The 288358-nt window shown below is 33.6% G+C and overlaps 2 protein-coding genes and 1 long non-coding RNA gene across 6 annotated transcripts; 2 read left to right on the top strand and 1 right to left on the bottom strand.

Annotated features, from left to right (window-relative positions):
* The first annotated feature begins 20028 nt into the window (after window positions 1-20028).
* LOC118179516 (popeye domain-containing protein 3-like) lies at window positions 20029-97853 on the top strand. 3 transcript variants are annotated; one of them, XM_085813735.1, is made up of 9 exons: window positions 20033-20314; window positions 53532-53666; window positions 53849-54046; window positions 58085-58266; window positions 62433-62563; window positions 69734-69842; window positions 81704-81856; window positions 86275-86371; window positions 92778-97853. In XM_085813735.1, the coding sequence occupies exons 3-9, from the start codon at window positions 53872-53874 to the stop codon at window positions 92843-92845; spliced, it is 915 nt and encodes a 304-aa protein (XP_085669861.1). In that variant the 5' UTR covers window positions 20033-20314; window positions 53532-53666; window positions 53849-53871; the 3' UTR covers window positions 92846-97853. The 3 variants fall into 3 exon arrangements, with proteins under 3 accessions (XP_085669862.1, XP_085669863.1, XP_085669861.1); XM_085813736.1 differs by lacking the exon at window positions 53532-53666 and having other exon boundaries at window positions 20029-20314; XM_085813737.1 differs by lacking the exon at window positions 81704-81856 and having other exon boundaries at window positions 20029-20314.
* Window positions 97854-134583: 36730 nt separating this feature from the next.
* Window positions 134584-280435, top strand: LOC118202932 (popeye domain-containing protein 1-like). 2 transcript variants are annotated; one of them, XM_085813731.1, is made up of 6 exons: window positions 134584-134878; window positions 157498-157699; window positions 246740-247363; window positions 273251-273359; window positions 276288-276630; window positions 279530-280435. In XM_085813731.1, the coding sequence occupies exons 3-6, from the start codon at window positions 246849-246851 to the stop codon at window positions 279628-279630; spliced, it is 1068 nt and encodes a 355-aa protein (XP_085669857.1). In that variant the 5' UTR covers window positions 134584-134878; window positions 157498-157699; window positions 246740-246848; the 3' UTR covers window positions 279631-280435. The 2 variants fall into 2 exon arrangements, with proteins under 2 accessions (XP_085669857.1, XP_085669856.1); XM_085813730.1 differs by lacking the exon at window positions 157498-157699 and having other exon boundaries at window positions 134586-134878.
* LOC146998239 (uncharacterized) lies at window positions 138775-157502 on the bottom strand. The gene is made up of 2 exons (XR_015040388.1): window positions 157064-157502; window positions 138775-139096 (listed from the first exon to the last, which is right to left on the bottom strand). It is a non-coding gene; the product is annotated as an uncharacterized LOC146998239 (long non-coding RNA).
* Window positions 280436-288358: the final 7923 nt, after the last annotated feature.

Below are 288358 nucleotides of genomic sequence, written 5' to 3'. Positions count from 1 at the left end.
AAGACCAGCTGCCTTCAAACGGCCAAGACCACAAGCAGAGGACAGAAGGAAGATGTTCAAGGGTGGCCGTAGTGGTGAAAAACGGAAGCTTCCAGAGGAAAGCACTGAAGGGCGAGCCCGTACAAGAAGGAGGATCAACCAAGCTACGGTCTGCAGCACCTTTAAAGACTGGGCCCAGAAAAGGATGTCTGAATATTACAAAGATAAGTAAAATTTTATGTTACTTTACAAACTTAAGTTAATCTTTCATTCTTACTGCAAGTGGCAGATTTCAAGAAGTTTTACCTCATGCGAGGTCTACCTTTATCGCCAAAAGGGCGAGAAATGAGTTGTGACCGATTTTCTTATTATGTTTTTCAATTACTCGCGCGTAAAACTAAAGTTGATGTATAATAGCGTTGTATAAAGACTTAAATATTGTAAAAAGTTATTGTATAAATTTTATTTAAAACATTCTAACAAGAAAGAAGTTTTAGTCTGAAAGACTTTTTGAAATGTAGTATTATTTCAATGTAGAAAGAATTGGCACTTGCTTTGAAAAGAATAGAAGTTAACAATGTACTACTAATGTATGTTTTCAAATGTGTAAAATTAACGGCATCTTGATATGTTCTTGTATACATGTGAACTGTTATTTTGAATGTTTAGAAATAACGTGATATGGTAAAAGTGAAAGTAATGTTAAAAAATTTGTTATTCGTGTGACTGTAAAGATTAAATCATGGTGAATATGTGTTAAAGGTTGAATGATGTAGTTAGGCTCTCTGACGCTACACTTTAGAGTTAGCCACTTTCAGAATAGTACCTCAGGGTCTAGAGTTGAAATTAGGGTGTGTTAAGAGGTCTCGTATGTTGAATTTTAACACGTTAGTGTTTTGATTGTAGGAGGAAGTGTCGAACACATAGACAGAAACACATTCGTGTTTGGTGTTTTTACAACACATGTCAGAGAGCACGGGGAGAGATAATTAAAATAGTCATGAATGAAATAAGAATGTTAAGAAAAGTATATTCTATATGTTATTTGCAATGTCATTCTGTAACATTTCATTAAACTAGTTTTCCTTCCAGATCTCTGGAAGGAACCAGAATTGAATAAAGCTCCTGTTTTGATGCAGTACAGATGAAAAAGAAAAAAGATTGTTGTATATTCCGGGAGCTGCTATTGTAACAAATTTCTTTCTTTTAAAATTTTCTAGTTTCTAGCTAAGTTATGATTGTAAAAGTTTGGCCTCGCGTTAGTTTCTAGAGCTGAAAGTTTTCAACAAGGTCGTTTTAGACCTCAGTTTCAAACTAATTAACTCTGGCGGGAAGTATGTAAGGATCTTAAGTTTTACTAACGTTTATTTTATTTTAAATCTTTACTATCACTTCTTATTTTCTACTTCCGGCCAGAATTATAAGCGTGAAGGAGTTTATGCAAAGTTGTCTGGCGAACGCCAAGTATTTAAGTGTGGCCTTTTTGCCAAGCAGAAGAGAGGAAGCCGTGAGTTCGAAGCAGGCCGCTTACCTTAGAAGTTACGCAGTTGCTACTTTGCCTTCCAGGCCAGAGGTTTTAATCCTCTTGATAAATTAAACGTATTGTAGTGTTCACAGTCTCTGTGCTACATACGCTTTCTGTTATTATAAGGCCAATCTTATTCTAAAGTTAAATTAGAGTTTAGTTTTATTTTGATATCTTTTAAGTTAGACCCCGAGTGGAGGGTCATTGTATTCCGAAGTACGGAAGTCATTGTATATAAAGAAAAAAATAAAGGGTTTTGTATACCCTTCGTCTGTATCCTGTCTACTTACTACAATTAGTGAACATAGCTTTAGTAAGCTCTCTGTTCTAGTCAGGTCATTGTATGTTTCCGAAGAAGGTTAGAAGAAACATTGAACCTGATAAACTTATGAAAGCATTTTAATGAAAAATTAATAACAAACAGCAATACCAGTTTCTAGGAAATGATGATTTAAGTGAAAGAAATATTAATTAGGAAATATGTAAACTGTCGTTTAACATGAATGTTACAAAAGTGCATAAAAGATAAGTTAAGTTGTTTCAAAATATTCTAAGATCTATAAATAGACATCAATCACTTTTTAAATGTAACTTTTAATATGTACAATATTTACATATCATAGATCAAAACATGGTGGTTCAGTTGACAAATAAATCTATATGCTTTCATAATCGAAAATCGAAATCAAATGGGAACCGAAGTGTTCCTAATCAAATAGTGTGCGAAGTATCAACATCCATCTATCGAACTGCCGGTGGAGAGTCTATCGAAATTCAGAAGGCACGTCGCGTCGCGTTAACACGCAACGCTAGCGCCATCTATCAATTAATCAAAATAATTTCCACACACTCCCCACCTGAACTCTGTCAAGAGTTCACATCAATCAAACAAGAATCAAATTTATAGCAATAAGTATTTTAACATATAATTATAAAACAATTAATAAGTATATTAAATGAATAGAAAATATATTCAAACTATAATCACTATACTAAATTCTAAAAAAGGTATGTTATCATCAAGTATAATTTGACACTCAGTAAATTTAAACGATTCTTAATCAAATCATATGAAACTAAATTATCAAAATAAACAATTGCATAAAACATATTCAATCATATTCATATTATTAAACAATAAAAAATTTTTTAAAGTTCTAAAGGATATAATAATTGAACTGGTCGTTTTATTATTGTTCCATCAGCAGTTTTTAGTTCATAAGAACGAACTTTGTTGTCACGACCACGAAAAACGTTTATCACTCTACCACAATTCCACAAAAGTTTGCACTTATTGTTGCCTTCAATTAATACAAGGTCATCAACTTTTAGATCATCATAAACGTTAGGATTTTAAATTGATGAGACTTCCATGGCAGCCTAACCTTGTAACGAGAATTTCTGTATAAAATTTCCGATTCGAATTTTTCCATTATGGTATTGTCTAATGGGTCGGATGATTCATTTTCAGGTTTAATTCCTAAACTTTCAAGCTCCCAAAATTTCTTCATCTGATCAGATATTATATCTTCCTCAACTACGATATTAAAGGCTGTGGAATTATACGTTGTATCTTTAGTGTAACCTAGCAGAGACCAACCGAATAACGTTTCAGCAGCTACTAAATGTTTGTTTAAACGCTTAAGTTTCCCAGTTACTACATCATAATAATGATCAGCTCCTATCAAAAGAGTAATTTTTTCTTTGCAATCCCAAGAATCTGCGAGCTGTAAACCTTCTAACTGTTTGCCTAAAATGTGTCTATCCAGATTAGAAGGTGATAAATCAGAACTTGAAATTTGTTCAGTCACGAGAGCTTCAATTTCGATTTTCAAATTCGGTGTTTCCTTGCTCTGTAATTTTATCTTAACAACGTCAAATGTTTTTCTAATGGGGTTTTATTTCCAAACGTAAATACCGAAAGAGTCTGTGTTCGAATAACAGGAAGCTTCAATTTATCCGGGATTTCTTTTCTTAGGAAGGAACGCATACTACCTGAATCCAGTAGAGCTCTAATTAAAACCGACTGCGTAGTTGTTCGAAGTGTTACGCAACAAGTTTGAAGTGAAATAGTTTTAATTTTGCTGCGTGAGAATGCTGAAAGAACATGCGAATCTTCTATACTTTTATTTTTTTCATTTCGTTCTTTCTCAGCGCGAAAGCATATTGAACGGTTATGTCGACCTTTGCACTTGGAGCAAACGAGATCGCTTCGACACTGCTTTAGGCGGTGGTTTAATTTCAGGCAAAGGTAACATCGGGAATATTTACGTAATAAATTTCTCTTCTCATCAACTGTCAGTGATTCACAGTCTTCAGTAACATGTTTGGATGTATTACAAAACAGACAGCAATTAGTATTTTTGTTTTCTTTAACCGGCGCCAAGAGCTGGTAAGTGGAATGAACGATACTCCCCTTCCCACCCTTCTCTTTATAAACACAGGAAGTGCTTTCTGATTTATGAGTGGAGAGCAAAAGATGGCTTCTCTCGCGACTTTCCAATTCTAAACGAACAAACTGCAATAATTCGTCAACATTAAAAAAGGATGACGAATCCGTTTTACGATTGAATTCTAAGGTTATATCAGACGGCAGAGTTTTCATTATGGCTGGAATCAACATATAACTGTATTTATCCGGTGTGACTTCTAATGATTTCAAGCTGCGTATTTGAGTTTCGATAGTGTCACAAAGTTTGCGAAGTTTTAGAGTGTCACTGGATTTGGTTACTGGGGTAAGATTCAGGAGTTTTTGCATGTGTGAGTTTATAATTATATCTTTTCTGCCAAACCTGTTTTTAAGTATTTCGACAACTTCATCGTAATTTGGTTCCGAAATGCAAAAGCCTTCTATCGCGTTTGCGGCGTTGCCGCATAAGTACGATTTTAAATAATTAAATTTTTCGATCTTTGTTAAAGATTCATTATCATGGATTGCTACCTTGAAAGAGTTCCAAAAACTTGTCCACTGGGTGTAATCTCCATAGAATTTAGCGATGGTTAATTTTGGCAGACGCGTACATTTATTGCTTTCGATTTTAGAATTAGTTTCGTTAAGAGAGTTTTCATTATCCGAATTTGTTACTTTATTCAATTCTTTCAATTTTTTTTTTTTTTCCTCTGAATTGCCATAACTGAATTTTCTCTTCGTATTCGATACAAGATAGAATTTCTGTTTCAAACTCTTCTGCCTCTGATTTCAAGTCACGCTCTATCTGAACATCTAACTCACTCAGAGCTTTTGATTTCGTGATTAATTGATCTAAATTTTCTTCTAATGTACTTGTATCAATTCCTTCTTTATTCAACTCCGATTCGATTTTTTTTTAGAATCTTGGACACGGTGGTCCTGATAACTTTGCGTTTCGATTTTAATTTAACAACAGACTCTTCCGCCATAGTTACTCTACAAAGTAGAAAGTTTAGCCTTACCTTTTTTGCCGACTTCGCACACTTGCAACGTGCTAAATCCAATTCTTGACGGCCTAATGCACCAGCTGTTTCAAAATATTCTAAGATCTATAAATCGACATCAATCACTTTTTAAATGTAACTTTTAATATGTACAATATTTACAGATCATAGATCAAAACATGGTGGTTCAGTTGACAAATAAATCTATATGCTTTCATAATCGAAAATCGAAATCAAATAGGAACCGAAGTGTTCCTAATCAAATAGTGTGCGAAGTATCAACATCCATCTATCGAACTGCCGGTGGAGAGTCTATCGAAATTCAGAAGGCACGTCGCGTCGCGTTAACACGCAACGCTAGCGCCATCTATCAATTAATCAAAATAATTTTGACATAAGTAAAATGTGTTTCATCAAAGAGTAAAATCTTCTATTAATGATTTACTATGAATAAATTATTAGTAGTTGTGTACATTTGAGAAAGAGTATGAAAATCATTAGTACAGCGAATATGTTCTACTGATATTATCACTTAACGCAGTTACCATTTGACTGTTAATAGACAAAAATATAAAAATTTCCCCAATTTATTTGCAGAATGAGTGTGGATGAATCTAAACAACATAGGAACATTCCTTTAGATCAGGGGTTCTCAACCGGTGGTATACAAAGAAGCAAAGTATTTTTAACTATTAAATTAAAAAATTAAGAACCCAACATCCTGAATGAGTTATTTTTCTAACACTCGTAAATTTATGTGATTTGAGCTTTGTTCAGGAGTGGTGGTGGTATTAAAGGTTTTCAATTTTTGTTTAGATGGTACGCATTAGTCAAAAGGTTGAGAATCGTTGCTTTAGATTAAATATTAGAAGAAAATGATAATTGTAGTTTGTCTAATTTGTAGATTTCCACAATGATTTAATATTTTGGGGTGTTAACATTAATATAAATAACTGTTGTAATCTTAAAACACTGATGGCCCTTAAAAGCATAACATTATTGAAGACAGGAGATATTTTCACCAGTGTGATTGCAGATTATGATCCCTCCTATGGGAATTTCAGTACTTCAGCATTCGGGTGGACCACATACCGCAGTTTCTGTTGTCTCTGGTAAAATCTTTGGCGATGTTGCTTTCTGCATGCATACAACATAAAAGGCATCACATGCCTCTCTTTCCTTTCTCATTTTAGGATTCTGATGCCAAAATTGTGCAAATTTTTGATTTTTTTTTTATTAAAAAGATTTATAGGGAAAACAACGGTGAAAAAAAGCCTAGAATTGTGCGTGTCTTGTATTGAAGAAGAAGAATGTAAAACAATAGGTGGTGGTGGATGCATCGTTGAAATAAATTTAAAGATATGCAAACAAACATCCCTCTCCTAACTCACCAACAAGTTTGCAAATGCTCTTCAAAGTTGCCAATGAGTTCATGACTTACCACATCTGTGGTAAGAATGTAAATTCCATATATTTTATGGCTCTTGTTAAAGATGGAATTAAACACAGGAATTTTAATTTAATAACTTATATTATTATATTTGTTTCCCTTAATGGGAGGGCAAACATAAATATTGGTGCAAAATGTAGTTTAAAATATTAATGGTAAATTTAAAATACATTCAAAATGCAATTTGTCACACTAGGTCATCCCCATCTTTAAAAAAAAAAAAAAAGTAATGAAGTAGAAATAGATAATGGAAATGACACTGTGTATTTTAAAATATAAATGAAAATTTAGGATAATCCAAGCAATGTTTGTGTGTCTAAAAAGTATATTCCTTACTACCTAATGCATACTAAAGGTTATTGATAGAATTAACTGACAATAGTTACTTTTAAAACAAGAATAATATTAAGAGCAATTCAAGGGTTATATTTAATTTAATGGACAGTAAGCAATGTAGGCATATATATTTTGCTGTAAATTGACTGGCAAATGTTATTCAGTAAAGGAAAAGATCCCAGCCCTACTAAAATGCCCCATAGAAACCAGTAAAACTTTTTATGGGTACCCATAAGATTTTATGGGTTTCTATTGACTTTTACTGGTTTCTGTTGGTCTCTGTGGGTTTTTTTTACTGGGTCTCTCTAAGTGGTCTGTGGGTCTCTCTAAGGCGACCAGCCGCAAATAAAAATTCATCTTTGCAAGTGGTCGCCTTAGAGAGGTGATGCTCAATACCAATATATACTCACGTTCTCAGAGATACGCTTATCTTTTAGAGGTGGTCGTCTTAGGGAGATGGCATCTACGGAATGAATCTCTCTAAGGCGACCAGACACACTTGCAGAATTTTCTTTGTGAATGGTCGCCTTACAGAGGGAATATTCAATACCAAAGTATACTTATGTTTTCAGAAATACTGGTTTCTTTCAGAGGCAGTCGTCTTAGGGAGGTGGTTTTTGCTACGAGTTGGTTCTCTGAATGCACACACATAAGCACTTACATTTCTGAATTACAAATAAACACCGGTATCAACCAACATCTCTTTAACGCGAACAAGTTCATTCACAATCGCAGAACTTTTCTCCCTGTTAACGCTGACGAGAAGAAAAAAATTCTCCTACCTCCCCCACTCTCAGAAGTTTCCCAAACAAGCAATATGGCGCCGCTCTAGTTATTGTTGTGCGATGGTGGTGTTATTTTCTTCGTGTGGTTGTAGTAATGCAATATATTATTTACTAGGATTTACTGTATTACAAATTTTACTATGTTTTACTCTTTAGAAATTAGTTATAAATAATAAAATACCAGCACTGACTATGAATATACAACTAAAGCCATGCACGTGTAATCGTGTCTAATGTTTGAGAGAACGTTGCTGATAACTGACTAGTTGTGAAATGGAGTTTTTGTGCGTGAAATTGATGTTCCATCTTTACTTTTAACCTGAAAAACAATGTGCTTAAAGACTGAAAAGTGATAATTTCAGACTTGATAATTTGGTTCAGTGTGCAGATGCAGAAATATAGTTTTTGCATTCTACTGAAAAAATTCTCTTAAAAAAATTATTTTTTGATTACAGTTTAGAAATACTTTTTTAAAGCTTGTTCATGTAGATGCTTTATCATTTGAATATTATGTACTAATAAATTTGAGCATACCTTACTTAAAAATGATCTTGCATGATTCAATTTTTCGACTAATGTGATGTGGCCAAGCAAAAAGAATGTTTTTTTATGTTTTAAAAAATGCACTAATTATATTTCGCGAGCAAAAAAGGTAAGTTTTATTAATGAAATAAACATTGAAATATTTAATGTGTTTGGCCTACGGGTACCCGTACAAAAGTACGGGTTTCTTTTTATGGGTTTTTACGGGTATTTGGCGTACGGGTACCCGTACAACCGTATGGGTTTCTTTCTATGGGTTTTTACGGGGATTTGGCCTACGGGTACCCGTACAATCGTACGGGTTTCTTTCTATGGGTTTTTACGGGGATTTGGCCTACGGGTACCCGTACAGTTGTACGGGTTTCTGTCTGTGGGTTTTTACGGGGATTTGGCCTACGGGTACCTGCAGAGCTGTATGGGTACCCGTAGGCCAATTCCCCGTAAAAAAATTTTATGGGTTTCTACGGGGCATTTTTAGCAGGGAGGTGTGCTTTCTCTATCTAACTACATTGATTTAGTCCATCATTAACAATATTTTTCCTGGGATTCCATCTCAGAGTGAAAACTGAGATAAATTTAGGTGTATAATTGTAAACTTTGTAATCTTGTTCTTAAAAATGTGGTTGTATCACGATAAAAGATTAATAAATTATGTTAAATATTGTTTTTCCAACATTCCATTAGCAAAATGCAATATGGATATAACCCTCTCAAGCAAATAAACCATTTTCCTTCGTTTGTAATGATCCGTTATTTCTCAAGTGTGTATTGCATAAAGTGAAAATATATATTAACATATGAATTAATTCAGTTGTACATAAAATCACCTCTGACTTCTTAACTGATTTTTTTAAAGGATTAAAACTTAACCACCGTACGCAATCCGATCCGAACAAGTATGGCTGGAGTACGAGAAGCTTTACCACGTGACAAAACAAATGACGTCGAAAGCTCTATGTTACGTCTAAATTCTTCTAACCAATAGCAGCGAAGCAGCTCTCACAGCAGGAGGTACAGCGAGTACGTTTTAGGAACATGCTTCCCGCTCTCGCTTGTCCATCAGCCAAAGAATATCTAAGGAGAAGAAGTAAAGGTTCCCTGAGGTAAATGTGGCTCCGTCAGACCGAAGAGACACATTATGTATATCCCTGAAGCTTATTTTAAAGGGTCAATCCATCCACCCTCCGTACCTCACTGCGCATGTGCGAAATAACATCCAGCATGCCGTCGGCCATATTAGCAATCTTTTACCGCGTTGTTCGAAAAGGTTCTTTGTTGTTGTAGTCAGAGGTACTTGGTTCTAGTTATGTGAAATTCTTTAGAAGACTTTTTAAATGTAATACTGTAATTGAAATGGTTTTGGATATTGGGTGCAAACTTTGATCTTGGTTTTCATAATGGTCATTCCAAATAATTGTCTAAGCGTTTTGATGGTATTTTTTTTAAAGTTGTTGTCGGATAATTATAATGTATTTCAGTGTTTTCAATTTATTCTGGGGTGCTTTTGATTGTCTTTAATTATTGTTTTCTGTTTCAGTTAGTAATATGCAAATTTTGCTTTTAAAATTTCACTGTAAAATTTTAACTATGGATTCATAAAAATTTATTAAGTATTGTATGGCATGTATTTTTCCCCCCTCTTTAAGTTTACAGAATTAAATGTACTCATTTGTTGATTAATTTTGGATTAAATAGATCTTTTGCAAAATTAAAATTATGAAAAATCCAAGCATACAGCAATTTTACAATTATTAGTTTTATAGCGAAGGTAGAAAATTGTATCAAACAAAATCATTTTTGTAATTTTTATTAAAAAAAATATTCCTAATTTTATAATTTGAAATGATTTTTGTCCCAATGGCTACAATATTTGTTTGATATAACAATATTTATTTGATTCAGTAAATTATTTACAAAATTTCTTCTCAGGTTTTAATAATACCTATAGGTTTGATTTTCAAGTTAAGTATTTAATCTTATATTAATAAATGTAAGAAGTATTGAATATTTTGCGAAAAAAGAATGAAATCAGCTATTTTAATAATTTATGTGAAATTCTTTAAAAGACCTTTTATGTGTAATTTTGTATTTGTTAATTTAAGTGATATGTTTTTGGCTCTTGGCTGCAAATATTGCTCATGGTTTTCATAATGGTCATTCCAAATAATTGTCTAAAACATTCCTTGGTATTTGTGAAGATGCTTAAAATTATTTTGCATACCTATATTCTGAAACTTGAGAAATATCAATAAATATCATTGTTTTACTTAAAATGTGTTATTCTTTACTTTAATATTTAATAATATGCTTGATATGAAAAGAATTACAAAGTAGCGTTATTTATGTAATTAATTGCAGATTTGTTAGAAATTTAACATCACAGCCGTAGTTAATTTTGTTTTCTATTAATTCTGATGTTAGTTATAAATTAATGCTGGATATTATATCAAATGAAAAACAATTATATGGATTTACAGAAAGGAGGGTTAAGGGGGAAAATAAGGCATATAAAAATATAAAATTTATGCATTTTTTAAAATTTATTTTGCAATTAAACTTTAGATTGTTCTATGCGAAACAATTAAAGATAAGAACATAAAAGATCAACTTCACAATTTATCTAATACTCTCTGAATCCTGTTAAGTATTAAGAAATTTATTTCATTTAAATTTTGTCTTCGTATGGCTCGCTGTTTAAATTGAAAGTAAAAATTGGATAGGATTCCTATAATTCACCCAAAATCCCAACTAACATCATTTTGCTCATAAAACTCAGAAATGTATGAAAATAAAACATTTTGAGTTATTTCAAAGTAAAAAATTTACTATCTCCTCGGACGGCGCTATTTAAATTCCACCCTGCGCTGGTGTTTCACTGCATTGTCGTGGCTCTTCGGTATAGCGGCGCAGAGGCGAAACAGGTTTACATTGCGTCTATGGAAGCTTTCATTCTTCTACTTCTAGATACTACTAGATTCTTTGCATCAGCGACGCCGCACACGTTGTGCGGGTTTGTGTTCCTGCATATCTCACTAATGGAGTCTCTCGTTCCTGCATACTCGCTGATTTAGTGTCGTCGTTCTTCTTGCATAAAAGGAAGCAGAGCTAAGGGATGCAATATTTAGATGAAAATGCTTAGTTGAAATTCAATCTGTGCTAATATTCTAAAACATCTCAAGTATCAATATGTGCAATAAAAGTGCATTGTCAGCGGTGTGTCTCCACGTGGTGCTTTTCAGTGTGTTAATGAAATGTAAAGTGAAAAAAGAGCTTGCACGTGTGTAATAAGGATGTGTGAACTGCACGTAATTAATATGAGAAAATTTCGACTGCATATATGTATGATGCGAGTGGATTGTGATTTGTTTGCTAATGGACACGTTTTCGGCATTCGTCTACTGTTCCATTTATATTTCTCATGTTTTGTGTTCTAAGTTTTATATTCTGATATTTTATGTGTTGTGTGATAAGTGTTTATATATTTAATCCAGAGAATGTGTTTTTGATAAAATAAATGTGAGATTAGAAAAAGAAATTTGTCTCCGCAAGTCTCATGCATGTGGGTTATTGGGTAAGTGAAATATTTAATTATTCTTGATGCTAGGGTTTAATTCGCAATGTACCTCCACTTAGAATTCAAGCCAGTAAATATTGGGCACATGTAAATTAATTAAGGGTTTCTACATATATATTTGGATAGATTGTCACATTACAACACCTCCTAGTAGTGCACATTACTACACTCCGATAGAATTTATCTATCTTCAAACATGATATCTTGGAACGAGGTATATTAATTTCATAACTGCAAAATATTAAGCATTCATAGGGTGGTGCTCATTTAGAATCGAAAGGAAACACTAGAAACTTACGATTATAGCTTTTGGTGTAGAAAAATTAGCATTTTTTCCGAGGTTAAAAAAATTTACAAACAACCGGTATACATTATATACCGGGGCCCTTCAAAGGGTTAAAGTAGCAACTTTCTTTACATTTTCATCTGCTGAATTTGAAGTGTTAACATAATCATCAGTGGTGATTATTACAGGTGCTTTTCCCATTTTGCGTGATGTGGGGATAATAAAGCCCTTCGAATCGACGCTCGTAGTCTTTCTCTTTCTACCAGAGACAGTAATGACTGCTTGAGCTGGGGTAGAGGAAATTGGTGTCTCAGCCTGCTTCCTCACGCTGTGCGTGCGCGAACCAGTTCTAAGTTGTCTTCGCTGGCTCTGAGTTCCTCCTTACGGAGAAGAGCTTCCTTTTTAGCGGTCATTTTGGCCAGATTTTCATTCTCGATAATCTGCTTGAATTCTGGCAGGGAGTTGGAAAATTTGGACTTCTAGTATGTTAGCAAGTTCATTAATACGATGAAAAAGTGTCTTACCGGCGTTGTCCAGTTGCTGGTATCCGGTGGTATCCAAAAGTGCTCCTGTTTTTTTAAGAACATCTTTTGTTATTGAATGGCTTCAAACTGAGCTTTCAGTGCGTAAAAATCTATAATCCATTTCGTGCGGTTGTCAGGGTCAATATCGTCTGTGGGATTACTCTCAGGCGTACACAATTGCACAGTCGAAGTATCCATGAGTGCGTTTGGAACATTTAGAAGAAACGCTTTTTATTTAATAGCTATTAATTTTGGCCAAAATAGCTTTGTATGAAATGTAAAAGGGTTCAGAATTTCAAGAGCGTCCAAAAGATTAAGTTGTTAGTTTTTTTTTAGTTCAAAGAAGCGTTTAATTTCACGTCCGCCTCTGTTTTGAGTCGAAATCCTCCAATTCTCCAACGCCATTGGCTGCTTAAAAATTCCACTATTTTGCTTGGTTCAAGCCTAGAGCTCTGGCTCGGACTGTGGACGATAAAAATTAATGTCGCAAAATGCGCCGCTACTTTATTTATCAAAACTTTCCCCAATTTACCTAACTTGCAATTCTTCGGAGAACCAATTCTCTGGGTTCCTGCTTATGGAGATTGATTGATTTGATTCAAAATTATCTTGGCAACCTCACATTCAGAAAACAATTTCTAATATGAAGGTTGTCAAAACCCAATTACTGCCATTTTCCGCTAGAAAAAGCGACCTATCCGCAAAAAACAAGATCTTGTTCTATAAATCATGGCCAAGTTTAACTTATAATAAATAAGGCCAAGTTTAACTTATGCTAGTCTCGTATGGGGCGCAGCAGCAATTACTAACAGGAAACATATCCAAACTTTCCAAAATATTATGCTACGGCAAATTTACAAAGCTCCTTGGTTTGTTACGAACGAGGATATTCATAACGCAGTCAAAATTCTACCTTTAAATCGCTTTATACAGCGACTTTCGGTTAACTTTTTCAAAAAGATTCCTTCGATAGGAAACCCTGTACTCCACACTCTGCCTATCTATCATCCGTTAATTGCGTCATCAGGTAAAAGACCCAGAGCTACTCTGGAAAGTGCATATAATGCGTTACCATTTACCAAGAGGTTTGTTATGGAGACTAGGCGTCTCGAAGTTATCACCCTACTCGTTCACGCTCTTCCCCCTCCGCCTGAGCGAACTCGCTGTTCTTTCAGCTTTGCTCAGGATCATTCTCTCTCTGTCCCGTGAAACGGTCCCGTGAAACGGATCTTACTTCTTTTAACCGCTAAGCGAGTGTTAACTAATATTAAGCAGTTTTTGTTCCCTCCTTAAAAGGGTTCTCGTGCACTGATACTTTAATCAAACTTAATCTCTTTAAGAGAATTTTATGCTATTTATTTTTTAGTTGTCATAACACTTTAAAGCTATTAATTTATATAAAATTTCTCCTAAGAGGCAGGTCTGGCCATGTCTCTTTAAATCTAACTCGCCTAATGAGTTCTCGCTTTCCTCCTGAAGCGCTTGCGACGTGAAAGCTGTTTCGCGAGTGTTTCCGCTCTGGTGTTGTTAACACCACAAGACCATTCATTGATCAAGGAAATTTCGAAGCTTTTCAAAATTCATGATGTAAATCCTTCAAAATTGATTTTGGCCCTTTTTTGATCTCAAAATTTAATAAATTAAGTCTTTCAGTGTTTTTTACCTTTATTTTTTCCACCGTGGAAAGCAGTTTACCATTTGTTATTTTTTAACTTTTGTACACCAAATATTTACCTCTTTGCGGAACCCTCTTTTTGATGATAATATTAATCTTTGATCATGTGGGGATAAAGGCTCCAAGCCTATGTGCCTCGTAAATGAACCCGTGCTTGGTCTTTATTTTGTTTGGCAAATAAAAAAAATCCAAACCAAATTAAGCGTGTTGCTAAATATCAATATACTAATTGAGTGTAAGATAATTTTGAACTAAACTGATATAAGCGTAACTTACAAAGCATAAAAGAGATAATACATAAAATAACGTAAACGAAAAATGAGTTTTAAGCAAGCAAAAGACAAAAATGTAAACTCAAGCGTAATTAATTAAAAAAAAAGTCCTATGTTGCATTTAACATAAAACACAGATTTTTTTTTTGAAAAAGAGGTACGCTGCGTCCAAAAAAAAAAAAAAAAAAAAAAAGGAACAGTTCTGTATCTCTCATTCTACTGGGCAGATTGACAAAACGAAAGCGCGAATTAGGATATATATTAGATTTATATATATAATTGTTCTAATATAGGCATTTCGACACAAACTTGGACCTTTTTCTGAAATGACATGCCAATTTTTGTCCAAAAGTTGATTCTACGACTCAAATTATGCCTACATATTAAAATTTGTAAAATTTGGTGCGCAATTCCCCGAGAAATTAAAAAAATTATTTTAGCGAATTTTTTTTTCCATTTACGCGAAGAATAATTCATTTGGCGAACATTTTGATATTATGTCAATCTATTTTTGTTTCCCTTTTTACATTGCGGGTCAGCGGAAAACAGCCACCTCGTTCCACTTTCAAATAATTTTAACAAAGTGCCTAAACCACATTTGATCTTGTTATCGCTTTCAACAAATACGCCAAATTTCAAAACTCGCCAATATGTAAATTCACGTATATCTTCGGAAATTTTGAATAAAAAGCTTTAATTTTTTGCAGGTGATCTTAGAAATACATCTATTTAAGATGACGGTAAAAACTTTATAGATTATAATTCAAAATTATTTTCGAAAAATATATAAAAATTATTTTAAAATGCAAATTTTAAAAATGAATCATAAAGATTAGGCGAATTGTTTTTGGAATGAACTTAAATTTCGAAATGTGAAAGGCAGAATCAAATAAGTTTAATAAAAAAAAAGTAGAGATTAATAAATATATGCCAAATTCAATTAACATTGAGGAAGTAAGACTGTGAGAGTTAATTTTTTCAAAACTACTCGTCCAGTATTTACAAAACTTGACAGTGTGGCATCATTTGAGTCGTAGAACCGAGATATGAAAAAAAAAAAAAAAAAAAAAAAAACCTGGCATGCTTTTCAGAGAAATTGCGATTTTGTGTCAAAAAACCTATATTAGAACAACTTTGTTCGTAAGAAATTGTAGAGTTAAATTAAATTTAAATAATTCTTTTGCGCCATTCCTGCAAGGAATGAAATCTGAATTTAATTCTCTATTCGTAGAAAGCAAATTTAAAGTTAATTAAAATTTAAATTTTAAACTATGAAATTTTAATTGCATACAAATAAATGATTATTTATTGTTGCGAATTAATCTACAATAGCATTTAAATTCTGAGAGCATATGCAAATTAAGTGCAAGTATCTAAATCCATGAATAAATATATAATATTCCAAAAAATTAATTCCCAAAAAATTTATAAAATATTTCCTAAGACTAAATTAATTTGCATTAGTGAATAATTGTTGAGCAGGCAGGAGACAGATCTTATCAAGGGAAAGTTGCCTCCAAACCTAGCTCTTCAATTTCTCAATTCGTGTTTCGTCATCCATATAGGCATGGTTAAAACCAAAAGTAAATCAAATGTAGTGAATTACTAAAAAATTTTTTAGCAAAAGGAATTTTGCGAAATTTAGAAAGCAAATTGACAAAGAATCAAAATAATAATTAAATGTAAATTGTTAATGTAAGAAGAGTAGAAAACCAAAGTTATTTAGAAATCTTTGCCTATTTGAAAACTTCCCCCGACACGAATTATGCATGTAAATCAAAATATATCTAATTCGTATTCTAAATCGCGCTTTTGAGACATGAAAAGCACAAGTTGAATTTCGTCAATTGGTGCAGTAGAACGGGAGTCTTTTTTTTCCCTCTTCCCTTATCATCAACCTGACAAATGGGTTTTTGGTCTGATCCCATGCCAAAGGGAAGGTATGAACATAACAGATAAATGACATCCAGAGCTTCTTTGGAAACTGAACCTGATCCTAATGCCATAGAATTATTTTTTCTAATTACTATACCACTTAGCAAAAGACATGTATTATTTCCAAACTGCCAGCTAAAAGCAGAGCAGAACTTCTATCAGCTTCGGCATATTAATAACGAATAGTAAAATTGTAAGGTAATTTTTTCTTCCTTCTTGCGTGTTTTCGGGGTGTAAAAGGAAGCATTTCCATCAAGCAGTAGGGAGATCCAAAGTTTGAGCCTCGGCGAGAGCACGTTTCATATTTCTCTCTTCTTGGAACCTTTGTCTTGACTCTCCTAAATCTTTAGCTCATCATCTTATAGCCATTTTCGCAATTCGTCTCAAATTCATCACGGTTTAATCTAATTCTTTGCTCCTCAGCGCAAAAGCAGGGAAATTATATTTCTTGTCACCAGGAACGTCTTCAAAGTTGTATCGATGCATTGGTACCTTTGTGAGGACAACTTTCATCAAATTCAAAACTGAATTTCGGCAGCAGATGCGATGAAAATGACTTTCGTTAAGTTAAAAACTGATTTCAATGCATCTGGTAAACATTGTTGCTAAAATGGTAACGTAAACAGAAGTCAAGTTTCTTTATAAATTCCTTCATGAAAGTACCTGTTTTCTTAGAAAGACAGTCTTTGTGCTTTGTCATGGTCTATAAAACAAATCAAAGTGATAATGAATCATAGCCATTACGTTTTAAATACAGAATAAAAATAGGCATTTTACACACCTTTTTTTTTTTTTTTTTTTAAAGTCCAAAGGGGCTTTGTTCCTGAAGACTGTTGTTTTCGTTTAGCGATTTTGCGTTGAATTACTATAAACGTCCGTTTCACTTTTCAAACTGTTGCCACCAAATGTTAGAGTCTTGCATTATATTTGAAGAAATTAAATAATGAAAAATCTGCATAATCTATTTCTCCCATTGTGATAAAACAACTGTACATAGAGCCATCGAATTTTGAATGACGTAATCCTCCCACGAATATGGGCATGTGGAAGACCAAATTTGAAATTTGGAATTTGTTTTATTATCGATTTCATATTTTGTAAAACTTTAATGAATTTTTGAGTAACAAACTCAACGATTTAAAAGCAAACAATGGCAACACTCTACGGCGGGGGAATAAACCTTTTTATCCCCAGCGGGCGCGGAACTGTGTATCGGAAATTCTAAAATTTGAAATTTGGAATTTGTTTTATTAAACTTTAATGAATTTTTGAGTAGCAAACTCAACGATTTAAAAGCAAACAATGGCAACACTTTACGGCGGGGGAAAAAAACCTTTTAATTTCCAGCGGGCGCGGAACTGTGTATCGGAAATTCTAAAGATATGCTGATTGGGGACTGGCGCTGCGATCACGAAAGCTGGTGCAGTGTCTAAACATAGCTCCGAAATTTTTTAAATAAAAGTTTCAGTAAATGTTTTCAACTCTCTAAAAAAGTTTAATGCACCGTTCCTATGCAATGTCTCATTCATCAAATTGAAAAAGGAAACTTCGCTTCTTCGAAACTTCAGGTGTTTTGTTAGCTGTTCACTACCAACACGAGAAATCCAAAAGAGGCCCTGACACGTAATATTCAGTTCTCTATACAATATCTGTTTCTCTATCACTAGAGTGCCATTAAATTTCTTTCTTTATTATTTTCATAAGATTCTAGCATTATACAATAGTTGTTAATAGTAGCAGGTCATGTGGTTCTTTTCTTCGTAACTATTCCGTAGAGACGCCACATTCTTATCAGTAGTCCGTTCTTATCAGCAACTCACACCCTTCGGAGGGACCCCCCCCCTTTTCGTGCTTCGGAATTTCTTGAGAGGGAGAAATGGGTATCTCTTGACTATCGATGAGTATAGATTGTGATTTTTGTAACTAAGATCCCCGACTTTCTTTTTCAGGTCTCAAACTTAGAATTATGAGCAAATAAAAATACAGTGTGACGGAATTTGTTAAAGTTGTACTATAATAAATTATGACGGTTAAATTAATAAATTAATTTTATATTTAACTAATATTTAAGAAAAATAAACTGTATAATTTATTTTTGCTGAAATGCTCTCACACTGTGTATGGATTTATGATTTTGTCAATTACTGTTTTTATGAAATATACATGAATTTTTTGGGAACGGTAATATTTAATGTTACTTTAGTTAAAATATTATGTACATCTCTGTGATGATATATGTCTTTTCTAGTTAGGTCTCAAGATAAGGGCATACACATTACCATGTAGGAATTCATTCATTTATTTATTATTATTTCTTTAACTTAGCTAAAGTTTGTTTCTTAAAGACACGAATTTTTGCAGATGAACTCCTTAACTACACTCATGGGACACTTAACTTGACACCTCCGCTTTTTTCGCCGCTGCTAGTGCGGACCTCACTCTCTTTCTTCCGCCTCCCACACTCCTTTCACCCTTCTCTTTCTCCCCCTTCCCGATCTTTATCAGAAGTCGAGTAAAAAGGTGTTTCTACATCTTGACACTCGAGAATAAAATACGATCTGTGTGTGTACAATCGTATTTTAGGGTATTTTATACTTCTTTTCCTTTTCTTTCTATAGGCCCTTTTTTTTTCCCTATATTATTTTTGGGCCATTTAATTTAAATTTTATTTTGTCCCATCTTTTCTTTCTGGCCTTTTGAACTCGTAGAAAATGTACGAAGTTCGTTTTTACTCTCCTCATATACGAAATTGCCCCTCTTTCTATATACCTTTCCTTCGCACCTATGCTTGATTTTTCGCCCAACGGTGCAGAAAGACTTAGCGGGTGCAAAACAAGACATCTGTCTGTCTGTCTTAGATATGCTGATTTCAAAATTATTTTGCGACATTGCTACTGAACTGAATTTTATGGTTTAAGTGCAAAGAACATGATATTTAATAAATAAAGGTAACACACAAAACGTTAAAAAACAAAGCCCTTTTGGACGTAGTTTAAAATCTGAAAGCTTTAAGTTTTTTTTTTTTTTTTTTTTTTTTTTTTTTAAGCTGAATTAGGAGAATCAATGAAGTTAAAACATGGAAACTATATTTCTGGCTTTTGCTTAGATAAGTTGGTATAATTTGCAGAGCATTATTTAAGTTACATAATAGTATTTAAACGGTTCACAACGACAATTTTCAGTGACAATTCACATTTAGTTGCATAATTTAAAAGTAATATATTATTCTGTATTAGTAAAGATTTATTAATCGATTTTTTTAACTTGTTCTTAATTATTTTATTTTGATTTGCATCTGTACTGAAACCTAGCCTCTTCGAATTGCGGAGGGCAGATTGGTTATTCCTGTTTATTGGTTAATCCAGCACTAGTTACAATACTGAAATAATAGCAAGCATAATAAATATCTACTGAAATAATAGCACTAGCTACAATACTGAATACTAACTTACAATTAAATAAAAATATTAAACATATCTATTTATAAAATACGAATTATTTCATGTCAAATTAAGCAATAGTTTTCTAGAATTTAAATTCAAAGAGCTATAACGATCTGTCTTTCCATAAAGTAATGCAAGTAATAATAAATGTAAAAGTAATTTTTAATAATAGGTGTAACAATAAAAACATTCAGAATCTTTCTTACTACTAGCTCTGGTTCTGATATAACTGTTTACTTTATTAATATAAAAAATAAAATCTGAGAGGAAGAATGTGCCTTTAAAATGCTAACTTATAGTTTTTCATAGTTTTATTTTATTTTCCAGGAACGTTTCTTGAGTAAGGTGAAAAATGACAGCTCAACTACTAGTTTATTCTTGGGAAAATATACGTTTCGGCTGGTGCTGCCATCTGGGGATAGGTTTTTTAAGCTCGAATATTGATATTGCTGTTCCAAAACATTTTCCATAAAACAGACGCAAAGGAATACAGTTAAAATCCAAGTAACTCCGCAGGTGATTGAAAATACTGCTCTTAAAGATGTACATACCTATTGAGTTTGCGTGATGATCGTAAGTATAATGTTTTTGATATTTCAGGATTGAATTTTACTGAATGGTAGTTTGCAATTTGAAATAGAGTTTTTTCAGATCACATCAGATGAAAATAACTTCATAGTTTGGTATAGTATATGGCGTCGCAAGCTTCATAGCTAAATTAATAAAAAGCACATACATATACATATTGAAATAAAAAAATACTTGGACCTTTTCATAACTTTCTTAACAGTTTAAAATCTAGTAGTACTGTTATCGATGCTTGCAGCATATCTATGAATATAAAAAGCACATTAAAAAAAAAGTCATTTTCTTCTCTCTCCCTCTCTTTTTTTTCATCTTTCAACCGATTACAGCAAAAATATAAAAAAATCGTTAAAAGACTGTTGTATTAAAACATTTGATGCCATATTGCATGACATGAAACTACTCATAAAGTAAAAACATTTGTTTTTAAAAATGATTCTAATATGAAATATCATTTTTTTTTACAAAATGTATCACTGAAATATAATAGAAAATTAATATTATTATATAAATTATTATCATTGATTATTAAATTTATCATAGAAAAACTATGCTATTTACTTTACTTCTACTCTTTTTTTTTTTTTTTTTTTTTTTTTTTTGTGTGTGTGTGTGTGTGTATGTGTTTATATATATACGTCTACGTTAAATACACGTCTTCTGTTGGTTTTGTTGTATGTGATTATTGCTAAAGTAATGCAAAATTCTGACAGAATTTGCTTAATATAGTATCGAAAGATATTTGTGGTATATTTTATGTGCTTCAATAGCATACGAATATTATTAATTTCAATTGTGTGCGAAGTTAATTAATGACATACAGTAGATCATTCCAGCAGTTTATCACGTTTAAAATTTGTTTTTAAACATTTCAAAGGTATGAGTTTTACTTAATTTCATTTCTTTAATCAATTGTTTTTTTTTTTTAAATTTAAGTTTGTTCTCGTGTTTAATTCTTAAACCTTGAAACAATCAAAAACGGAGGAAAAAATAATAATCTTTACAAATTAAAAAATATTATAATTTTTTGGAAGTAAGAAATAAAAACCGAGAATAACACAATACATTTTGTTTTAATCATATTGATATTTATTGATCTATAATTAAGTTCATTACAACACTTTCACATAGCACATTGTTTATTCCACACGAACATTAACTGACAATTACTTCACTTCAGTTTGACCAGCAACTAGTGTGTTGCCACATATATGTAACATCTCCCCTCTTTTGGGAAACTCATAGGAATCAATGCATTACATAATTATCATATTTGGATGGTTGATATACATTACGACCACTTCTTGTTTTATATACACAATCACGATTAATATTATTGCTATTATTTTGATGGTGAGGATCATTATGTATTTTTGGATGTTCACTACTTATATTTTCCTCATTCTCATTACATAGATCATAATAGTCTAATGTCACTAAATTCTGATTTTTAGTTTTTCTTAAATGGAATTTATTCCGTCTAATTACCCTATTCTCTTTTGTTCTAATCCAATATGATCTAGGAGTTGAATGCTTTTTTAAAACTATAGTAGGCTCTCATTTATTTTCCCATCTCAACATTACCTTTTCCCCAGGAATAAATTCAGGTCTTTCCCTTGCATGCTTATCATGATAGATTTTAGCCTGTTTCTGCTTACTTCTCACCTTTTCTCTATATTGATCTTTTACAGTTGGTTTCAATTCTGTTTGTGTAATTGGTAATCGTGTTCTTAAATTCCTACTTAATAACATTTGATTTGGTGATAAATTTATACCTGAAATTGGAGTATTTCTATATTCCAGTAAAGCCTCATTTAATTTCTCTAATCCTGCTTTTCTAAATAAACTCTTAGCTATACCTACCAACCTTTCTGCAAATCCATTAGATTTAGGATATAGAGGACTGCTAGTGATTATTTCAAATCCCCAATCCCTTGCGAAACTCTTCATTTTCCAACTATTAAATGGTACGTTATCACAAATTAAAGTTTTGGGTATTCCATGTGTTGCAAATATCGATTTCAATTTACTAGTAACTTCCACTGCACTTTTATTTTTTAGAGGAATTATGCCTACCCATTTAGTTAAGTAACAGCCTATTACTGGATAACTTTTCCCTGCATACTCACAGATATCAGTTTTCATAAGGTAAACTGGAAATTTCATGAGAAACAAGAGGTTCTTTTACTGTTTGAGGCCTGAACCTATAACAAATTAGGCATTTAGAAATCATATTCTCAATGACACTGTTGATTCCTGGCCAAAAAAGTACTTGTCGAGCCCTAGCTTTTGATCTTTCAATCCCACAGTAAGCTTCATGCAATAATGTTAACATACACTTTCTTAATGCAACAGGTACTACAATTCGATTATTAAAAAAAAACTAAATCTTGTTCAACTCTCAACACATTTTTAAATTTAAAATAAGATCTTGCTTCTTTAGGAACTTTATCAACACTCAAAGGCCATCCATTTTGCCAATATTCTTTCACTAGCATTAACCTTTCATCTTCTAATGTAGCTTTCTGCAATTCCCTTTTCTTACTCTCAGACATTTGCAGTTGTTTTGTTAGTGTATGAACAATCTCTGTCATATCCATGTTTTCATTCGTGTCTGTATCAATAAAGGAACGTGAGAGTAAATCTGCAATATACATATATTTCCCAGGCAAATATTTAAGTTTTAAGTTATATTTTAAGAGCTTAATTTTTATCCTCTGCAATCTATTTGACAACACATTAGCAATATTTTTGTTCATAATTGAAACTAATGGTTTATGATCAGTAAGCACTTCTACCTCTCTACCATAAATGTAATAGTGAAATTTATTAGCAGCAAATAAAATACTAAGAAATTCTTTCTCAATCTGCGCATAGTTTTTTTCTGCATTATTTAAACTCCGAGACGAAAAAGCAATTGGTTGCCCATTCTGCAATAAGCAGCAGCCTAACCCATCTTTAGAACTATCTGCCTGTATAAGTTATAGGTTTACTGATATCAAATATTCCTAACACAGGTGCATTGGAAATTATATTTTTTAATTCCCTGAATGCTTTAGAATGTAGCTGTAACCACTGCCATTCTACTTTGTTTTTCAAAAGTTCCCTTAATATGGCTGTTTTCTCTGAAAAATGTGGTACAAATTTCCTCAAATAATTACACATTCCCAAAACACGTTGTAATTCATGCTTATTCTGAGATTCCTGTAACTCAGTAATGGCTTTAATTCGATCAGGATCAGGTCGCATGCCTGACGCATTAAATAAATGACCTAAATATTTAACCTCACTAACCCTATATTGAAGTTTTGGTGTCCGCCGATAACATCGCTGCAAAAACATCGCAGACGAAACCGTCGCGGAGAAAACAACGCAAGGAGAAAACGTCGTGCTACAAAACATCTTGGGAGAAAACATCGCAAAGAGAAAACATCGCAGTTCTAAAACATCGTGGTACAAAACATCGTCGTCGAAAATAAAGCGATTCAAAAACTTCGCAGTTTAAAAACATCGTCGTTGAAAATATCGTGGTAAAAAATGAAGTATCTACAAATCATCGCATGACGATAACATCGCAGACACTTTTTTTCAGGTTTTAATAATTGGAAATGGATATTCCCATAATGATTTGTGAGCGCAAGATGTAAAGAAGGATAATTTTTACTTTCACATTTTTTAAATAACTAATAAATTTTTGCTGAAAAAGTAAGAAGGAAACTTAAGCATAGATAATTAAATGCAACTTATAGCTTATACTTTTCATGAAAAATTACCAGTAAAAGCATTACAAAAATTATTTATTAATGGCCTTTATTAGTTAACTATGTCGGTTTAAAATTCCATTAAGTGCTATAAGTTGCATTAATTTTCTATGCTTAAGTTTCCTTCTTATTTTTTCAGCAAAAATTTATTAGTTAATAAAAAAAATTGAAAGTAAAAATTATCCTTCTTTCCATCTTGCGCTCACAAATCATTATGGGAATATAAATTTACAGTTATTAAAGAATGTCTGCGATGTTATCGTCATGCGACGATTTGTAGATACTTTATTTTTTACCACGATATTTTCGACGACGATGTTTTTAAACTGCGAAGTTTTTGAGCCGCTTTATTTTCGACGACGATGTTTTAGGACTGCGATGTTTTCTCTTTGCGATGTTTTCTCCCACGATGTTTTGTAGCACGACGTTTTTGCCTTGCGTTGTTTTCTCCGCGACGTTTTCGTCCGCGATGTTTTTGCCGCGATGTTTTCGGCTGTAACCGAAGTTTTTGCTTGTTGAATTTAATATTGAGTTTTTTAGCTCTGTTGATGACCTCTGTTAAAATTTTATCATGTTCTTGTATAGTGCTAGCGGCAATGAGGATGTCATCAAAATAGACCAATACTCCTGGTATATCACCAAAGTTTTCAAGATTGCGTTTCTGAAAAATTTCAGGTGCACAGGAAATACCCATTGGAAGCCTTAAGAATTTATAGCATCCAAATGGTGTGCTAAAAGTACAAAGATCACTACTATTTCCATCTAACGCTATTTGAAAAAAACCCCATCCTTTAAGTCCAAAACAGAGTAAATTGATTTATTACATAGCTTTGGTAAAATCTCCTCAATTGTTGGAATCGACACATGTTCTTTTTATAGCTTTGTTAAGATCTTGAGGATCAAGGCATATTCTTAAGGATCCATTAGCCTTTTCAAATATTACTAGATTGCTAACCCAGATCAAAGGTTGATCAACTTTTGCAATAATGCCCTGTCTCTCTAATTCGCTTAATTTTAATTCAAGTTTAGGTTTTAAACTAAGTGGTACTCTACGTGGTGGTCTCACTACAGGAGCTATCTGATCATCAACCATGATTTTACACAATTCACTAAATTTCCCCACACCTTCAAACACTTCTGAATTATTAATAATAAATTGATCTTTAGATGGAGGTAAAACAATTGTATACTGATCCAACTTACTTTTAATTGATATTCCAACCTTATTTATAAACTGAATTAAATTAAGTTTAACACATGCATTAATTCCTAATAATGGACGTAGTTGCTTGCTAGAAACAATTAAAAACTCTAGAGTATGATCCACACAATCTGAGGAACACTGTAACATTAATGACCCATCAGGTTTAACCTTGGACCCCCCAAATGCTTCTAATACAACATTATACTTGTTTAAAATAAGATTAGAGTTCTTATCACTCAGTGTTTCGTAAGTTTTCACAGGCAAAACATTCACTTCAGACCCTGTGTCCAACTTAAAAGTCACAGTTGTCCCTTCAACAATTAAAGTTTTAGTCCACTCTTTTGTAGACGAGGTTGAGCACACACTTTTAGTTCTTTGAACATTTATGGAATTCACGAAGAATTCATTATCAGATTCCCTATATACATCTCCGTTATCATGCTGAGAAACAGTTTGGATGTGCTTCAGTCTGCACATAGTCGAAAAGTGATTTAGTTTCCCACAATTAAAGAATTTTTCCCCATATGCCGGACACTGTCCATTAACGTGATGTCTGTTGCATTTTTTACATAAAGATGTCTCAGTATTTGAAGTGTCATCACTCCATCCTCTGTGCTTTCTCACTGCTAAGGCTGCATTGGCTCCTCCTGTCCAATGTTGCTTCACGTTTTCTCTAGTTACGCTGTCAACATTGTGTTCTCTTAACGTTTGAGCACGAACTTTGCTCAATTCAGCTGCTTTCCTTAATTCAATTGCTTTTTCCAAACTCAGATTATTTTCTCGCAGCATCCTCTCCTGTAAACTGGCATCTGATACTCCAAGAACAATGCGATCACGTATGACAGAGTCACTCTGCTCACCAAATTCGCAAGATTTTACAAGTTTTTTTCAGGTCAGTTACGAAACCATGAAAAAGTTCCCCTTCTTCTTGTTTTCTCTTATTGAATAAAAATCTCTCCACCACAACATTTGTTCTAGGTGTCGTGAAAGCTTCAAACCTCTCAAGCACTTTTTCATAGTTACCCTGATCTCCTGTTGAAAGATTGAACGTGTTGAACACTTCAACTGCTTCCTTACCAGCGGTATTTAAAAATAAAGCAACTTTCACATCTGAATCTTTTGAAGCATTTCCCGAAGCTTTCATATAAATCTGGAACAGCTGCTTGAATCTGCGCCAGTTTTCAGCCACATTGCCGTCGAAACTTAGGCCTTGCGGTGGGCGACAAAATTCCCTCTTGCGTCTGAGAGGAAAAACAACCAAGGGGATTGATTGCCTGGCAATTAGTTGTAATACTATTCCACACGACTACGCCATGTTTTAATCATATTAATATTTATTGATCTATAATTAAGTTCATTACAACACTTTCACATAGCACATTGTTTATTCCACACGAACATTAACTGACAATTACATCACTTCATTTTGACCAGCAACTAGTGTGTTGCCACATATATGTAACACATTTCTCTATCCATGGCTTTTATAATTATTAACGCTGAACCGCTGACAGCTATTAGACTTTTTTTTAATTATGGCGGATTATTTATAATCCATAACTACTGAACCTCAGAAACTTATTAATTACTAACAGAATAATTAATATAAAGGTAATTATTAAAATAAATTGTTGTGAAATAATATAAGCGAAAATGATTGACGCAATCTCGTTAATTTCAGACAGAGAGGTAAAAAAGAATTGTCATTTATGAAAATAACCTGCGGTTTCTCATCTGCAATGCTAATTTTATATTTAACTGTTGCTTATTTCTTATTTCTGATAGTATAATCGTTAACTTACATTTATGCATTTAGTTAAGTTTAAATTTTGCACAACATGCATTCAATATATTTACTGAAAAAAAAAAAAAAAAAATCTTATCTTTGGAAAGTAAATTTTCCGGCTTAAAGTATAAGTAAAGTTGTTTTGATGTAAGCAGGTTTATAGGCGAATTGTTATTATATTTAATGATACATGCATTGCATTAGCTAGATAACAGTGCTTGTTCAAATTACCCATTCATGTTCAGGTGTTAATCCACCTGCTGCATCATCGCCTTGATCTTGAGATTTGGAATTTCTAAAGCATGTGCCAAGACAAAAGCTTCTGAAGTCATTGTAACACCTCGTTAGCTTTCTTTAATTTGAATTATCAGTTATTTTATCTTTTGAATCTGTGCAATCACTTCTGTCTTTTCGTTTTCCCTCCAGAATGCAAATGAGTTCTCGTATATTTATGGTGAGATTTTGAGACTATTAAGCGTGTGAGAGCGTGTTCTGCCTCTTAAAGGCCCCGTTTCTAGGTCTGCTACTTAGATATGAGTTTCTATCTTTTGCCTTGCATTAGATTACCTATAGTTGAATTTACGCCAGTGAAGTTCTGAGCCAGCTTCGCATTTCTCTGTGTAGGCTTTGGCTGTTAATTATTTCAATTGAACGTTTCATTTCATTTACTACTCTGAGTTTGTCGCCGTACTTGCTGGCGGATTTTGTAAGCAGTAGGAGTGTTCATTTTGTTTTGTTCATTTCACTTGGTTTTAAATAAAAGCACTTTTACACTCTTCCAGGTTTCTGTTGTACTTTCAGACTTAACGATAAGTCGTTTGCATCTACATAGAGCTAAACACTTTGTATGTTAGCAAAAAAGTCAAGCTCTACAACCTAAACACGTAGGTCGTCTAAATCGAGGGTATTATTAGTCATTTATATGACAAGGCGTTAATTCTTGCAGTGTGGGATATATTATAGCTTCAGATAGCGTGCTACTACTTTTATCAGTATCATGGGAATGTAATATTCAGTTATCATGGATAGATTTGAGTATAATCGTAATTAATATCAGAGATGCTTCTAACCTAGATGAATGCCCAGTATTTTCCATCAGATCCAAACTCAATTCAGATCATTATTTACTATGCGTAAAATATTTTCTCATTCTTTAACGCGTATTTTTTATTGCAATTGGGAAATACGTCCGACTAGCAATCAGGAGGTCCAAAGTTCGAATCCCGGAGAAGGCATTGCATATTGCTCTTGTTTCTTGCTTCGATAATTTTAATGATTCTACAAATGGCGGTCGAACTAAAAGATGATGAACGATAATCCGTTATTACCAGGATTTCACGATTGGGTTCTATTTAAAAGGGTAAGGTATTTTCACCTTGTTTGCCGCGTGCTTTCGTAGTTTAATTGGAAAGCACATCCAGCAAGCAATCGGAAGGTCTGGAGTTCGAATCTTGTGAGGACATTGCATATTTTTTATGTTTCTTGCTTCGATAACCTAATGACTCTACATATGTAGTTCGTTATTCAATCATTACCCTTAAGTACATTACCCTTACCATTACACTTAACTTTGAATAACTTATCATTACACTCTGCATTTGGCACCACATTTCTGCACTTTGCATTTGAGAACTAGAGTGATTCTGAAGGCTGTGATATCATTCCAGTCCGTTTGAAGGCACTGGATGCGCTTTTACCACGTCATGTTTGAACACGGACGCGATGGCGTATTTTGAACAAACATTCCATAGATCACAGGTACAGGTAGAAGCTAGGCCAGCACCTCCGTAGTACCACAGGTAATTGAGGTATTGCTGAACCTAGCTATGTTAAACTTTCCACCCCAATTTTGAGGGAGAACACCCCGGCGGGTGGTCCGAGGTTCTCCCGCCCCTCTTTTTTTACCATCAACCACTTGGGAGGACTTTCTGAGGTAAATGAGTTCTGGTATTAATAGTGTACACAAATCATATTGAGAAAAGACTGTCCTTGAAAAGTTCAACAACTGATGCTTCCAAAAGCAGAAATGTAAGAATAAATGTCTTTTCTAAGGCGGAAGGTGTAATAAGCAAGTCTTTGGAGCTCCCGTCCATCAGCATTGCGTAGATAAATGAAACTGTTGGAACATTAAAATGAAATAAAAAAATAAAAAATAAATAAAAAATAAATAAATAAAAAATAAATAATGAAATATATATATATATATATATATATATATATATAATAAAATAAAATAAGGTAAAGTAACATATGGAGATGAATAAGCATTAGATATGACAAATATCCAGTCCGAATCTTTGGATATGTATAAGAACGTCTCTGATTTTGGCCCTAAGGTGTCTTTTCTTTATGGCATATTTCTTAAATGGTATTAGGTTGTTGTTAGGCTTGATCAGATGTTTGCCGTCTGTTAGATTACAGTCAAAAATGTAATGATCAGGGTCACCCCTTTCGCCACATATGCAGAGATCCGTGGGGCGCATGCCTCTGTCATGGAAGTAGGTGGGGAAAGGACCGTGCCCTGTGATATACTGATTCAGAACATGGTCATAGTGTAGGGCCTCTTTGTCAGTTTTTGAGAAAAAATTGTGGACTCTTCTGCCTTGCAATGCAGAATCCCACTCTTCTTGCCACTTTGAGTCAACAATAGCATTCAGTGTAAATTTTAAATGGGACTTGGGCCACGGGACATGAATTACCTCACTGTTGATGTTAGTCGTTGCATCCTTTGCAAGGAGGTCAGCTGCCTCGTTGCCGTCGTTTCCGTTGTGGGCTTTCACCCAATTGAGCATAAACTGGATTTCTGGGTGGGCACTTAGGGTATTTTGAATATCTTGAACCAGTTGGTTCTTATTGTTTCTGTCCTTCAGGGCATATAATGCAGATTGACTGTCTGAATAGATAGCTATTGTCCTGAAATTATTTGATATAGCTTTATTTACTGCAGATTGAATTGCTGACAGCTCAGCTTGATAAACGGAATTTTCTGGAGATAATTTTCCTTGCCATATTGTTGGAATAGAGGAAGATGAATAGATTATTGATGCTGCGCCCACTTCTCCGTGAATTTTAGAGCCGTCTGTAAATGCTCTTGGACATTCTTTACTACTGATTGCTGAAGCGTCCGTATTGATAATTAAATTACAATGCTTTGCAGGATGGTAGGTTAATGGTATGGCTGGAGACTCATACTTTGAGGCAGAAAAGGTGGTGCCGTTCAGGTAAGCATCTTCTTTCAACTGGAGTACTCTGGCTTTTATTGAATCCTCGTCGCAATTAAATGAAGGGGAGGAATCCCAGTAAGAACGCATAGAGAGGAATTAGCTGTCGTTCTGTAGGCTTTGCAAATGCTCAGGAGAAAAGGTCTCTGAATGGCGAAAAGTTTCCTTTTCTTCCTTTCTGTCATAGTCTCCGCCCAGATTGCAGCCCCATAATTCACTATACTTGAAATTACTGTTAAAAATAAAATTTTTTGAATATGAGGACGAAGTCCCAGTTACTACCTTGCATTTTTCTGAAATTATAAGCGATTTGATTTGTCTTTTTCTGAGTCTCCGTGAGATGTACATAAAATTAAGTTGGTTATCTATGTGGATACCCAGAAACTTCAGGGCTTGAGTAATCTTAATTTTCTTTCCGTCCAGGTTGAAGGTGGGCTTTCTTAAGAGCTGTTGGCCTGGCTTGTTAAAAAGTATTGCCTTGGACTTCTCTTGCGAAATGCAGAGTTTCAACCTCTGGCATTCTATGTTAAACTGTTTGAGAGAACCGTTCACATTCCTTTCGAGGATGTCTCTAGTCCTACCCCTAACAACCAACGCAGTGTCATCCGCAAACGCGAAGATCTTCGTATGATCGGGAAATTCATATTTTAAGACGTCATTAAAAGTGAGGGCTCAGAAATCAGCACTCAAGCAGGATCCTTGGGGACATCCTCTAGTAAATTTTTTGCTGGTTATCATGTTGTTATGAATGAATATGATTTCTCTATTATGAAAGTTATAACGTTGCGCGCCTCCAACTTGCACGCAACCAAGAGGTGACTGTGAAAACTTGTATAAAAGATAGAGCCTTGTGAAGGGTTTAAGTCCCTTTTTATTCAACGTAATAAATTACAATTGCGTGCTCTTGACGCTCACAGACTGTGCCAACTTGGCAGTCAAATAAAAATAATAACCTGAAAAGAAAGTAAAGACAAGATTCTAACTACGAGGCTCTCTAAAATAACTAACTCACCGCGTTTTACAATACCGCTGCTAATTCAGCAGACTTGAAGCTCACTGGAACGATTACCACTACTTCCCGCCAAGCACATAGGCCGCAACGCGGGGTTCTTCAATTCTCGCTAACTACCTCCGCGCTCGTGCAGTAAGAATATATCACACACCGAACTCGTTTCCTTCTATTTAAATCAGAATACTTCCGCTGATAATTTGAATCCTTGCGCGTTCTACTAAAATTTACATATTCTGGCATTGGCAGTTCCAGGGGAAAGTAAGGCTTGACAAGAAAGATAGTTTAAACTTAAAATAAATGTTAGTTAAAATAAATATAAACCCTACATTTGCCGCTGCCAGAATTTGGAAAACTTGGAAGCAGGTCCTACAAACGACCTGTTGTAAGTTTCTCTAATTCTGAACTAACTGGCGAGAATCTCGTTTACACACAAAAAATATCTTATGTAACCATTTGTATACTAAACTTCTGTTGATCTTATAAAGCTCTCTTCTTACAGCAACTTTTCCTGGACTTCATCAATCAATCTTGGTCTTTCCTTCCAGCATCTGGAAGGAATAAGTATCAGTATCTTTCTACATACATTATAATTTACACTTTCTTGACACAATAAATTTTTGTTTTTAAACGATTCGTTTTTCTTAGTTATTGCTTACTTCACATTCATTCAATTTTTCAAGCATTAATTTAACTTTACCCTGGCTCTCCACCGTGTGTGGTGTCAAACGGGAATATTCGTGTTTTAGTCTTACAACATTTCCCCTAACCACCATGATTTGTTAGAATTCAACGACCAAATAGACACACCTTACTCGACATTCTAAAACTCGATGAGCTATTTTAATAGTCTTAAAAATTCAAATGTAGGTGGAGAACCCTACAAAACACATTCATTCTAACTTCCCCCTCATTCATCTTTAAACATGCAGGCTTTCGCTCTAAAGCATGACTTTATGTACAATTTACTACTTAAATTTTGACTTCATTGCTTTTAAGCATTCACTTTTAGCATCTACAATTTTATGCTTCTAGACTAAATTCTACTTTTACATAACATTCAAGTATTTACATACATTTACAAAATTTTAATACATATGCTTTTACAATTTACCATAAAATGAATAAGAGAAAATAAATTTTTACTTTACTCATTCTTCGCCAAGCTGGCGGCACTGAAACTAAAATTTTTATTAGTACAAGAATACGAAGTTATTTTTATCTTCGGCCAAATTTTGGCTTTACCATAACAGAATTAGTCTTTCGACCAACAGAAAATGCTTGTTTTTAGCTTTTACACTTGAAGAAAATAATACTTTTGCCTTAGCTAAATAAAGTAAAACAAAACTAAGTCTCAACCGAGACATATTGACTTTCGTCAAAACATAGAACTTCGTACTTATGCATAACATTTCGGAACAAAAGAGAAAAAAAAATTTATAGAAGGTTTTAACTTATCTTTGAGTTTTCGATGCTTGAAACTCCGTCATTCGTTTTTGGCAGAATTGGTCCCAAGTTAGAGGTTTCATGGATGTTAATCTTCTCCTTACTGCCCTCCGAGTGTCGTCCACCTGACTTTTTCTTTTGCGTCCTCTACATGCTGGCCTCTTGGCGGAGTAATCGTCTGGTTGTTGGCCTTTCCGTTTCTCCCTGGGACGGCTGGTCTTGACGTCCTCCGGTCTGGAGTCCTTCTTGAATTTCTTCTGTTCCTCGTATTTTTGTGCCTCCTGTTGTCGTTTCAGTTTCCGGAACGGCGGCCTAGCTGGCACCTGACTCTGTGGCCGTGTGCGCGTTCTCCTTGATGTGTAATTTCTCCTGCTATCCTTTGTAGGTGGTGTTTTTCTCTTTACCACGGTTTCTTTACCCGGTTCATCTGTATTTTTGTTTTTCTTAAACGCTGGAGTTTGAAAATTATTTTTTCTTTTTGATACCGACGTCCGGGTTGTAGAAGTGCTAGGTCTCTCTTCAGTTCTCTGTTTCTTGGGTGGTGGAATAGTTGTCTCTGGCCCTTCTATTTCGTTTAGACTTGAGTCCTGCAAGAAACTTTTAAGGATTTCAAAATCATTTGGATTATAGTATTTTTTCACCTGGTCGGGACTTGCTTTACAGATTTCCCCTCTCTCGTTCTTAAGATATAAGACATCCTTTGATTTCCTGAATTACATAGGGGCCTTCAAACTTTGGAGCTAGCTTTGCCATAAAATTGTCTGGGGCACTTGATAAAGAAAATTTCCGCTTCAATACTTTATCCCCAACTTTAAAATCTGCTTCACGGCGTTTTCTATCGTAATATAGTTTCTGCCTATTTCTTGCCGTATTCGAGGTTTTAAGCGCCTGATCAATCAACTTTTGCACATCTTTTTGTTTAAACTCCTGCTCTCTTTGTTGCACAAAGAATAATTTATCTAAAGGCGTAATTAACTTTCTGCCTAAAAATAATTCTGCTGCAGTTTTTCCTGTAGTATCATGATGTGCCGTTCTTAAAGCATAAGCTAATTCATTTATGTAGCCATCCCAGCGCTTGTGATGTGTGCTCACGTAACTGCGAATTATTTTTACTATGTTTTTATTAACTCTTTCTGCTATGTTAGCCTGTGGTCTATACGGAACCATTTTGATATGGCGTATGCCAAGTCCATTGCATATGTTTTCAAATATTTGACTAATGAATTGTTTTCCGTTATCGCTAATGACTTTTATCGGTGCACCGTATTTTAAAATGTATCTGTGTAAGAATGCATCTGCGACTGTTTTGGCTGACGCGCGTTTAAGTGGAACAATTTCTATCCATTTTGAAAAATGATCTACTATTACTAAAAGAAAACGATTTTTATTTAACTCGCTCTGGGGGAAGGGACCAAGGAGATCTATGCCTAAAATTTCATTCGGAAATGTAGCGCGAATGCTATTTAAGTACCCGGCCGGGCTGTAATTAATATCATTTATTAACTGACATTGATTGCAGGACCTGACATACGCCGTTACTATTTTGTATAATTGCGGGAAATATACCGCCTCGCGTACCCTTTTTATAGTCTTTCTGACCCCGAGGTGGCCCGCTGTTTTTTCTTCGTGCAACTTCTTCAAAATGCTTAATCGGAGCGAGGCTGGGATGACTGGCTTATACTCAAGATTTTCGTTTGTTGTTTTCGTATAGAATAATAAATTATCTATTATTTCATAGTTTTTTGCTCTATTTCTTATCGCATCGATATCTGTATGCTCAAAGCTTTCGGGGTCTTTCAAATAAGCATAGATATTTCCAAATTCAGGATCAGCTTTCAGTTCAGTAATAACCGTATCTCTAGAATCTAAAATTTTTGAAGTCAACACAGCGCATTTAAGTTCATTTCCTTCATCGTCCAGTTTTATACGAGAAAGTGCGTCAGCTACATTGTTTTCCTTACCCGGTTTATATTTTATTGTGATATTATATTCTTGGAGTTTTAAAGCCCATCTTATTAACCTGGGCGTTAGACTTTTCCCCGAGTAAAGTCTACCAACAGCCGCATGATCCGAAAAGACTGTTACTGGCGATTTGCCGAAATAAACTCGAAATTTGTGTACAGCCATTAATACGGCTAATGTTTCTCTTTCTGTAGCTGTATAATTCCTTTGTGTCTGATTCAATGTTTTACTAAAAAATGCCAGCGGATGGTTATTTTGCATAAGAACCGCACCCACCGCATAGTCTGACGCATCTGCTGCAATTTCCAGGATTTCGTCCCCCTCAGGGAATTTTAAAACAGGGGCCTTAATAAGCGCTTCTTTTAATCTTTCAAAAGCTGTGTTAGCTTCCGCTGTCCACGTAAATTTAGCCCTTTTTCTTTTGAATACTAAGAGTGGTTCAACAATATTAGCGAAATCTTTTATGAAAGATCGATAGTAAGAACATAATCCAAGGAAAGAAGAAAGTTTCTTGGCGGTGTTGGGCGGTGGGAAATTCTTAATAGCTTTTATTTTTGAATCTTGCGTTTCTATACTCTTTTGCGAAATTTTATAACCGAGATATTTAAGTTCTTTAGTTGCGAACTTGCATTTTGAGGCGTTAATTGTAAGACCGGCCTCTTTTAATAATTTAAAAACTTGTTCGAGGTCATTAATGTGTTGTTCCAACGTACTACTCGTTATAATTATATCATCTAGATAAATTAAAGTTGATTTTCCTAGGACAGGCTTTAGAACAATGTCCATAGCTCTCTGGAATGTTTATGGGGCCCCACACAACCCAAAGGGCATGCGTAAAAATGCATAAGTGCCCGATTTTGTTATAAACGCGGTTTTATGTATATCTTCGGGTCTCATAGCTATTTGATAGTAGCCAGACGTTAAGTCCAAAGTAGACATATATCTTGTCGATTTGATCTGTCTAATGATCTCGTCTATAACCGGCAAAGGGTAAACTGGAAATTTGGTAATACTATTTAGTTTTCTGTAATCAATAGCAAACCTCCAAGCCCTTTTATCCGAAGGAGGAAACTCGTTCTTTTTCCTACATAGTACGACTGGACTCGCGTACTCACTATTTATGGGCGTTATTATTTTATTCTTTAACATCTCCTGAATATGTTCTTCGATGATTAGGTCTTTTTGTTTATCATAACGATACGGTTTAGTCCTACAAGGTTTTTCGGCATTTAATTGAATCTTGTGAGTCACGATTTGGCAGTTTCCTGGTTTTTCTGAAAACAAATGAGAAAAATTACTCACCACTTGCTGTATTGCTTTACTTTCATGGTCATTCAGATGGCTAAGGTCCAATTCAGGTGTCTCCACAGGTTCCACCACCCTCTGGTCCATCTCCAACACCACGGAACTATCTTGAAAATTTAATTTGGCCCTCGCGGCCCTTAAAAAGTCCATACCTAAAATAAGAGAGTGTTGCAGGTTTTTCACCACAAAAATTAATACTTTGAGACTTTCCTCTTTTACCTGTAAGTTTAATGATAATTTCCCGATGCAGTGACATGTTTTTCCTTGCGCTGCTATAATTTCCGTATTTCTGGTTTTAAATAATCGTATCCTATAAAAATTCTTTTTGAAGAAATTTTCACTCATAAAATTTCCTTCTGCTCCTGTATCGATGAGGGCTTCTACTGGTACATCGCCAACCAGGACTTGTATAATTGGTAGCTGTGAGTTTTTTATGATGACCGTGTTTAAATGTCTATTTGAGGGTTTTTTTAAAACTTCCGGGGTCTGGACCCTCCCTTTCACAGGCCCCTCTACTCGTTTAAAGCTTTCTTTTCAATCTGTGTCTTCTGGGTACGCGGGTGTTTATTTTCAAATTTTCTTTTTGGGCCTTGACCTTCGAGTTTCGATGCGTTAGCTTGATACTTCTTTCCCCCATAAGAGCGATTTCCATTTCTGGTTTCCTCCTTCCTTCGGGTACTTTGAGAATATGTTTCCCCTCTCGCTTTTTCCGCTATTCTGCGATTTTGAAACTTCACCGCCAATTCGAAAAGTTCCTGCAATGTGCTTGGGTTTCTAATTTCAAAGTAGTCTTGGACAGCGGGTAACAATCTTGGTAATATTATTTCAATTATCTCCGCATCGGGTTTCTTTCCATACAGCATATCCGTTAGCTTGATTTTTCGTAAAATAAAGTCCGTCAATTGTGCTGTATCCCGTTGATAGAAACTATATAGTTCGGCTTCCAGCCGTGCGCGATCTTTCACTATGGGGAAGGCCTTTACTAACGATTTTTTGAAATTTTCCAATGTATATGTCTGGCTTGCAAATTCCCCTAATAAAAATTTACCTATATTTTTCCACCATAGCGCGGCCTGTCCTCTTAGTGCTGATGTGGCGATGGCAACCTTTTGTCTTTCAGGCACAGGGTAGAGCTGAAAGTGGTTTTCTAGACCTTCGAGTAATACCGACACCGAATTTTTTCCGTCGAAATAGACGTTTGGCTTGATTGACGCTCTCAAAGTCTGGACCAGGTATCCAAATCCTTCTAACTGACTTGTCATTTCTTAGTGTTGTCCAGCGGCTTCCATCCAGTTTTCGGCCATTTCAGTTCGATAAGTGTTCGGGCGCCAATATAACGTTGCGCGCCTCCAACTTGCACGCAACCAAGAGGTGACTGTGAAAACTTGTATAAAAGATAGAGCCTTGTGAAGGGTTTAAGTCCCTTTTTATTCAACGTAATAAATTACAATTGCGTGCTCTTGACGCTCACAGACTGTGCCAACTTGGCAGTCAAATAAAAATAATAACCTGAAAAGAAAGTAAAGACAAGATTCTAACTACGAGGCTCTCTAAAATAACTAACTCACCGCGTTTTACAATACCGCTGCTAATTCAGCAGACTTGAAACTCACTGGAACGATTATCACTACTTCCCGCCAAGCACATAGGCCGCAACGCGGGGTTCTTCAATTCTCGCTAACTACCTCCGCGCTCGTGCAGTAAGAATATATCACACACCGAACTCGTTTCCTTCTATTTAAATCAGAATACTTCCGCTGATAATTTGAATCCTTGCGCGTTCTACTAAAATTTACATATTCTGGCATTGGCAGTTCCAGGGGAAAGTAAGGCTTGACAGGAAAGATAGTTTAAACTTAAAATAAATGTTAGTTAAAATAAATATAAACCCTACAAAGTAATGAATGAGGATATTGAGAAGATTAGAGGGACACTTGGCTTTATTAAGTGCATGTAATACTGAAGGCCACCATATTGAGTCGAAGGCACTTTTTAAATCAACACAAATAAGTGCACTATGTTCATCTTTTGATTTATTATGTTGGATTTGCTTCAGTATTTTGTCAACTGCATGAATAGTGCTTGAGTTGGCTTTGAATCCGTATTGGTGTTTACTGATTGTTTGATTTTTGATAAAGTGATATCTCAACCGCCCGGCAATAAGTCTTTCTAGAACTTTTCTTATGGCGGGTAGCAAATTTATTGGCCAAAATGCAGAAGAATCTTCGGGGTTCCTATCCTTCTTCTCGAAAACTATAATTTGTCCTTTCTTCATGTTATCGGGAAAGGTCGACAATTCTAAGCATTTATTGAAGAAATTAAGAAGGATTCTTGGGTCATGATTGTGCATAATTTTTAGAATTTTGTTGTTTACAGAGTCGAGGCCCGGGGCTTTCTTATTGTTGAGGTGCTTGATAATATTATTAATTTCTTGTAGAGTGAAGGGGTAGTCTTTTGAGCCATTTTGTGAGAAATTGGAAAGTCTAATCTCTCTCTGCTCGGGTGTGTCATCTTCTGAATTGTCATCCATGAAGATAGCGTCAAGGATTTTGGTTGCTGCTTCTTGCGATAGAATCTGGGAATCAGGAATACTCTTGTTGCTTGCGTGATCTTTGTTGGGAAGCGTAATTTTTGTGGGAACGAAGAATTTCCTAGTTGCCAATTTATGGAGGATGCCATACGTATCTTTATTTTGAGAACAAAATTTTTTCCACGAGGTTAATTTAGCTTCCATAATTTTCTTTTTGTAAATCCTTCTTTGCTCGTTGTATCTTGCGCATGCAGCATTCCTAGAATTGTCGTCCAGTGTAGATTTTATTTTCCTCCTTAAGGCTTTAGTTTTGTTCCTCTCTGCCCTCAACTCTTTTGTCCACCAATTTGCAGTGAATTTATTTCTTGGAGCTCTACTTTTAAAGCTCTGTTGGGATATTCTTTGTATGACTGAGAAAAAGTTGCTGGAGATTTCATTTAATTGGTTGCGATCACTGCAGTAGTTTATGCCGTTCAAAATGGAAGTTTTTTCTTTAGCAAGGAGGTTTTTAAATTTCTTGATGCCAGATTCAGTTATGTGAAAACGTTTCGTGCTGGTAAAGTAAAGAAAAGTAAGATCAATAAAAAAGTAAGATCAATCTCAAAGTGAATGAACTTATGATCCGAATTATTTTCCTCGTCCAGTATCTTCCAGTTTTTAAGAAAGGTGCTGGCATTTGTGCTTGAAAGGGTCAGGTCAGGCCATCCTTTACCTGAGCATGTTTCGAAGGTAGGCCCTTGTACGGTGTCGTTGTGAAGGACGAGAGAGTTGGCAGCTATGAAATCTTTTACTTGTTCGCCTCTAGAATCTGATTTTGGATATCCCCATTGCACGCAATGGGCATTCATATCCCCACCGATAAAGTGATGTGTGGTCGGAGCACTCTGAATTATATTGTCAAGGTGTATAAGATTTCTTTCAATTTTTTCTGCGGGCGAACAGTAGCAAGAAGAAATGCATAGTTGTACTGTACCTGAATTAATTGAGATAGATATAATGTCTCTATCAATTTTGCATACAGGAGGGTCTAGTTGTTTGTTCGTTAAGACAATGCATGCTCTGGAGTTTTGTTTCTGGACTGGAAAATCTTTGCTTAAGTTTTTATATAAAATATTCCATGATAATGGAAACCCTCCTATCTCTCCTTTCACACTGCATGGCTCCTGGATTAGTAAGATATCGTAATCGGATTCTGAGACGAACTGCACAAGTGAAGATGTGGCTTCCTTGCATCTCCTTACACTGAAGGCAGTTAAGGTTCTTGAGAATCTGTGAAGTTTTGATTAGCATTGAAGGATTTGTGGAAAATGGTGTTTGGTGTGTTTGGTGTATTTAATTATGGCAAAGCACACTAGGGCTATCTGCCTAAGAGGAGGGATGCCTTCGTGGAGGACTTTCTAAGGGAAACTGGCTCGTATACACGTTACACATGGGGAAAACCACGAAAACGCCCATGAAGCCAGCCCGTTCGCGGGATTCGAACCTCGGACCGAAACTACCAGTGTTCAGCGACTTTACCGCTCGGCCGCTGGTGGGCCCTTGTGGAAAATGAGGCATCCATAAAAATACTTTGCAATATGAAAAATGAGAAAAAGAAAAGAGTAACTAAATAAATCAAAGGCTAAATTGCATTGATGAATCGAAATGAAGTACAATTTAGACTATTTGATAATTAGTGATAGCTTTAATTTTTTCAGTTTCTCTTTTGTACAGAGGGCACTGAGGTGCATATGCTGCATGCTTGTAATTAATGTTTGTGCCATTTGCGTTGTTGTACAATCTGCAGTTAATGCAGTTAGGTATCTCGGCTCCGCAATCTTTTATTGAGTGATTGCCTGCACAGAATGCACAATAAGATTTAAATTTGCACTTGTACTGAGAATGCGTAAAGTCTTGACAGTGGAAGCATCGTTTGACGCCAAAGAACTCTGCAATAGGAAGAAAATTCCAGTTATAAGTAATATTCCTGTGTTCCGTGCATGTCTTGAAGGTTGAAGAATTACATTCAAAAATCCATTTTACAGTATTAGGAAGTCTTCCTTTTACCTTGAAGAGTTTTTCAATGTTGATTTGATCAACAAGTTCTTCTATTATGAGTTCTGGAGGAGTATCTTTAGGAATATTGTTAATAGATACTTTGGGCGATCTTGAATTTGGAGTCTTAATATCAAAGAGGGATTTATAGAAATTGGTCTCTGTCAAAACAATGCGTTTTTTATCCGATAGCATGTAACTGGAAGTTATTGAAAGTTAGCGCGTTTTTAGAGTCTGGTCTTAATAATTAGATGATTATGTACTGCTTTGTGATGGAGTACTTTTCTTTCGATCTCACTTCTTTGAAGAGCTTCCCGTTATTCCCTTAACCGATAAATCCCCTAGTTTTCTTTAAACATAAAAAACACCCATGCGTAATAAATCCGTAATACGTACGCATGTATGTATAAAAGCACCAATGCATAATATAAATTAAACAATGTGAATCGATAAAAATTTGGCTTTTAAAATATGTTAATTTTACGTTAATTTGTTTAAAGAAAAAAAAAAAAACTACCTTTTAAAATACTGTATAAAAAGCCGCAACCAAAGTCTCTAACATTTTTACGTGGCCTTAAGTTCAGACGTTTTTAAGGCAAGTAAAAGAAAACAGATCAAGGTAGATATTTATTCTGTGTGGAATTACCTCATTTAAGAACTTTTTGTAAAATAAATAATGATAATAACTCTTCACTTAAAAAGCATAATAGCTAAAGGAAGTATTGTAATCGCGAAATATTTTGGGCATCATATTTCAACCGTTTTCTTCGAACGATATTTTTGCGTGACATCTGTACGGACAGAATAATGGACTGTTTTTGCCAAAACGGATTGTAAGATGGACTTAAAATGTATTCAGAAGAGATTCTTTTCCTTGGCGTCTGTATGAACTTATGTATGTATGCGAGATACGTACGTAAATATGTATGTACTTGTCTCGCATAGCTCGAAAATTAGTAGATAGAAATTTAGAACGTTGAAATTTTGTGTATGGGACCATAGAACGTTGAAATTTTGTGTATGGGACTGCTACAGCATGTAGTTGTGCAGATCCCTTTTTCGTTGGAATCGGCCGCACCAAACTTATACAGATGTATTCATATATCCACTCTGTTACTCGCTCGGTGAGCTCAGTTCTTTTTATTCTTATAAATTGGCAAATTGTACATTTTTTGCTTTAAAAGTGATTGAATTATGTTGTTCTTGAACAGCATAATTCAATCGCTTTTAAAGCAACTTACTGAACTTAAGGCCACGTAAAAATGTTAGAGACTTTGGTTGCGGTTTTTTATATAGTATTTTAAAAGGTAGTTTTTTTTTTCTTTAAACAAATTAACGCAAAATTAACATATTTTAAAAGCCAAATTTTTATCGATTCACATTGTTTAATTTATATTATGCGTTAGTTAAAAGTTTTTATACCTTTGTTTAATCTGGATGCAATCTGGAATTATCATTTTTTCCTGTTGTTCGTCCTGGGCTGGTTTTCTTATACAAGCAGTCCGTGTCCTGAAACTTCTTCGCCCACCGTTCGACGTTGTTCACGAAACGTTTCGACGAAATTTCGTACGAAAATGTCTTTGAACGACGATAAAAGTGATGTTTTGGCGTATTCCAAAACAAAACATTTGGCGTATAGAATTAAAAAGAAAATCGCACAGATGATACATGCATACAGGTATAAGTGGGCGGGACATGAGAATTTCATCCACCTCACTTCAGCTTTGATGGACTACGCTTCCAAGGATGCATCCAGTATCTCCCATCCTTTTTTTCCTACTACCAATTCATTCGAGAGGACATTAATTTAAGTGACACTATGCCGCAAAGATGCTGTACATTTACAAGCATCCATGCCTTTTTTAGGACTCAGACTCTGATATGGCAGCCAGCATCGCTGCCCAGTATACCGATCAGGGTAGGAGAAATGTGGAACATTAATTTTGTGAGCTGCGTAGCTCTTTAATTAATAATGTGTGATCTTGGAATGCGCAAATCTTCGGACTCAGCAATTGAAACTGACCGGAGAGGAATTTCGTAGTCAGGAATATCTTCAATTCTAAGCAAGTTGTTAGGGCATAAAGTGAAGAGTCATCTTGCATATACTTGTCTTAAAATTGTTTTAGAAGTTCCAAGTCGGTTGAAACTATCCTCTGTTACATTCATTACAACTGCCAATGTATTGCGCGAATCACATCGCCTCTTGACGACGTCAGGAATAAGAACACGCACAGTGGTTCCCAAAGAAGCAGTGAAAACTTTCTTTCGGAATTTGTTTTCATTTTTTGGCTTGTATTTGCAGATTGATTTTAGAATTTATTTTAAGCATTTTCAGTTTTGAAACAAAGAGTGCGCAAAATATTCATTTCATCATCTTTACTAGCATAGCCACTAAAGATATGAATTTTTTACGACACGTTTTGCATGCAAGTGCATCAACCTTTTCCTTTAAACACGCACAACAGGTATCAGAAACGAAAATATCTTCTGTAAGCATGTCTTCATCACGTTGGTGTAATCCGCTATCAATTATAATTTCATCCATGTTTGTTGAAAAACAACCTCTTTTTCTTGCATGGTGTTATTAGTTTCACCTTTTCCCATTGTTTGGACGCTTTGTATTACTTTTAATTAGCTGCTCCTCTGCATTTATACCTTTTAAGACATCTTCAGATAGAAAAGACGTTGTAAACCCTATTATTATTATATATTCAAAGTTATGCTATAATTATTATTAAAAGACGTTGTAAACCCTATTAGGTTTGCAGCGAAAAAGAGCTTCGTATAATGTTATTTTGATCCCAGAATGATAAACTCTATTTTTCATAAATTGAACGAAACGCAGTCCTTCACTCCAGGGGTCAGATTTGTTTTCCCGCATCCAAGTTCAGAGCATATTTTTGATATCTTGATTAGCTTTTTCGACACTATCCTGGCTTTGTGAATGGCGAGCTTCCCATGGACGGTCTTCAGTGCCTATCAAAACTCTTTCAAGCTGGTCACCACATTATTGGCAAATTTCCTACCATTGTCAGACTGATATATAGATGGCACTCCAAGCAACGAGAATATGTCCACTAGGTTATAGGCTAATTTTTCTGCTCTTTTTGATGTTAGAGACTTAAGAATCACAAATTTTGTGAGATGATCTTGGTACACTATAGTAAATTTGTATTCTCTATTTGGCCGAGACTGAAAGTCAATAAGATCTACCTAACAACGGGAATTAAATTCGGAAAAAAATATAGGTTTCACAACAATGCCTTTTTTAATGCCTTTCTATTTTTTCTGGTAAGGTTCACAAAGGTGGTTGTACAGTTCACTATCATGATGCGTAACGTTTTTACATTTGCTTGCAAGTTCTTTCAACATTTTATCACGTCCTCCGTTTTAGCAACCAATAGTCCCTGGGTTCCTTCTTAGTAGTTATTTTGGCTTTTTATACATCATTTATTATCTTTTCGTAAATAGTTTCGGTTAGGAAAAAACTGTTTTTTTGCTGTATTAACTCGAATTTTGGACAGTTCATCTTCGAATCATTGTTTCATGTTCATAGACCATGGCTCCTTCTCCAACACTACAACTTGCTCCTCCATTTTCATGCAGCACAGTAAAAAAGTAATTTTCGTTTAACAAATTTAAGTAAAATTGCGTATTTTGACACTCCCGAGTAAACCACTAAGTGCAACTGACAATTCTGATCCTGATGCACGCGTTTAAAATCACGTGCCTTGCCACATGATATTCGAAATGATTTGCTGATTACTTTTCCGGTTTCTCATTTGGCATTCTATACAATACCTCGGAAATGTGTGAAATAGGAATCGTTTCATATATTGCCGACTAGTTTCAAGCATTATATAGAATAGCGGATTTCAAACTTTGCCAGTAACATATACATAAGATATATTCTATAGTCCGTTACTTTAAAATAGGCCTTTTATCGCCTCCATTAGCGATCGTAATTCGTATCGTCATTACCGCACAGAATTAATTTTGTCAATGTCATTTAAGACTGTAATTCAAGTCAGCCTTCATTCGCTTGCTTTTCATGAAACGGAACACGCTAAACGGAAATGAAGCGGGGCAAAAAAATTGAGCCACTCAAACTTTTTTTCCACAGCTATTGTTGCTATCGTAATAACATGAAGCCATTTATATTTTTATGGAAAATAATTATTCAAAGTTATGCGATAATTATTATTATTATATTATTATTATTTTAGTCATAGAATGTTTTAATCGATGCATGGTTTTAATCTGCAGTCTATCTAATTACTTTTCATAGCTTTAACTGAAATTATCAAGTTACTTCCCTCAACCAGTAATAGAATTTTAGCAACCAAACATTCACTTTTGGTCGCTTACAACCTCTGGCGCAGTTTGCATATTTTACTTCTTTCTATCATTTACACACACCATTGTCTGGATCAAAATTTCAGCTCCGTAACTCTGCCTTAAATTAATTTTTCAATTTTACCGTGTTTTAAAAAGTAAAGATATTTTTAATTGGCTTTACAACTACGCTAAGAGTTTATTTACTTTTGGAATAGATCACAGGGTTTGTCTGCTTGAATATACGATTTATCGCACTATACTATTAAAGTCAATGGCATTTTTGTAGTTCTAATCTAAATTTTGTGGATAAGACATCCTTTACAATCGTTTCATATTAACTTCAGTAAATATCTGTCATGCCTAAGGTATATCATTTGTGAGAGATCTGTGTACAAAGTGTACCTTATGATGTAAATGTTGCGACAAACTTCTAGGGGAGGTAGGGCACATCATAAGGATTAAGAATTGCATAGGAACCCATGCCCGGAAATGTCAGGGGTAAGTGGTTGGAGAGGTAGAAGATGGGAAAAGAAGCAAGAGTGATTAATTTGAAACATTTATTGGCCATGAATACAAATGGTGTACGACAGCTTGAATGTTGCAACAGATGCTCGAAGTTTGCACCAGCAGACGCCAAACATGCCTGACAGCAACGGACTATTTATTGCCGGACATGTTTAAACACACAGGGAGTTTCTTTGATTGCAGCAGCTGCGCAGGCGAGTCTTGCCACAAGATCCATTTCAGACTCAACAGGATCATAATACACTACACTTTTGATGGTTTCCCACAAAAAGAAATCAAGGCTCGATAAATCCGGTGAGCGTGCGAGCCAGGGAGCTGGTCTACCACGCCAAAGCCATCGATGCGGGAATGATCTATTCAGATGGTTACGAATATCCAGTCCAAATTGAGCAGGGGCCCCGTTATGTTGGAATCACATATTGCGCATCTCATTTGTTGGAACATCGTCAAACAAATCGGAAAGAACCTACTCCAGAAAGATCAAATTATTCGCGGCATTCAAATGGTCCGTCGGTGTCAGGTATGTTTGGCGTCTGATGGTGCAAACTTCGAGCATCTGTTGTAACATTCAAGCTGTCGTACACCATTTGTATTCATGGCCAATAAATATTTGAAATTAATTACTCTTGCTTCTTTTCCCATCTTCTACCTCTTCTACCACTTACCCCTGACATTTCCGGATACAGGTTCCTATGCAACTCTTAATCCTTATGATGTGCCCTACCTCCCCTAGAAGTTTGTCGCAACATTTACGGTGCACCCTGCATATGTTCCCGCTAAAGTGCAGAAATCAGTTATTCTAGCTAATTATCTAGCTAATATGCAGATTAACTAGGGTGATCCATTAAAGTAAAATTAAATATTAATTTAATTTAACTGTTGCTGTTGTTCCACCAAAGATTTTATTTTCAGTTTAAAGAGCGCCTGTTGGGCAATATGCAGATTAGTGAGTGCCCAGTAGGTAATGTGCAAAGTGGAGGGAGAGGGAAAGGAAATGAAAGAAACAAACTTTTCAACTTTAAAACGATACGGAAGCCATTAATGTGCGCATTACCTAGGTAAAATGCGGGAAATTCTTGTTTCTTCACGTTAACGTAGCAAATCAATTAATCTGGAGATTAGCTAGGTAATGTGGACATTAACGACTTTCGTTCTTTAGCGGTAATATGTAAATGAGTGTTTTAATTCAGTTGAGAGGCACCAAATTTGGTTTCACCGGTAACTGAAACAGTAGCTTTTTGATCTACTGAAGATTGATGTAATACTGTATTATCAAAGTCACTGATCTTTTCTTTTTGATTTATAATTTAATTTTATGTGTCGGATGCCTTTCGAATTTAATTTATGGAGATACCTTTATTTGTAGAAATCTCATTCATATTAGAATTTCAAAAGTTTTGGCTAGGAAATTAATTTTTTCTTTTTAATTGCTTCTTAAGCACCTTGAAGGAAATATTAAGGTATTGATTACTTTCAGTTTGTGAATGTAATGTCTTGGCAAAAAAGAAAATACTGTCACCCGAGGTAAATATTCATTGCCAACCGCGTGAAATAAATGCACATGTACCTTTACAATAATTTTTCCTTTATTAATTAAGTCTCAACACGATGCTAATTTATTTTGAAATAATGTTATAGCAAATTTTTTATTTATCATTTGGGTTTGTCATTTTGAACAACTCATTTTTTTTAATCTACATTTTTAATTTTTGAGGAAGGCGGTAATTCTTTAAGTTAGTTGGCTTATATGTGTAAAGTTCATGTGTTAAATTGAAATCTGCTCGTCAAAATCAGAATGCAGTGTCTTTTTATTCTTATATACAGTGGAGCACCATTTGCACGTTTCTCTTTTATGCATCTTTTATATTTTACGTCTTATGATCTTGATCCCAGTTCAGTCATATTTATTTTAATAGTAAAATATTTCTTTTATACGTCACATAACTTCGGTTATGCATCGCTTTCGTTTGACTTCCTGTATTGGTTTTACATTTCACAGTCTGCCTGTTCAACTATTTTTCCTATACTTGGAAAAATATATACGGTTTTTTCTTCTGAATAGGAGCTGTTTTAAGTAAACTATATAGAATAGAATTAGTTAATACAAAATGCCACGGAAGCGAAAGCATTTCCATTAAAAGATGAAATTCAAATCTTAAAAGAATTTGATGAGAATACTGGTTTGATGAAAGCTGAGTTAACACAGAATCACTATATTCAACTGAATGTGAAGAAAGCTTGCTTTTTTAACTGTATTGCTTCATAAATTTAAACTGCTGCCTAGTACCTCATTCGGTGTCATAAATGGAGAATCAAGAAACATTCCTGCTTAATCGGTTGAAGAGTGCTTCAAGAATTCATCCACCAAAATAGATGGATATGAAATAAAAGACATTTTTAGTTTATGAAACTGCTCTTTTATTTAAAATTATGCCCGATTGAATTCTAGCTTTCAAAGGTGACCAGAGTTAAGCAAAGTAAAGAACATCTCATTGTTTTGATTTGTTCAAATACTGATGGTGCAGAAAAAATGACTTTAAAATTGGCTTTGAAAAAAGGACAGAAAAAATGGCTTTAGTTGTAGGAAAGTCACAAAAACCAAAGGGCTTGAAACATGTGAAAACATTTCCCTCAAAATATAAAGCAAGTAAGAAAGCATGGATAACTGCGGAGTACATTTTTCACAGAATGGCTCAAGAAAGTAGAGAAGACAATGAGGAAACAAAAACTACAAGATTTTAACTTTTTATGGATCAGTGTACCGGCCATCTTTTCTCGCAGAATGTGATAGTTCTTTGTTGCTGGCAAATTGCACTAGTATAGTACAACGTTTAGATCTCAATGTCATTAAGAATTTTAAAATGTTCTACAGAAATATGTGTTTCAAATAGCTCTTCAAAATATAATTGCAGGAAATGCACTGAAAACTTTAAATATTCTTGTGGCTATGAATATGGTTTCACTTGCCTGGACTCGGATAGAACCACAAATAATTAAAAACTGCTTCATTCAAGGTAGGGGGGTCGAATCCAAAGTGAAGTGAAAGCGTTGACGATGAAACTGTGATTATGGTTGAATAAGATTGGAAACGACTGGGATTAGATTTTACATGTAAGCTATGATGCCGATGTAATGACGTCAGACTTCATGCGCAGTTGAAGAACTGATTGAAAACATATTTGGAGATGAACATTTAGGTAGCAGAGATGAAGAAGAAAATAAAGAAATAATTTCATCTTTTATTCAAAGTGCTATCTACTGCATTGATAACCTTAGAAATTTCTTTGTGCGTAATAATACAAGCGAGAAAAAAATGTCAAGACCCGAATCTTATTCATAGCATTTTGCTCAAGATTGAGAATCAAAAGACACGTCATACAACAATTAAAGACATTTTCGTCTAAGAAAAGTTAAAATTTGTTTTAAAATGTTCTTGGAAAAAAAAAAAAGCTTCTTATTCAAGATCGTAACTCAAATAAAGGTTATAGGCCCACCAGCGGCCGAGCGGTAAAGTCGCTGAACACTGGTAGTTCGGTCCGAGGTTCGAATCCCGCGAACGGGCTGGCTGTATGGGCGTTTTCGTGGTTTTCCCCATGTGTAACGTGTATACGAGCCAGTTTCCCTTAGAAAGTCCTCCACGAAAGGCATTCCTCCCCTTAGGCAGATAGCCCTCGTGTGCTTTGCCATAATTAAATACACCACACCACCACCAAATAAAGGTTATAAATATTTTTTTTTTAGATATACGGAACTACGTACAGAATTTTTGCGTTCATATTACTTAAAAATATTAAATTTGTATCAATATCATTTCAAAAATATTAATTATAAAAAGTTGTTTACATTGTTTAGTTGTTTAACGTATTAATATTACTTAAAGATTTATTTAAAACATTAATTTTAAATTTGTTTGAATATAGTTAAAATTTTAAACAAATTAAAATTACGATGGTAAAATTGTATAATATTAGTAGTAGGTTAGTAATATCAAAATTTTGCAACTAATATATATATATATATATATATATATATATATATCGACGTATAAACGAAATTTAATTTACAATGTAATATATATATATATATAATAATTTATTTCCTAAACAGTATTGATAAATTGATAATATTATCTCCTAAGTTTAATTAAAGTAATAATAACTTGTATTCGCACTAAATGGATTTAAGATCATACAACATATATATATATATATATATTCGACGTATAAACGAAATTTAATTTATAATGTAATATATATATATATTACATTGTATTAATATATATATATTACATTGTAAATTAAATTTCGTTTATACGTCGTTTGTGTATTTCATATTTAAAATTTTTTACCTAATTTTAATTTCTATCTAAAGTTTCTGAAACTTTAATGGCAAAACCCTTCGAAGTGATAGATTTTACTCAGAAGTTTTCAGATAGTAATTTTTTGTTTAATTTGTTCTTCTTTCGGCTGTTTAGCTATTTGGGAAGTATTAAAGAAGTATATTTGTAATATACAGTTATCGCTATGCTATAAAATTTTGTTACACTGTTTGCATTGTATGATGAGAGATTTATTCTCTATCGGCAAAGCTTTTTCCCCATTTGTATATGAGCTAGTTTCCCTTTACCTATTGCTCCATTGCATTATTTATTGCTTTGGTAAAATAACTTATTGATTGCTGAATTTTAAAATGGGCATTTTGCTATATTTACATTACATGTTGCATTACCACGAATGAGAGCTTTTCACGGTGCATATCCGAATTTAACCACATCACTACATATAAACATCTTAAAACTTCTAGAATTATTTAAAAACCAATTATGTAGGATTTTCACCATAATGTTAAGTCTCTCAAGATTGTAATAGTTTTAGATATATTTGTAAAAATGCTTTCCATCGTATCGGATCTTAAAATATTTCAAATGATGTATTCCCTAAATATCGAAGACACAAAAATGTAAGTTTTCGAATACACGTACGTTCTCACGACGACAAACCTAAAAGATTGTGCTATAATTTTCAATAGCTTTAGAAATAAATCTTTGGCACAAATCAGATTGTTCTGTATTCTTTTCAAAGTCGGTTTTGACGTACATTCATTTCGAACTAAAAATGGTAACCCAGATCCATTACATAAAACCTTCTTCTGTCTAAAATGTCCCAGATTCTCGTATATTTTTTACCTGTCAGTCGAACAGACTGTCTGAAATTAAGTTGACCGCACTATCCGAACGTTGCATTTCATTAACCACGGCTACAGACAACAAAAGGAAGTAGGGCTATGTTTTTTAATTAGCGCAAATGCATCGGAGGTTGTTTGCAAGGGCTGTCACGAAATTCTCCCTAGAGGTTCCGTCCTTCAATGTGAACGTTGCTTGATAATGGCACGCAATGAATGTTAGCTTATTTTTACAGAACTTCGATGTGACATATTTAACACAGAAATGTGGGTATCTCGAATGCAGGAAAAGGAATTCACTATAATATTTTGAGTTTCTTGGATGATGATGCGATAATTTTAAAATCAAATATTATAAACGAAATAAATTTCACTAGAATTTAATACCTTATACATTGTAAGGACAACTCTCGTTTTCTTGAAATCAGTCAGAATGGTGGGTGGTATCCTTTTGTCTCTATATTTTTACCCTCTGAGGGTCCACCTCGCCGCGACGAAGGGGCAGCAATGTTTCTCGGACGGGGAAGAGCTAACGAGCTTGCCAGCTAGCTGCTGGCGGTCTCTCAACATGGAGGGCATGAGCAGTTTCTTGGTGGTACATTCATCATCAAACTCTCAAAATGTATTTGGTAGTGAGTACGCTGCTTCGACTCGGCCATGCTCGTAATGGGATCGTAATGTCGGAGCAGGTTTATGTGAATTTCAGGAGCCGGTGATGTCGCTCAGACTGTATAGTGATTAGGGGAGCGTACTGCGGCACCGAAGGACCCGGGGTCGAATCCCGGAGAAGACATGGACGCTTGGAAATGTATAGTGTCCGTGCGGCATGGGAGCATTTTAAATATGCAGCGAGCCGAAAGTCCTCTCGCGTGGTTTGGTGGTAGGGGAAAGGGGTGAGAGAGGTGTGGAGAATAGAAGTCCAACCTCTCTATGGAGTAGGCTCTAGCTGGCAATAATTCTTCCGTGTAATATGGACACGACAACAACAACAAGCCGGTGATAAGATGGTGCTAGTCTCGGGACTGAGGAATTCGAAATAGTGTACCTATACATGTGCCTAGAATAATAATATAATAAGCATGGCCCTATAATTGAAAACAATATCTAAAACAATCTTTTAGTTTGATGTGCTTCCAGGTGTTCAATCATACAAAGATTAGACAGGGTAGAACATTTTCGATGGTCCATTTTAAAGGTACGTAATATACTCGGTGTTAGAGACAACGAAACTTCAAGTATATTATATAATCCTTTTGGCTATACTTGTCCATTTACATACATGTCACGTAGACTTTACTTGATTTACATGTCACGCTTTGTATGCATTTGCTACAGTTATTTGTGAAACACTTGTGATTGCCAATAACCACCTCGTTTAGCAATACACTGCACAAGACGATTCTGAGCACTTTACTAATGCTCTTCCTGCGCGTTAAAATATTTTTGAGCCGTTAGACTAACCTATACACCTTGAAGTTACTATTTATTACGTATTTCTGTTAAGCCAAAAGTATTGGCTTCTTTGTAACCCAAGTTGGCTCATCTGTTAATTTTATGATATACTGTTATACTATCTGTTAATTTTATGATAATAATATGAAGAAATGTCATATACACCCTTCTTCTGATCACTGTTTAGTTTCACAAGGCCTGAAGGTAATTCTTCAAAGACCGTTTTAAAAGTTTATGTAAAAAGACAAAATATTTAAGAAGTCAAATATTTTAAACAAGTTTACACGAAGAATTAAAATAATAGAAATTAAACTTGTATAATTCAAAATTATCATTTAGAAGTTTTATATATATTGTTACGAATTTGGTATTTAAAAAGCTAATGTTAGTTCAATTACAAATTAAATGGTTTTATTTCTCGCGCAGTGCAGCGCGTGACGAATATTAAAAGAAAGCTAAGCCGGAAAATTGAAAATACGAGAGCGCGTGCATTAAATAAATAAATATCTCTTTTTGATTTCGAGAAAGTACTGGAAAATTCTAGCGCGTCATTTTAAAATCTTATAAAAGGAGGAAAACATCTCAGTTTGTAGGAGTTGCTTAGTTTGTTGTTGTTTAGAAAACTACTCTTGTTGATTATAGCGAATTCGCGGATTAGCGTTCTTTAGCTGTTTTGAATTAAGTTCTATTGGACATTTGAGTAGTTAAAAGATAACTACTGTGAGATATTGTAATACTGCATGATAATTTGAGAAAATTTAAGCATTTTTGTTGTGATAATAATAAATTTTTGTTCCTTTTTCATCGGACTTGTGCATTCATTTCATAACGAACCCGTACGCACGCAACAATATATATAAACAATTTACACTCAAGTTACTTTAAAACAATTTTCGAAATTGAACTTACTAACTATGGATTCACTCTTTTAAGATAATTCTACTAAAATTAATCTTAGGAGATAATATAGTGAATATTTCTTTAGTAAATAAATTATTATTAACTTGCACAATTGCTCAAGTTAATAATATTTTGCAGTTGCAGCATTTGCGCAAGTAGTAAAATATATATATATATATTGCGCAAGTAGTAGAATATATAGTTGCAGCAATTGCGCAAGTAGTAGAAGTAGTAGAATATTGCGCAAGTAGTCGAATATATATATATATATTAAGTTTTCTTAATTTCAGATGTAAGTAAAGACTGTCTTTGTTCGTAGCTAATGAATAATTGTTTTATGATAAACGATAATAATATAGTTACTACAAATAAATAGTATAAATAATGCTAAAAATAAATAGTATACATAGTATAAATAATGTAGTTACTACATGCAATACCCATTCAGTATTACTTATAGACGTTATAGCATGTCTATAAAATACGCTGCATTTTTTTTGGTAAGTTAGTTGGTTCTCTAAAAATTGATTGTAGTTGCATTTTTTATTTAGTGTGAATAAACATGTATGAAAAATGAAAATACAGAGAGGTAGCTGTCTACCAACCGTGGAGGTGATTATCCAGAATAACTCAGATTTTCGAAGATCCAGTGCTTGAAACAAACAAGTGTTGCCATTTAGAACAAGGTATATTTTACCAACATACGCAGAAATTGTATCAATTTTTAACGCCATTTTAAAGGATAAAACAGAAGCATCTAAGAAATTCTTTTAATGAATTTAATATCTTTTTTTTATTTCAATACTATTTGATATCGAATTATTTACAACAGATTATGATACTGTTTAATACTTAATTTTTCTTTCAGCTTTCCATTGGCCCGAGAGAACAATGGACGATAATGCGACTTTGGCAAAGTCGAATACCACGATTTTTGTATGTCCCGAGGGACAACATGAACCACAGCATGTTATGTATCAGCTGGCCAACGTATGCTTCATAGTGGCTTACTTGGCTCCTAGCAACAAAACAGGGTTGCTGTTCATGCACTCCATTCTCATTTTGGGTAATATGCGCTTCTTTATTATTCAGCACATGTTAATAATTATGATGAGATATGAACTGGTCTTTAGAGGCCAAGATCCTATTAATCCATACACAAAAGAAAAGGAAGAACGTCACATTGAAGCGAAATGTATGTCACGCGAAAGGACTATCATTTATAAGAAAAGCTCGATTTGAGCTCGATTGCTTTAGTTTTCAATAACATTTAAAAGAAAATGGCGCCTTCGATAAAATTACTTGAATAAAAGGAACATTATTATGATTATTGTTTTGATTTTATAATTCAAAAGAAAAAATCTGAAAGCTTTTAGATTTTATATTACGCCTAAAAGAGCATTTTTTTAATGTTTTGTGTATTACCTTTATTTATTAAATATCATGTTCTTCCCACTTAAACCATACAATTCAATTCAAGAGCAATATCACAAAATAATTTAAGAAGAGCATATGTTTAGAATTTCCGATACACGATCTCGCGCGCTGGAGCTAATTTTTTTTTTTTTTTTTTTTTTTCCCCGTACAGTGTTGACATTGCTCGCTTTGAAATCGTTGAGTTTGTTAATCAAAAATTCGTTGAAGTGTTACAAAATATGAAATCGATAATAAAACAAATTCCGGATTTGGGCTTACATATGCCCATATTTGAGTGAAGGACTATGTTATTCAAACAAAAACATGATGCCTCTAGGTACCATTGTTTTTACACAGTGCGAGAAATATAGGTGCATGCATGTAGATTCTTCATTATTTAAGTTCTTTAAATATAATGCAAGGCTCTAAGATTTGGTGGCAACAATTTGAATAGTGAAACGCTGTTTATAGTGAACCAACCAACCGAAAATGCCAAACCGAAATTAATAACCCTTCTGAGAAAATTGTCCCTTTGTGCTAATAATAATTGAAAATTAGTTATTAATCACAGCAATAGTACTAACATAAAATATGTTTTTGGATTGTTGAAGAAGTGTTGCTATATTTAATTATATTATTTAAATTTAAAACATAAACAGGAAGTATGTATATGAATGATAAAGTAAATGGTGCTCTTTGTCCTGATATGAGTGATTCTAGTGTTTAGCTCGTAGAATTTAAACTTTATTTTTGTAAGTAAGTGAAAAACAAGAGGATTATAACATTTAAATTGTGGTCCTGCGTTTTCCCTGTCAAAACATTTCTGTAAGTCATTTTAATCAAGAATTCAGACAACCTAAATCTCTTATTCTTAATTTTTCCAAAAATTTCAAGTTGATTTTCTCAATTTAATGCTGATTATATGACGATTATAACGAATGCGCAAAAGGTAAAGGTAAATTAATAACAGCCTTATCAGCAATAATTCTAATATTTGAATTATGTTAGGTATAATTTAATTTGGCCTTAAGTTTAGGGATATGTGCATTCCACTTATCATGATCGCAATTTGCTTCAGTGGCTAAATGATTAAGACCGCTGAATGCTGGTAGTTCGTCTTGGGCTCGAACTCAGGGGAACGGCTAGGTGTATTTTTGACTTCTGTGGTTTTCCCCACGAATAACGGGAATACGAGTCAGCTTTCCTTTGAAAGTTATCCACGAAGGCATCTCTTCCTTAGGAAATCTCGTGAGTTTTGCCACATTCTAGTAACCAGCTATGATCACAGTTTTTGCGGCAGCTACGATATCCTCAGAATAAATGTCTTAAATGATTACATATTACTTGCGCATACTTTAGTTTTTTAAAAGTGTCAAATTTGGAAATTAATAAAAGAATCATTTCATGCTTCATTAATCTTATAGAATGTTATCATTGAACAGTAAAATATGTAAATATTAAGGACAAGGAATTGGATAATAGGAAATAGGCCAAAAATACATTATTAATGTTTATTTTAAATTTATTTGGATTCTTAACATTTGAGCGTTAAACTGAGCTTTTTTAAGGAATTGATAATCAATGTATAATATATTCTATACTATTAAAATCTGAGCGTGTCTGTCTGTTTGTGGCATTATCTCTTCGGTTAATGGCGAAGAGTTGAGCTTTGAGAGCGGTACCCCCTGATTCCAAAAATTCGTGGGAATTTGACCATTCAAATCTTCGTATGACTTTAATCAGCCGAGATATTAATTGAAAACTTTGAAACGCTAATTTTTTCAATCATTTATTCGGGTGGCAACAGTTTTGCGCCCTGGAGATAAAAATCTGTTTTATTTCGAAAAGTGCTGCAATTGCTCGCTTTCAAATCGTAGAGTTTGTTAATAAAAAATTTGTAAGTTTACAAAATATGAAATAAAAATAGTATTGTCAAACCTTAAACATATTATTATTATAAAAGGTCATAGTATTAACTTGAAGTGCCAAAGGTTTTTGTTTCCTGGTTTGGCAATAAAACCTATTTACGAATTGGTTGTTGCATGGAAAGAATGAACTGATTTCATTCATACTGAAATGTTTTTTTATACATTTGCTTTTCAGGGATACATAGAACTTAAGAATTTTGCTTTTTCTGCAACCCGCTCGTGATTTTATAATATTCGATTGTTAAATCAACAAAATCAAGCGACAGAGTTACTAAATTTTATTTCTTATGCTAAGCGTTATTTAGGTATTGAAATAAATTTCAGTGATTCAAACTGCAGAGTTATTAGGATTTTTGAAAGGACAAATCTTGAAAACTCAACCGGAATATGAATCTGATAAAGAAAGCTATCGAACGTTTCTACGAAACTTTGTGGTAGTACGAAGCTACGAAATAGCTTGAATAGCTACGAAACTTTGTATAGCTACGAAACTTTGTGGAGGGGACATAGCATATGAAAAACAACAATCGCAAAGTGTGATGTTTTGCAGTCGCCCACAATCTCTAAAACAGAACGTATGAAATGGATCACGTAACTGCAGTGTTTGCAGTTAAAGATTGGCAAACGCAATGCATATCTGAGGTTTGAGGCCTTCTGTTGTCAATGGCTCTTATGCCTTCTAGAATTTGATGTAAATATGCTGACGAATTCATGCTACTTTGTATTCTCTTATACCAGTTTGTCAACAGCCCGTGCAGTTGGCTGCATTTTATTCTGCTCTCTTCTGTATTTATAGGCAGTTGCTCTTAAGTATTGTTGCTGCTTTGAAATGGTGAATAACTCCATGCAAAGCTTTTGTTAAATCAACAAAATCAAGTGACAGAGTTACTAAATAAGCACTTTAGAATCGTGTCGTATGTTTGGTACTTCTACTGCACATCCGTCAGTGATATTTATACCATAACGTGAGGGTTAGAAGCCATTTGGTTGGATTAATCACACAACATACTTATTACTTCGCAATAAGTATGTTGTAGGAAGTGGGAAGTAATAAGAGCAACATACTTCACAGTTTCTTTGCTTGTGAGCACTGTAATACGCCCATGATCGGCACTACATTTCTCGAGCAATAGTCACTGCCATACGACTTGCATACATCTGCCAAAATGCGCCTTATTGCGAAAAGACATTACAATTCACAGACGTTACAATTAAAAGATGCCAGAGTGTCAGTTTAGTATATTTGCAAGTATTGCGAGCACTCGTTCATCACTTTAAATGTCCCTTTCTAAGATTTGTGGGCGAGTACGAAATGGAACATTTTGCGCCTGGGATGTTGTCCACATGCTTGATCCCTCGTGAAAGTTTCACGGTATTTGACGCGAGAAATGCGATAACCTTTCTAGTTAGATGTATTGTTCACACACCGTCACATAACCATGAGAAATATGTCTTTAGTTCTTTCCATTCATGGACTACCTATAACGCCACTCTTTTAAAAGGAGAAACGATACATTATCGGCCAAATCAAACTGTGCACGAGAAATTATTCTGTACAATTCTATGTTTAAAAAGTCAATCATGTCCTAGTTCGATAACAGATAAAAAGAATATTTTTAATTCTTTACGCAAAGACTTTAATTTGTTGATTTGTTACATTATTAAAATCTGTTTCATTCAAATTGAAAATTTGAAAGATCAATAACATTGTTTTAAAGAACAGCTCGCATATATTAAAAATGTATTCTTTTTATCAACAGGCTTCTTCCTTTTCTCAATGTGGGCGTGGAATGTTGTGTGCGCACCTGATGTATTTTCGTGGAATTTCTTCTTCGTCTTATTAAACATGGGACAAATGCTCTATGTATTGTACACTATGCGTAAAGTCAAGTTTCCTTTAGAATTAGAAGATATCTACAGGTCTATGTTCCAGCCTCTGCAGGTACAAAAATTTAAATCTCTTGAAAATAAAAAAAATATTGCTGCTCGATTATTTTAAAATTGCTGATACATTCCGTTGATTTAAAGCTTCTTGTTATTAATTATTAATATTTTAATGATGTTAATAATTTCGCAAGTGTAAATTTAGAATTTAAATGAAAATAAAAGAGGCAAGGAAAAATATATTTCATGTTTTTTCAAGATCAAAATTCATATACTCCATTTTTAATTTATTGAGAATTTAACGACCGCATAAAGCAAACGTTTTCCTCTCCCCTTACAGCCCTACAGGCGGTCTTCACATTAATTGAATAACACTAATAAATGCAAGAGCTTGCAAAGAAAATAGAAAGTGTTATTAAACACACATGATAGCATCTTTCATTAATGATTATTCGGTACTAAAGTATGTTGAAGTGTACTAGAATTATTTTTAATTAAAGTAATCATGTAAATTTTTACAGAAATTAGTAGTTAGATTAAAAAAAACTTAGCGGGAAATCTATTGCAATAACATTACTATTAATATATATATTAGCAGCTAAAATCTGCAACTTAGAAACTTTTGAATTCTAATAGAAAATATACAAGATCTAGCCTATTATTCTTTCAAGCATTATAAAACTATAAAATGAGTGTAAAAGAAATTCGTTTTTACTTTAGCATATGCCAGATTTTATAATTTAATATTTGTTTTGCATGCACAGTTTATACAATATCTGATAAAAGAAAATATAGGCTCGTAGCCTAAATAAAATGTGGCATTTAGAGGATAAATGACTTTTTTAGTACTCATCTTGCGAATTCAGGTTCTTAGAAAAGAGGGGACAGGAAAAAAGTCGCGCAGTTCGTGGTTTACTTTTATTCTGTTCACGCATCATATACAAGGTGTGGGATGCAAAAGCTGGTTATTGTTCATTATAGGGCAGTTGGCACTAAGAAATGGGGTCTTCCGATTAGATAAAAGGGGTCGTTAATTAAATTTTGCGCAGTTCGTATCCTACTATTCATAGGGTAGCATGTATATTGTAAAGCAAAGCATTTGATGTCAAAATTTCTGCATTACAGAAATAGCAAGTCAGAAGTTAAATTCAATTATATATTTTCTTAAACTGTATACTTATGTGAATCTATTCTTTCTTATTATTAGAGTGGCTTGAAGTCATTTCATTTAGTGATTGCAAGAAATTTTGAAAACGCTTCTCGCTGCTAATTTGAAACAAAGCTTAACAACAGAAATCTTCAGTTTAAATCTAACGTATGACTACCCCCCCCAAAAAAAAAATTCTTAAAGGTTTCAGATTTTAAATTATGTCCAAAGGGGCGTTTTTTTTAACATTTTGTTCGTTACCTTTATTTATTAAATATCACGTTCTTCGCACTTAAGCCATAACATTCATTTCAAGAGCAATATCGCAAAATAGTTTTAAATTGAGCATATTTTTTAGAATTTCCGATACGCAGTCTCATGCGCTGGAGATAAAAATACATTTTCTGTACAACGTTGCCATGGCTCGCTTTGAAATCCTTGAGTTTGTTAATCAAAAATTTGTTAAAGTTTTATAAAATATGAAATCGATAAAAAAACAAATTTCGAATTTGGGCTTCCACATGCCTATTTTCGCAGTAGGATTACGTCATTAAAAATTCGATGGCTGTATGTACCGTTGTTTTATCACAATGCGAGAAATATACATACATTTATGCAGATTTTTCGTTATTTAATTTCTTCAAATATAATGCAAGAATCTAACATTTGATGGCAACAGTTTGAAAAGTGAAACGGACATTTATAGTGAACCAACGCAAAATCGCGAAACGAAAACAATAGTCCTTTAGGGAGAAGCCCCTTTGGAGTGAAAAGAGAGAGAAAGAAGATGTTTGTTTCCTTTGCATTAATTACGTTTCAGAATTGCTTTATATTGATAACAGAGCTATCATTATTCAAGACAAACATTTTGAGCGTTGAAAAATTATTTACAAGTTTCAAATTTGGTCAGTCAAAATGAATGTGTTTGGATGTTTGGGCAAAATTTTCTAAATGTCTAGGCGTTATCACGAATTCTAGACAAACATGATAAACCTATAGTGTGTGAAAATTGTTAAAACGATCAATAATTTTCTTTTTTTTTGGGAGGGGGGTTGAAAGACGGAATATTATTTTAAAAACTATTAGTAGTCTAATTACCACTTTTCCCACTCACGCAACTCTCATTTCAGGAATTGTAGCAAATGCTAGGTTATTAAAGTCCTGATAATTTTATCACAGTACAGGTTTTTAGTTTCTTCTGCATATATTAATATAAACAGCATCTAAAAGTATTTTTACTAATATATATTAGCTATGTACTTGTAGCTAAGCTTTCGATCATTGTTAACGTATAATTTTATTGATACAGGCTCAGCAGAAGTAATCAATTATTGATTGAAATTTCAGATATTTTTCAACAACTAAGAGAATACACTATACATCCCACTCTCTCTCTAATATATATCACGTACAAATACCCAATACAAAATTGAAGTCTATTTATTACGTGACAAGTAGCAAACATCTCGACTTACCCCATCAGTACTCACTGCCGATAACCAAAATGTTTTCAAGCTACTGAATTTACATTAATAAGAAATTTTACTGAATACAGGAAAATCTATCTATTTTACTTTTTAGTGTCAAGTTTCTCATGGGAATAATTTTGCGTTTCATTGTCTCATCGTTTACTTTCTTTCTGAATTATTTCAGTTCTTATCGAAGTCATACTCAAGCATACATAAGTAAAATTTTTTGGCTTTCCATTATTCGTTATTCCTTAACAAATGTTACTCGAAAAGAATCAGGTAAAGACAAAGCGAGTGGTAATGTAGTTTTACTTATAGTCATAATGATGTTTTTGTAACTTACTGTTTTCATTCAATTTAATTTCGAATCAAAGGCAACTGAAGTACCTTATCCATCCTCAGTGTAGCCACAGAGGAAGAAATTACGTGATGTTAAAAATAGTGATCGAGCTGCTCGCAGGATTTAGTCAATAGCTGCATAGCAAATTCACTATTAGACTCTCATTCGTGTAAACACGAAGCATGATTTAAAAATGGCTGGAGAGTAACTTAAATTGCCCCCGGATATAATTTAAATGAAACTATATATTTCAAAGCTTAAACCTCTATCAGATCTGTTCTTAATTGTGTGTAGAAAGAAACATTTCTGGGAATATTCGCTTTCCGAAAATCTGATTAGCTTACGCGAAGACGTCTCAGAAGTACGCTCTGTTCTTGCTGTCCTACGCAAGACAGAGTATGTGCAGCGAATTATTTTCGCCACCGTCGTAAAATGGTTCCAGATGCGTACCCGTAACACATCGTCGAGCGCAAATGTTTGAGCTAAAAATCTCCCATTCAAACTAGTGTTGGAAGAAAGATACGTTTCTCGAAAAAGCTTTTTACAGTGTCGCGCATCAGTAGCTGTAATAACCCCATAACCCAAGGTGCAGGGAATTAAATTGCAAGATAGACATATTTGTGCTACAGAGCTTGGAAACATTGACAATAATTACGATATGAAAAAATTTTGGACATTTATCTTTACATCAATGGGCAAAGTTTTCTCATGTCTTTTCGTTGGGATCCAGTAATACCCTAAGTTCGGATACCATAATGACTTACCATGTATTTGTATTTTAATCTAAATTACAGGATGGATTGATCATACTTCATTATTTATCTATTCATTCTTGAAACCAAAACTTTTTTTTATTTAATTATAGAAATATATTTCAAATTAAAAGAAGTGTTTATATTCTATGTCATGTATTAAAATTAAGGAATAATATCATCGTGCAGAAGAAGTTTTTGTGTTTTGTGGTCGTATAAAATAAATTATCCCGGAAAAAGCAAATATCTAAAAGTTAAACTTTAAATGAATCCATTATTTTCCTCAAAATATTTATATGAAGAACTTTCTTTTAAGGAATTTTATTCTAATTCCAGATGTCTAGTTGCTATTTAAGTCAGGTCCTTTAATTTCAATTGTCTTTAAGTCTTTTAATTCCAGGTGTCTTTAAGTCTTTTAATTCCAGATGTCTTTCTGATTCCTTCTGCCTTCTAATTCTAGGTTTTAAGTAATTTCATACTAATTCTAGGCTCTAAGGAATTTCATTTTAATTCCAGGTGTCCAGACTGTCATTTAAGAAATTGGTGAGTCCTGAATGCGCGCAAATGATGTCTTTGCATCCCGGTGAAGCATATGCGATGCAAAGTCTTACCAAGACAGACAGACTTGGCTTGCTTGTTAGTGGAAAGTAAGAATATTTAGTTAATAAAAATTCTCCACAGATAATCGTTTCTATTTTTTTCCTTTAAAGACATATTTTGTGAACAATGACCTATCGTCTGCGCTTGATATACGTCTTCCATATGATATAGATATTTTAATAGTATCAAATAAATTTAAATGCTGATAACTTTTAACTAAATTTGTAAAATTAATTAAGGTTATTAAAAATGATGAGTTATTTAGAGAAATTTAAACTCGCCCTGATTGCTTAGTTTCAAAGTTCAAATTGTGGCTATTTCTCGGACTTTATGAAAGTAGTCATCAGCAGGTGAAATAATACGCAAGAATTCTTCATGAAGTTTAAGGATCGAAGATAATAGGATGGTTATATGAACTGAATAAGATTATTTTTAACAGGATAACCTTTATCTAACCATATAAACAAAGGACCCTTATTATTTAAGGTGAAACTGAATGTGCTTTGTAAATCTTATTTATTGGGTTTCGTAAATACGCGCTTTTTTAGAAATTAAGGAATGAAAATTAATATTAAGCTTATATTTTTTAAAATATTCATGATATAAAAAATAATATGCAGTGAATAAATGTCAAGTGTGCATACACGCGATAACGTATTTCAGAGTTCTAGAAAAATAGCCTTTAATAAAGCATGCTTTGTTCAATCATGAATCATTTTCAGTAAGGAAAGCACGTTATATACATGATTCATTATAGTACAGATAGCGTGAATTCTAAATTTTCTAGAACTTTAATCTATGCCCTAATTATGTTGAGTCATCGAATCTCTCAAATTTTTCAATTAAAAAAATACTCATTAGGACTAAAAAACAACGCTGAAATTTTTAATTGCAGTAACTGAAACCTGCTTTTAATTAAACAAAAATCAGCATGCCAATTTTTAAAAATACACCTGCATTTAAACTACCGAAAATAATATTTTAATCAACTATGGTACTAGAGATAGTGAAGAATATTTATGATGTTCTTTTTAATGATGATGTAAATAAAGCTTTTCTCCTCAAAATTTTGTGTGTCCGCGCTTTTTGAAGTGAACATTTCTGTTGGAACAATGTTGAAGTCATCCTAAGCAACAATAATCAGCGTAAGTTGCACGGATTTGCAGGACTAGTTCTGAAGGCTTGAAGAGAGCCTTCTTCTTGGACTGCAGGAACAAAAATGATGAAGGAGAAACATATGCTTATGCGATCACAAGAGATGAAAAAACTCTAGAAAGTTATAGTACATTTAATGCAACATTGTTGCTTTAGTGCTTTCAGCATGTGCCTAAGTATCTTCAGCATTTCCCTTTGTATCTCTAGCCTGGTATCTTTTGCAAGTTTGCATCCTTTTTCTAATGTGATTCGAAGATTCTAGAATGTCTGATTTCTACATTAGAGAAACATTGGAAATTTCTGAAACCACTGCTATTAAACACTAGTCTTTGTACTTAAAAAACTAGGTACATTTTTTTGAACTTTTTATGGACAGCTTTCAGTGTGACTTACCTCAGTTTCCATGAAACAAAGCTAGTCCTGTAATATAAAAGAAGCTTCACTTTATTTCAGAGCATTATATTGTGCGTGCAATTAATTAAAGGGGCCCATATAAAACTTGGAATTCCATTGCACACGCACTTAATTAGTAAATATTTAACTAATAATGAAGAAATTTAAAAAAATTAAATTCCTTTATTTTAACCATATAAAATATCTTAGACTTGATCTGCTTAAAATAATAACTATTTAATTCTACAAGCGAGGCAAAAACGAGAAAAAAGACAGCGAGAAACAAGCTAGAAAAAAGTTCTAATTTGAAATAAGACTTAGTAAAATAATTAAAATTTAATAAGAATGAATGCTAATCTGGACAGAGATAAGTTTAAATAGAACTAACTTACTATTACATTATTAGGTTTTTATGAAGAATTAAATTCTGAACTGTTGTTGCATTTTACTTGATGCCCTTCTATTTATTTCAGCGAAAGATCTTTTCTGTTTTCATCAAGGCTAAAAATAAACTACCCTACAATGAAATAAATTAATCGTCAAAGGAATTCCTTAGTAATAGCATAAAAAGCTGTAGTGTTAAAACTTGTTTTTTGAAATAGCATGTATTAAAGACTAGTATACGAGCATGATAGTGATGGAGCACAGTATGCAACGTTTATTTTTCTGTGGGAAAGAAGATTTTATTCTTGTATGAGAGTAACGCACAAAACGTAGGTACGTGTCTACTTCAAATCCCTTCTGAAACCATCTTGACAGTGATAAACTGTAGTGCAGCAAGTAATTTCATCTTTGCCATGGCTTGTTTTACGAGCTTTTTCAATCAACGTAATTGGGTAATTTATGTGATAGAATTACGGTTTAGCATTTCAGAATAACAGCAAATGTATTTACTTTCATCGCAAAGTCATGTTTTTTGCTAGATTAAATCTTTGTCATCTTAGGTGAGATTAGCGGTGTAGGACTTGACAAATAAATTGCGTAAGAAATTTCTTCCTCAGAGCTTGGTATAAATTACTTATTTGTTTTCTTGATGTTAAAAATACCTGTAGTACAGTCTTTCCATTTTTTTTTTGGCAGTAACGTTATTCTGCAATAACAGAGCATTTGTCATTCATGCCACGTGGCAAGTGCCGTTGTTCTATGATGCTTAAGATGTTTCATATGTTATCCATGTGGCCTGGCAAATTACTTTCTGTGACGCATTGCCATACAATATTCCGTGAGATTACTGTTGTCTTCCTGTGCATTGCTTTATAAGGTATTTCTCCTGCCTTCGTGGTGTAGTGGTTCTGCACGCTGGACCGGGATTCCAGAGGTCCGTGGTTCGATTCCTGGCGCAGGCTTTGCTAATTTTTCATCTCTTCTGCTTCCAAAAAATATACCTAATGTCTCTACAGTGGCGTCCGAACTAAAAGAGTCGTGGATGATGAATCTCTACACCCAGGATTTGGCGATTGGGTCCCCTAAAAACCCCAGTCGCCCTTTAAAAGGGGGAGTATATAAGGTATCTCTTCCGCCTTCCTAGCGTGCCTTCGTGGTGTAGTGGTCAGAACACTGAGCTAGTATTTCAGAGGTCCGTGGTTCGATTCCCGGCGAAGACGTTGCTAATTTTTCATCTTGCCTGCTTCCTAAATACCTAATGTCTCTACAGCTTAACTGACTGATCAAGGAACAACTAACGTACTTCTTAAAAACTTATGCTTTTATTTCTTATAAAAATATATGCCTGCCAGTGGTTAAGACCACTGAGCTTGTTTCGAGCTCGAATCCAGGAAAATGAGCTAGCTGTATTTTCATTTTTATAGTTTCCTAATGTGCGAGGAGAATGCAAGCCAATTTCCTGCAGAAAGGCTTTTGTCACTACTAGTAGATGAGTGGTTAAGACCGCTGAATACTGGTAGTTCGACTCCGGCTCCGATCCAGCTGAATGGGCTGGCTGCGTGATCGGTTTCCTTTGTTTTTTTCCATGTCTGTTTTGTGAATGAAAGCCGGTTTGGCTTAAAAAAACTTTCCACGTAGTCATTCCTTCTCTGAAACAGATTGTGTGTTTAGCACTTGCGTGATTTGCCATATTCAAGTAAACTATTTTAACCGCAGGAAGGTCTTACACACAGGCACATCTTCAGTTAGACACGCTAGGTCAGTTAAGCTTTTCGAATATGGAAAAGCTACGGTAACTACCTGCCTAAGAGGAGGAATGCCTTCGTGGAAGATTTTCTGGGAGAAACTAGCTCCTATTCATATTACACATGGGAAAAACCAACCGTGCAGCAGCCCGTTCGCTTGGGATGGAGCTTAAGCCACGTCAAATTGCCAGAACCACTCGGCTTAACCACTCGGCCGCTGTCTTAATCACTCGGCCACAGGTGAGACGCTCAGCTAGACAGATAACCCTTATATGTTTTAATGAATTCGCTTAAATAGCAATATTACTTCTAATTAATGTAGTTTGCATTATGTTTAATTCATGAGACTTATAATAAATCGAATAGATAATTTTTATAAAATCTTCGTGATTATTGTATTTAAAAAGAGCATCAGATCGTTGCTCTTTTATTATAATTAATAAAATCTGGAAAATTTGTTTCTAATGTTATATTATTACTTTCCTTGGTACAAAATAATTGTTTTAATTCTTTTCAATAGCGAGTTTCCCGAACAGTTTTCCCCACCGCCTAACAATGAGGTTCTTCTTTAGACTAGATAAAATATTTTTTATGTTATGCCTTTTCGAAAACGAGTATTTTAGCCTTCTACACTCGTTAAGCTTTGTTGCGAGGCGATTCTACACTCTTATTCATCTGGTTCCGCTATGCGGGTGCTGGGATTCGAATCCGAAACTTCAATCTGTTATATAAATCAAAATAGACAAAAATTAGCTTTGCTGTGCGTGTTTAACCTTTAGTAAACACAAATAATGAATGGTATTACATTACGGAAATTTCAGTTACGAAAGAATACATTTTAAAGTAGTGCCAAAGATAATTCAATAAAGTGGTCTTGTGTTTAATGTTTGCACATATTAAAAAGTTTCGGTTTGCAAATAATTAAAGTGTTTAAAATCGATAAAAACAAAATACTGTTTAATAACTTAAGTATCTGTACAAAGTTTTCAAGTAAGTAAGACAAAGTGGTCGTCTTGTCAACAGACATTTTGTTTACATGTTATTTCTACAATACTGTTTCGGGGATAGAGTGTGGTAGATTTATGCACATGAATTGTAGATTTATTGTGTTAGCAATTTCTATTCATTGTTACTTTGATACAATAGCTAAAGATACTATAAATCTGCACTATGTGAGTTAGTAATATCACTGCTGTAAAAACGCAAATCTCCGGGGAAACTGCACTGAAAGTTTTTATCAGAGTTTTTTAAAACTTCATTTAGAATAGAGTAGAATTTAGATAATTAATGTATACCTTGTCCACAAAAGTCCTTACTCGACTTTTAGTTTCACAACCGTTAGCCGTAGAATTTAATTTTGCATAAAATATGAAATCTAATATTTGACACGTTCCTCCAGATCTCATACTTATGTTCAGGGAATTTTTGCACGCATTATAAAAGATAAAACACAAACGATTCGACTACGGTATGTCAAAAGACCATAAAAATTGGGAATCCTAATTGGGACCGTACACAAAATGGAAGAGCGAAATGTGTGCATTTTTCTCTTCAGGTTTGTGTATGGTCCCAGTTTTCATTCTCAATGTATACAAACTGAAGAGCGAAATGTGTATGTAACTAAAAATAAAATATCGTTTGGTAAAAGGTTTCTAATGTTTAGAGATTATGTGATGAGTATTTATTCTTATGCAGATTGCTGTGAAAAATATTGATCAATGTACTTTTTTAAAAATGGGACTCTTATTTGTAGAATCTTATAGATTTTTTTGTTCCAGAAAAACTAGCCAGCTTCAGTAGGATCACGTTAACTCGTAATATTATTCGCATTAAGTAAAAATGAAAAATGAATAAAATGAAAAAAAAAAAAAAAAAAAAGGACATCTGAATGGTTTCAGATTTTACATTACGTCCGAAGGGGCGTTTTTTAACGTTTTGTGTGTTACCTTTATTTTTTAAATATCATGTTCTTCGCACTTAAACCATAAAATTCGGTTCAAGAGCAATATCGCAAAATAATTTTAAATTGAGCATATCTTTAGAATTTCCGATACACAGTCTCGCGGGCTGGAGATAAAAATGTTTTTTCTGTACAACATTGCCATAACTCGCTTTGAATGAGTTTGTTAATTAGGAATTCGTTAAAGTTTTACAAAATATGAAATTGATAATAAAACAAATTCCAAATTTCAAATTTATGCCCATATTCGCAATAGGATCACATCATTCAAAATTCGATGGCTCTAGGTACCAGTGTTTTATCACAATGCGAGAAGCATACATACATTTATGCAGATTCTTCATTATTTAATTTCTTCAAATATAATACAGGGCGATAATATTTGCTGGCAACAGTTTGAAAAGTGATACAGCTTTTTAAGATTTCTACGCAAAATGCCAAAACGAAATCAATAGTCCGTCAGGGACAAAGCCCCTTTGGTCTAATAAAAATGGTTTAATGAATTTTTTGTATGATTGTCAAATTATGATTCTAAAGTAATAATATTTCATTTTAATATTGTTAACACATTTTTAGACTCATAAATTATTTGTGCGAAAATTCTTTCGGCATACGAAATATAATAAAATCATAAATTAAAACACTAGTAAATTAAAAAGCAATAACTTTGTATAGCATTTGAGTAGCGGGAGAAAATTAACCTCGATTTGTTGTAAATTATTTACTAACCGACTTGCCAATGCAAATTTAATATTGCGTCACAAATCGAAGATTTCGGAATTAAATAGCTCGATTAATATTTGTGGTAGGATTTTGTGTTTTATTTTTTATAAGGACTAGAAAATTTTCCTAATTATAAGTATAGGGGCTGGAGGAACGAAGTTGATATCCTTAAATTTAAAAATGCCAAAACATTAATTTTTTTTTTTTTCATCGTTGAAAACTACTACTTATATACTATGAATACTTGTACTTGGAACGAAGTTGATATCTTTAAATTTAAAAATTCCAAAACATTAATATTTTTTTTTGCATCGTTGAAAACACTTGTATACTTGTTGGAGGTATATGTTTAGGACCATCGATTGTAAAAATAAAGGGCAGGTAACGACTTTTATGGACACTCTGTACTTACCCAACAGTGGCATTATGTAAACTTCGCTATCTCGTCAAAATAAACAGTATCGCTTTAAACTAACCTACTAGTGGTCGAACGGATAGGATTACTGCATTTTGGTAATTTGACCCGAATTTTATTGCCGGGCATGAAAGGTCCTTCGTGAAATGTTTCTCTTTTTTCTCTTGATAAGAGACTTCCATTCTGAAATGAAAACAAATTGTAGTAAAAAATTTCTAGTACAGTTAAATTCAAAATTTTGATATACATTATTGAAATATTAAAAGTTTATTATGACATTTTTCAATGATACAATTTTTTCATTCAGAATAAAACGAGAATTTCTTTTGCAGTGCTTAAATAACATATGTTCAATCATAACGTAAATATTAATGATTAAAAATATGTTTTCTTATTTTTACCAATTATTTATGAGAAAACCTCTTATTTTTTTATTTTTCAGAGTGAATGTCATATCCGGTCAGCATTTCTTACACAACATTCAAGCAAAAGAGTTCCTGGATTCTCCAGAATTTGAATCCAGCAGATCGGGCGTCGAAGAGAAATTCAAGGTGACCTTCTCAGATTATACATAGAATTACTTAAAGAGGAAAATATTAAAATTACTAGTGAATAACTACTAGCAATTTTAATAGTTCCTTCTTTTTTCCGTAGATAACGCGTAACTACCCTACTGGAAGTAAAATTTGTAATCTATAGAAAGTTTGGTGATTTTCTTCAGAAAAATCTATGCTTGTGTACGTGGAAGTGATTACGAATCAGTTATGTTACGTTATCAATTATACAGACTAAGGTATGGGTACACTGCAGTGTTGGCTCGCTCTGAATGAGATATTAAAAGTGGAAATCCTGTATGAATAAATTTTTATGTTTTGTTTTGGTACACCGTGCGTTTTTACGGAGATATATTTCCATTTGTTCGAAATTTAGTAGCCCATTTCGAAGACAGTATTTTTAAAGCGTTTTTCGTCATTATATACTTCCAATTACAGAAATGTTTTAAATGACGCAAAGATTCATATTCTCGTACTTCTAAATTGTAAAAAATTAATTTTGTATAAAATCTAAAAATAAAATATATCTAACTTTTTATACTGTTGCGTGCGTACGGGTTCGTAATAAATTGAATACACAAATCCGATGAAAAGTGAATAAAATTTATTCTTATCACAACAAATAAAACAAAATGCTGAAATTTCCTCAGAGATATTCGTACAATATCGCAATATATGATAGTAGTTATATTTTAAATCACTAAAAAGTTGAATAGAACTCAATTCAAATCACTGAGAAAGCTAATTCGATCTCACCGCGAATTCGCTACAATCAATAACAGCACTAAGTAAACAACTAAATTGAGATGTGTTCTTCCCGCTTTTGTAAGCTTTTTAATCACGCACGAGAACATTCTGGTATTTTCTCGATTTTTCTGGATAGCAAAAGAGCACAATTACGAGATATCTAGTTTATTTAATTTTCTCCGGGGTAGCTTTCTCTTCAAATAAGTCTCGTGCTGCATTGCACGTGAATATAAAACAATTTTAATTACAAATTCTACTAAAAATAGCAAACTAAATAGAAAAACCGTAACAATATGTTCCTGCGGTCCCTGTACTTATATTTAGGGAAATTTTGTGCTCGTTTACGAATCAGTTATGTTATGCTATCAGCCATACAGACAAAGGTATGAGTATAACACATTGTTAGCTCCCTGTGTATGAAGTATTAAAAGTGGAAATCCTGTATGAATAAATTTTATGCTCTCTTTTTATATACCGTGCGTTTTTACAAAGATGTATTTTCATTTGTTCGAAATTCAATAGTCCATTTCGAAGACAGTTTTATTGTGACATCATACCTTAGATACTTTATTCAATATACACCATACCTACAAAAGTCTTTACTACCCTTATTTCTGCGAGCGTTTTTCGTAGACATATATTTCCAAATACAAAGATGTTTTAAATGACGCAAAGCTTCATATTCTCGGATTTCTAAATTTTAAGAAATTAATTTTGTATAAAGTATGAAATCTAACTTTTTAGACGTTCTTCCGGTAACTATACTTATATTTAGGAAAATTTTGTGCTCGTTATAAAAAACAAACAAATAAATTGAAACAAATAAACTATATTTAATTCCAACATTTGCTATATTTAACGTAATTTTTAAATGTGCATTGAGGGGTCGATTAATAAATAACTTAGAATAATTCGAGATTTTTTTAACCCCTTAAATGCCATTCAATGATATGATTTACCAGTGTCTTTATTTATCAAATTGTTGCATCTGGTACGCCGGAAGAATTTTCACACAAGTAATGCGTAAGTTTTCTAACTCTTAAAATGCCCACAACGGTCGAGCGGTCAAGCCGCTAAACACCGAAAATTCAGTCCGAGGTTCGAATCCCACGTACGTTGCATGGCTGCATGGGCGCTTTCCCTACGTGTAACGTATATACGAACCAGTTTACTCTAGAAAGTCCACCACGAAGGCATTCCTTCCCTTAGGCAGATAACCTTAGAGGCTTTGCTGTAATTTAATAAACCAAAACAAACCTAAGTCTAAAAATGCGCTATTAATATTCTCTTGAAATTTTACTAGTTTTTAGAATCGTAATCTGGTAATCCTAAAAAATCATTATAGTACACATTTTTTTCATTTTTAATTAATGCAAGTAATATTAGCATTTGCCTGTGTGCCAGTATTGAAGTCCGCCAATGTATTCTAGAACATGTTTTCTATATTGCGAATAAAATGTCCTTTTTTCGGGAGGGACATTAAATTAGTAAATATTTTTCTCAATAATCTGCATAGAAATGATCAACACTTAATATCGTAACATCAGAAGCCCTTTTCTAAATGCTATTTTATTTTAAATTAAGTGCACCAATGCAAACATTCCACTCTTTAATTTGAATACGGGCCCTTAATATGATGCTCGATTTTCATTTAAAATGTCTTAGCAATTGTTTTTCGTACGGGTACCAAACCTTGTGTTGTAGAGACATTAGGTTAATTGGAAGCAGAAAAGATGAAATATATGCAACCGAATTCGCCGGGAATCGAACCGCGGACCTCTGGAATACCGGCCCAGCGTGCAGAACCACTACACCACGAAGGACGCTAGGAAAGTGGGAGAATATACCTTATAGTGTATTTTTTATAACTAGTAAAAAATTATCCGAAAGATAAGTGTAGGGACAGGTGTAATGTGTAAAATTTTAGAATACGTAATTTTTTATAAAATTGATTTCTTTAAATTTAAAAATTCCAAAGCGCGAATCTTTGCCTCATTTAAAACATTTTTGTAATTGAAAATATCTGTATACAAAAGGGAAAAAATGAAATATATGTCTACAAAGAAACAAAGAAAAGAAAAAAAAAAGAAGAAGAAGAATTAAGGTGTACACTATCCAACATTGAAAATGCGGCACCAAGAAGGAGTGGCCAATGATCTTTATTTTGAAATGATATGCATAATAAAGAGCGAGAACAGCGTCGGCTCATTAGGTTGTAGGTACGTTGGACGGCGATACACGAAGCAATACGTCTAGGTACAGATTCAGTGAGACTACAGATGAAGTCCTCAAGAATGCTTGTCCATTCCCTGTCAACCATTTGGCACCGTTTGTCTTCTAAACGCGGCAACAGCAGGATCTGCAAATTGCGTCCCATCACATCCCAAATGTGTTCGATTGATGAGAGATCAGGTGAGAACGGTGGCCAGGGAAGCATATGTACACCTTGAAAAGCACGTTGGCTGATGCGAGCAGTGTGTGATCGGGCGTTATCCTGCTGGTAGAGGACACTGGGTCGGTAGGGGAGTGTCACTATGTATCGTTGGGCCATCATAGTGCCCTGAATACGAATTAAGGTGACCTGGAATCTTACGCAATTGCGCCCCAAACCATGATGCCGTGTTATCGCGCGGTGTGACGTTCCTGAATTGCAGCCGGATTGGGCCTGTCTCCACATTGACGCCCCATTCGTACGCGGCGACTATCATTGGAGAAATAGAAGCGTGACTCATCTGAGAACATAAGTATAAATCTTATCCTTATCTATTAAAAGTGGTTGTCGTCGGCTGGTGAGATTCTTCGAACACCGAGACTCATAGCTACCAAATCTCTCGGTTTTATCTGGAGAATCCTGGTTTCGCGTCATCTGTATCAGTAGATAGCTGTAAAACTTAAAATTGGAAAACTCCGTACTCCTACCACTAGTGATTTTCAGCATAATTTCATAATTACATTTTATTTGATATAAATTATCTTAATTGGTATTTATTTTTTTCATCAAGGATGTGATATATAGTTAGATTTATCGACATAATAGTACATAAATTAATTATTAACTTAATTTTTATCCTATTTAAAAGTACTTATTTAAAAGTTAAATCATCCTATTTAAATTTTAAGTCCTAAAGTTTCATCCTATTTAAAAGTTAATAAACGCTTTCCTACGTAGATCGGATGCGAAAGTAAAGGCCCAGTAACGACTTTTGTGGATACTGTGTATAAAAGACCTGCGTAGCAAGCTTGTCAGAATAACATATTGATACTTAATATTATGTAAAACGTTCTTGGTATATGTGCATGCTGTATCTCTTGATGAAAAAACTGCAGCGTTCTTGAGCAGTTTACAGAGCCACTGGTTAGGAATCTTCTAAATCGTATTGTTGTATAATTAAAGGCCCTCTTAGAATTGGTTCTGATCAAGATTTGGGTTTACAAACTCCAAAGTGTCAGGCAAAATAGTTCACCTCTGTACCAATGTTGTGAACCTTGAAATGCGTTTTTTACACTAGGATGACGCATAATCATTATCTGCCAAGATTCTGCCTTAAGCAGTAAAGGCTTCATCCTTGGAAATCTTTGCCGTTGTTGAATTATTCAATTTTTCTCTGGCTAGAAGTCATAAACTGTTAGTCCGCGTAGGATTGATTAGTCATGCTAGTGTAACCCTGCCACTTGCTATACTATTGTAAATTTCGTAATCAATAATACTGTAAACTAAAATATTATACAGATTTTGATATGTTATTGCTATTAAATTTTAAATAAAATGCGTAAAAGCTTTTTAAAGGAAATTAATCGATTTTTTAAATTTTATTATCAAAACTTATTAAATACCGAAAACACAAATTGTGGAGTTATTCATAATATATAACCTGCTTGGATGAACATTGTCAGCTAGCATTCACTCGTGCAAAGACAGATTGAAAAATTAAATATGAAAGAACTATTCCCGAACCTTGAATGAAAAATAATTTTTTCCAAAAAATAGGATGTAGTTTTTAATTAATTTTGAAAACTGAGGAAATAATTTTTTTTGAAAATTTAAAATTGTATTTTATTACGAAAATTCAAATTTGAAAGTTAAAATTTGAAATAATTAAAATATCAAACAAACCTTAGGATTCGTTTTATAGAATTTTAATTCGCTTTATAGACTATTTTAAGTAAAGTGATTTCTAAAAACGTATGGCGATACCTTTTTCATCCCTGTAAGGGTGCTGTTTATTAGATTTTAAAAAAATAATTTCGCTTCAGCGCATATATCAAATCCAGGGTAGAGCACCTGCGCATTTTGCTTAAAATGTTCAAGCAAATCTCAATTGTACAGTGCAGCAGACGAACTGGTAGTCCCATTGAATGGTTTGCCCCAGTTCCCGGATACAAATCTTTTGCTCATTTTTTATTGCAACACAAGAAATCTGAATTCCTGTAGCTGCAACAGATGAACTCTGGTATTCTGATGATTCCTGGACTGAAGATGCTGTAATAAATTTTTGAAACATATCTCGAACTTATCGGTAGGACGGCACTGGGCGTCTTTTATCGATATTTATAGGATTCTATTTACTTGATATTAATTCAAATGCCCTTCAGACTCTAGTAGACTACCATCGAGTTATCGCTCCGTCTAATATAAATACAGAGTCCTATCAACTTTTTTTTTATTTAACTTGAATCTAAGCAGAAGTCACCACTTGTGCGTACAAGCAAAACTCCTCTATTTGCGCATAGTAAGGTAACATAAAGCTTGTAATTTAAAAGTGTCATAGCCGGAGACTACACAAAGTTGGCCTAATTAAACTGGCCCAGAACTTTAATGCCGCATTTTAACGTCGGCTAGCAAAATGGCTAATTCCGGAATATTAACAAGCAGAGCTGGGAAGTAGAAATATGAAGCTGATGCCAAAAGCTTTACATATAAAACATTCAAAGCACTCGCCTTAAATACTCTTCAATCTCATTTGCATCCCTATGAGGGCTAACGGAAAGGAGAAGTTATAGTAAAAGATCAAATCATAAAAATTTATTAATTATAATAAAATACCTTACACACTGAAGGTTCAAAATTCGAATAATTATTTTTTGTTTCTCATTCTTTCCATTGTATGTTTTTACGTGTTAAAGGCTTTTTTTATTACCTATACGCAGATCTTCCTCTTTATAATTTAAGGACATGGCATTTTCTGCAATACCTTCATGTAATTTTTTATTTACCTAGTCTGCAGATTAGCTTCCTAGCGTTTGGTGACTTAATGCCGGAACGCCCTGAATACAATGATTTTTATTTTATTAATTTCGAACTATGCAACTCAAATCAAGAAGCGAGTTTTATTCAAAAAGTTGCTTTTATGCAAAATAATGCCCTTAAGGGAAGAATGGCTAAGATATTGTTACGTTATTTTCTGACACTAGTTGTTGCGTTATTTTCCTCCTTCACGTTTCCTTCTTCACGGGGTTCGTGGGGATTTGGAGTGAATAACGACGACAGCACTTGATGGAATATCGAAACACACTTTATTTAGCGAGTATTAATCAGGTCAGCTCCAAAGTCACGTTTTACAGTCGTCGAAGATCTAATATAAACTCGCTGGAACAATCAGCAATACAGCCTTCAGGTTATCAGGCTATTACGGTGGAGATAGCTTCACTGCAAAGCACCAGAATACAGCTCCCGACTCTGCTTGGTTGTTCTCGGAACTCCACGTACTCTCGAAACTCTCCACGCTACAACTCGCGATGTACTCGACGACACACAGAGCACAGATCCCGACTCTTCGGGTCTATCGTTCCCGGAGCTCAACACTCTCTCTCGAAGATGCACTAACTGCGATACACTATGAGACTCTTTCGATCCACTTGGCACTCGCGGCCCGGCTGTGAACTCGATCGACTCCGCACGGACTAACTCGAGATTAACTATCTCGCACTCTGACTCTCCGCGTACCAGCAGGATTTATATAGTTTTTGGCTCGTGTTCGAGAACATTCTGGGTTAAACCGGTAAGAATTCGTTCCAGAAGGTTCTCCATCCGTCAATGGCATGTCGCCAAATGTGGCGACCCTGCCTTCCCTTGCCATTTTATGGCAATCCTAAACCTACGTTGCTACGTTGAGGGGAAGCTATCTTACCGCGCCTGGACATTTCGTAACAATATGATAGCTTATTTCGTGTACGATGACCCCGAACGAGTTAGCGGAACAGGGTTTCCTTTTATTGTTCACGAGGAATGAATTTTAAAATGTCCACTTTTTAAGACAGATAACAATCGTATGCTTTTCCCTAAATAATATCTCGACATAACTCGTATACGAGGTAAGTGTAAAATTTAAAAAAATTCAAAATCTCTGTTGAGGATATAACGCCACGTAAAAATAAAACTGTAAACATGTAGATTTCATGTTCCCAAAGTATTTCTTTTAACAAATTATACAAATAGTTCAAATCTTTGCGTTGACAGAAAGGAAATTTAAAACGATGACTGGTAATCAAAAATATTTTTAAAAATTATTTAAGGAGCTTTTTTTAGAGAAGATAAAATTAATACTTATAGTTGGAAATTTGTTTTTTGTATTACACTTAAAAAAATTCCATTCCAGCCTTTCTGTCGATCAATTCTGAAATAAGTTTAGTTTCATATTATAACTTCTTATAGAATAGTCACATGCGCTTCACAACACTATCTCTTGAGCAATTGATTATTACCCGTCCTTTTATATTATACTTCAGATTAAGTTCTCATGCATTATTTAAGAAGTTACTCAGTGTTGTTCTGTCACTGAAACTTAAACAACGACCTGTCAGTGAATTTTAGACAAAGGAATTCTCAAGGAGCAGTTTGGCTGCTGTCCAAGCCTATGATGCACTTTCAGAACTATTTGTCTTCAGTTTAGTTATGTATTTAGCCAGGAAAATATACCATTATGCGAGAAGATTATAGAATTAGATCTGATCATTAATTCATTCATTTGTTATTAAAGCCATATAACATTAAGATATATTTATATTCACATTCACTTACAACTGGCGATTCATGAAGCAATTTTACACTGCCTTTAAATAATTTCTCATAAACTAATTATTATTATTAAGAACCTGAAGAAGATGTCCCGGAAATTCAAATTTACATTGCCAAATTAGCAGAAAAAGTTTTTGCGCATATTCCTGATGTTAGAAATTGCACCATCCCAATGCTGTACTATTATGACTATGAATGTGAAGAAAATAGAAAAAGACCGCTTGCGGTTCTAAGACAGCTAGATACCTAATTTAATGTACAAATACCTTGTACCCTTATTCCTTAATATGTCATTATTCCTCATGTACCGTCCTTTAGTGTATTGTTTTACTTATGTCGGTTCTTAGCTGTATTTAATGTTTATTGTAATTATTATGTAAATATGCTGTATATATATCCACTTTTTTGCCGTACTGAGTGTTTCAGGACTGCTTCAGTTGCAATAAGGCATTTTTTTAACTGCTATAATTGCTATTTTAATACTTGTAATTGCTTATTTCCTCGACTGCGCATTTGCCTTTGCCTTCGGCCTGCGCCGCAGGAGTTTCGCCTCACAGAATCTGTTCATGGCGTTCTTCCGCTATAGACTATGCTACTCGTGAACGTCTATACTGATTTCTTCTGTTCTCCTAACTATTCGGAACTCTCAAAGAATAGTAAACCATCAATCACCTATACCGGGTTAGCGATAAAATGCGGGAACCCTAATTGTGAACATTTTGAGTTCGCCGGAGCCGACCACGCGAAGGTGGTGACAAAGGACTTTGTTCTGATCTCGAGCCCGACTAGGCGCTGAGTGACTGTGTAAACATCTAAAGTGATGCAAAATTGTCCTTGAGTTCAACTAGCGCGAGGAGACGCTAAGCCACTATTATATCCCAATTTAATCCGTAGCTTTTTACTCTATTAAATGTTCTGTTGTGTGGAAAAAGGATTAGTCATTCTTTACTGAGTAATATCATTTTTACCTTCCCTCACATATATGTATTCAACATGCGTCTGTCTTTCTCGTGTTTTTCTTTTGTTTTTGAAACAAAAGAGTTCCAAATTAGCTGTCGTCTTGTATGGGACTAACGAGCCTTTTATTTCAACTGAAAGTTGCTTTCGAAGGCTGATGGATTCCTCGGACCCCGAGATCAAAAGCTGCCAGCTCTGTCGGTTTTTAGCGGGAGACTCCTGGTTTCTCACGACGCCTCTCTGTAGATCGCGAAATTTACCATACTTTAATTTTTAGTCTTTACCGAGAAAAATATTTCGCACTTATAAATGAAATTTTTTTAAGTAATAAATCTTAAATTTCGAAAAAGCCATTCCACCACCAATAATGGTTTTCTGTGTAATTTTTCTCATTAAATTTCATTTCATCTGAATTGTCTTAATCTACTGTAGACATCCGTAGACCGTTTTATGAAAATGAAGTCAATGTTTAATCAATTAGCGTTTGTATTTAGCTACGTTTTCTGATTTGTTGTTAGGTTTATCCGCCTAATAATATTTATAGTATTAATAATGAATTTTAGTTTCACCCTATTTAGAAGTAGTTTGATAAATAAAGCTTTCCCTCCTTACTTAGGATTTTCTCAACGTGAAGTATAAGAAAATTTCGAATTACCCAAAGAACATTGCATTTAGAATATCTAATTAAATTTTAATATATTTTAAACCTGAATCACATTATAAATAGTTGAATGACTCAAATAATGTAGCTGCAGATGCTTCTAGTAGACGGTTGGCTTCTTGGATACACATTTCAAAGTAAAACTCTAAGCCAGATATCTGTTAAATTGTCTCATTATTGGCTTGCTATTAGGCTTGTTGTTGTTGTTACTAATCTCCATGTCTAAGAATATACTAGACGAGGTCCACGAGACCATTCACCTTCAGAAAATCGAAAACAAGCTTAGGAGACTTGTAAAGGTCCTCAAGAGACAACTCCAGGCACTCAAGGATATGTGCCGGTGATGCCGGTGCAATTTGGCATTTAGAGCAAATTTGATGCATCTTGAGACCTTTCTCAAATCTAAGTCATTTCAGCTGTCCACTGAAGAATCGGGAAAGTGTTGTCTGAACACATCGATCGCAATCAATAGCAAGAGTTCTTCCAGGACAATCAGCTTGATACCAGGGATGATTCGGGGAAACGAGCCAAATGTGCCTGTCTGCATGTCTTCTAATGGAATACAGTTCAAGATATGTCAATGAATTGGTAAATGGTAATGGTTCTTCAGAACCCTCCTTCGCCAGAATGTCTGCCATTTCATTCCCCCATATGTCAACATGGGAAGGAATCCACTGAAGGTGCACTTTGCAGAGTGACGAGACCTGCTCAAGCTTGCTAAGAATTGCAATTCCGGCCCTATCACCAACTCTTCGCCAGTTTGAAAGATACTGGATGGCGCTACGACTGTCAGACAAAAACCATACTGCCTTAAGATCTGTAAAGGACGAAACAGCGTTTATTCCCTCTTCGATGGCTGTAAGCTTACTCTTAAAAACCGAACTGAAGTCAGAATTTTTTTCTTTATTTTAACAATATTTCCATTTGTGCATTTAATGACAACTCCACTACCGGAACGAGAGTCCTCGCTTTTACTCCCATCAGTATAGATAAGGGTAGCTTCAGCGGGAATTGCGGTATATAGTTTCTAAGGCAGATTGTCGTAACAGGGCTGGAATATCATTTTTCTTGGAAACTCGAGAAGTTCCGTATGAAACTCGACTCTAGGGAGTCTCTCAGACGGATCTAAACATTGTTTCGAGGAATTCTGCTCAATATTACGGTCAATTATACCAGCATACTCAATTTGACTAAGTGGGCTATTTTTCTTTAGTTATTACTCCAGTGCTGCAGGAATTCTGAAGTTCTATTTTGGGAGCCATAACTGAAAAGTTTATTATAATATTTTGCAAGTCCAGCATTTCTTAGGCTAAGGGGTTGAAGGTCTGTTTCATACAACGTAATTTTATTCGGGCAACTGTTGCGTAAGCCAGTTATAATACGAGAAGTACTAAGTTGGACTCTTTCCAATTTCTAGAGGTTGGCAGAAGAGGCACAACAGTAAACGGCGAAACCGTATTCCAAAATAGGTCGTATGATAGCTGAATAAATAGTTCTCAATGTGCAAGCATCGGCTTCCCAATCACGTCCCGAGATATACTTTAAAATGTTTAGTCGTTCTCTGCCCCTAAAAACCAGTGCATCCACATGTTTCTTACTAGTGATCTCTGGATCGAGAACGAAGCCCAAATATTTCGGATGTTTGTCATACCTAAGAGGCAAATTATTCATAAAAATTTTTGGATGATAATTATAAAACTTCTTATTGGTGATAAAAAAAACTAACAATAGATTTAGTTGGATTAACACTCAATTTGTGGTCTTTCAAGAATTTCCACACTTCTTCAAGGATAAGATTTATATTGGTCTCAGTTGGACTCACATCTGGGCCAGAGCTCCAAGGGCGATATCATCCGCAAATAGCCTGCAATTATCATCCGCAATTAGGCTTGTAGTATTCTTCAAACCCTCCAACTTATTTCATTCTTCAGATGGTACCGCCTATTTACTGTTTATACTATATTTTCTATTTTATATTTCTCACTAAAATTAACTAATTAATTATTAAACTTAATTTGAAGTGTAAATCAGAATGAGCTACATTTTAAAACGGTTTTCTTTCATATGTGAGTCTATTATTTAGATAAATATCTGAAAGGCGTTCTATATTTAACGCCATACGTATAAAATTTTTATTTTGATATAAATTCTGAGACGACATTTTTGACATTTGTTGCTTATTTTTTAAACAGCATTACTTCTAACAAACTGTACAGAATGCGTATAGAGAAATTTTTGAACTTCTGATTGATGACTGTAAGATAATATGGAAGATTCATTTGTCTATTTAATCGGTTGATTAATAACTCAGGTAAAACTTTGGAGGACTATTGAAACCTTTATATAGGCGGATATTGATTTTAGATTGGCTGTCTCACCATATTAAATTTGTTTTGTTAGCTAATTTACAGTTATGTGTCTCACAACAAATATAACTTTGTCAACGAGGCTTCATTCAAATACTCATTTTTTTCTTAGGTATCCATCGTAGCCGTCACTCCATGTCGCTGCATTGTGTGGCAGAGGCAGAGTCTGGAGTATCTTTTAATAAAGGAGACGCACTTGTCAAACGTACTCGCCCTTCTTCTCTCCAGGGATATTACAAGGAAACTTTATGCTATGAATGATAAGGTCATATTCTATTACTAATTAAAAAATTTGCATGCAATAATTTAAATACATAAAAAAAAAAAAAAAAAAAAAAAAAAAAAAAAAAAAAACAGACGCACATTTATCTTGCGTCTCAGAAGGTGTCCGCCGAAAACATTGCGGCAAAAACATCGCGGACGAAAACATTGCGGAGAAAACAACGCAAGGCGACATCGTGGGAGAAAAAAAGCAAAGAGAAAACATCACAGTTCTTAAGCATCGTGGTACAAAATATTGTCGTCGCAAATAAAGAGGTTCAAAATCTTCGCAGTTTAAAAACATCGTCATCGAAAATATGGTGGTAAAAAATAAAGTACCTACAAATACAAATCACCGCATAACGATAACATCGCACACATGCGTTTTTCAGGTTTTTAAAAGCTGTAAATGCATTTTCCCAAAATTATTTGGGAGCTCAAAAAGGAAAGAGGGATATTTTTACTTTTATATTTCATATTTTTGAATGAACGAATACATTTTTACTGAAAAAGTAAGAAGGAAACTTAAGCATTTAAAAATGGACAATGACTAGAAAATTAATGCAATTTACAGAACTTAATAAGAATTTTAAATTTACATAGTTAATTTACAAAGGTCATAATAAATTAATCTTTTTTGTTTAAGTTTTAATCATAATTTTTCATGAAAAATAGAGCTTAAGATGTTTAGAAAAAAGAAGATGAATAACTGCATGAGGTTACCTGTATAAACATTGTTTAGTTAATTATCAAATTACTTTCTATCACGTTTGTTAGTCTGATATTGTTTTAGTGAAAATTATATCTTGTTTTGTTTCCGTTTATTCTTAAAGTGCCGTTAACATTTCATGCGCTTTTAAATCTTTATGCAAATATGAACTCATAACCTTTAAAACCCGAAAACCGCATGTGTGCGATGTTATCGTCATGCGATAATTTGTAGGTGCCTTATTTTATTCCTGCGATATTTTCGACGACGATGTTTTTAAACTGCGAATTTTATTTTATTTATTTATTTATTTTTTATTGAAAATTTTAAATCCTTGTGCACCACATAGTAACTGCGAAGTTTTTGAACCGCTTTATTTTCGACGACGATATTTTGTACCACGATGTTTTAGAACTGCGATGTTATATCTTTGCTTTTTTTCCTCCCACGATGTTTTGTACTAGGACGTATTCGCCTTGCGTTGTTTTCTTCGCGACGTTTTCATCCGCGATATTTCCTGTTGTAACCTCTTAGGAAGTATAAAAATCACGGAATTTGGGAAGGGAAGCATTATCATATTAACGTTTTTTACCTAAAAGTAAGATTATTGCTTATATGACATTTGAATTTTACAAGATTTAAAATAATAGAAAAAATAATAATAATTCATGCAAATGTTCTGTTATTTCTGAGTAATTAACGCATAATTTGTTCCAAGATTTTTTACCTTGACGCTGAGTGAGCCATTTATTTCTTCAGTTCTTTGATTTTCTTTCTACGCTTCTGCTCTGCCTATGTAAAAGCGAGAGAATTAAAATGCATGTCAAGTAACGTTCAATTTGTAGATAATCTTAGCTTTTTATGAACAATTTATATTTCATATAATCCTTAAGCAGTGGTTTTATATTCCTTTTACTGTAAGTGTTTAAGTTGTAGGAGCAGGAGCGTAGTCAACTGTAAAGTCCACAAATTTGATATAGCAAATATGCATATACAGAATAATCAGAAGCTAATATTATACTGTACACACATGAAAAGTAATTGAATACAAGACTTTAAGAATTTTGTTTTTGTGAACGTTATTATACACCAGCTGTGTACCAGTTTATGTGTATTTTATTGATGCTGTTTGTTTCTTATTTTATATTTAAGTAAACCTATTGCGCCTATTCAATGTCTAAGTCATATATTCGCGTGTGTTCGATGCATTGTTCAAATTTTTGTTTTGTTTTATAAATTCAAATCTAACCTTTATTTGATTTTTTTGTGTAAAATATACTGTTTTACTTCTAATGGATTCATAACTGATATATAAAATGTGTCCTAGGACTTTCGAGGGACAAACTACATCTGTAAACTAAAATAATTCTCAGTTCGTAGTTCGATTATTCCAGTTATTTTGTCTATAATCTTCCAAATAAGCGTAAGATGCGTATATTTTATCTTATAATTTAAATAATAGCACAAGCAAGTAAAGCAGTCGTAACTCAGGTACGGCTTTTTGAGATGAAGACAGATGCATTTTGGTTACAATCGGCTTGTTGAACACTTTACACCGTCATGTGCTTTGCTATACTCAAGAAAACAAACTTTGCACGGTATCTACACAAGCCAACTTTCCTTGAATGTTTTCCTTCTACTATGCTGTCCATTCTCGTAAATTTGTTAATAAATGATTTTGTTAATATTTAACCTTTTTGGAAGAGAGTTTCAAAATTAACGTTGAAATTTGACTCAAACGGCTGCGTGCCATAATCCTCATAAATATACTGCAACAGAACTATTCTTTCTTTTATAATTGTTATTCTACAATCAATTGAGAACTTTATTAATCTTTGACACCTCTTCTAGAATCATTTATTTTGTTCGCATACTTAAGGTATGATTAGTCTGCCACCAGACTGCATCGAGACTAGGATGCAGGGGTTATTTCGAAAGCCACTCATAATGTTTCTAACAAAAAGCTTTTCTCTGATTTCCCTACTGCCTTCTCTATCTAAAACGCGTGCTCATGATAAAACCCACAGCAATATAAATGTGATAATATTAGAGATACATCATTTGAAAATGGATAGGTTTTTGAAATTTCATTTCGCTCTTCAATAACATTTTATTTACAGCTCTACAAGTACATGGCAAATGAAAATTCAGCTTGCTTTCAGTTACGCCTTATAATAAAGTTCTTGCTTTTTACAGCAATTATTGACCACATTTGATGTTATTTCATTACAAGAATCTCAGTAAACCTTCACTGCCTCTAAACCTTTAACATAAGTTGCTATGTTTTGAGACTCCATTCCTAAGTCTTTAATAGGCTTTTGATAATTCCTTTTTAAGTAATAAAAATGTTCTCGATTAAATGGGTTTAGTCTACCCGCCTAGTTTGATGAGAAAAAAGAACTTTATTCATCAAAAAGTTTTAAGTAATGAGATGGGCAAAAACAATTTCTTAAATTCTCGAGTTTTTTAAAAATTATTTTGAGAGTTAAGAATATTTTTAAGTATAAAGAACTATAATTTCGAGACCTGAGATTTTTTTCATAATTTTTATGATTTTCCACAACGAGATTCTTGAGTACAATCGCTAATTACTGTTGTTCATGGGCAAACATCAGCAGTCCTTTCAGCAACTGTAATTGCTGTTCTGAAAGCTGTTCTTCCACGCGTGTGATAAGATTGTAGGGACGATACGGGAGCTCCAGCTACCTTCTCGAGCTTTTACTTCTTCCGCTCAATTATTTTCTCGAGTGAAGTCATTTAAATGTTTCCTGGGGCTATTTCATTATTTGCAGTGCGCAGTGATATTCACCGAGTAACTGCAACAGAGACCATCAGCACATTTTGACTTTGTGTGAGTCAGAAAGTGATCCTGTCTTCTAAGAATTTTTACATGAATAATTGCAGCATTCCAAATAATATATAAAATTAAAACTGAAAGTAGTAATGTTTTTTAATACTAGAAAGATACATAAAAATTTAATGTTTTTTTATTTAATAAAGATAATAAGTGAGTTCTGTTGATTTTATTGCGCTTACGTTATAAGAAGTAATCGCCTTCCCCCGTGCGGGTTCTCGTGGTGTAACTGCCAGGCTAGAAAACAGAGCATATGTGGATCAAGTCTTGCCGAAAGCATAGCTGAATTTTCGTGATAATCGCTTGGAAAATCAAATATATTGGAGCCTGACTAAAATGCAGTGTCTGATAATTCATCAACAGTTCGTCAATTTGGGCGACAACTAAGTCTCTTTCCTCTCTCCCCAGTCGCTAAGTGATGGAGAATGCAAGGAATTATTACGCTCATTACTAACCCCATCCAGTTAGCTGGCTATTAGTTATCCTCTACCGAATTCGTAGCTCGAAAAGTCATATTTTTTCAAAGAACTAATATTTTATACTCAAGAATAGCACTGGTTGGAGAATCATAGTTTGGAAAACGCTGCAGCTGCTGCTTATGTCGAATATATTAAGCTTTTCAAAGCGCAAAAAATTAATTATGTTCTCCCCGGGATTCGAGCTACGAATCTTCTCACTGCCAGCCGGGCATGCTTCCTGTTATACCCCACGAGAGAGAAGTAAATTCCTTATAACTGTATATAAATTACATAATCTAATGAGATGTTTAAAGTACAGAAAAAATAATTTTAAGACTTTTGTTAATTACTAAAGGAAATTTTAAAATGTCCTTTATTTTCTTTTCTTTTTTTCCCGTTAGATGGTTACGGAGAAAGGTTCTCACTTAGATATTAGACTTCCCAGTTTCACGGGTTCTCTTGCATCGCAAGAAGAAATTAAGAAAAGAACAGAATCAGGTATGTGACTCATTTTCTTTCCTTTCTTTAAATAGCTATTTCAACGCATATTTAATTCTTAGCTGCTCGCTGTGTCAAATTTAGCCAACAAATAGCAGCATTAAATTACATCTGTAACTCTGTAAAGCAATTCTCTAAGTGTTATTTAAATTTAATTAAGATCTTATTGCATTTTTTTATTCTTAAGAGGAGCGTTCAGATGTTGGTGTTTGTCGTAAGATGCAAAAATATTTTAACTTCGTTCATACCTGTGGAAAAAGGCTTAAGCCTAGCCAACCAAGGAAGACAAAGTTGCACATGCGTGTATGTGCTGGTTACTGAGTGAAATCATTGTCCAGCTGTCAGCTTTGTGTTTGCTTCCTTGTGACTGGAGTTATTGTAACAGGCTGGCATCAAATTGAACAAAATCCTTACACCAGTTTTCGTGAAATAGCAATGGCTGGTTGCCTAGCAACGGAGGTTCAGCTTATGTTTATTGTGACCATAAAGCTATCGTCGAAACACCCTTTGAAAACACCTTTATAACTGTCTAATAGCTTTAAATCTTTTTTCAATAGATATGCAGATTTTAATATCGTTAATAAAATATATGTTTAAGCATTTATGAAAAATTAAACAGTGATTTTAACTTATCGACTATGATTCATGAAAAGTTGACAGAATTCTTTCAAGTTTTGAGATTTTATGTTTCCCACTGATTTTATTTATAAAAGTATCGTCTCCAAATAACATTTTACAGAATTAAAGATTATGTTTTAATGTGTTATTCTGTTGCTCTTATAATTCATAATAAACTTGACGAAACGTTTGAGCACAAAATATTCGTGACTATAATTCCAAGACTTACTACTGTAGAAGTTAGAACTAAAGCTTTTTTTAAAAAAAACCTCTCAACCGCAAGCTCTGTCCATTAGTTCTGTCATCATCTAGCTTAGCATTTTGTGCAGAAGTGTTTTTGTTGCAAACTGGAATGTTTTCCTCCTGATTTTCAAAAGTTTAAATATTATTCCATTTTACGAAGATTGTTACATTTATAACATGCACTTAATTTAAATACTTTTTGCTTATCTTTATTTGAAAAATTATAAGAAAACGTTCTGAAGAAAGAACTTGAAATTTGAAGATTTTGAGTTTTGATAAATTTGAAATTTTATCATACATTATTAACTCCCAGTGGTACCTACATTTATTGTTGATGCATTTTACAATTCATTTATTTTTCCTTTCACAGTATTTAGTAACGCAATTTCATGTATGCATTTGAATAATATTTAAAACATTTCAGATATTTAGAATGATGCAAATTTTGTGATATTTAGTTTCAGGTGATATGCGTTATGAATCCTGCTTTAAAGGAAGTCTTATTAAAAGATGCAAAAATCAATATAATTCTGTAGTATATTTTGTTTGATTATTTATACGTTTATTCATCTATTGAATGTTAAAAATAAAATCATTAGTACGTTTCACAATATAGAGACTTACTGAACATTTCGAAGCAGGAAGCATAAAAACAAATAAATAATTAAATGGCATCTTCGCCGGGATTCGAACCTCTGATTCTCCATTTAATACTAGTTGAAAGTGTTAACCAATGTGACAAATGTGCGCATGGGGGGATGCGATAATACCTGCAACTGTAGTGTATTTTTCCTGCGAAGTAATTTTTAAAGCTGTTTTATTCTTGTAATCCTTCTCCTGGTGTTTCAGGCCACGAGAATTTTTACCAAGCCTATCTGGAAACTGGAAATAATATTTCTTTAGATTTGCATATATACTCAGATTTCGTGAAATCGCTGGTGACAGCACCCTCTGTCAAACAAATTCATGATATGTCACGTTAGAATTTATAACGAAACTTCGACCATTGCTTCTGCCATTTGTAGAGAGAGGTTTATATGTCGTATTCGATTGAAGCGCGGAAGTAAGGAAAAGGATTTTATGACGCACGAGAAGAAATTATAAATTTTTTAAAAAACAGCTGACGTGAAGTGAAATATTATACGCTTTTTTAGTTTTCGTGAATTTGAAATGAGAAGGTGATTGATACTGAAACCATTCATAAAAGAAATGCTTTATAATTCTTTTTGCGTATCTTTAGATAAGTATAAATGCTTATATTAATGAGTCGAATAATATAAAAATTGCTAACCGATTAACTTTGAGAAAGATAAAAGTCTAGAACTTTATAGAATTCTCACTATTATTACTCCATTTATGCTTGGGTAATAAAATTTTATTAAAAACACTTCAAAATAATTTTCAAAATTAAAATCAAAGTTCAGCGGTAAAATTGAATAACCTGTCCAAAGGGCAGGAAAGCTTTAAATTGGTGCACCAAGGCAATCATTGGTTCAACTGTAAACATTAACATTCTTGTGTATTTTCAAGTAAGAACAATTTCCATAATCATACTGTACATGATTTTATGAAAATCATTGTTGCGCAAGCACTAAAACTATTGCTGTTTAAGCACTATAACTAAGTGTTAGACCAATATAACCCAACTATTAGTCGATATAATATGCTTTCATAAATAGTCTATACAAATTAATGCCTTGATGTACGCACTCGAACAAATGAACATTATGAAATATATACAATGTGTTCTTTAACACAAGTGGAAAACGTGAGTTTTTAAACCTTTTTCAAATGCAAAACCTGTCGCTACTTACCATATGATTTAATAAAACATGTATTTTATTTTTGTGTAAAATTTTTTATATGGCTTTTTAAATGGTAAGTATTAATTAACTATGCGGATTTTTTTAATTATGCATTGTTGATTAATTTATTTTTCTGGTTATGCATGATAATTAAAATAAGGTTTGTCTATTCAGAATAGAGTACCATTTCTTTAAAGTTCTGTTAAATGCGGTGTGTATAATTTGCGAATCAGAGGGAAAAGAAATAGAGACAGGAAAAGAATAATAGGGAAGAGAAATAATAAAAAGTTTGCCGGTGCTTGTTTAAGTACGACAAGTCATTAAGTTCTTTAAATCATTTGCATTTATATATTTCATATTATTCGTAGTCAAATTTAATTAGATTTATAGCGAGATCATAAAAAAGCTTAAGCTATATTGACTCAAATAACATGGTATGATGGTTTGCTTTTGGAGATGTCTTTGGATGTTAATGGGAATTGTGAAATTAGATATTCTTCGTACTATTCATAGTTAACAAGTGGCACCAAATTTCACCAGATGTGCACTAGATTTGATTGCACCAGATTGTTGCACCAGATTTAATTGCACCAGATTGAAGTAGTTACACTAGATTTGATTGCAGGACATCACTCATCTGTTAAAATCTGTCACATGCGTCGTGTTATGCTGTCTTTTAAGTCGCTTAAGTAACGAATCTTTGCTACTATAATTAATCTTAACCTCAGAGCCTAAAAGTATAAATTAAGATCTTGTTGAATACAGTGATCATATGAATCGGACACGGGCCATAACTTTACCTTTAAATTGTCTCAGACTGTGTGTCATGGCACATGAAGTGTTTAATGGTACTGCATCCTGCATGAACACAGGTGTATTAAGATATCAACACAACTGTAAATAAAGAAATAACTATGCTTTCAAAATTATCATGAAAAGGAAGAGTAACTACTACTATGCAAGTTGATGGTTCGATATGCCAGTTGTCTAAAAGAAAAGAGTAATATAAAAAAATGTCAGTTCCTACTTAGGTCAATAAAGAAAAATTTTTTATATGTGAAAAAATGTATTAACATTAAGTGTCATCCACTTCAAAATTAATAAAAAAATTTATTTGAACTTGCGTGATGAATAAAAAGTATTTTATTAAAGACTGAAAATTAATTAATTAATAATTAATTAAATAAAAAAATTAAAGTCAATTTCTACTTAGGTTAATAAAGAAAAATGTTTTAAATAAAAAATAAATAAATAAAAATACAAAAAAAATATTAATTAAAAATGTTAAAAAATTTTAATAATGGAAAAAAATTGCATTAACATCAAGTGTCATCCACTACAAGTTTTAAAAAATGCATTTGAACTTGAGTGGATGAATAAAAAGTATTCTATTAACGACTGAATAAGATATAGGAAGGGTGTGAGCTAATACGAGTAGTAAGAACTTAAAAAGAATTTCAGCCGCGAAGTAGCTATAGAAATTGCTTTTATGAACTGCAAATAACCTCGTTAATTGCAAAAGTAGTTTTACATCGCATAAGGATTTCGACGGCGCAATTTTCTCCATTTACCATCCGGGCTGATATGAAAATACGCATCGTAACTATATTCATGTTCCATGTCCTTTTATAACGAATGCCAGCCAAACGCACGATCTAAAAACAGTTGATGGGCGAGATTTTTTTTTAACGTACTGAAAATTTTATTAACAAAAACATATTTAAATAAATTAAAAATCTTTCTTTCTAAATATTTTAATAATATCTCTAAGGAAAAATTATTTATATTTATTTTCTGTTTAAATCTAAAGTTTGGTACACGTAAGGAATTTTTATTAGTTACATGTTGTAGTTCATATATACTGACTATATTTATTTCATACTATAGCTTTTTTTATGCGTTTCGATCCTGATAAAGTTGAAAATAAATTTGAGATTTAGAGAGAAATTTACTAGAAATGATCTTCATCATAGATTGTAGATGCTCACCGGTCAATCTGATTCTTTTTCTCGTTAATTTTCAACTAAAGAGAAAAAAACTGGTCACATGGTAAATATATTCCCAAACAAAGTGATTATTCTTAGTGCAAAAATTCGTGACTGAGCTTATTTATTTTTTGACAAGCATAAATAAAAATTAATAAAATCTGTATCTTCAAATCTTTGAATAAGATTTATATCGAATCGTAAATTAATTAGCTCTGTTTATAGATTTTCTGGTGGGTTACTTATTTTCTTTGGAAATGAAAATAATATAAAGTCGGACTCCAAATAACTAAAATCTCGAAATCTTTGCAACAAATACCTGACAGGAATGTCCTCGCAAACCGCCAGTTTGAGATCACGTTCGTAAGTTCTAAGCAAGTTATTATGATTACGTTCATGGACTGTTGCGAGAGTTGGAAGACATCCAACCGTGAACAAAAGATGCTTTAGATGTTTATGGCGACTGTTAATACGGCACTAGATGTATTTATGTTGGTATAACTTGGGGAAAATTATAACTATATTCATCATTTGTTAAGGTTATCATTGCTTTGAGAAAAGACCAAAACAGCAATAAGCTTATTAAATATTTTTATGAGATTTCAATCAACAGTTTAAAGCTAATTTTAATCAACGTAATTTATTAGATTATTTGCTTAAAACCGTGCACATATAATTTTAATATATTTGGTGACAAAGAAAATATAAGCACACATATTAGTTATAGACAATATTATCTGCCGAAATTTAATGCTTTATCTTGCATTTATTTCACTTCGTAAGTAAATAAATATTACTTGTATAATTAATTAATTACTCTTTTACGTATTTTATCGCTATTTTAATTCAACAATTTCACATGGTAATTCTTTTATCTTATTTCACATAATATAATTTTATGTGAAATTATTCGGTACTGAGAAAATATGTACAGAAGAAAAATCGATAAATTTAGATAATCTGCCTCGCTCTTTGAGGCTTTGAAAAAATTATAACCATTTCACTAGAAGATTATACAAAATATTATTGTAAACTGTGTGTAATTTGATGATAACATGATTATTTTAAGAAAATAGTTACGTTATTATTATTTTACAATAGATTTATTATTACTGCTTATTAATTCTTTTAAGTCTACTATTAATTTTATGGTAACTATTAATAATTGTTGAATTACTAGTATAATATTTGTCTTAGACCGGAGAAAAAAATTAATGTATTGAATGCCTCCATTTTACTTAAAAGTATTTAAATGGCTTTTCTTATCTCTTCAGTTGCAGATAAACACGGTGTCCCATAAATCCAGCATCATAATGCATAGCAATCTTTTCAAAATGATGCTCTTGTTCACACGTACAGAAGCAGTCAGTACTTCTACTGTAATAACCCACGTTCGATGATGGTAAAGAATTACTGCAATAAAAAGTCTGATAAACTTCTAAGTGCTGCAAACTTATAATATTTACAGCGTAAATAAAAATTTTCAAGTGATAGCATTGGTAAAAGTCCGATTGGTATTAAGTCTGCACTTTGTAGCACTTTTCAGCTTCCTTTGGCGATCTACCCAGATTTCTGGAAGTTTGCAATCGATCCCTATGATGCTTTATCTGTGGGACACCCTGTAAATTTGTGGCACTGAAGATATATACTGAGCATGATTTTACAACCAGAAAATAAACTCACGTACAGAAATTACTGTAACCATTTTAATGTATCTGATATGATTTTACTTTTACAATTCTAATTTTTTTACAGTTTTCGGAAGTAAAGAATTTACCGGACCTACTGGATACGGACATACTAGAGCTTTCCTCTCCGAATGAATCTTCAGAAAAGTCTTGTCGATTCTTATTAGAATGGTAAAAATGCTGCCAAAGGGTACCAATACGGCTGGACATCGCATTCCTGTTCATTTGCCTTTGAATCTTCCACAGTGTTTTTTTAAGATTTTCTTTCGAATTCGGATAAAAAAAATACATGGAATATTTAAAATCTCTTTGTTGACAACTTAGGAAGACAATTCCCAATACGCATGAAAAAGTCGAATTTCCCCCTAGAAAGTATATTGTAATGAGATACGTCTATAAATATAAGGCTGCAAACAATAATCAATCACAACAGTATATTACGACATCATGGCACACAATGTTCTCTATCATTTTAATTCTATTAATTCTTGGGCATTTTTTTTAAATTTCATAAATTAAAATGCGAAGAAACAATATTATTTTGTTATTAAACAATATTGCATCATAATTTTATCTGAAAATAGACGTTTCAATATAAATATATATATAAAAAGGATAATGAATAATAGTTCAAAGGATGGACATCCATTATTTAAAAACGTTTTAAACCATGTCTTACTAGATACCTGTCAGTCTGTAAGATACTATAATATACATCTTAAAATATTAAATAAAATACAGTGTTTATATTAAAATAAAATAGAGTTAACAACGTAGATTTGAAATAATAAAACTTTCCAGTCATTACATGTTATTTGTAGACAACACTTTTAGTTTCATATTCATACAATAGGCATTTAATCCCTATATGAATGTACATAACTTAGAACATGAAATGCTGATTAGTATTCAGAAAGATAAAAAGAATGATACTAAAATGTTAATAGACTTATAGACTTATAGATACTAAAATGTTAATAGGATAAGTCGATTGACTACATGATTATTCACGGCATTTCTTTCTGAGGTATACCTACCCGACCATCCGAGATATCAAACCTGTGTAATTATGATGTAGGTCCTCTTTTCTTTGACAAAAGAAACTTGACTCGTTGAGGCATAGATTTTATGTATTGGAAGTATCTTTTGATTTTGGTAATATTGGTAACTTGATAATAATGTTGTTACTATGTATTGCTGCTAGAAGCGCATTTCAGAAAATGTGAATAAGGAAAACTATAGAAAATTCTTCTTTAGTTGCGTAGGGTTCTATGCATAGGTTTCACGATTAGATGGGAAACAAGACATGCCCTACGAACGAAGGACGAAGAGATGGAAAAGGGATATCTAATGTCCATGAAAGTTCTTGCCTCATGCGTGATATAAAGCAACCAGCAGCATAACAGCATTTTGTCTGAGCATCTCAAATCATCCGGAAATTATTTTCAAAATTTCGCCGGACAAATAATGGCGGAAACTAGTCTTAGAAAGCTAAATTGCATGATTTCTCAAGCAATTCGACAATTTTAAATTCCATTTTCAGTTTATGAAGAGTAGTTGAAGCTCTTAAGCATTCAACAGAAATCGTCAAGATATTTCGCAGAAAACGTGTAATTTTTAGGTCATCGAAGATTCTTACAAAATCCACAAATTCTTCGGTAGCAATATACAAGTACTTACAAGGGTTTCTAGTAGTTTGAACTTTTATCTTTTCCTCTGGCTTAAAAACTGAAAGTGCTTTTACTTGTAGTGTTGAAACGACTTCTTTGTAATCACAATATTTCATCTTCCTTCTGGAAAATTTCTTCACGAATTTCGAAATTAGGAAAGATTATGAAATTCGGAAGCTAGTGTGTTTGTCATCGAGGATGAGCGCAGGAAAGCATTTGTTTTTTCCACAGTTAGCTAATTTCTGAGAGGTTATCTCCCTAAATGGGCCCTTTTGTATTTGAGGTAGGAAAAGTGTTTGAAATATCGTAGGTGTTTGTGACAAAACCTTTGGCAATACAAGCACGGGATAGAGGTTTCTGTAGCCAGCACTTCTAATGTTAGTAAAATGATTATTTTTGCCATCAGGAATTATTTTTTTCAATTCTATAGGAATATCTTCAGAGCTCTATTCCCTCTAATTACTGCTTTAGGGGAGTTATTCTCTAGGCGAAGTAATTTGAAAAAATTGCAGAATATTGTAAAAAACGATTCAGTTCTCCCTCAGCCCTGAGGTTTTGAATTTGATTCCTGTAGAACTAACAGCCTCTAAAAATACTTAGAACAACGTTTAGTAAGTACAACATTTAGTCGATTCTATTAAGTTCAGAGTATGGACAAACTGCTTGTAAGGCTTATCCTTTCTTGTCATCCGTAATTTTCATACCTATAGACATTAGACTATTGAAATAAATATCTTCTGGAAATAGCATATTGCATATGCTTCGTCGTTTTAATTCGAATATTCCAGTATTCACTGTTTGAGTGTATTTTCTCTGTGATATTCCATTTCGGTTTTTCCCGATTCAGGTCTTCTGAACGGCCAGCAAATATCGTACCTTTCAGGCTTTTCCCTCTCTTCTACAGGCACTCTGGATGAGAACATAAAACATTTATCATTTCAGCCTTGTTATTTATAACCTTTCATTATAGTTGGTGAGAATTAGAAAGGAAAGAGCAGGTGTTCAAAGAAACACTCTTAATTAAAAGAAGCACGTATTATCATTTCAGTTAGGACCGTGCTGAGTTTTAATTATATCTGGCACGAAAAACGAGGGCGCTTTTTTTCACGCAAAGGAATGAAACTTGCAAGGTATAAGCCGTGTATACCATACAAAAGTTCTTCCTATTTGTTTAAACAAAATCATGTGTTAGGAACCTCGAGATGGGTATGCTGAAAATCAAACTGTTTCGAAAGTTTGTTATTCAATGAAAGCAGTACAATATTAAAGGTTAATGAACGTTTGTGAAGCCTCGGATATTCCTAAAGTAGAACCTCTAAAATGCGTTGATTTATGCAAGAAACATTCTCGAGTAAAATTAACTCTATAAGGAGTCGTTTTTAAGAGCCATGGATGCCAGATGAGACTTCGTAACAAAAATGCCGGAACACTTATATTTGAAGTTGTTATCTTTCTATTGAGAAAGACACAAAGTTTTAGGATTCTCGATTAAATTAGGATTCTCGTCGCAAAATAGAGGACATCTGCTATTATGGAGTGGTTGTGGGGGAAATTTCTTTATTAGTGACGAGGGATAAACGAACAGAGTATTGCTATTTACAATAAATAACGGATTGCAGTCTCTAGGAAACAGCAAATATTTGAATAGAACTTTTAAATCTTGTTGCCCACATTACTGAAGTAAACAAGTATGGAGTATTCATACTGGTTGTGAAAACACTGCTGATGAAACAGCAGTGTATCCTTCTGTATGCGTTCCTGCTTAATAAACTCAATTAACTTACGACTAACGTAATAAAACTCACTTACGAAAAACTGTTTGCGGTTTTTGAAAGCGAAAAATATATTTCAGAAACCAAGAACTTGGAAAATGATTTTTAAATTGCTGTAAAATCCTTAAGAAATATACTTCCAAGAACTTTAATTAAATATTGTAATTTTTTAATGTGCTTACAGCTAGAAGTACAGCGAATAGGTCTGACTACTCAATAAAAAATAATAAAAAAAAAACACGAAAGTATGAAAAAGCATATCCGTATTTGCGCTTCTTTAGCCCATTTACCTCCAGTAAGTATCGATGAGGGCTGGCTGAGAATAATGAAGTATTATCCTACATCTGACCAAGTTGAGCGATTTAAAGATAATATGTAATATGGTGAAGCAATGTTGAGACAAAAAATCTAAGAAAGGTATAGGACAAAAGTGCTTTCGAAGGTTGGCATCATAAGCTGAATAATTATGTCAGAAAATCTCGTCCATTATTAGGATGCTCTGAGATATAGAATAGAAGTGAAAATTCCTGGAAGGAAGAGAATGAAAAGACGAAGTTAGATTAAGAGGCGAAATCAACTTTTATGGACTTTGAAGATGGTAGGATTTCTGTTGGAGTTTCAAAAACACCGAGTCATCTTTTACATCTACATTAGTACTTAAACATTTTTAATATAAAGTTGTTTTAATTTGGAACACAAATGAATCATTCTACTCCTACATTTCTTTAGAGCAAAAATATCATAATAAACCCAACTCTCCGTAAGCTGACTCCAAAATTTATTGTAATATAATATATATTAGTAATTAAATATTACATTATATTACATCGTTTCCTTTTCTTTTATGCTTAAACATGCATACGTTTATGCATATATCTGTCTATGGGCTTTATTAAATGACAGGGTTTTTTAAAAAGATATTTATGTTAACATTATTATAGCTCTTACAAAATTTAATAGAATATTGATCGCTTGAAATCACGTAGATAAGCATAATTTTAAGTTTTAATGAAAATAAATATAATTATTTTTAAGTGCATATAAGCATACAAAAGCAAAATGTTTAATGAAAATTATATAAAATATTTAATATAAATGTACACAAAAAATTACAATTTAATGTAAAAGGGATGGTAATTTACTAGAAGTTTACTGCTAATCAGATAAAATCATCTCTAGAAATTAAGGCTTATAAATGTAAACATAAGAATTCAGAATGAAATTCTTTCTAAGAATATTAAGTGATCTTTATAAGTCTTCACGACAGAAGAAAATGGCGCTGAATGTTCCAATAAATCATTTAGTTTCTTTAAACTCGTATTATTGTCTATGATATATTTTCATTGCTTTCAATTTTGAATTGTTTCATATTGTTTAAGATATTAAGTAATGATGAAATAAAATATGATTCAGAAACAAATAGTTTCAGTTATTGTAGAGAATATTTATTCAATATTATGAAATGCATGTCTTTTGATATAAATGAAAGTTTAATATTTAATTTAGAGTTTGATATTTAAGTTTGCCGTTGACAAATAAACGTCATGTATCTAAATAAGCTGTAATGTATGTAAGCAAGTAATAAACGTATCTAAATAAGCTGTTACAAATAAATGAACATTCACAGCAAGGATGCTATTACTGTAAGATGAAGTTCATGTATGTTGAGTTTCTGTAAATAAATAAATGTAATAAATTGTGCAGCAGTCAATATAATCGAAAACTCAAGCTTCTTAAGGTGCTTAAAGAACACTTATTTCAGCCGGAAAAGAAGACATATTCTTTGTTTGAATACCATACAGTAACTCTATTAGGCAGATAGTCATAAAAGTTCCATTCCCCTATATAGAGTTTAATATCATTTTCTTAGACGAAAATCCCATTTTTAAAAGTGGATAAAATAATAAATAAATTTTATTAAAAATTGCGATAGTACAAGTCAAATTTCTTTAAAACATGATATTTTTAATACAGATTTTAGAAGTTTGTAGGATTCTTAGCTATGTAAATCCAACGTAAAAGTCTTTAATCGTACATAGACTGACAAGCGAATTACCGTTTCATCACTGAAAGTACTAAAAACGTTCCAAGAATGTTTTAAATAGCCTTTTTTTTTTATTTAAACCTTGAATTTAATGAAATGCACAGCTTGTGGCTATAAATTAAGCTTTGCCACTTGTGGGTATTAAATAACAGAAACTTGAATTTACAAATAAAAGTGGATTCGTAGTCGGAGACTATAATATAAATGGCCTAACTGAACGTTGGATTAACTTTAATTGTACCTTAAAACTTCAGCTAGAGAAATGGCTCATGCCGGGATACTAATTTAACAGAGATAGGTGAGAGAAATTACAACTGGTAAGCGTCACTGCCAAAGCTCTGTCTTTAAAAGTTTAAAGAACTCCGCCTTAAATACGCTTACTCTTTCTTCATCCTGGTTATTGCTAACGAAAAGAAGTATAGATCCAACCCATAATAAAATGGGTTAATTGGCATTAACTGGACAAGGTTTGGTCTAATTTTTTGCTCCTTCAGTCGCTAGAGGTCTTTCATAATGAAGGCTCGGATACTTTTGTCAAGCTTCAAAAATATTTCCTGATTTTTTGAAAGATGGAAAGTTTTATCCCATCTCGCTATCATATGCTTCAAAACTTGAGCTGGCCGGTACGAGATTAATAATAATCAGTTTCTTTCATCATAAAATATGTTTGCAGCCATTATGATCAATCGTCAAATCCTATTCAAGAAAGCCACAAAATAAAATCTCTTTGATTTGATACCATGGATGATATAAAATATCCTTTAGGTCCTTTAAATTATGTGGCTGGAATGATACTGCTGGTAATTTTTTCTGTGACTCAGTTCATACACGGTCTATTAAATTTGCATCCGGGGAATATGGGTCCGGCATCTTGGCCATAATGGGAATTCACCGTCATATCTTGGTAGCAGTCTTAATTCTTCTTAACAGTGAGTATTGTCTTGTTGGCGATTCTATTTCGCCGGAGACTAGAGTCGCTATAAAAGGAAGTGCTCTTAAGACATTTTGCTGTCAAATTTAAAATGTTCTTCCTTTATATCCCCAAATAATTTTCAGTATTTACAGAAATATATTTCGTTTAAAGAGCGATATTTGTACTTTCAGATCTTTAATTGCACAAATTCAGAATCGTCGAAGGCATAGTATTGTGCAAAATTCTAAGCATATACCCCAGTGTCTAAGGCAAAGGTATTCAAACTATGGGTCGGGACCTCATTTGGAGAAGCGAGAATTTATAATAGGATCGCAAGGTGAATAAAAATCTTAAAAATTCTGAACTGATGGTATACAAATAAGAATCGATGCTCTGATTGGGGTAGCGAAATTGTTTATTGGAGTCATTTACGTTTTCATGGTAACGTACTGTCATAAAGTTTAAATACTGCTTGTCTAAGGTATTAATGGGGTATCCTCGTTTAACACACTAAAATAACTGAGTAAATCCTCACGTCTAGGATTAAATTTTCATTTTGTGGGTTTCTTGAAAATTCGAATTCCGTAGAATTAAAGATTTAAAAAATTATTTTTATGCACTTTTTCCTCAGGAATTATTTTTTTCTAAATGTCTGAATATTCGGAAATCTAACGAATCGAGATAGAAAAAATAAGTATTTACTACAGTAAAAATTTAATATTCTTTTTTATTATGTTTTATTTCAACAAAAATAGTACGTTAAGCATATTTTTAATGCAAAATAAAGAATATAACGCCGCACCGTATGACAAAATAAAACAGTGAAATTGTATTTAATTTGTAGATAAACAACCCCTTTCTTTCGACTAAAATATATATTTTTTTTCCAATAGTGGGCCCTCCGCCGACTTGGCCACAACTAAGGATAGAATTTGTGATCACTTTTTATAGAGGCACCTAATAGAGGGAGCCACTTCTGCCTCCTATGATGAGACAGACAGTTACAATTATGCCTTCGCCGGGATTCGAACCCGGGGGCGTAATGGCAAACCGCACATTAAGTTGATCAATGTTAAACGAATTTCGCTTACTGCGCATGCCCAAAAGAGAATTTGGCGCAGTTACGACTTTGGCACAATTGTTGCAATTGTAAACAGTCGATAAGACTTACATGACGAACAGGCTTGTGTAAGGTTGCTTAGTCGCCAGTATTTTCTCCCACGCCAGCGGTACACCAGTGAGCATGCGCAGTAAGCGAAATTCGTTAACATTGATCAACTCAATGTGCTGTTTGCCATTAAGCAACCCGGGGCTTTCGGTATTGCAATCGACTCTCCTAACCACTATACCGCCTGGCCAGCGCTAAAAATATATGGAATTAATATGTATTTACTTAGGCCCTAGGATTAGCCTCATAATCTTATTTTATAATTATTGTATTAAAATAAACGAGGCTTTTTTTAATTTCAGGAAAATAAAATATATCAGGTTTTTTTATACTAAATTAAAACTAAACTAGAGCATGTTTTTCATTGACGTAAGATAATTAGATTGACAGTGTAATGTATACTATAAAATATTTACTTTTATAATTTGCAATAAATTTATGATTGTAATGAAAGAAATTCAACTAATATGTGGAATGAGGAATACATTTCATCTTGTAATGCGGAAGTCACCAAAAAGTTCCTTCCTTCTATTTACCATAGACTGAATTCCGAGTCTTTCCTCTCGTTAAATTTTAAAGTGTCTCAGTTTTTATCTGGTCACGGTAAATTTGCAAGTTATCTGTTTCGTTTTAATCTACGATTAAACAATTTATGTGAATGTTCAAAAAGAGTTCCTCAGGATGTGGAACATTTGATTTTCTCGTGCCCTACATTTGATGGCCCTAGATTATGCTTACAGAACGATTTGAAAATGTTCGGAGTGACTTGGCCAGTAAACTTATCTGTTTTCGTGAAGTCCAGACTGCTGTTCTCTGCTTTTGTTCGCTTTATTTATGCATGTAATTTTTAATGTTTATTTATACATGCAACCTTTAATGTTCTAGTTAACTTACTTCTGTAAGCCCCGTGTTGTACATATGTGGTGCACGGGGAGTCTGTATGTTCTCAAAGGAAAAAAAAAAAACAGTTTTGCACGTTTTCCTTAAAAAAAGGCGTACCGAATGGCTCTTAGTGCTTATTCGGTGCGCAGAGTTTCATTAAGTGATCCGCTATTGAATATAGATTTATGAGTTTTTTGATGCAAATGCAAGACGTATTTGTGTTAAGGAACAGTCTTCAGAAATTATTCGTATTAACTGATGATACGTTTGGAGAAAAAGGAACACAATTCTACCTTAATTTACTCATTATTACTAAATATATTTATAATTACAGACTTTCTTAGCCATATTTATATGTGTATTAAGAATATTTTGATCAACAGATTTCCTATTATATTTTAATAACTTAAACAAATTATCTTATATCAGTTTAATAATTTCTAACAAATAAAAAAATATTTAATTACATTATTTAAGTAGCATTTTAGAGGTAAGGCTGTTTGTACTCGTTAAAATAGTTCACGACTAAAAAGCCCGACAAAATATTCCAAGACTAAATAGCCCCAAACTAAATGGCCCCGACAAGATATCCTAGACAAAATATCCCCGAAGTAATAGCTAAGTTTAGTCATATAAAATTGTATAAAATTAATTATATTAAAATATATTAGTAAAAAATTAATTTTCACAGTTGAACATATTTGTTAAATATTGCATTTAAAAAATTTTATTAACAGAAATTCTAAATGCGGTTTAGCAATTCTCTACAAGCTTTTAAAGTTTCTGTTCCTTACCGCATTCTTTACAAAGTTACATTTCATATGTTTATTTCATCTGAGACACTGCTTATGGCCAAAAGTTCAAGAACTGAATTTGGCGGAAACTTGTGTAAATAATGAAAATGTGCGTATTTATATAAAAATGTTGTTAGTGTTTAGTTTTGTACCCGTGCATGAGGTTATCAGAGTATTTGAAGGATTAAAAGAAGCGCCGAAGAAAAAGCATTAATTTAAATTTCATCAACAGCTCGGCAAAAGCCAATAATAAATATAATTCTTTTAGATTTTTATTGTGACATTAGCAAAGAGGTAATCTATGTGAAAGGAATGTTCCAAGCAGAACTAGTATCAGTACAAATAATATTTAATAATTTCAGTCGGGGAATGTTCATGAATAGTTACGATGTGGAAGGGGATGACTCAAATGAATTGATTTGAAGGTAAATCTGGATCACGACGGAAAGGTTTCTCGAGAAAAATAATATGTTTGATTCGTTCTTGACCCATTCGCCCATTTGAAGCACATCTGTCTGATTAACAAAATATTATTTATTTTTCGTCCTTAAAATGCCGTACAGAATATATGTAGAAATTAAGAAGACTAGAAGGTATGTAGTAGAGAATGGAAGGTAGTTTTAGCGAGCTTAAAAACTGTTCCCGATACTCTTGCATTGTTATGCGCAGTCTTGAAATGCGCGTTTATCAACTACACTGGAGGATTTTATGGAAAAATATTTCCAATCAGTGAACTCTAATAGGTTTTTCATTTAGAGCCATAGATTCGAAAAACAATAGTTCAACAATAGAAAAAAACCAGATGGCCGTTGTCTAGCTAAGAATCAGTCTGTTATCAGCAATTTATCAAGATGAAAAAGTTTTTTTTCTGAAAATGGCTCCTATTAAAAGTAATTTCCGGAGTAAAAAAGTAATAAAGAAAAGGGATATCCATTTACTATACTATAATTATTACTTCTTCTTCAAACTAAATTAACTCTATAATTTGGCAAGAAAGAATTGAGTGGAGTCATAACTCACACAAATGTTGGCGCCCATTATTAAACAGCAGGTGGTGCTTCTCGTACTTCTTCAATCTGAAGATAAAAATAATTTCTCCAGGAAGACGATTGAAGGTCGTCTTGGAAACTATCTAAAGTGTAGGAAGTCTTAAATAATCCCATGTTAATTTTTAGGTTCTGTTTGTTTTCCGCAAGTTTGAAAGATATTTTAAGACATTTCTAACTTTATTAGCCCAAAAGAGCGTTAATCCTGAAATAATATTAGTCTCGAAACGACATTTTACGTAGGTTCGCTATAAACGACGTATCACTTTTTAAATTCTTGCCACCAAATATTATCGTCCTGTATTATATATTTAAAAAAATTAAATAATGAAGAATATGCATGTATATTTCTCACACTGAGAAAAAAAACTATGGTACCTAGAGCCATTAAATTTTGAATAACGTAATCCTCCACCCGAATATAGGCACCTGGAAGCCTGAATTTGAAATTTGTTTTATTATTTATTTTATATTTTGTAAAACGTTAACGAACTTTTAATTAACAATTTTCACGATTTCAAAGCGAGCAATGGCAACAGTGAACGAAAAAAAAAGCACTTTTATCTCTAGAGAGCGAGACTGTCTATCGGAAATTCTAAAGATATACTGTTTTTAAATATTTTGTGATATTTCTCTTGAATTGAATTTTATATGGTTTAAGTGCAAATAACGTGATATTTAATAAGTAAAGTTAACACACAAAACGTTAAAAAATGCCCCTTTGGGCGTAATATAAAATCTGAAATCTTTCGGATATTTTTTTAAAATTTTACTTTGTAATGATACTGTTTATATATCTATATATACATATAGTAATATTAAAATAAGCATTATTTAAGTTTGAAGTTCTCCAATATTATTACTATGAGCTACAATTTCGTGAATATCGTTCCTGCCCCCTCGACATGAGCAGGAAGAAACTGACCATTTATTTTAATTAATAATGACACAGAACAAAATAAATACCTGCAAATAACTCAAAAAGAACACTGAAACACTAAGACTTTGAACAACAATCTCTATGAAGTACTCAGAACTGGACCAGAACTGATTATCAACGAATTCGTCTTGGCTATCCGAGCCGTGTTTATGTCATGTTACATGGGCTTCTGGTAATTTAGGCGAAAATCGCTTTGCTATGAAAATGAGTTTCCCTGAAATTTGCAAAATGTCTTATTGTCGCCACTACCATTCAGGAGCATTTTTGCAAATATCTGGCTTTCTGTTCATTTTCATCCAACTATTTAAACTATTTTTATCTTTTCATCCAACTATTTAAACGTCATTGGATTTAGAATGACAAAATCTTCAATTCTGTGGTAGAAATTAGCAACGATGCAAAAATAATTCAGTTACAAATTCAATTACAGAAATTACTATATAATTACGGAAATTCAATTACAGAAAAATATACACAAAAGTTTAGCCTAAACGCAAATAAATAAATAAAGCAATACACCACAACAATGCACAAAAACAACAAGGGAATCATATGATAATAAATATTAATGTACAGATATATAAAATAATTTGCTATAATGAATAGCATTTCTAACACGCACGTTTTATCCACAAAGGACGAAACCTAATAGCCCAAAATATCTATATCTCATTTCGAGACTAACATTCTCCAAATCCCAAAACAATAACAATGACGTCCCAAATAGTAGTTATAAAGAGACAAAATTGTCCGTCGTTTCACTATAAACGGCGAATCATCTTTCAAATTGTTGCTACCAAATACTATCGCCCTATGTTATCTTTAAAGAAATTAAGTAATGAAGAATCTGCATGTATGTATGCATGTTTCTCGCATTGTGGGAAAAAAAAAAAAAAAAAAAAAAAAAAGGTACCTAGGGCCATTAAATTTTGAATAACGTTGTGCTCCATCCGAACATGAACACCTGGAAGCCAGCATTTTGAATTTCGAATTTTGTGTTACATATTATGTGAAACTTTAATGAATTTCTGATTAACATATTCAAAGATTTGAAAATGAGCAGTGGCAATTACGGAATAAAATATTCTTATCTGCAGCGCGCGAGAATAAAATATATTCTAAAAATATACCGTTTTTAAATATTTTGTGATTTTGCTGTTGAAATTTATGTAATGGAAGTGCGAAGAAAGTGATATCTAATTAATAAAGTTAACACGCAAAACGTTAATAATAAGAAGACAAAGAAAAGTTTGTAAGCCATCTTACTAAGCTGAGAAAAAACTGAAAAAAATAGAAAAATATGCCTATGCTTAGCAATGCATTAGGAATTCTAAACATATGCTGCTATTCTGCTTTTAAAATTTTTATAATTTTGCTCTTGAACCGCATATGGCGTAAGTGCGAAGAAAATGGCGTTTAGTAATAAAGCTAACAGGAGTGAATGCATCAGTAGCCTAGTAGAATGCGAGCTCAGCAAAGCATACGTTAACAAATATTTTGGGCCATCATTAAAATCTGATCTCTTTCAGACTTTTAAAAATCTTTTACTAGCTAAAGCGGCCAAGAAGACCTATTAGTCACGAAACAGCATTTTGATGCGAATCACTTAAATGTGATGCATCACTTTTCAAATCGCCCTGTATTATATTTAAAGAAACTAGATAATGAAGAATCTGCAGGAACATATGTATGTTATGTAGAGAAATTATCTGATAGCGTTATAAAAAAAAAATTAGGTGAATGATTTTATGATTTATGGAAATTTAAATTTTATTTTGATTCTGAATTATTTAATTTAAGGCTTTAATTTTGGGGATAAACAGATGCTTCTGGAAATATTATTTAGTTAAAAGAGTATTATTTATTTTCCTCTATTTGTAAATCTTGTACAAACTTTTATTCATTGTGAAAGAAGCAGGAAAAGGGAGGCAATTTTCGCCAAGTCATGATTTCGCGCGCTTTAGAATGTTCGAGAAAGAATTTTCATTGTTAGTTGACCTTAAGAGAGGAAAGTACGTGACGGAAAGGTCAAAGGTTGCTACTTGTCTTTCAATGTAAGTCATTCAGGTTTTGGCGATTGAGGGTCCGGTTGTTGGCTAAGTGAAGAAGGGCGCGCATGCGCGATCACCCTTATTTCCGCATTCTGGAGTTGAAAACGAAGATTTTGCCATAATTAAGGGGGCGATAAGTGAAGCCATAGTGGGAGCCCGTTTGGTGAAGGACAAGAAGGAAATTTGAGTTGGACACACTTACTTTGGGCTGACTCTCGGACTGACTCGCTGATTTTTGGGCTTGCTGGACAAAATGTAAGTGACTCCGAGAGGTGTTTTCCGGCGGGGAGCGGCAAATATGCTCCCCGGCCGCGTTTGGTTAAGAGGCGAGACTCTCTTACACACTTACTCTGGACTCGCTTAGGCACTCACTGCTTGGATTCGCTGACTTTCGGGCTTGACGGACTTGTTGACGGAGACAGAAAAAACTTGTGGGTGTTGCGAAGGAGAAAGGAAAAGATTTAGTCGGCATCGAGCAGTGCTTCCGGCGGGGAGCGGCAATTATGCTCCCCGGCCGGGGGTTTTCTCAAAATGCGAAGAAAAAAAAACTGTTGAGCGAATAACAAAAAAATTAACAGAGACTTGGGTCTCTATCTGTATCGGCAAAAGTCAGGACGATGTCCTCTGAACTCCGACTTGAAAACAGAAGGAATTATGTCACCTTAGACAACTGGAAGCCTGCGTTAGCCGTTCTCTAAAATGCCTAGCTTAATTGTCTACGTTTTCCTTGGTGGAGCTGAGAGTCTAGGCAGACAGCCGTGCGGTGAAGCTGTTCTCTTGCTTCCAGTGGGAATAATTTTCTTCTATGGAAACCAGTAGCAGGCGTAAGATTTGACGGTATAGCTGATGTAATTTATTGTCGTGCCGTTCGAGTTTCTGGCTTGCGGATTTGCCAAGTGACGTAAGGATAGAGCTAAGATATGAGCTCTCCTCCACTTCAAGATGTCCACTCAAGATAAGTATTATTTTTTTGGTGTGTTGGAACTTTAGGCAAGTTTTTTCAAAAACGTCCTTAGAAAAAAAAAAAAAAAAAAAAAAAAAAAAAAAAACAACGTCGAATCTAAAATTTAACTCTCAGGCCATAAATTGTTCCCTTTCCTTTCTTTTAAATCACCAGACAAACCTTAAGTTTTTTATGAATTTAAATGAACAGACTCTCAGATGAGGTTAAGATTTTCTTATTGTGTTGTAATTGAATAAACTGATATGTAATCTGGAACCTCTTACAGTATGTTTTCTTTATATATTTAATATGAACTTTTCCTTTATATCTTGTATATGTTTTATGTTTTCGATCCTCTCACGGCGCGGTCCCGGAATGCATTTTTTTCACAACGCAAAAATGCTGTACGCGTTTCACTATACGGTCACTACCTTTAACGCCAAGTAGTTTCATATTTAACATTTAACGTTATAGGAATTTAAGATATAACATTGGTCAAGATGTCTTTACCAGATAAGAAATTTTTTTTTGGATTGAATTCTCACGGTAATCTATATAACATTGGTACCCTGAAGTAAAACTATTTAACCTTGGTGTCGAAACATTTTAACATAACATTGGTGCCGTGACCAGGATGCTTAGTGAAGGATCGAATCAGTAACTGATTTTGTGAATTTATTTATTTCGTATAACTTACTGTTTGAATAAGATGTTAAATTTTAGGTGCTAGGATTAATTAGAGTTTTTGATTTGTGTTTGCTTATTTGTTAATACGATAGTGATAAAGTTTGAAAATGTGTGTGAATTTCAGGAATTTTGGACTTTAACGTTAGGCACACAGAATTGAACTTTAAAGTTAGGAAAAATATATATTTTTAATGTAGGAGAATAGATACTGTATATTTTTACTGTAGAAAATCCTTGAGTGTTTTCTGGATGTATACTTTTGATTTCTGATTTCTGATACAAGATGGAAAATGAATTATTTCACGATAATCCTATGCTATTTGTGTATCCTTGTATAAAGTTTCGAGTGCTTGTCGGTAAAAACTGGACTCATTTTTTTGAGCACTTCTAAGAGAAAGAGATTAAAGACTCTAATTATTTTACTGAATGAGACAAGCCATAGCTATGCGTAGCTAGAAATTTTTTTTTTGTGTGTGTTTTTGCTAATTATTTAACCTAGAATCTTGTGAAATGTATAATTGTGAGGGGTAACGTTAGAGAAATTTTGATTTTTTTGACTTAATTGAATAATATTTTGTGAAATGTATGTAATGTTTTCATGATTCTCTAGCGTAGTATATTATTGCGTTTTGATTTACAATGTTTTGTTATAATTCCAGTATATTGTGTAATGTGTTAGAAAATTTAATTTAGTATTGAGCAATGAATTTTATAAGTTCTGAAGGCATAATAATACAAATGAATGAGTTAAAAACAAAATTGAAGGTTGTTTTGCAATTGCAAAATTCTGTTTTAAAGTGAACATGGGTTAGATTTGAATTTTTGCCTGAGATCAGCAATAGTGATGTTTGGTTATTTAATTTTTTTGTATTGCATTCATCAGCTTGAGTGAAGTTCTAATTAGTTTAATGAGTCAGAGTAATTGAGATTAGTTATCTTCTGAGTTTTAAGTTTGTGAAAAGTTGTCAAGTGAGAATTGTTTAAACAGTAGAAATTTAGTCTTGTGAATTGTAGAAAGTGAATTTTAATGAGAATTTTGGTGACAACGGGAATTTGGTTTGTGGAAATTTTTAGATAAGTTTGAGAAGATTAGTTACTTTTGCTCTGTACTCATGAGCGGGAATTTTCTGTTGATTACAAGTAGTTTGTCTTGAATTTGCTAGTTAATCGTAATAGATGTGATTTGAGGTACTGAATTTTCTTTCTTGGTTGGACTTGTTGCGGAATTTGGGGTCAATTCTTGTTTTGGTTTGACTTATTAGTATCAAGATAGTTGTATCAAGTTTGTGTGTTGTTTTCTGGTGGTTTCTGCCAAGGTCCGTAAAATGTAAGTTCTCTGATGTTTAGTTTCTGTGGAAGAATTGAGATTTCTGTGGTCTTAGGAAAATAGAAGAATTTGAGTTATGGATTTCATTTGTGTGATTTTTAGGGATTTTTTGAATTATGAGTTATGAGTATTTTTTTTTAGTTTAGCACTTTTGAGAACTTTGCATTTGTTGCTTGCAGTTAGGTCTTGCGTGAAGTTGTAATGTCCTGAAAGCTCGTTTTCTTGTAAATACTTGCACTTCATGGTGGCACTTGACCTCTTACACCGGGGGCAAACAGGAACTTGTTATCTGAGAAATCTATTGTTGTATCTCTTTCATTGTGTTGGTTCAGGATTGTAACGTTTCGGTCAGCGCACTTTTCTTTCCGAGATAAGAGATCTTATGTCCTCTTTCAACGTGTCTGGAGGTTTGCTTGATACCTAAAGTTTCAGTCTGTCATTCATAATACAGCGCTTTTCTCAGCTTACATGGACGCGGTAAAGAGTTACTTTGTTTCTTTTGTTTGGGTGGAGGTGTTGCTGAAGGCTGCTACTTAGGTTACTATACAACGTGTTGGAAGAGTCTGATGCAGAATAGATCTCAGTTTTCGCCTAAATTGGGGGGTTTGTTTTGAACACTTTGTTGATTTGTGATATTTTATTTAGTGTTCTAGTAACGTGCTTCAGTCCAGCTTTGATTGATTTCTTTGACTAGTTGGAATTTTTTTTGTGGACCTAATGGATTTTTAGAATTACTGAATTTTTTTTGGTGTTGTCTTACTAAGGGGACTTAAGTTTGGTGTTGTTACTCACTAGTGTTTACCGTGAGGTTTGAAATTTTAGCGGCACTTCACTCTTGCTGGTTGATTTTTTTTGGCTTGATTTGAATTACAGTGAAATATTGTTGACTTGATACGGTTTAACATAATGACGATTTGTGTATTTGTTTAGGTAGTGCAGTTTAAATATTTTTTTAAGTATCACTGATCTCATTGCTCATTTGAATTATGTACGAAATTTTTACAGTTTAAGTGTATTTTCATTTTATGTGTATATGTGTATCTTGGTAGCATTTGTAAATTTTTGGCCAAACGTTATTTTGTACATGCATTAGGTTGTATTATTATTATTATTTTTGTGTGTTTTGGATAAAATTCTAATTGGTATTTGCACAGCGTATTCGTTATGTTAATTTTCGGAATTGATTTTGGTTGGATTGAATTTTTGGACAATCACGTTTTCTTTCTTTCTGATTTTTTTTGTGTGGGGTATTTTCGGCTGGTTCCGAGGTTCCTTGTGTTGTAACGTTCTTTTCTTTTCTAATGCTTGGCCCTGATCAGGCCGCTTTTGTTCTTAGACGTGATTGTTTGGAATTCATTCCTGGAAGTTATTCAATTTCGTAGTACTTAAGGGGGTCTTTACTCCTTTTTTGAATACGTTCATGTGACATATTTTATCTGGAAGTGTTTGAATTATTAGTGTGTTTATTTTCTCAGGAATGTATTTTATGTATTTGCGGCGCGTTAATTATCTTATTTTTATTTATTTCATTTTTTTTTTTTTTTGGTGTGAACAATTGGATTAGATTATTTCTTTCTTCGGGTGTGAGTATCCGAACACATTCAGTGGCTTATCTATCGTAAGGGAAAAATTGAAAGATAAAGTCTTCTTCAACTTTGAAAGAGTGATTGTTCTTCCTTGGTCGAAGGTGAGACGTAGGAGGGTGAAATCTGGTTTCTTTTAGGGTCAAGTTCCTCTACTAAGGAGTATTGTGGTGCTGAGTTCACATTCCGGGGTTGGTTGCTTTCATTTTCTCGCGTTGAAGGCTGCAGGGGGGAGTTGCTAACACAATGATTTCTAACTACAGGGTTTTCCCTCGATTGCATTGACAACTCCGTACTCATTTAATGTACTCCATGATTGCGCTCAGCAGAAATTGTCACAATAGTAGAATGTGCTCGACCTCAGGTGAAATTGCTTACATTAATGGACTGAAAAAGAGAATGAATAGATAAATAAACGTTCAGAAATGTGGCCACACAGAGACTGCAACACTAGTGTGATGTAATGAACTGAAAAAAAAAAAAAAAAAAAAAAAAAAAAAAAAAAAAGAGAAATTCTTTTTGTCATTATTGATTGATCTTAGACATATTTTGTTTGTGATTAGCGCCTTATTTTTATTTTTATTTTTGTATGTGTTCTGAATATTTCTATGTAATTAATTAAGTGATTTAATTGATGTTTTGATTAATTATTTTTGATGATTTTCTTTGAGTATTTTAATTAGTAATCGCTTTGATTAATCTTGTTGTTTTACTTGCACATTTTGGACTTGAAATTTAATGTGTCAGTAACGTCACTGTTACCAAGCAGTCGTGTGAAAGATTGTTACATTATGTTATCTTTTAGCCTTATTGCACAGTATGAGTCATGGTATTTCAAGAAGTGTCTCTCTGCTAAATTTTGGGTAAACCAAAATTTAATTCCTTAGGGGAAAGGAATGTTATGTAGAGAAATTATCTGATAGCGTTATAAAAAAAAAATTAGGTGAATGATTTTATGATTTATGGAAATTTAAATTTTATTTTGATTCTGAATTATTTAATTTAAGGCTTTAATTTTGGGGATAAACAGATGCTTCTGGAAATATTATTTAGTTAAAAGAGTATTATTTATTTTCCTCTATTTGTAAATCTTGTACAAACTTTTATTCATTGTGAAAGAAGCAGGAAAAGGGAGGCAATTTTCGCCAAGTCATGATTTCGCGCGCTTTAGAATGTTCGAGAAAGAATTTTCATTGTTAGTTGACCTTAAGAGAGGAAAGTACGTGACGGAAAGGTCAAAGGTTGCTACTTGTCTTTCAATGTAAGTCATTCAGGTTTTGGCGATTGAGGGTCCGGTTGTTGGCTAAGTGAAGAAGGGCGCGCATGCGCGATCACCCTTATTTCCGCATTCTGGAGTTGAAAACGAAGATTTTGCCATAATTAAGGGGGCGATAAGTGAAGCCATAGTGGGAGCCCGTTTGGTGAAGGACAAGAAGGAAATTTGAGTTGGACACACTTACTTTGGGCTGACTCTCGGACTGACTCGCTGATTTTTGGGCTTGCTGGACAAAATGTAAGTGACTCCGAGAGGTGTTTTCCGGCGGGGAGCGGCAAATATGCTCCCCGGCCGCGTTTGGTTAAGAGGCGAGACTCTCTTACACACTTACTCTGGACTCGCTTAGGCACTCACTGCTTGGATTCGCTGACTTTCGGGCTTGACGGACTTGTTGACGGAGACTGAGAAAAAACTTGTGGGTGTGGCGAAGGAGAAAGGAAAAGATTTAGTCGGCATCGAGCAGTGCTTCCGGCGGGGAGCGGCAATTATGCTCCCCGGCCGGGGGTTTTCTCAAAATGCGAAGAAAAAAAAAACTGTTGAGCGAATAACAAAAAAATTAACAGAGACTTGGGTCTCTATCTGTATCGGCAAAAGTCAGGACGATGTCCTCTGAACTCCGACTTGAAAACAGAAGGAATTATGTCACCTTAGACAACTGGAAGCCTGCGTTAGCCGTTCTCTAAAATGCCTAGCTTAATTGTCTACGTTTTCCTTGGTGGAGCTGAGAGTCTAGGCAGACAGCCGTGCGGTGAAGCTGTTCTCTTGCTTCCAGTGGGAATAATTTTCTTCTATGGAAACCAGTAGCAGGCGTAAGATTTGACGGTATAGCTGATGTAATTTATTGTCGTGCCGTTCGAGTTTCTGGCTTGCGGATTTGCCAAGTGACGTAAGGATAGAGCTAAGATATGAGCTCTCCTCCACTTCAAGATGTCCACTCAAGATAAGTATTATTTTTTTGGTGTGTTGGAACTTTAGGCAAGTTTTTTCAAAAACGTCCTTAGAAAAAAAAAAAAAAAAAAAAAAAAAAACAACGTCGAATCTAAAATTTAACTCTCAGGCCATAAATTGTTCCCTTTCCTTTCTTTTAAATCACCAGACAAACCTTAAGTTTTTTATGAATTTAAATGAACAGACTCTCAGATGAGGTTAAGATTTTCTTATTGTGTTGTAATTGAATAAACTGATATGTAATCTGGAACCTCTTACAGTATGTTTTCTTTATATATTTAATATGAACTTTTCCTTTATATCTTGTATATGTTTTATGTTTTCGATCCTCTCACGGCGCGGTCCCGGAATGCATTTTTTTCACAACGCAAAAATGCTGTACGCGTTTCACTATACGGTCACTACCTTTAACGCCAAGTAGTTTCATATTTAACATTTAACGTTATAGGAATTTAAGATATAACATTGGTCAAGATGTCTTTACCAGATAAGAATTTTTTTTTTGGATTGAATTCTCACGGTAATCTATATAACATTGGTACCCTGAAGTAAAGCTATTTAACCCATGGGTCGAAACTTTTAATATAACATGTATGTTTCTCGCACTGTGAAAAACCAACGGTACCTAGAGTCATCAAATTTTGAATATCACAGTCCTCCACCCGAACATGGGCACCTGGAAGCTCGAATTTAGAATTTGGAATTTGTTTTATTATCTATTTTAAATTTTGTAAAACTTTAACGAATATTTGATTAAATACTTAACAATTTCAAAGCGAGCAATGGCAATACTGTAAAGAATAAAACATGTTTATCTCCAGCACGCGAGAGTGTCGGTCGGAAATTCTAAAGAAATGTTGTTTTATAATATTTTTAGCCCAATTTGACGTTAGCTTAAATGCTCTCAAAACGTGTATGTGTCAAATGAAGCATTTGAAATGAAAAAAAATAAATAAATAAATAAATAAAACCGTTTGGGCGTAATATAAATTCTGAAAGCTTTCAGACCTTCTTTTATTTTTTTAGTTTACAAATTATTGACACTATTTTTGTGTGTATTATTAATACACTATTTTGGATATATTATTCGTTTTACTGGTAGGATATTAATTCTTTCTATAGAAATAAAACCTGCTGTTAAATTATGATTCCATACTCATTCTTTTTTGTGAAATATTGTAAGATTAGATTCAGTTTAGTTTAAATCTAAAATGACTCTAACCATCTAACGTGAGACGCAAATTTTCATACCGGTTTTAACTAAGAATACCAAAACACTAAATGAATACAATAAAAATAAAAGCAAATAAACAAGGTATTATTTACTTCAGCTAGAAGTACAGACCAACTAAGTAAACTAACGAACATTCCGCTTTTCGCGGGATTAAAAGATAGCACGGAATTTAATTATTTACAAGCCGTACGTTTAAATTATATCGTAGAGTTAGCTTTGATAATTTAACTAACTACTATTTACTATTCAAACAAATCAAAAGGGTGTGTAGAGGCATTAGGTACTTTTTGGAAGCAGGAAAGATTGAAAAATTAGCAACGCCTTCACCGGGAATCGAACTGCGGACCTCTGGAATATCGGCCCAGTATGCAGAACCACTACACCACGAAGGCACGCTAGGAAGGCGGGAGAAATACCAGGCAGCAATATCACTCATGTCGTATGCAAACAGAGGAATCTTCTTAGGCCCGTCTAAATTTGCCATTTATTAAACGTAGATACTAAATCCTATTTAAAACTCCTCTCATTTACATATTCTGATGAAGCCGACGAAACAGAAAGCATATAGGACAGGTTTTAACATAAACAAAAGCATGCTATTTAAAATAAACCGTACAGTATTTCAAGCCAGGGAGGTCATTTAACAACAAACTGACATTTAAATTGAGAAAATTTTATTAGTACAGAACTTAGATTAGAATTTGTTAGCAGCTTTTTTAAAATTCCTTCTTGATTTCTGTCAGTAACTAGAAATTTTTTATCAACAATTCGAGCGGAATTCAGTTTCTTGTATGAATTCGTTCTGAAATAGCCTTAGTTTTCTTTAAATATTTAGACATATTTTTCATTCTATCATCTTTGGCACCACACCAAAATATTTTCCTCTGTATTTTACATTTTTGCCATCTGATATTTTACATAGTACTAAAGAAGAAAAATGGGTCATTTATAAAATAATGGTGCGAAAACTGTAGTGTAAAAGTCGACGCACAGTTTTCTTAAAATCACGCCGGTGCCCAAATTTAAAATGCAAGCTCTATGAAGCAACGATTTTCCAGATTCTTGAGCATGGCATGGTGACAAAAATATGTATTTCTACGTCTACAAAGGGCGATAATTTAAGTCTTGGAATAACTACGTAGTGTTCAGTCGGTCAAAAGTGTTTTGATTGCGTAATCATATAAAAATCCTATGAGTATTCAACTTGAATCTTTGTTAGATAAAGGTAGGTGCTAATTAGTTATTGAGGGAATGTAATAGATATCCGCTTGTGTGTATTACCGTAAAACTAATCCCTCAAAATTTATACCATCGTATGAAAAATCAAAAAAAACTTCTGTGAAAATCGGACAAAGCGATACTAAAACCTTAAAAGTGTTTCAGATGGCATATCAATTTACATGAAGATGTCTTGAAAACAAATGAGTATGTTTGAGTGGAATAAGATATTCAGATCTTAACGGGAAGCTGGGATGGTTAGCTTTAGAAGTGAACAGATGAAAAGACAGTGTTTGGATTTTAATATTGTTGCGTTCTACGTCTTCGTGAATTTACAATTGATGGTAACACTTTATGAAGAATCAAAACACAATTTATTCGTCAGTATTACACAGGACATTTCCAAAGAAGCGTTACTACTACAAAACTACAACAAACATCGTCGAAAAACTACAACAAACATGCTGAAACAATCAGCAACACAGCCTTCGGGCTATCAGGTTAGTAACGATGAAGACAGCTTCACGGCAAAGCACTAAAGTACAGCTCCCGACTCAGTCGATTGCTCTCTAGCTAATCTCCGAAGTCACACTACTACTGAACTCAACTTACTCTTCTACTCCGCGTACAGGCAGGGTATATATAGCTTTTGACCTGACTTCGAGAACATTCTCGAGAAAACCGGTAAAAATTCGTTTTAGAATGTTTTCGCTTCGTTTATGACATATCACCAATTTTGTTACCAAGTGGGCGATTTCGCACCAAATCTGGCAGCCCTGCCTTTATTTGTCACTTTCTGGCAACCTTAAACCAGTTTTGCGGTAAAGCTATCTTACCGCAGCTGAGCATTTCGTAACAATATTAACAGTATATTAATAACATTAAGGGAAGTTAATTTTAACAAAAACGGTTAAATTTGAGACGGATGGCTGAAGAACTGCAGAACAATGAAGAAACAGGTAATTTCAACGGAACTGTGAATGAAAAGTATTTCTACGTAGTCCGAGTCTCACGCACATAGTCACATTGAGCTAGCTCCTTGTGAGACATTCTGGTCTAAAATGATAACTATCGAATTAGATTATCTTGCCTGTTCACTTTATTTAACTTCTCGTGATTTCCAGTTATTACGAAATTTAAAAGATGGATGCAGTGAAGGGAAGAAGATTTTCTATTGTAACAGCTATCCAAAAAAGTTCAAAGCGGTTCATTCTGGGAATTAAATCGTCATAATTTATACATGCTTTTATTCGTTTATAATTGTAAAAATAATTATATATACCAAGAAAACATACAGATTAAGAATATATTTAAAATGCTCCTATTTTAATATCAAAATTTATAAGTTGAAAATCGAATTTTAAATATTAGTGAAGAAAATAAAGTAGTGCAGTTCAACGTATAAAATATGGCTGCATCTCATTAAACATGCTAAAATTGTTGTTCAAAGAAACTGCATTCGCATACAAATTCAATTGAACATAGACGTCAATTACATTCCTGTTCATAAAATGTTTCTGAAGTATCTTCTCTCATTCTTGTATTAATTCTTTAAATATTTCGGCGAAAAACTACCTTTTAATTTCTCACCCTTTGCGTTCCGACCATACATTCTATTACGAATATTGCTCGTATAGCTACGTTCTATCGCCCTGTAAAGTTTTTCTCCCTTGCTAAAATTCACCCTGTATAGAAGACACTGTATTTTAATAAAGAACCATAGTTCTTTAAAATGTTAAACTGTAGTTTTTTTAATTTAGAGAAGAAACTGGCGTGGTTCTTAGGTATAATAATATCTGAAAATGGAATAGTGACATCACAACTCTGATATATATTAAATTACTGTATTTTTGTGTGATCATTTGGTTTCTTTGTAGCTAGCAGGAATATGGTTATTTTTTCAATATAAAACAGAAAAATAGGAAAGAAGAGAAAATACAAATGGATTATAAACTCAAGAACTATTAACTGAAAATTTTATTCCATATTTCTTAGCTATAAAATGAAAATGAATGCGTCAGTACTTGTATATAACTTACGTGAACAGTAGAAATTTATAAGTAGTTATTAAATAAATGTGTTTATGCATTACAATATGCTTGTTAATCTTCATAATAGCTGATAATAAAAACTTGGATAAAAGACAATGAATTAAAGAATTACTATGCGCTATTTTAGGTTTATTCGTATAATTTTGTAAGAAACGGAAATGAAGGAAGATTTGGAATGCTTAATTACATCATACGATGTTAGGTATAAGTTATTTTTTCAAGTTTATCAATAACTTTAACAGAACTAATAGATTGAAAATTATCAAATCTAACTAATCCTCTTTTCTAAAATTATGAATTCTAATTGGACCAAATCATGAAAATTGCGTTTTATAAGCAAGAAATGTTTCAGGAAATGTGACGCTGATTATAATGCTGCAGAATTCTTGTTTTCCTTACATAATAGAATCATCATAAATTGAATTTCAGAAAGATTACATTGAGCAGTTTAGGTGCGTAGCCTTATTTTAGATTTTTGTGATGGTTCTTAAGGATTATCAAGATACTTAATATTTTTTTCTTTTCGACCAGTGTCAGTCAAGCATAGTGGCATCTACGTCACTCCAAAGCAAGTTCGTCACTGAACATATATAGATAAGATACGTCACTGTCTCGAGCGTCCGAAAGAGAAACGTTTGACCTTGAAAAAGCATAACCTTGTCTGTCTACTAACCTTGAGGATTATAAATTAATTACGTAAGACGTGAAGAAGGTTTGCATTAAGCAGACTTTCGACCTGTTAAAAGTTAAGTGATTCAAAAAGTCTAACCGTGACGAAGGCAGATTTTTATTAGATTTGTGATATTTGTATTGTTTTATGGAAATGAATCTATTCTTTACATTATATTTATATTCTGATATCATTGAGTCGCAAAGGATTTCAAATATTTCGTAGCTTTTGTTTCTTGTGATTTCCCGCAGATCGTTAGATCTGTTACATTCAGCTGGAAAGTATGCCATCAGATCTTATACCGAAAAAAGTAAGAGTATGTCTTTAATGAAATCCGAATGCAATGTTTCCGATAATTCTGATACAAGTATCAAAATTACGTAGAAAATAGCATGTAGCTAAATTTTCATAAATTATATAAGTATTTTATGATTATTTGCGTCTTTGCAAAAAGTCATCACTTCATTTGCAATTCTGTCATTGGTCGGAAACCTTTTGTGGCTAACTTTATGGCTCAAAGGTACCGGCATGTTAATAAATAATAATAAAATGAAGCATTTTATATAAAAAATAATAATTTCACGGAAAGAAAAAATTTCTACAGCTGATATTTACATTTTTACAACCGGTGAATAAAGTTCAGCGAAATAACGATCAAGTAAAAAACATGTAAGTTCACTTGTATTCAAACACATGTGTGGTACGCTCATATATGGGCTACATACTGGGACATATGTAATCATAATGTTATATCCAGATTTACGATAATCAGAAAATACTGTTATAAACTTGAGTAATTTCTGTCACAAGCGCCACTAATAAATTCTTAACCCATTCCCTGCCATGATCCCCATATGGGGATCGCCTACATTTGTATACATTGTGACGTCATGCTGCACCTGGGTGGTCCCTTACGCGTAATGGCAGACCGCACATTGAGTTGAACAGTGTTAAGCGAATTTCGCTTACTGCGCATGCTTGATGGTGTATCTTTGGCGTGGGAAGAAATATTGGCGACTAAAAGCAACCCTACGCTAGCTCATTCGTGATCTCCATGGCTGTCGAGTGATGTGTACAACTGCAATGTTGTGGAAATTTGTTTATTAGTTATTTTAACGTTCATACCGATTGCACTTGCTCATTTTTCTAATATATGTTTCATTTTAATTTGTCTAACAGTGCATTTAATAATTGTTACCATATATTGTGCTTAATAATTCGTTATTTAGATGTAATTCGTTTACATGTTGTAATTCTCAGTAATGTAAACTGGATTTTTCCGCTTAGTTTGTTAACGTATATTCGCGCTTTTATTTCTTATTTAAAAGAATTAAATAAACAGCATTAAGGAATTGTAAAATTTCTTCAATGTTATTTGCAAACACTTGCTATATTTTTTACGTATGTCCGTGTTTCTTTGCGTATATACGAATGTAACGTATGGTAAATTCTGAATTGTTTTTATTCCTTAAAAGTGTAACTAATATATCCTGAATTTCAGTCTTTTTTCTGAGCGAAAATTCGTACAATTCCAAAGTGAAGTGCAGAATTTCATAAGTATAACATCTTACATTTTGAATGCAAACACTGCTTCACATTATTTCGTAATAATTATTTACATCTTCTCCATCTATGCCTGTATCAATTTTTTCATCGGGTTATTTATCAATAATTCCTGGTAGAATTAGAAATATATTATTAGAAAAGGTTTTTCCTGTATCATCTGCAAGGAACAGAAATTTAAAGCGATGAATTATTGGAATGAATTTTAGCCAGCATTTGAAGTTATTTAGATTTCTGTTGCATTAAAAATTATTTAAAAGCTGCATAGAAATATTATTTTGAAATACAAACATTTTAAGTGCCAAAATTAAAAGTATTTAAAAGGTATCTATTGTCATTGATGATAGATTAATTGACTTGTCAAGGGAAACAAACCAAGACTTCAGTACATAAACAATATATTTTTTATTCTGGGGGGTGAACATTGTTATTAATGGTGATATAATCAAATAAATAACAAAGAATCTGCAAGTGAAACGTATTTTACCATTTCTTTGAATTTAGATATTTTTCCGAATATTCCAAGCATTTAAAAGAAATATATTTTACATATTTTGTAACTGTGAATGTATTCATAGTTCCGGAAGTTCTGAATATCTGCAGAAACACATATTTCGGTCTATGACTTAGCTGGCTTAGTTAAGTTAAGAAATAAATTTTTCTTTAATATTAACAAATGATTATATATTAATAAGAAATTGGTACATTTGTAATTCCCCCCAAAAATTCTTTAAGAGTGGCAAATACGTACATAAATTTGATTCCTCCCCAGTATGTGTGACGAGTACGTTCCATTAGACTTCATAATTATTTTGTAACAGATCTACTTATTGCCAAAATTGGATCTTTATGCATATATATATATGTATAATGCATACAACATACATGCAATTATGATAGCTGTTAATATATCATAATTGACTAAACACTACGAATACTGTTTCTCTTTCAAGACATGTACTCTCAAATGTTTTCATAACAACTTCTGTATTTATTTAGGAAAAATTCTACTGATAAAATACTACACACAGAAATATTTTTAAAATGGTGTTTAAGAATGCTGTTGATTTTTCAGAGACACAGTAAGAATTTAACTGGTTATAACCTTAACAGAGCAGAGATGTCAAACAGAAAAAGAAATGCCATTAGAAATGCTCAAATGCCAAATTAAAATATTTGATCATAAAACAAATGCAATTACAGTTAACTTATTTTCGAACTTGAAGATTGATTATCAAGTATAAGTTAATGTTTAATAAAAGAATTTCATGAAAACAACCTAAATTTGAAGTACAATGAAAATAGCTTAGTACAATGATTTTGTCAATGTATCATTTATGTTTATTTATGGGAAATTAACAGAATGTAACTTATGTTATGAATATAAAGGTAATTTTTATTTTAAACTCTCGCTAATTAAATATAAAACAGTTACAAAAGTCTGAATATTTGGTGTAAAATTCGATTTTTCATTATTAAGATTAAATGCCTTTTCCACCGATTACTTTTCTTGATTTAATAAATCTCCTTTTGGTCTTTCTTACACCTTATACGAGTTTCACCCACTTTGGTAATATATACTGTGTGAGAACTCTGGAAAACTTAAGCGACTTCTCGTTATGTTTTGGAAATTACAACAGGGATTTGGAATAGGTGTAAAAAAAAACCTTTTATAGACTCGGACAAATTAACAGAGTGCACAGCTTGTTCATACAGAATCAGCTAGCATTTATGGCGTAAATCAAAAGTAACGAAATGAATTCACCTCATTTGAATACACTCAAAATTAGCATCCTGGCAGGAAAATGGAAAGGAAGAAAGAAAAGCTAATTATCATAAAATAGCTGGTTAATAAAAATAAATGAGAACTCTACAACCTCAATTCACTATTTTAATTTAGCCATTTTCATTTTTATGCAGCCTTTATGTCGAAGTATGCATTTGTTTTGGTGTCAATAAACTTAATTCTTTCATTTTTTACCCGATTACATAACATGACATGCAACAGCTGTAAATATGAAAAACACATGCATATATCCAGCAGCATGTTAATTTCTTTTGAATATATGGTGTCTGTCATCTACAAAAGAAAACTGTAAATTCAAAATATAAGATGTGAACATAGGTCTCCTGTTGGACAATATAAGAAAGTCACACTTTCTGGTATTACTATTATTTTTTATTATTTGTAGGACCTAAGGTCCTACAAATAATAAAAAATAATAATTAAAAATTAAACATTGTGTAGAGAGTAAAAAGCATAACGCAGAAACTTGTTGAAAAATTAACATGTATATCACTTTGCCTGAGTGTTATGGTCAGAATCCCATTCTGTATAATAATATATGCATTTGACATTATTAGGTATTGCTAATTAAATTAACATTTAAATACTTCAATGAAATATTAAGAAAATGAGAAAAATTATGAATACTACTTACTATATGATATGAATTTTTTAAAAGTGAGCTAATTAATAAACAAAGAGCAAAAGATATAGTTCCGTATTCCTTACGCTGAAGTCTACCTCATGCTGATTATATCATCATTAGTTATGAGGGCAGAACATTTGTGGTCTTCACCTTGCAAAATCATGAGGAACATTTTAATAATATAGGAAAATTTCATATAATCGCTAGTAGCTGAACTGAATGAAATGAGTATTTTAAATTCACTAGAAATTTAGGGTCATGTAATGTTTACATATTTCAAGTTTTGGAAGAAACTATTTAAAATGTCTTCTTTTTTGGAGGTGGGTTGCTTTAACTGCTTTTGGGCTACAGATTCCAGCCATATAATCTCATAAATAGGATTTAAAGATTAATTTTTTAACCCAGGCAGATCATATTTCTTCATATGAAATTATTGTTCAAAATTTATTTACTGCCTTACTTATTCATTGCACACAGTATATTCATATACTAATTAATCATATATTAATACAATATTCAAATACTAATAATTAAATCCTTAAAAAATGTTCCTCTATTAAAAGGAAAAACATTTTAAAATGTCCAATTGAGCAGTATTTATTTTACCTCAAAATATGTCACTATTGTATTATTTTTCAAATTCGTTATTAATACATGAATTAAGTAAACTCAAGTATTATTTAGAATTAAGGATTAGTGATATGGGATGTTTAGAATGTTCAGGGTTTTATGGAAAAGTACTACTGAATGGTAAAAAGGTTTATTAAAATTCAAATACAGTAATTCAATGAAGTAATATACACATATAATTAATATGCACAACAAACGATTAGTATGAAATGCATGACAGAGCAAGAATGAAAACATACATGAATTTACAATAACATAAGTTGCAAAATAAACAGAATACAGGAAAACTCGCATAAATTTACAATAATACGAAACAATTAAGTGTTATGAGTAATAATATTACTCACATTTTTCTTTATAGTTAAATCTTCATTTTCATTGCTCTTTTAATATCTTGTGTTGGTGGTTGGCCTGCACGCATTCTTTAAGCGATAATCTCTGTGGCACTTCACCAAACCCTAAATTGTTGAAACAAACATTATCAAATGCTAACTTGTAATGACATTAATACATGCATCATAACAAATACACAATGAATATTAAGAAAATGTTAATGTACCAATATTTCTTGTTTCAGTAGTATCAATTATTGAAATATCATAAAAGAGGAATTAGACATTTTTGATTAAACATTCAATTATACATCTATCAATTTCAGTGTTATAGTGTGGCACCAGGGTAATTATGCGAGACACACTAATCCCCTCGAAGATTTCTGATTTACAAAATAATTTTGGCAGTAACTTGTAAAGGCTAAATAGTATTATCAAAAAGATACAATTCTTAAGTAATTATGTATATTTTGCAGAAATACTTTGGAACTGTTTGAGCTGGTATTCGTGAGAATCCTTGAGTAATTTTTTGAATGCAGAATAGTTTAACTGAGAAACAACAGAATGCAGCCAAATGATATCCCTAAGTATTATTTCATTTCACTTTCTAATGCATGCATAATAGCATTAATTAAGAATTTAATAAAAACATTAAAAATAATTACATGAAGCAAGATCTCTAAAATTTCAAAATTGCATATAAAAATCTAGTTTAATATCTGCAATACATTTTTTAACTCATCATATTTTCATAAATTTAACTTTACAATCTAAGACTAATTACAATAAAGCACACTTTATGACACAAGAATATGAACTTCCAGATAATGTGTATCATTTAGTCTGAGATTAAAAACTATGCTAGGAAACATTCTGGAAAACCATATTTAATACGTTTTAAACTATTTTACTTTCCTAGATAATCTCATCAAAATTATTAAATATTCATCAATCTTTTGATCGTCAGTTTCTGTTACCTGCCAGCGGGGTAGAATGTATTCACCAAGACACAAAGAATATGTATTATATACATTTAAAATATAGAAAATACAGTGGCTTTGCTCTGCGCGAGCATGCAACCTATAATTAACTTACTGCAGTTTCAGGATCTTATCCTAGACCAGTACTTTCGAGAACATTCTGGTATGTTATATAACCGCTAGTACACATACTGAATACGTGCCATTTTTCGTCAGACTGCTTTCTTCTACCGCTGCTACAAGACCTTGCAGCTGCTCCTCCCATCTTGTTCTTTCCTTTGTTAAAGCAGATATGACGTAAAGTCTAAATTTAATCTTACTTAGTTTAAATCAATATTGAATATATAATTTTGAGAATTTCATCTAAAGGCAAAATGATCTGCTGAGAGAATTGAATAAAGATGTGGGATCTAAAAAGCTAAATCCTTCTTTGTCGTCATTTTGCAACCTTCTATCCAGCCATAACAATGCCTGGCCTATGATGTAGTTATATTGTCAAGCTTTGGTCATTCCTGTGCCTGCCAAAATATTACATATACACGTATGAAAATTATTAATATAAGCTACATAATGTAATATTAGAAATTTTCATACGTGTATAATTTTCTAATGATTGTTTTGTCACAGTAATTACAATAAAAGTCTGAAATATTGCCATGTCTTGCAAAATATCAACTAAATCTGTACACAAGATAAGAAATATCAACTAAATCTATACACAAGAATTTTCCATTAAAAATTTCTGTACAGACCTGATAATCATTATATATACTGCTCTTTGTATAATGTAATGAACTGTAAAGCTCCAGGTATACAAAACATTTCAAGACACTCGATATTTATTCTGTTGCAGAAGCAAACTGTTTATTTTCAATATATATAATAATAAGCAAAGATGATACGTGACAAATCTTTCAGTTCTATAATTTTTATATCTAATATTCAGTGCACTATTATGCTAATAAGCAATCTTTATTCTCAAATCCTTGCATTATATGTTGGTGATTATGGGTGGTCTATTATTCATCTGTTTTCTTATCCGTCATGGCGACTACACTAAGTCTGTTAATCAAAGCTCAAATGTATGCCTGTCTCGTGTAATTTTAAAGAACTATTTGAAGGAAAGATAGGTTAAATTACATAATAATTATACATACTTTGCCTGTGTGTTTACAGTCAGACATAATATTCAACAACTAATATGCTTGAAAATGCCCAAGTGGGATTTGAATGGCTTCAATAACATATACTGGAAAATTAAATAAAAGTATTATAAAAATATTGCGCCCATTTGGATGGCTTAAATAATAGTTGTGTAATAAAAGAACATTTTAGGTTTGATATTAACTAATTAATTGTTTTTTTTATTTTATCTCTTTGACCTTTAAAATGAAGAGGTAATGTTTCTAGTTGATATTATGTGAAAACCTGAAAAGCAAACAAAAACTACACTAAATCTAAAAATGTTTCCAAAGTTCACACATCTGCAAGAAACTAATAAGGTCAACAATGCCTGATTAACTGAATTTGTTGGCAGATGATGATTCAAATCTGAATATAGAAGACATGTAAACAGTATAAAAGCATATCAAATTTATATCAGTGTACGAGTCATCATATGTGTGAATGAGTGCGTACTATAAATTAAGTACAAGTCTTACTCTGAACTATTTAGTATGCTTATACATTAATTTTTGCATTTTCTTAATTCATATTTTTAATTAGCATTATTACAAAATTAAATAATATCTGTAATAATTGTAACTGAAACAATTGTATTTGAAATTTCACCTCTTTCATAATAACCACAATTGCCTAGTACATATTCATTAGCAAAGCATACAATTAAGTGCTTCACAGTATTATTAACAGTAAGGATGCTATCACACGTCAGTTTGTTTCGGAAGAATAACTGTTTGGCACAATTTTTCTGCTTTGTCACAACAGCCAATTATCATAGATCACTTTGGGGTTAACATGGGAAACTGGTTCCCCATTACAAACAAGCTGATAGTTAATTGATTGAAAACGAACAATTTGCAATTTTTTTAGAAAGGAAGGAAAACGTTGCATGTCTTTCTTTCAATAGTAAACCAGGCAGAAAAATTGTCCGAAACAAGTTGTTCATGTGAAACAAATGCCGTGTGATAAGGGTCTCAGACATCATTACTTACATCTAACATTTCACTTCCAGAAACAAGGGTCAAAATTTTTCAGCTGCCATTCACTGTGCCAATGCCTGAAATTAAAAAAAATCATTTTATAAAAATCCTTAAAAGGATGATTCAAGTATTGAAAAATCTTAGATCATAACTTGGTCATACACACAAAATATATTATTTTTTATACCAATAAAATAATATGTTGTTCAGTGCTGAATGAATTATTTAACAATAGGAGAGGGTCAATGGTTGTGAAATCACATCATAATAATAAGAGAATTTATAAAAAATGAAATAAGGGGTTTTATTTAAATTTTATTATTTAGTTAAGAATAATTATCCTACTAACTTTAATTCATATATTCAACTCTGAAACACACTTTCTACAACTTATCTTTGGCTACTATAGTCTGTGTAGTCAGCTTGACAGATACAGTCAGCAAATGATGATTGACAGTCATAATTGTTATCTTGTCGTCCTGGTACATGTGCAGTACACGTACATGTTTTCCTACAACTTGCATGATTGCATACATACATTTTCACAGCAGAAATATACAATTTTATGAAGAACTAATTTGCAATAATATATAGCATACATGAAAACAATCCAAGCATACTTTATATCAAAGTGCAATTTTATGTAATCATTGATGAAAATTACATACATCAAAATATACTTTATTGTTGACTTTACTATTACTTTAGGATTATTAAAAATCATCATCAATTCCTACATGCTGTACAATCATCTGCCTTTTAAAAATAGAACTTGTTACATTTAATATTTCAACAGGTTTTTCTATTCAATAGATATTTGATAATATAAGGAGTTAAGTAAATTTGAGCTAATTATATTTTATTTTTACCAATTCTTTACAGTTATACCACAATTCATTACATTATTTTATATTAACTTCAACCAAAACATTTCAGCACATTTTGAGATAAAAGACTCAAGTACCTTGCATCAGTTTTAGCTGTAATAAAATTACGCTAATAACTTTCTTCTTGAAGTTTCTCGAAAATGATGTTTCTTTTCGAAAAAATTAAAACAGTAAGGAAACAAATTTCTTAAAACATCTTTCTTAATGCTACATTATATAGAAATTTAAGAAATGTTAAAAAATGTTAATGAACTGTATATGTGTTAAAATACAATATATCACATATTGCACATATAACATATCAAATTTACTGAAATGGGAAAATATATACATACCTGAAAGCAATCTCGCAATAGCATTTGGTTTGAAGCTCGCGCTATCCACTGGAGCATCTGCATTTACGCTACTTCCTTTACCCATTTTGTGCATTCTTCAATCGAATTTAAACTTGATCGTATCGTTCAACTTTCCAGTTGTTGGAGCAGTACAGGAAAAAAATCTAATTTTACACAGTAATTACTTTACATTGCACATATACTCTACGAAGACTTAAACGCCGGATTTGTTTACAATCAGATGGCGGTACATCTACCACATACCGTATTTATCCTCTTTTCAAATCGCTTCAACATAATAATTACTCCAAATTTGTTTCTGGGCATGCGCAGTATGCGACATTCGTTTAACACTGTTCAACTCAATGTGCGGTTTGCCATTACGCGTCCCTTACGGGTGGTCATGCTTTCCTGAAGATTGCAACTAAGGGTAGAAATCTTAAACAAACAAGTGGACTCACTTAGTTGAGCTCACGAGTTTATTTTTCTTGCTCTCTCGTTACTTTTCACGAGAAAAATAATACGCTTATTTTCAAAGCACAAAAAAGTTACTTAGGAACAATTATTTTTGTTGTACTGAATTTCCCTTGATCATTGGTAAGTAACTAATGTATTTATATATTATTTATCCTCATACTGTAATTTGGATGGGTACAATGAACCTAGATATATCGATCCCCATTTGGGGATCATGGCTGATACCGACTAAAATTGTTCCTCCAGGAAATGTCGCGTAAAAGATATCTTTCTTTAAACGAAATAGAAGAAATTGTAAATTCTGATGATTTTTTTGCATCTGACGATGACGACAGTAATAGCCTCATAAATATTGTTGAAATTCCACCAGAACGGGTTGATGAGATTTCAGATAATGAGGACATGGATGACAACGTAATTGATGATGAAGAACCACTTGATGTTGTCGGGTGTGTTGAAATTCACCGTGTGACAGGATTTGAGGAAAATGTTTTAATGAATGCAACTGAATCTTCAGCAAATGAAGTAACAAAAGGTACCGGCTTACCACCTAAAAAGAGAAAAGTATTGACTTCCAATTGGAAAAAGAAGGAACCTAAGTTCTCGAAACCATATGAAAATTCTGACGTTATAGAAAGAAGGCGAAATGATGTCATTAGAAAACTCAGGGGAAAATCCCCGGTAGAGTGTTTTGAAATACTTTTTGATAATGAAACTGTCACCTATATTGTCCAGCAGTCTGTAATATACGCCAGACAGAAAAACAATCATCAATTTCAGCTTTCTAATAACTGCCTAAAAATTTATTGGAATAATTCTTTTCACTGGCTATCATTCAGTTTCGCAAGAACAATTATATTGGTGTGAAGATGAAGACATGAACATTCTGTGTGTTAGAGCATGCATGAGTCGGAATAGGTATCTGGAAATTAAACGGTACCTACATATCATATTTCATTTTAGAAAGGATTCCACTAGGTGAACGTGATAACCTCTTCAAGATTCGCCCATTGATTGACAAGCTGAATGACAAATTTCAACAATTTGGGGTGTTTTCTGAACGTTTGAGCATTGACGAACAAATGGTTCGTTACTATGGACATCACTACCTCAAACAATTTATACGTGAAAAGCCAGTGCGGTTTGGGTTCAAACAATGGGCTATCTGTTGTTCACAGACTGGATATTGTTATCAGACTCAAGTGTATGAAGGCAAATCAAAGAAATTAGATGATGAAAGCATCAGTGGGCTTGGGACATCTGTTGTCCTTCAGATGGTATCTATTCTTCAGACACCAAATGCTCGTAAAGTTTAATTCGACAATTTTTTCACAGGATTTTCTCTGATGAACATTTGCAGGACATTGACGTTAGAGCAATAGGAACTGTTCGATTCAACAGAATGAACAAATGCCCTATTGCAACAGACAAAGATATAAGTAAAAAAGAACGCGGGGCATATGACTACAGATTTGATTACCGTAATGAAATTTTAGCTGTCACGTGGAATGACAACAGTTGTGTAAGGCTTCTGTCTAATCATGAAACTATCGAACCGATATCAGAGGTGAAGCGATGGAGTAGAACAGAGAAGAAAGATATCCAAGTACCACAACCCAAACTGATATCAGAATATAACAAATACATGGGTGGATTAGACAAGATGGATTGGAATGTTCAAAAATACAGAATAAGGGGGAACAAATGGTATTTTCCTTTGCTTACTAATGCCATCGACGTAACACTGGTTAACGCCCACGCACTGTATTGTATTTCAAATGATAAAATTCCATTGCTAGATTTTAGGAGGATGGTTGCTAGAAGATATCTTGCTTTATCTTCAGAACTCTCAGATGCAAAAAAGGGTGGAAGGAATTCTTTCATTAAAGCATCAATTAATCGTGTTCCTACTGTTATCAGAACATTTGGTAATCATTATATTGAACGGACCGAAAATGGTAAACAAAGAAAATGTGCAGTTGCAAAACAAATGCAAGAAAACAATGTGGAAAATGTAATGTTGGATTACACGTAGACTGTTTTGAACGCTGGCATTAAAAGTAGATAGTATCAGCCATGATCCCCATTTGGGGATCGGACTTAAATTTAAAATTTCTGAAAAAAAATTGACGCATTTATGAGGAAAACATATTTTTCTTATTATTTAGATGTAAATTAACAGTATTAAAATAAAAACTGATGAAATAAAAATTTGGCAGTTAATGGGTTAAGTCAGTAAATTAATTTCAGTGTTTCCGGTATGAATGAAAAAAAAATTGTTTTGGGTTATAAAATATTTATAAGGTGATACATCTTCTGAATATTGTGTAGTTCCTGCACTTCTTTAATAAGTTGTTATGAAAAAGAGAGAAAACAAATGTCTACAAATAAAACACTTTATTTGTAGACATTTGTTAGTCTAATGAAATTAATATAAAATTTAATAATTTATTAAATAAGCGCGAAAAGCAGTCTAATAAAACAGTATAAGGTTTATTTCTTCAAGCACAATCTTTAGAGAAGAATGGAATGTAATATAAAAAAACTAAGTACAAAGAAATTTATAATATACCAGTATGAATATGCTTCTATCATTCATTAAAATAAACTAATTTCTTGTGAAAAAATCAGTATGCTTGATTTAAATGTAAAAAATAAACATATAAATATATTTTCTCCTGTAAGAATGCGGGACTGGTAGTCAGAGGAATAGAGTTCTATTTACCGAACCATCGAAAGCAATCTTTTTTCAGTATCTCTATATTTATATTGTAGCGCAAGAGAACAATTTTGTTTCAGTATGGTAGAATTTATTTTTATAATATTAATTTTTTAATTAGATAATTTATTTGTTGCTATGCTTGATTTTTATAAGAATGTATAGCTTTTAAATAGTTTTAATTTCAAAATATTGAAAGACAGTTTTTATAATTTGAATACTACAAATGAATCTAAATGTTCTTGAAGCATTTTTAAGCCTGTATGGTCTGTAAACCGTCTGCAATAAAAAGTCTTATGTGGGATAAAAGAAACTGAATATGTAAGTATTTTTTTAACATTAGGGTTGGTATTAAACTAAATTAAGTCCTACAACCCTACTAGACAAGTTACAGAGCTATAACTATATCTGAAATAGTATGATAAAGACTTGCGAAAGTTTTAAATAATTTCTTTTTCAAATCAATTCTTCATCTTGTGACCTAAAAGTTACAACTTTTGCTGAAGACAAGAGTCACTATTCGCGGCGATGTAAATAATAACAGTCAACTTTAAACGTTAATAAAGTAGTCTAAGACTACTCATTCAAATAAACTAAGATATAATCTGGCTCAATGTTTTACCGGCTTAATGTATTTAAGTTCAAAATAACGGCTGCGATAGAAATGCAAAGCCGAGATAATTACTTCTAGATAGATTTGGCAAAATTCTAACAGCGCTACGCGAGTGCCAGAATCTCTCTGACTAGTTTAAGAATCCTCAGCTTATATACTCTAAAAGCTAATTTGCATTCTGGTGAGGAATTCGGAAAGAAGAAGTTGCAGTATAGAGGTATAATAACTGGTTTGTTTAACATAAGAACCATATAAATTTTACATAACGATTGTAATGTGAAGTTTTCAAATCAATTGTAAACTACGTATTATAACTAAAGTATAGCACGATCTGAATTACAACTGAAACTTCAATACTCTTCTTGTGGGTTATAAATTTAACAGGAATTAAACAGAATTAAATATACTAAACTTTCTTCTTGCAGGCCACATGTTCCGCTTAATATAAAATTCTAATCACATCAGCTTGATATGGATGGGGCCATTTGAGTGTATTATACAAAAGACTATCAAATAATATCTCCAGATTCATCACGGGCTGATCCCATTAGGACTTTATGGCTGAACATTAATTTAGGTACCACTCCAGGCTGGTCATAGTCACGCCCTCTAACCATATCTTTAGATTCAGAAATTCTTTAGATTCAGAAATTACCATATATATTTAAAGATAACACTAAAACTAAGCCAGGCAGAAAGAGTGATAGAGAAAGCAATCCACAGTAAAATCTTTCGGTTCAAGTTAATTTAAGCAAATTTCACTTATAATTAACTCGAACTATTTATATTTGCTCAAAACCTCCTTCTCATGTTTACGTCTTCTTCTAGCTGTTACGCATATGAAATCAGAAAAGACGGAGTAGAGTAAAAATTTTAGTTATTTGGTTAGGAACTTACCACTAACATTATAGCCTATTAATATTCTCAGTTGGAAGAAGGCACTGTTGTAACTGCCCGTTCCTTCATAGGAGGCAACGGCGGCCATCTATTAGGTGCTTCCATAATAAATAAAAACCACTCCGGCCTTTGTAGGTTTGCAATGCTAATGCGCTAACGCTAAGCGCCCAATAAAAATGTAAAATCTATTCTCTGGGAAAAATTTGTAAAAATATTTAAGTTAATCATTTTCTAGAGATTTAATAAAGATCTCTGAAAATTTTTAAGGTGATCTTTTTCTAGATATTTAATAAAGATCTGTAAAATTCTTGAATGGAAATAATATTTTAAATAATTTATTTTCCACAAATGTTATATGAAAGTAATACAAATATCGGCCTAACATTTTTTCTAACGGACATAAATCATATCAACTCCACGTACTATTGCAGTCCCTCTTCCTTTCTATTAGGTATTACTTACCACACTTTGTATTACAAGCAATGTATTTGCGCCATCTTTGAATCAATTTCTCAACCACTTTTGGAAAAAATTCATTTGATAATTGTTGTATCTACTTCTTTATAACCACTTCCGCTTTCTGTGCCAATGAATCTTTATCCCCGCAGATTAACCTTCATTAAATCGAAGACATAGAAGTCAGAAGGCAAATCAGTTAATGAAGAAGTACAGAGGACATCCAATGTTTAACCACAGATAATGTGAGTAAAGCACAACTGAACTAACTATTTAGAACGTGACACATCGCAGAGTCCCACAAGTACCTTGAAAAATATTTTTCAATTACCTTGAAAAAGTACCCTCGAGTGCCTTTCGCACTTACAAAGATTTAGAACAGTTAGTGCCTTACACACTTACCGCAATTTAGAACGGTCGGTACTTTTCGCGCTTACAATAATTTAGAAGAGTTTATGCCTTTCGCAGTTATAAAAATTTACCCGTACAATTCATGCGTAATTTGAATGAAATACTTATTTGTCGCAAAATATTTATGCATTATATCTGTTATTTACTAGTTCGTCTATGCAAGAATTGTTAATGCAAAAATGCTTCTCAAGATAATGTCTATGGTGGATGAGAGACCACAGTCTACTCTAACTTGCTAACCGCATGAGTTTTTCTCTACGATATATGAGGTGGTGAATTTTAATTATGGCAAAGCACACTAGGGCTATCTGCCTAAGGGAAGGGATGCCTTCGTGGAGGACTTTCTAAGGAAAACTGGCTCGTATACACGTTACACATGGGGAAAACCACGAAAACGCCCATGCAGCCAGCCCGTTCGCGGGATTCGAACCTCGGACCGAACTACCAGTGTTCAGCGACCTTACCGCTCGGCCGCTGGTGGGCCTACGATATATGAGAAAGTGCATTATTAAGTGAATAAGGATTGCGTTTAGGTTCTTATCTGGAATATTCTTTCCATGATTTCTCGAAGCTTTTATTCTGCCCGTACGTACTGCATGTTGGTCACACGTCATGTTCCCCAAAATCAAGAACAATGAATGTTTCCCTGTCATCCCAAAAATCAGGAACTTTAGATCCGATTGCTAGCTCTTGAATAATTTTGGTTTTGTAAAAGGTGGGCAATGTGATAATTTTTTAGATTGATTATTCATCCCTGGATCAGAAAGGTATTCTCATATTTTTACCTCTTTCACAAAACTAGAAAACACCCATTTTTAATGCATTCAAAAGCTTGCAACAGATCAGAGAAAATGATTGTTCTTTTTTCCTTCATATCGGCTGTCAACTGTCGAAGCACCCATTTAATATAAATTTTACTATAATTTAAGTTTTCCATCATGTTTCAAATTGCATTGTGGCCACAGCCGACATGCTGAAAGTTCACGAACTGTCCAATGAGATTGGTTCAGTCGTGCGTTGAAGATTAATGCCCCTGAATGCAGTTAATGACTTTTTACTGCACAGTTTGTCTTCAGCGTTCGATCCCTTTCTTTAAAATGTTTTATCCAGCTGAGTACGCGTTACTTTTGCCTCTGTAAACATCCTGTGGCCGTCAGTAGATGAAGGACGGCTTGCATGTTTTGTTTGTCAGGAACTCAGTTAATGTCACATACGTACTTTATACCCATTATTTACTTGCGATGAAGAAAAAGTATTATTACACGCTTCTATAGAGGAAGAATCACTCTAATAATGTGTGAAATTTGAATAATATCCGCCAGTTTTGAGGAAGAAAAAACAGTTCGACTTCTACAGTACTCACACACATTTTCTTCTAACTAGTTGGCAATAAAATAGAAATTAAAGAAAAACTAAAATTTTTTCAGGTAAAGAATTAAAATATTCATAGCTAAATATCTAGATAAACTTTTTTCGATTAGTACAGCAATAAGAATAAGACGCGTTATCAGTCCAAACCAAGTGTACTTGCAAGGTAAATAAAGAAAGAAAACAATTAAATAATGGAAATCATATAACCAGCAATTCATAACCAAATCAAAAAAACAAGTCGAAACCGCATTCAACTGCGTTTCATAGCCAACAACGCCAAACTGCAACCATAAAATGTTAACTGCTAAATTCGAAAGGGATTTTCCTTCTCACCGCGAAGCTGCTCATAAATACCCTCATCTGCCACGACTCCGTAGGTAGCCAATGCGCATGCGCATCTCCTGCGCCAAAAGATCTCTCATCTTCTACGTCCCTCCCAGTTGTCCAGTGACAGTCGTATCGCGTTCGTCAAATATTATACTATAGATTTTCTCCCTACGTCGGTTGCACTGAAGCTTATGAATTTGAAAAGAGTTTTTTCTTATTGCTTCGTCGAAGAGGGTTCCTTCTGAAAATTGCGTGGATATTAAATCGGAATTTAAAATACTATGTTCGTAGATTGATCAAGAGGAAGATAGATAGTTGATTGTGTTGTAATTCTTCTAGAAACTTCTGCATTTTTAAAGGTAAGTTACAATTATTTCTAAAATTTCTTTTATTTCTTATTCTGCTTTAAAAACAATTCCTGAAGAAAACAGCAAAAGCTATCTCATATATACTTTTTATATCTGAATTCAAAATAGTTCACTTTTATTCAAACAGTAGTTGGCCGAAATATTTAAGATATCTCTTTTTTATTAGAATTCTTGTTATGCCTTATGTTACATAGCTGACACACATTGAATCCTAAAGCTTATACACATTTCAAAGGCTGATTTAAGGAAAATCAAAGTATTTGGAATTCATATGTGTATACTGAAAAACGAAATCTTCTGGAAAGTGAATTATTTTGCTAATCTCAACTGTGAATCAAATTCGATACTTAGAAAAAGCTGTGCAAAAAGAATCATTTCAACGCTGTTCTTTTACAAATTAACTCTATAGGCTGTCCTCTACAAGATGATTCCTGATGCTCCAAAATGTGATAATGGTTTTCACGAAGTCTATTTCATTTCCAACATATATTTGGAACAGTTATTTTTCATTATTTAATATCCTTTCAACTTTCAATGATATTTAAAAACAGAAATGTAAAATGTTGAAAGACAAGCATGCAACATCTGTAACATTCATACATCTAATGAAATTCTAAATATTATTAAAACTCGAGAATAAAACATCGCTCTAGTGTAGAATTGGGTGCCTCTTCGGTTAGCGACAACTTTTTTTTTTTTTTAATTTTGGCGATGAAACCTCAGTTCTGTTTACCATGATAGTTTTAACTTTGTTTTAGCTTCCTGATTTTATTTAAATGAAAATAGATTGATGTGTACACGGACAAATTTAAGGCAGTGCGCAATGCCTAGTTTGTGCAATTCTAGGATGTTTTTTTTAAGTGAAAACAGATCGATGTGTACATGGGAACAAAGTTTGTGAAATTCTTTGACTTCTTATTTTGGTTTTGTATAGTGGCCATCTTGAGATTGTGCCTTCCTGGCGTCGATCTTGGCGTCAAAAAGAATCGCCAAAAAACAAGGGGCACCCAATTGTAAACTTTTACCTGAAACATATATTCAATGATGTAGCGTTCCTAATATAATTGTGGTTTACAGAAGTAAAATAATAATCGGGCAAAATTTGGATGGTATAAAAATTTTTCATTCATTTTAGGTGTTGTTGTCTGTTATTTCAAAAATTCTGTTTGGAATACCATTTACTAAAAGATTTTAGTGATAAATTATATCTCATGTAATTAATGTAAAATATTAAAATATCAGAATGTCTTGTCTCACAGTTGTACGCAGAGGCGAATTTATGAGGATGTACAAGTCGTAATCGCTATGAGATCCGCGTTCCGAACCGCCCTCAAATAAAAAATAATACTTTTTTAAAAAAAGGAGAAAAATGTCTGAAAAGTCTAAGATTTTATGAGTCGCCCAAAAAGGCTCTTTTAAAGTTTAATATGTTTTATCAATAGAGATGTTCCAAGTGGAATAGCGAAACATTTTATAGGATACTAAATGCATATAAGAAATTTTCTTATCTTATCTAAACATTATTTCCTATCTTGTTCATTTGCGGTTTTGCAGCTGAAGATGATGGTTCGGTAAAACCATCGAAACTAGTCCTGTGAAAATTTTGTAAATTAACGCTGATTTTTGTTGTTTGACTTCTGAATTAGTATTTATTCGGCGTGTTATTGTGTCTTAATTTAACTGGTTATAAACTTAACAGAGCACAGATGTTGAACAGAAAAAAGATTGCCATTAGAAATGCTCAAATGCCAAATTAAAATAATGTTTATTAAAAGAATTTCATGAAAACAACCTAATTTTGAAGTACAATGAAAATAGTAGATTTTACTTTACCAAAATAGCTTAGTACGATGATTTTGTCAATGTATTCTTTATGTTTATTTATGGGAAATTCACAGAATGTAGCCTATATTATGAATATAAAGGTAAATTTTTTTATTTTAAACTATCGCTAATTAAATTAAAAATAATTTACAAAAGTTTGAATATTTGGTGATAAATTCGACTTTTCATTATTAAAATTAAAAGCTCTTTCCACTGATTACTTTTCTTGATTTAATGAATCTCCTTTTGGTCTTTCTTACACCTTATAAGAGTTTCACCCACTTTGGCAATATATACTGTGTGAGAATTCTGGAAAACTTAAGCGACTTCTCGTATGCTTTGGAAATTACAACAGAGGTTTGGAATAGGTATAATAAACCCTTTTATAAACTCAGACAAATTAACACAGCTTATTAATGCATAATCAGCCAGAATTTATGGCGTAAATCAAAAGTAACGAAATGAATTTAAGTAAATTTTAGTTAAATTTTAGTTAGCCCAAAGGCTACATAGACAGAAAATGCACAAATTGTCTCAGATCTAATATTGGCATGATAAACTAATGGCGAGAAAAATGCAATGCTGCAGATTACCTGCTCCCAAGAGAACCCAACTAGTAATGTGGTCTTCAAGTAGATTCTTCGTTCTGATTCTACCAATTAAAACCTCTTCCTTTAATTACTACTGCTTTCTATTTCATTTGAATGCACTCAAAATTAGTATTCTGGCAGGAAAATGGAAAGCGAGAAGAAAAAGCTAATTAACATAAAATAACTGGTTAATAAAAATAAATGAATACTCTACAACCTCAATTCACCACTTTAATTTAGCCATTTTCATTTTTATGTAGCCTGTATGTCGAAATCTACATTTGTTTTGGTGATAATAAACTTAATTCTTTCATTTTTTACCCGATTACATAACATCACATGCAACCGCTGCAAGTATGAAAAATACATGCATATATCCAGCTGTATGTTAATTTCTTTTGAATATATGGTGTCTGTCATCTACAAAAGAAAACTGTAAACTTAAAATATAAGATGTGAACACAGGTCTCCTGTTGGATAATATAAGAAAGTAATACTTTCTGGTATTATTATTTGTAGTACCTAAAGTCCTACAAATAATAAAAAATAATAATTAAAACCAAACACTGTGTGGAGAGTAAAAAGCATAACGCAGAAACTTGGTGAAAAATTAAATCCCATTCTGTATAACAATATATGCATTTGACATTATTAGGTATTACTAATTAAATTAACATTTTAATACTTCAATGAAATATCAAGAAAATGAGAAAAAATTATGAATACTATTTACTGTATGATATTAATTTTTTGAAAGTGAGCTAATTAATAAACAAAGACCAAAATATATAATTCCATATTCCCTATGCTGAAGTCTACTTCATCCTATTATATCATCATTAGTTATAAGGGCAGAACATTGCAGTCTTCACCTTGCAAAATCCATGAGCAACATTTTAATAATATAGGAAAAGTTCATACAATGGCCAGTAGCTGAATTGAATGAAATGAGTATTTTAAATTTATAATTAAACATGTTTTAAATTTGCTAGAAATTTAGGGACATATAATGTTTAAATATTTAAAGTTTTGGAGGAAACTATTTAAAATGTCTTCCTTTTTTGGGGGGCGGGTTGCTTTAACTGCTTATGGGTTACAGATTTCAGCTATATAATCTCATAAATAGCATTTAAAGATTATTTAACCCAGGCAGATTATATTTCCTCATATGAAGTTATTATTCAAAATGTATTCACTGCCTTACTTATTCATTACTATTCAAATACTAATAAATCGTATAGTAATACAATATTCAAATATTAATAATTAAATCCTTAAAAAAATGTTCTGTATTAAAAGGAAGAACATTTTAAAATGCCCAATTGAGCAGTATTTTTTAATCTTAAAATACGTCACTGTTGTATTATTTTTCTAATTCATTACTAATATATGAATTAAACTCAAGTTTTATTTAGAATCGAGGATTAGTGATGTGGGTGTTTTGAATGTTCAGGGTTTTATGGAAAATTACTATTGAATGGTAAAAAAAGGTTTATTAAAATTCAAATACAGTAATTCAATGATGTAACACATATAATTAATGTGTACAACAAAAAATTATTGTATGAAATGCATAACAGAGCAAAAAATGAAAACATATACATGAATTTACAATAACATAAGCTGCAAAATAAACAGACTACAGGAATATTCACATAAATTTACAATAATTTGAAACAATTAAGTGTTATGAGTAAGTTAAATCTTCATTTTCATAGTTCTTTTAATATCTTGTGTTGGTGGTTGGCCTGCAACCATTCTTTCAGTGATAATCTCTGTGGCACTTCATCAAAGCCTATATTGTTGAAACAAACATTACCAAATGCTAAGTTGTAATGACATTAATACATGTATCATAACAAATACACAATGAAAATTAAGAAAATGTTAATGTACTAATATTTCTTTTTTCAGTAGTATTAATTCTTGAAATATCATAAAAGAGGAATTAGGCATTTTTTATTAAACATTCAATTATACATCTACCAATTTCAGTGTTATAGTGTGGCACCAGGATAACTATGCGATAGGATAACTTGTAAAGGCTAAAAAATATTATAAAAAAGATACAATTCTTAAGTAATTACATATATTTTGCAGAAATACTTCGGAACTGTTAGAGCTGGTATTCGTGAGATTCCTCGAGTAATTTTTTAATTGCAGAATAATTGAATTGAAAAACAACAGAATGCAACCAAATTATATTATTAGGTATTCTTTCATTTCACTTTCTAATGCATGCATAATAGCATTAATTAAGAATTTAATAAAAACATTAAAAATAATTACATGAAGCAAGATCTCTAAAATTTCAAAATTGCATACAATTAAAATCTAGTTTAATATTCGCAATACGTTTTTAACTCATTATATTTTCATAAATTTAACTTTACAATCTATGACGAATTACAATAAAACATACTTTATGACAAAAGAACATGAACTTCCAGACTAAATATAATGTGCATCATTTAGTCTGAGATTAAAAACTATGTATACAAGAAAAGTATACAAAAAATTTCAAGACACATGATATTTATTCTGTTGCAGAAGCACACTGTTTATTTTCAATGTATATAATAATAAGCAAAGATGATATGTGTCAAATTTTCAGTTCTATAATTTTTATATGTAATATACAGTGCACTATTATGCTAATAAGCAATCTTTATCTTCAAATTCTTGCATTATATGTTGGTGATTATGGGTGGTTTTTTTTTAATCATCTGTTTTCTTATCCATCATTGCAACTTCACTAAGACTGTTAATCAAGGCTCAAATGTATCCCTGCCTCCCGTAATTTTAAATAAATATTTTAAGGAAAGATAGGTTAAATTACATAATAATTATATGTACTTTGCTTGCGCATTTACAGTCAGACATAATACTCAACAACTAGTATGCTGGAAAATGCCCAAGTGGGATTTGAATGGCTTCAATAACATATACTGGAAAAGTAAATAAAAGTATTATAAAAATATTGCTCCAATTCTAAATAATAGTTGTGTAATAAAAGAACATTTTAGATATGATATTAACTAATTATTTTTTAAGATTTTATCTCTTTGACCTTTAAAATGGAGGTAATGTTTCTGATTGATATTATGCGAAAACCTGAAAAGCAAACAACAACTACACTAAATCTAAAAAATGTTCCCAAAGTTTACACATTTATTGATAGAAAAAATACTACTTATGAAGGATATCAATTGCTTTTAAATGACAATCCCCTTGAGAGGGTGAATGAAATTAAATATCTAGGTGTTTTGTTGAACAGTAAATTTAACTGGAAAAAGCATATTTCCTACATTTCTAATAAATGTGAGAGACTTCAGCGTGGGCTGAATCGAATTGCATGTAACAGTTTTGGTGTTAAATCGAATGTTAGCGCAATTATATATAAACAAGGCATTGTACCCTTTATTTCATATGGATATAGAGCTTGGAGATTGTCTCTAAAAAAGAAAATTAACTCTAATCTCTTGCTTCGAGTTCAAACACGAAGTTTGCTGCGAGTTATAAGCGGTTACCAAACTATAAGTTACAATGCCGTTTTCTCTCTTGCCGGATTTCCACCCCTTGATTTGTTTATTCTGACCTTTATAGATTACAAGAATAGTCTTGCAAATTACTCCAATTCTCACTTTGATCGTTTATTGCCCTAGTCTGTTCTACCACATCCTTCTGTAAGACAACCAGTACAGATTCTGGATAGTACGGACACTGATGTTAATTCATTCTCATTTGTGCTGTATACGGATGGTAGTAGGATTGATGATAAAGTTGGTTTTGCTTATGTTATTTTTGAAGATGATATTGAAATTGAGTGTCACCAATTTCGCATTAGAAATGAATGTACTGTATATATTTCTGAACTTCTGTGTATTAATTTTGCAATCAAGTGGATAATTAGCCAGAATGGAAGTGGTTCCAGCTACTTAATCTGTACGGATTCACTCTCTTCCCTGGAATCTCTTAAAAATACCTCTTTATGTAATGATATTATTGTCAATATACAGCAGTCTCTCGGAGATCTGGAGAAGAGGGGTATTTCAGTGTTTTTTACATTTGTCCGTGGTCATTCGGGTAATTATGGAAACGAGAGAGCTGATTGGCTTGCTAAGAATGCAACTAAAAATGATATTAACGTTGATGTAAATATTCCAAAATCTTATTTAAAAAAACATTCAAAGCTAAAATGATTGAGCGGTGGAACTGTGATTATATCTCTTCTGATAAGGGATCTGTTACAAAAGCATTCTTCCCAACTATTTTTGAAAGACTGAAAAGTAAGGACTTGTTGCTCAATTTTAAAGTTACGCAATTTTTGTCTGGACATGGTAAGTTTAATGTTTATCTTGAACGATTTAAGCTGATATCTTCCAATTTGTGTAATTGCAATCTTAGCGTTGAGCAAAGTGTTTTCCACCTGCTTTTTGATTGCCCACTGCTTGATAAACCAAGAAATCTTTTGAAATGTAGATTAAAATTCATTGGAATTCATTGGCCGCCGAAATGTTATGATTTTGTATCCTCGATTTCGGCCTACCGAGCTTTCAATGATTTTGTTGACTTTTATTTTAAACACTGTTAATGATTTCTTTATACATTTTTATATTTTTGTATTTACTTGTGTTTTTTTTTCCTTGTATGATTTCATTGTATTGTTGAAAACTGATGATATTACTTACTATTCTGCCTTTTTCACTAGCTATATGTGCATTTACCACAATTTCCTCACCTGAGCACAGATGCCGCGCAGCGCTATGAAATTTGCATAGCCATGTCTATCCCTCCACTGAATTTTCGGAGGTTCAGTAATCTGCCGAATTATACAAAATAACATATGAAATCTAAAATGCAAGTCAAACATAGAAAAAAAAAAAAAAAAAAAAGGTGTGTTACGATACAAATGCAGACTACCTGATGAAACGTGTCCTTAATCAAAATCAAGGCTTTGGAGCTGACTGAAAGGCAGAAAGTTATTGTTTAGTGGTGTCGTGATGATGGTAAACTAGGAAGTTGGTAGGTGTGAGCTACCAACTTAAGAAACTGTGGCTTTGTACAAAGAGGAAGAAGCACGTTTATTACATTTGTTCTCGACTGATTTCATTCAGACGGATAAGTCACCACCGTCTGCACTTTACGTTATTTGTATATCTACATCCTAAGCCGAAAGAAGATCTTTTTCATCAGACATGGCTGATATGTTACTTGAAATATAATGTTAATTATGCTTAGATCGAGTTAATTTGTCCTTATATTATTCTTCCTGAGCAGCCAAAATATCATATAAATCCTCTTTAAAAGTACATAATCATTTAGAATAAAACGCTAAGCACATTACCTTCGCTTATGGCCTTTTTCAAAAAAAATCGAAAATCACCGTCAGATTTCTTTCGTTTAAGGAAAAGAAAGTGTTAAAACAAACCTTTCATGAAAGCAAAATGGTACTTCGCTTTCATTTGTTTTCTGTTACATAACAGATGGCTTCCTGGTGAGATTGATTTTATATTCATAGATATAAGGTTTGATTCTATTTATTGGGAAGTGTAAAGAGAAACCTTTGAACTCTAATAATAAAAGAGTAATAATAGAGATATCTTGCAGTCACTCAGAAAATACATGCAACAAGCAATGGCGACGATGGAAAAGACCTGTAAGTCATAATTTGAAATTGGACAATGCTTATAGCCTTTCTAAAATTATACTATGAGTTAGTCATCAAATATTCACGCCATTGTTTACTTTTGCTGCTAAAAGTGCATTTATGCTGTCTTACAATGAGAAGACAGGAAAAAGATATTGATATGTGTATTGACATGTATTGGAAATTTCCGGTACAGAAGGGCGTTTCCACAATCAGTCATATGCTAAGGGCTCTTGGTAAGAGTAATTTATTCAAGTTATATTTTATTTATTAATAATAGATTTTTTGGCATTGCTATTAGTTTGAATAGACTCATCAGGTGTCTCTTCGCTTACCCAATAATGTTAAAGAATGAGCTGAATTCTTTTGCTACATAGAAAATATAAATAACGTGTGTGAATGTAAGTAAGAAAGAATTACACTGGTTCTGTTGATGTTTGAATAGCGGATTATTTAAAATTTTCAACAAAGTATCTTTGTCTCACGTTTCTTCCAAATGGAGAGTTTTTAAAATCGTGAAAATTTAAAATAATAAAATAAAACGGAAGATACTGCTGCTGTTCACGATATGAAATGAAGTATCTTCCGAGTTCGAACAAAATAAAGGAAGTCAGAAATAAAATGTTGCAATCACCAACAAAAGAGCGTGAGAAAGATATCATCGAAATGAAATATATGTTTTGCGAAGTAATACCTGAATCATAAAAAATTAATTCTACATGAGAAAAACCTCATCTTCGTCTTGCGCCAAATGAACGGTTTTGAAAGTTAGCAGCTATAAACTACAGCTGAAATTTCAGGAGATATATTGCTTGTAAAAGTACACGAATGTAGGTCATTAAAAAAATTTATCGTTAATATCCATTCTGGAACTTTTGCAGTGTTTTAAAATTCTATGTGCATGACTTTAAAATCAGCCGGTATTACGCTTTTATTATTACCAAAAACAATTATTGATAAATTCCATAAAGATGTAAATAAAATTAGCGCCAATTTTTTTAATTTTAATTTTCCGGAAAGAAATGAGGTATATAAATATTCCAGAAAAGCCATTTTTATTTGTAAAACATACTTTGATTGGTGTTTAATTACGCTCCAGTCAAAAGATAAAATACTATTAAAAGAACGTTTTGGGGTTTCGAACATGCAGATTCTTTCTTATGCAACAATACATAATAATAAGCAACGTAATTAAAATTTCTTTATCAAATATAATTTGGAATTACATTTACATTTTCCTAGATTAAAATATTTTAATATATTTTTGTGAGACTGATATTAGAGATATTAGGTAATTTGGAAGCAAGAGGGATTGAAAAATGAGACACGCCTTCGCCGAGAATCGAACAACGGACCTCTGGAATACGCGCCCAGCATGCAGACCACCACACCACTAAGGCATGCCTAGAAGGCGGGAGGAATACCTTATATACTTCCCCTTTTTAAGGGCGACTGGGGTTTTTAAGGGACTCAGTCGCCAAATCCTGGGTGTGGAGAATCATCATTCACCATCCTTTTAGTTCGGGCGCCACTTGTAGGAACATTAGGGTTTTTTTGGCAGCAGGCAAGATGAAAAATATGCAACGTCTTCGCCGGAACTCGAACCACGGTCCTATGAAATACGCCCCCAGAGTACAGACCATTACACCACGAAGGCATGCCAAGAAGGCGGGAGAAATACCTTATATGATAACAGCAAGTTTTCCATACCCAACAGCGGATGTTCCCATGTGTAACGTAATTGCGAGCTAGAGCAGTTGACGATAAAATTAAATTGTTAATATACCTTTTTTTTGTCAACCACTAATTTATTTCAGTTAACATTAACTGTTATGAAAATGCAAGTAGCACATTTTTGAAATATCTGATGCAAAAGTTTTAGGTTTAGCTTTAATATATTCAATATCTTCAAAAATATTCTGAAAGGTTTCAGATTTTAACGGTAGCCCAAAAGGGTTTGCTAAGATTGCCTACGCTCTCAGGGAAATTTAAAGGAAGGAAAATTTAAAAGAAGTACTGTATTCCCAAGTCCATTTGGACGTACTGTATTCCCAAATTCATTACAGGCTACCAGTCTTCTGCTGCCCTCCTGAACCCCCTTTTTTTGTCTTTATTGTAAAGCATCGTTTTCTTCGCATTTGTGCCTTATACAGTTCAAATGCAAAATCACAAAATTTTTAAAAGCAGCACAGTAATATATGTTTAGAATTCCTGGTGCAGTGTTAAGTGATAGGCATACATTTTTTCTATTTGTTTCAGTCTTTTCTTCGTTCATCATATCAGGTTTCAGTTTTCTTTGTAAGATAGCTTGCAAAAAAATTTTTTTGGGGGGGGGGTGTCTTTTTATTATTAATATTTTATGTGTTAACTTTGTTTATTAAATATGACTTTCTTGGAACTTACGCCACATAAAATTCAACTCAATAGCAAAATCACAAAATACACTGCTGGCCATCGTAAATGCAACACCCTAAGGGAAGCATGCAAATAACAGGAAATTTACAACATGCATTAGCGGAGGTGAGATATGCAAATGATTAGAATTTCAGCGCAGACTCACATAACGCGCCCCTGTGGCGGCACTTCAAAGCGGTATTTAAGGTTTTGAGTTTTCGACGATTTCAAGTTCGGCAATTGTGTTTTTCTTGTGGTTTTTTCGAAAAAACGATCAATTACGCCTCGTAGTAAACAGCGATCATCGTTTGATAAAGTATCCGAGGAAAGAGGAAGGATAGTGGCCTACCGAGAGTGTGGATTATCTTTCAGGGAAATCGGTAGTCGTGATGGACGAAACCAAACAACTGTAATGCGGATATGTGACCGTTGGATGCAGGAGGGTACGACGGACCGACGTGTTCGATAGCATCTACCTCAGTGTACCACTTCACGTGATGACAGGAACATCGTGCGCATGGCAGTGACGGGATCGCTCAGTCACATCACGAATCATAGCACAGCACATTTAGTCTGTAACGCATCATCCAATGTCTGCGCATACCATTCGACGCCGTTTACAGCAGAGTGGTCTGTCCGCAAGACGTCCATTGCTTCGTCTACCCTTGACGCAGAATCACAGACGTCTCCACCGCCAATGGTGCGATGAAAGAAGGATGTGGACGGTAGAATGGAATGAAATTGTCTTTACTGACGAGTCACGCTTCTTGTCTACAACCACGATGGTCGAATTCGAGTCTGGAGACACCGTGGAGAGAGGATGCTGAACAGCTGCTTTATGCACCGCCACACTTGTCCTACACCGGGTATTATGGTATGGGGCGATATTGGATATCACTCTCGCACTCCTCTAATACGCATTGCCGGTACTTTAAACAGCCAGCGCTACATATCCGAGGTGGAGCCAGTTGTCCTTCCTTACCTTCAGGGCTTGCCCACAGCCATATTTCAACAGGATAATGCGCGACCACACGTGGCACACATTGTCCAAGGTTCTCCGACAATCGCCAGATTGAATTGCTTCCCTGGCCGGCTCGCTCTCCAGATCTTTCGCCGATAGAAAACATCTTGCTGAACGATTGACCCAGATTACATCCCAAGCTGCCACACCATATCAACTTTGGCAATGTGTGGAAGCTGCTTGGTCTGCTGTACCCCTAAAACACATTTAAAGTCGCTTTGAATCAATGCCGAGGCGTGTGGCAGCGGTGATCTCCAACAATGGCGGCTACTCTGGCTACTGATTCTGGAAGGAACCACACTTCACAGAAGTCTATAAATTTAATCATTTGATACTTGGTCAACATGTTATCTACTAAATAAATTTTGTTGTGATATCTCTTGTCTTTCTTGGTGTTGCAATTTGGGTGGCCAGCAGTGTTCGTAAAAGAGATTTCGGTGAAGTAAAGTTTTATCAGATTATATTCTTTACTCTTGCAGTGTAGTACCGTTATTGTTGAGGTGATTATCACATAACTGGAGAATAATACTTGCGATGCTACTGATATTTAAAGAGTATTATTAAATTATATTTTCGTGAAACAAATTGTGTGCATAGTTATTTTTCTTCAAAAATATTTAGAAACTTTATCTCAATTATTTAATTTAAAATTCAAATTTACTCGCTAGATTTTTTTTCTTTTCTGAACGCTTACAAAAGAAACAACAAGGCTAGTTCGGCAATTCAGCTCTTTTTCCACATAATTATGTCTCGAGAATTCTTTTGTTCTTGAACACAAATGTTTCCTGTTAATGTGAGAATGAATCTTTTCTGCATTAGTTGCTAGATGTTTTGGAAATTTCCTGTCTTACTTACGCTGGCTAGCTCTTTTCTTACGCGAAAAAAAAATATTAGACATAGAATAAGTCAAATGACTTAATTTTACTTTTAAAGTGCTTATACTTTGTAAGTTTTAGGCGAAGGAATATAACAAATACATTACTAAAATTTTTATTATCGTAATAGTCATATATACAGTAATTTAAGTAATGAAAATATTCCATTTCTACATGATGATGAAATGAAATGTTAACGTTTTCATTTATGTCATCACAGTTATTTCATCTCTTGGTGTGCAAAAATTTTGTATGGTAATCTCGTTCCTCAAAAAAGTTCTAAATCTTTTTACTTTCTTCTAAAAAGGAAAGGAAGTACTGTATTCCCAAATCCATTCAGACGATTTTTTTGCGTGACATCTGAACGCAGTAAAATAATAAAAAAACTGTTTTTTGTTCTCAAAAAGAGTTTTAAAATGGATTTAAAATGTATTCAAAAAGGAATTCTTCATGACATCTGTAAGTAGGTATATACATGTGTATGTATCTCGCATGACTAAAACAAAATTGAAATTTTATATCTGGGACTGCTATAACGTCTTTTTGAGCACCTCCCGTTTTATTACAATCGGCAAAACCAAACGTATATGTGCAATACATTTTTATAAAAAAAAATTAATTATTCCAAAAATTTCGCGCATTATGCCGCAGACAATTGCTCAGTAAAAAAACGTATAGAAAGAAATTTAGAACTAATTTTTCCCAAAGACCAAACACCGAAATTTAAATAAATAAATTTCAAAAGATCCTATAAATGTAGAATTAGAATTATGTAGATGTAAAAAGAAATTTAAAATAAACTATCACAAGGAAAAACAAAAACAAAGAAAGTAAAAAAAAACATAAAAGAAGAGGAATTCAATTAACTCCAACATAACATAGCCAGGAAGAGGTATATTGAAATTAATTACAGTTTCTCTTCCATAAGAAAATGCTTGCTTTTCTGTATCCAGAATCAGCTGCTAAACCATTACTATTTATTTTTTAATTTTAATAATTCACCCGAAAAATATGGCCCTCCCTGATTTTATTTTGTATTTGCTTTAGTGAATTAGTTGATGGCTTGCAGAGAGTCGAGTGGTTAAGATAGCTAAGACAGCTAAGATATATGAGAGTTTGATCTGGGTTGTATTCTAGGAAAATAGGCTGGTTGCATTGTTGATGTTCATGGTTTCCTCACGGATAACGTGAATACATACGGGGACCATTTTTCATTACAAAGTCAGTCCTACGCGAAGACATCATTCTCTTCATTAAGGCATCCTCCACGAAGCCCTTGAGTGCTTTGTAATGTGGACTAACCTAACCCTAAAGTCAGCTGTTGTAGCTAATTTTTGTAATGTGAATACTGGTGGTTAGTTTGCCTCAGACCTTCTACCATAATGGCATTTTCTTAAATAGCTAGTCTTAAATACAAGAGATATTATTCAACGCTCAGGCAGAGTTACCTTATGATTAATTTAACATATAGATAGGAATGCCGTTCAAAATTTTAGTTGAAAGGAAGGCTGGAGATAATTCTTGCCATTTTCCCATAATAGGTTTGAATTATTAGAATTTATTCTCTGTTTTTATCTTTATCGAAGCATAAAAGGTGCTTAAAAGCATAAAAGGTGTTTGCACAGTGTTTACAAAATATTGTTTCCGTTCCTGTAGGTATAAAACCTTGTTTAAATCAAAACATGCTTATCTGAAATGTTGAAATAAGACTAAAACTAAATTGCCAACTCCTAAAACAACCATTTCCTCATTTTCAAATGAATGTTTGCCCAAATGTTTTAATTATTATTATCTAAATACATGTGTCATAATGTAAGGAAGTGACCACAATATACTATTTGTGTGCAAAAACTGCTGCTGTGAATTCATTTTCCTGTTGATAATTTTATATAATCACTTTCATTAAAATTTATGTTAATTAAAATTTACGTTATGCTACAGTTATTTCTCTAAGAGTGAATATATTACCTAAAACGGAAGCTTTAAAGATTGCATTCCGTCATAACAAGACCTTTCTGCGTATCTCAGTTAAAGTTTTACTATTCTGGTGATAAATGTGCTTTATTGTCATCCAAAGTAGGTAAAGAAGTCACTAATTTCTACTTATTCGAATTATGCCTTCAAACATGTAACTACTGTTTTGTAGTTATAGATGCACATTATTTCCTTTAAATGATTTAAGTAGATATATGAATTTAAAAATTGAAATTAATTTTATTTTAAATGCATACTGAAAATTATTAGAGTAAAAAATTATATGTATGCAAATGTATCACTTCCACTTTTTATGAAAATAATTCTGACCTTGAATTATCCGAAAAACAAAGTGTTATCGGAAATTAACCACTCTTTTATAATATTTTATAATACTGAAATACTGTTTAAGATATGAAAATAGGACAAATATGGAAGAATGAATTAAGTGCTAAATTTAAAACTTACCTAGGATGAATTTTGTCATAGTATTACGAAAAGAACCATATATTTGCTACGCGCTGCAAAATCAGATCCTAACGCGTAAATAAGATAAGAATAAATAACATTACATAAATAATTATTTGAGAAAACCATGAAATATAAAAGGCAGCTAAATTTTATAGCTAAAATAATCCATCATTAGAGAAGTGACTTTGACTTTTGAAGGGTAAAGTGATACTCCAGTTTAAACTATAATAGAATTCATGAAAATTTTGTTTGAATAACATGAATTATCCTCCTTACACAATTTCTGTAATTGCAAAGTAAATAAGAACCATTTGTTTCATCCAGAGTTTTCCACGAAGACAACTCTTCCTTTAAGCCGATAAGCCTTGAATGCTTGCCCCAATCAATTAATCAATTAACCCTAAAATGCATGTGATATTCTTTACCTAATTTATTTTAGCAGTTTGTGTAACAATCAAATGAACCCCTGTAAAAATATTTTCATAGATTTTCATATTCATTCACCGGCAGTTTCATAGATTACTCCAAAATTTGTCAGCATAAGCAGATGATTTTAAGAAAGGTATTAAAATATAAATGCTTCTTTTATCATGAAAATATCTTTTTCTGTAAGTACAGAATAATGTATTTTTTCTCTTGAATCAGAATTTTTTAAGAATTAAGAGGGATTTTATTTCAGATTTCCGACGACGCTTAAGAATAGCATCTAGTTAAAGAAGGTGGATGTAATTCAGTTTCCATCATATAATTGGAAGACAATATAATTGAGAAAATACTAACTGGATTACATGCAAGTGAAATGATCATGAATAAGCAAATCATTAAGCAATTAGAATTGGTAATGCGAATACGTGAAAATATTTTGAATAGTGAACGTTGTCTGAAGCAGGTAGCTTTAGATTCTAAAGAGGAATCAGATTATTTCGTATACTGCAAGAGGATATATATATGGACGACTTATTCTCGGGTGCAAATACAGTTGATGATGCAGTATCTGTCTGCAAGAAAATATCTTCAATTTTACATGCACGTGGTTTTGATTTGAGGAAGTGGAATTCAATTTCTGTAGAATTCTTAACTAAATTTAAGGAACATTGTTCGTTGAATTCTGATTTCGAGATATCTCGTAATTCGAGTTCGAAAGTCTTAGGACTTTTTTGGAATTCAACTACTGATACCTTCAGGTTTAAAGCTACACCGCACATCAACGCACCTATAACAAAGAGACACATTGGCAGAATCTGCTCGCAGTTTCGATCCTTTAGGTCTCCTATCTCTTTCCACTATATTGATTAAAATATTCTATCAAAAGCTATGGTTAGTTAAAGGCGACTGGGATTCAGTTCTTCCCCAGCATATCTCAGATGATTGGTTTAAATTTCAAGAAAAATTAAGTCAAATCAATAATTGCGAAATTCCGAGATGTGTCATACTTACAACGGACAGTGTCATCCAACTACATGTATTTTCTGATGCATCTTCCCAGGCCTATGCAGCAGCCATTTACTGTCGCCAAAAATGCAATGGTACGGTTAAGGTTAATCTTTTGGTATCAAAGACTAAAGTCGCGCCTATAAAGCAAGTATCCATTCCTCGATTAGAACTCTGTGCTGCGTATTTGTCGACCAGATTAATGCAATCTCTATTGAACATTTTTAAAAAGTTTTTAATTTTTAAATCTATGCGTGGACGGATTCCAAGGTAGTTCTGTCTTGGGTATCCGCTCATCCACGTAAGTGGAAAATTTGTTTATGTTCCTGTGTTAGAATGGCACCAAAATGGATGACTCAGTTTCGATTTTAAATATACTTAATAAATTCAGTCACTCTCCGTCTATTTAAACCAAACTGAATACATTTAATAATAAAACATTCATACGTAAACATTTAGTAATAATTCAACAGTACAGATAAGCTTTAAAATAATAAATACAACCGATACAGGGCAGCTACGCTTTTAGCGACCGAATTCAACGAACGACAAATCTCAAAAGCGTGTTGCCAACGCAGGGCAACGAAAAGGTGGAAATTAATTCCATAGGCTTGGAAGTAAACATACTCCCACCTTATCAGGTTTAGTCCTGATACACAGGCAAAGGTGAAAGTTTATTAATTGGTCTTTTGAAGACACCAGTTTTAGTTTTGATTATAGCTACGCGAACTAAGCCGTCCTTGCCCGGATGGACATCGATGATCGATCCTATAGGCCAAGCTAAAGGTGGAGATCCATCTTCGATGACAAAAACCACCGTGTCGACCTTTAAGTTGGGTTTAGTGTGCCGCCAGTTGGATCTCTGCTGAGTCAAATATTCACCTTTCCATCGATTCCAAAATCCGCGACGTAGATTCTGTACAAGTTCCCACCTATAACTCCTTGTGCGAACAGACTGATGTGTCTCTGGAAAGAAGTCAACGTATCACCTGTAATAAAATGAGTATAAAGCAAGCACTTAGAGAGGCACAATGTCCCAAAAACATCTTTAACATCATCACTGACTATCTACATGCACGTAGCCTCATAGTAGCCAACAACAATGGCCTCACTATCAAGCGGCAGGAAAGAGGGTGTCCACAAGGCTCTTGCGCCGGTCCGTTGCTCTGGATAATCACCTTTAACTCCATACTACAACATGAATGGCCTTTGCACACAGATATCATAGCATACGCCGACGATGTAGCTCTTCTGGTGTCTGGCCGCACAAGAGATGAACTGGAACGGAATGCCACAGAAACCTGCTCGATATTCACGGACCTATGCAATAAACTTAAGTTAATCATCTCTCGACAAAAGTCCGCAGCCATCGTAATTCCACGTCCTGGCACAAATCCCACAAGACGTCCATGTATAAAGCTACTGGGCAAGAACTTAAAAATAACGAAGACGATTAAATATCTAGGAGTCACTTGGGATCAAAGACTCACCTGGTTACCGCACCTCCAAGAAATAAGTACAAAAACATCGACCATCGCAAGGAAAGCCAGGCAATTTCAAGGGAGAAATTGGGGACAAAACCCCCATATCAGGAAACTATTATATCTGACAGTGGCAGAGAGAATAATTCTCTACGCAGCAGTCATATGGGCACAACCAATGAGCAGCCGAAAGACCAAGCTACTGACCACAATTCAACGGCCGTTTGCATTAAACATCTGCGGAGGTTATCGCACAACAGCGTCCAGCGCCGCCACGATACTTGCAGGCCTGCTGCCATTACACATAAAGGCAGAGGCAGAGGCTACCTATGTACGAATCACCCATCACAGACAAGAAGCCATATATGCAGGAATTACGTTCAGAACAACTGACTATGAACTCCCTGGCAGTGTGCAACACATCCACCCTGCCATCAAAGGTAGAGGGATCCATGTCAAAATCCAACATCAGCAATTGCACTCCAGACAACACACTTCCTCTGCGATTACACAACTGTTCACTGATGGATCAAAACATGATCAGGGAGTGGGCTGCGCGTTTGCTCACTACGAACATGGCACACTAGTAAAGGAATGGAAAGGACATCTCACTAACAGCAATAGTATCTTCCAAGCAGAGGCACTAGCAATATTTAATGCGCTACGACATGCCCTCAACCTTTCCCTTACCAATGCGACTTTTTACACGGACAGCATGTCAGTGCTACACGCACTCAGGGATCATCACCACACTTCACCCATCATCATAGATATACAGCAACTTTTACGCAATAATCATCAAGCCCGCTTTAACATGGTATGGGTGAAAGGACACTCCGACAACGAAGGGAATGACGTCGCAGACCGACTGGCTAATGAGGCTGCCAACAACATCCACGCTCAAACTATAAGAGCCCCTACCCCCGTCTCACACCTCAAGAAAACTCTGCGTAATATCTGTAAAGAAAAGTGGCAAGAAGAATGGAATAGTTGCGACACAGGGAGAAGGACGTATAACTTCCTACCAAAGGTAGACACGGAACGTCTTATAACAATAGCCCCACTGACACAGTACATAACGGGTCATGGCCCATTTCCATCTTATTTTATGCGTCATGGCATCTCAGCATCTGACAATTGTGTCTGTGGCATGCTAGGTTCTCCCGAGCACTACCTATTTGACTGCGGTCTAACAACAAACCACCACTTACCACATCCAACGAATGATAGAACACTTTACTATCGTTTCATAATCAAACACCCGCCAGCTATAAGGAGTATCTGCGCAGTTGTACAGCAAATCAACGCCCTAGGGCAAGACATTTGCGAGCCACAGTAGCATGGTACTGCAGACAATGTAGTCAACGATTAGATATTCGCAGTATGTACACATTCTGTAATACACATTCCACATTCAATTTCGAGCCTCGTGTTAACATCTGCTTTCAATAGCCACCAACTTGCAGAAATAATGTTACTGACATGTTTATCAGTGTAAAGCACTGGGCACCCAATGGAATGATGTGTTATCGTAAATCGAAATATATAATATCCGCACGAATATAGTGTATGCAACGAAATATGTAATTCATGCAACAGAAGCCCCTAATGAAAGTATGTACATTATGTATTATGTGAACTGAGCATATTTCCGCACAGCGCTACTGCTTTACGCACACGTTACTATGTCTCATATGTTTCTTCTGTGTGTAATATTTGCATTTATGTGCTCTACGTGTTTCCATATGTATTCTATGTGTCATGATATGTATTCTCGTGTGTGTTTTTATGTCACGTAATTACGAGTGTGTTTTTATGCTTTTACGTTTAATTTTGTATATCTATGTGTTTCAGCTTATATGAGTGTTTTAGTGTTTTAATGCTATCCTTTATATTCTTTTTTAAGTTACTTTGTGTTATTAACAACGTCCTATGTAAAAACTACCCGACATCTAGTACCTGTATGGCCATGTAAACTCCCGGTGCAGCCTCACGGGGCTCCAGCGAGTTGCTTCTTCGAGATAGTGGAGGACGTGGGACATATGCCTGTTTACCTATGTTATACGCCAGGCGTCCCCGTCCTCCGTCACCTGTCACCTGTAATAAAATGAGAAGGGGTTAAAACATTAATAGTCAATATCAGAATCCTTCAGGTAAGTAAGAGGACGCGAATTCAAAATAGCCTCGATTTGGGTAAGTAGCGTTGACAACTCTTCGTAGATTAAAAGAGTCTCTTTCAATACTCTTCTCAGATGAAATTTCGCTGAGTGATTGCCGGCTTTCCATATTCCTCCGAAGTGGGGCGAAGCAGGCGGTATAAAATGCCATTCAATAGATGACTTAGTTAGTTCTCGGGAAACCGATTCTGTTGGACACAAGGAAGACCAAATCTGATTTAGTTCTTGTAGTTTTCGGCATGCTCCCACAAGATTGGTATCGTTGTCACTGTAAATGTGCCGTGGTGCACCGCGACGTGAAATGAAACGTCTAAGTGCCGAGTCTGCCGTCTGGTCACTGACTGCGTCTATATGCACAGCTTTAGTCGACATGCAAACAAACAGAACTATATAACCTTTCATTTTTTTAAAACCACGACCCTTATTAAATTTCATGGTAATAGGACCAGCGTAATCCACATCACATGCGAAAAAAGGTCGTTCCAAAGTCACACGATGTTCAGGTAAGTCACCCATCAATTGCGGAGTTGAAGCAGCTTTAAATCGATGACATATTAAGCAATGGTTGACACAACTGCGTTTCAGTCTCTTCCCTCCAATTATCCAGTAAGATTGCCTGATGAGGTGTGACAATAAAAAAGGACCAGCATGAAGGTAAGAAATATGAAAATCTTTCACTAGTGATTCGCTAAATTTATGTCGAGAAGGAAGTATGACAGGATGTTTGATGTTAAATGCTAAAGATGAATTTCGAAGACGTCCTCCCACCCGTAAGAGACCATCTTTATCTATGAATGGATATAGAGAACGTAGTTGGCTCTTCTTGGGTAAAGGTTTCTCTTCCTTAATACATTGTAAATCATGTTTGAAATAATTATTCTGAATTCAACGAATAATGAACTTTTCTGCTACTGGAATTTCTAGAAATGTTAGCGGCATAAGGCAGCTGGAGTTAATACCACTACGTGAAATGTTCTGAGTGACATGATGCTTCTTGCAAGTAGTAATAAATCTTTGGCAGTAAGCCAGAATACGAACAATTTTACAACGCGAAGAATAATGCTCGAACAAATTAGCTAATAAATCATTCAATTCACGTATATGAGAACTAAAAATAGGATCAGATCTTTGTCCGGTCTTATGTATGAATTAAAATCTGAAGATGATACTTCAGTATCATCTTCAGATTTTAATTCATACTTAGGCCATTTTTCCTTTTCCTGACGCAGCCATGGTGGACCATTCCACCACAAAGTACAATTTGGTAGGAGTTGAGGTTCAATACCACGAGAAGCAATGTCTGCAGGATTCTGTTTAGAGGGAACATGATTCCAATGTTCAATAGGTATCACTTCTATGATTTGAGATGTTCTGTTTCCCACAAAAGTTTTCCACTTACGTGGATGAGCGGATAGCCACGACAGAACTACCTTGGAATCCGTCCACGCATAGATTTCGAAATTAAACTTCTTAAAATGTTCAATAGAGATCGCATTCAACAAATACGCAGCACAAAGTTCTAATCGAGGAATGGATACTTGCTTTATAGGCGCGACTTTAGTCTTTGATACCAAAAGATTAACCTTAACCGTACCATTGCATTTTTGACGACAGTAAATGGCTGCTGCATAGGCCTGCGAAGATGCATTACAAAATCCATGTAGTTGGATAACACTGTCTGTTGTAAGTATGACACATCTCGAAATTTCACAATTATTGATTTGCCTGAATGTCTCTTGAAATTTAAATCAATCATCTGAGATATGCTGGGGAACAACTGCATCCCAGTCGCCTTTAACTAACCATAGCTTTTGATAGAATATTTTAATCAATATAGTGCAAAGATATAGGAGACCTAAAGGGTCAAAAATGCGAGAAGATTATGCCAATATGCGTCTGTTTGTTATAGGTGTGTTGATGCGCAGTGTAGCTTTAAAACTGAAGGTATCAGTAGTTTAATTCCAAAAAAGTCCTAAGACTTTCGAACTCGAGCTAGGAGATATCTCGAAACCAGAATTCAACGAACAATGTTCCTTAAATTCAGTTAAGAATTCTACAGAATTTGAATTCCACTTCCTCAAATCAAAACCACGTGCATGAAAAATTGAAGATATTTTCTTGCAGACAGATACTGCATCATCAACTGTATTTGAACCGGACAATATGTCGTCCATATACATATCCTCTTGCAATATACGAGTTACATCTGATTCCTCTTTAGAGTCTAAAGCTACCTGCTTCAGACATCGAGTTGCTAAAAATGAAGCAGAGGAAAGACCATACGTAACTGTTTTCAACTTGTACGTACGCATTTCATCACTGGAATTGCATCGCCAAAGTATCAATTGATCATTCTGATCTTCAGGGGCTACCATCACCTGACGATCTGATCTCCACATCGGCTGTGAAAACAATTTTAGGAAATCGAAAATTAATCAAAATCTCAAAAATATCTCTTTGTAATTTCGGACCTACCCCTAAAAGAGAATTCAATGATATACTGTTTTCAGATTTACAGGATGCATCAAAAAACTACTCTTAATTTTGTCGTTGTGCTAGAAGGTTTAATGACCGCATGATGAGGAATATAAAACTTTTCTACATTCAATCTGTTAGATAAATCATCATTAATCACAGTCATAAGTCCTAACTGTTCATATTCATGTATAAAATCTTTATACTGTTTTTCAAATTCCGGATTATCTTTGAATTTTCTTTCCAGGGAACGCAACTAGAAATTGCTGCCGGTTTTTAATCACCCAACTTCAAATGCGGTTTATAAAATGGAAGTTTTACAACAAATCGCCCATCTGAATTAACAGAATGAGTGTTTTGAAAATGTGATTCACAAAATTGTTCCTCAGGTGTCAGAAAGTCCTTCTTCCTAACATCGACAATATCCTCCATTTCCCAGAAACGCTTAGGTTCGTAATCAATATTTATATTATCTTCTAGCTTTATGAAGTGTGAATTTGCTGTTTTTTGGCCTTCCATATTATTCCCGACCTTCCCAGCAATCACCCTACCGAAAATTGTATTTTGAGCTACAGACTCATTTTTCGAACCATATATTTGGCCACATCTTAAAACGGAGAAAAAATAATCAGCTCCTAAAATCAAATCAATTTCTTTGGGTTGAGCGAAATTCGGATCCGCTAACGGAATAAATTTAATGTATTCTAGATGCTTTACATTAATGACTTGTTGCGGCAATGGCAAAGTTAACCTATCGAAAATGTATGCGTTAACATCAATTACTTCATTATTTAACTCTGACTGAACTTTAAAATCAATAGAACCACGAGTCTTGGAAGCTGGCACTCCGCCAATTTCACGCAAAAGTAACCTTTAATTCGTTCTTTTTTAACCTAATCTTCGAACAGCTCGTTCAGAAATAAACGAACTTTCACTTCCAGAATCCAATAAAAATTTGATTTCGATAGTTTCGTCACTGGACGAAAATGCGAGTGCGAGAAAAGTAGGCAAAATCGCCGAGTTCCAATTTTGAATCGTATTACTGACAACTACCTGACCTTGACCCTCGCATGGTTCATATTCATTCGAAATTCTCTCTGGAGTGCTTTTGTTTACATTTGGCGCTGTTAAAAGCTGTACGTTGTTAGCTTTAATATCTTCATGCAACAAACTATTATTCGTTTTTGAATTACACAAATTACACTTTAACTGTGAATTACAGTTTTTGACTAGATGTGAATTTATACATAAAAAGCACAATCCTTGTTTTCTCACAAAGTTCTGTCTAGCAGTAACATCCAAATTCTTAAATTTAACGCATTTATATAACGCATGAAGTCCGTTACATTTCGAACATTTAGCATTACTAAATTTAGAATTCTGTAACGTTTTAGAACTAACATTACTATTTTTATGAACGACGTTAGCTTCTGCTTCTTTATTTATGATAATTTCGAGAGAAGAACACCTTAAATTTAAAAATTGAAAAAATTATTATAATGTAGGAAAATCATCTTCCGCAGATTTCTGTGCCCATAACTTTCGAGTTTCTGAATATATCTTTTGAAGCAACTTAAATATTAAACATGGATCCCTAGAAGTTGCTTTGTCACCAAGAGCTTTCAAACCTCTAATAACTTCCTCGTAAGTATCAGCTTACGAGTGCCGTAAATTAATATTATCAACCTGTGAAATACATTTTTGATCCAGAAATGTTTTAATTAACGATTGTACAATTTGTTTCTTTTTATCGTACCTAGCGAGCAATTTTGCCCATGCTTCTTCATAAGAATTATTTGATAACGGAATATGTTTAATTATAGAAGCTGGTTCATCAGCAAGTGATCCGATCAAATACTGAAATTTCTGTATATTCGATAAAGAAGTATTATGCACTGTTGCAATAAACAAATCTTTGAAATTCATCCAGTCATTAAAGTTACCCGAAAAAATAGGAATATTTAACTTCGGTAACTTAAAGTTACTAATATTAGAATTTCCTGAAACATTTGGCACATTAGCCACATTCAATACATCTAATAAATTTCGATACTGAAGTTTCAAACTAGAATACTTCGATTCAAAATCTTCAATTTCTGACTGCTCTTCTCGTAATTGGGCATCAAATTTATCAAAATCTGAATAAATGCTTTCCAAGCGCTCCAGATTCAAAATTAGTTCGTTTTTAGATAAATCGGAAGAAATAGTATTCTGAAGCCTTGTGGAGGCCGCTTTTGCCCTACCACGCAATCTAATGACAGTAGCTTGATCCATAATAAATAATCGAAGTATTCAAGTTCAAAAGGAAAATCAGTACAAAATAGATATAAAACTTCAAGAATCAAATTCATGTAAATCGAAATAAAAAAGCACTTATCTGTACTTGAACTGCTGACGAATTCCCATCTCGCTGGCGTGCCTCCAAAAATTACGTTCCTGTGTTAGAATGTTTACGTTCCTATGTTAGAATGGCGCCAAAATGGATGACGTAGTTTAGATTTTAAATATCCTTAATAAATGCAACGACTCTCTGTCTATTTAAACCAAATGAATACATTTAATAATAAAACATTCATACGTAAACATTTAGTAATAATTCAACAGTACAGATAAGCTTTAAAATAAGAAATACAACCGTTACAGGTCAGCTACGCTTTTAGCGACCGAATTCTACGAAGGACAAATCTCAAAAGCGTGTTGCCAACGCAGGGCAACGAAAAGGTGGAAATTAATTCCATAGGCTTGGAAGTAAACAAACGTATTGAGTATAATTTAAGGATCATTATACCTCGGGTGTGGCAAAATCATTTTATAGACATATGCGCATAAGTCATCTTCTGTATATGAAATGAAATCAGAGATACTTAGTATTCTGAGTGACGAATGTATGTTAAAGTATTAGTTAAAGATGCGATTGAATGTTTTATAGTCATCATGATGTTCTTCTAAGTGTCTAAGTAAGAGTAAAAGGAAATCGGCATATTATTAATTGTGTTTAAGAGAGACTTTAACTGTAGTGAAAATTTTGTAAGATAACCACCGAGAGTTGTAGACGAGGTTTTTATCTTCTGATGTAGTCGTCTTGAGATGGTAATTTTGGGGAGGTAGTCGCTACGAGAAGTTATTTTATATTTTATTCTCCTGCCGTTGTTCCAATTAAAATATTAAATCTGTTTTAAAGCGCAATGAACGTGCTTATTTTGCGACTACAAATGTAATTGTGTTTAAGAGAGACTTTAACTGTAGTGAAAATTTTGTAAGATAACCACCGAGAGTTGTAGACGAGGTTTTTATCTTCTGATGTAGTCGTCTTGAGATGGTCCTTTTGGGGAAGTAGTCGCTACGAGAAGTTATTTTATATTTTATTCTCCTGCCGTTGTTCCAATTAAAATATTAAATCTGTTTTAAAGCGCAATGAATGTGCTTATTTTGCGACTGCAAATGTCACCAATCTTATTAAACAGAAGAAGAAAGTAAAGGTCTGCAAAGCATAAGCATAACAAGAGAAAACATGCACAATTTATATGTAAATTAAGCTTGCTGTACTTCTGGCACATAAATTTCTTCTAACTCTCCTGCTCATACATTATCGTCTGCATTAAGAACAAAATCTCAAGTTTATGACAAACCAGTAGCAACAAAAGCAGTGCAACTTCGAGAAAAACATAATTTGAAATTGGTATGTCCAAAATTTCATTCTCCCTTTGTACAGTATTTCTACATAGTTTTTTTGGTTAAAACACAGAAGTTGTATCACATTCATTTGCATCTTTATAATAAAATTTCTGCTTTTTGAAACAAGTTCATATTCTGTAACACTTCATTCTGTGACTATCAATCGAAACCATTGATAATAAATTGTATATCGTGAGAATTACTTTCTCGTCATTCAATTTTCTTATTATATTTTATTTTAAATGATGAAATGGTTCCCATACTTAAATATTCCTTTTCACTTGCAAGTCTTGGGGAGGGAGAAAACTTTCCTATTTAAAAAAATTGCAATCTATCAAATGAGAGTGTAGGGTTTATATTTATTTTAACTAACATTTATTTTAAGTTTAAACTATCTTTCCTGTCAGTCCTTACTTTCCCCTGGAACTGCCAATGCCAGAATATGTAAATTTGAGTAGAACGCGCAAGCATTCAAATTATCAGCGGAAGTAGTATGATTTAAATAGAAGGAAACAAGTTCGGTGAGAGAGAGTTATTCTTACTTAGCGAGCGCGGAGGTAGTTATAGAGATTTGAAAAACCCCGCGTTGCGGCCTATGTGCTTGGCGGGAAGTAGTTGCAATTGTTCCAGTGAGCTTCAAGTCTGCTGAATTAGCAGCCGTATTGTAAAACGCGGTGAGTTAGTTATTTGAGAGAGCCTCGTAGTTAGAATATTGTCTTTAATTTCTTTTCAGGTTTTTATTTTTATTTTGACTGCCGAGTTGGCACCGTTTGTAAGCGTCAAGAGAACGCAATTGTAAATTAGTACGTTGAATAAAAAGGGACTTAAACCCTTTATAAGACTCTGTGGTTTATACAAGCTTTCACAGTCACCTCTTGGTTGCGTGCTAGTTAGAGGCGCGCAACGTTATAAGAGGAAATAATTATTTTTAAATTACTGAATTTTAAGATTCTTTGTCCAAAATCAGACATAAATAAAAACAATAATTTTCTTGCCTCGAGATTTTCTTTTAAGTCTCGATACTTCTCCCAGTGGTAATATTCAGTGTTTAATATATATAAATGCAATAGATTTATAATCTATATTTTTTATTTATAGATTCGTTAAATGTTGACTTTCAAGGTAGCTTATATTGCTACGAGTTAGTTAGTGTTTGTAGAGAGAGACATTAGGATTTATTTGGAAGCAGGAAACATGAAATATTAGCTAACGCCTTCGCCGGGAATCGAACCACGGACCTCTGGAATACCGGCCCAGCGTGCAGAACCACTACACCACGAAGAAACCCTAGGAAAGTGGGAGAAATACCTTTTTAGAGAGCGACTGGGGTTTTCAGGGGGGACCCAATCGCCAAATCCTGGGTGTGGAGAAAACTCATCCAACACCCTTTTATTTCGGGCGCCACTGTAAAGACATTAGGTATTTTTTGGAAGCAGGCAAGATGAAAAATGAGCAATCGCCTTCCCCGGGAATCGAACCACGTACCTCTGGAATACCAGCCCAGCGTGCAGAACCACTACACCACGAAGGTACGCTAGGAAAGTAAGAGAAATACCTTATACTCTTATAATAAAATTTCTGCTTTTTGAAACAATTTCATATTGTGTTCACTTCATTCCGTGAGTATCAGTCAAAACGCATTGCATTGAAACATTGCAAAATTATATACCATGTGAGATTTACTTTTTTTGTCATTCAATTTTCTTATAATATTTTATTTTAAATGATGGAATAGTTCCCATACTTAAATATTCCACTTCACTTGCACGGCTTGGGGGAGGGAGAAAACTTTCCTAATAAAAAAAATCACAGTCTATCAAATGAGAGGAAATAATTATTTTTAAGTAACTGAATTCTTAGAACCAGGCTTGTCCAGAATCAGGCTTCTCAAAATAAAACAATAACTTTCTCGAGAGTCTCTGGCCTCAAGATTTTCTTCCAAGTGTCGTTACTTCTCCCGATAGTAATCTTTAGTGTAGACTAACAGACTAGTAGCTTTATCTAAGTTTTAATATATATAAATGCAATAGATTTATAATCTATATTTTTTATTTATAAATTCGTTACATGTTGACTTTCAAGGTAGCAGATATTGCTACGAGTTAGTTTGTGTTAATCGAATCAGTATTGCAAGTAGATATCATAATGACAGCAAAAGAGAAATGTGTGTGCCAAAAATAAGTCATCCCTTGTTGGCATAACTGCACAAACAGTCATTTAAGAAAGTACTTCTATGGCGGGATTTCTCTCTAATATGGTCATCTAGCTTAATAAAAAGAGGAAGTTCAGTGTGTGCAAACAATTCAGAAAATAACTTCGCTCATCGAATAGTCTTACCTTCTCACTTTTATGATAGCTTACAGGCCAAGTTAAAGCTGAGAAAACAGAAAGATAGTAATTGCTTCAAATAAATCAATGAAGTCAACCTAATTTAATTAATGATTTTATTTTCAATATTTAAAATTTATCTGATTTCAGACATCGCATTTCATCAAGTGGCTTTTCCTCAGTGAATGAAGGCCATCGATTGCAAATCAAAAGGTAACTGATATAAAAAAGTGTTTAAGAATTATTCTCAATCGATGGTTTTGATTGTTTTGAGTTCCCAGTCGACTTTTGCTTTTAATTCAAAGACTAAAATAAGTTTTACTTATTCTGTTTATGAGATGCTTGCTTTGATGTACAAGGTGTGACACCAAAAAACGAGACTGGTCCAATAAATCATTATACTTACAGAATTAATTTTCCGTGACATTATCATCTTCAAAGTAGATTGCTTCAGCATTCACACACATCTGCATTCGGTGCTGTCATTGCTGGTAACAGTTCTGAAACGAGGTTTTTGGAAGCCCGTCAGGAAATTCTCCGTTTTTGCCTGAATCTCTTCAGCTGAGGCAAAATGGGTTCGCTTTAAGTAAAATTTAACTTAAGGAAATAAAAAATAAAAAAGTCGCATGGAGCTAAATCATGTGAATAAGGGGGATGACCCATCGCAGTAATGTTTTTGCTGGTTCGAAACTGCGTGACAGACGGCCGTGTGAGCGGGTGCATTGCCCTGATGTAACAGCCATCCATCACTCCACAACTATTGCCTTCCCCCTCATTTTTTACGAAGTCATTTTAGTACTTCAATGTAGTGTTGATTAACAGTCTGACCACTAGAAACCCATTCAGTCATGATTAACGTGCTTGGGTGCACAGCACTTTCATCATCTCCCACACTGTCCCTTCCCTCTAAAAACCGATTATGCCATTCAAACACACGTGCTTGAGACAAAATTTTATCTCTAAAAATCTCGGTTAACATTTGAAATGTTTCCTTCGTGGCTGATTTCTTATGTTTCACAAGAAACTTGATGTTGATTCGCTGTTCGGTTTTTTACATTAGACATTTTTTCTGGCAGAATGCAGTTTTACGTGTTCATTCAATGAGGCGGTACTCCCTATTGGCGTGGTCGATTAAGTCGAAACTAGCTGCATGGATAAAGGAGGTCTGTGGCATGACGTCACCAAAACAGTCGTTGTCAACTCCTCTCTGTTTCCACGCTACACCAGTCTCGTTTGTTTGTGTCACACCTCGTATGCTACATCTCATTTTCAGACTTACTGCTTCATTCAGGACTTTGTAATTTAAGCTTACAATGTAAATTTTCACTCATTCAGGGAAACTGTTCGCTTATGAAATGCTTTGATTGAAGCAGGGAAATAACCTGAAAGCTGTTTCACTATATTATATACTCAGTTGTGATATTAACCATATAAAGGAATTGACAATTATCAGTGCGTTTTATGCGTGGAAAATTTTACTGTGTTGTACTCTTTTATGATATGAAGAAATGAATAATTTCCTGTGCGTTTTGTGAGTAAATGATTTTTAACGCATTGTGTTCAGTTTATGGTTCAACATGTGAGATACTGTTTTATGATATTAAACGTATAAAGAACTGGAAATTTTTGGTAAATTTTATACGGGAGATTTTTGAGATGTAACGTTTTCAGGTATTTTTCAGCTGAGTGACTTTTGAATCAGACTTTCAACAAAGTTAATGTGCCCTATCTTTTGCTTTCGAACCCTTGTGATCAAAATAGCAGGCTTAATTGGAGGGGCCTAATAAGAATTTCTAGTAGGCGTGAGAACTCTTTTTTTTTTCAAGGCATTTCTACACATTTAATTATAACCTTTATTGAAAGAGTATCCGCAAACTGTTACCATGCCTCATCCCCTTGCAGCTCATGACAGATCACGTTTCCATTTCGTTCCTTGGATTCTCAAGGAAATTTCTCAGACTTCTAAAACATCAGAGCAACCAGAAACAAGTAAACTCACCACTTAAGCGATAAGCGATAAGCAACGGAGGACGTGGGCACTGTCCCTTTACCATAAGTTTAATCGGTATAGCACCACGTCCACCTATATCTAGAGCCTAAAGAGGAATCACAAGACGCCACGCACCGGGCGCCCAAACCCAGAGTCAAATTCAACCCGGGGGCAGTCCAACAGACCAAATGCCCACGAAAGACAGTCCCAACAACCGCCCAGGCCCCACATTTATTAAATAAAATAACAAAAGCATGCAGGGCCAAAAAGGGCGAGTTTTGACAATAAGCAAAAATTTTACAAAGGTGTAATACACACAAATATAGAATATACATAAGCTAAAGTATAGTCTGATGTTGGGCAGCCCAATAATATACAATGAGTAAAATATAGACAGTAGAATTAGACTTAATGACAATATAACATAAAAATAGAGAACATAGTAAAATAATGAATGTAAATGATTACAGCAATACACAAAGGATATACCAAAAGAAATAAAAATAAAAGAATACAATGTAACAGAATGCAATAGCGGTACAATACAATTGATCATGTGGTATTGTGGGAAAAACATGCAATAAGGCTAATTATACGATTATGAGGAATAAAAATAACATATTTAGCCTGCATAAAAGTTAACGAATATAAGATACTATACAATACTATACAATATTACAATACAATACAATACAAAAAAAATTAACATATTTAACCTGTACTAAAAGCCAACTGATATAAGATACTATACAATACTATACAATAAAAATATAAAATACATTCAGTGTTGGTAACACAAATATACATTTAAAATTGTCATGACACTTGTGATCCTTATGCAGCAAATAAATTGATGCAGACAGTTAAATGTTTTACTATACATTTGCAAAGGATGAAATATAGACTTAAGTATGCCACAAATTATGAACATATATTATACCGTGAAAAACACAAAATACATTCAATGTTGGTATAAATACAATGGATATATTTAAAACAATGGATAATGGTTGGATATATTATACAATGAAAGTCTCTAGCGACCCCAATACATTCAGTGTTATTATTACACAGAGAATTAAATGTATGATATTACATGGGCAATTGATGAAAAGAAGACAGTAACAATATAATGTATAGACAAATATGCAAGTATATGGTATACCGATGTTTAACAGCAACTGGCAAACAATGTACCATTAATACGCCCAACTAGATATGCCAAGATATTATATACTATTATACAGTGAAAAACGCAAAATACGTTCAATGTGGATATTATCATAGTGCATTATGAGGGAATACAGACAGTTATATGTTTGATAATACATGGGCAAAAGATAAAAATAAAGACAATAACATTATTATTCATAGGTAAATATGCAGATTTAATATATTCAGATATTTAACAGCACCTGGTAAAAAATGTACCATAAGTACATTGATAGCTGCTATGGACAGCAAAGAGACTATTAGGACAATACATATGCAACAGATAAATATGCAAATTCAATATATACAGATAACAGCACTTGATAATAAATGTGCATATGCTATAACATACTATTAATAAAGATAACATTATTATTCATCGGTAAATAGGCAAATGCAAGATATACAGATACTAAACAGCACCTGGTATTAAATGTACCATAGGTACAAGGACAGCTGTTATAGACAATATTACCTGGTTGCACTTAGAAAAAGATGCTGAGAGAGAATATACAAATATTTGATTGCTGCTATACACAGCGACTTATAACAGATGGATTACAATAGATTACAATGGTTACAAACACTTCAGAGCATAAAAGTAGATGGGTTATAATATATACAAGCAGTTGAAGAAGTTGAATCATATGTCGATATTATAAGGCACAAAGATCAAGTCCCAGATTCATCAGTTTGTCAATTAAACGGACTATCTTTTTGACTTGATGCCGTTGCTTAATCAAAAAACGACTAAAGGCAGTCCTATCCGTTGGTGGAAAAGGAATATGGAATTCAGTAGTAAGTGGACAATCGATTAAATAATTTTCTGGATTGCCCAGTTGTCCACAACTACAGAGTGCTGAGGAAGAGAGTCCATGTCTCTCGAAATATAAGGGAAAAGGCCCGTGGCCCGTAATGTAGAAGATCAGCTGTGGTGGCATGATTAATCGGTCTAAAACTACTTTAGGGACATGGGCAAATGCTCGGAGACCAGTTTCCTCCGAACTCCATGCATTTTGCCACAAGGAGATGGCTGTGAGAAGTAAGTGACGCTTTAGATTAGATACTGGGCGTGAAACCGTCAAGGTCTGTGTTACCTCGTGATTCTGTGCTGCTTCTTTAGCAAGCCTATCGACAGTTTCATTACCGTAGTTCCCCACATGAGCTTTTGTCCATTCTAAACAAATGTGTAGATTTTTATGTCGAGACAAGCTAGTTTGAATGTCCACAATAATGGGGGATGAATGCAGAGGATTTAAAATGGCATACAATGTGGAGAGACTATCGGTAAGAACATAGGAATGTGAATATCGATGATTAATGATTGTTTGTATGGCTTGTCGAATAGCAATAGCCTCACTCTAGAAGACGCTGTTAAAAGAAGACAGATGACATTTCCACTGGTGAAGAGTTGTCTGATCTTGCAGTATGGCTATATATGCACAGCCAACCTGATCTTCCAATTTAGAGCCATCAGTATAAAAGACCAGATCAGCATGAGAAACTTGATGACTCGGTTTGAGATTAACTTTAACTCCCGTACCATAGAGGGAGGGGTGTTGATCTTCTCTGTTTATTGCTGCTTCGTAATCATGGGAGGAGAAAGAGTGATCTCCAAACTGAACTGAACAGCCAAGTTGTCTAATCAACTGATAAGCTGCGTCCTTTTCAACCGCAATAGGTAAAGGCAAGACTCCAGCTGCAACTGCGAGGGCGTTAGTTGGTGATGTGCGGAAGGCACGAGTGATATTTAAGAGAAATGGTCTCCGTATACTATTTAAATGTCGGACTTTGCGTCCTTGCATTGGTGCTGCCCAAATTGCAGCACCATATGAAACAATCTTTTCAGTTACTGTTGCATATAAAACTTTAAGAAGATGTGGATTTAAGCCCCAGTGGATTACCTTCATAAGTTTAAGGCGTTGAGCAATCACAGCAGTACGCTTCTTGAGATCTAACACATGGGGAATCCAATTGAGTTTGTCGTCGAAAATAATTCCAAGGTATTTAAGTTCACGTTAACTCACCACTTAAGGAATGCAGTGAGGTTTATGCACATGTGATACCGGGACAGTAGCACATGTTCTGAAATGACCTAAAATTCTGAAACAAAACTCCGGCGCATTGCTCCGAGATGAGAAAGACCAGGTGTTAGATGATCTATCAAAAACAGCGCCTGATTTAAGAGTAGCTTTCAAACCCGCTACCTCATATAAGCAACTTGCTCGGGAATTTATTTTCATCTCCGTCATTCTCCGCCACAGAAAACGGCCATCTGCGACCAGATCACCTCGTAAGGCTTATTGTCTTATTCGAAAAAGCTTCAACTCCTTCCTACTCCTCAGAAATTCCTGGACTGGAAACCCATTTTCGACCAACTGAACAATAAGACACATAGAAAAGAGAATACAATAGAACACCTGTTTGTAATCTGCCTTAATGAAAGCAGAATTTTAATGTAAAAAATATTTATTTGTAAACTATTTATAAGTAGTCTAGAAATGTAACATGAAAACAAAACGCCACCATTTTCTTTTCTTGTAAATCTCTACACCGAGTAGTGCACAATTAGTGCTTTAGCATATAAGGTATTTCTCCAGCACTCTTAGCATGCCTTCGTGGTGTAGTGGTCAGCACAGTCGGCGCCTCTTCGAGAGGTCCGTGGTTCGAGTCCCAGCGAGAGCATTGCTCATTTTTCATCTCACTGCTTAAAAAAACCCTAATGACTCGACAGTGGCGCCCAAACTCAAAAAGGTGCTGGAGGATGATTCTCCACCACCAGGATTTGGTGATTGGGTCCCCTAATCCTCAGTCGCCTTTTAAAAGGGGGAGTATATAAGATATTTCTCCCGCCTTCTTAGCATGCCTTCGTGGTATAATGGTCAGCACACTCGGCGCGTATTCGAGAGGTCCATGGTTCGAGTCCCGGCGAGGGCATTGCTCATTTTTCATCTCTCCTGCTTCAAAGTATCCTAATGTCTCCTGAAGCATAATAGATATTTTGATATTAAACGGGTAAGCGAATTAACAGTTTTCGCTGAGTTTAGTGAGTTTGTGTACAATTATATATGAAGTTCTTTTTCATCTGCATTTGTTCTTGTCTACTTTAGCTTTGTTTGTCTCTGAAGGGCAGTTTAATTTTAGATTTGAATGTGAATGGGCATCTCTCTGAGATATTTTGGAAAATATCTACATGGTTTTAATGAATTCATAATTTAATATTTATCAGTGTTACATGACACTTTTGATAACTACAGCATTTGGATGTGAATTCAAAATCATTGTAGTTTCGAATCTAATGTTTCAACTGTCAATTTTATGCGAATAATCACTGAATATTTTTTTTAAAGAATTTTCTATATTGCGTACCGTTTCTTAAATTAGAATATAAAATGTGTATTCATTACAAAAGAAAAATGATTTACTAATAGGAAAATAAGTTATAATTACTATTCCAGCATAGTAATTCACAATTGAAAATGTGCTTGAGATATCAGTTTTTAAGTTTTATAAAGTATGAAATCTGAATTGAATTTTTGTTGAAAGCTAAGAAAAAGATGCAAAAGTTAAAGCTACATTTTGCTCGATATAGCTCATTTCGTGATTTTCAGTTGCGTGATATATTCTATTTAATTTTCTTTCTTTTCCGTTTAAAAAACCTTTTTAGCAACTTCTTTTCATCTGACCTTAAAAGGAAACCCGTTTACACTTCTTTGAATTAAATGTTGCAGTACTGAATTATTTCGCTATTGAAAGTGTTCCAAAGTGTAAAAACGCACTTTCAGAGGCAATAACTCTTGACTAAGTTTTACTCGAGACTCATTTCTCACGTTCATTGCTTACTGAAAATCGATACTTCATTTCCTGAAAATGCCACGCACTTTCAGTTGTTTTGCGTGTGTCGTTTTGCCGATAACGTATTTCGATGTAGACAATCTTCTAAGATACTTAATAATTGAGAGCGTATGGGACCTGAAGGTGAATAAAAATACAAGAAGTATTCTTAAAATCGTGACCGCGGTTATTACTGAAAAATGTTTCGTATGCAGCGAACAGCAATTCGAAAGCAGTATGCCCTCCAGAAGTACATGCATTAGAAATCCTATCGGCAAAGGACTTCGCCGATTCTGGATAAGTGATTTTTCTGGATAATTGAATATATAATATTAAAACGTACTTGTTCATTTTTTGTGATGCCATCTCTAAACATTGCAGCAGGCGAATCTGTCTGCCGTGTTTCTGATCTATCGGCCACATTAAAGTAAATAGTAGCGAAAGTCTTAAAAATTATTTAAAATTTAATTGCATAACTTGATGTTGTATTTTTAAAAAAACTAAACAGCATTTTAAAATTACTATATTTATTAATATATGAAAGTTACGAATTTCTTAGTATGAAATCCTATCACTTAATTTGCCATGTTAGGTATCGATACAGTTGAATATCTCTCAAAAATTCTCCAACAATTCGTCATCTTTCATCCCCACAATTTTCTTGCTCTGCATATCATCTTTATTTTCCTCCTGCCCCTTCTCCTCAACATATTTTTCTTTCCTAGTACAATATTTCTTTGCCATCTTGAAAGCGTGCGACAGGGACAGAATTATCTACATGTATCCAAGCCCGTACCTCCTCTCCACTAATCTTTTCTGAACATGTTATAGGGAATTTTAAGTTAATTAATCAGTTATTTATAATTTCAGGCTTTACTCTAACTTCTCCTTTCTGTATTCCTCACCAGAATACATATGAGTAACCAGTAGTTAACCTGAGGTTTTTTCCTGCCGGCTCTGATCGTTGAAATTATTCGGCTTCGAGTTTTATAACTGCCGACGTTTTAATTCTGACGCTGCGGTAGCGTATTGAGCCAATTTCTAGTATAGTAATTAAATGCGTAGCCCTTGACTACTGTTCAACTTTTGAATTAACTTTATAAGATATAGTCTTCTGCGGTAGCATACGATCCAGAATTCTAAAACGACAACTTGTGACTCTTTACTCTGTCTTATAAGCACCACAGAAACAGGTAAAGTGAGTAAAGTACCCTTTTATTAATCGAAATGAAGTTTAACAGACGGCACCAACTTGTGCTTACAGAAGCCAATAGCTCTGGCTTTAAATAAAAGGTGATGAATAAACTAAAAGTAATGAAATTTCAGTATAGCCTAATGCCTTCGCAGTATAACTATCGCGCAAGCTGGCTCTGACGTAAATTCGGCGTAAACAAGCTTAATGGTAAGAATAACTCAACGCAGCAGAATTCAAATTGAGAGAATCGGCGTTAGCAGCGTGACCTTCAAGCAGGCAGAACATACTCTGATTTCACCTTCCGAAACCTTTCCTTAAGTTCTTCCTTCGCTCTACCTAATTTGTTATCACGCACGCTTGATGTTCACATTCTGGCATGGAAATGAAACGAGGCTTGACAGGAAAGGTAACTAACATAAAATAACTGGTTAGAAAAATTAAAATGAGACTTTAACTATTCTATTTTATTTTGCATCATCATGAGTTGTGGAAACTCTATCACAACAGAGTATCTTTATGTTCTAAATTCTGTTTAACTGTCGTTGTTTCAGACATAGCGATAATTCTCTTCATGCCTGTTAGGGATGTTGGACTAAATAGCGTTGCTAGATCAAGTATAACCGTGCAATGTATGTTAATCCAAGATGTCGAACATGAACGCCGGACGTGTTTCAAAAACAAGAAAATCTTTATCATTCTCGTTATCTACGAACATGATCACTAGCCAATATGTGAATCAACGAGGGCGTAAAACAATACTCTTTAAACCTTTCCAGATAAAATGCAAAGGAAGTATAATATTTTTCAATATGAGTTGTTTTTGAAAGTCAAGAACACATCGACGCGTACCAAGGGATCTGTAGTTCAGCTTTATATTCTGGATAATTCTTTGTTTCGATGAGGATTGTTACGTTGGACGGTAGAAACATAACACATTTTCCAAATTTAAGTGTTCAAGTATATATCCCTTCATATATGTTTTGGGCCCATTTGATTCTCATGGCCTAAATTTTTTATTTGAATTTATACTTTAAAAAGTGTCATTAGTTTGATATTACGTTTAATTGCATGTTAGTTACAAAAGAGATTTCACTGTTTAATCATTTTTCACTTTCTCTGCTGTCAAATTCGTAGAGAGCACATCTCTTTCAATTGCAGTGATTGAATTTTGTGAGATTGTTTTGTAATACGAAATTGTATCAACAAAATATCATTTTCCTACAATACCTTCTGTCATTGTCTTTCTGAAAGAAGTGTCTTTTTCCTCTCATCAGTGGTTTGCTGTTTTGACCTTTTCCTTTACAACCAAAATTTACATATCATGCGGGGACTGTGTTATTACGATCTATTTCAATGTGTTTGGCGAACTCTCGCAAACATTTTACAAATCCTGAAGTGCCTCGATCATTAATTTTGATAACTCTACACAGGTTGAGATGACAGAATTGAGTGGAAGCCGTATTTTCTACGCCTTATACCACTTGACTCTTAAGTGCGGTTCTCTAACTTTTCAGGGATATAACTATTCAGGATTCCTAAAGTCTGACATTCTTTAAGTGTAATATTGTTCTGTAGACTTATTATTAAATCGAGCAGTTTTAATGCTTAGCACACTTAGCAAAGAAAAGGAAAAAAAAATATATCGAAAAAGAAGAATATCCATTTACTTAAAGAGAACAATTTGAAATTAAAAAATAAATCAAGCCAAGATGATAATGTACTCGTATTTTTTTAATTTATTTTCTTTTATGTTTCACTTTTGACGAGAAAATAAAATGCTGCCTTTTCAAATGACATCTTAGTAATTGTCCAGTTAATTAACATATAAAACAATCGATATCATTTATTTGCTGCAAAATAGATGCCTTACAATACCTACTTCTTCTCAGCAACAAATAAATGTTATATGTTAAAATTAGAAATTTTTCTCATTAGATAGTTATGGAATAATTCATGACTATATAAATAAATATTTTATTTGTAGGGATCCTTCCTTATACGAGTATATTAACTAAGTGTACAGTAACCTAGTGAACTACTAAGCGAATAATCGCTTAAGTCCAGAAATAGAAACTTAAAACTTAAGAAGGGTTAATTACCTTTTATTGCTCACAATAAAGATGTACAGACGGTCACTTTCTTAGGACGTACAACAAAGTCTCCATTCGGTCTAAAACTCAAAAAGGTAAGAAATAAGAACTTAACTAATGATTAACTAAAGAGATTTAACCGAAGCTAACACAATTTATAACTAGCTGTCCCATAATATTAAATTAGCTAGCGAAGCTATCAAGGACACGTAATACGGCCGAGCGTAATAACAACTTAGAGAGACATAGCCAAAAGGCAAACGCGCGCTATTCAGGAAATCCCGAAGTCAGTGCAACTTCGACTTAAATACTATTTACTATTTATTTGCATTTAACGCGATTCTCAAAATTCATTCTGGTAAGGAACTGTAAGCTGAAATGAGAAGAGATAGGAAAGTGTGAAAAACTTAAAATAACTGTTATAAATTTACCATAAATCTTACATATTGAAATTAATTTCATTTCGAAAACCTAGCCTGAAAGAAAACAATAAAAATATTTTATTAATATTGTTGCGTGCGTACGGGTTTGTAATGCATTGAATGCACTTAGATCCAATGATATTTTGATAAAATTTATTTTTATAAAAGAAACTCTTCAGTTCTAGAACTTTCCATAAAAGCACTCGTACAGCTCTTCTCAGTATCACAGAGCACAAGCAATAGTTACACTTCAAACTACTAACAATAGTAAACATAAAGCAGTGCAAAGCGCATCTAAAAGGCGAAGCTCTCACGTATATCTCAGTGCTTCAGTTCAGTCAGTTCTGAACTATCAAGAGAATTGACTTAGATCATTATTATGATTGGGCTATTGCAAGGTGCAACGTTTCCGGTTGTATGACATAAAGCCCGAAGGCATATGACGTAATGATTTCTGAACATGGATGTAATCTCGGAGGATAGGAAAAGAAAAGAGAGTCCATAAAGGACCAAAGCAAGAAATGAATGAGATAGATGACTCTGTACTTAACGAGAGTGGAAATATTCCAAATATTACAATGATCGAGCAGATTCAATAAAAAATGCAATAATCAAGGTACGATATACAAAATACAATCAATAAGAATACATACAAACAGTCATACAATTAAAACGTACGCATATAATCAATACAATTTCAAATGCAAAAAAATTTCCAAACAAGTTCAAAACTCAACCGAGGCTGAAATCAAATAAATGGAAAAGTATAGGCAACCACCGATTGAGGAGCTAGGTAACAAAATTCTGGTCGCCAACCCACGATAGTATGTGCAGCAAGAGGCCGTATATTTTATCTTCATCAAGTATCTCGTAGTTCAAGACTTGCGAGTAGTTTTGACAAACTCACATTGGAAGCCTTAGAGAAAAACTTCTCATTAGTCCTTTTGATGTAGTCAAATATAGTTTCAGTTTTTAAATCCCTGCGAAGGAGTTCATTCCTGATCAGTTAGTCAGCGTCGGTAATGATGCATAGAAATTGGTTTTGCACCACTTGTAGCCGGTAAAGTTGATTCCTTGTTGCCGTGCTCCATGCTGGTGCAGCGTAACATTAATTAAGAGAACTGATGCCCTCTCCTATCTTTACATATAAAGGCTGGGATGCGGTTGTAGTTACATATAGGGATCAATTACAGTACCAATCACAGTTATAAAAGGACCACACACAAATGGTGCCAAATGGTTGCCAAATTTGGCTACTTTTGGTGAAATATACATGTTTATATAAAAACAAACAAGATTTATTAATAAAAAAAAACACTTCTACTTCTGAACTACTAATAATACTCTTTTCTCTGAAATGTATTGAATCAAATGTAGCAAACTGTTCAATTGAAAAAATAAGTTCGTTGCGCAAATCCATTTCACTTTTCAAAGAAGCATGCAGTAAGAGGATAAAGGAAGAATTCTTATCGTTAACTACTTAAATTGCATGCTGATTGATATTAAGTCCATAGTAATGAACATAATAATTTTGCAAGAATTAATTATCACATATCATATTACTTTATTATATTAATTTGGACCTTGTAAGACTTACTACCCATCTGGTCCTGCTTTGCCACGAAATCCATTGTTCACGCTGTCCTATAATTCCCTCCCATTGATAATAATACACTGAGGGCGTGTTCCAATTTCAGCACGAATGCATAGAACTATATTCCGACTCCATTAGGATCATAGAGAGTTACAACCCGCTGATCGAGCAGCTTTGTAAAGGTAAAATTATCATCTTTCATCATGAAGGATGATAACTGATCTTCTCCAAGCTGCTCTTTTCATGCTCATAGATTCTGTAATTAATGACCGTAGAGATCAATATTATAAAGCTTGATAAACAATGTCCTTAAAGGACAGTATTCATTTTGAAAGACTTCCTACCGTATAAATAAAAAAGTGCCTTTTATATTATGTTATTTTAGGGAAGATTTGTCGCAGATAAAATTTAAATTGTTAAAAATATTACCATGAATGACACAGCTCTTCATCTTGAAGAGGGGGGGGGGAACATCATTAACGTTCGTTTCACTGGAGCATCAGAGAAGGAAACTGCAAGTCTGTTTTCATGATACTAAGTTTAGCACTCCCAAATATTCATAAACCAATGTAAAAAGATACCTATTCAATCTAAAAAAATACCTATTCAATGTAAAAAAATACCTATTCAATATAAAAAAATTTTCAGTGTAAAAAAAATACTTGCATTTTCGATAGGTAAAGAGAGGTGTATTCTCGAAATGTATTATGGAAATCAATGGATAATAAAACTTACTGTATCCATTTGCCTTAAAAATAGTTCTGCAAAAATTTTGACTCACTAGATACTCATGTAGAGAAAACATTTTCGTTAAAACGTTTAAGATTCAACTCGCACAAAATCAAATTCCAACCAGGAGTAGCAACTGCTAAATCTTCCACTGCAGCAGATAATGCAAAAATACCCGAGGGGTAGGAAATGAAGCTTGAAACAACGATATAATTATTAATGTATAATTATTAATAATTATTAATGTAATGGAAATATTATATTATATTATATTATTAATGTAATAATATTATTATTGTAATATTATTAATGTAATAATATTATATTATATTATTAATGTAACGATATAATTATTAATGTAATGGAAGCCATGTAGTGTTCATTTCAGATATTTCTTTTAACCCTCTGGCTGATCATTCCGCGATTTCCACGGGCAACTCAAATGTAGCAAAATTTGCTCATCCCGCGATTTCCGTGGTCATATGTTTTTCTTCCTTTGTTGTGGAGAGCATTCCGATTTTTCTCCGTTTAACCATTGAAATAAATTATATACAGTATTAGGCGTTTAGTTTACGTTTTGGCCAACAGATATCGTTAGTATTGCTGCTTTTTTCTTACAGAAATGGCTGCTAGAAAACGTTCAGCGATTATCTTTATTATTTAATTAAATTATTGAATTATTAATTAGATTTATTGATTAGATTAATAATTAGATTGATTATTAATTAGATTTATTGAATTTGGTGCAAAGACTGTGACGTTGAACTGTGCCTTGAACCCTGTTTTGAACTCTATCATACTAAACTGCATTTTTAAGGTATTTTTCCCTCAGCGCTTTATATTTTCTTAAATTTTATACATTTTACTTTTTTATATTATGCAATAAATAGAAATTAACTGAATTCGACTGAAATTTATTAAAAAAAATTTTTTTTTTTGTGATAACATCTGAAATTGGTTTTTCTGGCAATTTAGTTTTTCATCATAAAAATCTATATAAAAAATATTTTACAGGAAAAAAGTGCATTTTTCATTTCTCCAATATATATTATTGGAGATTTAAAATATGCACAAAAAAGGGTTAAACTTTAAAGTATAACTTCCCAGCACGTTTTAACACTTGAAAACTACTCAACCGCTACTGGGCTAATTTCATTCCTTCATAAATAAGAAATTGTATGTGTTTCACTTGCTTGAGATGTTAGAATATTAGATATCTATTTACGTTAAGATTTTCACTCGTGATTCTATGGCTATTATAACTAGTTATTACAGTTGTTTAATCTGCCATTCTCTATTGCAGAAACACAATTTGCAAGTCTTGTATTCAGGAAATCGAGCGAAAACGTTGCATGTTGATTTCGCGAGAATATGTTTTCTACGAGGAAGGTCTCTGGCAAAGGTTTCATTTATTTTTCTAATCGTGAGAAGTATTCCTAATCAGTGTAGTTCAAGAAACATACATATATACTTACTTCTCCGCAATGTTCTCATACATTTCGATGAAACCAAATTTTTTTGTGTTGTCTTTTGCCTAGATAGCGTTTTGTATGGCAAAATACAGAAAGTTATACAAAATTCTAAAACGTTTTTCTTTTCTTGTAGATAAAAAAAACTCCCTCTCAAGTGTGGATTTGCGATCAGAATACAAAATCAGATACCAAGTTGTTTTTTTCTTTAAAAGAAAATTTCTTGTCGTAACAGTTCTTACAAAACTTTTCACTTTTTAAAAATCTATCTAGCATTTTGAGAAACAATAACTTCCAGAAATTTAACTTGTAATTTTATATTATGTTAAGGTAAATGGAATTAAAATTGCATTTAACTTAAATGTCATTTTTCATAAAATTTGTGTCATCAAACTTTACACATTTTGTGAGAAAACGCACAAATTAAAAAACAGTGCTTTTCTATCTTAAATTTGAATTCGAAGTCTAATTTTTTAATATTTTACCAATCAAGTAGTTACTTCTTTTAATATAATTTAGTTTGAAGAAATGAGAAAAATTGAAATTATACTACCTAAAGTAAACTTAAAGTCCTGATGCTATATGTTTAATTTAATCAGTATATATTAGTATGAACACTATTTGAGAAAGTAAACAATAATATAAAGTTATAATTAAAACTTGTTTAGAAATATATATATTTGATATTCCTCTAACTGAGTAGGAATATAATCTTAAAATGATAAGTAAAGTTTTCAGAATTTCTAATTTAACTAAGAAACTCCTAGACAGACTATTTAACCAATAAACTAAAAACTAAGACTAATCAATAAACTCCTAGACAGATTTATTAACTTCATAGACTTTTCAAAAATATTTTAATACCTTTTTTAATTCCTAAACCTTCATAAATGAAGACTATTTTTAAAAGAAAATGAAAAAATTCAAATTTTTAGTCTGAGATGTTTGCAAAGCACTCTATAGAAATTATTTTTATACTTTAGCTTGTTCCCCCCAGCAGGTGGCGCGTGTAAAAATCGATAATTTATGGTGCCTCCATGAATCCAACAGGCTCAAAAGTGGAATGCCCTATGCGCTGAAACCAGACATTTTGCCTCTCGTAACTTCCTGTTATGTAGCTTGCAGTATATAGTTCTGCTTCATCGATTAGCTGTGACTTGAGGAGGAATATTTGACACTTAGAGCACATCTCCATTAAAGATTGCAGCAGTTTAATTAATTTCAGTGCAATTAGTAGCAGCTCAATTATCTGATAGTTTTACTGCAGCATTCGTTTTTATTCTTTCGTAATACCAGATTCTGCAACAGAGGTTATATATTAATTACAAGTAGGGGTAAATCAGATGGAGGATAAATCAAAAAGAATTATCTTGTTACAAATGATTCTAACAAATAATATAATCGACACTATTCTTATGATGCATCAAATTAAACTTTATCCATCCCAGTTTTTTGTTTTTTGTATAGGTGCTATATATGAGTTTTTTGTGATGGCATATATAGTATTTAAACAGGGCAAAGGACAATGGCTTTATATTCACCGAACTTCACAGGCGACAACAAAAATCCTGCCACTTCTGGCTTTTGTCTTTCCTTCTGCATGTGTTACTGTTTAGAACAGGGTTTCTTAAACTTGTTTCAGTCGCGACCCCTTTTTATCACTGAGATTTTTTTCACGACCACTAGGACCCCATAATATTTACAACAAATATGTGGAACCCATAAGTATTGCGCAAATCCGACACATGCGTGAGTGAAACTGCGAAGTTTTTCACTTGTACGGTAATATACTATTTCAGTTTTAGGTTATTAACTTAATTACTAATTTTAAGACATAGAACAATGTCAAAATTTTAAATAAGTAACAGACGAAATGTCAATGTCACGTGCAAAACAAGAAAAATGAACGTTTATACAGGGTGTTTATAAAGTCCCGGACCCATTTTGATGTTTAATAACTCATAAAATAATCAAGATATAAGCAAACTTATGCCATTTATTGATGGAATAACTTATATATTTTCCTTTTCAGGTTTGAATATCTTTACTTTTGTAAATATCGTCTGCTCGTGTGGTTAATTTCAGATAATTTCATTTTCCACTCTAAATATCTATACTTTTCTAAATATCGTCTGCTTATAAATTGCATTTTTCTCTCTTTTGTTTTTGGCAACTATTGCAATGTTATGGACTTTTTCCTTTAGGGATTTCTAAAGGACAACGTTTACAGGAGGAGAGTGTCAAACATTGATGACCTAAAAGCAGAATTACAACCGCAATAGTCTCTGTGGATGCCGACACGCTTGCCGGTACCTGGCGTGAAATTGAATATCGACTTGATATTCTCCATGCGACGAAGGGGGCACACGTGGAAGTTCATTGACAAGGATCATGAAACCTTTTGAGTCTATCTAACTATATATGTTATTAATTTTAATCTATTATGATTTATTAAACATCAAAATGGGTCCGGAACTTTATAAACACCCTGTATTATAAAAAGAATGCGACGAAACGTTTTCGTTTTTTTCTTTGTCTGTATTGTCTTAACTTTATCTATTTTCAAATACATTGTGTAAAAATATTTGGTAATTGTAAAATTATTGTAAAAAGTTAAAGAAATATCAAAACTGCTAAAATCTTTGGCAAACCCCTGCAGCAGGGGGTCGCCAAAGTGTGGGGGGCAGCAGAGGGTCGCTTAAACTGTGGGAGGAAGAAATCCTTTTCTTTCTTTTTTCAAGCACAATTGCGGCTTAAAATTATTGTTTTTGTTGTGACTATCTCGCTTAGTCTGACATCAGAACAAACCCAGGAAATTCATCGCGGCAAGGAGTACGAAATAACGCCTGTCGTTAGCAGGAGCCTTGAACGTGATACAGATGATAGTATGATTTTTCCCAGTTCCACCCCAATGTTGAGGTAGATCATGCTGGGGGGGAGAGGGTTTCCGAGAGACTCCCAATCCTCTTTATCTGCCTATGATTTACATGAGAAAAATTCCGTATTTAGAGTTCTTCCATGCCGTAATGGCACTCTACATTTACAACATCTCAACATTCTCCGGCATTCGAGCCCGGGCTTTCGGTACGCAGAGTCACTAATAATATTGTTTGCATATACCAGACTGATTTGACTGACACATTAAATCCCCTTTGTTTCTTACCCGTAAAATATTTATCAGAGCCAAAAATCTCTCGCTGTATTTTAGAAGTAGAAATTGAAAGCTAAGATACATATTCTAAATAATGCGAAATGAACTGTGCGAGAAACAATGAAATTTTAAGTGTATTTGAGTCGGAAAAGAAGGGCGTACTCATTAGTTTAAAACCCTACAGTACATTGTTTGCATATGGTCATAAGAAATCCATTTCTCTAAATTTGTATCAACATTCTTCTCTAAGGTGAAATGCACATTTTTAAAAAATAAGTAAAATAATGAATTTATTTTATTACAAACTATGGTAGTAGCACCTCTTAACGATTTTTGTGGGTCTTTTGAGCATTATTTCTTAAAACGTTTTAAAATTTTACATCAAGATGTGAGATTTGCTTTCCGGTCTGAAGTGAATATGCAAAATTTGGCACAGAACAGTGGTGATCATTTTTCTATTATTTTTTAATTTCAATAAATTTGAATTAAAATTTAATATTTAGAGATTAATCGACAGACAAACATGGTAATTTATATTGTTAAATAATGGTTTTTTACAAATGGTTTAAACAATTTTTAGTAAGTTATTGAAAGAAGACTATAATTTTATTTTGATGAACAGTACTCTTTAACCACAATTATTATTTAGAAATCGACTTGGCTGTGTCTGAAGACAATAACGCTAAACTGTAATCAAATTCTTTTATGTTTATTGTATTAAAATTTATAACCAGGGACATTAATGGTGAATCAAATATTGTCTGATCACGTTTAAAGGTTTCTTTGGTTTATTTGATTGTGGCAGAGCACGCGAGGCTCAAGGGAAGAGATATTCGTGAAGGCCTTTTCTAAGGTAAAATGGTTACCGTATTTTTTACCTAGAGAAAACTACGAAAACGGCTATTCAGTCAGTCCGTCCGCTTGAAATCAAACTGTGATCGAAGTACAAGTGTTCAGCGATTTTATTGCTCAACCGTTCGTTATTCGTTAAGTAGCAGTAGCTGATTGTCGACAAGAAGACGAATCATTTATTTTATTACTACTTTTTACTATCAGAAATAGTGACAAATAAAGTTCCGAGTTAGATTTTGCTTTCACTTTTAGTTTTATCTTGTGTATTCATAACTAAGTATTAAAAGATGAAATAACTCGTTAATCATTAAAAATATGTTGCAGGACAGTCGCTAGGTTTAACAATACTCAGTTAAACATATTAGAAGTTACACCAGTGGAATTGTTGCCGATGCTTAAATACTAGGGCTTTAGGGAATATTATGGCATAGAAGCAGAAAGCTCCTATAAGCATTCCCTCTCGCCGTAGAGAAAAGAGCTTTGGGTTACAGTTCAAAAGAATTAAAAATCTTAAGCTATATCAGAAAATGCTTTAAGTATACTTTTGGTCATTCAACATGAAAGGAGATGTTAATGATAAAATACAACCATAACACATTCTATTTTTATTCTTAAAATTAAGCGTAAGTGTTAGCTCTGAAATAAATACATGCCATGGAAATAAATGTGAACGGCTGGTGCCATTCCAGCTGTACCATCTAAATTCTTCTTCCGATGGAAGTCGAGTACTTAACTAAATTAAGCTTTTATCTTTTATCTATTATTAAATAGTGAAACTCTCTCTCTCCCTATATATATATATATATATGTTCCTTGCATTGTGACAAATGATATATGATGTGATGTATGAAAATGAATTAATGTTTGACGGCATATGAAATTGCCTTCTTAGCATGCTAATACCAGAATTTGATCTTTCCGAATAATTTTTCCAAATTCGCAATTTAATTTGCCACGCCTATAAAAAGCTTTTAAAAATTAAATGGCTACACGTTAATAAGTATTTAAGGAAGATCAATTTCAAACCACATTGAGTAAAATTATACTTAAGTACTGGAATAAGAATCAATTAAGAGAAAGAATTAGCTTAACGTATAATCTATTCAAAGTTCTTCCATCCGTTCACACGACTAATGTTTCCAATGAACGAAAAAATAGTTATACATTAAACAGCCTTTTTAGAATTCGCACTCATGACCTCTCTTAAAGTACGTATTGCGTGCAGAAATCTGGAAACATTGCTTCTCAATTGTTAGGCCATTAACTCTTTTCCTTAAACGCAAAGTTTATGCAGCAGATTTGAAAGGGTTTAATGACTTATTCAGAGATTTTGTTGAAAGCTTTCACTATTTGTTTAGATCAGCCAAGCCAAGCTTGCAACTTTGAAGCTCCACATGTGTCTTATCAATCATCACAGCTGTTTTTACTTCTTTCCTTAAGCATTGAAGTCTGTATTTTACTTTAAATTAAATGTTTTTTCTACAAAACAAAATATTTAAAATGTACTCATAAATAATGACGGTTTTATAATAAATTAAAAATGGCAAGCGCGAGTTTGACTAATTCATTTCAAATACATTGCATTCCAAAAGTATTAAGCACGAGATTTCAGGTTCCTGATTTTCCTGTCCTGCTTGAAGTACAAAGAAGTAATTTTACAAAATGTGAAAATGACATAGATAAATAAATTAAACTTATTAAGTTACTTATAAAGTTTATTTTTGGAGAAAAACTTGAATACCAAAATTTTTAAATTGTATTATCATTCTGCTTGTTTTTGTCCGCAAAGTCATCATCTACTGTATTGTAAAAGTTTATTTAATTCCTCTAGTTTCTGTTATGTAGACAGTATGCAAAGATTTCTCAAACGCAAACTATGCATTTGTAAGTCTTACTTTGTACTTTTTAAATGATTTTTATTTAGAAAAATCTTCTCACAGCTACTAGCACTTTACTAGAGTAATATAATATTTAGAACTTTATTCTGAAGATTGTATTTTGGCATGAAACGCAAATGTTCAAAATGAACGCCGTTCTGCGTTTCTGTTTCTTTTAATAATGGAAATGATAATGCAAATAATTATTTTAATAATGGAAATTTTTAATGGATAAAATTTTAATAAATGGTACTATTGTCCGCCTAAAGGTAATCCCGCAGTTTTATCAATAGATAGCTAATATTGTTGATCCGAAACTTTATAATATTATTTTTCATGTACTTATTATTTATTTAGGTTTTTTTCAACAATATCACAATATGGGTCGAAGATTTAGTTTAGTTACATCCATGGCCTACCACACGGCCATCCATGTCGAGATACTTAGTACATTATATCAGGGTTGAGCAACCTATGATACGCGAGTCACCCAAATGAGTTCCGAAAATAAAGTATAATATATAAAAAAAAATTAAATGAGCACTTGAAGAATACTTAAAAATTAAATCGGAAACAAAAAAAAGTTTTATTTTTTGTTGAAAACAAGAAAAGTAACGATTATTATTATTATTATTAAAACAAAAAATAATATTAACTTTTTTGTTTGATTACAAAGTTGCAGTAATGAACATGTATTTTTAATTTAAAAAAATTTAAATTGTAACATAGTTTCAAGGAGAAACGGATAAATTTAGCTACGCCAATCCATACTCCATAATTTAAAAAAACTGCTTTTTTTCATTTTATCCGCATTCGGTTCAACTTATAAATTAGAGCAAATATTTTCCTATACGAGTTTTATTTTACGAGAATGGGCACAGCTTAACTACCGAAAATTCAGATGCTTGTATTCGTCCTAAGACGACTAACTATAAGCCAGACATCACTAAATTCACGTCACAAGTTCAACATCAGGGAAGTCACTGATATCGCAGAGAAAATTAAAACTCTTTCATTTGTGTTTGTTTATATAAAAATTAGAATTATCATTTAAATTTTGATGTTAAAGTTTGAAACGTATTATAATTATTTTCTCAGTAAAATTTATCTCATCATTCACCAAGAGAGACTGTTCTAAAATGAAAATACCACTGACCCGAAACGTCTTCTTAACATACATTTTGGTTGATACAGACTCACAGCCAAAGAGCGTTGCCGAAGCCTGCATTTCATTGTCTTCTAAACCGTTCATTCCACTCGGAAATGGACCTAAATATAAAATTTTTGGATATTATTTCTTCCTTTGTTAACTTCAGTGAATCCATAACCCATTCGCATATCTGAGACACAGACGATTTTCTTACTCACCCGATCGACGCCGCCTGCTTTGCATTGCTTTCCACTTGGCAAAAATTTTACAGATGAGCAGTTGATGAATATAGGTTATTTATAAGCATTCTAGTTATCGCTCTTGGTAACAAACCTATGCCACTTTTTTCCTTCTTATCTTCACTTTCACGTGAAATGACTTCAGAAACTATCAAAAAAAAAAAAAAAAACAACGTAGACCACCGACATGGCGGTGCGGTTGGTCGCAGATATACACTACCGTTTAGTACAGTGGTTCTCAACCTTTTTTTTTTTTTTAACGCGTGCCATCTAAACAAAAATTGAAAACCTTTAGTATCATCACTGCATTTTACAATGATTATTTTTCAATTCTCAATAAAAATATTTAAAAATATATATATTTAGTCATTTGGACAACCTATTGGCTATTTGTATTAAATATGCACACATAAAAAATATTAGGTTAAAAATTGGTTACCATTTTGATTATCAAAATTTACGTTATAATACCTTAATTCTAAAATTTAGTGTGAAATGTGAGCCTGTTTAAGAGAGATTAATTTCTTTATGTCTGGCCTTATTTCACTTAGCTTTAACCGTAAATTGGAATCCACTTTTAATTTTGTTCTGTATTTATTCTTCAAATATAACATGTAAGAAAATACTTGTTCATACAAATAGGTTGTGCAAACAGGCAATAGAAATTTAATAGCTTTATTTGAAATGTCTTTAAATTCTTTTTTTTTTGGTTCAGCCAAAAGTTAGCGAGTGTGTTATTTTTGAAATCTTCAGTTAGAGTTCGATCATAGGAAATTTCTATCAATTTTCCTTTTTCTTCGAGAGAGTCTTTGAATTTAATAGTTAAATATACTTTGTTTCTTCGCGTACCACCTACTTTTCTCTTGCGTACCACCAGTGGTACACGTACCATCAGTTGAGAATCACTGGTTTAGTATATCAAAAGAAGGTAACTATTTTCGTCAGTATTACTGCCTGGTAGCCATGTGTCTAGTTGGTATTCTGAAATGCGAGCTTTATCTCTTGTTAAGTGCCACTGAAACTCAATGTGGTGGCATAAAATGATTTCATCAGTCGTAAATTTCATTAAATTAACTTTCGGAAATTTATATGTTTTGAGAATGCCTGGAACTTCGAAATGAATCATTTCAACAAACAGAGAATCCAGTTACCAGAATTTCTCTGTGTTTTTCAACAGATGTGCATCCAAGACCCACTTACTTCTTTTGTTGGGAAATGATTACTGATTTTGTGATGTTTCGGCTTGCTTGAAATTTTTTTAACTTTGAAAGAGACTGAAATATGTTTCTTATTCTGTAATTGAATTACTTAAACTAAGCTCTTACTAAGAATATAAACTATAAAGTATAAATCAATGTTTGAATTTTTAGCATATTTCAAATAATTTCCTTTTTTTTTTTTTTTTTTTTTTTTTTGCCTAGTTTCAGATGGAGCTAAAAAAAGAAGGAAATATTTTATTTCAAGCTTTTATCTCCTGAAAATATTCAAGTCTTGCAGAAACAACGCCGTAGTTTACTTACTATTTCTTCTTCGTAAAGGTATTCACAGATTCCATCTTAGACCTCATCTGCAACGAATTCTCTCTCAAGCTCATCTGGAAAATTTGCATTTAATTTTATTAATACCACTAGTCCCTTCCTCTTTATTTAATTTTTTTTACGGCTATGAGGCTAAGATCTTGAATCAATGAAAACTTCCATATGGTAACTGGCGAAACGTACATAAACTTGCAGACTATTTTCAAAAGTTTGACTCACTTTCTTCTTGGGAATTTAACGAGAAAACAAGTTTAACTAATTTTAGAACTAGAACTTCGTATTACGTCCTTTAAATAGGCAGTCTGACTTTTTTTTACACTTCACAAGAGATAAATTGTTTAAAATCACATTCTAGTAAAATAAAATTTGTGTGAATCGTCAAGTCTCATTGTTATCTATGCATTTTACCTTGGCACATCCGAAGAATGAAGAACGGGAAAAATATTAGAAGCTGAATTTTTAAACAAGTTAACTCGTTACCGCCCAGTGATCTGTTTATTGATCACCAATTTTTAGAACGACCATTGAGAACAATATCTTTTAATTACTTCGTTTTGTCACTGGCTGATTTCCTTACACATGTGACCCGCAAAGGCGTTTTAAAAGACTCTTTTCATGAACAGTTCAGCAGATATTGTCTGAAGTTAGCCAAGAGATGCTTCATCGTACAGCTTTCGATTTTGTATCCAACGGGGAATAAATTAAAATTAAGATATACTTTTCCTACGTGTTCTACATTTTCAATACCACTTTAATTGTTCTGCAATATTTAGATTAGAAAAATAACTGTTCGTATAATTAAATTTGTAGTTTAAACATTCTGATCTACAAATAAATCGCTGGGCATTAGTGGTAACTAATACTGTTTCTTTCCCTTTTCATGTTTTCCGAAATGTCCAGGCGTAAATTGCTTCACACTGCTGAAGAAGCATTAGAATATATGTTTTCTAAGTCGATTGAGTCAGTTATAATTGCATTACCGCCCGAGGTGGCAGAGGTGACTGACGAAGAGTGCTTTGATGATATTGAAATGATCACTCAATCGGTAAAAACATAAATGATTTTGGACCTAACATTTCAAAGCAAATGCCTTCTACATCTAGAGCCAGTAATAAAAATTAAAATTAAAAAAAGTTCGAAATTATTAAAAAATGCAGCAAGAAGCAAATTGGACAAAAATAACACTACTTATGCTTTCAACAAAGAAGGTAATTTGCCTGGTGAAAATCTTGAGACCATTTCATATATTTTAGAAAATATGAATCCACTTGAAATTTTTGAAGCATTATTAACTCACGAACTTAATTATTAACTCACGAATTATTAACTCACGAATGCATAATAAAAAGAAAGATATGCGAATACGTGTGGAAAAATAAGCCAGAGTTTTCATTAACAATTGATGAGTTGAAGAGTTGTGGTGTTGCGCGGCCACAACCTACACGCAACAATAATAGTGACTGCTATGAACTGGAAAGTACACAAAACTCTTAAGAAGGGTTTAACTCCCTTTTTATTCTACTTTAAAAGTTACAGATGCGTGCACTTTACGCTCACAAACTACGCCGACCCGGCGGTAAAATAAAAATAAGAAACTAAAAATGAATAATAACAAGTTACTACCTACGAGGCTCTCTAAACGTAACTAACCTAACAGCGTTCTAAGATACAGCTGATATTTCAGCAAACTTTCTGAATATTAAGTTGAAAGATTCAACTATCTGCCGAGGCAAGCACACAGGCCAAAACACGCGGTTCTTCAATTTCTACGTAGCCACCTTCACGCTCGTGAAGCAAGAAAACACACTTACGAACTTGTTTCCCTCCTATTTAACTCAAATTACTTTCTCTGACAATTTGAATACTTTGCGCGTTCTACTAAAATTTACATACTCTGGAATTGGCAATTCCAGGGGAAAGTAAGGCTTGACAGGAAAGATAGTTTAAACTTAAAATAAATGTTAGTTAAAATAAATATAAACCCTACATTTGCCGCTGCCAGAATTTGGTAAACTTGGAAGCAGGTCCTAGAAACGACCTGTTGAAGAGTTTCCATATTCTGAACTAAAATTTAAGAGCTTCGTTTACATAAAACAAACTGTTTTCTCACAAATTAGAATAAATTTCTGTAGATAATAATTTTACCCTCTCTTCTTACAGCAACCTTTCCTGGACTTCAGCAATCAATCTGTTCTCTTCCTTCCAGCATCTGGAAGGAATAAGTATCCGTATCTTTCTAAATACATTATAATTTACACTTTCTTGACACTGAATAAAGTTTTTGTTCGTTTTATTTTTCTTAATTACTGCTTAATTCACATTCATTCTAGTATTCAAACATGAATTTAACTTTACCCTGGCTCTCCACTATGTGTGGTGTCAAACGGGAATATTCGTGTTTTAGTATTACGACACTTCCCCTAACCACAATGATTTGTTAGCATTCAACGACCAAATAGACACACCTTAATCGACATTCTAAAACTCGATGAGCTATTTTAACATTCTTAAAATTCAAGTGTAGGTGGAGAACCCTACAAAACACATTCATTCCAACTTCCCCCTCATTCATCTTTAGAAATGCAGGCTTTCGCTCTAAAGCATGATTTTATCTGCTGTTTAATACTTAAACTTTAATTCATTTCTTTCGAGTATTTACTTTTAGTATCTAAAATTTTATGCTTCTAGACTAAATTCTACTTTTACATAACTTTCAAGTATTTACGTATATTTACAAAATTCTAATACATATGATTTTTACAATTTACCATAAAATGGATAAGAGAAAAATAAATTTTTACTTCACGCATTCTTCGCCAAGCTGGCGGCACTGAAACTAAATTTCTCATTAATACAAGAATACGAAGTTATTTTACTTTCGGCCAAATTTTGGCTTTAACATAACAGAATTAGTCTTTCGACCAACAGGAACTGCTTTTTCTTAGATTTTATACTTAAAGAAAAAATTACTTTTTCCTTAGCTAAATAAAGTAAAACAAAACTTTAAGTCTCAACCGAGAAAAATTGACTTCCGTCAAAACATAGAACTTCGTATTTACGCATAACATTCCGGAACAAAAGAAAAATTTATAAAAGATTTTAACTTATCTTTGAGTTTTCGATGATTGGAACTGCGACATCCTCTTCCGGCAGAACTGCTCCCACGTTATGGAATTCATCGAAGTCAGTCGTCTCCTTTCTGTTTTTCGAGTTTCGTCCATGTTGATTTTTCTTTTTCGCCCTCTGTATGCAGGCCTCTTGGAGTGGTAGTCGTCGGGTTGCTGTCTTTTCCGTTTTGCCCCTGAACGGCTGGACTTGGCGTCTTCCGGTCTGGAATCGTGCTTGAATTTCTTCTGTTGGTGGTGGTCTTTTCGTTCCTCCTGCTGTCTTTTCGTTCTCGTGAACGGCGGCCTTGTTTGCTCCTGACTATCTGGCCCTGGAAGTGTTTTCCTCGATGCAGAATTTCTACTGCGAAACGTTGTAACTGATCTTTTCCTCTTTACCAAAGATTCTTTACACGGCGGCGTTGCTGTTGGTAGCTGAAAAAGCCAATACAGTTGAAATTTTAGAAAGTACTGCTGTTTATTCTTTTCTTATCAGCAGTTTTCCTATTTTTCTTTATTTTCTTCATTTTAAAGCAACTTCTCACGAGAAATCGCCTATTAGAAGAAAATATAATGTTGTTGTTGGTTTTTATCATCCTATGTATAATCTCTTATCTTTTTGGGTGAAAGTAAGCTAATGCCAGTATTATCTAAAGCTAACATTTTTAGTGGCGCAACGATAGGTTTAGTTATCGCTAATGGTTATTAAGTACCAAATTTAATATTGAAAAATAATGTTGGTGTCTCATTCGCCACTACATTGCGTCCAACTCTGGATAATACTAAAGCAACGATATTGCTGTGATATATATTTTGCTAGAATTTTATTTTATAATTAACTATAAAAACGATCAATTCTTATTTTAAATTAATTTCGGAACAAAGAAAACAGTTTCATTAAACAAAAAGGGAAATTACTTTTTATACATATTAGCTGTTCTAAAAATAAATTTAAAACCTAGGGTAATTTCAAAAACAGTAATGTTTGTTTTAACATCGTGCCGTTCAGACAGTATAGTGGTTAGGAGAGCCTGCTGTGGTATCGAAAGGCTGGGGATCGATTCCCGGAGAAAATATAGTTGTAACTGTCTTGTCTTTTCTTAGAAGGCAATATCGGCCGCCTATTAGGTGCCTCTGTATTAAAATGGCCATCACTTCTTGCTTAGGCGTTGTCAGTGCTGAACAGGCAACTGCCCGCAATTAGATACAAATGTTTTAACATGATTATAGACAGCAATATATTTCCGCAGTCTGGATTAATCAGCTCTTCGAGAACTAATACGTAAATTATGGGCCACAGAATATTTGTTATGCAGAGTGAAAAAAAAATTTGGAATCGAACGGAAATTACATTTTACATTAAATATTAATTCATAACTTAAATTAATTGATATGTTTTAGAACACGAAGGTACTGCCCATTTCATTTTAACAATGCAGTGAACTTGTCAATGCATTTAAATTAATGCGTTGAAAATGCAATGAATCTTTTCAATAGATGTTTGTGTTAATTGTTTTGTTTGAGATTATTTGATCCTAACAAAGCTGTTTTAAATCTTCCGATGAAATGTTTCTTATCTTTTTCTTTATATATGGATTCTTGTACAATAAAGTTTCGTATGTATGTTTCTGAATATAAGTTTTTATTTTACTTCGATAAAATTAGAATCATGAAATCAAAAACATCTTATGTAAAATTCTCATTTGCCTTCAGTTTAAATCTGCATATTATAATTTAATTTTTGTTTTTAAATAAAAATCTAACTTTTGTCCCTAAAATTAATAACTCGCAAAATATATAGAATAAAATTCTAAAAGTTCATCCGAGTGAGCAACTTTCACAACGGATTCTGATCATGGACTGTTGCCAAATGTGAAGTCAGAAATTTTCTGCCATAAATCAATTTAACAAAACATTTCTTTCACTGAAAGCTGCGGTTTCTAATTTAATACTGGTCATATGTGATGGACAGAACTGACGCAGAATCTAATCTAAAACGTTGACTGAGTAAGTTGACTAAAACGTATAACCAGTTTTAAGAGGATTTTAATTTTGTATATTTTATAAATGGTTCTGTACGTTTAAATTTCTTTTGCAGAACATGGTTTGATATTTCATCTTCTTTTTGATTCTATGATCTTAAAACGCTATAAAAATATGCATGCAATTTCACCATTTTCTTCCGGGCATGTTTCTTTTTTCTTGGTCATTTTATAACTTTAAAAAATCCGAAAAAATCGAAAGATGTTAAAAAACGTTGAGAAACGTAGAAGTTTTAACTTATTAATAACTTCGTAATAGTACACAAAGCATTTTAAAATCCTTGTGTACTATTGAGATGCATGAGCCTTGAATACATGAGCATTATTACCGTAAATATTAATTTTACTTAACACTTCACAGTTATAGAATTTCATAAAATAAGGAAACGGCTCTGAATAGATACAACAAAGCAATACTATTTCGACTCAGATTCGTCTAGAAAGATTGGCTGTATGATCGTTCTCTCATTACTCACAATACACGTAGTTTTCCCCATGTGTAAAGTGAATATGAGAGCCTCCTTCGTTTACAATAATATGCTTCTCTTTAGGCAGATAACTTTTGCATGCTTTGCCATTATTAAATAAAATAAGGTGAAATGTTTAAGGAGAATAGATTGACAGTATGAATGGGAAGTGTTTACGTTCCTGTGTCAGAATGGCGCCGAAATGGATGACGTAGTTTCGATTTTAAATATCCTTAATAAATTCAACGACTCTTGGTCTATTTAAAACAAACTGCATACATTTAATAATAAAACATTCATACGTAAACATTTAGTAATAATTCATCAATACAGATAAGCTATAAAATAAGAATTACAACCGTTACAGGCCAGCTACGCTTTTAGCGACCGAATTCTACGAACGACAAATCTCAAAAGCGTGTTGCCAACGCAGGGCAACGAAAAGGTGGAAATTAATTCGATAGGCGTGGAAGTGAACATACTCCCACCCTATCAGGTTTAGTTCTGATACACAGACAAAGGTGAAAGTTTATTAATTGGTCTTTTGAAGACACCAGTTTTAGTTTTGACTGTAGCTACGCGAACTAAGCCGTTCTTGCCCGGATGGACATCGATGATCCGTCCTATAAGCCAAGCTAAAGGTGGAGATAAATCTTCAATGACAAGAACCACCGTTTCTACCTTCAAGTTGGGTTTGGTGCGCTGCCACTTGGATCTCTGCTGAAGAGAAGTCAAGTATTCCCTTTTCCAGCGATTCGAAAATCCGCGACGTAGATTTTGTACAAGTTCCCACCTAGAACTCCTTGTGCGAACAGACTGATGTGTCTCTGGAAAGTCAAAGTTTCACCTGTAATAAAATGAGAAGGAGTTAAAACATTAATAGAGTCAATATCAGTATCGTTCACGTAAGTGGACGTGAATTCAAAATAGCCTCGATTTGGGTAAGTAGCATTGACAACTCTTCGTAGGTTAAAAGAGTCTCTTTCAATACTCTTCTCAGATGAAATTTCGCTGAGCGAATGCCGGCTTCCCATATTCCTCCGAAGTGGGGTGAAGCAGGCGGTATAGAAATGCCATTCAATAGACGACTTAGTTAGTTATCGGGAAACCGATTCTGTTGCATACAAGGAAGACCAAATCTGATTTAGTTCTTGTAGTTTTCGGTATGCTCCCACAAAACTGGTACCGTTGTCACTGTAAAGGTGCCGTGGTGCATCGCGACGTGAAATGAAACGTCTAAGTGCCGCGATAAACGAGTCTGCCGTCAGGTCACTGACTGCTTCTATATGCACAGCTTTAGTCGACAAGCAAACAAACAGAGCTATATAACCTTTCATAGTTTTAAAACCACGACCCTTATTAAATTTCATGGTAATAGGACCAGCGTATTCCACATCACATGCGAAAAAAGGTTGTTCCAAAGTCGCACGATGTTCAGATAAGTCACTCATCAATTGCGGAGTTGAAGCAGCTTTAAATCGATGACACATTAAACAATGGTTGACACAACTGCGTATCAGTCTCTTTCCTCCAATTATCCAGGAAGATTGCCTGATGAGGTGTGATAATAAAAAAGGACCAGCATGAAGGTAAGAAATATGAAAATCTTTCACTAGTAATTCGCTAAATTTATGTCGAGATGGAAGTATGACAGGATGTTTGATATTAAATGCTAAAGATGAATTTCGAAGACGTCCTCCCACCCGTAAGAGACCATCTTTATAAGAGACCATCTTTATGAATGGATATAGAGAACGTAGTTGGCTCTTGTTGGGTAAAGGTTTCTCTTCCTTAATACATTGCAAATCATCTTTGAAATTGTAAATCATGTTTGAAATAATTATTCTGAGTCCAACGAATAATGAAATTTTCTGCTACTCGAATCTCTAGAAATGTTAGCGGCATAAGGCAGCTGGAGTTAATGCCACTACGTGAAACGTTCTGAGTAACATGACGCTTCTTGCAATTAGTAATAAATCTTTGACAGTAAGCCAGAATACGAACAATTTTACAACGCGAAGAATAATACTCGAACAAATTAGCTAATAAATCATTCGATTCACGTCTATGAGAAATTAAAATAGATCAGATCTTTGTTCAGCCTTTACTTCAGTATCATCTTCAGATTTTAATTCATATTTAGGCCATTTTTCCTCTTACTTACGCAACCATGGTGGACCATTCCACCACAAAGTACAATTTGACATGTGTGACATTCAACCACAAAGTGAGGTTCAATACCACGAGAAGCAATGTCTGCAGGATTCTGTTTAGAGAGAACATGATTCCAATGTTTAATAGGTATAACTTCTATGATTTGAGATGTTCTGTTTGCCACAAAAGTTTTCCACTTACGTGGATGAGCGGATAGCCAAGACAGAACTACCTTGGAATCCGTCACGCATAGATTTCAAAATTAAAACCTTTTTTAAAATTTTCAATAGAGATCGCATTAATATGGTCAATTAATACGCAGCATAGAGTTCTAATCGAGGAATGGATACTTGCTTTATAGGCGCGACTTTAGGTTTTGATATCAAAAGATTAACCTTAACCGTACCATTGCATTTTTCGGGACAGTAAATGGCTGCTGCATAGGCCTGCGAAGATGCATCAGAAAATCCATGTAGTTGGATAACACTGTCCGTTGTAAGTATGACACATCTCGGAATTTCACAATTATTGATTTGACTGAATGTCTCTTGAAATTTAAATCAGTCACCTGAGATATGCTGGGGAACAACTGAATCCCAGTCGCCTTTAACTAACCATAGCTTTTGATACAATATTTTAATCAATATAGTGCAAGGAGATAGGAGACCTAAAGGATCGATATTACGAGCAGATTCTGCCAATATGCGTCTCTTTGTTATAGGTGCGTTGATGTGCAGTGTAGCTTTAAAACTGAAGGTATCAGTAGTTGAATTCCAAAAACGTCCTAAGACTTTCGAAATCGAATTAGGAGATATCTCCAAATCATAATTCAATAAACAATGTTCCCTAAATTCAGTTAAGAATTCTACAGAATTTGAATTCCACTTCCTCAAATCAAAACAACGTGCATGTAAAATTGAAGATATTTTCTTGCAGACAGATACTGCATCATCAACTGTATTTGCACCCGACAATTAAGTCGTCCATATACATATCCTCTTGCAATATAACGAAATACATCTGATTCCTCTTTAGAATCTAAAGCTACCTGCTTCAGACATCGAGTTGCTAAAAACGAACTGTTTTCAACTTGTACGTGCGCATTTTATCACTGGAATTGTATGGCCAAAGTATCAGTTCATAATTCTGATCTTCAGGGGCTACCATCACCTGACGATACATCTTCTCCACATTGGCTGTGAAAAAAATTTTAGGAAATCGAAAATTAATCAAAATCTCAAAAATATTTCTTTGTAATTTCGGACCTACCCCTAAAAGAGAATTCAATGATATACCGTTTTCAGATTTACAGGATGCATCAAAAACTATTCTTAATTTTGTTGTTGTGCTAGAAGGTTTAATGACCGCATGATGAGGAAGATAAAACTTTTCTACATTCAGTCTGTTAGATAAATCATCATTAATCACAGTCATATGTCCTAACCGTTCATATTCATGTATAAAATCTTTATACTCTTTTTCAAATTCCGGATTATCTTTGAATTTTTGTTCCATGGAACCAATCTAGAAATTACTGCCGGTTTTGAATCACCCATATTCAAATGCGATTTATAGAATGGAAGTTTTACAACAAATCGCCCATCTGAATTAACAGAATGAGTGTTTTGAAAATGTGATTCACAAAATTGTTCCTCAGGTGTCAGAAATTCCTTCTTCCCAACATCGACAATATTCTCCATTTCCCAGAAACGCTTAAGTTCGTAATCAGTATTTATATTATCTTCTATCTTTATGAAGTGTGAAGTTGCTGTTTTTTGGCCTTCCATATTATTTCCGACCTTCCCAGCAATCACACAACCGACAATTGTATTTTGAGCTACAAGGTCATTTTTCGAACCATATATTTGGCCACATCTTAAAACGGAGAAAAAATAATCAGCTTCTAAAATCAAGTCAATTTCTTTGGGTTGAGCGAAATTCGGATCCGCTAACGGAATAGATTTATTGTATTCTATATGCTTTACATTAATGACTTGTTGCGGGAATGGCAAAGTTAACCTATCCAAACTGTATGCGTTAACATCAATTATTTCATTATTTAACCTTGATTTAATCTTTAAACCACTAACAGAGCTACGAGTCTTAGAAGCTGGCACTCCGCCATTTCCACGCAAAACTATCTTTTGATTCGTTCTTTTTAATCCTAATCTTCGAACAGCTCGTTCAGAAATAAACGAACTTTCACTTCCGGAATCCAATAATAATTTGATTTCGATAGTTTCGCCACTGGACGAAAATGCGAGTGCGAGAACCGTAGGCAAAATCGCCGAGTTCCAATTTTGAATCGTATTACTGACAACTACCTGATCTTGACCCTCGCATGGTTCATATTCATTCGAAATTCTCTCTGGAGTGCTTTCGTTTAGATTTGGCGCTGTTAAAAGCTGTACGTTGTTAGCTTTAATATCTTCATGCAACAAACTATTATGTGTTTTTGAATTACACTAATTACACTTTAACTGTGAATTACAGTTTTTGACTAGATGTGAATTTAAACATAAAAAGCACAATCCTTGTTTTCTCACAAAGTTCTGTCTAGCAGTAACATCCAAATTCTTAAATTTAACGCCTTTATATAACGCATGAAATCCGTTACATTTCGAACATTTCGTGTTACTAAATTTAGAATTCTGTAACGGTTTAGAACTAACATTACTGTTTTTATGAACGACGTTAGCTTCTGCTTCTTTATTTATGATAATTTCGAGAGAAGAACACCTTAAATTTAAAAATTCAAAAAATGATTCCAATGTAGGAAAATCATCTTCCGCAGATTTCTGTGCCCATAACTTTCGAGTTTCTGAATCTACCTTTTGAAGCAACTTAAATATTAACCATGGATCCCTAGAAGTTGCTTTGTCACCAAGAGCTTTCAAACCTCTGATAACTTCATCGTAAGTATTAGCTAATTGCCGTAAATTAATATTATCAACCTGTGAAATACATTTTTGATCCAGAAATGTTTTAATTAACGATTGTACAATTTGTTTCTTTTTATCTTCATAAGAATTATTTGATAACGGAATATGTTTAATTATAGAAGCTGGTTCATCAGCAAGTGATCCGATTAAATACTGAAATTTCTGTATATTCGATAAAGAAGTGTTATGCACTGTTGCAACAAACAAATCTTTAAAATTCATCCAGTCATTAAAGTTACCCGAAAAAATAGGAATATTTAACTTACTGTTATATAGTGTTAGAGATACAAATAATACTGTTAGAAGATACTGTTAGAATAGATCAATTTACTTTGGAAAAGAAAGCAAATTCCTGAATTACTTCTTCTACGCAAAATATTGACGAAAGGTAGGAAGAAAAGAAATAATGTAATGGAGAAACACCGGGGTTTATTTTTAGCTTTTCTCTTAAAAGACAAAGGCTACTTTACTTCCTTTGATGCACGTTTTCAAATCTGAATATTCTAATAATAGTTAGATATCGCAACTACTGCAGTGCGGTATTCTATTTACTAACCACACTATACACTTTGATGCGAGATTCTGATGAGAAAGTTCTGTACTTTTCTTTCGAATTCAAAACAAGAGTAAAGGTTTTCGAGGAAACCCGTCTACTCAAAAATGAGAGTGAATTTATTTCACAGAAAAGAGACACAGCTATCACTCCCGTGCCGTCCAGGGACATGCTGCGACTTTACCGATAAGCACAGGAAGAGGAAACCCGGAATCGATCGAATTGTCAGAATGCGCAGTTAGCGGTAAATGTCACGCGAGCTTAGTAAAACAGTTTGACTAATTTAAAACCGCTTCTGAAAGAAAGTCTTCTCCTCTTTACTCCGCTAGTCATTGCTCATTAGGGCATGAAGTATAATTTTCAATCAAATTAATCATAGTAAGTCCAGTCTCTTTTAAAAGAGCTTGTGGTTACAGAAACTCAGCTTATTTGAAAGGGTGAGAAAAATAACATTCAATTAGTTACACTAAAATCAGTATAATCCTAACATTAAACTATACGACCGATCCTAACATTAAACTATCCTAACATTAAACTATACGTGTTAATTATTTTTTAAACAAATGTTGCGAAGATTAATGGAAATAAGATACATTTGTAATGGGAGGAATTCTTTGAAATCTTCCGACCGATCCTCTCCTAGCTGTCTGATTTAGATCTTACATCTCTAAGGCTTCTCTTAAACACTGGTTCTGTATTAACGTTTTCACCGTATAAACTTCTAGTTAATTTACGTGTCCTTGGCAACTAGAATTTTAGTAAAACGAAGTGTCAAGTAACTATTCGCTGGTCTTGTTGGTGTTATCTTGTCCATATTACATGGAACAATGATTGCCAGAGCCTACTCCGAAGAGAGGTTGGACTTCTATAGCTGGTCTTCTTGAAACTATAAAATATAACTCCAAAGAAGGGTTAAAATTTTCTTTTGTTCGTTCAAAGGAATATTACAGGTGGCCGCTCTCGGTCTTACAGAAAAGCCTCCACTCTGGCTTTAACTTAAAATAGAAACTAAGGAATTAATCTTATTTTAACCGAAGCTTTACAAAAATAAATAGCCGAGTTGGCCTGTAATTAAACCTCGCTGGCGAATACCAACAGGCACGTAAGACTACTGCCGGATGTAGTAAGATAGGCTGAAAGCAACGACTTGCCCCGATAGCAGAACACGCTTTACTGAGAACTTCTGAGTTCTTCTCTGGAAGTGACTGAATTTCCTATTAAATACTTCTACTTCATGTACACTGCGCAAAAAAAAAAAAAAAAAAAAAAAAAAAAAAAAAAGGGACAGTTTTATATTTCCCGTTCTACTAGGACGATTGACAAAATTCAACTTGCGTTTTTCATGTCTCGAAAGCGCGACTTAGGATATGTATTAGATTTATATATAGCATTGTTCTAATATAGGCATTTTGACTCAAAATCTGACATTTTCTGAAATAACGTAACAATGTTTTTCCATATTTAGATTCTAGGACTCAAAATACGCCAAACTACCAAGTTTGGTAAAACGCGTACGAGTAGTTTTCAAAAATTAGATCTCAAAGTTTACCTCCTCAATGTTAATTGGGTTTGGTATATATTTATTAATCTCTCTTTTTTATTAAACTTTTTTTATTCTTCCTTTCACATTTCGAAATTTAGGTTCATTCAAAATAAAATTCACCCATTTTTTATGATTTATGTTTAAAATTTGTATTTTAAAATATTTTTTATAAATTTTCCAAAAAATATTTTGAATTATAATCTATAAAATTTTTAACATCATCTTAAAGTAGACGTATTTCTAAGCATACCTGCAAAAAATAACAATTTTTTATTCAAAATTTCCGAAGATATACATGAGTTTATATATTGGCGCGTTTTGAAATTTGGCATACTTGTTGAAAGTAATAAAACATCGAATGTGTTTTAGACACTTTGCTAAAATTATTTGGAGGGAGAAATGCAGTAACTTTTTTCCGCTCATGCACAATGTAAAAAGGTAGGAACGAGGTGCCTTTTTTCCGCTCCAGCATAATGGAAGGGAAAGAAAAATTGGTTGCCACAAATTAAGAGGTTCGCCAAGTAAATTATTCTTGGCGCAAACTGAAAAAATTGTGCCAAGATAAATTTTTGAATTTCTCCGTAAATTTCGCGCCAAACTATTATGCCTAGATTTAATATCTAGGCATAATTTGAGTCGTAGAATCGAAATATGGAAAAACATCGATATGTCAGAAACATTAATATTTCAGAAAAAGTCCGATTTTGTATAAAAATACCTATGTTAGAACAATGCTATATATAAATCTAATATATATCCTAAGTCGCGCTTTCGAGACATGAAAAACGCAATTTGAATTTTGTCAATCGGCCCAGTAGAACGGGAGATATAGAATTATTCCCAATTTTTTTTTCCCCGCATTGTACGTAAAACACAATACTGAAATCTCATTCTGGCAGAGAGTTGTAGATGGAAAACAAAAATTGTTAGGAATGTGTTTCGAAATTAAAAATAACTATTAGAAAATTTTAAAAAATCCCTGAAAAAAAACCTGTGTATATCTTTTTTTGTTCCAGCTTTTTTAAACAGCTCGAACAGGGATATATTTCTTTCAGTAAGCGGATATGTGTCCTAGTAAAATAAAAGATATGACCATTTAGGCAAGTAATATAAGTACACACATTTCTCCATGTGGCATAAATTTACGAAAAATCATATATCATATATTATCATAACATATCTTTTCTGTCATTTGGCTTTGCCATTTTTTAAAACTCATTTTAAATATATGATCTTTATTTACTTCTTTATTTAATTTTTAGAGAATTAACTCTTAAGCTATTAGACGTACTGTAACTGTTTCGCTTAGAATATTTTCAGATAAGTCGAAAACTGCATACCCTGATCAGATTACACTTTCTTTTCAGTTTTATAATTTTTAGCCCAAATGATCGTTAGACCAGAAGGGCTATTAGTCTCGAAACGTCACGTAATATTACTCCTTATTTATGTCATCTAAATGCAAAAGTTGTAATTCCAGTTAAAGACAAATTATCAGTCAAAAGTTGAAGTATCAGTCAAAAATGGAGGAAGAGCAGGTGCTTATGTGCTGCTAATAATTTTGAAAATTACCTATTATTACGCGAATTATTATTATTATTATTGGTTCGTTTCGTCTAAAAATAAAATTTAATAGCAGATTTAAATATTGATACTAGGGCAGTTCTATTTTATACTAATAAATAATTTTTGAGTATAAATTGTTTACTTGAAACTGTATTGTTTTTTTTAATAAGAATATTGATTTTTCTGAAGAATTCATAGTGAACTCAGTTCAAATAATCGAGCTTTTAAAATTGTTCGAAAAGCTATCATTTCTACTTTAATCATTTTTAGACGCAAAGGATTACTTTTTTATCAAATGTATCGATCTCAGTAGTTACACAATAAAACGAAATGTGAAGTCACTATCCAGAAGATGGTTTTCATGTATGTTGCTCAATAAACGTAGGGTGACAATAGATTACCTACACAGGATACCAAAATGATTTGGAATTGTGAGCGGTCACCGTAGAAAGTATTTACTGTATCATTTAATGCCGAAAATAATTTTTGCGGTTCATCCGAAATAGTATTCTTTTTCTTTAATTGGTTTAAACGAAATTCTTTATATAAAAATTTTAATTAAGAGTTATTAATAAAAATGAATACCATAAGGATTAATATGACTTCCACAGTTTAAAATCTGTTTGAAAATTCGGTCACAATAATAAGTAAAAGGTCACAATAATAAGTAAACCAGTCTTTGAACGGTGCGAAAACAATGACAAAGCACGCAAGGACTATAGTTAAGAAAAGGGAAGCCTTTGTAGGATACTTTCTATAGGAAACCGACTTGCACCCACGTTACGCATGGGGAAAAGCACGAAAACGCCCATACAACCAGCCCGTTCGACAAGATTTAAACTTGAGTTGAACTCTCAGTGTTTAGCGACTTTACCGATCCGCATATGGTAAGCTATTAGAATCGTAAAAGTGCTAGTCAACGAATATAATAGGGAGACCGGAAAGTAATGTCGTTTCTGCGCGTGTCGACAACATGCTAAGGGCAAAAGTGGAAGCAAATCCATGTCAAACACTCTTAACCAACGTTGGTCGACCATCCAAGAACATTTAAAGCAGAATGGAAAAATAAGCAAAGCAGGTGTTTGAGTCCCCTAAGATCTGTCCGAAAAGAACAAAGCCAACCTATCCATCACATGCAACGTATTGTTTCAACGGCACCATACAGAACCGTTTTTTGATCGTTTGATTAGTGGAGACAAAAAAATAAGCCCTATATGATAATGCAAAACTCAAAAGGCAAATTTAATAGGGGTTACAAAGGGTTTACATCCCGAAAAGGCGCTTCTGGGTGCTTGATGGAGTATTCGCGGAATTAATCATTTTGATTTGCTGAAACCTAGAAAAACTGTTAATGTAGACCTTTATTGTGAAAAATAGGATCTAGTATTCGAATCTTTAATCGAAAAATATCTGGCGATTGTCAACGGAAAATTCGTCATTCTGCAACACGACAATGCAAGACGAACACTAGAAAAATATAATGAATTGGGGTGGGAGGTACTGCCTCACCCACCATATTCGCGCGATATCGCATCCTCGGATTTCCATTTATTCCGATCCCTACAACATTTTCTTAGTGACAAAAAATTTGAAAATTTGGATGATGTCCAAAATGCCATCTCGAGATATTTATTCAAAAACCAATTGATTTTTATCGGTCTGGGATTGAATTCGGCATACTAAATGGCAAAAGGTTGCTGATAACGAGGGTGATTATATTATTGATTAAAAATAAAAACTTGTTACAAATTTATTCGTTTTAATTTAATGTAAGAAAGTGACATTACTTTCCTGTCTCCCTATTATTTTCATCACCAAAGGCTTGTATGCTGAGAGCGCTCGGGATCATGTCTTGAATCCATCCGAAGAAATCCGAAGCCATCCGAAGAAATATTAATTTGCCATTTGGATTTATTACAATATCTTATGTAAATGCGAATGTAGTGTCTGGTACGCCCTCTCCTCTCATATTCCAATAGAGAATATACACAGCTCTTTTGGCTATTGATTGCCGCAGAGAATGTTTCAATTAAGGTTTGGACGGTAGACAGGTAATTGCACGATAGCCGCAAGTGTTCATTTACTGAGTATATGCCATAGTTTCATATATATATATATATATATATATATGTAGATTGTAAATAATAATTATATGTACATATCTATATATATATATATGTGTGTGTGTGTGTATGTAATAATATTCGCAATAAACTTTTATTAAAATTAATTAAAGTATTGAATGGTATTATATTTAATGAATTACAGCAACTTTGCAGAAACAGATGCTAGATATTTCAGCAGTGTTACGTTTCAACTGATTAATAATATCCTGATTTTGTCTTTTGGTCTTTTGAGTAGCACGGCCTCTTTCAATACGTGAATAGCTCAGTGGCTTTCATTTAATCTTTGCATGAATTGAGCTGTTCTAAATTATCTTACTGTCTTATTTTTTTAAATAGTCTAGAAATCATTTTTATGATCTTCGTATTTTAACATAAGCAGCCAAATAAGTTATTATAAAATCTAGGCAGTTAGTGCTGGTAATATGATGCTTTATGAGTAGCTGTGGAAGTTGCCCCTGAGAGGATTAATAAGCTGTAAATTTGTTAAAAATTTATTTTACCCATTAGTATTATGCCAGTAATCTTAATTAATTTTACTCATTAATGCTATGTTTGTGATCTTATAAATACCTGCATAACATTATTTTATTAGATGAATATAAAACTTCATAAATTCTACTCATAAACAAAATTGGATATGAACACACTGATATAATATGATGAGTACTCAAACACACAATAGTAATTTTATTGTGACTGAAATATCAGTAATTACTCTTGCAAATTTAAAATATTGTGTGAGATTTCTCTTATACAAAAGCGAATAATTCCGGTTAAGTTCCCATTAAGTTCAAATGTATGTTTAAGTTGTTAGACTGTTTTTCATATTTAAGTAGATTTAATATTACCTTCCTTAAAGTTTACAGGAGAAATATATAGCAAAGTTATTCCTCAAATTCCAAACCAGACTTTTTTAACACTAAATTATTTGAAACTCGATTCCATTGTCTCACTGTACAATAGTCAACCTCTTCTGAAGCATCTTCTATACAGACTCTTTCCACTTGTTCCAAACACAAACAGTGCATAGCAGCCAAATTTTACTTTTTTATTAACTTTCATGCTTTTCCTATGTTTCCTACGCCAGCTCAGATTTCTGTCTGGCGCAAAACATTTGGCAACTATGCTTAAATTCTAAAATTCTATTATCCAGTTATTTCTTTCCAGGAAATCAAATTGAGAGTTCATTTAAGATATTTCAAAAGTACCACTCTGACGATTCAAATTTCCTTACTACACTTCAGGTTTGTTATAGTGAAATAAAATAAAACTATGACATAAAAGCATTCCATTCTAACTAAAATATATCCTACTTATTTCCGTTCGTTCCTCTTACAGTTGAATAAAGTCAACTAACTATAAGAGAAATGAGCTGCAAGAAATTTCTTTGTCAGGGTCATATCTTTGTTAGGTTCATGAAAAGATATATACATAACAGGGTAGTTCGAGTTTTATCTTTATGTTTAAGCAAACAAAAAAAAAACACTGTGACTTAGCTCTCGAGTAAAAAAATATCAGATGGGAAACAAAATCTTGGCATGAGTTTGATATCTCAACCTACATGGACACTTGCCAAGCTGTAGATAAAATGGTCTTCAAGTCAATAATAATGCAAAATCAAATAAATATAAAGGCTGCATGAAACAGACTTATCTGAAGATTGGAACTAATTATTTATTATTACATCTTTCGTAATCCCTGTTCTTTCGTGTCAACTAACTAATTCCTGGAGTAGCGTCAAGTGTATTGTTACGGATATGGTAATTAAATAGCTAATGTTAGTAGAATTATAAATAAAATTGTTTTATTTCCCCTTCAGTGCAGCGCGTGACGAATATTAAAAGAAAGCTAAGCTGGAAAATTAAAAATACAAGAGCACGTGCATTTAACCTTTAATAAATAAATATCTCTTTTTGATTTCGAGAAATTGCTAGAACAATCTCGCGCGTGATTTAAAAAATTCTTATAGAAAGGAGGAAAACCTCTCAATTCAGTTGTTGTTTTAAGAGTTTGTTTAGAAAACTGCTCTTGTTGACTGTAGCGAATTCGCGGATTAGCTTTCTCTAACTGTTTTGAATTAAGTTCTGTTGAACGTTTGAGTAGTTAAAAGATAACTACTGTGAGATATTGTAATACTTTACGAATATCTGAGGAAGTTTAAGCATTTTGTTTTATTTGTCGTGATAATAATAAATTTTGTTCATTTTTCATCGGACTTGTGCATTCATTTCGCAACGAACTCGTACGCTCGCAACAATATTTATGTCTTTGTTTACAGTTTATGTCAAATTTAGCATCATGCAGCAATTAGTGATTCTTTAAAAGACTAAAAAGCAAAATTTGTTTAATAGCAAAATCATTCAGTATTTATAATATGGTATGGACCTGCAGAGTCATAAGGTTATTTTTCAAGCAGGAGATGTGAAAAATGTGCAATGCCCTAGCCGGGATTCGCCAAACTATTTATAGCTATTCAATAGCATAAAGCTGGGTTTAATCCTAAATAATTGTAACCATCCTCTGGAATACGCTTTTCATAAGAAACTAGAATCTTTTTTGAGGAATACACGATCTTAAGTCGCTAAATTATCCTACATAACTCTTTCTCATTTCCTGGCGGTGAACGAATAGCGATAGCACATTATTCAGTAGTATTTCAGATGCATTCAACGCGATTGGTATCTTGCCAAAGAGAAGACTGAATTAGTTCTCCAAGTTAGAAGAATGTTCATCCATCTTTCGGGAGTACTTTAATGAGTGGGCGGGCATATTTGCATTAAAACAAGGCATCACGCTTCGAAAGCATTTCTTGAAGTGGCAAGCAGCGTTATATTCATTTAAATACTCAACTAAATAATGTAAATAACGTTTCAGATGTGATGACAAACTCACTGCATCGTTTGGGACATAGTTTCTAATTATTGGCTATTCTGAATAATAACGCGAACATTATATGAAACACAGAGGCAAATTTGAGGATCACGCAAGTCACAGTTCCGAAGAACCCGCTATGCAAAAGGTCATCAAATCACTTTTTGAATTAAAATTAGGAGTGCACTGTGTTGTTGTTTTTGACTGATGCTCACTTATCTGACCCATAGTCAGCCCAAGCCCACGATATTCCTCGTGGCAAGGAGCGCAAGATACGCCTGCCTGCTTGAGCACCTTACAGGTGGCAATGCGATTTAGCTGAGTTCCGCCCACAATTTTGATAGAGGGCACCCCGGAGGGACTGGTCTGAGGGTCTCCCACCCATCTTCCTCTACCACTAACCTCTTGAGAGGACTTTCTGCTCACCCCATATTTAGAGTGCCCCATGCCGCACGGACACTGTACATTTACAACATCCATGCCTTATTCGGGATTCGAACCTGGGCCCTTCGGCACGGCAGTCAGCCACGCTACCCACGATACCGGTTGGGCGGCAATGCACTGTTGAGATAACAATAAACATTCTTTAGAAGCTCCTGAAAGTTGAAGCTAAATGTTCTCCCTGCTTCATAAAATCATGAGATACATTAAAATTAGTTGGCTTATAATGTATTCTATATATTTATGAAGATATAAGATGGACTTTCCATTAATTGTACAGGCTCAATATACGGATTTTTAATATTTTTGTGATGATGCTAGTATAGCAATTTACTCAGCTAATTAATTCTTTATCTTCTTTAAATTACATCAATGGTTCTCAAAGTGTAGACCGTGAGAACAGAAAATATATTTTATTATGATAGAACAATGAAAGAAATACCGCAAGTGAAAAACGTTTGAGAACCACTATTTGAAATAAACTAAAAGCAGGTTTAATTAGGATTGTTTGAACCAGTCAAGCATGCTTATTAATTTACATTTTCGATTTTAGCTGAATTTATATATAAATGAATTTTATTAAATTGTATAAATGATTACTATTTCATACAAAAAATAACACGGTTAGGTATTTCACTGTAGATCATCCAATAACTGATTGCATTTATCACTTATTTTGCCAAAATATACAACTGTGGACATTTTCAGAACGTATAGTATCTATATGAAAGTACAAAAAATAAGATTTATGACGATTATTTAAGATGCATATATAAAAGAAAGATTTATTAAGAGATACTTCTGCAATAGAAATCAAAAAACACTCCTATAATATAAATATTTTTCTTCCAGTGTTATTTTCTTTAAACATAATGCTGCATTGGGGATAATTCTCCATCATTGCATTTCTTCATATACTTATCTTTAGTTTGTGAAACTCGCACCTAATCAGATTATTTAGTTGAAGCACTATTATCAACAAAATCATTTCTTCGAGATCAAACGTTTCGCATTTCTATCCTAAATAGGCGCTCGTTATGGAAGGCGCTATGTTTTCTCATGAAAACTGAGAATCACAAAAGATTTTATTTCATACCAGTGGAAGTAGTTATGATATTTAAAATATTTTTTCAGATATTTCATATGTTCTTACAAGCTACCTTCAAAATAAATACCTCGTGGTAATTATTTTGATAGCCTACAACATTTTCTACATAATGTGCAATACTATATTTATCCAGTTTTTATGGAAGGAAAAGTGTTCAAAAGTGAAACTTGAAAGCTTTCAAAAAGAAGCATTAATTCTGAAGTTATGTATTTTCTGACACTACTCTTAGCCATGCAAATCTTTAAGATCATATATCTAACAAAATATTTAATTCTGAACTTCTGAAAAAATATTATAATCCATGGTTTCTAAATTAAACTACGAGCTAAATAGCTATTTCATAACTTTTTATTAAACATATAATATTTATTTTAAATACTTTATAAAGTTTGGTCTTGCTAGCTATCATAAATTGTATCCAAACCCTAAGTAGGCAGAGAGCGAATTGTCACTAAGTCTAAAATAGCAACTAGGACTTAAGAAGGGTGTAAAGAATCCTTTTATTATAACTAACTTAGAATACAATAACCTGTTTATGTTTATACTCTCAGCCATCTCTAACAGCGAGATAATTTAAATAACAGTAAAATGTAAATTAAAATTTAAATAAGCTAATATTCAAAGACTACACGATTCAGTTTAACTCAAAGTTGGCTCACAAGACGAACTGCCGTAGATATTCAAATACTGGTGGCAAATAATGTAAAGCCGAGACATTCAAGCTATCCGAATTGGGAAAAACGTAAAATGCACGCACACAGGCAACACACACTCTGCCTTAGTAACTAACAACTTCAGCTTAAGTACGCAATCTAATTTACATTTTGGCGAGGAAGCAGAAGGAAGAAGTGAAAGCAAAGATTTTAGTTATAATAATTGGTTAAATTATAGTAATAATAACGACTTAAATCACAATAACTAGTTAGATTAACATGACAGAACATTACAACTTCACGAAAACCCGTTTATATTATTTTGCATCTAAATACAAAGAATAGTTTTGAAATGAAAATTTACGTGTTTTGGGGAACGTTTAAGGTTATTGCTTTTATGCAATATCTAATGTAAATGTATGAAGTATTTCCTATGTTTGTTACAGATATTTACGGAAAGGATTATAATTTGTATTACATTTTGCAATATGTTGAGTTTTCCCCTTTAGTCATATAACTTAAAGATTTTAAAAATTCTTGTTACTCTTATTGCTACGAGGGCAATCCCAAAAAAAGGTCAATTTTTGGGGGACATACAGAAGGTTTTAATACGGTTGTTGGCAACACTGTTGTGAGTGGTGTCTTCTCCGCTACCACATAAGCACGCAGGTGCTTCGCTCGAATGCTCCGTCTTGGCTTGGCAGCCATTCGAAATGGAGCTCCCGATAAACGTTGCCGCCAAGTGTGAATTGCGCTCAGTTATTCGATTTTTGAACGCAAAAGGCGTTAAACCGGTTGAAATTCACCGCCTATAGACGGAAGTGTATGGACAGTCGTGCATGGATGTCAAAAACGTTCGCAAGTGGTGTAAAGAGTTTACAGCCGGTCGTACTGAAATTCATCACGAAGAAAGGAGCGGGAGGCCGTCAATTGCCGACGAGACAATCGCGAAAGTTGAGGAACTCATGCGTAAAGGTGGGAGGATCACTCTGGATACTCTCTGCACTTTGGTTCCTGAGGTACATCCACAGGACTTTAACGGAAAAGTTGCAATATTGGAAGGTGTGTGCAAGTTGGGTGCCGCGTATGCTGACAGAAGACCACAAACGGCAACGGGTTGATTCTTCCCGCGAATTTCTTCGCCGCTATGGAGACGAAAAGGACAACTCCTTGGACTCGATTGACGCTTCCTGAAGGGCATGGCGGCAAGCTGGTATGACATGGGCATTGTAAAACTGCCACAGCGTCTACAAAAATGCATCGACCGAAATGGTGATTATGTTGAAAAATAAAGCATTCTTCAATCTTTAAAGTGATGTAGCAATTATAGAAAATAAACGGTTCTTTGAATATCTAAAAATATAGGAGACCTTTTTTTGGGATTGCCCTCGTATATTTAAATAAAATTTTTAATAACTATGTTCTTCCTTTTGGGTTCACCCTGAATATTTTCCACTTAGATAAACTATTATATTAAAACGATTATATTAAACCTAATTTAACCAAAAAAACTTGGTTTGAAGAGGTGACTGAGGAAGAGCAAAATTAGAGATGGAAGGATTGCTCATTGAGATTTGCTTTCAAACTGCTAGTGCATAACACTAGTAGTAGATATCGTGTATTTGAAATGGTGCTTAAACGCAAAATTTCCTTGTATTTCGCGGATCAATTTGTGGATAATTACAGAAGTTAAAATTAGACAGTAGACTTGAGTAATTTACAAGGACTGACTGAAAATTCTTAAGACTGCTTGTGATTCTCTTTACCAATATTAGAAATGATAACTTTGTGCTTTGTTTCTTGAAGGTTATGCACCAAAATGCTTGAATCGGGAGCTAGACAGTTATAATCATTTTATCACAATAAATAGATGCATCTAGTACATTTTGCTATGGTTGGTGAAGAGAATATTTTTGTAAGAAAATGGCAAATGTATCCCTGAATTTTGTGCTAATGTTAAAAAGCTGTAATGAAAGGCTTGGCAAGTTACAGCGTGCATGGTACGACGAAATACTAAGCTGCGTTCAATATGTCATCGATGGAAGCATATAAAATACAGTATACGCGAATGACTAGCAAATGTAGTCTGGAAGATCCAGTAATAAATATCAATATTATAATCTCTTTGGCTGACATTGAATGGTGTCTAATATGAAAACATCTTTATAAAATCCATTCATATGAAACCAATGAGAAAGGAAAATGAAATTTGCTCACGAAACAATACTTCTTTTGGGGGGGGGGGGATGGCGGGCACTTGAGTATGCCGGCATCGGCCCTCCCTAAGGCTAGATGTGGTGGTCTCTTTATTATGGAGGCACTTAATAGGTGGGCCACCTTTCCCTCCTATGAAGGGACAGACAGTTTTTACATCCATGCCTTCTCCGGGATCCGAACCGTGACCCTTGGGTATCGCAGTCAGGATTCCCTAACCACTATATCGTCTGGGCACGAATTAATAATGTTTACTCCAGGATAATGCCAGATGTGGCATCGGAAACACTATCTGAAATCGGAACATATCTGGAACTCATCGCTTAGTGAATTTCGAGTATTCTTATTACCTACACGAAAACTGAGCAAATAAAGATTCTCTTTAGATGAAAAAGTGAAAAATGCTACAGTCGCAGTGATAAAAGAGATGTGGCGATGTGTTGTAAAAATATAATTCAATTTTGATTCCCTTAAGAAAATAAAAAGCGATTCGAGAAGAATATTTACATATGAGTTTTGTAAATTGAGACTGATTTTTTTTTTTTATTTTTAGTAAAATACTGATATCTGTTATTTTGTGTCACACTTCTATATTTAATGTTATTATCAGAGTTCCCACCTTATGTAGAGCAATATGTTTAAGTTTGCAATAACACTCTACTATTGTGAAGTTTTACAAAAAAAATACCGGTTTGGCAATTTCAACTTGAGCCTTAGACGGGCGCAAATTACGCAGCTTTTTCCGCTAGGTCACTCTGCTAAGGATAAATATATATATATTTTTTACAATCAGCTTGCAAAGTATTTATTTTAATTTAACCAGTTATTTTTATGTTCTGAAACTGTACTGTCACTTTTCCCTTTCCTTTTTCCTACCAGAATGCATATTTTAGCTAGCGCGTATTTGAGTGAGAGTCTGAGATTGCTTTACCCAGAGCGTGTTCCGCCAGCTGAAGGCCACGTTACTAGTTGAAATTCTACGATAGCATTCCTGCCTACAGCGTAGTTTTAGTCTTGCATATTGTGCTGCTATGGCAGTGTAGGTTAGACCCAGCTTGAGCGTTAAATGCTATTTCTGCATAGCTTTTGACTAATTTAAGACTTAAATTTAGTTTATGTATGAATTCCTTACTTTTGACTTTTGGCCGTAAATGCTGGCTGAATTTGTAGGCACCAGTAGTGCCTTCTGTTCAGCTTATTTGAGTTCTTACTATAAAAGTCTTTTACATCCTTCTTACTTTTCTGCAGTCGCATAGTTCTGCTTTGAGTCTTGACTTAGTGTATGCTACCAGAATGAGTGAGACTCTTACAAATTTTTAATTTAATTTTCGATAAATGTAAATGCACTTTATAAGATAATTGTTCAATTATTTTATAAATGATTTACTCTGTAAGGATTATGTTAATTTTATTAACAGTTAAATTAATGTTAATTTTATTATTGACAGGAATTTGACAGGAAGTTCCTTTCCTGTCAAATTCTTAACTTACTACTTCCGGCCAGAACATAGTTTTGGAATCACTCTGAATACTTAATGAGAAGGAGCGGTATTTAAACCGCGAAGTTCTACTTGCTGAGTTAGAGAGAATCAGAGTTTCTGATTTGCGCGCGTCTGCCTTTTGGCTACTCTCTCTCAAAGCTGTTATTACGCTCGGCCGTACTCAGGCCCTTGATAAGCTTCATAGTCAATAGAGTTAAGGGGTCAACTCGATTAGAATTTTGATCTATATCTCTTTAGTTAATCTTATTTCTTAGTCTCTTAAGTTCAAGCCCAAGTTTCGGCTTTTATTGTACACTCCAAGACGGAGTTTTGTTAAATCTTATTGGAATAATAAAGGGTTAGTTACCCTTTCATCTTGTTGTTCCTTGTTGCACGAACTTAAGCTATTATTCGCTAACTAGTTCTTAAGGCTTTCACTCATAATTACAAATACTCAGTGATAAACCCCACAACTTTATTGGTCCACTTAGTTTAGTTTCTATAAATGAAGCAATTACCAAATGTGTAGCACATGCATAAAAAGTAGGTCTCCGGTTAGAGTTTTTCAGCCGACTTAGATTTAAATTTAATTCTATAGTCTTTGACTACTAATCAACGTTTTAAATTTGAGTCTGACTTTTACTTTAGTTATATCACCACAAATGGTGGTGGATCTTGTTATCACAAGAATTGCATTTACGTTCTAATTCTGTTAAATAAAAATATTTGTTTAAACTTTTTCAAGTCTCTAAAGTTATTTCAGACACAGCAATAATTCGCTTTATGTTTGTTAGGAATTTTTAACTAGTTATGATCCCAAAGCAAGCCAAAATCTGTAAAGTTAATAAGCAGCAAAGTTTTAAATTAAGATAAATTTTTTTAGATCTTTCTCTTTTGTTACTTATTAAACGATAATTCATTCAAGTTCTGCGTAAATCAAAATCCGCTTGATTAAATTAAAATCATCTCAATTTTCTGTGGAACAGAAGTTTAATATTTGTAGACAAAATGAAAAGAGAGTTGTTACTTAATACAAAAACTTTATACTAGCAATTTTCAGTTAAATCATAATGATGAACTTGAATTAAATCATTTTAAAGAACAATAAATAGTATTAACTGTTTCCTTTTGAGTTAAATGATATAGAATATATTTGGACGGAATAGTATTTTAACAACAAATACTTAGCTTTTACAAATTCCTAACAGTAGTATGATTTAGATAGGTGAAGTAATTATATTGATCATGAATTCGCCCTTTCAAAAAGCAAATAGCCTGTAAAGGCAAAAAAAATGTTTTTTTCCTAAATCAAACCGAAAATCTGAACTCGCTTTTATTCAGTAACTGAATAATGACCCTATACATGAAACATCTGATGCGGTGCCTGTATAACTTTGAATCTGACCTCAAAATCAGACTCTGCTTTTTTGGGAAAGTAAAAATGCGACGCTTATGTCCGAAAAACATGATCTATCAACGAAATTCCTTTTGCACTATCGTATTTATGTTTGCAATACACGCCCTACAACATAAAAACGAATTACCAAGAGTGAGTTGCCCTACAACATAAAAACGAATTACCAAGAGTGAGTCACCTGAATGGGGCAAAATTGTGTACGCCCACATCTTACGATTAATTTTTGGCGGTCAGTGATTGCCTGTTTGGATCTGCAGGGCATTGCAAAGAAGCATCCTGCTGGTATCAGTTTTATGAACTTGCTCCGCCAAGTTCACTGTTATGGAACTATAAAACATAATCAAAGACGGACCCCTCGCCCCGTTATTAGGAGCGGGGGCAGAGATCCATCAAAAGCAAACCCCTTGGAGATATGCTAAAGCGTATATATTATGCTGTATGTCCGGGGGCCTCAAACCCTAGCGACGGACTTTTAAACGATATCTGACTACTGCCACCTCACTGAACTGCCACCCTAAGATCAACACTCTCTGAGTAAACTGAGACCAAGAGTTGGTGGGTTTTCCGATGAATCTGTAGATCTGCTTGGTCATCATTATGCTGCTTGCCAGTACTACGCGAGCTATCCCTCACTGAGGACTTTTACACCGAGTGAATACCATGGCCACGGAGTACCGGGCCTAACCCTTTCTCCTACGGCAAGCCTGGAACCACCATATTCATTGTTTTTATCCACCTGTGCTGAGACTGTCAGAGTACAGATCTCTGTCGGTGCAATAAATGACTGTCGGGAATGGGGAATCCAGATGTGTTTAAAAAAGCTATTCCAATTCTAAGGCATAACTTCCATGCGAATGCGGTTCCATCGACCCACATGGACTGCACTAGTGCGTCGCAGATGAGTTCGCGAACAGCAATCAGCAGATGCGCTATTTGAGAGAGAGAGCGTGCAATTGGACTGAAGAAAGCAAGGTGGTCAGATCGCATAGATATTTAAGCCGGAGCGATGCTTCCAGTCAACAATGTTCGCAGGAATGGGTGAACCACGGCCAGAAGGTTGCTATTGACCTAGAGCGAAGAAAGAACGCATGGACAGCGTGATCGTACGAAGGCGCTCACAACTCCTAATGCAACCTTATCAACGATCTGATGTGTAACAGGAACTCTAGTGGCTTCAGTGACCATTGATACTGCAGCGAACTGAGGCAGAGGTCACGGAGAGCATACTGCCGACTGCCTCTCACCGTTTCTCACAGAGTGCAGTGGTGCATTCGACCTAAGATCTCACAGACTAGACTTCGCTGTTTTCAACCATGAGTCGCTTCGAACTGAGCCCAGATGATAAACGAATACGTATCTGAGGCGTCCAGGACAATCGTGGGATACTTACCTGATACACACAGCCCACTGCGAGGAGTTATGTTATGGAGTGCTATTTCATTTGATAGCCGGGCCACTTTAGTTGACATTCGTGACATGTTTACAGTACAGCGGTACGTCGGCGAGATTCTATACTCTCTAGGGTTTTCCTTCCTTTCATGGACTCCTAGGCTTACATTTCAACAAGATGATGCCTGGCCGCACACGGCACGCCTTTCTGCAGTTTACATTCGTGTTTCTCTAACTCTTTCCTGACCGGCGCGATCGTCAGATCTCTCCCGAATAAAACATATTTGGTATCTAATGGCATTTGATCTAGGTATGATAGAAGCGTGTCCTACCATCCCTAGATCGTGCTGTTCTAACTCACCATTTGATATATCTATTGCAAGAAATCTTGCAGAAGAACTCCGCCAAATATACGAATTAAAGCTCAGTCGGATAATAGCTTGCTACAGAGCCAGAGGTGGGACAACTCATTATTTATTATTTTTTTGTTCTTGTAGCTGTATTTCCTTAATAAACAATTCAATTCCTGTGATACCGTTAACGTTTTGTTTTCAATACATGTACATGTTTTGTTTCATTCGGATAACTTCTTCTTGGTGCGTCGCTTTTCATGTTATAGAATGTAATATGGTATTATCAAAAATGTAAGAAATTCCCCTAACTATGGCTAATACGTGTAATCATCGGGATGCGATTAATGGCTGGGAATTATTGTTTCTCTGTGTCTAGAAAATTTCGTAAATGCAGATAACACCCCATATCAGTGCAGAGATAAAAAAAACACTTGATTGTATTTCCTCCAACTGATTTTTATAAAAATTGAAGAGTTCAAGAAATTATATATTTAACTAGAGAATAAAATGTTGATTATTATTTCATTACGATTAGTCCTCACAAAGTACGCTATTCAATTAAACCAAGTAAATATTTATGTTTATCAGTGGTCTGTAAATCATCAATTTGCAAATCTTATAGGAAAACAATGTTTGGTGTCATCTATAATACATGATAAATTGAACTTGTGTTTAACTTTATAAACTGTTTTTTTTTAATTTAAAACTCTTTTGAAGGTAATAATGGACTTTAGTAAATGATGTAGTTTTGAGTCGCTGAAAATTTCAGAGACATAATTAAAAGTACAATAAAATTTAAGCTGATCCATTTTCTCAAAGGCATCATAAAAGGTATTATCCTACTAAAATGGAGCCCCGAAGTGAAATAAGTAAACTAAAAAATGTATTTATATACCAATGTATATAAAACAAGCTAAAACGCTGTCTGTGACTTTGGTAAAGGCCATAGCAGTGACATTCAGGTTCTAGTGTTTCATATGCTTGCATCGATTCTCCATCAGCGATAAAAATTACACATTTATTTTTGGATATGTTAAGTAGACAGTGTTGGACTTCGCCCATCTTCTAAATAAAAGATTAATTTCATTTACTTTTTTTTTTCTTCGAACAGCTACGAATATGTTATCACCTATTTTTATGCAGGTACACTATCTGCCATGTGCACTCTATAATTTATTAATAATAAGAAAATACAAGGGGAAAAAGAGAGGAATGAATAAAATAATTAGCAAAATAATTTTGGTGTATTCGTTAAGGTTAGAATAATACGATATGATGTTGATGATGTCTATTACTTAATACCTTCTGTTCATAATATTGTATATATATCATCCTAGAATGTTCTTTAAACTTGAATGTATTCATAATAAGCGTGCAAAACATTTTGTTTCTCTAACGTTTCATTAATAAATATATTCATGCAATAAAGATAACGTGTTTTTTTTTCTTTAGTTGCTTAGACATATTCACATCATCATTATTATCACCCAAAATGGACTCTTCGTGTAATCAGTGCAGTGTTTTTATTTCAACCTTTCATTAAATTCTTAGTTATATTAATATTGTCCGTAGCTGGATGTAGTCACATTTGCTTCTACACTTTTCATTTTTCTTATGATAAACTAATTTTTCTGGTTTGAATATCCTGCAACTGTTAATCAGTTAACTGCAGTATTTATAGAACATGATACTCTACATTATCATTAATGGCTCATTTTACATTAGTTCAGGCTAAGTTATTTTAGTATGGCAAAGACACGAGGGCTATCACCCTGAGAGTAGAAATGGTTTCATGGAGAAGTTTCTCGGGTAAACTGGGTCTTTTTCACGTTACACATGGGGAACCTAAAAACACCAACCACGCAGCCAGTCCATTCTCTTGGGTTTGAACCCTAACAAAGTCGAATTGCCAGTATTCAACGGTTTTAGTCACACGGTCACTAGGTCGATGTTACATTATCAGGTTCAATGTTTCTTCTAACTTTCTTCGGAAACATACAATGACCTGACTAGAACAGAGAGCTTACTAAAGCTATGTTCACTAATTGTAGTAAGTGGACAGGATACAGATGAAGGGTATACAAAACCCTTTATTTTTTTCTTTATATACAATGACTTCCGTACTTCGGAATACAATGACCCTCCACTCGGGGTCTAACTTAAAAGATATCAAAATAAAACTAAACTCTAATTTAACTTTAGAATAAGATTGGCCTTATAATAACAGAAAGCGTATGTAGCACAGAGACTGTGAACACTACAATACGTTTAATTTATCAAGAGGATTAAAACCTCTGGCCTGGAAGGCAAAGTAGCAACTGCGTAACTTCTAAGGTAAGCGGCCTGCTTCGAACTCACGGCTTCCTCTCTTCTGCTTGGCAAAAAGGCCACACTTAAATACTTGGCGTTCGCCAGACAACTTTGCATAAACTCCTTCACGCTTATAATTCTGGCCGGAAGTAGAAAATAAGAAGTGATAGTAAAGATTTAAAATAAAATAAACGTTAGTAAAACTTAAGATCCTTACATACTTCCCGCCAGAGTTAATTAGTTTGAAACTGAGGTCTAAAACGACCTTGTTGAAAACTTTTAGCTCTAGAAACTAACGCGAGGCCAAACTTTTACAAACGTAACTTAGCTAGAAACTAGAAAATTTTAAAAGAAAGAAATTTGTTACAATAGCAGCTCCCGGAATATACAACAATCTTTTTTCTTTTTCATCTGTACTGCATCAAAACAGGAGCTTTATTCAATTCTGGTTCCTTCCAGAGATCTGGAAGGAAAACTAGTTTAATGAAATGTTACAGAATGACATTGTAAATAACATATAGAATATACTTTTCTTAACATTCTTATTTCATTCATGACTATTTTAATTATCTCTCCCCGTGCTCTCTGACATGTGTTGTAAAAACACCAAACACGAATGTGTTTCTGTCTATGTGTTCAACACTTCCTCCTACAATCAAAACACTAACGTGTTAAAATTCAACATACGAGACCTCTTAACACACCCTAATTTCAACTCTAGACCCTGAGGTACTATTCTGAAAGTGGCTAACTCTAAAGTGTAGCGTCAGAGAGCCTAACTACATCATTCAACCTTTAACACATATTCAGCATGATTTAATCTTTACAGTCACACGAATAACAAAATTTTTTAACATTACTTTCACTTTTACCATATCACGGTATTTCTAAACATTCAAAATAACAGTTCACATGTATACAAGAACATATGAAGATGCCGTTAATTTTACACATTTGAAAACATACATTAGTAGTACATTGTTAACTTCTATTCTTTTCAAAGCAAGTGCCAATTCTTTCTACATTGAAATAATACTACATTTCAAAAAGTCTTTCAGACTAAAACTTCTTTCTTGTTAGAATGTTTTAAATAAAATTTATACAATTTAAGTCTTTATACAACGCTATTATACATCAACTTTAGTTTTACGCGCGAGTAATTGAAAAACATAATAAGAAAATCGGTCACAACTCATTTCTCGCCCTTTTGGCGATAAAGGTAGACCTCGCATGAGGTAAAACTTCTTGAAATCTGCCACTTGCAGTAAGAATGAAAGATTAACTTAAGTTTGTAAAGTAACACAAAATTTTACTTATCTTTGTAATATTCAGACATCCTTTTCTGGGCCCAGTCTTTAAAGGTGCTGCAGACCGTTGCTTGGTTGATCCTCCTTCTTGTACGGGCTCGCCCTTCAGTGCTTTCCTCTGGAAGCTTCCGTTTTTCACCACTACGGCCACCCTTGAACATCTTCCTTCTGTCCTCTGCTTGTGGTCTTGGCCGCTTGAAGGCAGCTGGTCTTGGTGGAACCGGGAAACTTCTGTCGTGATCCTGCTTGGACCTCGTTGTTGGCCGTTCAAATTTTTCTTGTACTTTTTCCTCCGCCGCTGATGGCCCTTCCGCAGTTCGGCGACTTTTGCTGCGGAGAGTTCTGTCGGATGAGTCAATCTTCCGTTTCACAGCCGGGTTATAGTTGCCGTCCTTTCTCCCGGTCTTTTCCACATACGTCGTCCTTCTCCCTTCTTCATTCTGGGGGTGTTCGTGAACTCTGTTTTTTGGACGGTGGAACGACTTCTTTTTCTTTGTACCTTCAATTTTTCCGCGGGGCAATTTTCTTTTCACTTGCTTCTGTCTCTCATTGGCTTGCCCTTGTACTTGTCGTTTTCCCACCTCTGGAACTTGTACCTGCGGTGTCTGCCGTACCGGATCCTGCAAAAGATCTGAAAAGATTTGCATTTTATTACGGTCATAGAATGGTTTTATCTGGTCAATGTTTGCGGAACAGGTTTCGCCATTTCTTGCCTTTAATACTACAACAGCGTGAGTTATTTTTTCTATAACATATGGTCCTTCAAAGCGTGGGAAAAATTTGGCAGTTTTATCTTCTGGTGCTGAAGAAAGTGAATGCTTAATTTTTAGTACTTCATCCCCTACTTTATAAGTTACTCCCCGTCGTTTCAAATCATAATAGAGCTTCTGTTTTCTTTGTGCTACTTCCGTATTCTTCTTTGCTTCCTTAATTAGTTTTTCTATATCACCCATTTTAAATTCTGGGGCTCTTTGTTGCACATAAAATAATTTATCTAACGGTGTTATAATCTTTCTGCCTAGAAATAACTCAGCAGGAGTTTTGCCCGTTGTATCATGTTTTGCGGTCCTAAGGGCGAAAGCAAATTCATTGACATAGTTATCCCAGCTTTTATGAAAATTTTTAACATAACTACGGATAATTTTCACTATATTTCTGTTGACCCGTTCCGCTATATTTGATTGCGGCCGATACGGGACCATTTTTAAATGACGTATGCCCAGTTTTTGGCACATGTCTTCAAATATATTACTTACAAATTGAGGACCATTATCCGATATAACTTTTAGGGGCGCCCCGTATTTTAAAATATATTTATTTAAAATAGAATCGGTAACTAATTTCGCGGAGGCTCGTTTTAAGGGAACAATTTCGGTCCATTTACTAAAATGATCAACTATAACAAGGAGATAGCGACTTTTGTTTAACTGACTTTTTGGGAAAGGGCCCAATAAATCGATACCGATTATTTCATTTGGAAATTCGGATTTAATACTATTTAGAAACCCGGCCGGGCGGAAATTAATATAATTAACGGCTTGACATGTTGGGCAGGACTGGACATACGCCCTTGTTAACTTTTGCAGTTCAGGAAAGTAGACTGCCTCGCGTACGCGTTGAGTAGTTTTTCGAATACCAGCATGAGAAGCTAAAGGGCTGTCATGGAGCTCTTGCAGGATATTTAATCTAAGACTAGCTGGGATAACAGGTCGAAATTCGTTGTTGGAATTCGTAGTTTTTGTATAAAATAATAGACCATCTATTAGTTCGTAATGGGCCGCCCTATTTCTTATCGCCACAATATCTTGGTGGCTAAAATTTTCAGGATCCTTCAAATACTCATAAATACTTCCAAACTCAGGATCCTTACCCAGTTCGGTTATTACAGTTTCTCGGGAATTTATTGTACACGCTGTCAGCATTGCAACTTTTACGGTATTACCCTGTTCGTCTAATTTAATTCGTGACAGGGCATCTGCTACGATATTTTCCTTTCCGGGGGTATGCTTGATTACCAGATTATATTCTTGCAGCTTGAGTGCCCATCTTATTAACCTTGGGGATAAATTTTTTCCAGAGTACAATCTAGTTACCGCCGCATGATCAGAATATACTGTTATCGGCGCCTTTCCAAAATAGACTCGGAACTTTTGCACTGCTAACAGAACTGCAAGTGCCTCTCTCTCGGTCGCGGAATAGTTTCTTTGTGTTTGATTTAAAGTTCGGCTAAAAAATGCTACTGGCTGCTGATTTTGCGAAAGTACCGCTCCTACCGCATAATCCGAAGCATCCGCTGAAATTTCTAAATTTTCATCCTTTTCAGGAAATTTCAACACAGGGGCTTGCGTTAATGCTTGTTTTAATTTTTCGAAAGCACTATTGGCTTCGGCCGTCCACGAGAATCTTGCCTTTTTCCTTTTTAATTTTAACAATGGCTCAGCGATAGCCGCAAAATCTTTTATAAAGGACCTATAATATGAACAAAGTCCTAGAAAAGAAGAGAGCTTCTTTGCCGTGTTTGGAGTCGGATACTTTTGTACAGCGATTATTTTTGATTCATCTGTCTCGATCCCTTTTTGCGATATTTTGTAACCTAAATATTTTAATTCAGGGGCTGCAAATTTGCATTTTTCGACATTAACTTTTAGACCGGCCTCATTTAATAAAGAAAACACCTGTCTTAAATCCTGTACATGTTGGTCTAGATTATCACTAGTAATAATGATATCGTCTAAATAGATAAATGTGGACTTTCCGAGAACAGGTCTTAACACAATGTCCATGCATCGCTGAAATGTTGCTGGGGCGCCTGAAAGGCCAAACGGCATTCGCAAAAATGCATAAGTGCCAGACTTGGTTATAAAAGCAGTCTTAGGCACGTCCTCAGGCCTGATCCCTATTTGAAAATAACCATTCGTTAAGTCTAAAGTTGTCATAAATTTGGTTGATTTTATGTTCCTTAAAATTTCTTCTATAATCGGTAACGGATATACCGGATATTTCGTTATGGAATTTAATTTACGGTAATCAATAGCGAATCTCCACCTTTTTGGATGCTCCAAAGGATAATCATTATTTTTCTTACATAAAACCACCGGACTAGCATAACTACTTGAGATAGGCGTTACGATCTTTTTACGTAGCATATCGGTAATATGCCATTCTATAATTTTTTCCTTATTCTTATCATACCGGTATGGTTTTTGACGAACCGGCAATGCATCTCCGGTGTCAATACTATGGTTAGTAACCTGGGTAAATCCTGGAATATCACTAAATAAGGAAGCAAATTCACTTACCACTTGTCGGATTCTATCTTGCTCGTCATTAGGCAGGTGGTCGAGATTTACCCTTGGCGGTTCAACCTTTTCTACACGCACTGGCTTCATCGTCAGCTTAAGAGACGCTTCATTAAAATCCAGTGTAGCTTGTGCGTCTGAAAGAAAGTCTATTCCTAGTATTAAGTGTGCTTGCAAATTCTTTACTATAAAAAACATCACCTTTACTTGTTCGTCCTTGATACGGATGTACAAAGGTACTTTACCTACGCACTTACATTGTTCTCCTTGCGCCGCTAATACTGTTGTATTATCCGCATTATATATGCGGTATTTGCGAAAATACTTTCTAAAAAAGACTTCTGCCACACAGGAACACTGCGCGCCGGTATCCAGGAGTGCGGTGGCCGGGATATTATTTACCAAGACTTCAATCTTCGGAAGAGTTAAATTTTTCACCATTACTGTATTTAACTTGTAGGAAGAGGGGTTTTCGTGGCCTTCGGATTTCCGCACCCTCTCGTCAGCAGAAATCCGTTTTAGTTTAAATTATTTTTTCTTTCGGTGCTTTCCTTCTTTCTCCACTGGCCTTGAGACTTTTTTCCTGGGTTGCTATTGAACTGTCGACGTTCGCCGGCTGTTTTTGAATGCTCGGGTTTCCTTGCCCACTGATTCGCTTTTTCTCCGTAGCCATGTGCTTGAGTTTGCTGTAGTCTTGGCGTACCAAATTGGTTTCGCTGTTGATATTGGCGTCTTCTTTCGACGTCCGCCGTTCTTCTACTTTCAAACTGGATTGCTAGCTCAAATAATTTTTCCAGTGTAGTTGGATTTCTCAATTCAATAAAGTCTTGCACTTGGGGTAGTAACCTCGGCAAAATCACTTGAATTATTTCAGGATCCGGACGGTTTCCATACAAGAGCTTGAAAACGTGAATTTTTCTTAAAATAAACCTGGAGAGGTTTTCCATTCTTTGTTGATATATACTGAAAAGTTCTGTTTCTAATTTCGCACGATCCCTTACAACAGGGAAGGCTTTTAGTAGGGCAGTCTTGAAATTTTCGTAGGTATAGGTGGGACTTCCTGCTTGACCCAAGAGACTTCTGCCGATACATTTGAACCAGTTAAGCGCTTGGCCCCTCAAAGCGCTGGTAGCTAAGGTAACTTTTTGAAACTCGTGCACGGGGTAGAGCATGAAGTGGTCATCCAATTTTTCCAAAAAACTGGTTACCTGTGAGTTTCCATTAAACGTTGCTTCTGGTTTTATCGAAGCGCGCATGGTCTGGACAATATACCCAAATCCTTCCAGGGCGGCAGCTGGCATTTCTGGATTCTGAGCTGTTTCTGCAGGCAGCACAGGTTCTTCTTGAAACTCGGCCATGGTTATTCTTCGTCGGGCGCCACTATCAGGTTCAATGTTTCTTCTAACTTTCTTCGGAAACATACAATGACCTGACTAGAACAGAGAGCTTACTAAAGCTATGTTCACTAATTGTAGTAAGTGGACAGGATACAGATGAAGGGTATACAAAACCCTTTATTTTTTTCTTTATATACAATGACTTCCGTACTTCGGAATACAATGACCCTCCACTCGGGGTCTAACTTAAAAGATATCAAAATAAAACTAAACTCTAATTTAACTTTAGAATAAGATTGGCCTTATAATAACAGAAAGCGTATGTAGCACAGAGACTGTGAACACTACAATACGTTTAATTTATCAAGAGGATTAAAACCTCTGGCCTGGAAGGCAAAGTAGCAACTGCGTAACTTCTAAGGTAAGCGGCCTGCTTCGAACTCACGGCTTCCTCTCTTCTGCTTGGCAAAAAGGCCACACTTAAATACTTGGCGTTCGCCAGACAACTTTGCATAAACTCCTTCACGCTTATAATTCTGGCCGGAAGTAGAAAATAAGAAGTGATAGTAAAGATTTAAAATAAAATAAACGTTAGTAAAACTTAAGATCCTTACAACATTAGGCACATATAAGCTGCATCAGGACTTAAAAATCGAATTGATTGCTTGTGTTTTAAATACCTGTAACACAAATATATGCAGCAGTGAAGTATATTTAAATACTGTAAATTTGCAGAAATCACATCATCCTCAAAGAACAGGAGGACCTCAGGATTTCACACACCACGCTTACTGCTTTTACTGGCAAGTCATGACTCTGAAATTACTTAGCATTTGCTTTGGTGTTGATTTTGTTTCCTGTTACTTAGCATTTATAATCTGATGTTATTCTCTCTGTCATAATTCTTTCTTAAGGACACAAAATTCTCCTTTTGCATCTTTAATGTGAAGTAATAGGCTTTTAAGATTATTTTATGTTTTAGCACTGTCATTTACTTTAAAAGGTCTTCTTTGAGTTTACGTATACGTAGGGTTACCAGACATCCGGGATTGATTCGCACACACTAGATTCTTAATTATATATGAGATGTTTAAAGGAGTGATTATAAAAGTTGAAAAAGAAGAGAGATGATTAGTTTACAAAAGAGGAAAAATACCAAACTTTGCAATATTTCTTCTGGCATGTAGGAGTATTAGAGTAAAAAATCAAGTAATTATTTTAGACCACAGTAGGTAATCAGTTTAACCTATTCCATCTTAAACATTTCTACTAACACTATTTCTACAGCAAATGTTTATAATATCACTCTTTTGCTGCCATGCCAGCAAAACACAATTCTTCCTATTTTATCCATGTCTCACAATCTTTAATTATTTTTTATAACCTGCAGTTTGCATATAAAATCCTCAGAGCTGTACATCTTCGTATCATATGCATGTTTACAACAGACATACTGAAAAACGTAGTCTACTTTTGAATGTTTTAAATATTTTTATTGATCAAATTATTTTTAGTCCAAAGGGGCTTTGTCTCTGAAAGACTATTGTTTTCGTTTTGCAATTTTGAATTGGTTCACTATAAATGTCCGTTTCACTTTTTAAACTGTTGCCACTAATTTTGCAGTCCTGCATTATATTTGAAGAAATTAAATAATGAAAAATCTGCATAAATGTATGTCTATTTCTCTTGTAATAAAACAACGGACAACGGTACATAGAGCCATCGAATTTGAATAACGTAATCCTCCTACGAATATGGGCATGTGAAAGTCCAAATTTAAAATTTGGAATTTATTTCATTAGTTATTTCATATTTTGTAAAAATTTAACGAATTTTTAATTAACAAACTCAAGGATTTCAAAGCGAGCAATGGCAAAATTGTACAGAAAAAAACATTTTTATCTCCAACGCGTGAGTCTCTGTATCGGAAATTCTAAAAGATATGCTCATTTTAAAACTATTTTGCGATATTGCTGTTGAAGTGAATTTTATGGTTTAAGTGCGAAGAATGTGATATTTACTAAATAAATGTAACACACAAAATGTTAAAAAAAACGCCCCTTTGGACGTAATTTAAAGTCTGAAATCTTTCAGATTTTTTTGTTCTTTTATTTTCATATAAACTTACCTTTTGGCTCATTAATATGAAAACTTTTAAGGCTTTCGCAACACTGAAATAAATTTTTAATAAGTGTAATGATTAACTAATAATTTGATAATTTTTATTAACTTTCATAAATTTTGGTTCCCCTAAGTTTAAGAGCACTTCTGAAGAATTTTTTAAATAACTTGAAATATCTATTCTATAACAAAAATTTTTCGCAGAGTTAATTAAATAACAAATATCATTTAGCATTCTAAAGGTAACGGTAAATTAAAGGAAATTGTATTTCATAAAATTTAATGCAATTTAAATATTTGCATTAGAAAAAGAAGTGTTTTCAGTACTTCTACATTCCATGCATAAAATAAATACTGAAATTTAATAGCGGGAGGATACAAAGTACGAAATGGTAGGTAAAGTAAACTCTAAATATTTAGTGTGTAAAGTTATTCACCCTACATAAATATTCATCTAACGAAGAATATTTACTTTCTTCTTTTATCACATTAGTTAAACCTTAGGTATATTATTCTCTAAATACCATAGCAACGGGGAAAAGGAACAACTGTTACTTTCTTAAACATATTGATTTCGAGTGGTAGTGTTTTGAAGTTAAGTTTGCCCTTTAAAGTTCTTTAGATAAAAAGGATTTGCTCGTGTGGAATGCTTCTAAGGCATTTATTTATTCTCAAAGAAGTTAAAATATGAATACAAAATAATGTAACTTTTTGTATTCAATCAAAAACAAAACATTAGCAACCTATAATAATATTAATAACAATTTACCTCAGTTCCTTCATGTTTTCCATATTCTCAAAGTTACTGTAAATTAATTCAGAATTTTAATAGTAATTACACTTTCCTTTTGACCACAAAGAAAATATGTTTAAATAAAGAATGGTGCTGATTTAATCCATTCTCTACAAAATGTTAGAATTTCGCAATCAAATTCATTTATGAAAGATTTAGTAGAAACTTTTGAACTATATTGCATGAACTTTAGTTGAAATTTGCGAATACTTCGATGTGACCTTATACATCATATTACTAAGTATAGTATTTTGAATTTCCAAAAAGTAACCCCCTGTATTCGATTGCAGACAGCAAGAGTTAGGTGTCTGTCAAGAATATTAAAATTTTTCTTTGTATGATGATAGTAAGATATCACCTTAAAATGATGTTATTTGTTACAAAAAGAAGAGTATTATCTGGCTACGCATTTTTTTCCTGTGTATGACCGCGTGATTCGTGATTTTGAACAGAAATTATTGTCATTTAATGATGTTTAATCGTGTAGTAAAAACTGTGAGCAGTTTTAGAAATGTAGATCTTGATGACTTCGATATCTCTTATAAGCCAAGGAACATTAACTATTAAGAGTTTTATTTTAAAGCATTTGGATTTTATAGAGATTTGTTTTCTATGTTCCCATATGGAGTGAGCGCAAAATAAAGCTGGCCAGGTTATTGTACGATTGAAAGCGATTGAAACTCAACGATTTGAAAGCGAGCAGCGGCAACAATCTATGGGGGGAATACCTTTTTATCTCCAGCGCGCGGAACTGTGTATCGGATATTTTAAAGATAGTCGCTCATTTTAAAATTATTTTGCGACATTGCTATTGAACTGAAATTTATGGTTTAAGTGCGAAGATCATGATATCTAATAAAAAAAGATAACACACAAAACGTTAAAAAAACGCCCCTTTGGACGTCATTTAAAATCTAAAACCTTTCAGACTTTTTTTTTAATTTTTAATTTTTTATTAGTCTTTTTTTTATCTTCTGCATGTTTAATGATTTGTAGTAGTTTCCGCTGTTAATAAAGAATTATGATTTCAAGAACATTTATAGCACTGATAAAACCAGCCTTTGTTTTCCCTCTGTATCTCTCAAACCATTGACAATCAAAGATTTAGAAAGCGTGGTATTAAAAAAGTTAAACAAAGAGTATCAGTGGTAAGGTGTGTCCATGCTTTAGTTGAAAGTAAAAATGTTTTTAATAATAAATAATGTTTCATTACGACCAAGATAATATTTTTAAAATATTAGTGCATATACGTCTAAAGGAATGGAATAAAAATTGAAATCGTAGATGAGGGGAGCAATTAATTCCTAGGTAAAGATGCAATTTTTATAAGCTCTTTTAAAGCAGTCAAAATAGTTAGGTTTTAATTTAGGAAGGGCAATAAAATGGTTGATTTATTTATAAAATTCAAACACTTTTAGAAAAGAATTGGTTAAGCAAAGACGACAATCAAATAGCACAAATTTATTCTATGATCAGTGAGTGTTTTGTAAGGAATCATGAAAATTCGCCTTAAGTTTCACTGTCCTTAAAAATATATCATTTTATTTTAAGCTTCAAACATCTATATAACAACTACATTGGCCTTTTCATATCTTTTATACTATATCACACATTAATATAAAGCACCATTTATCCAATTCTTCTCAAGGCCTCGGCTTTATCAAATTGAACCTCATGATCCAATTCCTATGAGCATTCTGAAAGAAGCGATTGCTTTGGGTAAAATAAGTGCATGTCAATCTTCATTACTCACGTTCTTTTATTCTAGGTCTTGTCGTTATTTCTATCGCCTCGATGCATATTAATCTGTACTATCATTGTTATTTTCTTCACAGAGGGGATTCTGTTTGGTTTATGTTTTACTTGTTACTAGTTACTGTATGGAATAAAAATACAGATCCAACTTCTCGGTATCATTTTATTACTTTAATAGAAATATTAGAAACTAATAATAAATGTATTTTAACTTTGTATTCAGTTTTTGAAATCAGTTGGCAGATTTAGGTTAAAAGGTTAGTTCTTCTAATCCTCTATTTGGGTCTAATTTATCTGGATATACATTTTCTTATCTTCGAGATTGTTATGCTGCGAATTTTAATTATATTAACTAGCGGGCAAGCCCGCCAGCTGATCGGGCTGAAGCCCGCTTATCATTGTTCGTTTTTAAAAGAATTCCCATGTTAAAATTCACCGATATTCGAAAGTTGGACCGAACTACCAGTGTTCAGCGGTTTCGTGCGGGCTTCGCCCACTTTATTCTCGTATGCATCCAGAAGATACTGCATACAAGATACACATGCGGAAAATCACGAACACACCCACAGAGCCAGCCCGTTGGCCGGTATTCGAAAGGTGGACCGAACTACCAGTGCTCAGCGGTTTTGCGCGGACTTCCCCCGCTTTATTCACGTATGCATCGAGAAGATACTCCATACACGTTAAACATGCGTAAAATCACAAAAACATCCATGCATCCACCCCGCCGGCCGGAATTCGAAAGTTGGAACGAACTGCCAGTGTCCAGCGGTTTTGCGCGGGCTGCACCCGCTTTATTAAATTTTGCATCCAGAATATACTGCATACACGATACACATGCGTAAAATCACGAAAACACCCCTGCACCCAGCCCGCTGGCCGGGATTCGAAAGTTGGAACGAACTACTAGTGTCCAGCGGTTTTGCGCGGGCTGTACCCGCTTTATTTAAGTATGCATCCAGAAGATACTGCGTACATTATACGCATGCGGAAAATCACGAAAACACCCATAGCCTTTACCATACTTTGGCCTTTATTCGAAACTTGTTCCGAACTACAAGTGTTCAGCGGTTTTACCCGGGCTGCGCCCGCTTTATTCGCGTATGCATCCAAAAGATACTGCATACACATTACAGATGCGGAAAATCATGAAAACACACGTGAAGGCAGCCCGTTCGCTGAGATTCGAAAGTTGAATCGAACTACCAGTGTTCGATTTTCTCTCTTTACCCGAATCTCAGGTTAATATCTTCTGTACCCGAAAATGTGACATTCCCGAAGTGAATTTACCTGACATTTGAAAGTTCCGGAACGATGTGTAGTTATTACTATCCGGCTCCTGTGGTTCCTGACGCCTAGACGATCCACACAGAAATATGATCCTGAAGAACGAACTTTTCCCTGATCTAGCGGTTAGTTTTACAAAAAGGGCTTCACCCTGTTTCCAGATATTCTTGTGCAGAATGGACTTCAATGCGCGAGTGTTAGTTTATTAACTGTAATCAAGGTGTTGGCTCAAGGAAGTAGACTTCCTCCGTAAGAAAAATTGGACACTTCCCTCAAGATTATATATTCCGGAAAATCCGTGAGTGATTTTTAAATTTGTCTACCTTTCTATCTTTTCAAATTACTTAAACGAAAACCATTTATTTTATATATGTAAACTACTAAATGATTAGAATATTTTGAATAATGACCAGTTAATTTAAAGTCTGTAAATGAAGGTTTAAAGATTTGTTTTACCAGCTTAATTAGTGAGCTATTGAATGTCAAAAATAGTAAACTTACAAATTAATATGAGTATGTTAATTTTGGAATGAGATATGTGTTATTTTTCATCTTAAGATTTATTAATTATTGTAAGCTGTAATTGTGTGTGATATTATGTGTTACTTTTTATAGTAAATATGTGGTGTTAGAAATTAATAAATGTGTGTTTAAAATATAAATGCATTTGTTTTTTTATCTTTTGTGTGTATATTTTTTGGTGGTTTGTAATGTCACTCCATTTGTTTGAGCTGGGAGACTTTTAAGAAACGCGGAACTTTATTGAATTTGGAGTTATTTTTATTGATTTTCATATTTACATGGGTTTTCTCACAACGCGAACCTAAAATTTTATTGTACTACCACTTTACAATTAATGTTTTGAAAATGTGTTTAGGTTTATTAAGGAATTCTTATTATGTTTTTTTTTTTTTTTTTTTTTTTTTCGGCACCATAAGTCAGTTTAAGTTAAGGTTAAAGTTTAAAAGTTTAAAAACTCCTTAATTTTCAGATATTTAACAAGATAAAAAATATCGCATTTCTTAGTGCTTCCTTTTTTCCTGCCTGAGAAGAAGTGAGAATTTGTACTTAAAGAAAGAACTGCTTTATTAAGAAGCACTATTATTATAAGAAGCACTATTATTATAAGAAGCACTATTATTATATTATTACTATAAGAAGCACACTATTTATTAGAACACTATTTATTAGAAGCCTATTAAGTATTTTCATTAAATAAATAATCTTAAAGTTTTTTTTACTTCATGCCTTTTGCTATGAAAGGAACTTTGAATGTTTCACGTAACCCTTTTTCAAATCTTTTAAAACCTTTTCTGAAGTTATTTTGTCATATTAGTCATTTTGTTGTTATTTTGTCACATTCCATCTGCTTAATGTACGACAGAAGTATTCACCTAAGCTGTCAGAGTGAATCATGAAAACTTACTACAAACGCAGCTGTAGCAAATGCAGCTGTTGACAAAAAAGCTTAGTTTCTTTTGATTTCTTATTTACAATTATTAATTCACTTAATAATTGTAAAATATATGCGTCATTGTAAAATATATGCAAAATATATGCGTCATTTAATTTTGTTTCTCATAAAGTGTTGAAAATAATGAAAAGGACTTCTCTATGAGATGCTAAGGAAACGTTCCAAATGATAATTTCCCTTTTGGGGCAAATTTTCTGTTGAGTGATTCGGCAATGATACTTTCAACTTTCGGTAATGTATTAAAACGGAAACTGTTTTTGCTTATTCTTTTTCTATTCAAACACTCCATTAATCCCATCAAAAAAATTAAGAATAATATTTTATAATAGTCCTTTCTTTCCACGCTTTTACACATTAGTTGCTTAGACCAATTTACATCATCATTATTCTCACCCATAAAGGACTCATTCGTGCAATCAATGCGGTGTTTTTATTTCAACCTTTCATTAAATACTTAACTATTTCCGCAGCTGGATGTAGTCACATTTGCTTCTACATTTTTCATTTTTCTTATTTTTAATCTCATTTTCAATTTTAAGAAACCGTATGACTTCCTTTTTAGCCCAAAGATGCGTTAGCCCAAAAGGGTTATTAGTCTGGAAAGAACATTTTGCGTCGGTTCACTATAAATGTCCGTTTTACTTTTCAAATTGTTCCCACCAAATGTTATCGTCCTGTATTGTATTTTAAAAAATTAAGCATGAATGAATGTACGTTTCTCGCATTGTGAAAAAACAACGATACCTAGAGCAATCAAATTTTGAATAACGTAGTCCTCCACCCGAATATATGCACTTGGAAGACAGACTCTTCAATTTCGAATTTGCTTTATTATGTGTTTCATATTTTCAAACTTTAATGAATTTTTGATTAAAAAATTCAGCGATTTCAAAGCTAGCAGTGGCAACACACTGTACGAAATAAAATGTTTTTCCTCCTCGAGACTATCTCTCGGAAATTCTAAGGATATGCTGTTTTTAGTATTTTTAGCACAAATGCTCTCGAAACGTGTATTTATGTGTAAATGAAAAAATAGCCCCTTTGGGCGTAATAGAAAATCTGAAAGCTTTCATATTTTTCTTTTATTTAAATCAGTCATATTAAAAAAGAAAAAAAATGTTTTAAGAACCGTATCAATTTCTTTTAAATAGTTTAATTTGTTAATTAATAATAGACAGATTAAATGTGAAAGAATAATATCTTGCGTTTTATCGAATGGCAACAGATTCGAATGAAAAGAAAAACAACGAATTGAACTGAAAGAACGCAAAATCATGATTCGAAAATAATATTCCTTTTGGGCTAAAAAACAAGTGTATTACACTTGCCTTTGAAAATTTCATCTTTCTGCAAAAATAGTTTTTAGCTACATTCGCTAAATTTTAAAAAGTATTATTTCTTTAACTTTAGTTAAATAAAGTTTTAAAATAAATACAGCTTAAAAATTTAGAAGGAAAATATTTATCTTCTTCCAGGATATGACGTCAGAAAGGTTTTAAAATAAATATTTGTTGCGAAAGATCATATTTTAATAGAAATAACTGGAGCATTTTTCTCAGGGCAATGCTGAAGATACTCTTTAAGAAAAGCAATATCCACTTTTCAGCTTGAGTTATTTTTAACCATCGGTTTTACACCTTTTCCTTCTTTTCTTCTAGTAAAAAAGATGGAGTTTAACGCATGTTTTTAAAATTTTCGAATGCCAGTAATTTTTATAGCTGATAGTTTCTTCATATTATTAGCAACATGTAGATCATAAGAATAATTTTAAAATTATTAACTCATCAAATCGTCTGTGACACTTAGGGTATAGGACAATTTTTTATAACTTTTACATTATTAAAGCGTGAGCTAAAACCTGATTATCTGATAGTAACTTTATGAGGTTTCTCATAAATTATGATTAGCACCTAAAATAAGAACTTTAAAATTTTAAAAGCAAATTTTACTAGCTATCAGGTTTATCATTTTATACAATAAATATAATATTTCAAATTTAAAATTCTTCTTTTATTTTTTGCTTTGAATGCGAGCAGAATTTTAATTTTGTCAATCGGCTCAGTAGAATGGGAAATATTAAACTATCCTCCTCTTTTTTTCTTTTTTTTTTCTTCTCCTTGCAGTGTAGTACAGATTGGTGGGAAGTATTAGTTTCGCTTATGTTCTCGCTTTGTACACATAACATTTATAACGAAAAGCCTATGACATATATAGGAAATGTTTCTTATTTAAGGGTTACTTCACTTTACTTCACTTTAAAAGGTTCTTCAAACCACTTAAACGAAATACACAGTCTAAAATCGTTTTGTATTCATTACATTTTCATAGGTAAATCTTTTCATCAATCGCCAGATTTATAATTAATTAGACCTACATGAAATATCGTTAAATTGATTAGGCCTTCAGATCATTACATTCAAGTGTAATTAGTTTCTAGGGAACAAAAAGTTTTGGTGATTTTGATTAACCTTAAATAATAGTGGAAGTTGTGAGGACATAAATTATTATGGAAAGTGACAATGATGACAGTAGACAGACAATGAATTTCTGAAGATGACTTGTAATTTGGATTTAATTTTCAACCAAATTCAAGAATTTTATATTAGTGTCTCAAGTATCACTGTTTATTTCAAAGATCAAACTCTAAAGTAGTCGACAGCACACAAGGAAAGTAACTAAAGTACAAAGGACTTTGTTCCACTAAAAATTTTTGGTTCTTAGTTAGACTGCTTTGTAACACTAAAAGAGCCATTTGCAGTCTTAACTGTATTGTATAATTTTAATTTGATATAAATTTTAATTTAAGTTAAAAGATTCAGTTTTAAAATCAAAGGATTTATTATTACATAAAATCTAAAAGTGAAATTTTAAACAAGGCAACTACGTAACATATTTTTATGAAAGTGATAAGAATTTCTTTGCTTTTATACAGATACAGAATTGCTTTGTATTCGCCTAGTTAAATATATTTAAAAGCTAATTCATTTTCTCAAAGAATTCTGCAGTGAATTCTATTAAACGGAAAGAATGTAAATCTCCAGACGACGCCATTTCAATGATATTTTGTTCTTTCCATTCCGCTTAGTATTTTCTAGAAACATCTGAGAATACAATAAACATTCACGATAGTATCTACTTCTAATCTCAAAAATGTCTGAAGCATTGTCTGAAATATCAATTCCTGGAGTTAGTTGAGCTTTCAGCTTGATGGAATTGCAACGTTGTTTGAATTGTTTATCATCGATTATCAGCATTTTATGGCATTAATCAAAAAGAAGACTAGAATTTCATTAATGTTAAAATATACATATACGAAACCTTTTAAGAATTTGAAAACCATGCATATAAATCAGAGTACAGATTGGCAATATTTTTCTGATAAAAAAAAAACAAATGTATATATATTTTTATATTGCTTAATACAAACTTGAGTGCATTATCTCCAAAAATATCAAAAGTTTAGTTTATTTGTTTGCGATAATATGTTCTTAATGCATTTTAAATATGTTTCGTAAGGAAAACAATTTCAAAACTTAACTCGAATCGATGAAAGAAAATATACCCGTTCTGTACAGTTTCAGTATGGAATATATTTAATAGCATTTTAAAGTAATTAATGTAAGCTGTCTAATCATTAAACTAATAAATAACTATTTTATACTTGTTTAATATATAGGTAATATCTTACAGTTTAGTAAGTTTCGTTATTTTTTCACTTCAAGTTAAGGTACATTTATTTTATGTCGTAATACTATCTCATTTTCAAAAGGCTGTCAGAGCTACTTTGTAGTTGAAATAAGTTTCAGTTAATTTAAATGTTATTTCATTTCGTCTGTTGTATTAAGAATATATTATGTTTATAATTTTCATCACATTTTCTAATTAATATTTATTTGTTTGTTAAGAATAAGAATAGATTTTTTATTAATAAGAGAAAGCTTGTGATCAGAATTACATAATCATTGGTTTATTTCGCTTTAATTATTTTAAATTCAGATTATTAATGACTGTTTCCAAAATCAGAACTTGTTTATGTTACTGACTTGGTATTTTTCATTTCCATTCGCCCATTTCCTTTTTTTCTCGGAGAAATAGGGTTATTTGTTTTAAATACAGTTTTATAAAAATATTTTTTTTATATTGGCTCTATTTATTCAAATGCTTCCATTTACACTTTTCAGATTAGTAGATAATGGTAAAAGATTTGCTCACTATATAAAAATGGATTAAAATTCTATTGACTGATATTCTATTGAGTGGATTATAGCAGTTATGTGCTTTTGAACACAAAGCCTACTGCTTCATAGGAATTTGCTTCAAAGTAATTATATTTTGTTAATCATATATGAAATGCATTATTTAGTAGGCCAAAAATATTGAGCAGTCGATAGAATCAAAGCAGATCAAATACAAATGTACGTCTCAAAAAGATGAATATTCCATACAGCATGTTTTTAAGAATCTGAAATCACTTTCTGAGTATGGGAAGAACTAGGCATCTTGTTGATCAAAGGTAATTGCGGCATATAAAGGCCCTTATTTTTCAATGTACGCGCTTAGGAACCATTGGGCAATCGCTAGATCTCTGAATAACTATTGGTACTCGAATACGCAGATATACCGCTTCCCACGTCTTTTTATCGTAAAACCATGCGCTGTATCCTCTTTTCTATGTCTTCCATGAAAAAGTGTTTCAAATGTCATCAACGGAACCGAGAGAGTGGGCTTCAGTATAATTCGTGGTTGAGTCCAAATTCAATTTCAATTGTCACTTTGGACGTTCTTTTGTCATTCTGGAACACGAAAGTTTTTATTCCTTATTAATCAAAGACAACGTTCTCGTGGTATTGCTTTCCCTGTTGGCGTTTTTATTTGGAGAGAAATCACGAGAAGCAACCACAATGAACTCCATATCTGTTACGGAAGTTCTCTTAATGCGTAACATAGATCAGGTATTCCATCCCGAAATAAGATCGTTTAGGTATTATTCTTTTATGGATTGTCTTCAGTGATATACGAAGCAAAATGTTTATCGCTGTGTAAAAATTTCTGCACATCAGCGATGGCATATAATGGTCTTCAAATGCTGCGTTTTCCTCGAACAGTAGTACGCAGTAAAATACGCAGAATCTAATTATTCATGTGGTAAAAAAAGCAGTTATACATTCGTGCTAGCACGTTTTTCGAAATTTTCAACTATATGGAGATCTTTAACTATGCTTGACCAGCACCCCCTGGACTAACTCACTCATAGATTTAGGAAGTGCTGGCTTGAGCCGCTTCGAATCTACTAATCACTCGCTATTTCTGCTCCAAGTCTAAACAATGTCTTTCAAACACAGTTAACAATATTTAACCTCTTTCAAGCCTACAATTTTATGTTTAACTATGACACCTGTAATGCATCGAATATGTTTTCTTTCATAGATTCAGGAGCTTCTGGCTTGACCTGCTTCGAATTTACCAATCACTTTTCACTTCTGTTCTTGACCTAAATAATGTCTTTTCAACATAAATAATAATATCTAATCTCTAAATTTACAATTTTATATTTAACCAAGATAATGAACAACATCAAAATGTTTCCTTTGATGATTATCACGTTGTAGAGACTTGCAGAAGTTTTTTCGATGCCAGAAAGCTGAAGAAATCTATGACGCCCCCGCTGAGATTCAAACTCCAGACCTCTCGAATGCACGTCGAGTGTGCTTTCAGTTACACCATGAAAACATGCGGAAAGGAGAGAAAAAGTGCCTTGTATACTCCCGCTTTTTAAAGGGTGGCTATGGATTATCGATCCATTTGCCACATCCTGGTGGTGACGAAATATCATTCACCACCTTTTAGCTTGTAGAGTTTTGTAGAATTTTTTCAATGTTAGTAAGCTGAAGAAATTCGCAATGCCTTCGCTAGGATTCGAACTCCGAACTTCCCGAATACTTGAAGACTGTGCATAAAGTTACACCACGAAGGCATGCGGAAAGGAGGGAGAAAATATCTTATAACGTATCAAAAGATAGATTTGTATAAGAAAAAAATATCTTATAGCTCTCTTCCGATCGCTGCGTGCACAATATGTGCATAAAAATCTGGCAGCAGTATATTTTCTGTTCAGTATTTAATTAGCCTTTGAGTCTGAGCACCATGATCTTATTTAGTTTCAAGTTGGACAACTTTTTGGCTCCGATTTTTACTTTCAAATTTTAGCTCGTTAATAATCTGATATAATAAGAAATATTTCTTCAACCTCATAAATATTCTCTGTCACTACGTATAAAACATTTCAGATAGTACACACACTAAGAATACAGTAAAATTATAAGGTATTTCTCCCACCTTCTTAGCGTGCTTTCGTAGTCTTTACGCTGGCGCGTATTCCAGAGGTCAGTGGTTCGATTCCCGGTGAGGGCACTGCTCATTTTTCATCACTCCTGCTTCAAAAGTAGCCTAATGACTCTACAGTGGCGCCCGAACTAAAAGGGTGGCGGACGATGATTCTCCACACTCAGGATTTTGCGTTTGGGTCCCCTAAAAACTCCTGTCACCCTTTAAAAAGTATTTCTCTCGCCTTCTTAGCGTGCCTTCGTGGTGTAATGGTCTGTACGCTGGGCGCGTACTCCGGAGCTCTGGGGTTCGATTCCCGAGTAAGGCGTTGCTCAGTTTTCAATCTCTCTTGCTTTCAAAAAGTACATAATGACTCTACAGTGGCGCTCGAACTAAAAGGGTGGTGGATGATATTTCTTCACACCCAGGATTTGGCGATTGGTATCCCTAAAACCCCAGTCGCCCTTTAAAAGGTGGAGTATATAAGGTATTTCTCCCGCCTTCTTATCGTGCTTTCGTGTTGTAGTGGTCTGTTCGCTGGGCGCGTATTCCAGGGGTCGGTGGTTTGATTCCCGGCGAGGGCATTGCTTATTTTTCATCACTCCTGCTTTAAAAATAGCCCAATGACTTTACAAAAGAACTTTGAATATATATCATGATATGATTCTGTACGCAGAATTTAAAAATGGAATTACTTTCACTGTATGGGGATATCAAATGATTTGTAATTCTTAATTCTCACTAAATCTTTACTCATCAATAGCTACCATAATATAAGATATTAAGAAAATTTCATAAAATTTTGAAAATTCTGAATTTAATCTTGTAACAGACGGTTTTCAATTTGCGTTATCTTATCAACCTGCAATATGGATAACACTTTGAGCATTTACTGTAATGTCATGACACTGAGAGGAAACTCTGGAAAACATTGGGATCTTACTAACACTTTTGTGCTTAAAATTCAGAGGTGCAATTTGTTTAGTAGCTAAGAATTATTATTACGAAGGTATCTTTAAAGTCAAGATTATCATAATAGTACATGCGGAATCGTCTGCATTGCATTCTGTTAGGATCTAGGTATTTTACACTTTTCGAATCATCAGTAAGGACCATTCATTATAAGTTGATATACAAACTATTAGAATGTAGCAAAGATTCAACCACAGAACATCAGAGATCTAAAACTCCATAATTCATTGGAAATGGTTGCTGTTTTTATGATCGAATAATTCTAAGCTATCCACTGTGCATGGAAAATCGTTTGATTTTTTCATATTTTCATATTTCATATTTTTTCCTACTCCATTTTTGAAGGCGAAGATTCCTGACTTTATGTATGTAAATATTCTATGTATATGGCTTATTTTAAAGCAACGGGAAACTAGATAAGATGAAATATTGCACAACCAAAAATCAAATAAATAAAGATATACGTAAATATAAATTACATTAATATATAATAAATAATATCAGTTGATTGCTATAATTTGCAAATAAAGTGAAAGGATTTCAAGGTATTTACATCTAAAACGTGAGATATAATGCCAATAGCTTGCTTATAACCAATTATTATTTTACTTATATCACATCGAAATTATTCAAAAAGAAATTTTATGTTACTGGCGTTACAAAAGCAGTAAATATATTTTTCAGTGTTTTTACTTATCAATGATGGAGTTTTAAAGTTTCGAATCAGCGTTAAGACAGAATGGTGTGTCGAAGCATTTAAGATTCCTATCTTTTAAGTTACAGCTAAAGTTGACGAACCTTAAGAACAGGCAAGCGAATACTCGCTTTAGTTCAGTAGACAGAGAACAGATACTAGAGAAGGGTTAAATACCCTTTATTATTTCAAATAAATTTCACAAAAGACTCCTTCTTGGAGTTTACAGTAAAGCCTCCACTCGGACTTGAATCATGAAATTAAGAAATAAAACTTAACTAATCTTAATTAAAAAGATATAGCCGAAGCTATCAAGATTCTAACAGAGTTGGCCCCTTAACGGTAGCTAACGGCGAAGCTATCAAATACCTAAAGTACGGCTGAGCGTAATAACAGCTTGTGAGAGAGTATCGCCAAAAGGCTAACTTCCGCTGCTCAGAATCATTGGCTCTCTAACGAAGTCAGTAGAACTTCACAGTTAAATACTTCTTCTTTTCATTTGCATTTGACCGCGATTCTGAAAATACGTTCTGGCCGGAAGTTGTAAGCTGAAATTCAGAGAGGACAGGAAAGTAACTAAAAATTAAGTGTTAGATAAATTAAGATAAACCTTACAATCAGGAGCTTATGGCAGGCATTCTGGGCAAAGAATTTCTTCATAATGATAAACTGTCCAATGGCTTAACAGCTTCAGTGGTATTTTTGATGGTCATATCAGTAGTAATATACGATGTAAGTAATCACAGCTGAATTAGAATTAAGCAAAGTTCTATAGACAATTTGCAGATCAATTCATGAACTTATGTCTGTTTATCATATGACCTGAAACATCATTTTTGTTGCAATTTGAAAGCAGATATCACAGAATTGCAGTATTATCATGTACAATATTTCAATAACTTGATCCGCAGAAAATGCAGATACCTACTTTTTTAGCTCTCAAAAATTCGCTTTGTAATGCAATCTATATAAATTTTTAATCACATTAGCAACATTCATTCTCTTTGATTATTCCTAGAATTCTTATATAACAGTATTTCCTTTAAAATATAAATGATATCTAAGTAATTAAATTTGTATTATCAGAGCTCCGATCTGTATTGACACAAAAGTTAGTTCTTTTTTCCAAAAGAGCTTTTTATTTCTATCCTAAAGAAACATACACTACTGACATCGATTTGCAGTTACATAAAGGACTGCTATATACCTCATTAAAAGGAACGTCATCTTCTACGCTAATGAATATACACTTATAAAAAAATCTTCCATTTTCCTGAATTTCGTGCAAATGAATATTTTTAATTGAGTCAATTGCACAAAGAAATTTCTTCTAGAACATTTTAAAGGACAAAGCGCGCGAAATCATGACTTAACAAAATCCGCCTCCTTTCCCTGCTCCTTTTCACAATGAATCAAAGCTTGGACAAAAATTGCAAATAAAAGGAAAATAAATAATACTCTTTGAAACTAAATAATATTCTTTGAAACTAAATAATATTCTTAGAAGCATCTGTTTTTCCCCAAAATTAAATCATTAAAATAAATAATTCAGAATCAAATAAAATTAAGATTTTCTTAAATCAGAAAATCATTCACCTAGTATTTATAACGCGATCAAAGAATTATTTACACAACAAAATTTGCATATTACTTGATTAAAAATTAAGACAAAAAAATTCGAGAGCTATCTATCTGTGGCGTGGGATAACTTCATGGAGAATATTTCTAAAAAAAACTGGCTTGTATCCACCTTACGCATGAGAAAAACCACTGTTTCAGTTCTTCTGGCATTTAAAAATTTCCCGTACCAAAAGCTTAAAATTTTCAAGAGGATAGGTTTTTCATTATAAATAGAACTGATAAAGTTTCAATGTACTTTTTTGTTAAAATTATCTATAAATTTCTACTGTAAAATCTATCCGGCCTCTTAACTCACCGAAACTATATCTAGTTTTGATCACCGAAAATATATCTAGTTTTGATCTGGATAGCACTTCAAAAAAAAATAACATTTTAATTGTTCTACCAACTTTTATCATTCACCTTTTTCCAACTTGAAACAGATTAAGAAGAAAAACAGGAAAAATATCTCAAGAATAGCGCTTGAATAATAAACACAATACACAATAATTAAGCATAATAATTAACACAATACACGATAAATAAAGTTATACTTGAATATTAAAACAGGAATATCAGGCTACTTAACACAAACTGAGAACTGAAAATATTTTATTGAAAGTAAGTGGCCTTTTTTTCGGGGGGAATTAATTAACTTCTCGCAGTTTCATACATTTTTATTTGAAGTATTTTGTTAAGAATAATTTATTCAAGTGTGTGTTTTTTGTTTTATTAAAATCTAGTATTCTAATTATGTATTCACACTTGTTGTAATTCACTGTTATAATTCACCTCACTTGTAATAATAATATGTAAAATGATAAAACTGCTTTAAATTCAAATGTGTAATCAAATTTTGAAAGCATTGGGTCAGAATAAAAACCTAATATATCTAACATATTTATTAATTCTTCGCTAATTCATCTTTAGTCTTTAATTAAAATAACTGAGCTAAAACTTGTCATATAGCATTTTCGAACTTGTTCCGATGTTTCTAATTGCTTCAAAAATTCCCGAAAAACAATTAAAAGTGCGAAAATGGAAATTAATTACATTTCATAACGCGATGAAGAGGAAAATATCCTTCACTTAATCATTATGTTTATAATCTAGATAATTACTAAATGGAAGAAAGTTTTTATCGATTAAGCTTTCATCAGCAATTATGATGTAGGTATCTCTACTTTTTTGAAGTTGGCCATCTACCCCGAAAAGAACCATAGAAAACCTTAGAAATACACATGATGAACATTTTGGAGTTCAGCCAACTCATCTTGTCTGACTATTCTCCAGCACAATTTTTCAATCATGATTTTTTCTCTGTCCTTTAGCAATGGCGACTGTCATCTGGGACTTCATACGCATCGATAAAGCTGAGATGGAGAGCCTTTATGTTGCACCACCCTTGCAATTATTTTCCGCCATAAAATTTTTTAAGCACTCTAGGTGTGGTGAGCAGAACTTTATCAGTTAAGAAACAGGAGAGGACTATTGGCTTATGAATGTGATGAATCTGTTCGATAATATTTCTAGGAATTTTGGCTTAACAGGTATATGTAAAAAAACGAAAAAACATGTACTACTAATACAGACACCTCTTTAAAGAATGAGACAAATTTAATCTGATTTTATCAAATCCACGCAGATATATATTTTAATTTAATAAATTTATTGTATAAATTAACACGCATCGTTTTTTTTTTAAATTCGACTGCATAGTTATTGTTGCATGCGTACGCGTTCGTAATAGATTGAATGCACACAGAACCGAATATAATTTGAGAAAATTTATATTTACCAAAACGAACACTTCACCAGTTCTGGAACTTCCATAAACATAATCGTATAACTCTTCTCAATATCACAAAGTACAATTAGTAATTACTTTTCAAACTACTAAGAACGTTAAACATAACGCGATGAAAAGCGCTTCCAAAAGGCGAAGCTGTCTCGGATATCTTAATACTCCGACTTCAGCTCTGAACTAACGAGTAGATGCTCTATCCAGTCTCATATAGGTATCATCCGGCCGCCGAGAAATCTCTAGTACTTCTGAAAACTAGAAGGCATATGAGGGCCAGATACGGTTACAGTTGCATATATAGATTAATTATCTTTATTCAATTACAATACCTATTACGATGATACACGGACCGGACCAAAATGTCACCTAATGATCGCTAAGTTTTGCGATTTCTCGCCAAATTTGGTACAATAATTAGTTATCAAAACCATTGCCAGCCTGGCGATATCTCGCCAATTCAACGAGATAATCATTTACTCAATGTTAAACAGACTTGCTCCTGTATTCGTGTTTTTCCGTCAAAGCATCGTCTTTTAGCTATTTATGTTATATATATATATATATATATATGTGTGTGTGTGTGTGTGTGTGTGTGTAAGAAAAATAAATATGAAAAGATTAAATTAAAAGCGTAAATTAATTTACCTTCTCTATTCTGTTCTAAAAATAGTAACCTGTATTTGCACTGCGTCATTTCGAGAGTAATCCATGTCATATGATTCTTACACAATTCTGATGATGAAATGGAACTAAAACTCAACAGCTAATAGTAATTTTATAGCAATATTAACTATCCAATTAGAATGTATTGAGAATCAAAACTAACTGAGTCTAAATTAGGATTTTACCCTGAACATAACGCACTCGCTTTGAACGCTTTGGCTTAGCTGGACTGCTGTCTGTCTGCTCCTTCTGTCTTACTGCAGATTTATCTAAAATGTAAACTTTTTGGAATAGGCACATTTAATGTGCCAACTTGTTTGTGGCCACAACATGTTTGCTGAAATTTAAAAAAAAAAAGAAAATTTAATCTAATTTCGACTCCAATTTCTTATTCATTATGAATCAACACTTCTACGCCATCAAAATTTCTGCTTGTCATTACTTCTAAGATTTATATATATATATATATATATATAAAGAAAAGAAATATAACAATTTCCCATATAATTTCAGAAAATTCAAAATTCGAAAAATTATTAATATAGTTGAGGATCTATTTTCTTAAACTTTAATTTTTTGTTATTTCTCTCTTTAGCATGATAGGCATAGTCCAAAATCCTTTTTAAGGTATTCATTTATTCTTTCCCGAAAAATGGGAGAACGGAATATAAAAGCGGCGAATGGAAAAACACGTAAATCGATGTACTACTGCATACTGTTGCTAGAAAACTGCAACATAAATCCTTAGAATTTACGACTTCAGTGATTGGAATGGAATGTTACTATCAGTGTCAGTGACTACTGAGAAGGGTATCGATTAAAGGAAGCAATCGATATCGAACAAATACTTTAACATGTGGAAAATATCGATTGCATGATACTTTTTATCTCTTGACCCTGCTTTTGATACTTTCTTTCAAGTTTTTAACTTTGAACACACTAGCACTTTATATTTATTTGTTTTATCTATACAAAGAGTGAACGTCTAATTTTATTCAAATTTCGAAGCCTCCTGGATCAGTATGATAGAAACAGGAAGTTGCCTATTACATTGAAGCCTGGGTAATTTGTACCCATTTGTAAACATTATCTCTTTCTAAGTCAAGGTACTACAAATCCATCATTTCAAAAGTCCTGTAGAGAGATCTGCGATACAGAAAGAAACGGTACCTCAGATTCTATTTCTTAAAATGCCACCGATCAAATCAAGATGTAAATTCAGACAAACAAACATGTGTTTTTCTTGAATTAAGCACTAAAAACCGATTAATCAAATTTCATTAATACACCTAACAGCAAATTTTTTATTAGTGATTCGCATGTATCTTTTGGTCCAAATTTTGAAGTCTGAAAGTCCGTGATAGTGACTCCATTTCTTTGTATGAGAATTATCCAATGACACTACTTTTCTGAATCAAAAATCAATTTGGCTATCTTTTTCATTTCAGACGTAGCTTATGGAAGTCGGTTTGGCTTAAACAATGTTTTAAAAACTTTAATTTATTAAAAAATGAAGCTGAAATGTTAACTTCATGCTGAAAGAGATGAAAAAAGGCACAAAAAATTATAACTTTCATTCGGAGACAGCAAGATTTTGAATAACTGTTTTCGGAAAAATGTATTTTGTATATTACGGAGACGTAGAAAAATAGCTTGAAACTTTAACACACCGATAAAGTGTGGAAAAATGGAGACTGTTGATGAAATCCTGGAAACAAAGCTTAGATTCGATCTTACTTCATAAAGAAAATTAATGTTCATCATTGCTAATTACTTTGGCTACAGGTATGAAAGAATCGCCTGGAAACATTAAATTTTAACGAAGAAATATGAATTTCAAGTATGCTGTAATAGAGGTCTTAGTGTAATTTTTAATAGGGTCTTCCTGTGCTTAAAAAAAATAAAATATTTACTTTTAATATGGAATGAAAATCTTCGTTGAATACCACATATACAAAATTTAGCAATGTGAACAAAACTTTTGACAGATCATATTAAAAGATTTAAAGGCGTCAGTTGGCGTTTGACCGCATATATATAGAAGCAATATCCTTATCACAGTACTGTATAATTAATTATACAGTACTGTGATAAGAAAGATCCTTACTTACGCAGTTGCTATCTGAGTACTTCCTGTGTAAAACCGAAAACTTAAACATCCATTAAGCCTTCAGCGCCACTGGTCCTTAAAATTACTAAGAATTACCTTAGTTCTTCGACTGCTGCAGCTACTGTGCTTGCAAATTTATTACCATCGAATATCTGAGAACAGCGTGAAGCCATTCGCAACTCAAAAGGTAAGTAGATTATACCGAAAAAGTATTTAACTCATTTTATTATGAAAATTCAAATCCGGCACATAAAGGAATAAATACCTAAAAGTATATTTATTAATGAAACTAATAAAGAAATACAACCTGAATATTTATCGCATCTCAACAAAATGCCTGTAATCTACACCAATGGCTCTAGAATTAATGATAATGCGGGATGCGTATTTGTTATGTAAATTGTCTTTGGAAAGATCATCTTCACAATGATAGTATTATATTCCAAGCATTACTCTCAGATATCCACCATCAAATCATAAGATTTAGCATTTATTACGAAACAGTGAAAGAATTCACGTCAATGCTTGTTGGATAAAAGCACATGTTAGACCACATGACAATGAATTGACAGATCAGTTAGCAATACAGGCCGGTGAAAATTATAAAGCGCAATATATTCCCATTCCTTGACCTATATTATATCTTAAAAGCAGCTCTTGACAATCTTTCGAAAAATTGTCCACATTTCTGAACTTCCCACATAATTTTGAAACCGTAACTGGCAAGCATGCAGAACGTTTCTTTCGGAATACATGGATACCAGAAGCACCAATGTTACCATAATGTATGAAAGTAATATATTGTATTCTTTCCTGCAACGTGCCAGCATTTTAAAAGTAGGCCCTTTTATTATGTTGTCGCAATATTTCGGAATATTTAAAACTGCTTATTGCAAAAGCCATTCATAACGTAAGTTAAATGCTATATTGTATAGTATATAGTACTGTAGTAAAAGGTAAATGGAACCCCAAAATGCTATCTGATTACGGTTTATTTCTAGAAAGGATACATCAGAAACAAAATATTATAATCTAATATGTAATGGCTTATGAATGTGAAACGGCGTCATTTTTTGGTTAATAAAATTAAATAATTTACTACTCCACGTATGGTAATTAGTACACATATGGTAATTAGTACAATTACATATGGTAATTAGTACACAAAACGCCTTCGACATTATTTGAAGTTTATGTAACCAAAAAAAAAAAAATATTTTTCCCGCTTTCTTATCGTGCCTTCGTGGTGTAGTGGTTCTGCACGCTGGGCCGGTATTTCAGAGGTCCGCGGTTCGATTTCCGGCGAAGGCGCTGTTAATTTTTCAATAAAAATCCTAATGTCTCTACAACAAAACATATGTACACTTCTTTTGTTTCATCTTCATTCTTTCTACCCAAATTCTGACTTGAAATTTCTACTATTTATGTAATACAATAATATGTATAAGGTTTACAAATTTTATAAAATCCAGAATGCATTTGTCGAATCTGGTTGGCAGATTCAGATTCAAACAAGCAGTGCAGATTTAAAGAATAGCCTCTAAAATTAAAAGAATTCTAATGAACTTTAGATCTTGATTAGAAATTTATTCTTGATGTTAAGTTTCGAAATTTCTAAACAAAATTTGAAGCGTTTTCTTTCAAAATTTATCTGAAGACCTGTCTTTTAGTGTAATGTAGTATACCAGTTTTTAAATGCAGTTTTTTAAACTTCAAGCAAGATTTACATCAGTTGTTTGAAAGTGCATGAATATACAAAACAGTTTCCATTTTTCACTTATTTATTTTACTTTCATTTATTACTTTGAACAATTATTTCAGATTTCAATAAGCATGTTTTTCCTTCTTAGATGCGGAAACCGATGTCGTCTATAGACCTATAGAGTGTTCCATCCAGATGGCGTTACGACGGAGACGCTGCCTCGGCCATAGTTCCCTTCCAGTCTCGCCGCTTCCTCAATGCACCCCTTCAACGACTCAGCGGCCTCCTCTTCAACGACTCTAGACGACGTCCGGCGAGTAGTCCGAGCTTGTGAACCTTGGGGCGAGACCCGGCACATCCTCCTGCAGGCGGCTCACTTCTGTCTCGCCGCCGCCTTCCTGGTGCCGGCTGTCCACCGGCCCGCAGCACTCTTTCTCGTCCGGCTTCTGCTTGCAGTCGGATTCTTATTGGCCGGAACCTGGGCAGCCTTGAAATCCTGCGCCGGACCGGATGCAATTGCCTGGAACGCCACATTGTTGGTAGCAAATTGCGCACAAGCGGCATACTTGGCATATAGACATTTACCGCCGAGAATAGCACCAGAACTGCAAGAACTGTACCTCAAAGTATTTGCCCCCTTAAAGGTCGGAAAGGATCATTTCCGGCAGCTCGTCAGATACGCACATATTGAGCCACTGGATCCAGGAGAACATTACGCTCTGGAGGGAATTACCGGCACAGATCAACGTCTCGCAATCCTCCTGTCCGGAAAGTAAGATTTCGATTTTTTTTTCAAATAAACAATTTTCAGATGCATAATAATATTAAAGTTGTGTATGATTATACAAAAAAATTAGCCATTTAGCCAAACTTAGCCTTTTGCTGTTTTATTGGGAATACGGTATATTTGCTTTGAACATAAAACAATTGAACCCAGAACTCTTGACCAAGAAGACTTTTGCTGCAAATAGGCTATCATATTCGATACTCTTAATATACCTATCACACAGGATATTAAAAAATGCTCACCCGGAACCGTAGAAAGTTCAGATTTGAGAGAAATTGTTATTTTTTACATCAGTAATAAAATATCTCATAGCTTATTAAAGCTAAAATTTAGAAGTAAAATTTAAGACATGTTAAGCTGTATAGTTTCATTTATTTTTACTAATAGTTGTTTTAATTTGTTAACCTTTTCTGGCTTCTCTTATTCCCTCGCGTTTCCTCGCCAGAACGCAAAAGAATGAGTGTATTTGTAAACTGTGTAAGAGTGTAAAGAAAGAGTGTATTTAAACTGATGTAGCGAAAGGTTTAGTCAGAGAGTTTAGTCTGTAGAGACATTAGGATTTTTTTTTTTTTGAAACAAAAAAGATAAAAAATTAGATAGACGCCTTCGCCGGAAATCGAACCACGGACCTCTGGAATACCGGCCCAGCGTTAGATAAAAGTTAGATAAATAGATTTTATTTATTCCATTTTTCTGACCTTTTAATATACAAGTAATGTCAAGTTATGCGAAGACTTCATCAATTCACTATTTATTTTTTTAAATTTCTTGTGAATAATTTAATCATTTTAAAGGCATTTTGCTTATCCATTGGCATTTTGAGAGTCTGAAAGGCAAATGAAAACTGCATAACATCACACATTCTCAAAGTAAAAAAATCTATTTACTCATTTTACCAACAGCTTCAAAATTCAAGAGTCTCTAAAAAACCGCACATAATCCCTCAATAAATTATCTTTAGAAAGAAAACGCTTTCTTCCATGGTTCCATCTGTTATTTCAATTTGAAAATAAGAAGTTATAAGCCATTTCTCTGAAACTGATACCGAATACTAAAATTCCTAATGTTGCAAATCTTTCTACTATCTTCGCTATTCATTATTCCAGTAAGCTACATTTCAGGTATTTTCAATTTCCTTTATAATGTTTAAATTGAGTACTTATAATGCTATTAGTTACATTAACTATTAGCTTTATCTTATAACTTTTCCATTAAATTAAATGTTCCTTTACCTTTTCCAGTATTATATTCAACTCTGCATATGATATTTTAAATGAAGATTTCTTAACCTATTTTCTGAAACATGTGTTACATTTTGAGTATTACCCTATAAAACTAAGAAATTATGTAACGTAAATGTTAATATACTTTTTAAGGTCCAACATTCAGTTTGCAAGATATTTTCTATGTTCTTTCTGCGTGCTTTTATGGTGTAACTGGAAGCACCTCCGGCTAGCATAAGTATTCCGTAACCGCGCTACGCTCATAAGGAAAAATCTATACTTGTGATTGGACATACTTTCCGATGATATCATTTTCTCTACAGGTTAAAAACGAAAGCCTTAAAGTATTAATTTTTGGGGTAAAAAATTTGCAAAGTCCACTTATTTTAGGTATGGAGTTTTTAAAAGCCGCAAAGGCCAAACTGAATTTTCAGGAAAATTCTATTATGCTGGAAATGGACCGGAGGGTGGTGGAGCCAGTGGAACAACCGCAAGTCGACCTTAGCCATTTGAATGACCATGAAAACCAAGCCATCCAGCAAGTGGTGAGTACTTTTTCGAACTTGTTTTCAGAACGGCCTGGTAACTGTCAAATTGTTACGCATGATATACAGTTAACTGCCGACAAACCCTGTAGGACTAAACCTTACCGGTATGATAAGCAGAAAGAGCAAATCACCGAAGAACACATTCAGGAAATGTTAAAGAACCAGATAATAACGCCCATAAATAGTGAGTACGCGAGTCCAGTCGTACTATGTAGGAAAAAGGATGAATTTCCTCCTTCGAATAAAAGGGCTTGGAGGTTTGCTATCGATTACAGAAAGTTTAATAGTGTTAATAAGTTCCCAGTTTACCCTTTGCCGGTTATAGAGGAAATTATTAGAAAGATTAAGTCTACGAGATGCATGACTACGTTGGACTTACCTTCTGGCTACTATCAAATAGCTATGAGACCCGAAGACATACATAAAACAGCGTTTATAACAAAATCGGGCACTTATGCATTTTTACGCATGCCCTTTGGGTTGTGTGGGGCCCCGTCAACATTCCAGAGAGCTATGGACATTGTTCTAAAGCCTGTCCTGGGAAAATCGACTTTAATCTATCTAGATGATATAATTATAACGAGTAGTACGTTGGAACAACATATTAAAGACTTAGAAGAAGTTTTTAAATTATTAAAAGAGGCCGGTCTTACAATTAAGGCATCAAAATGCAAGTTCGCAACTAAAGAACTTAAATATCTCGGTTATAAAATTTCGCAAAAGGGTATAGAAACGCAAGCTTCAAAAATAAAAGCCATCAAGAATTTCCCACCTCCCAACACCGCCAAGAAACTTTCTTCTTTCCTTGGGTTATGTTCTTATTATCGGTCATTCATAAAAGATTTTGCTAATATTGTTGAACCTTTGTTAGTAATTAAAAGTAAGAAAAGTAAATTCACGTGGACAGCAGAAGCAAATACCGCATTTGAAAGGTTAAAAGAAGCGCTCATCAATGCCCCTGTTTTGAAATTCCCCGAGGGGGACAAAAACCTGGAAATTGCAGCAGATGCGTCGGACTATGCTGTGGGTGCTGTTCTCATGCAAAATGGCCATCCTCTGGCATTTTTTAGTAAAACGTTGAATCAGACACAAAGTAATTATACAGCTACAGAGAGAGAAACATTAGCCGTATTAATGGCTGTACACAAATTTCGAGTTTATTTCGGCAAAGCGCCAGTAACAGTCTTTTCGGATCATGCGGCTGTTGGTAGACTTTACTCGGGGAAAACCCTAACGCCCAGGTTAATAAGATGGGCTTTAAAACTTCAAGAGTATAACCTCATAATTAAATATAAACCGGGTAACGAAAACAATGTAGCTGACGCACTATCTCGTATAAAACTGGACGATGAAGGCAATGAACTCAAATGCGCTATGTTGATTTCAAAAATTTTAGATTCTAGAGAAACAATTATTGCTGAATTAAAAGCTGATCCTGAATTTGGAAGTATCTATGCGTATTTGAAAGACCCCGAAAGCTTTGAACACACATATATCGATGCGATAAGAAATAGAGCAGAAAACTATGAAATAATAGATAATTTATTATTTTATACGAAAACAACAAACGAAAATTTCGAATACAAACCAATCATCCCAGCCTCGCTTCGATTAAGCATTTTGAAGGAATTACACGACGCGAAAACAGCGAGTCATTTAGGGGTCAGAAAGACTTTAAAAGGGGTACGCGAGGCGGTGTATTTCCCGCAATTATACAAAATACTAACTGCGTATGTCAGGTCCTGCAATCATTGTCAGTTAATAAATGATATTAATTACAGCCCTGCCGGGTACTTAAATAGCATTCGCGCTACATTTCCGAATGAAATTTTAGGCATAAATCTTCTTGGTCCTTTCCCCCAGAGTGAGTTAAATAGAAATTGTTTTCTTTTAGTAATTGTAGATCATTTCTCAAAATGGACAGAAATTGTTCCACTCCAACGCGCGTCAGCCAAAACAGTCGCAGATGCATTCTTACACAGATACATTTTAAAATACGGTGCACCGATAAAAGTCATTAGCGATAACGGTAAACAATTCGTTAGCCAAATATTTGAGAACATTTGCACTGGACTTGGCATACGCCATATCAAAATGGTTCCGTATAGACCACAGGCAAACATAGCAGAAAGAGTTAATAAAAATATTGTAAAAATAATTCGAAGTTATGTTAGCACACATCACAAGCGCTGGAATGGCTACATAAATGAGTTAGCTTATGCTTTAAGAACAGCAAATCACGATACTACGGGGAAAATTCCAGCAGAATTATTTTTAGGACGGAAGTTAATTACTCCACTAGATAAATTATTCTTTGTGCAACAAAGAGAGCAAGAGTTCAAACAAAAAGATGTGCAAAAACTCATTGATCAGGCGGTTAAAAGCTCGGATACGGCAAGAAATAGACAAATTGTACTATGATAGAAAACGCCGTGAAGCAGATTTTAAAGTTGGGGATAAAGTGTTAAAGCGGAAATTTTCTTTATCAAGTGCCCCATACAATTTCACTGCAAAGTTGGCTGCAAAATTTGAAGGCCCCTATGTAATTCAGGAAATCAAGGGAGTCGTACTGTACCTTAAGAACGAGAGAGGGGAAATCTGTAAAGCAAGTCCCGACCAGGTGAAAAAATATTATAATCAAAATGATTTTGAAATCCTTAAAAGTTTCTTGCAGGACTCAAGCGCAAAAGAAGTGGAAGGTCCAGAAGTAACGTCACCCGCTCCACCACCCAAGAAGCAGAGAATAGAAGAGGAACCTAGCCCTTCTACAAGTCATGCGACGGTCCCGAAAAGAAGAAAGGAAATTGTTCAGACTCCAGCATTTAAGAAATACAAGAAAGCAACGCCGCCGTGTAAAGAATCTTTGGTAAAGAGGAAAAGACCAGTTACAAGGTATCGCAGTAGACATTCTGCGTCGAGGAAAACACTTCCAGGGCCAGATAGTCAGGAGCAAACAAGGCCGCCGTTCACGAGAACAAAACGACAGCAGGAGGAACGAAAAGACCACCACCAACAGAAGAAATTCAAGCACGATTCCAGACCGGAGGCCGCCAAGACCAGCCGTCCAGGGACAAAACAGAAAAGAAAGGAACCCGACGACTACCACTCCAAGAGGCCGGCGTAGAGAGGGCGAAAAAGAAAAATCACCATGGACGAAACTCGAAGACCACAAATGAGACGACTGACTTCTATGACCTCTATAACGTGGGAGCAGTTCTGCCGGAAGAGGATGTCGGAGTTCCAATCATCGAAAACTCAAAGATAAGTTAAAATCTTCTATAAATTTTTTCTTTTGTTCCGAAATGTTATCCGTAAATACGAAGTTCTATGTTTTGACGGAAGTCAATTTGTCTCGGTTGAGACTTAGTTTTGTTTTGCTTTATTTAGCTAAGGCAAAAGTATTATTTCTTTAAGTATAAAATCTAAGAACAAGCAGTTCCTGTTGGTCGAAAGACTAATTCTGTTATGTTAAAGCCAAAATTTGGCCGAAAGTAAAATAACTTCGTATTTTGTATTAATGAGAAATTTAGTTTCAGTGCCGCCAGCTTGGCGAAGAAAGCGTGAAGTAAAAATTTTATTTTTATCTTATTCATTGTATGGTAAATTGTAAAAATCATATGTATTAGAATTTTGTAAATATACGTAAATACTTGAAAGTTATGTAAAAGTAGAATTTAGTCTAGAAGCATAAAATTTTAGATGCTAAAAGTAAATACTCGAAAGAAATGAATTCAAATTTAAGTATTAAACTGTAGATAAAATCATGCTTTAGAGCGAAAGCATGCATGTCTAAAAATGAATGAGGGGGAATTTAGAATGAATGTGTTTTGTAGGGTTCTCCACCTACACTTGAATTTTAAGAATGTTAAAAATAGCTCATCGAGTTTTAGTATGTCGATTAAGGTGTGTCTATTTGGTTGTTGGAATTCTAACAAATCATTGTGGTTAGGGGAAGTGTTGTAATACTCAAACACGAATATTCCCGTTTGACACTACAACATGGTGGAGAACCAGGGTAAAGTTAAATTCATATTTGAATACTTGAATGAATGTGAATTAAGTAGTTAATTAAGGAAAATAAAACGATCAAAAACAAAAAGTTTATCCAGTGTTAAGAAAGTGTAAATTATAATGTATTTAGAAGATACTGATACTTATTCCTTCCAGATGCTGGAAGGAAGAGAACAGATTGATTGCTGAAGTCCAGGAAAGGTTCCTATAAGAAGAGATGGTAAAATGATTATCTACAGAAATTTATTCTACGTTTTGAGAAAACAGTTTGTTTTATGTAAACGAGGCTCTTGAATTTTAGTTCAGAATATGGAAACTTTTCAACAGGTCGTTTTTAGGACCTGCTTCCAAGTTTACCAAATTCTGGCAGCGGCAAATGTAGGGTTTATATTTATTTTAACTAACATTTATTTTAAGTTTAAGCTACCTTTCCTGTCAAGCCTTACTTTCCCCTGGAATTGCCAATGCCAGAGTATGTAAATTTTAGTAGAACGCGCAAAGTATTCAAATATTTAGCAGAAGTATTTCTGAGTTAAATAGAAGGGAAACGAGTTCGTAAGTGTGCTTTCTTTATTCACGAGCGTGAAGGTTGCTAGGTAGAAATTGAAGAACCGCGCGTTTCGGCCTGTGTGCTTGCTTCGGCAGTTAGTTGAATCTTTCAACTTTTTATTCAGAAAGTTTGCTGAAATCTCAGCTGTATCTTAGAACGCGGTTAAGTTAGTCACGTTTAGAGAGCCTCGTAGGTAGTGACTTGTTATTATTCATTTTTAGTTATACTTTCTTATTTTTATTTAACCGCCGGGTGGGCGTAGTTTGTGAGCGTCAAGTGAACGCATCTGTAACTTCTAAAGTGGAATAAAAAGGGAGTTAAACCCTTCTTAAGAGTTTGTGTACTTTCCAGTTCATAGCAGTCACTACTATTGTTGCGGGCAAGTTGGGGCCACGCAACACCACAACGTTATTTCCATATTAATATCCACGTCTTTCACATTTCTAATATTCTGTTGCTTCAAATCAAAGAAAAAAGTGCAATCAGTATTATCGCTGAATTTAATACACAAGAAAAGAAATTTCCTTCTCTGATTAACGCAAGTTTTATACAAAGTTGCAAAAGATGTTGCACATTAAAAAATGGGCAATATTCTTAAAGTAAAATGATTCAATTTAAAAGTGCATATCTCTATTCTCTGTTCCAAATTTATAGTAGTCTAACTTCAAAAATAATTTTTACTTTTTCAGACTGACTACAAATATCTTGAATTTATTGTATATTATGTTAGCTCCTATCGTTTTTGCTATTTGCGAAAGCTTACTTGTCTCATGTTTTCAGAGATTGCACCTGCAGTGGATAGATATATATATAAAGAACATGAAATAATGAATTTATAATCACGACACCTTTAATATGAGCGGTTTTAAATTAAGAATACATTTACTTAACGTCTGCACTTTACATAATAGCAATGCACATTAGAAGAATAATTACACAATAAACACTAGAAGAAAAATACCTTTCTCACTAAAAACAAAATTCCTATTTTTTTAAAATTAAATTCACCACACTGCAGTGCCATAAGTTAATCTCATGGCAACAAAAATACAATGCACGTCATTAACAGTAATGATCTTTTGTTAGCAAAATGTAAACAAAGGTATGCAGGGGTACTCTCCAGCTCAAGCAAAGTCATGGCGTATCTCAGCGTGGAGCATGGACCTTATAAGAAATAGACTAACCCAAACGGATTTCCTCCCTCGCCTGAGGCGTTCCCGGCTGTCACCTTGATCACATGCGGAGGAGTAGGGACGACTCGCAGAAATTTAACAGTGGTTGCCTAATGCAGCGTGTATAATTGTTCAAGAAAAAGCTGGTTGTAGCGCTTCATTTCACAAATTAGAATTTCTACATATTTTTATTTTTGAAATTGAGATTGATTTTTAAAAATTTAGCATATTTATCAAGCATAATTAACGTTCCAAATAATTATAAAGCTATTACATGCTTTCAGGGTTGGATATATTTTAGCTTTTCCAGTGCTGTAAGGAAATTTGTAACTACTTGTTTTAGAAAATAATATTTTAAATCTGAACTAATAGAAAATTTCAAACAAGCAATTTTTATGCTTTTTATTGGTAAGTAAAAAATACTAAAATATTTAAAAACGAATTTTTGAAAGTTTTGTTTAAAATTCTAAATTATGCTACCTTTTTAAAATTATAGATGAGTATTATAACACAATTTCTATAAAGGAATTTTGTTTCAATTATATTTCATAATACATCTAGTGATAAACACTTTTGACTCCTTAAACATTTTTATACATTTAATTCTAATATTAAAATTGTATTTAACCATAATAATGAATTTTTCTTGTATTTTATAGTGATTATTTTTTTATTTATTTTTAGTTTTGCATAAGATTTTTTTATTTACTGTTAATTTAACTTATTAGCCCAAAGGGGCGGTAGCCTAGAAAGGCTGTTAGTTTCGAAGCGGCATTTTGCGCAGTTTTACTATAAATGTCCGTGTCTCATTGCAAATTGTTGTTACCAAATATTATCGCCCTGTATTATATGTAAAGAAATTAAATAATGAAGAATCTGCATGAATACATGTATGTTTCTCACACTGTGACAAAAAGGACAGTATCTAGAGCCGTCAAATTCTGAATAATGTAATCCTCCACCCGAACGGACGGCCGAATTTCGAATTTGTTTTAATCTATTTCATATTTTGTAAAACTTTAACGAATTTTTGATTAACAAACTCAACCAGTTCAGAGCGAGCACTGTACGGAAAATAACAGTTTTATCTCCAGTGCGGAAATTCTAAAGATTTACTGTTTTCAAATGCATGTGGTTTACGGGCGAAGAACATAATATTCAATAAATATAGATAACACACAAAACGTTAAAAAAAAAAGGTTCCTTTTGGGCGTAATATAAAATCTGAGTGCTTCTAGATTTTATTTTATCTTTTTTTTTCCTTCATTACACTCAGAAAATTTTATGCTCCGAATTTTATAAATTACTGAAATAAGTATTCCACTTTAATGTTAATAAGTTAATGATGATATAATCAAATAAATGATTGTTTTGTAATGTTATTATACTTTTGAAAATCACTGCCTGAAAATGGTCATTAAATTTTTTAAAAAAATGATCAGATCTTGTTTAATTTTACCTTATTTATTTCAAAGCATCACGTACTATCAATCTTATTTAATTTTACATTTTTTGTTAGCAAAATTAAGTTCATAAATTTTGTGCTTAGAGTTTTTACCGTTTTACAATAAGTAAAGATGTTTGTACAAGAATTACGAGTGAAAAATTGCGCAAAATGCAGTAAAAACTGCTTTAATGAGATATATTAAATCCTATTTGGAAAAAAACTGTGGCTTTCATAATCTCATCACTATAGAACGTATCACATTTAATAATTAAAAAGTGTTATGTGATACAAACGCCATAGGTTTCAGTGTTAAAGTAAACCAGATCGTCCCTACTCTTTCTTGCCGACATGTCGGTGACGCGCGCCCCACTCACTGGTTTAGTCTATCTCTTATAAGGTCCATGGCGTGGAGAAAATGATGTCATCAGAAGACATATCCAATCACGAGGATGGGTTTTTCCCTATGCACGTGGCGCGGTACGGAACGCTTGTATGCCTCCGGCTAGCATCCGGAATTCGAGTTCCGGTGAGGGCAATGCTTATTTCTCACGTTTCCTACTCCGAAATAAACCCCCTAATGGCTATGCAATTTCAAATTAAAATTCGGTCTGAAATTTCTAGTAAATGTTTTTACCCATGCCCTTATCATTTTAATATCACCCACAACTTTATCCTTTTACAAAATCATTAACATAAATAGCAGAAAGTAATGACCATTAAAGAATACGCCTTTTCAACGAAAGAAAAACCTATCAGATTTAATAAAGGCAACAATATATTTTGTGTCACATAATCTGTAGTAATGAATTTCTGTCTAATTCTTATCTTTGTATTTACCAAGTAATTTCTGAGAAACAGCTTACTCAATCTATCTTGTAATGTATATATACCGTATCAACAGAACATACATCATTTAGAGCCAAAAGTGGCCTTTTCACGATAAACATCAAGCTCGAAATGTATGATCTTTCTGCACGAAAGTTATCCTGTGAGTCATTCAATAATCCATAACGTTTTGATTGGTTCGTAATTGCAATCTTTGCCAAACTCTCGTGGCTCGTTTTCCAAAATTGATGATAAAAAGATTGATCGATAATATCCCGCAATATTTTTACCTTGTTTTTTAATTCATGTATATAATTTGGAAATGACATTTCTTTCTTAAATACTTTAATAGCATTTTTCATCCTAATTGTAAGTTTCCATTTAATGTTGATGTTCGAAATAATATTCAGGAAACCTCTCATGGCTAATAATATTTTTACCTTGTTTCTTAATTCATGTACATAATTTGCAAATGACAGTTCTTTCTTAAATACTTTAATAGCTTTTTAATCCTAATTATAAGTTTTCATTACCATATTATGTTGATGTTCGAAATAATATTCAGGAAACCTCTCATGGCTAATAAGTTGACCATCTCTTAAAGTAACTAACATTTCTTAAATATAAATAAAAATCGGTATTTCACATCACCTCTATAAGATGACCATCTTCAAAGGAAAATAGAACTGTCTCAAGAAGTTTCCATTATAATTCAAAATCTCAGAATCAGCTGCTACCAAATTTCTTGCAATCAATGTCATATAGACTTTTATTTTTGCTTAACTGCTAACCTTTTCCTTCCTATAGCATACCTCAAGTCATCTAATAAATAAGGAAACTGTAAATTGCTTCAATATATCTTTAATATCAGATTCTTGGAGTTTTATTTTAAATTAATGTCAAAATTCTTTATTCAATGAAATCTTTCTAAGATGACTACTTGAGGTTCCATGTAGTTTGGTCTTCTGTGAAGGTGGCCGCATTAAATGAAAGAAAAACGTTTTTACGTTAAGTACCGTTGTTTTTTCACAATGCCAGAAACATTCGTGCATTCATGCAGATTTTCCATTATTTAATTTCATTAAACATAATACATGGCGATAATATTTGGTGGCAAGAATTGGAAAAGTGAGACGCAAAATGCCGTTTTGAGACTAATAACCCTTTGGGTCTAATGTCCCATTGGACTGATAAAAAAATAATAATAAAATGAAAGAACACTAAATTATGCATCATGGTTATTTAATTACGTTCTCATAAATAGTGGTGACTTTCAGCGATGGTCGCTGCGAGATGTTTCACCATTAAGATTTCATTAAGAATAATCCCCTAAAATTCTTCAATTCATCTAAAAAATTCCCAATATGCTCCACATTGCAAAAGGAGTATGAGATCTCTTTTTTTGCAAGATGTTATTTTTCTGTGCTTTCCTATGCACACATATGAACTCGTCAATTTTACAACGTGAATGTATTGAAAACAGCAAATGTGAAAAGTTCGTTTTATTCTGTTACCTCTAGGATAAAAAAAAAAAAAAAGCTACAGTATAATTTTGGAGCAAGATGATGATCTTTTAATGAATTCATTAAAAATGCAAAAAAAATATTAATTCTTTAATTATACCTAAAATCGAACGCAAAGTATAATAAATAAATAATATGATGCTTAAAAAATAATAATATGAAAGTACAGTGAACTACTCTTAATGTGACCAGCATTGTGATTAACGGTCTCTCATTGTGACCAGTATTGCTTATACTGTAATTAAACTCAGGTACTGAATAATCATTCTCTAAGATTACCATATTCATAGAAGACCGAAATTTTTTTTGTAAGCGAAGTTCTTACATTGGTTAGGACTGTTAGGAAAAATCACAGTATATTGGAGAAACCTGATTTCAGAACTATTACTGTAAGTGTAGCTTTTTGAAACTTTCATACTTATTGCGAGATAAACGCATTTACAGGTATGTGAAGGGCAAGTAAGTGCAGTAAACGTGTAATGATTCAAAATACGCTAAAGTATACTGATGAATAAATATTTTTATATCATATTTTGGGTATACCATCAGAAATTTATTTTAAATATTGCATAGTCTCAGCAGTTTTAAGATCTTATAGAGAATTAATCACTTCCATGAAAAGAAAGAAAAGAAAAGAAAATCCGAAAGCTTTCAGATTTTATATTACGCCCCATAGGGAAGTTTTTAACGTTTCAAGCATTATCTTTTTATTAAATATCATTTTCTTCGCACTTAAACCACATAAAATTTAATTCAACAGCAATATCACAAAATATTTAAAAACCGCGAAATAGCATATCTTTAGAATTTTTAATACATAGTTTCGCGCGCTGGAGATAAAAATGTTTTTTTTCCGTACAGTGTTGCCATTCTTGCTTTGAAATCGTTGAGTTTGTTAATAAAAAATTCGTTAAAGTGTTACAAAATTTGAAATAGATAATAAAACAAAATCGAAATTCAAAATTCGGGCTTCCAAGTGCTCACGTTTGGACGTTTGGTTGGAAAACTACGTTATTCAAAATTGGACGGTTCTAGGTACCATTGTTTTTTCACAATGCGAGAAACATTCATGCATATTCTTCATTATTTAGTTTCTTTAAATAAATTTATATGCTGATAACATTTGGTGGCAACAGCAAAAGCGAATGAATGTAGAAAGAAAGTGAAACGATGCAAAATGCCGTTTTGAGACTAATAGCCCTTTGGGTCTAACGCCCCATACTTTTCCCTTTCGCATATTTATTTTTCGAGTTTGTTCTACTAATAACTAATGAATTCTTATTTTAATTTTGATATGTTTAGATATTGTGCTAAACCTCTTATACACGTTTGCAATTATTAATATTGTTGAGGAATTGCCTTGCTTTGATTTCAATTTAATTTAAATTTAGATGTTATAAGTTTGTATATATATAAGAAGAAGAAAAAGAAACAATTATCTCCAAGGAAAAGATTTAAAAATAAACGCTTGTACAAGTTATGCCAAAAATCAAAATCAAAAATAAAAATACTGGTTGAAACTTTAAAATTTTCAAAAGGCTAAAATTATTGCGAAAGATCAAAAACTTTTTAAATGAGAAACAAAAAAACTGAATTATTAACAATGAACGGAAATTAAATAAAGAAATATTTTTCTGTTTGAAATTTTATTGTATAGGGGCCGTACTAAAATTGAAGTTTATTATATCATTAATATACCCTCTAGTTAAGGGAACGGTGGACTTTAGAAATTAGTTTTTTAAGTTTTTGTGTTTTCAACAAGACGTTTTTATACATATACGTATTATAACATCAGTTTATAAAATATATGTTCAAAATTTCAATTTATTTTAAATTAAAAAAATTTAAAGCAAATAATTAATTATTTTAATTAGATATTTAAAATGCCCCTTGCGCGCTAATTTTCAATATATTTTTCCTAATTTTTCCTTCAAGTTAGTTATCAAGATTTGACAAAAGGTTTTGTGTATCCGTTATTAACTATGATGAATCAGAAATTTTTAAAAAGGATTTTTGTAAACTTAAAAGCTGGTTTTCGGGAAAATGTCACCTTTTGTTAAACATTATCATAAGTTTAAACCTCATATCCAAAAATGCATACACAGATCTACTGCAACATATAACAAGATAGTTTCTGCCAAATAGCATTCATTTTTTACTAAAAATAAGATGCATGGAGCATTTTCAAGACATACGAGCAGCGAAAAATTTTGCTTTGAACCGAATTTAAAGTTTTTCTTCAAACTTACCTTTAATACATGCTCATGAGAAACAGCAAATTAACTTTAACTATGAATATGCCGACACTAGATAACATTTTCGTATCACTTAACTATTTTATTCTCATAATATTAAATATGAGAAAAATAAACATATCGCAAATTGGTAAGTGATTCGAAGTTAGAGGTAGAAACAATTTACACATTATATCCAATGAAACTTTTAAAATTCACTGACTTCATATGTTTTACCTTCATTTGTTACATTTGCATTATTTTTTAATGCTTTACAATATTTTTTACTGTTTTTGTTTTTTTCCAAGCTGGTAAACTTCTCTTTTTGCTTTGGTTCAAGCGACGTTGATCACGCTTTTTTGCAACGAGTAGGAAAGCGAGTTTTTTCTTCCTTCTGATCTACGCGTATAGCATTCATATAACCAAAGTTAAATTCAATTAATAGTTGTCGGTACTGACATTTCTAGCCTTTTTTTAGAAATAAGCACTTTGTTTTTGGCAAATGAATAAATTATTTCATCAGTAAATGATTGTTGAAATACATTTTTTAAAATTTTCTCCAAAATTTAAAGGGAAAAGTTTACGTTGTTTACACATTTTAAATGCTTGCAATTTCTTTAAAAATTAGATTATTTGAACTTGGTTTTTTGCATATGAAGTAGTTACTTATATGGAATATTATGAGAGTAAAAAACCAAATTCAATATTTTGATTGATTTTTTAGCTATTTTAAAGTCCACCGTCCCCTTAAATCTGCTATGAGACTTGAATAATAGTCTGAAAGGCTTGTCTTTCTGATTTACTTCGTAATTCCGATCATGGTCTATAACCAGCTTTTCAAGAAACTTTTTGCCTCTTACAAACACTCTGTATGTACTCTGTATGTAGACCACGGAAAGAAGTCTCACTTGATACGAATGAATAAATATTACGGAGGAAAAATCAGTCATTTTAATTCCGGTATAAGATCTAATCGAAAATAATGGAAATTGAAGAATCAAGTCGCAATAAAAATCTCTACATACAAAATACATACAGAATCATCAAAATTTGTAAAATATTCTTTGTCATTGTTGATTGCAGGTTAGCCTGCAATTCATACAAAAGCATAGAGATTAATAGCGTCTTTCTTAATGTAAATATAAAAAAAAATAAAAACAAAGAAAATTTTTCCCCAGGCCTCACGTAGTACCGTACTGAGCTAAAACTGAAATCAGATTAATGTTCTATTAAATGGAAAACTTTAGCTTTTTCTTTGCATAGGTATTCATAATATTCAAAATAGTATTCTTTACTTAAAATTCACTATTTGTCTGTATCTGTCGTCACTACCTGTTTTATAAAACATGAAAGCTGAAACTGCACTCATTTAGTGTTCAGCATATTTAACATCATTTTCCGCTTGGTCTGGGGTTGCTTCGTTCTATGTTCACAAACATAAACGGTCAGGTTTATCAATCAAATTATTATTATTATTATTATTATTATTATTTTGTAAAATCTTTTGAACAATAGCAAATGAATTTAAGCAAATGAACTAAGCAAAACAGCCTGTCACCTTTTCTTATTATATTTGATTGAAATATCATAGCTAATTTTTTTTTTAAAATCTGTCATGCTTTCGAACAAATTAGTTTATTAAACTAAGTCAAGAATATAGAATTTAACTGAAAAATATGTGCTAAGTTGCAATTTAATTGAGAAATAGAATAATATAAAAATAGCCATGAAACAAAAAAACCTTATAATTATTGTTTTTAACCATTTTTGAAGAAAATAATTTTCTTTTTGCTTTTGTAAACTTAAAGTTCGTGATTAAATTTGTATTCATAACCATTCACATGCATAGATTTTTAAATAATCAATTTAAATTATACAGATAAATAGATACTAAGCTGTTATATTAGACATCCACTAGACATCAGTTTAGCCGGAAAGTATGCAGTAAATTAAGACAGATTTAAAGTTTGTTTTAGTCAAATTATGCGTAAAATAATGTTGAAATTAATCGGAAGCAATTTTCAATACATGGAATGTATAAAAAGTCACAGTACTTCTCTTCCGTAAATGGGAATAAAAATAAAAAGAAAAATAAAGAATGCTTTGTAAAAGGAGGTTCAAGAAAAAATGTTAAACTTTTAATTGTGTTTAATTAAATCTGCCGTTGCTTAATATTCGGCTTCGAACATGATATGCCAGATATCCGTTGCATATTTTCATATTAGAAAAGACGAAAAGAAAAAAATGTGCACGGCCATGGACGCACTCAGATGATCAATACTTAAGATTGATTTTACCTGAAACATTGTGAACAGTGGAATTTTTGAATAATTTCATGAGCTGAATTATCTTATTAGTTTTCTGCTCATTGTTGTGCAAAAGTTATGTTGTAAATTTAAAAAAAAAAAAATTGATCCACTTTCGTTTAATATTCATTTATCATTTAATTTCTTCTTCTCCTTATATTTTTTATCTTCCTTTAATCTTTTCGTCAAGTCTCAAAGTAGTATATAAATGTATATAATAAAGTTGGATTTATTTTCTACTTTTTAATTCTTCCCTTCTCATTCCCATTCAATTCATACCGTAGCGAGTTTTAAGCATTTGCTTATTCTATTCGTTTAAAAATTAAGGGCTTACTAGTTTGTAATAGGTGTAGTGGTTTGGGGAGATGTTAAGGGCCGTTCCCACTGGGGTTTATCTCAGCTAACGGACAGAAGTGGCGTGGCCGACGCATCTCCAAAACCAGTTTTTTCTCATAGGGCAGCAAGTAACTGCAGGCATAGCAGAGCTAGTCGACACATGGAACTGATTGCATTATCTCAGATAAACCCTAGTGGAACGGCCCTTTCCCACTGGGGTTTATCCGAGCTAACGAAGACATCTGGCATAGTTGACTCATCTCTTTCCCCCCATAGAGCAGAGAGTTAAAAAATCTGAACTGCAGGTAATGGCGGAGCTAGTCGACACATGGAACTGACTCCGTTAGCTCAGATAAATCCCACTCGGTTATATATGGGTATACTGGGTTATATATGGCCGTTATAGTGGTTAGGGGAGATCACTGTGAAACCGAAGAACCCAGGTTTAAATCTCAGAGAGAGACATGAATGTGAATTGTCTCACGGTAATGTTTAATTATTAGTGCATAATATTTATGTAAAAGCTGCGATGTGTGCATCAGTGTACAATTATTGTATTGTGTAAAGTGTCTAACAATCAGTTTAAAATGCTCAAATTTCAGTAACAGCAAGTGTTTCTATTAAGCTTCTGATGCCACGCTTCTGGGGTGTCAAAGAGTTCTCACGTAGTACAGTTTCGGATTCCGAACGATACCCGAATAGTCCTAGTAAGCCGCCCGAGTGTCCGTATTTGCTCTCACCTATCATCTGCCTGTTCCCTCCATGGAGGTAGGAAGTAACCTTTCTTAACTCCATGGTTCCCTCTAAGGGGGCAACGGTGACCGCCTATTAGGCGCCTCCATAATAAAATGCCCACCACTTCTGGACTTAGTAGCGGCGAAAGCCTAAAATGGCTACTGCCGACCATTAAAAAAAAGGTTTATAATGGTGTAAACATAACTATATATTTACAATTAAATAGTAGCTATAAATTTCATGTTATCACTAATTTAATATATTCCAAATTAAATTACGATCAATGATAGCATATAATAAATTTTCTTTTTCTTGTGCACGTATATAACTAAAATTAATCTAGCTCAGAAATTTCTTTTAAAGCAGTTGTTCAGCTGATAGGAAACAGAAAGACATAAAAAGAGGTGTTTTTGCTTTCTTTTGAATTTTATAGCATTATAAATCTAGGAAAATGCTATAAAATTCAAAAGAAAGCAAGTACAGTACAGAATGTGTCAGTACAGAATGTTTTTATATCGACCACATAATAAATCTAATTTTGGCATCTGTTATTATTCTGTTATTATTCTTCGGGGAAACGAAATTCAGCGCAATGACTCTATTAATTAAAAGCTTTTAAAACTTAATGATGAAGTTACTGAATCAATGAACGAACTTGAAGGAAAAATGAATTCATCGATATTCAGCTCCATCGTAATTACTGCTTCTTCTTTAAATTAAAAAAGAGTTTTAGTATCAAATCGTAATATAAAGATAGATAGGTGCAATGAAATGGTGGTACTAAAAATAAGCACAATTATTTTCACAAAAAAAAATACATACTTACGATTAACCACGTAAGGTTTTTTTGAGTCATGAAATTTAAAAAGGAAGAGATATGTTTTTAAATTTTAGCTATAAAAACTTAAAGAACTAACCAACTTTTTTTAATCCAGTTCGCGCTCGCATTTTTTGGTATCAAAGATTTCCTTATCATAATTATCTGAAATGTCATGGGTTTCATATTATATAAAAAAAACTATATTTTTTGAGAATCTGATTATGAATTCTTTTGTTAAAAATATTTCAATGACTAATGTGCAGACTGTGTTAGATAGATATTTGACGCCGTTTAAAAAATTATATTTAAAAAAAAAACTCAGTAAGCCGAATTTTTTTAAATTAAATTTGATGATAATGGCAAATTTATTAGGTGGAAAAATGATAAAATTTATTCTTGAAATTTATATTAACAGAAAATAAACATTACTTTCGTAATGCACTACATGTACGATAAACCCGACAGTTTTTCGACATTTTGAAAAAAAAAAAAAAAAAAGAAGAAGAAGAAACCTTTCCCTATAAGACAATTTTCAATACTTTGAAATTTCATAAAATTACTACAGAAGATCCCATGGTTCTGATTGAGTCTAGAAGAGCATATACTACGTGATAGACATTTGGGGAAGTTTCTATGGTTATTCCCCCCTCTCAAGATGGCAAATTTGTACAATTTGCTCTATTTTTCATTTGCTTTAATAGTTGAAGCTCATGAAGTTAGGTTAGACTATTTGAATACGGCAAAACGCATGATTTCTATCTGCCTAAAGGGAGGAATGGCTAGTATTCATCGACGCTAAAACAGGTCTTAGCATTTCAGAAATAGAGACGAAGTAGATTTCCACATTTGGCCATTAAAAGAGGGTGCCGTGACTACAAGAATTCTGATAAACTCTGAACTTAAGACAAACCTTATGGCCATAAAAAAACTCTGAATGAATACTGTCAAGCATAAATTGGCAAAAATGATTGTATGCAATAGGGATACAGCATTGCCTTTTGTAACATCGGAAATTGAATGCAGAAAGCCTTAGTAAGCATTAGCATGAAGACTGTGAAATGTTCCCTTTTATCATACAGACTTTAGAAGCCTTCACTCTGCACTTCCAGTGAGCGCTTGGCACAGACCTATGCAGCTGATATGGGCTCATCAATTAGGACATTAAACACTTGACGACTGGAAATGTGTAGCTTGGTGTGACTAGTCGTATTTCTAACTGTTTAGAGCTGATGGAAGGCTTTCTTTCAGACGAAAGCTTCATGATGCAGTGGATCTTACATGTCAACATCACACTATAATGACTGTGATGACTCATAAAGGTATGGTGTTTAACTAGCATGCACGTAATGAGAGTCCCATAACATCTACAAATGTTTCTGAAGTGCACTGCATATCCTTTCCAATGAGTTAAATTTATTCCCGCCTAGCATTCATCCTTATGAGTTTTGCCTCTTCTCTCTAAAAATGTGCAGAGAAATATCTCTGGCGATACTAAATTATGGCTGAAAAAACATTGATCTAAGTTTAGAGTCTCGCAATGACCATTTAAGCTATTATATCTGAAGATTATCGACAACATCTGGGACGTCATACAGTGCAATGTGATCTCCGAATACAACAAAATAATAGAATGATTTACGAGAAGTAACTTTCACTTTGCGGAATAGTTCTGCATTTTTACAGAGTCCATATTCTGCATTTGTATGCTCTTCCGAAGGACCTATTTATAGGTCTGCCGTTTTTTTATTTTCACTTCATTAAGTTTAATACTAAACACTTTTTACAAATAATGATAATAGTAATCGTAATAATTAAATAATCTAAATGCTATAACTTTGCAATAAAATTAAGTAAATAAAATTATTTTCAATAAAAATGCAAGGCATAAGTGAAAACTGTTTTAATGTATTTTAAAACGTTAGGCTGCGTGTATAAAACTTATATGCATATTACGAATACATCTGTTCGAGATTTGCAAGAACTAACCGTTCTCCTTTCTCCTAATAAACTTAAAATAAAATAACTTTACATATAAAATTCCAAAGCGTCATATTTATTTTCAAAATCCGTAGAATTACAAGAAACTACAACAAAGATCAGATGGTTGCCATTCTTACAGTGATAAACTATGAAAAGAAAAATAACAACTGAGGCTGGGTTCTAACAATACTCCCACCTTTTGATTGATGACATATACTTAATCAATCAAAACAAAATATAAAAAGATACTGTCCCTACAAATATTAAGGCTAAGTACACAAAAAGAAAAATTAAGTTCTTAAATTTCTACTCTAAAATAACTCAAGTAGTGTTCAGGTTAGAAATCTAGATGGAATTTTAATTTGTCGTCCACTTCTAGTCACGACAGTCTTAATGTCCTTTGATAAATCTGCAGCTGAATTATTCTTTGGTAATTTTGATTCTAAACTGTCTTCACCCTGCGTCTCAGTTTCATTTGCCTCATCTGACTCCAAAGATGAAGGTATTTCGAGAGGGAATATTCTCTGGATTGGTCGAACTAATTTTTCAGACATGGTTTTGACACGAACTACTCGAATGTTGCCGTCTTTTCCGGGATATAGTTCAATTACTTTTGCTAGAGGCCGCAACACCTTGCGTTTGTCATCACATTCGGTAAGAACTATATCCCCGATTTTATCTATTGAGAAATCGGCACTGTAGATGGACGTTGCACTAGCAGGCAGAGATATTCATTTCTAAATCTCTTTCTCAGGAGCTCTCGTAAATTCTGTAAATGTCTCAGTCTCTTGTTGAAATCAACTTTATCAAGATGATCCAAGTCAGGAACTCCAAAGACTGGAATTTTACCTAAAAACAAGGATAGTGTCAAAGGGATGAGATCATCTGAGTCCTCTGACACATAAGTGAGTGGTCTGGCATTCACAGTTGCTTCGCAGTCGCACAACACACTCATAAATTTTTCATAATTCAGACATGACTGGCGTAGGACTCGACGCAAAAGCTTCTTAATCATTTGAACAAGTCGTTCCCAAAAGCCATCCCACCATGGTGCTGCGGGTGGACTGAACTTCCAATCGATCTTGTTTGTGGCGGCTTCTATCTCAATGGTATTCCAATTAATCGATCTCAAGAGATTATTGGATCTGACAAAATTGCTTCCCTTATCGCTATAAATTATCGATGGCCTTCCTCTGCGAGCAATAAATCTTCTAAGACCAAGTAAAAATCCTTGAGTTGAAAGGGACAAAATCAGTTCCAAATGGACCGCCCTAAAAATAGCACATGTGAAAAGTAAAATCCAAGCTTTTCTTTTATCCTTCAAAATTAATGGGCCAGCTAAATCAACGCCGACAATCTCGAAACTACGAGCCTCTCTAACTCTGTTTTCTGGTAGAGTAGCAGGCACAGTCTGTAGTCTTTTACCTCCAAGTCTCCCGCACCTGACACATGCATATAAAGCTTTTGGAATCGTAGCTCTACTTTTCAGGATCCAAAACGTCTCTCTAAGTGTTGACATCAGTAAGTGAATTCCTGCATGAGACATAGAGATATGTTTATCAATTATCAATTTCTCCACAATCTTATGATTCTTCGGAAGTAACATCGGATAAATAAAATTTTCATGGTCTTTCCTTTCAGTCAACCTAGACCTGACACGTAAAATGCCTTCCTCTTGATGGCATATCGGCTGGGTTTTCCACACTTGGTACACGATGCCACTTTTTACGATCCGATAGGATTCTAATTTCTGAAACTCTGGTATTCACAAAAGTGCTCCAAACTTCTACGTTCTTTATCCAGAACAGTGCTGTTGACGAATCGGTCCAGTAATATTCCTTTGAAATTTCGACCTTAAGGTTCTTCTTGACAAATGATGCTAATCGCAAACCAATAAGACAAGCAAGCAATTCAAGTCGCGGTATACTTATTTTTTTCAAGGGTGCTTTGGCTTGCACTAGTGTCACTTCGACTTTTCAAATATACTGCACTTGCATAAAATCCCTGTGAAGCATCGGCAAACGTATGCAAACTAAAAGATTGTCTTTCTGTCAATGAAAGTAGTCTGGGAATCTTCACAGAGGATAACAATTCTTTTAATATCTTCAGGTAGCTCTACATCCTAGCTCAATTTAGTTTCTCAGCTCTTTTGCAAGTATAACTTTGAAAGGAGTGCAAAAGGGCATGTGAAACCTATTGGGTCAAAAACTCTCTGTACAATTGATAGTACGTTTCATCTTGTCACTGAGAGATCAATCAAGTTAATATTAGGGATGTCACAAAACAAAGAATCTTCATATTTATCACACAGAAGACCAAGTACTTTCAATGGTTCGCTCATTGTAAATTTTCCACTGTTCAGTTCTGTTTGCTCTCACCCTCTTAAGTCAAAGTTAGCACTTGCCATTAACTGAGTTGATTTTGCAATAAAGTATTCTGCTTCTTCATTCGAATTCACTGAAGTGACACAGTTGTCAACATAGAAGGAATTTTTCAATTTTGTAGCCACTTCCTTCAAAGAAGGTTCACACTGGTCTAAATGAGAGTTGATCACTGCTCCTAAAAGAAACGGACTGCATTTTAGTCCGAAGACTACTCTGCAATGGCGAAATTTTCTTATTTCCTTTTGTTCCGAGTTTATCCACCATAGGAACCTTAGGAAATTACGATCAGATCTTTGAACAGATATTTGAAGAAAAGCTCTTTTAATATCTGAGATAATCCCTATTTTTCCTTGCCTAAATTCAAGAAGCAATCTATGTATTAATTCAATTAAATTTTGACCTTTTGTTAAACAGTCATTAAGTGAGAGGAAATCCTTTTGCTTGCACGAAGCGTCAAATACTGGCCTTACTGCTGTTGTACAGTTATCTTTGAATACCGGTCTGTGAGGAAGATAATGACTGTTAACTCGTTCCTCTTCTTCTGTTACTTCTTCTATTACTCCAGATTCGAGCCATTCTTCGAACACTGCATTGTATGTTTCAAATTATCTTTCAACATGAGCTTCTTTGTCGTGAAAATCAATCGCTTTTCAGCAACTTCTCTGTTACTTGGTAAAGCTTCTTTATCGTTGATCCAAGGTAAACTGACTTCATAGCGATCATCTACTCTCTTCAGAGTCTTGTGAAAGTGATCCCACACTGCTTCTTCTAACTCTGAATCAGTTTTTCTTTCTTTGGCATCTGTAATTCCCACTGCTTCTAGCTTCCACAAGTTTTCTATGTCACTGCTGTGAGTCAACATCGACGTTATGGTTGAAGACATGGACAAGGAGTTTCTTTCTGAAACGTTATCTTTTATCTTTCCTATGATTGTCCATCCAAGTAGTGATTCCACAGCAGTCAGCCCATTTTCTAATTTCTGAATTCTTCCGGTTAGCAGAGCAACTGCGACATCAGCTCCAATAAGAACTTCTATTTTTAAATCCTTTCTTCCTACATCAGATGCATGGATATTCTTCTGTCTCAATTCTTCTATCCATGGCCCAGGCTGTAAACTGACTACTGGTCCACAAATCTTCGACTGTTCCAACAAGATTAGTTGTCTAGAAAAATCACCTCTTAGGCTTCTAACGTTTACTTCATAGCGTTTGTGAATTTCTCTCTTTGTTGTTACTCCTCCAAAAAGTGCATGGATTAAAGATTCAGATCCAATTGCGTGGCACCCTATGTCTACAGCAGTCTTCTTTAATATGTATGAACGTTGCGATCCTGTGTCGATAAGTGCCCTTACTGTCTTCTGCTTTTTGTTCGCGTCGATATTAATTAGTAGTGTTTGAAGAAACACTTCATCTAGGAATTAGTGCTCGCAAGTGATACGTTTTGTGTTTCCCCTTCTTTATTCTTTTCAACATCATTGCTCTTTTGATTGGTGGGCAAATCTGGACACATGACACCCCAATGTCTTTTCGAGCATATTATACATCGTACATTTGTCTTACATTGCTTGGCCCTGTGTCCAATTTTGAGGCAGAAGAAGCAACCCTTCTTTTTCTTAATTTAATCATTCTTTTGACTCAGAGGCATGTTCTGAGCAACAAAGCAATCTCGACTTTCATGAAAATTTTCACAAAATATGCAAGAATTCTTCTCACTATAATTAGCTGCTTTATTATGGCCTGAAAATAGATCATTTGCTGTAGGCACGAAATGTTCACTCTGGTACCTTTTATCTCTTCTACTTTCTCTCTTGGCACCCGAATCAATTAATTTAAATCCATCTTTTTCCAAAGAAATTCTCTGCTCTCCTTCCACTTTATTTTTTAAAAACAATAATAATTGTTTCAATTTCTCAGAGTGAGAATTTTCTGCTGTAATTATTGATGCATAATTTCTAAGCCAAACTCGTAAAATTTCCTCGGGAATGCAATATTCCACGAGCGGAAACAGCATTGCAGAGTATTTATCGCTTGTCATTCCTATTGACTCCAACGAACGTAAATACGACTCTAACTTGTCATACAATTCTGATATACTGCATTTTCCCTTTTGATCAGTGACATTTTTAATAATCAAACCTAATAATTCCCGAATATAAAATTCTACCAACAATTCTTCCCTGCCGAACCTATTTTTTAAGCTTTCTATAACTTTTTCATAATTTTCGGCAGTTGCAGGGAAGCTGTTTACAATATCCCGTGGTCTCGTACCGGGTACGAGATAGTGCATCTTATCCTCGTTTTGAATTTCTTTATCTTCATGTATTCGCCGAAATTGCCCCCAAAACGGTTACCAATCTTTAATTTCGCCACCGAATTGTTTTAACTCTATTTTAGGTAATTTCAGTTTCCATTTGTTAGAATTCGGCAGAACACTGCCAATGGATAGTATCGTTTGGCGATTGAAGAACAATTCCGTTTCTACTCGTATTAAATCTAATTTTTCTTTGTATTCTTCAATTTTCGCCCATTCACTTTCAAACTTATCATTTGAAGAAAATTCCGAATTTAATATTTGAGTATCAAATGCATTAAGTTCAACAGATAAACGTTCTAAAGTAACAAGTTTCATTTTTACAGATTTTGCATCAGGAATTTCCTTTTCTAATTCTTGAAAAATTGCATTAGTTGTTCTCGTAAAAGACGCTCTGACAGGTTTTCGTTTCTCAATTAACGATTCCATTTCAATAAAAATAAATTCAATAAAGTCAAATAGAATTAAATTCGATAAAACCAACAAAATTACCTTGACTTGTTTTACCGATCACTTCCGTCGTCACCAAAATTGTTCGAGATTTGCAAGAACTAACCGTTCTCCTTTCTCCTAATAAACTTAAAATAAAATAACTTTACATATAAAATTCCAAAGCGTCATATTTATTTTCAAAATCCGTAGAACTACAAGAAACTACAACAAAGATCAGATGGTTGCCATTCTTACAGTGAAAAACTATGAAAAGAAAAATAACAACTGAGGCTGGGTTCTAACAACATCCTCTTCATATTTGAGGCAATATAGTGTATTTTTATATATAGAGCATAATCAAATTACATCCTTCAAATTATCAGTTGGCATACTTGATCCCTAAATGCACACTTGATATATTTGACAGAAGTAAATGCAAATCTAAAGTATATTTCAGTTATACATCTTCTCTGAAGAAAATAGCAATAGAAAATTTCAAGTATCTATGAAGTTTTAAAGGGTATTTACGTATAAAAAAATTAATAACTTCAAAAATTTTATTCTGTAAATATTGTAGTATTAATTCCACTTTTAGAATATTTGGTATTATTAGTATTGTTCTTATTATTTCTGATTATTATAATTGTCCTTACGCTTAAATTTGTAATTTTCATGTCTTCATCTGGCTATTTCTGCTTCAAATTAAATGCTTTCTGGATACAAATTTTCTTTTATGAAAGACCATATGGTACTTCCGTCAGGAAGAGGCCACTGACATCATCGTCAAACTGGCACATTTGATGTATAATAGGCAAATTTCAAATGTCGCCAGAGAAGGTCATAGCCGCTTTAACAGAAAATTATCGACCATCCTTATCAAAGTGTGCAAAATGTAGCGAAATTCCCAATATATGTCATTTTCTACCATTTCAAATAAAGTGTGAATTAAAAAGATTTTATTTAAGGAAAATCTAAAAGTATATATGATTACATGTAACCATTTCCTCATGCTGAGATGCTGTTTTTCCTTCTGCAGAATGAAGGTAACATGTGAAGACGTCCTTTTGCATTACTTGTCGCCGACGGAATTCGTGGATTCTCCGGAGTGGGAATCATGCGCCACCAATTCAGATAAACACTTCCAAGTAAATATCATAGTTTCGTAATTAATATCATAGTTTCGTAATAATATTCAATATATCGGTACTAATATATTGAATGTAATAGGATGGTTATAAGGAAATATTTTTTTTAATATATCTAGTAAGGCTTTGAACGTACTTGCTGTTGACTCTACCAATGGCAAATTAGAAATAAATAGTGGGCAACTAAAATATTCCATCAATCCAGATTTTCACGTAACTTTTGCATTAAAATTTATAGTTAAATTATTCGTATTGATAACAATTATAAGTTAGAAAAATATTTAATTCAGAAAGAGTATATTATATAATTTAAGAATAATTTTATAGTGCGAACAAAATATGACCTAGACAAGAGTAAGTTACTGGTCTTTCTTAAATCGCATTTTACAGTGTGCAAAAATCTTGCTTAGAATGGAATTATTAGTTTTTAGTATTAGCTAAATGCTTTTAAAAAGAGGATATTCTAATCTTAATGAACTGAGTATGCTTTATGGTTCTATTTATTGATTTTATTGTTTGAACAAACATTTTGTTTGACATAGATCATTCTATGAAATATCTACTTGGCATTTATATTAAAACAATTTAATATATTTTCTTTGGAAAATTCAATAAATTTTTCGACACTGTTTCTGAATGATTCCTTTTTTACGAAATAACCAACCTTTTCTCTAAAAAATTGTTTCATTTTACGGTATAAAGTTTAATTATTCCAAAGATATTAATTCTTAATGATTTCGTTTAATATTTGACAGCTGTTACTTATTTTACTGATATCTGTATGAAATTTTCTGTTAACCTTTCGTCAGTCCTTGTTCATAAATTATTATTGTATATATCCCTTCAATTTGTTTCAAGATACTTGGAAAAAAAAAAAAAAAAGCACTAATTTATTTTCGATGTAAATAAATATTTAATCTAAAGATAATTTTCTATTTAATGGATGCTTAAAAATTAATATTAAGTGACAAAATCAGTATGAATGGTCACTCTGAATATATATATTGGGTATGTTCAAAAGTTCTGCAAGTTTTTGGTATGCATATGCAAATGCAAGCAACACAAACTGAAATTCATCTAAGACTGCTTGTAATCACCATTATGTTCAATAACCTCTTGCCATCTTCCCGGTAGAAAATGAATCTCCCACTCCGATAAAACTCTGTAGGTGGTGTGTGTGGTGTATTTAATTATGGCAAAGCACACTAGGGCTATCTGCCTAAGGGGAGGGATGCCTTCGTGGAGGACTTTCTAAGGGAAACTGGCTCGTATACACGTTACACATGGAGAAAACCACGAAAACACCCATGTAGCCAGCCCGTTCGCGGGATTCGAACCTCGGACCGAACTACCAGTGTTCAGTGACTTTACCGCTCAGCTGCTGGTGAGCCTTTAAAACTCTGTAGAGTTTAACTTCCTTAGGGAGCATAAACTAGTTCCACACTCCTAACAGACATAAAACGAATTATCGCTGTGTCTGAAGTAACTACATAGACTTGAAAAGCTTTAAACAACCGTTTTATTAAAACAGAACTTTGATCATTAACGCATTTTTTGTGCTAACAGAATCAGCCAACACTTGTGGCCGTGTAACTTAAATAACAGTCAAATTCAGATTTTAAACATAGACTACTCAATGACTACACAAATTAAAATTAAATCTGAGCTGAATCAAAAACTCCAACCGACGTATCAAATTTAAATGTCAGCAGGAATAACACAAAGCCGGAGAATTACACTCTTATCAGAGCTGGCAGCACTAGCTTAACGTGGCCATGAGAGGCAGAAACATGCTTTGTTTTACAATCCCAAAACTTCAGCTTATATACTCTCTAACTCATTTACGTTTCTGGTACGGAAATGGAAGGGAGAAGTTATAGTTAAGCTAAAATTATGAATACCTGGTTAATTTAAATATTAAATCTTACAACTTCTCAGGATTAGAGTTGAACTCATTTAAGACAATTTTTCGCTGCCTCCATATGAAGGAGGTTTGCAAAGTGCGAAAAATGTAGGGGGTCAAGGCAGGGGAATATCATTAATGGGATAAACCCCCTCAACCAAAATCTAGTAATTTCTGACGTATCATCATAGCAGTATGTGGCTTAGTGTTATCATGGTTTAATATTAAACTGTTGGTGATTTACAAGGCTTGGCAGCTTTGATCGGAATGATTCTCGCAGTGTGTCCAGTTTTTGATAGTAGAAAGTTGCATTAATGGTTTAATTAGATTCTAGGAGCTCATAATAAATTATTCTTTTCACATCACTTAGAAACACCTTCTTGGGATCAAGTTCTTGTTTGGAAGTTGATGGAGGCAGTTCATAAACGCGACACACAGTCCTGCGGTGCTTCCCCTTCCGGTAAATAGTTCACTTCTTATCTTGACCATCAAGAAGTGGTCATTTTTGTACCGGGAAAGCAAGGGAACACACATCATGACTCACCTTCTACAGTCGGATTCGGACTGACTGTTTAGTCCCAGATCCTCTTTAGAAAATGCTGATGGGCATCCATACGGTGGTTGGCCTTGATAGCTTCTGATGCCGTCCCTGAATTTTTAAAACCAACGCCAACATGTGCTTTCATCAATTGCATCCTCACCACACACTTGTCTAAAGTTGCAGCCTAATACAAAGTGGTGCCCTTTTCAAACGCAAACAACAAACAGTGTCTGATATGTTTCTTATTGGTGTCTATTTGATGGGCACAATTCTCTATCCAGATGCGAGCCACTAATCCAAATTCACTACCTGCTGCTGCTGTAGTATTCTCTCGGTAGCATTACATTGGATGCCAGCTCTATCTATCTTTCCCCAGCGACCTGCCACAACCGGCTAAAACTTTCGCACGTACCCAATATATGCATTTAATGAATAAACTTGTGTTAAAATTGCTTGTATTATTAATCTCGACTATTACACACAGGTCACGCTGACTGCAACAGAGCCTTGCCAGTTGCTGTGCTGGGGTCGAAAAGAATTGCTGACAATCCTTGCAAATAATCAGTTTCTGGACGTAGTGATGTATAACCTGATAGGTAAAGATATCACGCACAAGCTATATTCACTCAACGAACAACATCGCAAAGGTGCTCTCCCAGACAAACTGTCTCTCTCCGACTCCTTGGAATTCTGGAGAAATCCGTTATTGAGGAGCCATTCGGTCGACATGGTGCACACTGGAAAGAAAGGCCATGTTCGATCACTTTTCTGGAAAAAACCGGAAACACAAGACAGAAGAACAAGTACAGCATTTGCCGAACATTTAGGTAAAATTGCTACAACTGAATTCAATTCAAATTTTGGTAGAACAATGAAACCCTAAATAAATCTAAATATTAATGGCAGAAACTTCAGAATTTTATCCACTGAATTTCTCAGTTGGAATAAGAAAACAGGAAATGTTTAATAAAATTTATCATTTTTCAGTATATTTGGTAGAAAATATTTATGTTTCAAACACAATCTATCAATAGAAAAGTCAAAGAATATCAACATAATCACATCATTTATTATATTTACGAAATAAGACATTAAATTTTATCTGAAATGTTTTAATTTCAAAATTTGCTGTTACACGGATTTTAATATTTAATTCTTAAACAATTTCTTTGTTGAAGAGCTCTCATAGTAATGTAATTTAAAGTAAATGCATCACTGAAAAGTATACATCAATTTTCCGTTTTACACATTATATTAACTTTTTGTTGTTCTTATTTATGCCTTCCTAAATTCTATTTAACAACAGCTTTCTATCCTAAGTTATCTTTACCGCTGTCTGTACCTCTTTCCAATGCATGAAGCATGTCAAATATTGTAACTGTAACCTATGTATAACTATGCTCTTTTCTATGTATAACTGACACATATCATTGCTGACTCACAGTAGCAACAGCAAGAGCATAATATTAAATGCAGTTGCTCTGCGAAGATCAAATAACTACACATTGTCCGGCAGAGAAAAACACTGTACAGTATAAAGTGAAAATAATAGACATTAAATATTTCCTATAAAATGCTATTGCATAGGCAGATGAAACAAAGTGAGCCTTGATCAAGTCCTAAGGGAACTGCTTCCACAGGACTTGCTTGGATGCTATACAATACTACGAGGGCCATCCAGGAAGTAGATTACGTTTCCGTCTGTGTCCGCTAGGGGCGGGGCTAGCGCGGCCATCTTGGGGTCCGAGCGTTGCGCAGCTCAGTCTGCATCTAGCCGTGCTAGTGAGAGGTTCGTGCTGTGCTCCGTTCAGATACTGTGACGGTTTGAAATGTCTGCGTTAATTGAAAATCCCGCGAGCTGCGAGGTGCGCTCAGTAATAAGGTTTCTGACTGCAAAAAACTGTAAACCGATAGAAATCTATCGGCAGCTTCGTGAAGTGTATGGGGACAACATTATCACTGAAGGTGGAGTGCGTCAGTGGGTCATAAGATTTCAAACTGGCCGAACCAATGTTCACGACGAAGATCGAAGTGGGAGACCCAGCATAGTGACCGCCGAACTTCTCGAAAAAGTCGATGCTAAAGTCCGTGAAAATCGAAATTTCACAATAACGGAACTTTCTTTGAGTTTTCCACAAATTTCGCGAAGTTTGTTGCACGAAATCATCAGCGAAAAGCTTGGTTACCACAAGTTTTGTGCAAGATGGATTCCAAAAATCTTGACAGAGGACCACAAAAATCAGCGAATGGCTGCAGCGTTGAACTTTTTGGACGCTTACCATAAGGATGGTGACTCTTTACTCGATCGCATCGTTACTGGTGACGAAACATGGGTGAAACATGTGAACTGTGAAACGAAATTGCAATCAATGCAGTGGGGGCACACAAGTTCTCCCCAAAAACCCAAGAAATGCATGCAAACAATGTCGGCAAGGAAGATGATGGCGACTGTTTTTTGGGACAGAAAAGGTGTAATTTTGGTGGACTTCCTGGAAAGAGGCACTACAATAAACTCTCAAAGGTATTGCCAAACTCTCCAAAAACTCAGAAGAGCAATTCAAAACAAGCGCAGAGGAATGTTGAGCTCTAAGATCTTGTTGATTCACGACAACGCCCGGCCCCACACGGCAAATGTCACTCGTAAAGTTCTTGAATCTTTTAAGTGGGAGTTGTTTCCTCATCCGCCGTACAGTCCCGACCTGGCACCGAGCGACTTCCACCTATTCCCAGCAATGAAGAAGTGGCTGGCTATGCAGCGTTTTGATGACGACGCACAGCTGCAAGAAGAGGTAACGAAGTGGTTGAAGGCGCAGGCGGCCGAATTTTTCGACGAAGGAATTTCCAAGCTCGTACATCGCTACGATAAATGCCTTAATTTGTATGGTGACTATGTAGAAAAGTAGTATTTGAGTGTAGCTTTCATCTGTATATAATAAAATTTGTTTCCTATACTTTGTTTATTTTTTTATTCCAAAACGTAATCTACTTTCTGGATAGCCCTCGTATATAGTGACATTCCAATGACGTAGCAGACCTAATAGTAAATTGCGACTTTTAATTCTAGGAATTTGTGAAAATAAATCTTCAAACGTTAAGCTTCATTATCACAAACAAGTTCATAGACACAGTCCGGGGGGGGGAATACAGCAATAAACAAAAGACTAAAAGAGATCATGTGCAGAACTTTAGGACTAGGCTTCAGAAGTCTTTTATGTATACAAATATGTTTGAATGATGCCACTTTTAAAAGCAAACTTGTAGAGACATTAGGTTAATTGGAAAAGCCGGAGAGATGAAAATGAGCAAATGTCTTCGCCGGGAATCGAAACACGGTCCTCTGGAATACCGGCCCAGCGTGCAGAACCACTACACCACGAAGGCACGCTAGGAAAGCGGGAGAAATACCTTATAAACTGATACAGTTCTGTCACAAAGCAAATGCAGTAGTCACATCATGTGAAAACATCCTGTATTAAAATACAATCATCCAATAAACAGTACTAATAAAACAATTCTGTATTGACGAACACAGTGTAAGCCTTAATTCTACTTAGCAATTAAAATGTGTATCATAACTCTGGCTTTTTTTTTTTTTTTTTTCCATATTTTCTTTCTCATCCTAAGAAAGCTTTTCTCCCTAATTCTGTACTAATAAGCTTGATGTTTTTGCACCCTTTCATAATTTTTATGCACGCTTTCTTATCTCACAAACTTCTCCCTTTCTAGGCACCTCTCGTTCTTCCAACTACTCAGATCCCGGTCCAGACAGGAACAAAAGAAATGCCAAAACTTCAACAAAGGATTCAGAAAACGAAACACCTGTTTGAAAGATGCAATACCCGTCCATATCGAGAGAGAGTTCACATCATAATTATCCCCCAGACAGCTACACAAGAACAAATTGAAGGTGCATCTCTGTTACGCTGCACTTGTTGTTTTTCAATGTTCGAGGACTGAAACGAAAATTTCAGCCATTCAGTTATTCTAGAGAGCTTTTCAGAGTGAACATCAAATTTGTAACCCGTTCGTTTCGTATTTCTCTTTATGAAAAATAGGTTGTGATGAAACTGAATTTAACACAACGATAACAGTATCCTCAAATGCTACTCAATTAATAGCATTCAAAATTGTTACCATATAACCCCATTTAAATATCTTTAGCTACAAATTATTAAACGTTTCGGAATTCTCATCCAGTGTTGGAGCATCTTATATATGACTGTCCATATAACAAAAATGTTACAATGCGGGTGCAGTTCAAATATATCAAATCAAAGCAACGAAGATATTTTGTCTCATACAATAAACTGAATAATATGAGACAGAAACGCACAAGAATGAAAATTAACAGAATCGACTACGTGTGTGAAATGCTGCAAAGAACAATTATCGATGACGTATAACTACTAATGATCTAATTCACGCATAAAATTTATTTTCGCATTGTGTTCTAATAATGCTCGGCATAATTTTTAAGTATCCTATTTTAATATTAAAAGCACATGAAAACATAAATGCGCGTTAACTCAATGCTATGATGTAAAAGAAATGATTATTCGTATTATTGCGGTTGATTTTTATTCTACGATTATTTTTTGTAAGCAAAAAATTATTAAACTGGGACAAACTGCTTGAAGTTATGTTATTATTTAACGCAAATGATTTTTTTTTAATATTTCGAACTCAGCTAAGTGTATATGAATAACTGATAATCAATTATAGCTGAGCATTTAATTATCGAATGAAGAATGAAACAGAGGACTTTATAAAATTTAAGTTTTGATGGGAATTAAAACATATTAATAGCGACTGTTCGCACATTTTTTAGACGATTTTCATCCTAAAAATTTTTATATTTTAAATGTTCTGTTTGATAACCCTTATTCTTCACTGTCTTTATACACCGTAATTTTCAAGACAGTAATGTCTTTTGTAGTATCGAAAGAGGTATTTTATCCCATTACTCTCGAACAGCTTTTCAAAGTCTAAGGAGGTTGTAGGTCGACGCTTGGACAACCCGCCTTTTAGATGTATTGGTGATAGATCAAAAGTTTTAGCAGGTATATGAGTGAAGAGTATATCCTTCACACCCATTTCTTGTCCCATTTTTTTTAAGAAAATAAGTAGAATTTGACTTGTCGCTGCTTGCTTTGTCTTGATGCAGTTCTCTTGATTGATCACATTGTGTGTAAAGAGAAGTTATTTCATATTTAAAAACTGGACGTCAAATATATTTTTGATAACCTGGTGGAGTTGGTCTTAACATTTTTCTCCACTCTCTCCATTTTAATTTGCCGTTTTATGAAAAACCAGCAACAATCATAAATCCCTTAGAAAAACTTTCTTTAGATTTCATGAAGCATATTTAAAGATTTTTTCTGCTCTTTGATGATAATAAATGGATCTCTTTTTATTTCAGTAATTTAAGTACACCCAAAGTTCGTCTACTGTGACAAAATTTTTTCCATTTTATCCAAATAAATGTTTCTCATAAAGAATTCCGCAGCGCGTTCTGCGTTCAGCGGTATGTCATAGAGCAAGACGATGCACATTATTATTATTATTATTTACCTTTTTAAGATTCAAATCAGCATTAATCACTTTGTTTACAGTCGACACTGAGTATTTTAATGATTCTGAAACTGTCCTTTGGCTTGGAGGATTTTCTTTTAACATTAAAGATCTTACTTTTGCAGCCTTCGAAATATTCCGTTTTGTCTTGGATACGTAATTTGGAACAATTTTTCCACTTTGTGCTAAATTTTGACGTTTTTTCCCCCTTTGTTGTTGACATCATTACCTATCGTAGCTTTATATATCGAAATTACATGGCATTCACAACGTTTTTTTATAACTAGATACAAATAATTTTCTTTGGAAAGAACACAAACATAGCATTGCATTCACTGCTTTATAAAAGCTATATTTTGCATGAAAAGAAAACTGTCAAGTATCGGATGATAATTTATACTTTCAGAAATACAGTTGGAGTTAAAATATAATTCCAAGCAGAAATTTTTAACAGCACAGCAAAATCGTCTGAAGAATGTGCGAACAGCCTCTGTGTATATTATTCGGAGTACGATCGTAATCTGTGAACATAATTTATACCCAGTAGCCGTTCACGTAATTTGTTCAAATAAACAAGCTTCAGATGCAAAGAAATACAGCATTGCCAGTGTATGTGCTAACTTTTTTTTAGATATCTGTTACCTGCAGGATCGTGGGTAGGAGCAGTTTGAAGGCATCCCAAATAACAAAGAGAAATAACATAGTGGAATACTGAAATACAGTAACTGAAATATATCCAATATTGGGTTCTCATTTCCTCACAATAATTACGATCGTGAGTTACTCGAATCTTTTTTTTTCGAATCGATTTAATAAATATGAGAGGAAATGAAAGTTGTCACTGTGGAAGTTTACATGTGTTTTCAGCTTACGGATCACCTTTCAAATTCGTGCTTTTGTCCCCTATCTAATGATTATAAATATATCGAAAAGGGGTCAGAGAATATTTGACTCACTTTTCTTGTTTTCGTTCCAACTCCTCTCAATTAAAATGTTCTTCAGTAATTCTCTTTTTTCTTACCAGTTATATTCAGTACCAACCACATTACTTTTTTTCATTATTATGTCGGAAAAAAAAAAATAAAACCTTTTAATTCTACCATTCCTTGGAATAATTCATAAACTTATTTTTACTTCTTTGTACAAAGTAAAAGAAGTAATGTAATCGCGAAAAAGTTCGGGTATCATATTTAAACAGAAATATCCATTTTGACAGTTCCCGAATATATCTGGACGATTTTTTTTACGTGATGTCTGTAGGTGCGGACAGAATAAAGGATTGTTTTTTCCTCCCCAAAAACAGATTGTAAAATGTATTTAAAGAGGATTCAAAACGGATTTTTTCCCCCCCTTGACGTCTGTACGCACGTGGGTATGTAAGTATTTTGCGTAACTCAAAAACGATTAGCTGTAGAAAGCTGAAATTTTTTTTATGGAACTGCTGTAACATCTAATTGTGCACCTCCCATTTTTATTCATTGCAATCATCAGTACCAACCAGTTTAAAAAAAAATAAAGAAATTTATATAATTATTCAGTTTGTGATCGTTGACAATCACTTATCGGAAATTCGAAGCTTCGTCCTATGTTAGAATCACAGTCCAACAAAAAAATTTTAGTAGGCAATGTGAAATTAAAAACTAGCTCAAACTCCTTTGCAATTAGTTCTAGCAGTTTAAGTTTTGAAATTAAATAACAGAATTTAAGTGAGAATACTTCTTTTCTTATGAGGACTCTACATTTCTCAAGGCGTGAACAATCATTTTTACTGAAATTGCAGAAGAAAAGTAAAAAAATTCATCATTCATTAAAATCTCCTGCTGACATTTATCAAATATTACTTATAAAATATATTAATCCCTAAACTTACATTGGCGTTCAAAATGAATAGTGTGAAAAGCATTTATATCAAAGCCTGTTTAGTGCTTCTGAAAACAGTACTATTTTTAAAAACAATACTGCCGAATTTTAAAACTTCTCCCTCCAGACGGGAAGCAGACTAAAATACGTTAACTGATTAATCATACGCGTAAAGCAGAAAACACTACCTTTCGCTCTATAATACAGTCTGTTTTTCACATTTATCAAATTCGAATTTAGCTGTTAAGACAACTTTAGGCGATATTCTCCATTCCTCCGAAGCATCAGACCGCAATTTTCAACCTAAGTTTCAGTCATTTCTCATCGAGTTAAAAAGAATTAAAGATAACCTTTCCTTTTTGTCACGATTTTTATTATCTGAGGTTTCTTTGTAGCTGAGGTATCACTTTCATTATTTTTTCCTGTCGGAGAAAAACAAGGCATAGTTTTGAGTTAAAATTCCTTCTGTCAACCCCTTTCCCCCAGGAAGGAAGATTTCTCTGTCTTCTATCGTTTTTCATTTATTTTATTGCGTGTCTTTTAAATAAAACTAGTATATACTCCAATACTTTAAAAACTGAATGTAAGCAAACAAAAACAAACTTGCAAGACCAGTTCTAATTCTTTATTTTTTCAAAAAAAAAAAAAAAAAAACTTTGAAAAATATTTATCTCATGAACTCATGAAGTAAAAATATAACTGATATTTAAAATGTGAAGCTGTCATCTAGCGGCACTACAAACCGTCAGTACTTACTTTAACTATTACCGTTTCCAACATTACTCCCTCACCAGTAACTATGTTAAATAATCATGGTGAGGAACAGAGAGACAGCAGAGAGACAGTTGTAGCATTTATTTCAATCTCGAAACCGGACGGACAACTTTACCTGTCTGCCGGAACGGGTCTTGGCTATAAGAGTTTTGCTGTCATCCATAGCTTGGGAAAACTTTTCGCTTGAATAATTGGTCAGTTTTGTTATCCAGAATCACTTTGTCTGTTACAGCATCAGAATCAGTAGCTAACATGCCTGTGGGCTTTAGTCTGTCAGCAGAAATATTAACTGTTTTGCATTTAACGAGCACAGAAAAGTATTTCTCACTGTCAGATATTTGAAACGGTCCCGTATAAGTTGGTTCAAGTGGCTTTTTCACTTTGTCTGTTTTCACAAAACATGAGAGCACGACTTTTAATCTTTGTGGACAAAAACTTTCTGATGGGTTGCACACCGTGTTCTGATCGGTTTTAAGTTATCAGCTTATCTACAAAGGTAGCAGGGTCAACTTTGAAATTGGGTAGATTAAAAAATTCACCACAGGTAGGTTTAATGTTTGTTCCATATACCATTTGGGCAACTGTGTGATTTGTGTCACACAATTGTCAAATCATAAAGCAGATCTAAGACCCAACAGAACTGCTGGTAGTGTTTCAGTCCACTGAGCATTATTATGAGCTTTTATAGCAGTCTTCAACGTTTTATGAAGAATCTGAATTTTCCCATTGCATTGCGGATGGTGCGCTGTAGTAACCCACATATTACAGTCAAACTCCAGAACAACTGTGAATGAAACTGTTTCTTGATCCGCAGTAATTTTATATGGGACGCCAAATCTGCAAATCCAATGTTCATAAAAGGCTTTGCTTACAACTTCTGCAGTGGTAATGGAATGACTTCCATCAGCCAGTAAATCGGTCGATGCAGGTTTAAACAATATACATACTCGGTTGAGAGGGTAATGAACCAATGAAATCGATATGTACTACACTGAAACAGGTATCTGATTCAGGACAGCCCGCAAATTTAGATTTGGTGTGCATAATAACTTTACATTTTTGCATCTGATACATACTTAGGCCCAATTGTTTATTTGTTTTTTTAGTCCAGGCCACACAAAACTAGGAGTCATCTGTTTAATTGTAGATTTAGTGCTTGGGTGTGAAAAACTGTAAATTTGACCAAAATGTTTTCTCCTGCAACTAGCTGGAATATAAGGCCGAATCTTCTTTTGCGAGATATCACACCATAAAACTTTTGAAGATGGAAGTACGGACTGGCTAAATTTAAATGTTGTGTCACTTTTCATTAGATCCTTCAATTCTGGATCAGTACTTTGTTCTACAGGAATTTATTCATAATCAGTAACAGAGATCCGTGATTGTACAAAACCACATTTTCTTGTCCACTAATATGCCAATCATCTGTGGTAAACGGAGAAATGTATTGTAGTTGATGCAGTTGTCTTGAGGATGCTTTCTTGTTTTTTTTTCCCCTTTTGTTTAAAGGCACAGGTTAATGGCTTATGATGCATTATAATTACGAATTTTCTACCTTCTAGCATATACTTAAAATGTTTCACTGAAAGGTATATACCCAAAAGTTCACGATCGTAGGTGCTATACCATTTCTGAGCGTCATTCAACTTCTTTGAATAGAATAGTTATGAATCTTCAACTGGCCTCTAGTTTCCTGCTTCAAATTGTTGTAGTACCGAGCCAATAGCCCAGTCTGATGCATCAGTGCATAATGATAACAGAAGTTCAGGGGAGGGGAGACATAAAAGGGCCACATTAGTTTAAAAAGTATTTCTCTTGCCTTCTTAGCGAGCTTTTGTGGTATAGTGGTCAGCACACTCAGCGCATAGTTGTGAGGTCTGTGGTTCGATTCCCGGCAAAGGGGGTTCATTTTTCTCTTCTTCTGCTTTCAAAATTACCTAATGTCTCTAGAAGCTAAACCATGCTTGCATTTTTCCCTTTGTTGTAATGTCTCCTCAGTCCATGGGACTTTTATCTTTCTTTTTTGCACCCTTTAAAAACTCAAGCAGAGTTGCCTGTATTTCAGCAGCATTTCTCAAATGCCTGCAATAAAAATTTATCATACCCAAGAAGGTTCACAAGTCTTGTAGGGTCACAGGCAGTGTATACTTTACGATGGCTTGGACTTTGCTAGGCAGGGGACATGATCCTTTAGCAGTAATCAAATAACCCAGAAATACTATCTGCAGATGTTGTTTGTGTTCATCCTCAGATGATGATGCTATTAACACATCGTCTAAATATTGGAAAAGAAAATCCAAACCAAAGAAAACATCGTTAATGAAACGCTGAAAGGTCGCTGGTGCATTTCAGAGTCCGAAACTCATAACATTGAATTCAAATAACCCGAAAGGTGAATTATGGTGGTCTTTGGTTTGTCTTCTTCAATGATTGGTATCTAATGGTTATGCTTTTAATAGATCAACCTTTCAAAATACATTTTTACCCTGCAAGATAGGATGAAAATCTTCGATTGCGGGAATCGGATAATGGTCAGGTATGGTTTGGTCTATAGTCCCTGCAGGCTCTAACTGTTCCATCATTTTTACTGACTAAATGTAGGGGTCTAGCCCATTGAGACTTTCATGGTCAAATGATTCCCTTCTCCAACATGAACCAAAATTCTTGCTTGGCAAAGGCAAGTTTTTCATGATCGTGAGTGGACGGGCTCGTGAATGCAGACGCACCCCTTTGGTGGTTATGTGATGCTTCACATGTTTACAAGAGGTACAAAAAATATATGGCTTACTTAAATCTGGGTAAGATTTAAATATTTCATAAAATTTTGATTTATGGTTATTATTCAGTGTGCTGATAATGTGTTTATCTGAAGTAGACCTAATTGCTGCCTTTACGCATTACTGAGTAACACCATCAATCAATTTTCTGTTATGAATACCAATACGTAGTTGAAAATGAATTAGAAAATCAGCCCCAATGATACCTTTATTAACCTTGGTGATGATAAATGGCCATTGAAATCATCGTCAGAGTCCCAAGTCAAGATTTATAGTTCTCACACCATAAGTTGGGATCTCTGTGTCATTGGCAGCATATAATGTATAGCAGTGCTCCGCAACCTTTTCTCACCTGCACCGCACAAAAAATCTTTCTGGAATTTCATGGCACACCAAAAGCTAATGTATATATGTATTGATTTATACACAAAATTTACAATAAATTTTTGATTTAATTTGAAAAATATACAATTATAAAACCATAACATATTTATTTATATGCAATCATAATAATTATCAATGTGATATCTGCACTTAAAAAAAGTTATATATTTTTGAGTTCTGAGTTATCAAGGAAGTGCCGAAAAAATTCAAATGCTGACACACTTACAATCACACACACAACCACACAACAGTGAAATATATAAAAACATTTAAAATAGACATTATTAAGGAAAAAAATTGTCATTGCGTATTAAATACATGATAAAAAATTGCAAAATGTCAAATACATGTATTTGATTGTGGCACACCTATATCCTACTCATGGCACACCGGTTGCGGAGCACTGATGTATAGGAACAAGGCATAGTTTTTGCTGTAGTTGCTGGGATCAGGGAAACGTCGGCTCCACTGTCAACTAAAAACCGTGATCCCAATTTTTTGTCGGTGATATATAGTCAGAATTTGCGACAAATATAATTGCTTGCAGTGGAACTGGCCACAGAGTTTACTGCTGATTTACGCTTCCCGATTGTTTCCATTCACAAGATTGTTTACATTTTATAATATAGCATTTAGCACCAAATTAAAAATGGTAATAACAATATTTACCTTTTTCATCAAATTTCTTTCTTGACCTTGAATGGCTACTGCGGTTCCCTATGAAGTAGCAAGTCTGTGGTTTGGAGTTCCAGGCAGTCATGCTGGCAATTTGGAGCTCTAATGAGGCAATTTTCTGCTGTATTTCTTCCACCACTGTATTTTTGCGGATGGTAGCCGATTTCTGGCATGAGTTTAGATGCACAATTTTATCAGCTATCGTGGATTGTGGCCAACTTGTCCAGAGACTCGTCGCTAATCACTAGAATGCTTTTCACAGCGTCTGGCATCTTTTCAAGCCAAAGAGATCACAAAATATTCGCCAACATGTATACTCCTAGAGATATCGTTTTGAGAAGGAGCTGGCTGGGTTTCATGTCACCAAATTCCAACTCAGTGAGCAGATATTTAATGCGATGATTTTCACTCTCCTTAAGAGTGTTAAGTAATCATTCCTCAGCAGCCGAATATTTGTTACTCGTACAGTCTTTTATGATATCCGAGATGTTCTCCATAAATGTAGGTTCTGATT

This window comes from Stegodyphus dumicola, chromosome 3 (assembly GCF_044657685.1).
Source record: "Stegodyphus dumicola isolate Sdum_Otavi_A_Nest chromosome 3, ASM4465768v1".
Lineage (NCBI taxonomy): Eukaryota > Metazoa > Arthropoda > Arachnida > Araneae > Eresidae > Stegodyphus > Stegodyphus dumicola.
The sequence above is the reverse complement of the archived record's forward strand: the minus strand, read 5'-3'. Positions and strand labels throughout refer to the sequence as shown.

What these genes read in the sequence shown, in the direction of transcription:
- LOC118202932 (XM_085813731.1), top strand. Translation starts at nt 246,849, where the DNA reads ATGCACCCCTTCAACGACTCAGCGGCCTCCTCTTCAACGACTCTAGAC. An exon ending in GCAATCCTCCTGTCCGGAAA is followed by an intron (nt 247,364 to 273,250) that starts GTAAGATTTCGA and finishes TTCCTTCTGCAG; the next exon opens with AATGAAGGTAACATGTGAAG. An exon ending in ATTCAGATAAACACTTCCAA is followed by an intron (nt 273,360 to 276,287) that starts GTAAATATCATA and finishes TATTACACACAG; the next exon opens with GTCACGCTGACTGCAACAGA.
- LOC118179516 (XM_085813736.1), top strand. Translation starts at nt 53,872, where the DNA reads ATGGACGATAATGCGACTTTGGCAAAGTCGAATACCACGATTTTTGTA. An exon ending in GCACTCCATTCTCATTTTGG is followed by an intron (nt 54,047 to 58,084) that starts GTAATATGCGCT and finishes TTTTATCAACAG; the next exon opens with GCTTCTTCCTTTTCTCAATG. An exon ending in GCGTCGAAGAGAAATTCAAG is followed by an intron (nt 69,843 to 81,703) that starts GTGACCTTCTCA and finishes TTTTTTTCTTAG; the next exon opens with GTATCCATCGTAGCCGTCAC.